Here is a 243,793-nt window from a genome sequence, read left to right on the forward strand (position 1 = left end):
TGTAAGAACCCTTTTATTGGCAGAGATATTAGAAATTATCCTCAGAGTGCTCCTGCTGCGATAAAGATAGCATTGCCCCAGCTGAATTAATATGTCAGAAACGCATTTGGCATGAAGTGTGCTCTAGCAAGCAGAGGATAGCAGTGTTTTGTTAGCAGTGGCTCATCGGGGCTCTTCAAAAGCCCTACCACCCTCCCTGTCCTAGGGTCTACAGGGAAGTAATTAGCATTAAGCCCCAGCAAACGCGGTTTTTAAATATATTTTATTTCTTTTAAACACACACACTCAGCTTCCCTGGGCTTAAAATAGTACCAATCCCTTCCCAATGCAGCTTTGGTTCACGGGAAGAACACCTTGTCCCTTGCTAGAACATTCTCTGTTGTGTAACAGGGTCCCCTCAGGCTGACTTTCTCTTCAATAGTTTCCCTCCAAAACTCCACTCTCAGTCGTGAAGAGACGGAATGAGAAACCAGAATGTTCTCTAAAATTAAAACTGCAGAGTTTTTTTGTTGTTGTTTTTTTAAAATTGGCAGAGAGTTTATAAACAAGTTTTTCAGCAGGGGAAAGTTGTCCTCCTGGTCAGAGCAACAATTTAAAAGATTATTGAATGCTAATTTCTGCAAACTGCTTGCTCCTAATGGAACAGGCAAGAAATGCCTTCTCTTAAATGGCAGAGTAATAAATTATTGGCTGTATCTCAAAGTCCATTCTCACATCACAAATTCTCACCACTAGTACAAAGAGGAATGTGTTCCCTGTTGAGGTTTTTGATTTAAAATTACCCTAATAGACTTTGTTGCTTTCTTAAATATATATGGCTAGTGAACTATGCAAGGCTGATGGAGTCCCCCATTCAGACTAATCCTACTAGCACAATGATACTCATAGAAATGTAATTTTAATCAGCAAAATTGATTCCTGTATTTAAGTTATCTCCAAGTTTAATGAGTGGTACACAAATGATATTCACACAGGGTTTTTCATATTCCAGCAATAACTGGGTTTTTTAGCAGATGGGTGTTAGAGAGATAGATTTGCCATTGGGACCCTGGCCCACTCAGAAAAAAAAGAGAAAATTTAAAAAAACAGGAACTTATAGTCCATCTCACTCCCAGCCACTTAGAGGGAGTGGGAGGGGGCAGGCAGATATGATGGAGGACAGTTAATGGAAAGAGCTCAATGTAATTTAGCTTGTACAAAGTGTCTGGCAGATAAGCCCATTTAAACTATATGCACTGAAAAGTGACCTTCATATCCTCAGGTTTCAGAGTAGCAGCCGTGTTAGTCTGTATCCGCAAAAAGAAAAGGAGTACTTGTGGCACCTTAGAGACTGTCATAAATATAAAGGAAGGGTAAACACCTTTAAATCCTTCCTGACCAGAGGAAAAACCCTTTCACCTGTAAAGGGTTAAGAAGCTAGGATAACCTCGCTGGTACCTGACCAAAATGACCAATGAGGAGACAAGATACTTGCAAAGCTGGAGGGCAGGGAGAAACAAAGGTTCTCTCTGTCTGTGTGATGCGTTTGCCCGGAACAGAAAAGGAATGGAGTCTTTTTAGAATTTAGTAAGTAATCTAGCTAGACGTGTTAGATTCTGTTTTGTTTAAATGGCTGATAAAATAAGCTGTGCTGAATGGAATGTATATTCCTGGTTTTGTGTCTTTTTGTAACTTAAGGTTTTGCCTAGAGGGATTCTCTACGTTTTGAATCTGATTACCCTGTAAGGTATTTACCGTCTTGATTTTACAGAGGTGATTCTTTTACTTTTTCTTCAATTAAAATTCTTCTTTTAAGAACCTGATTGCTTTTCATTGTTCTTAAGATCCAAGGGTTTGGGTCTGTGTTCACCGATGCAAATTGGTGAGGATTTTTATCAAGCCTTCCCCAGGAAAGGGGGTGTAGGGTTTGGGAGGATTTTGGGGGGAAAGACGTTTCCAAGCGGGCTCTTTCCCTTATATATTTGTTAGACGCTTGGTGGTGGCAGCAGTAAAGTCCAAGGGCAAAAGGTAATAGTTTGTACCTTGAGGAAGTTTTAACCTAAGCTGGTAAAAATAAGCTTTAGGGGGTTTTTCATGCAGGTCCCCATCTGTACCCTAGAGTTCAGAGTGGTGATGGAACCTTGACAGAGACTAACAAATTTATTTGAGCATAAGCTTTCGTGAGCTACAGCGGTCATCTCAGTATATTTTCACTCCCTCTTTCCCAATCCTCTCACTCCTTTGCTGTATTATCCATGTTTGTATTCTCTCTACTGAAGACAGAATGTCAGAAGATTTGGTTTAGACAGGCAGCCACAAGTTTATCCACATAGCCTAAAGGTTATTGGACTCTCCACCCTCTCCCACATTATATATAAAGAACAAAAACTTAGATTTATATTAGGATAAATGGCACAAGAAACAGAAGCTGAAGTGGGATATCCTCAGCTTTCCTAATGATGTCGAGCCTTCATGGTGCAGTTGTTACTTTTCCAAACAACCACTTCTGTGCTTTCTCCCAGGCTGCCCCTCGAACAGAGGAGGAGCTCTCTATAAATGTCGCCAAAACCCCCTCTTTGTCCTCCTTCAAATCCCTCCTTAAAATTCTCCTTTAACACAACGACTACAAAACACTCAACAGCTTCTGTCCTGACCAGTTTTTTTCACTTGTTACCATATGTTCCTCTTGTCTGTTTGTAGTATCCATCTGTTGTCTCTTGTCTTACACTACAAGTTCCTTGAGGTAGGGACTATTCTTTTGTTTTGTTTTATAGTGCCTAGCACAATGGGCACCATGTCTATGATTGGTGGTCCAAGGCACTACCACAATACCCTCCCCCACCCAACCAACTGCCCGATCAGCAAAATAAAGTGTATATGCTTGAATAACTCAGTCCGCCATCACTTTCCAACTCCAAAACTTTGGCATTGGGCTCTGACAAATCAGTCCAATTCCAATACTAGCAAACACTAACAAATAAATCATTACAGTCATCAATGTCACCACCACTATCACTGCAACTTCTGTCAATTCCCTGACAACGACTAAACCCAAGTGACTCAAAGATTAAGTTCTCAAGTACAAGCAGCTGATTAACACACAGGAGGGTTCACAGGAGTTAGTGGAAAACACTAAACCAAATAAAACAAAAATTAAACAAACAGGAACTCTCTCTTCGGTACTATTGTCTCCTACGGATGCTAGCATGTAACAACAGTAGCCAGTCTACTGACCTGGCACCTGGAAGTTACCAGAACAGATGGCTGATAGGATAATTTTTCCTGTAAATCTGTTTACATCAAAAGCCTGCACCAGAATGAAGGCTTTAGGATTGATTGGGATTATACTCAAAGGACGTTTTCCCCATCATGGTTCCCTCTTAAAGAATCATTATACTTTAATCAAGGGGAAAGTAACAAAAAATTAAAAAACAATTATCTTCTGATTTCAAGTCCTGCTCTAGCAATTATAAATGTTGGCAAACGTAAAGAAAGAGGTAGTGTAGTTGTACCAGTAGTCAACATGAGCCCGCAATCCCTGTATTCTTATCCTGGCCCTGCTACTGACTCACTTTGTTCCCTAGGGCAAGCTATCTAACCTCTGTCATTTCTACATCTGTAAGAGGAGGAGAACAGAAACAGAAAAATATGGTATCAATGTTTTGAGCTGTTCTAATTGTAATACTTACCTCTCAGTGATGCGTTGTTAACTTTGGCCACTTTTTTGAAAAATTTGGATTGCGATTGTGGGTGATTCAGTTTTTAGGTCCCCAGCTTGAGACCCTTTTGACCAGACTTCCAGATGTGTTGAGCACCTGCAACTCCCAGCAACATGAGTGGAGTTGTGGCTGCTACACACACTCCCCAACCATACAGAAGTCTGAGCAGGCAAAACGAATGGCAAAAGCCCTTCCTGCAAATGTGGTAAATCCCACATCCAAATCCCAAAGTTTAGGACTCATGTACTCCCCTTTGTACAGGGCAGGGGGAGAAGTAGAGAAAGGAGAAAAATTTACCATTAGGAGAAACCCACACTGCCATCCTTAACTGTCTCATTTCATGTTTTATAAGCTCTCTCTTGTCTTGTGAGAGGCAGAGATTTCTGTAAGAAATGGACTTAATCTGCAGCTAGGGGGATTTAAGTTAAATATAAGGGAAAAAACTTTAAGCTCTAGAACAGGTAACATAGGGAGGTTGTGGAATCCCTGTCACTGGAGGTTTTTAAGAACAGATTAGGCAAACACCTTTCACGGCTGGTCTAGGTATACTTAAACCTGCCTCAGGCCATGTCTACACTACCTGCCGGATCGGCGGGTAGTGATCGATCTATCGGGGATTGATTTATCGCGTCTAGTGTAGACGCGATAAATCGATCCCCGATCACTCTGCCGTCGTCTCCGGAACTCCACCATGGCGAGAGGCAGAAGCAGAGTCAATGGGGGAGTGGCAGCCGTCGATCCTGCGCTGCGAGGATGTGAAGTAAGTGATTCTAAGTCTATCTAAGATATATCAACTTCAGCCATGCTATTCTTGTAGCTGAAGTTGCGTAACTTAGATCGATCCCCCCCCCCCCCCGCGCAGTGTAGACCAGGCCTCAGTGTGGTGTGGATGAATTAGATGACCTCTTGAGGTCTCTTTCACCCCTACATTGCTATTATTTCTATTTCTATGTACTGAGTGCCCTCAACTCCCATTGTGCTAGTAGATATTGAGGGCACCTTGCAAGACCAGGCCAGGTTTCCTCAACAATAAAAGCTCCTGACTTAAACACGACAAGCATGTGAACTTGGACTGAAGATTTTTCTGCTCAACTATTAAAAGCCACAAATGCTATACAAAGCTCACTTTAGAAAAGCCACATACGGCTTCAGACAGACCAAGAGCTACCATGCTGCAGTGGAGAGATGCAGTTGTTTACGATGATGAGCTATTCAGTTGTGGGACTGACAGGAACATTAGCAGTCTGTCCTTGACCTGCCTCCCTGGATTGCTCTACTGTGTTTCAGTACTACTATTCCCAGTAGCATCCCCCAAAATAGTTTATAATTGGAAAATGCCCCAGTACAGACCTTTCTTATGGTCAGGTCTACCCTAGAAACTTTTGCCAGTGTAGCAATGTCAGTTTAGGTGGTGATTTTGTTTGTTTGCCATGTTTGTGTATGGGCAGAAGCTCCCTGGTATAAATGCAGTTATACCCTGCATAAAAGTGCTCTTGCCAGTATAGCTTATTGTGCTCTCCAACTGGTATAAACTATGCTGTCAAACACTTTCTAGTGTATACCTGGCCTAAATTGTAGCTTCATATTAATTTCCTCCTGAAGCCTGATGCTAGCAGCAGCTTTGAATGGAGGCTGAAAATGTTTTAGGGCAGTCAAAAGGTCCATGAACTTTTCCAGCTCCAGTTAACTCAACATTCTTAATTGCTTTGTTAAATGGTTAAATGAAATACCCTAGTCCAGTGCAACTGCTGAACAAGTCTGTTTTAAAAGAAAAGGTTTAATATTTGCTAAAAGTCATGAGTCACTGGGCTCTAACATGACGTTAATGAAGGATTCAGAACAGGTTGAATTAAACAGCAGGATAGAAAGGAGAGCTATGCAAAGAATGGGATATGCATAATTAGAGTTGCAGAGCGTCTCATAACTCACTGCCTGATATTTATTGTTATTGTTCTTTCCACAACATTAGCTGTGGGAAGGGAGAGAAAGATTAATCTTTAGAATTTTACCATCTCACAGTTCCAGGGGATTTTTTTTAATTCATGCTTGCTCCATGACTGATTTATCTCTACCAGTCCCTCTGCCTAGATCCTCTCTTGCTGGTAAATATATTAGGATGATTAATTGTTTCTTTGTTGTGTTCCAAGCTTCAGTTTACATTTGTAAAACAAGCAAGCAACACTCTGAATGGCTAATCAGATTTGTAAATGAATTGTGGTTTTTATGATGAAAGCATAAAATTTCCCAGAGTCTCAAGGCAAGACCTTAATAAAGATTCAGCTACTGGGGCCATTGCCAACTCATACCATTTTGTCAGGGGCAGCCATTTATATTCTAAAATAAATTTTTTCTAGTGACATTTTCCTGATACTAATTGTTTATGGTATTAAACCATCCCGGGAAGAGGGGGATATTTTTGTACGTTGTATTCCTATTGTCATAGATGTCCTAAAAACTAAAGCAATGGACTATGATGGCTCAAAATTATACAAAAATATTAGGAATTAACATTTTCTGTCATGTTTCACCAGGGAATATTTACTAAAATATTTGTTATATAGAAGACCACCACAATAAGTTGACAGGTTTCTGTTCATGAACGTTTCTTTTTGCTAATCATAATATTTCAGGTTGATCTATGTGTAACAGGATATTGCTGTGTCTGAAAAAGATTGAAAAGGCAGCTTTCATAAACATACAGCCTAAAACAAATTAAGAAGCAAAGAAGTCTTTCACAGTCAATATATTGAAACATCACATTCCCCACCCAAATGGTATTGAGCAGTACAACTCAGTGCTGCATTGACACAATTGTGCTTTCCCGTCCCCTTGACCCACAGCCACATCTTAGCAATTCATGAAAATCACTTCCTATCTGGAAGGTTGTCCACCATCCATTGGTGCCCTCAACGCATCTCCAGTCCTTGGGTCAGGGATGCTGAAAAGCAGGTATCAAGGCCTGACACCAGCAGTGTCCTGGTTGGTATGCAACTCGCCTGTGTTGAACCAGATCAACTTTGGTCAGTGGGAGGGTGTTTAGTCCCCACATGGACAAAGAAGGGGCCAGCGAGGCCCAGGCAGCATGGCTAGCCCCACCTCTGCAGCCCTGTCAATCATATATGATAGGCAGGAGGCTACAGTCAGAATGGGGGGAGAGGGGGTGGAGAAGAAGGATTGCCCTAAGCAGCAGATTGCAGGAGTGACTCTCAAAGATGTGGAGGGAACTCCTAGTCATAAAACCTTCACCTGACCCTGATGAGAGTACAGCAGACTCCCAGGGTAAGACACCCAGGCTGAGCCTGTCTCAGAGACCCAGCCAGAGGGATTTCTCCAAACACATTGCACTGGGGCTGTTGTTGACTCACCCCCCCACACACACACACACTTTTGCTGGGCCCATCTTAGAAGATGTGGGGGTCTGACTTTCATTTTGATCCCCCAGCCAAAGAAACTTAAGGAGGCCCACAAAGGTCATATTCCATCCTCCTCACCCTCACCCCTGCAAAGAGTGGGAAAGTTGGGTCTGGGTTGTGACTACCCAGTGTAGATAACTGGGTGTGGTCAGGTTCCCCCACCCCCCTGAGTGAGGTGGGGGAACCTGACCTGCGAGAAGAACCACCAAGCACTCTGTTAGAGGAATTCCATAGCTCTGCCCTTCTGTGTGAAGAGCTGCTTGCAGAGCTCATCAGCACTGTTTGTGCTACTTTTTCTGCCATACAGTACCACCACAAAGCATCCCAACAGAGGATAGATGACTGAACAATGGATTGTGGTGCAGCAGACAAATCCAGAAAAGCAGGGGTCACTTCTGCAAAATGCCTTCCACGTCTTCCATGAGGACTTCTTTCCTCTTCTAGCAAAGGCAGACAGTGCGGCGACCAGTAAGAGGCATGAAACACTGGTGAAGCCTTTGATTTGTTTAGGCCAAGTGAAGAAGCTATTTCATGAGAAGGTATATATCAAGTTAGGGTGACCAGGTGTCTGGTTTTCTACTGGAACACCTGATTAAAAAAGGATCATGATGGCTCCGGTCGGTGGCACCGTGCAGCAGGGATGGCAGACTCCCTGCTGGCCTCGGCACTATGTGGCTCCTGGGAAGCAGCTGGCATGTCCCCCCTCTGGCTCCTATGTTTTGGGGCAGCCAGGGGGCTCCACACGCTGCCCCACGCCAAGGGCCACCCTCAAAGCTCCCATTGGCCAGGAACCTCGGCCAGTAGGAGCTGTGGGGGAGGTGCCTGCAGACAGGGCAGTACACAGAGCCGCCTGGCCGTGCCTCTATATAGGAGCCGGAGGGGAAACATGCCCGCTGCTTCTGGGAGCTGCCTAAGGTAAGTACCAACCAGAATCTGCACTCCCTCCCTGTGCCCCAGTTTAGTGATAGAGGGATATAAGCCTTGGAACTCCTCTTGACTCCCTGTCTTCTGTTGCTTCTGGTCTGGGCCTTGAAACTCTGGGCAATGTAAACATCCCAACTACAACACTGCAGCTGTCTCTTGAGCTATAAAATTTAAAAGCTTTCAATAGCATAGTCAAGTGCATTGCTAGCAACTGGTTTCAACATGTTTATGAGAACTGTCCCATCAAAAATTATTGCATCAATTGCTGGAGCACTGTCTTTCAGTTGAACATAGCCATTAGGCCAGATTTCTTGGCAAGGTGTAGTTTTCCAATCTGCAACAATGAAGGAGGACATGCCAGATTCTCATGTTGAAAGAAAAAGTTGCCATCCCATGTTTAGCAAGCTTTGAGAAGAGGGAGCTGCAAGTTGGTCTTCGAGATCTCTCTTTTAGGTGGTCTGCTGAACAATGGGAGTTTACTATGCTTGATAGGCTCTGTTAATGGCTTAGTTTTGTTTTGCAATCTGTTACAAATGTGGTGTATTGCTGCTGCTCAATCTTCTCAATCTCCTTAAGACCAACAATTGCAGCAGGGTTTACAATGTCTTGAAGTCCCTTTTAACTAAGTCAACATTCTCTTCCAAGGGAAGGTTGTCCACATCCGACCTCAACAAATGCCTTGACATGTTGTGCAAAAGCAGCAGGGACCCTTTTCACCATGAGTAGAAGCCTCCTCATGGTGCTTTGTGTTAGCCCCTTTTTGGGTGGTTCCTTTGTCTGCTGTGGCTTCAAATTCTCCTATCAACCGGGACACTTCTGGTCCCACTATCACCCAACACTGAAGAGCCTCTGGACTTTGAGTTAGACTAACAGCTCCACCATCCCATTGATTATGGCATTATTTTGCTCATGATCTTGGTCAAGTGCGATTACAGAGAAAACACAGTGTCTTGCCAACTGTGACGTTTCCCTTTAGGGGCTTTCTAGCTGTGTCTGGATGCACTATCAGAAGACTTACTATATCCCAGAAGTGAACAGGCACCCAAAAAGCATAATTAGTATGACCTAATGCAAAGAACCAGGGTAACAGCTTTCCAAGGCATGAGATGTAGAGAGCAAAGTACATGCCTAGTACATGTGACATAGGACACTTGGAGGGAATCAGCTGCTCCTGGGGAAGCTATTTGGGCCTCAAAAAGGGCTTCTGTCCATTCACTATCAGCTAGTCAATCTCCATCAGCTTTAGACTTGCCATTTCCAGATGAAGACCACCCAGCATTGTGACATATTTGTCCTCTCCATACCCACCAAGCCAACTCCACTGTATCTGTTTGGTTATGGTGAAAAGGGGCTGATCCACAGTGATCACTGGCACTTTGGAAGGATTTAGGTGTTGTACAACATTCCTTATCAGATCCATGGTGTGACAAATCATTGCCACAGACTTGAATCTGGAGAGAGGGCAAGAAGTGCAGTGATGGCTGGGGCAAAGTCTAGCCCTGGATGTTTGCTACCATGGTAAGCTGCCCAGGAAACATCAATCTCCAGTGAAGGTACCCAGACTTGCTGCTTGCCGTACTTTTAAAGCCACCTGCATTCTTCTTGCATGCCTTGGGTAATCAGTTGGCAGTCAGCCTTGATTTCACCAGTTGTGGCAGGGATGGGAGCATTAAGGATCAACGGAGGGACAATTGTGTAAGACTCAGGAAATGATGATATAGTCCTGTTCATTGATGCTGCAGTCTCACAGTCCGGGGTGGCAATACCATTGAGAACTTCCTCCACTTCAGTACTGGGATGCTGATATCCCAGTTCTTGAAAGGAGTCTGTTGCTGTGGACTACATTGCTTATAGCTTCAGTAGTGAACAGATCACCATGACGTTTTAAAAGGAAAAAGTACATTCTCATCCTCGAAAGCATTGGCATGCACTGTTTGCCATGACGGAGAGATGGACAACCCAAGTTTAAAGAAGGTACAGTAATTTCTCAATGTCAGCCCGGTTAACGTTGTTATGTCGCTGATCTATTGGAGAACATACTCGTTTAAAGTTGCGCAGTGCTCCCTTATAACGTTGTTTGGCAGCCGCCTGCTTTGTCCACTGCTTGCAGGAAGAGCAGCCCGCTGCAGCTAGCTGGTGGGGGCTTGGAACCAGGGTGGACCGGCAGCCCCCATCAGCTCCGCTAAGTTCCCTGTGCAGCAGCCACTCAGCAGGCTATCAATTGCCGGACAGTTCAGGTGTCTCTCCCCTCACTGCCATGCGCAGCTCCTGCCCTCTGCCTTGGAGCTGTTCCCGGGAGCCTCCTGCTTGCTGTGCTTGATGCCAGGGTGTCCCCCTCCTCCCCGATCCTGTATCCCATCTACAGAGTGGGGGTGGGGTGGGAAGACACAACAGGGCTCAGGATGGAAGGAGCTTGCTGGCAGCAGCTGCTGTCTCAACTTGCTGATCTACTTAAAATGGCAGTGTACTTAGAGTGGGGTCAGCATGCTTAAAGGGGCAATGCACGTCTCTCTCTCTCTCACACACACACACACACACAGTGTGTGTCTGTCGCTCACACACTTACATCCCCGGCACTTTGGAAAGTGGAGGGAGTTGTGCGCTTCAGTGGGATAGCGTGGGTTCATCAGCATGTTCAGTGTCCTCAGGGAATGTTTGCAGCCACTGCCATCCGTCTATTGTGCCTCCTCCCTCCATTCTTGCTTCCTTGTAGAATGTGAGGCTACATTAACAATGTGTTAACCCTTGAGGGCTCAACCGAGTGCTAGTTCATCATTTAGCAGCAAGGCATTCCCTGGGAAATATCCCACCCTCTTCCACCCTCTGACTCCACCACCTCAACCAAGCTTCACAATCATCATTGCTATGTACAGTATTAACTTGTTTAAAACTTATACTGTACATACAATGCCTTTTGTTTGGTGAAAAAAAATTCCTGGAACCTAGCCCCCCTCTTTATATTAATTCTTATGGGGAAATTGGATTCACTTATCATTTTGCTTAAGTAGCATTTTTTAGGAACATAACTACAACGTTAAATGAGGAGTTACTGTACATACTGGCTCATTTTTTCATGTCTGTGCATGAAGTACCAAACCAACATAGATTGGTAAAGGCACTTCTCTAGCATTGTTGTGGTACAAACTTTCTGTTCCTTCATGGTGAGAGATGTTGCTGATGTACTGCAATAGTTATGACCAAAAGTAAGGGTAGCTGGATTAATGGAAACTGGGTTTTAATGTTTGGATCATCCAATATCATGGACATCAGTGCCAACAGTGATTCAAACACAGATTCTTTAAGCTGTTCTCATTTGAAACATGTCCCATTTTTGCTGGTTGGAACAGATAAAGTGCTTCTTCATCACAGTCTTCCTCACATGCTTCTTGGAGGTCATGTTCAATATCCTGATTGAAGGCAAGCAGCAATTTGTGTCATTCTTTATGTGCTTGGAGATCTGAAATGTATGAAAGGGAATTCTAGTTCAAGGTTGGGAAAGCATCTAGCCCGTATCAACCCCAGCTGTATAGACATGTTCTAATTTAAAGACTGGAGCCATATCTTCAGTCTTGTCTCTTCAGTGCATGCTACCAGTTCAGCTAAGGCAATCCCATGTTAACATCATCTCTGCATTGTTTTTCTCGGTTTTCTTATCCCTGACTTTGTTGCAAAGAGACAAACATCTTGCATGATACGTGGCCTCTTTGGCTACTAAATCCCCTGCACTTAGTTTTTTGAGCAAACATGGGCCTTGTGGCTGAAGTGCACATTTGCAGACTCGACTATCAATACTGAGGGTTGAAGCTTCATGGAGGTCTTCTACAGTGAAAATTAATATACCATCAGAAGTATGTTTCTTTTTTCACTTTTTACTGAACACAGAAAAACTTTCATATTTAATTCATTTTAGGCTGCATGTTTATGTAAGCTGCCTTTTCCTTCTTTGAGACATAACATTTCAGACTTATCTATGCATAACAGGATATTGCTAGGAAATAAAAATGTAACTTGATGTCCTTATGGTGTTATTTTTCTACCATTAATATTTTAAGTAAATATTCCCTGGTGACACTACAGAGCATGTCAATTCTTAATATTTTTGTATGATGTCAAGCCATCACAATTCACACCTTTAGTTTTTAGGACACCTAAGACAATAGGAATAAATGTACAAAAAATACAGTAGAATGGTTTAATAAATACCATAATCATTCAGAATTTACAATGGCTGCCATAGCCAATATGCCATAAATTGGCAATGGCCCCATATCTGAAAATCTTTGTTAGATCATGCCTTATGTCTCTGGCAAATTTCACACTTTTATAAATCCCACAAACCCCTTCCCCCTCCCCCCCCCCCGCCTCAAATCTGATCAGCTGGTAGATTCCTTTTTTTCCTATGGCAGTTAACACCCTGTAGTATATGGTCTAAATTCTGGTCCTACTGAAGTTAATGGGAGTTTACTATTGATTTCAATGGATTCAGAATTTGGTGACAAAGCAAAAGACAATGCAAAGATAATATATTAACATTTAGGCCTTAAATAGAACATTACTCTACAAGATGTGTTGTGAAAATTAGTTAATATATGTTATCATGGCTAAATCCCCACTCTGGCACTTTGAGTGAAGAAGGTGGGGGCCCCGCGAGGACTCTGAAAATTAATACTGGCCACTCCAGGCTTGTATTAAACTCCCAAGGTTACAGCTTTTCTCTGACCTTGAATGGGTAGATGCTGCCACCACCCAAATGAAAAACCCCTTTGAGAATCCAGGAAGGTGCACTTGGGAATTCCTTCCTGTGGGGTACCCTCAGGCCCTTTCACCCACCCCATCTGGGGAAGAGCTGAGAGAGAAAAAACAAAGGAAATCAGCTGTTGCCACCAGCTAATAAAAAAAATGTGCACAAACCTCTTAAGACCCAGAACTCCAATCCTGTTCTGAAAAAAGGTAAATTTTATTAAAAAAGAAAGAAAATACATCTGAAATCTCAGGCTTATTGCTGGATTTAAAAAGAGCAAATGCAAGAATAGCTTTCTTGAGGTCCAGCTTAAAGGTTACAAGCAAAACAAAAGCACCTGGGTTTAGCACAGAGAAATCCACAAGCCACAAAGAAATAAAAGAGATAAACCTAATCATGTCTTCCTCTAGATTTCCTGATCTACTTATATATCTGGGGTTTCAAATGAGTAGTTTGATACAGATCATTTTTCATACCTGGCTCAAAGCTTCTTACAACATCACTGCTCTGTCCCCCTCTCCCCGAGAGAACAACCAGACAGACAGACAAAGGGGAAGTTTTTTCTCAGTTTTAAAAAGTTCTAGCCTTCCATTGGCTCTTTTGATCACGTGCCCACTCATTTCCTTTTACCTATGCATAGCAGTGAGACTTTTTAATCCTTTACAGGTAAAGCAAGTAGAGAACAGCTACTAAGAGGGATTTTATAGCTAACTGGATGGCTGGGTGTCCATAACAGAGAGCTACCCCTTCGCCTTTATTTATCACATATGTGCAATACTCTTAGGTATGTAATTAACCTATAACTTAAGGCTGGTGCAGGGATATTCTATAGCAATGGGATCTTGTGCTTTGTATAGTTTGATTAGAAGTGTTCTGAGTTAAAACTGGTTGTAAGGCAGGAAGACTGAGAATTTTGAGTGTATGGGCATTACAGATTTGATGGTGAACTGTGGAGGGATCTGCCATACTAACACGCACACACAAGTAACAGATGCAACACGCTTCCAAATGGCTGCATCTGGGACTGGATTTTTCCAAAGGGTAACTGGGAAATGTGCTGATTCAACAGCGCACAAAGCCATCATAGAAGGACTTTTATGGATCAATAGGGTAATTTTTTTTTAAAAATCACGGTCTGCTAAGGGCCATATTTTTAAAGATATTAGACACCTAAAGATGCAGATGGGTACCTAGGTGCCTAACTTCCATTGATTTCAGTGGGACTTAGGCACTGTTGTAAACACCTAATTATCTTTTAAATAGGTTTGGAAGGATTAGAGTTTTCTATCCACACACAAATATTTCCATCAATAATAACTGAAATGTACAGAGAGGCAAAGAAAGATGCTGCTGGAGAACTTAAGAGTTTAATTAAAGGATGTTTACATTGTATGTTTTGATGCAACGTTGACAATGTGTCTCTGAATGGTGATAACACTTTAATGACAGTAGGCGTTGTGATTAAATAAATAAATAGTCAGACCTCACAAAAATTTTCCACAACTCTACAGAATAGAAAATAAATGCTTAAAACTTCTAATTTTGTGCAATTGTGTAAAAACAGATCTGCAAATTTAAAAAACTGAATTCTGCCATGCCCACTTTTAAGGTATGGCCCCTAGGATTCTAATTCCCATTTGACTTTCAATGGGACCTAGACTCTTAGATCACTAAACAGCTTTTGAAAAGCTTACCCCTGTGTTCAAAATTTGACTCCCTTATACGGAAATCCCTGGAGAAGTCAAGCAGTGATGGTACCATAACTTACCCTTCCCTAATTTATGAAATTGGCCCTATGTTAAATGTCCTGAGCTTCAATTATACTTTTTTGTGCAAACATTGGAATTAAGCCTTGACTTTTATGTTTTCTTCATTATGTTCTCCATATGCTTCTGGGTTGGAGGCTGGCATTAATCCTTTCCTACCAGAATTGTTTGTTCACACTTGACCTTTATTTGTGCTCTGGCTGGTAGTCTATTTTATAAGGAGTTTGATTTTGTATATAGCTAGTAGCTAACTACTTTCTCTTATATTTGGAGCTAACCATTTACCATTGATTGAAATGAATTGGTATCCCTGCTGAGCCCTTACCTCAATAAAGAGATCGGTTAACCACTAATTCTCACTGCAGAATCAGAAGATAAAGAAAATGTAACTGCACTACAGAGGAAAATTATCAAAGTAGTACATTTCCATGTTGTAGCTCTAGTCCACCGAATATAATTAAAAATGCAATTTGGCCTTCTTCACAGATTGAGTGGGAGTAGAGTTGTCAGTCAGTGTGCTATAAACTTTTGCGCTATAAACTTGAAGAATTGTACTTAACCCTATAATTAAAGGTACATCAAAAAGGAGAAGCAGCAGATTTTAAACTGCATGGAATTTAGCATGCTTTCAGTTGGCCGTCAGAAACAGCCTATCCCCAGAACGAAAAGGGGAAAGTAATATTTAGAGAGGAAAAGAATGCCTGCAGGAGGGTTGATGGTGTTATGAATCCAGAAAGCTAAAAATGCAAACCTATATATTATGGGGAGAATTTTGTTTTCAGACATTTAACAGCTCCAGAGAATATGAAGAGCAGAACTGCTGAATCATTTTGTCACCTTCACGTATGTGGTATTTCATATTTACAGTTTTTCAGGGAGCTGATTATATTTGTTGTGAATTGAAACAAAAAAAAATCCATGGCCAAATTCCTCACTAAAGGCAGAATTATATACAAACGTCCCAGGGGGAGACGGCTTCAGAATCCTGGGACATTGGCTTGGTAGATTCCAGTGGAAATTGGGACAAACTTGCTGTGGCATAGATGCTGTGCTTCCTATTTCATGGAAAGAGATGGAATAAATTTCTCCCCTCATTTTCTTACTATTTCCACTATTGTGGAAGCATGGATATATTTCACATTCCATTTCTCTTATCTGGAGGCATGCTACAGAATACAGTAATTGTGGCATTCTGCAGGCCTCCCTACCTGCCAGGATTCAGGTAGTATGATAGTTGAGCTAGATGCCCCGATTGAGACCAGTGCCCTATGGTGTTAGATGTTGTGCATACAGTCACTGCTCCAAAGAGCTTACCATCTAAATTGCCAAGAGAGATAAAGGGTGGGAGAAAGGAAGTATTAGACTTCCTGAAAATACTTGAGTCATGGATGATTGACTTATCCAAGGTCACACAGGAAGTCTGTGGCAGAGTTGGGAATCAAAGCTGAGTTTCTGCATTCTAGTCAAATGCATTAACCATAGCATACTCTGCCATGGTAGGGAAGTTTAGGTCGTTGTGTGAGTTGTAATACAATCCACCCAAAAACATGAGAGATCAACACATTTCCTCTGTTAATAGCAAAAGAATGGGAAGCTTGTGACAAATGAACCATTTAAGGTAAAGAGCTCTAGAATAAGTAAACTCTTGAAGACATTTAATAATGGCTTCTTGATTACCGTTAGACATTTGGTTTGTGGAGAAAGTAAGGTAGGCTGATGAATTGCTGGGATTGGGCAGCTCATTGAAAGTCAATTACCTAGCAGTGAGAAAGAAAAGCATTATTTAAGGAGGTAAATGAGATCACTTTTTCTACGGAATTGCCCAAGCTTTTGCCTTTCAGAATTTGTTTAAAGCTAAATTCATTGTAACCAATTAAAGCTAGACAAAACGTAACCTTATTGCTGAAACAACTGTGTTAGAAATGTATGTGATAAGAAATCTTGTGTGCTAAGTTTTGCCCTATTAGTTTTACTGTGCAAGAGTCTAGTCTAGTGGTTCCCAAACTTGTTCTGCCGCTTGTGCAGGGAAAGCTACTGGTGGGCCAGGCCGGTTTGTTTACCTGCCACGTCCGCAGGTTCGGCCGATCGCGGCTCCCAGTGGCCTGGAGCAGCGAACCACGGCCACTGGGAGCCGCGATCGGCCAAACCTGTGGACACAGCAGGTAAAAAAACCGGGGCGGCCCACTAGGGGCTTTCCCTGCACAAGTGGCGGAACAAGTCTGGGAACCACTGCTCTATATAATAGTAAGATTCCAGGATTGTCAGTGTGTATGTCACTCTGAAGAGAGTCAGTGCAAAATGATGGGAACAGCTACTAGCATGGCTGAGATCTCTTTTTGTTCATAATCTCTTATCAGATTGAATCGTCACTAGGATTCATGATCTATTGCTATCCAATTTTTAAGCAGTCAGTCATTTATGAATTACACCTGTGTGACAGCATGGGCTTTTAGCCACAGTAAGGCACATATCTATGCCAAGAGTCCTAGACCACCGTTGGTCTCAGAGGGAACTCAACCAACTACCAGTGAATTCACATGCAACAGCTTCATTGTTGTAGAGGGAGATTGCAAAGACTGAGGCAGCTGGGCCAAGTAGCTCTGACAGCATGGCCTTTCAGCTAATAGCAAAAATAATCTCAAGGTTCTGAGAAGGTAGGCAGCAAAATTCACTGAAAGACAAAAAAGGATAAGGCTGGTTTTCTATCGGAGAATGATTCATACTGAAAACTAAAGGTCTGCAGTCAGACCACCACAAGCTGTGCTCTAACATATCACTGGTTGGACTGCTTCAGGAAAAAAATAATGTTTTTTTCCTATTGTGACAAAGTTCCTCCTCTACCGTGGTGGGTCTTGCACTTATTGGCGGATTTGCTTGCCTTGGAACTTCACGGCCGCCCTCAGTTTGGCCATTTTCATGAACCCACAGTCCAGGTCACCTCCTCCTGTGTCTGACCAGGAGTTGGGGGAATGAAGGGAACCCAGGCCCACCCTCTACTCTGGGTTCCAGCCCAAGGCCCTGTGAAATGCAGCTGTCTAGAGTGCCTCCTGGAACAGCCGTGCGACAGCTACAACTCCCTGGGCTACTTCCCCATGGCCTCCTCCCAACACCTTCTTTATTCTCACCATAGGACCTTCCTCCTGGTGTCTGATAACGCTTGTAAACCTCAGTCCTCCAACAGTCCGCGTTCTCACAGTACGGCGTACTGGTAAGAAAGTGGCCCAAGCATTCAGTACTGGCTTACTTTCACCTCTTTTGGCTGCATAACAGCTTAAACTCAGAGCTAATAAAAGCCTGGACAGTGAAAACTCACAGTCACATTTTTCTCTCTCCTTCCTCCTCCCGGTATGGCCAGGCTGCATAAGGGAGCTAGGCTCCACACTTTACCCCCGCCTCGCACTCAACATTGGCAGCGGCTCCTCTCCAGCTTGTGGTGGGGAAGAGGGGGACTGGCTGAGGGAGAAGCCTGCCCACAGCACCTGCATAACAGCTTAAACTCAGCTGCTCCCTCCGCGGTTCAACCCACAGGATTGGGGGCCATTTCCAGTATCCTTGTTTGTTTCACAGTTGTTGGTGTGACAAAGGGGCAGTTCTTTTTTGCCCTGGATGAGGGGATCCAATAGTATAATATACAAATACAATCAGAACCCCAGAGAACATGGTGGGGAGATGTGTTGTGAGGATCGGGGCTTATTTTTGGCAAACGAATTTTGCTAAAGCAACTAAAGAATCACAGAGAAAGCAAATAGCCCAATAGACAAAACCACAAAGGGATCAGAGGGGAAAACTGGATATTCAGGGAAATTATTGTGCCGCCTTTGAAAGAAAAAATAGTTTCCACTCCACCCTAGTTCTATATTGAATTAAGCACCTGAAATGTCTTTAGGACATAGGGGAGCGATCTCAGATCTCTACTTGTTTTGTTTCAGTGTCCTGCAAATTGCAAGTCTGAAATTGACAAAATTTTCTCTAAGTATCTTGTATATTTCATGAAGGCTATTCTAGTTGTCCTTCATTCACTTCTCCTTCACCCTACTATAGCCATCCATTGGTGTGCCTGCTGCGCCCTTGATCTGTTAACTTGCTAGGAAATAGGGAGGGTCTAGGGCAGGCAGGGCACTGGTGGGCATGGCGCAGCACAACTCCTTGCCCCTCTCCCCCTGGCTGGCTGGCTGTGGTTTTTGCCTCGGTTACTTACTCCTTGGTGGACCCAGCCCAGCGCCAGGCACAGCAACACGTGCTGGCTCTCTGCAGGCAGTAGCCCGTGAGGGCCGGTTGCTGGGGTTGCTGCTGGTCAGCGGCAGGCCGCAGATGCATTGTTTGTGACACATTCATACACATACATACAGTATTACTGACATTTACTGTCCTTGTGCAAGCAAACGGCCACCCATTCCAACAGCCAGGGGCATTCTCCAGGCACACAACCTGGGACTCCGGAGTAGGGAGGCCGCTGACACCCTTTAGAAGGGTGGGGGGATGGGGAAGACAGTGTTTCCACGGCTAACACCTTGGAAACTTCTGCAAGAGGCAAGGCCTGGCTGGGTGTGTCTGTGGCGCCCAGTTTTTGGGTTGCTGGGTGCTGTTTAATGGTGTCCTGCCCGAGGGGGCTGTTGGTCCTACAGTGAAAAAGCTATCTTTTTTGAGAGATCCATCCATACTGTACATATACATATCCATTTAGAGCATAAATGGATCAGCGAGATAGATCTAGACTGTCAAGCAAGACAAGATTTTGTTTTCACAGGAAGATGTTCACATGGTTGTTCCAAACATTAACTTTTGAGTGCCATACCACCACATGGTAACCGTGCTTGCTTGCTTCTTATTGGTCAAGTCTTGTCAGGCACGCAATTAACAGTAGGAGGACAGTAAGTGGTGGGGGGAATGCCGCCTAAGAAGATACATGTTCAACAGACCCTAACGGGTCTGTTTAAATGTAAAAGTGAGGAAATGTCAATCAAAAAACAGCAACAAATGAAGAAGCTGAAATCTGTTGTCCACAGGGAAAAGTACTGGCACTTTTATACCTTTGTCATGTGGTGAGCTGCAGGCGCCACAAAGAGAGGAGACAAATGAAACTGCTGAATTGCCGGATAAGAAAACTGATACTCTACCACCATACCCTGCTGCGTGGTCAAAAATGCAGTTTGAGGAGTTCAAAGAGAAAAACTACTGGCTTTTTGCTTCAGGTGGTAAACTTGGGTCCACAGTATGTCATGACGTTTCAGAATTGAAGCTGCATTCTGCAAGAGGGGTTAACATCTCTCCAAACTGGGCCTCTTGTGAAATATCCTCATATAGAAAGAATAAAGAGACTGAGCTGTCCTCCCTTTGTAAAAAATAAATGAACATAAGAAATCTGCAGCTCACATGGAGGCTGAAAGAATTCAAGCGATGGCTAAAAAAGAATCTCCTTAATCTGAATGCTAAAAGTGAAGCAGCAGCATTTGAAACTACTGCTCACGTATTCCAAACAACCTATTAATTGCCGAAACAAATTGACCACTCAGTGACCATGAGAGCCTCATTGATCTATAGCAAATCAATGGAATTGAAATGTGGCATTTGATGCATAGTAGAACAGTTTGTGGAGACATAATCAATCATATAGCCACTGAAATGAAAATATTCTCGACAGTAAGTCAAAAATTACAGTACTTGTCGATGAATCGACTACTCTCGCTGGAAACTCCACTCATCATTTTTTTTGAATGCCAGTACAGATGGAATTATGAGGCCATTTACATTTCTTCTGGACTTGATTGAGCTGCAAAGTCCAACAGCAGTAGCCATTAAAGGGGAAACTTTAAAATGCCTGCTGCATTGTGGGTTCACTAAAGAACACTATTATTGGAAGTGTTGATCAGCTTTTGTAGTGATGGCAAAAATGTGATGTTAGGAGTCAAAGCTGGTGTCAGGAAAGTCCATTTGTTGTAGCTTTCCAATGTGATATTATGGCATTGCCTCAACTATAGACTGGAATTGCTGTTGATGAAGATTTAGAAGTCACCAGAGGTACAACTGACTTTAAGGCTTTTTTGGATTAATTATATTCCTTGTATAGTCAATCACCAAAAAACTCATGAACTAAGTGCTCATGCCAATGAATTACACATTGCACTTCCAAAAAATTGGCGAAGTGTTCAATTTAAGGTGGGTGGCATCAAAATGGAGAGCAGTCAGTGCAGTGTGGCAAACATACCCTGCTTTGGCAAAACACTTCGAGGTGGCCTCACAAGACTGGTCAAGAGTCGGAAGCAAATGTATTAAATTTCAAGGACTACACTCAAAGCTGTGTTCTGTAAATTTAATCAGAAATCTTTGTTTAATGCTGGATGTGCTGACAGAACTGAAGAACTTGTCTGAGATGTTATAAGAATGAGACATGACCATTCCAAAAGCAGACAACCTAATGAAAATATACATCAAGAGAATCAAGGAGTTCACTCTGAAGAAGCTCAGAAGGCTGAAAAATCCATGACGTTCAAAAACAACAAATTAAATGGTGCTGGACAAAGCCCCAGTAATCAACTAGTCTCAATTAATTCAAGCAGTTGTTGTCAACATGAGGACAAAACTATTCACAACTGCCTCAGACAAAGCCGATCAAAGCACACACGAAGAAAGAGCTTCCAATTATAAGAACTTAATTAACAATTTGTCAGTTTTGATGCCTGAAAAATAGCAAGAGAATCCCCACATTGGGGAAAAGGAAATAAGAGCATTGGCTGATCAACTGAGAATCAATCAACAGGAAACACAACTGGGTTTTGTGGAATTCAAGGCTTCTGAAGGAAAAAACATTCTTGGAAAACAAACTTGTCCTTGCAGTGGACACCCTTGCTGCAAGCAATGCTGACTGCGAAAGAGGATTCAGTGCGATGAACATCATCCTTACAGTGAAACAGACCGCACTTACCACTTGTCATGTGGCTGACTTGCTATTCATTTCATGTGTGGATTTCCTTATAGTCAGTGGAATCCCATGCCATATGTGAAATGATGGCTTGGAAAGGGCCAACGTGCAGAACATTCATCTCAAGGCATGGCACAACAACAAGGAGAGCAGCAAGATAAGCTGTACGGCCCAATGTCGAAGTTTCTATAAGGATGCTTTGCTCCATCCAGTCCCTCCCATGGATGCCCCTCGGGATCTGAGATCGCGCCCCTATGTCCTAAGGACATTTCAGGTGTTTAATTCAATATAGAACTAGGGTGGAGTGGAAACTATTTTTTCTTTCAAAGGTGGCACAATAATTTCCCTGAATATCCAGTTTTCCCCTCCGATCCCTTTGTGGTTTTGTCTATTGGGCTATTTGCTTTCTCTGTGATTCTTTAGTTGCTTTAGCAAAATTCGTTTGCCAAAAATAAGCCCCGATCCTCACAACACATCTTCCCACCATGTTCTCCGGGGTGTTTTTGTTTGTTTGTTTGTTTTTTAAAGTAACATTTCAACGAGGATCTCCAAGCAGTTTGGCATCACAGCTATCCTCTGGGGTCACCAGTCATCATTTTGGTCCCCTGAATTTATATTCTTGATGAGACAATGGGAGCAAATCTTTAGCATGATGGACTCCATTAACTTCCATAATGGAACTCTAAGTCAGGTTAATATCAGTGTTGGATTTCAGGGCCTCTTTAAAAATGTCTTTCCTGGTTGATCCCTGATGTCAGTTCCCTGATGAATCTATTTGCCATACATGGCAACTGAGCTGGGCAAAGCCCATGACTCCACCATTGGGAAGTGGGGCAAGCTAAAAATTAATATTCCATAGCACTTTCAAGCTCCTATCAAAACAGCCTGTGACCTTTGTGGCTTCCTACATTTGGAGGCTTGTAGAGGCTGACTGAGAATGGGTACAGCCCAAGTTCTCAATGGAAAAAAAAATCAGAGGAAGGATCCAACCTCTTGTATTGAAAAGCAAGGCTGAAAGTGCTACAGACTTTGTAATCCCTTTGAACTAAAGCTAATCTTTTTTTGGAGATTACTAACTGTGCTACGTGATTCTGTGTAGTTCCTACTCCAAGTACTTTGAACCAAAGCTATTTGGTTTCTATGGTTTAGAGACTAGGTACTCTGTGTTGGTAGTATGGTAGAAAACTCTATTATTTATTTGTATTGCTGTAGCATCTAGGATTCCACTGCACTAGGTGCTGTACCAGCTTATGCATTAAAGAAATTCAGGTATTCATACTGAGCAATTCCAAAATTGATCAGCCACACTAAAAAGGTCTTGTGCCCAAGCTCCAACTGAGAACAAGGGACACTTTTACATATGTACCAAGGAAGACAAAGACCTTGAAAAAGGGGGGAAAGAACCATTATTTAAAATTGTTTGTCTAACTGGTCAAATAGGTTATTGACTAATATTGTCATTATTTTGTCAATAGATTTGTCTGTAGTATTAAACTCCAATTTGTCAGATAAATGTGAACGATGGCAGCTTCCATCAATAAATTTATACGGGGCAGGTCTACACATAAAACGCTGCAGTGGTGCAGTGGCACTGCTGGAGTGCTTCAGTGAAGACACTGTTAAAATAGGAGTTCTCCTGTCAGTGTAGTTAATCCATCTCCACAAGAGGCGGTAGCTATGTCAACAGGAGAAGCCCTCCTGTCACCATAGCGCTGTCAACACCAGGAGTTATACCAACCTAACTGCTGCACTCAGGGGAGTGGGAGTGGATTTTTCATACCCCTGAGCAACACAGTTGTACCAGTGTAAGTTCATAGTGTAGACCTTGCCTCAGAAAATATTTCATTATGGCATTTGACCACAATTCACTATGCAATTGCTGCTTTCATTCTGTCAAGCTCTATGAAAGTTGATGAATGAATCAAGATGCTAATAATAGATTGAATTAACCCGATCCTTGACAGAGATACGAATATTCACCAGAACATATTCCATTAGGATAATTCAACTTTTAAAAATCAATAGTAAATAAGCTTATTGTTATTCTCATTAAAGAAAACTTAGCATCCAAAAGACTCAGAAGTAAAAATAACTAAGATCTAAATATTCAAGTATCACTATAGGTGAAGATTCTTAAAGGAGCTTAAGGGAAATTAGGTGCCCATTGACAATTAACTCTCCTAACCTTCCCAGAATCTCAGTCACACGTCCTAGTGAGTACAGACCTTGAAAAATATGAATGCAAGGCAGGATGAATGGAAATAAATGTGGTGTTAAATTTATGCACAGCTGATCTCCAGCCACCATCACTGGGAAGTTTGCACAAAATTCAAGAGTAGAGTAAAACCCTTACCTAGTATTTAAACTTAAACTGCTTATTACAGATAATGTTTCATCCAGTGTCACTCCCTGGGGGGAAAATTATGTCAAGAAAGTTGTTGATAAATTGGAGAGGGTGAAGAGGAGACCCATAAGAATGATTAAAGGATTAGAAAACATGCCTTCTAGTGATAAATTGTTAAGCTAAATAGACTTGGGAAGCTCATGCATGGCTTACTGCTGGCTTTTTGCACAAGGATGACTGATTTTCTCCCATGAAAAATAGCAATTCCCCAATTAATGTAAAGGAAAAATGCACTTGTGCAAATGTTGATGAACAAATAAAGAGGGGCAAGAACATGGTAGAACTGAACAGCTCTTTGGAATTATGCTAATGTTTGTGAGCACTATATTTCTGCAGTGTTTTGATTAGCTGTACACAATACTTCATCCTAATTTTCCTTACAGTATATTTAATCTTAATCTTATTCCCTTTAGCAATTTAAAATAACTAGTCATTTCTTTTGAAGAGTGATATTTTGTACAACTATTGCTTCGATTATCAAACAGACTAACAATGAAAGACACAGAAAGGAAACAAAATAGGGTTTAAAATAGAGAGCAAAGATTATAAAATCTAACCTGTTTTGGTCCCCTTTACGTTATTGTGAGAAGAAAGAGCAGGTTGACCCAGAGGAAGATATGAGTACGGGCTTCTTTATTGTGATACTTGTTCCCCTGGACCCAATTGTCCAGTAAGCCCTGAATTAGTTACAGCACGTTCTTTTTATGTGTTAGTATATACATGCCTACGTCTGTTACAACACCCCCAAAACCCTTATTAAGTAATAAAAACACCCATTTTGTTAGTAAACCCACCCTATCTATTGTGCACAGCATTACACATATTGCACAGGCGTTTTACCTTGAAAATATATTTCTTTGCCACAAATCTCCCTGGTCAGCAATTCTCAGCGGAGGGAGGAAGGGGCCATGAGCAATTCTCAGGGGAGGTAGGAAAGGGCCATAAGTCAGGGCTTGTTTATGTAGCTGGGAAAGGAAGGGAGGAGGAGATAACACTGCTTTACCCAAAAGGTATCCTTTAGATCCCCACACTTCTTATGCAGCTGCAACACTTATCAGTTCTTACAAGCAACAGGGAAGGGCAAAATATGGCAACTTATTTATTAAACAAAGAACTACAGCCTTCTTATGCCTTTGTCCCCAATGCCATGTCAGCACATTAGCAGCTTCCCAGGTCTCTACTTAACTCATACATATCCCAACAGTTATCAATTAATTCTGTACCATCAATATTCCAAAATTTTATAAAAATCACTTATTTAGTAGTGATTTATGGGATAAATGTCCCCAGAGTTGTGTTAAATTGTGATATGGTATCTTAAAATTCATGTCTCAGAGGTTCACTCACAGATGTTTGACTGTGACAAAACACACCACTGTGTTCACACTGTACATATTGTAGTAAACTTTGTTCGCGGTATGCCTTGTAAGTGATCATTTGAAAACTCAGTTTGCTGGTTAGTATTGTCTTGATAAAATGTGTGGGGCAACACTGTATGGGAAGTTAAGATTTCCCTGTATGATGTTAAGAGTGCATGTTCAAAGCTCACATAGCACCAAGCTTTTCAAGGCAGGCCTATTGACCAGAGGAGTGTATGTTTGCCTTAATTTGCATTTAAGCAGTAAACAGTCATTGAGCAGGGAAGGTAAACAGAGATCTCAAACAGAAAAAAAAAACCCAGCAGGGATCATGCTTCCATATAGATTCCTAGGGGGTACTGAACCTATAAAAAGCAAGGGCAACACCCCAAGCCACCCCTCTGTCTGTCTCTGGCATCAGAGCTAAGAAAACAAAGAGAAAACAGCCACTGGACTAAGGGGTCCTGACCTGGCGAATTTGGACAATAATCTTGTACATGGTGAAAAAAATTGCTTGTATGTAATACAATTTGTTAAGTTAAACACTAGAAATAATTTTCTCTTTATTTTTCTTGTAACTAATTCTGACTTTTATGCCTTATTACTTGTGCTTACTTAAAATTTCTCTTTGTAGTAAATAAACTTTCTTTATTGTTTCATCTAATCCAGGGTGTTTACATTGAAGTGGCTGAGTAACTTCACTATGATAAACTAGTGTGTATTCCTTAAAGGAACAACAAATTTAATGTTTCTGGAGTGTCTGGAAGAGAGCTGGACAGTGCAAGACATACATTTTTGGGAGTAAGTCAGGGTCACCCTGCAGTATAACCAAGGCTGGTGAAAGCCTGAGTGTGTCTACCAGGCTGCAGTTACACAAACACATCTGGGATGGTCTGCATGCTGGTGGCTAGTTGCAAGCAGTTCAGGTGGGAAGCTACAACAGAAAGGCATTGAAGGCACCTAGGTTACAGACAACGGATGACACAGAACACACACACACACAAGCCCCGGGTCTGGATTATACCCCAGTATGTCAGACTGGCATAGCAATACACCAGTCACATTTTTAGGTTCCAATGAAAAGTGATGCACAATGCTGAGTACCTTTCACTTCCACTGAAGCACCTAGCAGGATCTGCTGAGCAATTTCCTGAATGAGGCCCTTAAAGATTGCACCTTCCCTCAACAGTAAATATTTAACACAATGGAAAGTCCTTTTCAATTTCTAATTGGTTGGTATGTTGAGGAAGATAAATATTATCTAGGAAATACAAATATAATATATTTTATACTACCTTCATAAGTCTGTGCATTGTTCTGTTTATGTGTGGTATAAGTGCAATTATAGGTGGAGAAAAAAAGGTTGATAGTTTCTTCAGAGGAAAAATACCAGCATGTAATTACAAAACAATAATTACAATCAGAAATAAATGTTTAGCTAATGAATTTAATATAAGTGTTTTCTTGGAACTATTAATTAGTGATAGGTGAAACAAATTAGAAACACTTCACCCCACCTGTTGAGAGGTTATTACTAGAGCTGTGCAGGAACCAGAATTTCCAGTTTAGGGAAAGTTCTGGAATATACAAATTAGTCTTTGTTTCAAATTGGAAAGAAATCAAAATTGATATTTCCTGTGAAACAAAATGAGAAAAATTTGGGATCAATCAATGAGTTATGTTTCAATAAAAAAAGTTTCATTTCAATTTTTACTTTTAAAAGTTGTATATTATAAAAATAAGGTTATTTCAAAGTGAAAAGTCATTTTGAAATGCAAAATCAAAAATGTCCCATTCCAAAAATATCAAAATGAAACACTGACATAAAAACACCTCATTTTGACTCCTTCCGCCCCCTCCCCCCCGTGGAGTGATCAAAAGCCAGAGACCCACGCCCCCACCTTTAAAATTCAGCCATCTTAAGACCTGGAACCAGTTCCTCAGCCCTTTGTGAGTCCCCAGTTACTTATACATGCTCCCTCAGAATTCTACCGCAGTGTAGGCACTCTGAGCTTCTGAATTAACCCGTTCAGAGACATGACGACAAGAAAGCAAGGAACACAGGCTTAGCAAAGTACTTTCTTAATGATGATGTTCTTACTCTTAAAAGCACTAAAGAAATCCAGGTCTTTGAAAAACTGACAAATAGCTCTGGGAGACATACCTCCTCTGAATCCAGGCTCAACCATTTGTGATTCTGAGGTTTGGTCAGTGTTTCAGGCAAAGTAGAGACCTCTTGCCTTCTCCCTCTCCAGCTTGGTCTTCTGGCGTGTCCTGGTTGATGCACACACCTGAAGAGTATCAGAGGGGTAGCTGTGTTAGTCTGGATCAGTAAAAGCAGCAAAAAGAGTCCTGTGGCACTTTATAAACTAACAGACGTATTGGAGCATAAGCTTTTGCGGGTGAATACCCACTTTGTCATACGTATTCACCTTCGAAAGCTTATGCTCCAATACGTCTGTTAGTCTATAAGGTACCACAGGACTCTTTGCCGCTTACACCTGAAGAGCACGTTCCCCCCTTAAATATAGTCTCGGACCTGCTTTGGTCAGGTTCCTCGCCTGAGAAACTCCCAGCACCTTATCCCAGCCAGGCTCTGTGTAGAGTTCATTGTTCTTACGAATGGGATGGTAGTGAAAAGAGGTCATGGTCCTTGATGACTCTCACATTGAAAAATCTTCTCTGAGGTCTTCTCTTTCTGAAGAGGGCCATGTTTGGAACAGACTGGCCTTGTCAGTGCCAGGGTGGTTTTACAACATAAAACGCAATCTGGCAGTTGGTACACAAAATGGAAGACAAAAAACATTGAGTACACAAAACAAAATGGCTCTCAGAATTTGATAGACATACCCAAAACTGTCACAATTATTTGTGGTCTTGAACATTGTGTGCTAAAGAAGTAATCTTACAGTTGGAAGAAGCTGAAACAATATGGGATGAAGACTGAATCCAAAAGTAGAGTAAGGGGAGATGTAGCTTATAGGTGTCCATTCACAGTATCAGCTTGATTAATTTTTCTTGTTTCTTCACTGTTCTTGGTTTTTCTGATCCAACTGAAGTTATTCCAAAATTATTAAAAATCATACAGTCTAAATGGTTTCTTGGAGACATAACAATGGTGACAAGAAAATCTTTTCCACCCCAACTGAGGGGAGGAAGGAGAATAAAGAGGAATCTATCAGACATCTTCAGAGTAGCAGAATCACAAATGAGTGATTTTCCCTTCACTGCAGTTTCCTGGGTTCCTCTCTCCTTGGAAAACCCACAAAAACCCACCAACCACTACTCCAAAAAGTAGTCTCCAAAGTTATTCTTCAGTCACCAGCCATAAAACTATTTGAGGTAGTTTTTAATTCCCACAGAGATTTTCCAGATCCTCCCTCTTCATATGAGAGTTGAAAGAGTTGCTACAGAAAGGGAACCTGAATTAGTGTTCAGTCATAATCAAGACCATATGTCTTCAGGTGCAGCTGCTTTGGTGACTCCAGACAACCTCAGGCTGATCACATGCGCTGGTGTCAGCAATGACCTTCTCATGTCTACTATGGTGACCATGGGTAACAGGAAATCATGATTTGATTCCTGAAGAGGAACCTGAAAAATGGCTGCTACATCAACAAAGGCAGCAGGTGTGCAAGTTAGCCATTCCCTATCAGGGGAGGTAGGGACAAAAAAAAATTGACAGCACTCTTTTAAGGCCCTGTAACTGGAATGAGTACACTTTAAATCCTTTTCTTTTAAAAGAAAGTGGTCTTAAAGTGAAGGCAAATGGAAACACAAGATGCACCTTTCCTCTGGATTAGCAGCAAGTTCGAAGTTGTATCACTAACAAGTGATTCAGTAGTCCTAGTTATTCCAGCAATCAAAAGCTAATTTTGGGGGGAAAGACATCTAAAAAAAAAGTATACAGAGTGAATACTAATTTGGAAAAGAAAGATCATCCCAACTGTTCTGCAGAGTCTTATAGAATCATAGAATATCAGGGTTGGAAGGGACCTCAGGAGGTCATCTAGTCCAACCCCCTGCTCAAAGCAGGACCAATCCCCAATTAAATCATCCCAGCCAGGGCTTTGTCAAGCCTGACCTTAAAAACTTCTAAGGAAGAGATTCTACCACCTCCCTAGGTAACGCATTCCAGTGTTTCACCACCCTCCTAGTGAAAAAGTTTTTCCTAATATCCAACCTAAACCTTCCCCCCTGCAACTTGAGACCATTACTCCTTGTCCTGTCATCTTCTACCACTGAGAATAGTCTAGAACCATCCTCTTTGGAACCACCTCTCAGGTAGTTGAAAGCAGCTATCAAATCCCGCTTCATTCTTCTCTTCTGCAGACTAAACAATCCCAGTTCCCTCAGCCTCTCCTCATAAGTCATGTGTTCCAGACCCCTAATCATTTTTGTTGCCCTTCGCTGGACTCTCTCCAATTTATCCACATCCTTCTTGTAGTGTGGGGCCCAAAACTGGACACAGTACTCCAGATGAGGCCTCACCAATATCGAATAGAGGGGAACGATCACGTCCCTCGATCTGCTCGCTATGCCCCTACTTATACATCCCAAAATGCCATTGGCCTTCTTGGCAACAAGGGCACACTGCTGACTCATATCCAGCTTCTCGTCCACTGTAACCCCTAGGTCCTTTTCCGCAGAACTGCTGCCTAGCCATTCGGTCCCTAGTCTGTAGCTGTGCATTGGGTTCTTCCGTCCTAAGTGCAGGACCCTGCACTTATCCTTATTGAACCTCATCAGGTTTCTTTTGGCCCAATCCTCCAATTTGTCTAGGTCCCTCTGTATCCTATCCCTGCCCTCCAACGTATCTACCACTCCTCCCAGTTTAGTATCATCCGCAAATTTGCTGAGAGTGCAATCCACACCATCCTCCAGATCATTTACTTTACTTCTTTAACTTGCTTCTTTAACATACTTGCTTCTTTAACATACTTGCTTCTTTAACTTGCTGACAAGAATACTGTGGGAGACCATGTCAAAAGCTTTTTATAAATAGAATATAAAAGTCCCAATGTGAAAACAATCCTCAAGTCTACCCAAAGGGCTCAGCCTTGGGTGGAAGGGCTGTAAGTCATTTATTATAGGCATCAAGTTCAAGAAGGTCATGCTCTGATGATCAGATCTGATTCCTTTCCATAAATAAATGGTTAGTAGAAATGAGTATACACCCAGCCAGCACCTGTAATCTTTCTGCTTTGGCGAGAATAAGGAAATAAGTTCCCCCTCTGAAGAATTGCAGAATGTTATTAAGGCTTTTGTGAGCTCTGATCTTCAGTGGGCTCTGGGGAATTGCTCATGGAAGGCATCTTTGAAGTTCCTTAAATGATAAATCTACAGCACTATCTGTGTAATCAGGGTCTGAACGAGCTCTCCTGACATCTAGTCATGAACTAGAGGAAAAGACTTCAGTAACCGACCATATTTGCATAAACACACCTACTCTGCCTCAGTATTTAGCAAAAGGTGCTGCTTTGTCAAAGAGATCAGTTTTGGTTGGTGTTGGGTTACAAATCACTTTAGCATTGAGTGCAGGGATAATAAAATGTTGTTATCCTTATTGTACGAGTAAAAGGCAGCAGAACTGTACTTAACCTGTCCTGATTGAAGGGGTTCCCCCTACACTAAACCTCACTCGCTAAGCAGAGGGTAGGGATGACAAATCCCAGTGAGGAGAGTCTTAGACTCCATTTGACCCTCCCCTCTCTACTGTTTAAAGACAGAGGATTAGATTCAATTGAGAGTCCCTGTTTTGTTCAGTCTAGAGCTGAAGTCACTATTAACCATATGCTGAGCCTTAGATCTGGCGTGGGACCGTGTGGTAGTGAGACTCTCTGCTACCTTCTGAACTCAGGGAGAGCTGGGTTAAGCGGTGGAACCTCAGCACATGAGGTAGCGGCAGCAATAGGGGAGTAGCAGAAGGGCAGTGGCAGCAGCATGATGGCAGTAGCAGCCCGTGGTAGTAGAGTTAACGGTGGTGGCTGCGAGCCAGTTGCAGCAGCGGGCGCAGCCGCTAGGGCATCGAGCAGTACCCCTTCTCTCCCCCTCCCCCGCATGGGGTGGGAGATGAACTCACATGAATGCACCTCCGAATGCGGACCATGGACAGTAACTGTGACTGGGGTTCAGGGCAGGGAGCAGGGTGTGAAGTGTTAAAGGAACACTTGTCTGGGTGACCCTTCATCCTGTTTTTGCCAGGACAGTCGGCTTTTTAACCCTTGTCCCGGACATCCTGACTTTTTTTTATATATATACAAATTCGCATTTGTCCCATTTGCTCTTGCCAACTGATCATTTGGCAAAAGCAAATGCACAAATGCCCAGTTTACCAGAAATGCCAGGGGTGCTGCCCAGGGGGCACAGAGGAACACTGGAGGGCGCTGAGCCCTGAGCAGCATGGGTCTCAGGGGGTTGCTCTGGTGAGCCCTATGTGGGGGGGTGGGGAAGGGTGTGACTCGGGGGTGCCTCAGCCTTCCCATTTTTAATTAGGAAATATGGTCACCCTACACTTGTCAGACTTTCACACTGCAAGGTGAGAAATTGAGGCAAAAAGGACACCACACAATGTACTCTGGGTGGGTGTTTGTTCATGGTCATATGCTTTCAGATCATGGTTGTGGCATTTTCCCAAACTAATGCTGGGTTCCTTTCCCCTTTTTATTCAAGGTTTTCTTTGCTATACACAGACTCTGTGCTTGCGAGTGGGGAATTATTGCCTCTTAGAGGTGCCCAGGGCTGGTGTTTAATTTTCCATTTTACTGGGTGAGGGATCGAGCCAATTTTGTAAGTGTTAAGAGGAACCCCTAGATATTGAACCTGACCCCTGGCGCTGCTGGCAGAAGAATTACATCTGTTATTGTAAGATAAGCAAGAGAATCAATGCTCACCTGCATAGATTGTCTAAATTATTCCTCATTTTCTCTTCACATAAATGAAAACTAGGGGGGAAAGTCACCAATGATTAAACTGACATTTTCAGGATTTACCTATCCTGGCTGACTGGTCTAGTCAACTGAAGTGCGCAGGCTGTGCACAAGCAGACTCTTTAGTAGCAATTCACAGCATATGCAATAAGGAACAGAACTACTGAAACAGATTGGCAAAATATCAATAAAGAATCATTATACTGTACTGTCTTCAGAGAAGGGTCTGTCTTCCTAACGGTTTATAAAGTACTCAGCATAGTGGGGTGCCAATCCCAACTGGATCTTTGAGTTACATAGCAACAAGTAATCATAGAATCAGAGAATCATAGAATATCAGGGTTGGAAGGGACCTCAGGAGGTCATCTAGTCCAACCCCCTGCTCAAAGCAGGACCAATCCCCAATTAAATCATCCCAGCCAGGGCTTTGTCAAGCCTGACCTTAAAAACTTCTAAGGAAGGAGATTCTACCACCTCCCTAGGTAACTCATTCCAGTGTTTCACCACCCTCCTAGTGAAAAAGTTTTCCCTAATATCCAACCTAAACCTCCCCCACTTACTCCCTTTTAGTTTAGCTATATGTTACATTCAGACCAGGTTATTTAAACAGAAATAGTTGAATAAAGTCTTTGTAAATCCAAAACACAGGTCACAGAACTCACTGCACAGGTGTTTGCAAGGAGCTCAAACCCATACCACCCACCCTGCTCACCAGAGCTATCTATCAAGTATCATAGAATATCAGGATTGGAAGGGACCTCAGGAGGTCATCTAGTCCAACCCCCTGCTCAAAGCAGGACCAATCCCCAATTTTTGCCCCAGATCGCTAAATGGCCCCCTCAAGGATTGAACTCACAACCCTGGGTTTAGCAGGCCAATGCTCAAACCCCTGAGCTATCCCTCCCCCTGAAAAAAAATGAAGCTTTTACTTTGTGTAGCTCACTATTTATCCGAGCGCACTTCAATGTGTAATTTACCCATCCTAAATGTACATCTGCCAGAATATCAACATTTAGGCTATGTCTACACTACAGCTTATGTCAGCATAACTTGTCATTCAAGGATGTGAATAAAGCACACACACACACACACACACACACACACAGTGACAAAAGTTACTGAACTTCCTGCAGAATTCTAGCTTTAAATGAGACAGAGGGGTGGGAAAATAGCTTGGTTTCAATCTATTCCTGTCTAAACTTCTTTCCAAAATACGGGCTGAAGTTCACACTAGGTTATGTCTACACTGCAGCTGGGAGCAGGCTTCCCAGCATGGTTAGACAGACACATGCTAACTTTGTTTGAGATAGTGCCCTAAAAATAGCAGCATAGCCGGGGTAGCAAGTGACAGGCCTGAGCCACCCCCCATGAGTCCATACTCAGAGCAACCAGGTGGGTTTGTACAGAGGTGGTGAGGCCAAGCTGTCATCCCAGCTACTCCTGGCTAAACTGCTATTTTTAGCCCATCAGCTCAAGCAGAGCTAGTGAGTGTGTCTGTCTATCCAAGCTGGGACTCACTCCCAGCTGCAATGTTTATGTACTTATGACACATGACCGGAAAGGGTTAAGCATCCTGCAAGATAAATGACTCAAATTTAACCCTTAAAGATGGATGGGGAGAGAATGTTTGTGTTTGTGTGTATTTACATATATTTTGGTAGTGGTCAACAATGTAATCAAACAGTCCCTGTCTATGCTGTATTCTGTTCATTCAGAGACCAAAAGGACATCTTAACATTTGAATGAACTATAAACATAGGATATCACTGTATTCATCTCTTTGAAATGTATAGCAAATCATCGGTGAATGGTGGAAAAACAGGCAATTGCCTTATGTGGATCTGTGTGAATAATTACCAGTGATGCTTAGGAAATGAGTGTCTATTGTTTGCTGAGGGACTCCGAGCTGTCACAAGAAGACCTGAAACGGTATTAAAAATGGCTTGGTTCCTGATCCTGTCATCTCAGATCTGCTTGAGTCTTCATGTAAGGGAAGCCTAAGCCACAAGACTGAGATCCCAGTTCTGACTGGACGGCCCTGAATACAAACATTGGACTATAACCTATGAACTATTTTTGAAAGAACTCTTTGCATCTACAAAGCTCACCATCTCTGCTATGAATCTGAACCTCAAGAATTGTACTCATTTCTGTATGTATACTGATCTTTTAACCAATTCTCTCTCCTTTTTTAATAAATTTTAGTTTAGTTAATAAGAATTGGTTGTAAGTGTGTATTTGGATAAGAGCCAGAATATTCATTAACCTGGGAGGTAATGTGTCCGATCCTTTGGGATTGGTAGAACCCTTTTTATATGATGAATAAGATTTTCAGTAATCCTCATTGTGATGGGTTTGGTCACAGAGACCCCCTTGAGGCTCTCACCTGACGTGCTGGAATTACCTCTGAGCCCATTTTCCCTGCCAGCTTGGGACTCCAGAACCCTGCCTTGTTGAGCCAGACACACTAGCCTGCTGCAACACAGACCGAGGTCTGGTCCACACCCCCAAAGCTGCAGACTTTAACCAAAAGCTGCTCAGCAAGTCACCTATCTCCAGCATCCAGACCCCAATGGGATCCAAACCCCAAATAAATCTCTTTTAAACTGTATAAAGCTTATACAGGGTAAACTCAAATTTTCTGCCCTCTAAAACACAGAGAGAGAGATGTACAGCTCTCCCAGGTATTAATCACTTACTCTGGGTTAATAAACAAAAGTATAAAAAGTAGGATTGAAGTGGTTTCAAGTAATAACAGACAGAACAAAGTAAGTTACCAAGCAAAATAAAACAAAATACAGTCTAACCCTAATACATTAAGAAACTGAATACAGGCAAATCTCACCCTCAGAGATGTTCCAATAAGATTCTTTCACAGACTAGACTCCTTAGTCTAGGCTCAATCCTTTCCCCTGGTACAGTTCTTGTTAGTTCCAGCTCAGGTGGTAACTAGGGGATTTCTCACAACTGGCAGCTCCCTTTGTTCTGTCCCACCCCTTTATAGCTTTGGCACAAGGTGGGAATCTTTTGTCTCTCTGGGTCTCCACCCGCCCTTCTAAATGGAAAAGCACCGGGTTTAAGATAGATTCCAGTACCAAGAGACTGGGACACATATCCTGTGAGACCCCAAGCCTCCATTCTTTCTGGCCTGACTCACAGAAACACAGGAAGACTTACAAGTAAACACAGCCATTTACAACCAATTGTTCTAGTTAATGGGAGCCATCAAGATCCTAAGCCACCATTAATGGCCCACACTTTGCATAATTAGAATAGGACCTCAGAGTAGTACTTCATATTTCTAGTTTTAGATACAAGAATGATACATTTATACAAATAGGAGGACCACACTCAGTAGATAATAAGCTTTGCAATATATCTTACAAGAGACCTTTTGCATGAAGCATATTCCAGTTACATCATATTCACACTTATAAACATATTTCCATAAAACACATGGATTGCAACGTCACACTCATCGTATTTGACTTGGGTGTCTAGGCAGAGGCCTGAGGCTGGAATACTTTAATGGAACTTTGTTGACGACTTCTGGGTAACCAGTGAGGTATTATAGAAGCTGTTTTTGCGCTGGTTTGGTAAATCTAAAGTATTGGGATATCTACCAGCTTTGGTAACTGCCTCCCCCATTCTTTGCAGTTCAACCTAATTAAGTGACCTCAGTTGGCTCCCCTGGGACTCCAGTCACAGTACCCTAAACACTTACAGAGTATGTCTACACTGCATACTCCGTATGGCAGCATGTAGAGTACATTTACTGCACACCCTCCTAGCATGAGTATAAATAGTCTTGTAGATAGTTAGGTACTGCTTAGGTGAGTAAAGACACACCTGAACCCTTACAGTATGTACCCTACACAGGTCTCTACTCACCCAAGCTATACCTCCCCCATTAATACTGATAGTTTTAAGCAGTGGCGGATTAATGATTTTGCCACCCCTAGGCCCAGAAATAATGGCCGCCCCCACCCCCCAGCTCACCTCTGCTCCGGCTCTGCCTCCTCCCCTGAGCGAGCCGCCGGGTCCTGCTTCTCCCCGCTCCCTGCCAGTGCTTGTGTGCAAAACAGCTTCGCAAAGAGGACAGGGGGTAGGGGGGAATGCGGCGTGTTCAGGAGACAAGGTGGGGCTGGGGCGCGGATTTGGGGAAGGGGACCAATAGGGACGGGGGGTGGGGTGGGGAATGAGGGTGGGGAAGGGGTGGAGTTGGGGAGGGGCCGGACGGCGCGAACCAGCTCAGGGGGAAGCAGACTCTGGCTGCTATTATAAATTTGCTGCCCCTGCAAATTTGTCGGCCTAGTGTTAATACGCTGCTGGTTTTAGCAGTGTAGTGTCCCAATGCCTCCCTGCTGTTGGAGCCTTTCCCCACTTCCCATAATCTTCCCCCCTATAGTAGGGGAAGTCTCTGGCAGGGAGAGGCAGTAGGTTAAACTGGCAGCTCCCCACTGCCAGAGCCTCTCTCCTGGCAGAGCCTTTCAGTACTCCAAATAGCTATACACTGCAGTGTGGACGCAGCCTGCCATTCACTGTGGCATGTAGCTACACATACCCTACATGCAGTCGCCAGTGGTGTGCAGCGTACATATCGCACAGTGAACAATATCACTTTTGGGTGCTCCATATATACAAGGTACAAATAGCAAAATAATTTGGGCTGAGAAAGCTAAGGGAGAGGTGCTCTTGCTGGGAAACCTTTGGGTAGGTGGTTAATGGATTGATGGTTCTGAGCTGCTGTCAGACCATCACAGTTCTTAAAAAGGGGGGGGGGGGGAAGCCACCAATGCCCACATTTTGCAGATTTAAGGTTCAAGATAAAAAAGCTGATGAAAAATCAACAGTTCTGTAAATAAGGCATATAAATCTTGTGCCTTTTTCCTTACTCTTAAAAAGATGTGATAGTAAAAACAAACAAACAATCTACAATGGAAACAGTGTGAAAAAATACAAAATGAAAACAACTCCTTGGTGATTCATACCATCCATCTCATCTTGAGATTGGATGTGTCCTAGGTGAAATTTATATTATAGTAGGAGCTTCCTGACAGCTCTAGTATTTCATACGTGTGCATGGTAAAAACAAGCTAACATTGCTTATTTTTGTGTTATTTTTAAGAGGTTGGGAGAGTGTATTTTAAACACTGTTTAAAATCTCACCTATTTAATTTGCCTTTTGATTAAAAACAAATCAAGTCCACACAGCAGAGCAGAATAGACATAGCCTAAGAGTTTCATTTTGTCATGGACGGGTAATTACCATTTATCTGCTCTGCAGTGACTTCTGATGCAGTTCCAGGCACATTCAAATTTACAGTCAGATTTTCTGTGCAAGGAAGGAGTGGCCTAACTGTATGCCTACAGTGCACTCAGGAGGTATGATTGCAGCATGCATAGACATACCTGAGCTAGGCTTTATCTAGTTAGCTCAAAGCTAGCTCATGTAACAATAGCAGTGAAGCTATAGTGGCATGGGTAGTGGCCACTCAAGTTTGTGCTCAGTCCAACAGTTATTTGGATTTTTAGGACACTACAATAAAGCAATTGCTCATCAGTGCTCTGGGTGCCCTTGCCAATCTCTTAAAAATATACACATGCAAAAAAAGGTATATCTATCAATTCTCCCAAGATCAAATCAAATACTCCAGCAACAACAAAAGTTAGTTAACTTCTCTATGCAATCTCTTTAGAAGTCTCACACCACAGCAACCTAATCCTACTCATCACACCCTTCCTTATGAAAAAGGTAGAAGGAAACAGCCCTTGTCAGGCATGTCAAAAGTTAATACATTCGCACTGTTATGCACCAAAAGGAGTAGAGGGAAGTAGAGGGAAGAAGAGGGAAAATTAGGCTATATCCACAAACTTCCAGAAAAAAATCCAGATGAAACATTAAGAGGAATGATAGGGTTGGGAAAGCTTTAGATGCATTTAAGTTCCCTAGTATGGTCCTCTTGAGAATCTCGGTAGAGGGGTTCAAAAGAAAAAAACAATTCTAAAAATGGGAAGAAGGTATTGTTTTCATTTGGCATTCGAGACAATGTAATTAAACGTGTCTTTCATTTGAAAAAATAGTTTAAAAGTCTTCAAATGCTCTCTCACTTTCTGGGCCCACTACTTCCCCTCTGAGGCCACCATTTCATTCGTCATCTCCTTTGAGAGTACCTATCCAAGCTTCTTAGATGCACTCGTCAGCTCCCAGAGCCTCAATCCCTCTTTAGGGCAGTGTACTGGAAGTAGCAATACTCTTCCCCTAACTCACATCATTACCTGTTTTACAGGTCTTAGCTAAGATTGAGACCATTGCACGAAGCATTGTACAAATCCAGGGAAAGAAAGAATCCCAGCCTCACAAAGATTTTACATTCTAAAAACCTAAATAGACAAGGCAGATGCTACCCACACCCACTCAGTGTGTTGCGCTGTCCCCCTCTAATGGTGGCTAGGCCAGATAAGGAAGATAAGCATGAAACAGCCTCGGCTTAACCGTCTTTTAGCTCAGACAGTACAGGCATTTGCTATAAAACAGTGGCTCTCAACCTGTCCAGACTACTGTATCCCTTTCAGGAGTTTGATTTATCTTGAGTACTCCAAGTTCCACTTCACTTAAAAACTATTGCTTGCAAAAATCAGACCTAAACTGCAAAAGTGTAACAGCACACTGTTACTGAAAAATTGCTTCCTTTCTCATTTTTACCATACAATTATAAATCAATTGGAATATAAATATTTACTATACACTGAAATGTAAGTACTAGAGAGAAATATGAACAAGTCATTGTCTGTATGAAATTTTAGTTTGTACTGACTTTGCTAGTGCTTTTTACGTACCCCGTTGTAAAATTAGGCAAATATCTAATTGAGTTGATGTACCCCCTGGAAGACCTCTGTGTACCCCCAGGAGTATGTGTACCCCTAGCTGAGAATCACTGCTGTAAAATATCAAAGTCCCAGGGCTGGTTTCTGCTGCCAACAACCAAGCCATAGACATAATAGGTGAAACAGATGAAGAAGTGAAATGACTTGCCCATGGTCAATGGCACAGCTGGGAATAGAACCCATTTTTCTCTAGTCCTAGTACCCCACATCCACCAGACCACACATCTCTCTCTAAAAAGCTCTGGTGTCAGTTTCTTCATTTTCAAGAAGAGTGAGTTTCAGTGGGGGGGAGGAAGACTCAAGCTAGTAATGTACATTTCCATTTTTCTTGTGCTTCTATTCATTAACAGTAATTAATAATGCATTGCACTTATATAGTGCCTGCCATTCCAGGACTTCCAAGCACCGTAGAAAGGTGAATATTACTATCTCCATTTTACAGGTGGGGAAAGCAAGGTAGAGAAAGGCAAAGTGATTTGCCTAAGGTCACATAGTAAGTCAGTGGCAGAGCCAGGCCCAGAACAGAGGTCTGCAAATTCCCAGTCCCCTGCTCTAACCACAATTTCTCTCCTATGACTGAATGAATTTAAACTATTTAAAAAATAAATGCAAAGAAGGAGAAAAAAGATGGAAGGAAACAGTATATAAAAAGGAGGAAAAGTATAGACATGGGGGAAGAGAACAAAACAGAAGGGGTAATTGAAAGGCAAGTGTAAAAGGGACAGTGAGGATGAGATAGAGCTATGGATAAGGAAAACCAGGACTTTTCTACTGTCCCTCCTGCCCAGAAACACATTAGTAGGATCCATGCCACCTAAATCCTAGCCCCTCTTTTAATTACTAGACAAAGCTGACACAAAACATAAGTAACAGAGTGTTTGAACAATCTTTACTTAATATACCACGCAAAGATTTTTGTGGTCTTGGTTTGTTCAACTGGGTTTTCCTCCTTTGAAGTATTATACGGACGTCACCCCCATGGCATACTAGATATCGCAAAAGAAATCTGGGAAGAGGAACCCAATGAGGGGAGAAATATAATTGAGCATGTGTTGCAGATGCGAGAACGGATAGCCCGGGTCACCCCTATTGTACAGGAACATTTGGAAAAGGCCCAGGAGGCTCAGCGAACCCATTACAATCGCCAGGCAAAAGTCCGACACTTCCAACCAGGGTGTGTCGATCACATGATCGGGTGATGGTGTTGGTACCCATGGCAGAAAGCAAGCTTTTGGCCCATTGGCAGGGGCCCTATGAGGTGGCTGAACCTGTGGGGGAAGTAACCTACAAGGTGCAGCAGCCAGGACACCGGAAACAAGAACAAGTTTATCACATTAACCTCTTAAAGCCTTGGCACCAACGAGAGGCATGTGTAGTGACCCAAAAGACCCCGATCCAGGGAAATAACATGCAGGAGCAGATCAGGATATCCACTGATCTGACACCAAAATGAGAAGGAGGAGGTAACTGAGATGATCAACCGATACCAGGACGTGTTTTCAACCAAACCAGGTCAGACCACAGAAGCCTATCACCACATTATCACAGACCCTGGGGCAAAGGTAACTTTAAGACCCTATCGGGTCCCAGCAGCAAAAAGGGAGGAGATCAAGGCAGAGGTAAAAAGGATGTTGGAGCTGGGAGTCATTGAAGAGTCTCACAGTCAGCGGTCAAGCCCAATTGTGTTGGTGCCCAAACCCAATGGCACACTAGGTTTTGTAATGACATTCGCCAGCTGAATGAGAGATCCAAATTTGATGCATACCCCATATTGATGAGTTAGTTGACCATCTGGGCAATGCCCGATTTTTGGACCACCCTTGATTTAACAAAGGGATACTGGCAGATTCCCCTTGCCAAAGATGCAAAAGAAAGATGGCATTCTCTACCCCAGAGGGTCTGTTTCAATATACTGTTCTTCCTTTTGGACTGCATGGGGCATCTGCCACCTTCCAGCGTCTTATGGACAAGCTCCTATGGCCCCATACCAGTTATGCAGTGGCAAACTTGGATGATGTGATTATTCACACCCCCGACTGGGAAACCCATTTAGGAAAGGTGAAAGCGGTTCTAGACATGCTAAGACGGGCTGGCCCCACAGCCAACCCGGCCAAGTATGCTATAGGGCTAGCCGAGGCTAAATACCTTGGCTATATTGTAGAAAGGGGCATGGTCAAGCCCCACCTAAACAAACTAGAGGCTATCCAAAATTGGCCCCGGCCGAATCGGAAAAAGCAAGTCTGGGCATTTCTGGGTCTGGTGGGGTACTACCAATGATTTATTCCCCATTTTGCTACCAGAGCAAGTCCCTTGACAGCCCTGATAAAAGCCCGGGGTCCGGACGTGGTGAAGTGGACAGATGCCGCAGATAAAGCATTCATGGATCTACGGACAGCCCTCTGCAGTAACCCCATGCTTATAGCCTCAGACTTCAACAAAGAATTCATTTTACAAACAGATGCATCTGAAGTAGGATTGGGAGCTGTCCTATCGCAGATGGTCGGAGATGAAGAACACCCAATCCTCTATGTCAGCAGGAAACTCCTCCCGAGAGAGCAGAAGTATGCCGTGGTTGAAAGAGAGTGCCTAGCTGTGAAACGGGTCATGGAAACACTACGTTTTGGGACGACGGTTTACCCTTGTGACCGACCATGCACCCCTCCAGTGGATGCAGCAAAATAAAGAGAAGAATGCAAGGGTGACCAGATGGTTCCTGTCCCTACAACCTTTCCACTTCACCATACAACACCGGCTGGAAGCCACCATGGCAATGCAGATGGCTTGTCACGAGTACACTGCCTGACGTCCCAAGTTGCCCAACTCCATACTTTTGAGCTGGCGGGGGGGGAGGGGAAAGATATGTGACAGGGTCGAGCCAGATGGCTACAGGAGAGTAATGGAAGGCAGATATTTTAGCCCCAGGTTAAGTAGGTCCCTTTTCCCTGGGTAAGGTAACAGAGAAGGTTCCAGAACAATCAGGAACCTTCTGGAGACAATTAAGACTGACAGGCTATTAGAACACCTGCAGCCAATCAAGAAGCTGCTAGAATCAATTAAGGCAGGCTAATCAGGGCACCTGGGTTTTAAAAAGGCACTCACTTCTGTTTGTGGTGCGCATGCAAGGAGCTGGGAGCAAGAGGTGCTAGGAGCTGAGAGTGAGAACGCAGACTGTTGGAGGACTGAGGAGTACAAGCGTTATCAGACACCAGGAGGAAGGTCCTGTGGTGAGGATACAGAAGGTGTTGGGAGGAGGCCATGGGGAAGTAGCCCAGGGAGTTGTAGCTGTCGCACGGCTGTTCCAGGAGGCACTCTAGACAGCTGCATTCCACAGGGCCTTGGGCTGGAACCCAGAGTAGAGGGTGGGCCTGGGTTCCCTTCATTCCCCCAACTCCTGGTCAGACACAGGAGGAGGTGACCTGGACTGTGGGTTCATGAAAATGGCCAAACTGAGGGCGGCCGTGAAGTTCCAAGGCGAGCAAATCTGCCAATAAGCGCAAGACCCACCAAGGTAGGAGGAAGAACTTTGTCACAACAACCACTGGAAATCTTGTTAAAAAGTGTGCTCTTTGAACTATTTTTTGTGTTATCTCTCTTCCCCAAATGCATCACTCCTGCGAAGAATAGAAAATTGTAGAGATTTACATGTTACTGATCGTGCCTCAAAATACATTGCAAGCAGCAGGCATCCATCTATATACTGATCAAAAGGGTTCCATTCTGTACTGCCTTCTATTTATGTATTGAAGCTCTTCTTAAGTATTGTCTGTTGTAGGCGTTTGCAAAGCCTAATCCGGTCATTGGGAATTTATGGAAAGGCTTTCTGAAAATTCCAGCAGAGAGACCGATCCTGCAGTCCCTACTCTGGCAAAACTCCACTTGACCTAACTGAAGTTTTGGCTAGGCCAGGGATTTGGGCCCCAATTTGTACTGATTCACCACTAACATGAACCTTCAGATTTGATCCAGCAACTCATATCATGCTGACAGTTATAATCAGACAGCATCACAGATGGCTAGCACAGTGTGGAGCCATATGAAAATGCATCAAGGAAAAGGAGGCTTTAAATTACTAGGAGAAACATCCTACATTTTAAGAAATTAAGATATTTCTGGACAAAAGTTAGTGCCAAAAAAGTAAGAGACTACCCAGTATTGATCTGGAAATCTGTGCTAGGCTCACTTGACTGTGCAACAGAGACTGTTAAATTACAGGTGGTTAGCAAGCAAGACATCCATGTACAGCCCCAAGTGCTCTAATATTTCTCAGCAGATAATCTAGTTTTCAGAGAGTCTCAGCCCAACCTCCTTCTGTACAATTTTTAATGTAAACATCTTCACACCCCCATTTTGGACATTAGCAAATGTACAGGCAGTTGATTAAAAAAAATTCTCAACTGACTGCACATGTGCTATAGTGGTTGTAAGTTTCTTGCAGTTACATGGCAGATTTGCACACGTTGGACAAGATCCTTTGGTCCATGGGAGGAGGAAGGGCAGAGGTTGTTTTAAATGCAACCACACCCCTTTCCCATAGGAACACCTCCTGTGTAGGGTATGTGAGAGGGATGATATAGGAGCCACCCTATCATCTCTCCACCACCAAATTTTCCTGCATGGTCAGGAAATCATATCTGCTGGGTTTAAGGCTGCTTTGCACAGTTGGAGAGGTGCTGAGGAGGGGCCAGGATCTGGCCTACAGTTTCAAAAAACAACCCACCAATCAGGAGCACAGTACATCAAAAAATACTCAAAGAACCAGCATCAATATTAAGAAACACCACTAATAAGAAAATAATCAAGCCCCTACCTTGACACTGAATTCTGACAATCATGGGAATTCTACTGGCATAGGGATCACAGGATTTGTCCCCAAGGATGCAGGAAACTTTCCTCTAACTATATTAAGGTTCATGAGTTTGCATAAGTCATTTAAGCCACTTTTTTTGGGGGGGGGGGATTTTGTATGTTAGCCTGTCAGATTGGGGTGTTCTGCTTTAAAAAAATATTTGTACAAGAAAGAAAAAAGCATCCTTGTGTTTGTGGATGGGACATTCTTGGCTCTGGATGAGTCAGACGCTCTTGTTTGATTGATGGTACCATGCTTTCTAAAGTGGCTTTTCCCTAGGATCTGATTTACTATTGACTGCCCCAGTATTTTCCCCTCTTAAGACTCTGAAAAATGTCTCATCCAATCTTATAGATGTGTTAGTTTTTAAAGTCCCTCAGGATACTGAAAAGCTGGAGACATGCTGTATTTTAAAAGTGTCCTTTGTAGTCTATGTATTCACTAATATTTTACTTGTTAATACCAATTCATTTCTGCTTCTTCTAGCAATGTTTTGAGCCTCTATCAGTATCACTCTCTCTCATAGTTTTAGTTACTGCATCCCCTGTGTATCTGTTCTGCTTTATAAGGATGTGTTGGGGTCCCAGGGCATGGCCACTAGTTAAGTCGAGGGGATGGAAGACCGTGAGTGTCGAGGAAGTCTCTTTGCTCAACCCCCTTTCACAGAATTCAGTCCTGGCTGGCCTGAGAAAGCCCTTGTACTCCCAAAATAATGCTGCAGCTGCAGATAGAGCGGTTTTGTGTAGGTTTTGCTGGCGCCAAGTTAGGATAACGGCAGGAATCAGCTACAAGGCCATAACTGCTTATTTGCCTCATTAATCGCAAGGCTAAGCAGGCTGTGCTGTTGTTTTGAATTGCTAAAATGCTTGTTAAAGGTTGCCGGAAAAAGTATTGTTGTAACCCATATAAGGCAAAGCAGTTTTACTTGGCTGATGTGTAATGCAATAGAGATAAGGAGTATAAAGTTATGTGACTCTGCCTGATCAGTGTGCAGGATTTGAGATTCTTTTCTCCCTGTACCTTCTTTGGAGCTCCAAATAAACTTTTTCTGCTTCTCCACCCCGTTGAGTTTATTGGGTGACGCACACCAGGCAACGAACCCCTGCTGTTGCTTGCCTCTGGCACTGGGTGCCGGCAACAGATGTTATCTTCCCCATTTTGAACATATTTACTTTGGTACATGTCATTACGTCCTTATTTATTTACTGTGTGAGTACATGGGGCGGGGGCTGTTATTTTATTTTAGTTCAACAAAATGTATCCACAGCAAAAATACTCTGTTCTTAAAATCCTGCTGCTCCTCCTATTTTTCTGAAAAATTACCTTTGGAACTAGGAACATTCAAGCTTCTATTAATATTATTTAGTTGTCCTATTATGTTCTGCCATTTTGAATGGGAAAAAAGCCACATAGTATTCTATTCTGCCTCCAAACATATATTTAATGTGAATAACTGGAGTGGTTAGACTTTGAACATTCAAATTTGGACCCAGATCATCACATTGGATCAGTAACTTCTATGGGATTCTAGATGGGCACAGAGTCCAACGTTGTGGATCCATTTGCAAGATTCTGGCCAATGCCAAGAACAATGCCTTCCTAATGTTTGAAAAACATGTGTGTCCACGGTGGTCCTGTTCCAAAGCCCATGAAGTGAACTGAAATATTCCCATGACTTAACTTTGGATAAGGACCATTTGACGTGACTTTTTTTTAAAAAAAAAAACAGTTGCTAGTAAGCTGTTTTCTTCCCTTCTCTCCTCAATGCAATGAAATACTTCTTGCAGGTGTGGATTGCATCAACAAGGGCCAGGTTCACTATATCTAAGGGAAAATGGCTAGAATAATGGCTTGAGCCCTCCCCCCAACCCACAGTCTTACTCAGATTTCAGCTCTGGGATGGGGGGGGAGTCTCCCTGGCCACCCTTAACAAGTGTTTCTCTCCCCCCGCCCCGCTGCATGCACTCCTGAGTTTATTTTGCAACATGAAACAAAGGAATCTTACTGGGAAAAAGCAAACAGACAAAAGAACAGAGTCTAAGTATATTATACATACCCACAAAGATTAAGAAAACCCACATCAATATACCAGGAATTTGGAAGGTCAACAGCCTGACCACCACCGCAACTCCACCTACTTGAAATCCCGGTCACAAGATGTTAGCTGACACCATGAGTAGGTCACGCATACACACGCGCACACACTCAGCCTCCCATCATCAGCAAATTGAAGGAAAGGAATCAGGGCATGGACGCCATTAACATGCTGCACTGTCTCTCAGTCTCAACAGTGAAGCTGATGGAAACCAAAGGAACTATGGCCAAGGACATCCAACTGCAGGCAGTCAATACAGTGATACTAGCAGGGTAACTAGAAGATAAAAGCCACGTACTGGAAGAAGAACCCTATTTTCAAATTAAAGATGAATTGAGTTATATTTTGAGAACAGAAAGGTGTTTTCACTGTCTCATTATATAACATACAAAAAACCATATGCCTCACACCTAGTCATTGACAACACAATCTTAGATGTACTTGAAACTGCATTCACTGGCTTGGAATGAATACATAACTCTTGTACTTGATAGAAGGGTACAACTGCCATAGGCACCAACCCTGTGGGTGCTCCATGGGGGAGGGTGGGAAGATTACAAATGGGCCCCCCAAAAAAACCACACAACTCGGGATTTAGGGAACGTTTGAGGGTTGGATCCTGATAACCGTGCAGTCTCCAGGAGTCATTACAGTGATGCAGCAGTTTGGTGTTGATCTACAGTACTAGTGTTCAGTCAGAACAATGCACTTTTTAAGTGTTCTTGATGTTTTCAGCCCCAGAATATACAAAGGAATACTTTTTAGTACATTCTGGACACAAGGCAGCATGCATAATACTTCAAAAACCGGTAACAATGAACAATCACACAGACAAGTGACAACCTTGGTGCTTTCTCTCCCCATTCAATTTTATTAGAACACGAGTCCTTGAACGATGAACCACTATTCTAAAGATTTGGTACAAAAGAAAGCTTCTTAATATGCAAGTGCATTTGAAACATAGTTCCCTGATGTGAGGGAATGAATTTAAAAAGCTATAACAAAAAAAGCCATTCTTAGTACCACAAGCAAAGCATTACAAAATGAGTAATTTGCAATTCAATTACTCTCCAAATTAATTTGAGCATTAGAACTGAATCCTTCACAAAATAGCAAGACAAAGATAGGCCAGAGCTTCACTGTTGTCACCAACTGACCTGAATAATAAGTCAGACGCATTCGGAAACATTATGAAACACGTATATGGGTACAAAAAGGAGAAGTCTGCTGGTCACGGAGCCCAATTTTAGACCAATCATGGTGTCCCTCGGCCCGGTTCTCTAACATGATCATACCAGACCTCTTTGTGCTGCTCAGGTAGATTCTAAAATGGTTGAAAGTACATATTTTCCTTTATAGAAATTGTGCTATTTGTCCCCCTAGCATCATGTTCATTACCCACTATAAGCAATATCCTGTTTTAGGTGGCTACTGACAGCAGTTTTGTTTAGCTCTTAAAAGATGACCCATACAAGATGTGATGATTTGGGAAATCCATTTGTATGATGAATTTTGGTCAACAGATTACATTTTTGCTCTGAAAACTGTGGTATCACTAAAGCCCTAGGTAAACATGGAATCACTGGGGGCTGTGCCACATATTCCCAAGAGCATGGACAATGGAAGTTATTCAACCTTAACAATTGCACTATGACCACACAGTAATTCACAAATGGGTTTGGAACAATGAAAAGTTACAAAAGGCTGAATGAAGAACCCAGTTCTTGGGCTGTGGGCATATAAACCAGGAAAACCCACAGAGAAATGCAAAAGGAGTCTGGACAGGAGAGGGGTAGGTGTGGGACCAGCCAAGATCCCACGAATCCAACTGGGAGATTAGGCTCCATGTTTTAGAATCCAATCCATACACTATAACAGAAGGATAATGGATGGCCCCAGATAACCCTGACCCTAGCCCAAAAAAATGCTCTGGAGTGGTGAGAAAACTGAGGTGGGACAGGCTTGTAAAGTTTTTTATTTTTGTACAGATCGGTATAATTCTCATGCTATTAAAGCAGTAGCAATACTGTGTTTTAGTCCTGTGCAACGTCTGTATGTGCCACAACTTATCATGTGCCCCTGAAAGAGTTAAACTAACCCAGAAGGCTCTCACATTCACTGTGCTTCTGAGAGAGTGTGTTTGAACTACAGAGGACACTGAGGAGTTAGCAGTGGTTCTAGGGTCCTGGGGAGTGGGCTATGTGGTCTAAATTCTCAGAAGAGGACGTTTGAAACAGCATGTGCACCCCAAGAGTTTGCATAGGGACCCCAAGATAAGGACAGTGCCTGCACTCTGTTCAGACTCTGGAGAGACTTAAAATACATTGATGCAACAACTGACTGGACCCTCTCACAGGAGTCTGGTGAGTGGCCATCAGGGGGCACTTGACTGGATCTGCACTACTAGGCAATTCATTTCCCCCCAATTCCATGCGTGATGTCTTAAAACAGGTTTCACTGAACTTTAAATGGGTAAGTAACACCACAATTACCCAAGGACTCCTCCAGTTTAATTTGTTAATAGCAGTAACACTATAGCAAACATTTTTCCAAATTACACTTTCTCAGAGCTCTAGCTCATTAGAGGTGAGGGAAGTTCACTTTTATTTTAGGTTTTCAAGTGCAACAGGCTGCTGAACAGACACAACCAGCTGGCTGAGATTTATCTACCTTGTCCTCTAACAAGATTAATAAAACATGATTGAGCGAACACTATAACTGAAGGAGAGCAAACGATCCATTTCATAGCCAGTAATTAAACAAACCCCAACTGTGGGAGATTTTGATAAGAGCAGTACATACTACACTTATAAATGAGTAAAAGATGTTGGGCCTATGCTGACTTTCACCTAGATTAAGTGTTATGAAATCATTAAAACCTAGAGAATGGTGAAAATATCTAAAAGCATGGTCAAGGGTACATTTCATTTCAGCTTTATATAAACTGATACTCCTGCCCATCACCCACTTACTTGTTCTTATTTCCACAAAATATGTAGTTCACATTTATATATTTTGCATCCAGAGTTTATCGTTAAGAGCTTCTTAAGAGAACAGCTTATTAAAGGTATGTGTAAGACTGCTGGAGTTTGCATCAAATAAAAGCACCTACAGGAAAAAGCCAGATATATTGACCCACAGATATTACTGCAATAAACTAAATGACAGATATTCCAACACAGGGAATAGAATACATAACTTTTGACTCTGAACTAGAGTCCTCTAGAGGAAAAATTAGCACTTTATCTTTTTTGCACATCATTACTAAGGGCTAGTCTATACAGACATTAATCCTGAATAGCTCCAGGTGGGGATGCTCTTATTTCAGAATGCCTTAATCGGAATTAGTTTAATCCACTTTGGAGGTGAAATTCAGATGAGGTAGTCTTAGGGCATGGCTACACTTGCGAGTTACAGCACATTAAAGCAGCCCTTAAAATTCTCTGGGAATTTTGAAAATCCCCTTCCTGTTTGCTCAGCCAGGCGTGGAGTGCTCTCAGCACATCTCTCCAGGTGACCATGCCTCCACATGCCAGGCGATCCCCAGTATAGAGCAATGGCGAGGTGCTGGACCTCATCTGTGTTTGGGGTGGCGGGGGGGAGAAGTTGTCTAGTTCCAGCTGTGCTCCAGCCATAGGAATTACGGTACCTTTGGGCAGATATCAAGGGCCACGCTGGAAACGGGCCATGACCGGGACACACTGCAGTGCAGGGTTAAAGTGAAGGAGCTGTGGAATGCCTTCTGCAAAGCCTGCGAGGCAAACAGCCTCTCTGGTGCTGCCCCCGCAACCTCCCATTTCTACAAAGAGCTGGGACGCGATACTTGGGGCGATCCCACCTCCACTCTGAGGAGCACGATGGACACTTCAGAGCTCAGTTCAACAAGGCCGGAGGAGGAGGAGGAGGAGGAGGAGGAAAGTGGGAGCGAGAGTGCTGAGGAGGAGGAAGACACCCCAGCCTCCCTAAAAGCATGCAGCCAGGAGCTGTTCTCAAGCCAGGAGGAAGGTAGCCAGTCGCAGCAGCCGGTGCTTGGGAAAGGACAAACACCAGAGGACGTGCCTGGTAAGCGGCTTTTATTTTGGGAAGGAAGTTATTTGGTGCGGGCTCTTGGGGCGAGGAGGGTTAGGGCTGCATGCATGCCTAGATGTGGAATAGGGCATTGATGTGCTCTCTCACATCGCGGTAATCGGCCTCAGTGATCTCTTCAAAGGTCTCATACAGAAACGGGGCAATGTGCTTGTGCAGGTTCCTTGGGAACGCAACTGTACTCCTTGTCCCAGTCAGGCTAACCTGTCCGCACCACTGTGCTGTGAGGGGTGGCGGGGGACCATTGCTGCACACAAGCAAGCTTCATATGGTCCAGGACGGAAGCCACATTGTAGTAGAAGATCGTCCCTTGCTTCCCAGGTCACCCTCAGCAGCGAGATATCTTCCTGGACGAACTCCTGTGGAAAATGTGGGGACAGTGTTCACTATAGGGGGCCCCTGCAGCTGTTGGCTCTCCCCAAGGCACAGAACCCCAGAGGACAGTACAGCAGTGAAGCAATCAGTCCCCCTCGACCCTGTGCTTACTCACTGTTTTGGGGCTCCTGCGGGTTATGTGCACTCGCTTTGGGATGGGCAAATTCTGCTATTGTGTAGACTGTGCTTGTCTTTAAATACAGGCAAACCATTGCTCTGTCTGGTGTGAACAATGCTGCCTGTGTTAAGTGTTGCGTTTTGCCTTTACAGACGCAACCTTGAGATCTCAGCCGTCCGTGTTATCACCGGCCGAAAGACTCCAAAGAATTAGGAATAGGCCATGTAGCAGCAAAGAAGACATGCTGCATGAAGTCATGCAGCAGTCCCTTCATGAAAAATCAAAAAGTGCAGGAGCGGAGGGAGAGTGAAAAGCAGTTCCGCCAGCAGAATGCGAAGTACCAGCACCAAAGCACGAAGTGGCTGATATGCATTATGGAGCGCCAAGCGGGTTTGATCCAGGCGCTCGTAGCTACGCAGGCGGAGCACTACCATGCCAGCCCCCCTGCAGCCCTTGTCCCAAAACTCTTTCCCTTGTTTCCCCATGTCACCTCTAACCCACTTTCCCCAACATCCAGGTTCTTATCACCACCAGCTGCCTCCAACACCTGTAGCTTCACCACCCAGCCCTGCAAACTGCGACCCTTACCCACTGCACTCAACCCCCATCACCAAGCATTTTAGCCAGGCTGAAGTGCAGCACTCATTGCACGGCACTTCAGACAGGAAGGCTGAGTATGAAAACAGGACATACGCAAATCTGTGATTGAACCGTTCCCCTCCCATCCCACCTCCTTGCCCTTTCTGTTTCCCAAGCAGTTGCGTTTCTTTTCAATAAATTAATTTTCTTTTAAATAAATGGCTTTTTGGCTTTGAAAACATTCTTTATTATTGCATTAAGTAAAAGATACCTTAGCCCAGGAAAGCACCAGGCACTGCAAGTCAATGCAGCAAACAGATTCCTAATAACATTGGAACCACTGCACTTCACTCCCATGTAGGGCACCAGACATTACTGGAGGCTTTTAGTCTCAAATTGCTCCCTCAAGGCATCCCTAATCCTTGTAGCCCCGCGCTGGGCCCCTTTAATAGCCCTGCTCTCTGGCTGTTCAAATTCAGCCTCCAGATGTTGGACCTCCAAGTTTCATGCCTGAGTGAATCTTTCATCCTTCCCTTCACAAGTGTTATTGAGGGTACAGCATGTGGATATAACCACGGGGATGTTGTCATGGGCCAGGTCCAGCTTCCTATACAGAGAGTGCCAGTGGCCCTTTAAATGGCCAAAAGCACACTCCACAGTCATTCTGCACCAACTCAAACTGTTGTGGAACTGCTCCTTGCTGCTGTCAAGGCTCCCTGTTTAGGGTTTAACGAGCCACTGCATTAAAGGGTAAGCGGGGTCTCCAAGGATCACAATGGGCATTTCAACTTCCCCTCTGGTGATCTTCTGGTCTGGAAAAAAAGTCCTGGCTTGCAGCTTCTTGACAGGTCAGTGTTCCAAAAGATGCATGCATCATGCACCTTTCTGGGCCAGCCTGCGTTAATGTCAATGAAATGCCCACAGTGATCCACAAGCTCCTGGAGAACCATAGAGAAATACCCCTTCTGATTAACTTACTTGGAGGCTAGGTGGGCTGGTGCCAGAATTGGAATATGCGTCCCATCTATCACCCCTCTGCAGTTAGGGAAACCCATTTGTGCAAAGCCAGCCACAATGTCATGCACGTTACCCAGAGTCACGGTTCTTCGGAGCAGGATGTGATTAATGGCCCTGCAAACTTGCATCAACACGATTCCAACCATTGACTTTCCCACTCCAAACTGGTTAGCGACTGATCGGTAGCTGTCTGGAGTTGCCAGCTTCCAGATTGCAATAGCCACCCACTCCTCCACCGTCAGGGCAGCTTTCAATCTCGTGTCCTTGCGCCGCAGGGTGGGGCCGAGCTCATCACACAGTCCCATGGAAGTGGTTTTTCTCATCCAAAAGTTCTGCAGCCACTGCTTGTCATCCCAGTCTTGCATGACAATGTGATCCCACCACTCAGTGCTTGTTTCCCAAAAGTGGCATTCCACGGTGGTGAGCATGTCCGTGAATCCCACAAGCAATCTCGTATCATATGCGTTACACAAGTCGACATCATCGGACTCCTCACTGTCAGTTTGTAGCTTAAGGAGTAACTCAACTGCCAAACTTGACATGCTGGTGAGACCCATCAGCATATTCCTCAGCACTTCGGGATCCATTCCTGCAGACCAAAAGGGAAGACAGAGTGCACAGTACAAAAAACGTTGAAAGATGGCAGCAAATGTGGACGGAAGCCCAAGGATTGCTGGGATGTGAAGTGATGCATCACGGGGCATTGAGACAGAACCCAGAATGCCCCCGACCACCTTCCCACAATCCACAGCACGAGAACGGGAAGAGGTGCTCTGTGGGATAGCTGCCCACAATGCGCCACTGCAATTGCTGCAAATATGACCACGCCAGCGTGCTTGCAACTGACAGTGTGGACATACCGCAGTGCTTTGCCTACTGCACTCTCCGAGGGCTGGTTTAATTCACAGCACTCTACATCTGCAAGTGTAGCCATGCCCTTATTCTGAAATAAGAGCTTCCACACGTCACTAGTCACAAATAGTTATTATGCCTAAAATTCACACCCTACCTTAAAGTTAATTTAGACAAGTCCTAAAAGGTGACTAAAGTGGCAGAGTCACATGCTCAAGGCAGGACTGACCTTACCATGAGGCGAACTGAAGCAGCCGCCTCAGGTGCAGGACTGTGGGGGTAAAGGGGGGGCACCACTAGGACCCAGAGTGTAGAAAATTGGGTCTGCTGCTGGTGCATATGTATTCTCTCTGCTCCAGATATACAGAGATGGTGGAGTGCTGTGCTGGAGGAAGGAGGGCACAAGAGACATAACAGGCAGGCAGGAGAAAAGATGAGAGAGAATAACAAAAAGCAGCAGGAGCCGCAGGGAGAGAGAAGAGGAGGAGCCTCTTGGGTACCTCTCTAGCACCCCCAGGAGCCTGCACTGATTAACACCAGCTTCTCAGGGAGCTTTCTGTTTCCTGCTGCTTCCCTGAACCCACTTGAGGAGAACAGGCAGTTGACTGAAGTAGTAAGAGCCAGTTAGGCCCTTAAGATGCTGATATCTTCCCTCACTCAGGGCCCGCTACCAGCCTGCATATTTGTCCCCTTCAATTGAGTGTTGAGAGCCATGATAGCTGGCACAGAAGAGCAGTCATGAGTGAAAGAAGAACACACCCCTCTGGGGCAGCATTCAGAAAAGGAAAGAAAGCAAAGGAAACTTTTCTATCTAAGCAGGACGGAGCTCTCCTGAGATACATAGACACAAATGTTCACGGGAAGCCTTCCGGCCCCAGTGAGGACATGGGTGCTGAGGAGATGCCTGATCTTCCAGTTAGTCAGAGTGCAGGTGACCTGGCAGCTACTGCAGCATCCATCTCAAATGGACGTAACCATGCACATTCCTGAAGAAAAGTGTAGATCAGGGAAGAGTGTGGTGGAGGCGCAAGAAACAGCTGCTGCTGAGTTTAGTTCCTTAAGTCTAGAAGATCCAGGACTGTGGACCTACTTGAGCAGTAGTCTGAGGGACTTCCTTGTACTGCATGGGCCACAGCAAGTGAAAAACTTCATGTTCCCCAAAGACAGGGAAAATCAAAGTTTCCATCCTACACATGACTGGTGTGAAATCCAACAGTGACAAAGTGGAGAGGCCATGGCTTATGTACTCAAAAACCCAGACTGCTGCATACTGTTTTTGTTGCAAAAAACTCTTCCTGTCTAATGGTCCAGCCACACTGGAACAAAGGACTGGAAAAATCTGGCTAGAAATTTGGCCTCCCACGAGAAGGCGTCAAGTCACGAGAGAGCATCCCATAGGTGGAAAGAGCTTGAGATGAGACAAAGGTTAAAGGCCACAATAGATGATCAGCATCAAGAGAAAATTGCTTCAAAGTCTCTTTACTGGCAAAACGTTCTGAAAAGGCTCATTGCCATTGTGAGAATGCTTGCCACCCAAAACCGAACACTACATGGCACTTCAGATCAGCTGTATGTGCCAAACAATGGAAACTTCCTTAAAATTGTGGAGCTGATGGCGGAGTTTGGTGCTGTACTCCAGGAGCATCTAAGAAGAGTCACCACCCAAGAAATTTACACACACCACTACCTTGGAAAAACAATTCAAAATGACATCATACTGGCAACAAAAGTCAAACAGAAGATTGTGGCAGATCTGAAGTCAGCAAGATATTACTATGTTATTTGGGACTGCACATCTGACATCAGCCATAAGGAACAAATGACTTTAATGGTGCCTTTTGTAACAGCAACAGAACCTAGTGAAAATGTCCCTGCAATGGTGACTGTCAGAGAGCATTTTCTAGAATTTATTGACATTGTCATACCAGCTCCTGTAGTATCATCAAATGTGCTTCTTAAAAAGCTGGAAGATACAGGAATTGCGATAGCTGACATGAGAGCTCAGGACTACGATAATGGTGCCAACATGAGAGGAAAGAACAGAGGAGTACAGACACTGATCAGAGAGTTAAACCCTCAAGCTTTTTTTGTCCAATGCAGTTCTCATTCATTGAACTTGATGGTCAGTGATTCAGTATGAGCTTCTAGTGAGGCTGCTGAATTTTTTAATGTAATTCAAAGCATCTATGTATTTTTCTCTGCATCAACTCATCAATGGCAAATTTTGAAGCAACATCTGGGAACATCCTCTCTGACACTGAAACCACTGAGTGCCACACGATGGGAAAGTTGACTGGAGGCGTTCAAGCCTATCACACACCAAATTGGGAAGATAGATGATGCCATAGTTGCCATTATGGAGGATAATGCTATGACAGGAACTGTTGGTGGGAGAACAGTGGCAGAGGGAAATGGAATCACCAGAAACATACATAACTTCAAATTTCTGTGTGGTTTACTGTTGTGGCATGACATACTGTTTGAAATAAATGTTGTAAGCAAGAGACTCCAAGGTGTTGACCTTGATATATCTGGAGCAATGGAACAACTGGACAAAACAGAGTCATACCTACAGTTTTACCGGTCAGATGAGGGATTTCAAAACGTTCTGAAGAGTGCACAGAAGTTGGCAGAGGAACTTCACACTGAAGCTAATTTCCCACCCATTCAAGAATACAAGAGTCACCGAAGAAGACATTTTGATTATGAGGCACGGGATAATCCCATAAGAGACCCCAAACAACAATTCAAAGTTGAATTCTTTAACCAGATGCTAGGTTGTGCAATACAGTCAGTTGAAGAACATTTCATGCAACTCAAGGAACACAGCAGTATATTTGGGATGTTGTATGATATTCCAAAAAGTCCTCACTATACCTGAAGATGACCTACACCAGCAATGCAGGGCACTAGAGACAGTGTTCACACATGATGACATGCGCGATATTGATGCAAGTGATTTAGGTGATGAACTGAAAGCCCTTTCAAGACACATTTGAGCAGGATGAACTCCAAAGGCTGTTCTGGAATATATGTGCACAGATATGATCACCACCCTCTTTCCAAATGCTTTTGTTGCTCTGTGCATATTTCTAACACTTCCTGTAACAGCTGCCAATGGAGAATGCAGCTTCTCCAAGCTGAAGTTAATAAAAACACATCTACGCTCCACAATGACACAGGAGAGGCTGGTCAGCCTTGCAACCATCTCAATAGAGTATGAGCTGGCCCAGACTGTGGACCTTCAGGAAGCTGTTCAAATCTTTGCAATCAAGAAGGCACGGAAAGCACCACTTTGATTATTCAAACAGATAAAAATGCTAGTGTTTACTATGCAGACAAGAAGTTAAATTTCAAACGCCTGAACAGCAAATGTAAGTGTTACTTAAAATTTTTGAACAAGGCATTTGAAGTTGTTAGTTCTCCTTTATTGGGGTAGGTAGCAGAGCAGTACCATGAGAGGAGTAGAACAGGGAGAAGGCAGAATTGAGACCTTTCAAAGTTTTGGCCCAAGTGAGGGGGCATCATTTGAGCTCCCCGCCAAAATGTTGTGGGCATGCCCTGGCTCAAGGAGTCAATGTCAGAGAGTCTAAGGCCAGAAGAGATCACTGTGATTATCCAGTCTGACCTCCTGCATAACACAGGCCATAGTATATCCCTGATTTAATTCCTGTTTCTTCTTTTAGAAGAACATCCTCTCTCATTTTAAAAATTGCCAGTGATGGAGAAGCCAGCACAACTCTTGGTAAATTGTTCTGGTGGTTAGTTACCATCACTGTTAAAATGTTCTAGGACATTTCACCCAATGTTCTTCATAGAAAAATGGTTAGGATATTAATGTGGTATAACTAAGATATACTTTACACAAGATGGGTCTTGTAAGATATCACTGGAAGGGTTATATAGTTTACTCAATGTATTTATCCAATTTGTATGCATGTATTATTTTTGTTTCTGAAGCTGGGAATATGGACCATATCCCTGTATTTCAAATGTGCTACATTGGATGAGGCCAAAACATGTTAGTTATTGAAGAAATGCATACAAGTATAAGGATTACCCCAGGAACTGTGTACAAGAGAAACCTCTCACAGATAGCTCTACACTATAGGAACTGTTTGACCCAGGTCACAGCAAAAAAGCATTCCAGCTTATCTCCCAAAAGGGCTGTGCACATGAGTACTGGGAAAATCCTCTCATCCAGAGCGGACATCAGCCTGTGACTGCAGCTGGGTGTGGCCCTGTGTGTGCTGCTGCAAGAGGCCGGAGAGCCTAATTCAGCAAAGCAGAGAGAGAGTTGAGCAAGAGAGGCTCAGTGAAATCAAGGTACATCAAGTGGCATCCCAGAAGAGGGTTGCGGGGGGGGGGGCAACCCATCACATGTTCCACCTTATTTCCAGTAAATTTCTCTTGCTTCAACTTCCACTTCATCTTGTTATCTTTTCTCTGCTAGATTGAGGAGCCTAGCATGAAAGTTTTGTTCCCCATGTATGTACTTATGAACTGTGATCAAGTCACTCCTTAACCTTCTTTTTGATTAGCTAAATAGATTGAACTCCTTGAGTCTAACACTATAAAGCATATTTTCCAATCCTTTAATCACTATCAAGGTTCTTCTGCGAACCCTTTCCAAGTTTTCAGCATCCTTCTTGAACTGTGATCCCAGCATTACAGTAGGAGTCACATCAGCGTCAAATATAAAGGTAATACACCCTTCCTACTCTATATTCCCCTGTTTATACATCAAAGCCATCCCTTTAGGATCTGATTTAATCAACAAAAAGGTAATTCAAAAACAAAAACTACATACACACCATCATTGGCTAACCTTGGCTTCTCCTGGGGTTCCTTCCATCAGCACCAGACTATCCAAGGCTTTGCAACAGGGCTATTCCTACCTCCTATGTATTCAAGAATGAAGTCTAATGAGCCACATCTACTCCATGTGATAATCTACCGTTCCTAACATGAACCAGAGGTGAAAGTAAGCCGGTACACCCCGGTATGGCATACCGGCAACAGCCGGTGCACCATACTGGGGCAGCCCGGCTTCCCCAGGGGGCAATTTAAAGAGCCTGGGGCTCCCTGCAGTGGCTGGAGCCCCAGGCCCTTTAAATTGCCTCCAGAGCCCCGCTGCTGGAGCCCTGGGGTAGTGGCTGTGGGGCTCCGGCGGCTATTTAAAGGGCCCGGGGCTCCCCTGCTTCTACTGCCCCAGCCCTTTAAATAGCCCCCGGAGCCCTGGAGTAGTGGCAGCAGGGCTCCAGGGGCTATTTAAAGGACTGGGGTGGTAGAAGCAGGGGAGCCACAGGCCCTTTAAATAGCCCCCAGAGCCCTGGGGTAGCGGGGGCTCCAGGGGCTATTTAAAGGACTGGGGCTTCAGCTGCCTCTGCTGCCCCAGTCCTTTAAATAGCCGCTGGAGCCCTGCCACTTCCCCAGGGCTTCAGAGGCTAATTAAAGGACCGGGGCAGTAGAAGCAGGGGAGCCCTGGGCTGCTGCTGCTGCTGCTACCCTGGTGGGGGAGGGGGGAGGAGGAGGAGGAGAAGGAGGAGGGGGGCACTTACCTTACAGGGTGGGCTGGGGCTGGCTCTGACCCCCTCAGCCCCGCCCCTTCCACCCAAGGCCCCGCCCCTTCTGGGGGCCAGCACTAGCCCCAGCGTACCGGTAAGTCGCCCGACTTACTTTCACCCATGACATGAACCAACATTTGCTAATGGGGTGAAGTATCAGAGAGGTAGCCGTGTTAGTCTGGATCTGTAAAAGCGGCAAAGAGTCCTGTGACACCTTATGTCTGTTAGTCTATAGTTTAATGGGGTGGACAGTCTTGTTACTCTTTTCCCCATATCAAAGCCCTGGGCATGCTTTCTATAATCCAGTGAAGGAATCATGTCCTACACCTGAGGTGCATACACATCCCCTTTCCTATCCCCCAATTTCCTATAGTTGTTATGGCAGCAGCTAAGAGTATCCTCTTCTGGGACTCTGCTCACTAATAAAGTATACCTAGTGTAAGCATGGGACTCCCTCCATCTGCAGTTCTCAGAGAAGTTAGAGATATGGCCCATGCTACACAGCTCAGGTTCAAATCTCGATTTAAACTTTTAAATTTGTGGGGTGTTGAGATCAAGAATTTTCATTGGCCCAATCTCCACTGGGAATCACGGATTAGTGATTTTTTCCCCTGAGTTAATGTAAAAATCGGACTATAGTTTGTCTAGATTAATAGAATCCAGTTATTTAATTGCATAAATAAAACATTTGAAGTATAATTTCCAGGGAGAAGGCAGAGACATGTCTTGGATAACAGTTTTTTGTTCTACTTCTCTGATCTTGTCTCAAAGTTGTTTCCTATCGAGCATATTTAATCTAGTGTTGCCCCTTTTTAACCTGAGAGGTTAATCAATATTCAGAACCTCACCAGGCTATTACTATTAGGAGGAGCAACCAGTGATAGAGTCAGGTATTTCTTTGGTGCAATCCTGTTTATTTACAAAGAATGTACACAGAGTCCTATTTCCCTGAACCCACTAGAAACAAACAGCAGGCAGTTTCCGTGCTCACAATTCCCCAATCTGCCTTTCTATTGACTCATCTGCTCCAAGGAGCACTATCCCTCTGCTTCCTTTCAGGGCCATTCTCTCAACTGCTAGTCATGCTGACTGCTCACTTTTTCCTCTAACATACATAGCTTGCCAAACAATCCCTTAACCCTTATGTCTGCAATTAGCTCCAGGGAAATTAGACCACATGGCAAAGTCAAACCACTTGGCTGACTGTCTTGGGGAGTAGCTTCTATTATCTGCAGCTATCTTTCTCCATAAAGGGGCTTCGTTGATCTTCTATTTAGCCTGAAAAGGGTTCTTACTTATTAGCACACCCATCAGTTGTAATAAGGTCTGTGTTGTCTGTACACGAAACCCCACTTAATGGTAGTCATTGACAACTTCCAGCATAACACCCCTATCTCAGCTCTGCCTGTGTTTCTCAGAAACGTTCAACAAGTGAACAAAAATCCATTTTTGCTTCAGACTTTAATTGCCGTGCAGACATACCCTTAGATGCTAGACACCCGTGGCTGGCCTGTGCCAGCTGACTTGGGTCCACAGGCTTGAGATGTGGACTGTTTAATTGTGGCATAGACCTTCTGGTTCAGACTGCAAACTGAGCTTTTGGACCCTTCCACCTCACAGAGTCCTAGAGCCCAGGCCCCAGCTCAAGCCTGGAAGTCTACACTGCAATTAAACATCCCCAGATCTTGAACCTGTGAGCCCGAGTCAGCTGGCACAGGCCAGCCAGGGGGCTTTAATTGCGCCATGAAGACATACCGTAAAATTTCCCCAAATAGGACTCTGTGTACATTCCCTGTCTCAAAGCAAGTCTTAACCACTCCCCATCTTTCCCTTGCTGGAAAGCTGCCACAGCATAAGCGGTTACAATTTCTGCCCCTGGAGAAGGACACTGCAAACCAACAAATCATATGCTTCACTGGGGCTACGTTTTTAACAGGAACTTCCACAGAGTGAATTTGTAGGACACCTTCCCTGGCATTTATTAGCCACAATGAAATCCAAAATGATTAGTTCATCCACTGTTTTAGCTATCCAGACTTCCAGCCCAAATTCCAGAGATCCAGTTTTCCCATATTTTCCCCCACTCATTGGCTCCATTTGAGACCAGTTAAGCAGTTCATAAGGTTGTATCCCCTATTCCCTAGCCTTTTTGCATCTCTGGTCTAATAACTTACATTTGAGTCACCATTCCTGTGCATTTCCTGATCAGATTACATATTCAATAACCAAACTGCCCAGATCCAAACAAAAATTGGGGGTGGGAGGGGACTAATCTTTGTACGTCTAAGGTGAAGGGGCAAAAGTTTAGTGCCCCTTGTCCCTGAGTTCTAAACTGAGTAAAGGGCCTTTACTAGGCACTTGTGAAGCTCTGACCTGGCCTGCTTAAATTTGTAACCGTCATTTTTGTTTTTTCCACAGTACCAGCATTTAACTGATCCGCTTTCCTTAATTTTTTGCTTTACCACCAATTTCCCTTGTTTTCCAAACAGAATTTAACAATTTTTCTAATTATTCAAAAATGTCATGAACCAGATTAGAATCCCCTTTTCCATCATGCATGTTAGACACAGATCTGCACTTACATGGCTCATGGCAAACAGCTTCCATTTTCCTTACTAACAACTGCTTCCTTGTCTGCTGGGCTGCTGCAAGGAATGAGTCAAGTTCTATGGCAAATTCCATAGCCTCTCAGCATATCCTTGTCCTTCTTTCACTCATCATGATGTGCAAGGGCAAGTTCAGCTGAGCATCTATAAATTGGACCATTGTTTATTTATCCTGGAAGACCTCATTGATATTTGGATATGACAGTGTCACAGGGTTCACACACCCCTAGCAGTACCACCTGTTGGCTGTCCTGGGAATTAGCTCCAACAGGCTTGCACTCTCCCTCTGGTGGTGTCTTCATAGAATCATAGAATATCAGGGTTGGAAGGGACCTCAGGAGATCATGTAGTCCAACCCCCTGCTCAAAGCAGGACCAATCCCCAATGTTCTTCCCCCACCCTGTCTCACTCTACAGCCCCCTCAATCCCAGTTCTTCAGTCTCCTCTTGCTGCACTGGGGTGAATTTCATCCCTAGTGAAACCTTCCCAAAAAGCTTTCACAAGTGACCTTCTGTGCTCTCCAAAATGGGACTTCAAGTATGTCAAAGCAGAGCTTGTTGCCTCCTGTCATATGCAAGTCTCCTGAGATCTGTGGGGTGATCATTTGAAGATCGTTTGGGGTGTGGTTACATATCCAGTTGTCTAAAGCACTCAAAGCGACTTAACTGAGGCCTTATTTAAAAGTAGAGCATTGCATAGGTTTGTAAACTGTAAAGGTTTTATTACTACTGATCCAATGGATAAAAATACTATGCAAACCCAGGCCATATTGGAAAAAAAAAATCAATTACTCAAGTCTTATGTTTGTACTGTGTAGACTATTCATATAGTTCTGCCATTTCAATATTTCATTACAGGCACCTTTACATTTCAAAAAAGGTATTCTTAAAATGGATTGCTGCACATTGCCAGTGAAAAATATAATTCCGGTCCAAAATTACTACACCAGAATTACTACAGTTGGCTCAGAACAAGTACATGCATGAATTTGAGAGTCCCTCCTTTATCCAGTTTGAATCTTTGAAGGGACTATGAACAGATAATCAGCCAAACAATGGGTTTCTCATCAAAGGACCATCTTCAAAAAGATGGATCCAAGGTGGGTAATTTGCATGCATGCATTTTTGTGCATGTAAGAAAAGAATTAAATTCATAGCATTAGAAACCCAATTTTCCACACAGACTTTATTTCCCCCCTTCTGTGGCTTTAAGACAGGATTTTAACACCAAGCCAGTTGCTTTTTATAACTGAGACCTGTTAATGACCTTTTCCTTTCAGTTTTCCAGAGACTACCTCATCTGCTTTCACAACTTGATAATGCCCAAGCACTCAAGGCTAACTTCAGAACTTTTGTTCTGCATTACCACATTTCCAATAGAAGTCTATGCAGATCCAAGTCTGTAAGAGAAGTCAGACCCTGAATAGAAATCATGCTCTTGACCTAGGAAGTGAGTGGAAAAGAAACTACAATCACTTACTTTAATAGACTCCACACAGTAGTTCACAATTAAATAATCACTTACACCTACAAGCCAACATTTAAACAGAATTGATCAAAATAGGGCTGTTTCTACAGTGTATCAGTATAAACCAGTTAATAACTTCGGTATGGTTTGAACAGGCACATTTTAGTAGACAAAGCATGTTTAACTGTAAAGGTATTTAAGCTAATCACAACCTATTTCATGTTTCTTAAATCAGTTCTCTATTCTCTGCTTATTTGGTAGTAACATGTAAGACTTTCTGCTTACCCTTCTGCCTCAACAAATGAGAGCTTTGTGGCTACTATGCTGTGTGTGTGTCAGCTCCCTGTCACCAGCCTATCTGCCTTGCCAGCAAACTCTTCCAGACTCTGCCAGTCTAAACCTTGCAGGTAACAATCAGTTAAATGCCAGTTCCCGAGTTCCCCAGAGACCTCTTCCTGGACACTCACAGAAATTAAGTTCGCTGCCTCCAAAGCGAGAGAGAGCGAGCACACACACTAGCCTGTTAGGTTAGTTGAAGACTCCCTTTTCACTTTCATACACAGCCCTGAGATGGTTTTGTAATAAAACAAAAATAAGTTGATTAACAAAACAGAGATTTAAGTGATACTAAGCAAGAGAAAAAGACAGGTATTTGGTTACAAACAAAACAAACATGCTTTTTAGTGACTAGCTTAAGCAAGTTACAACCTTTGCCTAAGCAGTTTTCTTACCCACATCAAGTTACCAGCATCTCTCGCCCTGCAGGCTAGGGTATCCAACTTTCACAGAATCAAAGAGTGCTGTTTCCTATATCCTTTAAGTGATGGATAACTAAATGTCTCTTAAAAACAACGAGGAGTCAGGTGCTCATTCACTTGCACATCTACTAATTTGATATATGCCATCATGTGCCAGCAATGCCCCTCTGCCATGTATATTGGCCAAACCAGATAGTCTCTACGTAAATGGACACAAATCAGACGTCAAGAATTATAACATTCAAAACCAGTAGGAGAACACTTCAATCTCCCTGGACATTCTATAACAGATTTAAAAGTAGCCATCCTTCAACAACAAAAACTTCAAAAACAGACTTCAAAGAGAAACTGCAGAGCTACAATTCATTTGCAGACACAACACCATTACTTTGGACTTGAATAGGAACTGGGGGTGGCTGACTCACTACAAAAGCAATTTTCCCTTTCTTGGTATTGACACCTCCTCCTCAATTATTGGGAGTGGACCACATCCCCTAAGAGTCACTATCCTTTTTTCCCTTAAAAGCTCTCTGGCTTAACCTCGGTCATGCATTATAAAGCCAAAATATCGACAACACATCTACCGAAAATGCAGCAATGTTGTCAGATACACAACTAAAATCTGGAACACTTACAAAGTTGACATGGGGTTCAAATGCAGACAGAGCAGAAAATTGGTGTTGCGCTATGTTTAGGAAAAAAGCCCAAAGGACTATGGAGCATAAGAGGACGTGGGGCAGTAGCTGTGGCACTTTAAACAAATAAGTAAAGGATCAGGGTTGTTGAATGTCTAGATCCTTCTAACTAACAAAATGAGCACAGTGTGTAAAACCAAGTGCGGTTTTGGGTGACGTACAACAGCCTTTCATCTTGCCACAAGCACACAGCAGTTTAGCAGTAATACAAGCTGGCACCTCGGTTCTTCCATATGGCAAACAGAATGTTGCCTGCCTATTAAAAGGTAAAAAGAAAAGGAGTACTTGTGGCACCTTAGAGACTAACCAATTTATTTGAGCATGAGCTTTCGTGAGCTACAGCAGTTTGTTACACTAGCTAAATTTGAGAGAACATAAATATTTTAATACAGCTTGTGATTATTTCCTTACAAGAGCCACACAGCTCAGTGCATTGTTAAACTACTCCTAGGAGCATTCTGTGCCAAAAAAATTAAAAATTCTGCACACTATTTAAAAATTCTACATATTTTATTTGTGAAAATAAAACTACATAATCATGCCAGTTTCTATTATTTTGGTGATTTATTTCAAAATACCTGTGAGCAAGTATGTCTGTATACAAAGACACACACACAAATTCCCCCAGGAGTAGAGAGTTAAAGAAACCCCTATGACAACCCAGTTCCTGTTTCTCTACCCTGTTTCACCGCCCACCCAGCCCCAGAGCCCAGCCAGGGGGATAGACACCCACAATTGCCTCCCCTGCCCAGTCAATACACCCAAACCCCCTCCTCTCCAGAGCCCAACTGTGGGGCCCTCCCACTTCAGATACCCACACCCCATCCCCTCCAAAGCCAAGGGATCCAGAGGGAAAAACAGCCTGATGCTCGGTCCCAGGCTTGCACGGAGTTTCCTGCTCGCCACCTTCTCCTTCTCTCAGGGCAAACTGGGAACTTCAGCTGCCAGGAACCCTCTAGCTCCCTCTCCCTCCCCACAGCAGTGTCTTCTATGTGCAAACTGGGTTCTGCCGAGTCTCGTTGCCCCTCGTGGCAGGTAGCAGCACTGCAGTCATGGGCTAAAATGTCTAAAATGAGTCATCCTTTACTTCTTTCAATTCTGTCTGTGTGGCAATTGGGTGTGGTGATGGTGAAAGATCTCTGTAGTAGACCTCTCTGAAGTAGATTTCTGAGGGGGAAAGGAATTTCTGTGTGCATGTTCATTTCTGCAAAATTCTACATTGTGCAGTGGTGCAGAATTCCCTGAGGAGTATTAAACTTATATAAACTTAACATATTGTACACGTGAATTATGTGATTGTCACAGGCAGATAATTTACAGCCTCTCTGAAACGCTATAAATCCCAAAGATCACTTTGCCAGATTAGATAGTGAGAAGAAAGGCTAGGAGGAGGGTCTGCATTGTTAATCTTTTCACTCACACTACTTAGCAGCTTGGTTAGTCTTGGAAACAAAATGTCTTGGAAACACGTCAAAGATATTGGTCCTTAAAAATCACTGAATCCATCATAAGCTTTGTTTAGCCTTTAGAGAAGGTTCTATGTTCTCTGCACTGAATATCTAAAGTCAAATTCCCTTGACTTTCACATCTTTCTTCCTCCTTCTCCCATCAACAAAATGCTTACATTCCCTTAAGGCCCACCTGTGAAGCATTAGCATTCCATATCAAGCTTGTCTGCCTCTTTAAGCTGAGTCTTTCCCTCTCCTAGTCCATCTCTGCTCTTTGATCTGCTTCAGCATCACCACTCCCAAAAGCCACACAGCCAGAATGTGTTCTCCTAGCCAACCTAGATAGGTCAGGTCAGGAAGGTCAGGATGACAGCAAGTGGGTGACAACAGGAGCAATAAACTGGGAATTAGTGAAAGCATCCATCTAAAGAGGTAAAGGAGGACTCATTTTAGACAAGAGTCACCTGTTCCTGGTGACCAAATATACTCATACATTTAACAATCACTTTGATCTACATTAATACACAAGTGAATTGACTTGGGTCTGACCTGAGGTGGCATCTGGTCTGTCAGCATCATGCAAGCAATAATTCAGTTTCTCCTGATATGTCCTTGATTTTCTATATTTGAAAGCAGAGTAAACAACTTGACATTTACTAATATATACTTTGCATCTAATGCTATATCTGTTCTACTGAAATATGTATTTCTTGAAATCGAAACCTATTTTCATAACATACCACTGATATTAATAAAACTCCACAGACAGTTCCGTGAAAGTAAATATATTTTAAGTAATGTCAAAGGCACAGTGTATGCCTTTTTGGAATGAAATCTAAACTGTAATAGCTACTTATTAATTTTATCACATGCAATGAACGAAGACATACACATTGAATCCAGTCAATAAGAGAATCTGCCCCAATAAACTTGACAATCAGGAGGAACATTTTTCTATTCCCTTTCTCCTCCACTAAATGTCTGTAGAGGAGCCATCATTGAGACTGATGAGTACAAAATAAGGTGGCCACATTTTATAAATATAACCTTCATATAACAAAAGTTTATAAAAGGTTCATAAGTGATTAAATAACTGTTATGGATGGTTATCAAGTCCAATAGGTTGTTTATAACTATCTGTAACAGTTACTATTCAGACCTATTACGTTTATCATTTATTAATTCTTTATAAATTATTTATAAATGTACCTGTAGTGAGGCGGATTGGTACCCCACCACCCCGCTGAGGGAAGAAACTCCCCAGACACCAAAATGGGCGGAGCTAGTGGATCCTACACCTGCCCCCCAGAGGTCAAGGCGCAGGACAGGAAGTAGAAAAGCCCCACCCTGGAGCTCCGTTGGGCAGCAGCAGCAGGAGAGGCCAGACGCCTGTGGCCTGGCTCCGGTTTGGGAGACCCCGGCAAGCTGCGGCCGACCTGAGGACTGGCCAATGCCTGACGCTGACAGATGCACAGAAGAGCTACCAAGCCTACCCCTCGCCAGCTACCCAGAGGAACCCATGGTGCTGTAACCTTCCAAGGACTCCACCCTAACCCAGGTACCCTACAAGGGGGAGTCTGGAAGTAGGCCGGGGGCAGCCGACCCTAGTCTGGCTGCAGCACTGCCAGAGCCAATGTCAGTGTGTTGCGGCCAGGATCCCCACAGAGAGCAGCAGGTCTTCAGCCGCTGCTAGGGCCCCGGGCTGGGATGCAGTGGAGGGGGTGGGCCTGCGTCCCCCTGCCACCCACCTCGCAGGTGGCAGTCTCCCCCTCCCGCTGGTTGCTAAAGCTAAGAGCCTGGGGTTTGCTGTGGAACTATTTTGCTCAGCCCCTGCCCGAGGGCCTGAGCCCCTGACTGTTTGTTTGCTGCCTGCCCTGACCCAGGGCCTGGGCTTCTATTGAACTGCTTGCAGGGCCCAGCCTGAAGCTCTGGGCCATAGACTGGGTATTCCCCAACCCAGCAGAGAGTGTAGTGAGGCAGTGTGGTACCCCACCACCCCGCCGAGGGATGAGTCCCAGCTGAGTTCCCTTACAGTACCCTTTAAAGCATGGCCAATAAGACAACTAGCTCTGAAGCATATTAATATAACTGCTAAGCCTCAATTACAGAACAAAAAAAAGTCTTCCATATGGAACAAATAAGTACTGGATTGATTCAGAAACCACTGGAACAACCAGAAAAGGCAGAAGAAAGCTAATATATGACAAATATTTGCATGATAAATATTTGCAAGGTTACACAAAACAATTGTTTTGAAAAAGGTATCTTAATTCACAGAAAGATGCAAACAATTATGTACAGTAAGCAAATTAGTAAAAGATCATGATTTGTTCATGGATAATATGAACAGAGGCTAAATTAATGAATAAGTTACTCACAAAAAAATAATTTCCCCTGCTGTGGTCTTTTCATCAGTCTCGTTGGCTATTTCTATAGGACTACTTGGGTCATTAAGGGCTACTTGTATGAATGAGAGTTTGCAGGAGGATGACCTAGGAAATGTAAAAAAAAAAAAAAAAAGCACTTGTGGCACCTTAGAGACTAACAAATTTATTTGAGCATAAGCTTTCATGAGCTACAGCTCACTTTATCGGATGCATGCAGTGGAAAATACAGTGGGGAGATTTTATATACACAGAACATGAAACAATGGGTGTTATCAGATGACTTCATCATCATCTGGACCCATGGAAAGAAGCCCTTGAGGAATTCCACCATGATTTCAACAATTTCCATCCCACCATCAACCTCAGCCTGGACCAGTCCACACAAGAGATCCACTTCCTGGACACTATGGTGCTAATAAGCGATGGTCACATAAACACCACCCTATACCGGAAACCTACTGACTGCTATTCCTACCTACATGCCTCCAGCTTTCATCCAGACCACACCACACGATCCATTGTCTATAGCCAAGCTCTATGATACAACCGCATTTGCTCCAACCCCTCAGACAGAGACAAACACCTACAAGATCTCTAACAAGCATTCTTACAACTACAATACCCACCTCCTGAAGTGAAGAAACAAATTGACAGAGCCAGAAGAGTACCCAGAAGTCACCTACTACAGGACAGGCCCAACAAAGAAAATAACAGAACACCACTAGCCATCACCTTCAGCCCCCAACTAAAATCTCTCCAGTGCATCATCAAGGATCTACAACCTATCCTGAAGGGCGACTCATCACTCTCACAGATCTTGGGAGATAGGCCAGTCCTTGCTTACAGACAGCCCCCCAACCTGAAGCAAATACTCACCAGCAACCACACAACAAAAACACTAACCCAGGAACCTACCCTTGCAACAAAGCCCGTTGCCAACTGTGGCCACATATCTATTCAGGGGACACCATCATAGGGCCTAATCACATCAGCCACACTATCAGAGGCTCGTTCACCTGCATATCTACCAATGTGATATATGCCATCATGTGCCAGCAATGCCCCTCTGCCATGTACCTTGGTCAAACTGGACAGTCTCTACGTAAAACAATAAATGGACACAAATCAGATGTCAACAAGTATAACATTCAAAAACCAGTCGGAGAACACTTCAATCTCTCTGGTCACTCGATTACAGACCTAAAAGTGGGAATTCAACAAAAAAAACTTCAAAAAAAGACTGACTGCTGAATTGGAATTAATTTGCAAACTGGACACCATTAAACTAGGCTTGAATAAAGACTGGGAGTGGATGTGTCATTACACAAACTAAAACTATTTCCCCATGTTTATTTCCCCTCCCCCCATTCCTCAGACGTTCTTGTCAACTGCTGGAAATGGCCCACTTTGATTATCACTACAAAAGGTTTTTTCCCCCTCTCCTGCTGGTAGTAGCTCACCTTACCATACACACTATAACGAGAGTGATCAGGTAACACCCATTGTTTCATGTTCTGTGTATATAATATCTCCCCACTATATTTTCTACTGCATGCATCCGATGAAGTGATGTAGCTCATGAAAGCTTATGCTCAAATAAATTTTTTGTTTATTCTTTTTTGTAGATACAGACTAACACGGCTGCTACTCTGAAACCTAGGAAATGTAAAACACTGTAGCTCAAGCATACTGTTGTGATTTGTCTGAAGTCTGTTAAGTGTCATTTTTGTTTCACATTTAGATTGTGACATGAAGGGTATTGCGATCAATACTTTTTTTGAAAAGTGGAAAAGTCATGTACCTATTTCCAAATGCGTTTTGATCATTCCCATTAATTTGCCTTAAAAATAAAGGCAATTGTTATATTCCTGAAAACGGTTTAACATTGATTTGACAAATCATTTTGTCCAACTTTTATCCACTTTTAAAATACTGTAACAAATATCTGTATCTGAATATTTAAGGAGAAGTTTACAAACAAACTATCTTACAATAATCCAGATCTGATAATCTTACCACTGCTGGAAAAATCTCTGTCCAGAAAGACTATGCCTCAGATATAAAGATTTAACCCTCATATTGGACCCCAAACACCCAACTATTTCCGTATTGGTGTCTTGGAAACCCCTATTATGTCAAAATTGTGGGGGGAAATACATGGGATGCATTTAAAACTGACTTCATTGTTACCAGTGAACTATAAAACTATGAACAAGTGAAAACTTTTCTAGATTCAGAAGCACACTTCTTAGTACTTGTGTTGGCATACAACTGACCACGGGGTCCCACAAACATATTATACAGGTGTTGAAATCTAACTGATGCTTAGGCAATGAAAATAGATAACACCAACAATATTAAAGGCACAAATCACAGCAAAGTGGCAATCAATGGCCTACTCCTTTGAACAAATGGAGAAAATAGGTGACATATATTCTACACATACAAAGTTATTACACTTCACACATTTTTCATGTGCTTTTCTCTGGAACAGATGTAACATCTTCCCCCAGTTCATAGGCTCTGGCTCAGTCCCCAGCACACAAGATACTGCTTCCCTAGAAGCCTTAGGCAAGGCTCTAATGTTTCTTTCCTGCACCAGTGGCTTCACCATTTCTGTACCCAGGTCCCTGAGAAACATCTCTCTCTTACTGTAAGATTTATTATGCCATAAAATCCAAACAATATGTGCACTCAGACACACAATGTGCACGTGCAGAGGAACAATGAGTTTGCCTCAGCGAGTCTTGGCCCCAGCAACACCATCTGTCAAGTGTCGGCTTTCCAGAAGATGTATCGGATGATTGTGGCTGCCCCAGAAACTCTTCCTAGCAAGTGTAGGCTTCCTAGAAAACTAATTTGACAGTGTTATCTTCCAAAAAATTAAATTTTCTAGATAATTGTGATGATACCTGAGGAAAAACGTTATCTGAGGTCTCACAAATCCCCTTCCTCCTGACCATTTTTGTGCATTTCTTTGGACAAACAAAAAAAACCACTCAAACTATGATGGTAAAAACAATGCTGAAAATTTCACATAACTGCTGCCTCAAAATAAAGACAATCTGGTGCTGGAATACCTGCATAATTAATTTGGGGTCTAACTGACCCCAACACCTTTTTGAGTGACTTTTTTTACTACACTAAAACCACAATAAACAGGCATATAAAACCAATGCTAACAGGCTGGCCTCCTCAGAGTTTGAGAATACTTAAAGAAAGAAGAGGCAGTGATTTGCCCATCACATTTTATTTAAATTTTTGTACATGTTTTTGGATCCAAGAGACACCACCCGCTCCACCACCTCCCCCCTCCCCCTCGCCCCCCACAAATAACTTGGAAGTGTAGTACTTTCATTTTCCCCATTGACTAACATCGAAAGGTCTAACTGATCCCATTACCGTTTTAGTAACTCTTTTTGCTACACAAAAACCACAACAGTAGACTGATCAAACCAATGTCGGAAAATTGACCTAATCCTAGTCTGAGAATACTTAATGTATGAAGAGGTATAGGTTTGGTGTGAAAAATTTTGATAGACCCCAAAACATTAAGTGGGTTGTTGAACATGCAAATGATTACAAGTAGGGACAAACTTTTTTTTTTTTTTTTGCATAAGCTGGAATCCAAAGCTGTTGGCATTTCACCTTATCATTCAGTGGACATAACTCTTCAAGAAAGTTACCATAAGCAGGCAGGAAAGAAAAAAAAAAGTCAAATGAATTGGATTCAGTTTTACCCATTCTGGTCTGGTTTTAAAAAGCTACAAAAGGGATGGGCTCTGCAGAGCCCAGGTAGGTAAGGAGAAGTAAACCTGTCTTATTGGGTGATGTCTCTGTCTAAGAATCACCAATAAAAACAACCTTTATTGAAGACAACCTGTCAAGGTTCCTTTCCCACTCTGAACTCTAAGGTACAGATGTGGGAACCTGCAAGAAAGACCCCCTAAGCTTATTCTTACCAGCTTAGGTTAAAAACTTCCCCAAGGTACAAGCTTTACCTTGTCCTCGAACAGTATGCTGCCACCACCAAGCATTTTAAACAAAGAACAGGGAAAGAGACCACTTGGAGACGTCTTCCCCCAAAATATCCCCCCAAACCCTACACCCCCTTTCCTGGGGAAGGCTTGATAATAATATCCTCAATTTGTACAGGTGAGCACAGACCCAAACTCTTGGATCTTAAGAACAATGACAAATCAATCAGATGCTTAAAAGAAGAATTTTAATTAAAGAAAAGGTAAAAGAATCACCTCTGTAAAATCAGGATGGTAAATACCTTACAGGCTAATCAGATTCAAAACAGAGGATCCCTCTAGGCAAAATCTTAAGTTACAAAAAGACACAAAACCAGGAATATACATTCCCTCCAGCACAGCTTATTTTACAAACCATTAAACAAAAGAAAATCTAACACTTGTTCTAGCTAGATTACTTACTAACTTTACAGGAGTTGTAAGGCTGCATTCCTGATCTGTTCCTGGCAAAAGCATCACACAGACAGAGCAAACCCTTTGTTCCCCCCCACCTCCAGATTTGAGTATCTTGTTCCTTCATTGGTCATTTTGTGTCAGGTGCCAGCGAGGTTACCTTAGCTTCTTAACCCTTTACAGGTGAAAGGGTTTTGCCTCTGGCCAGGAGGGATTTTATAGCACTGTATGCAGAAAGGTGGTTACCCTTCCCTTTATATTTATGGCCCAACCTGAGGAGGGTCTTAGGTTAGTAGGACTCAGTGCTATGCAAGCATCTCGGGGGAAAAACTAAACTAGGATCAATAGTAGTTAGTAGCTCAAATGCAAGGTCAAGGGGGAAGGGGATTATGATCCTCTTCTTTATGGTGGTATAATAAGGGTGACTGGAACAGGGAATGCTAAACAACCTGAAAGAAACCAGACACAGTACATAAAGTTTTTTTTAATTTTTCTGCTACATATTTTTAAAGTTTGTGGACTGGCAAGAAAATGCTTATTTCTTGTGAACCTATGATATACTATAGGCAGCCAGCTCAAGTATCAAAAAAGGCGTTTGATTACAATTTGCTTTTAATCAATCCAATTTCTAAGTGCCTACAGATTAGGTTTCCGTGTGTGATCCGTTTACCCCTCTTGTCAAGGTCAATTTGTTAAAGAAATATGAACCCCCATCTCTTTGGCAGAAAGTGCAATACCATATTTTATTATGTAACCCTTCCGCCAGATGGAGTCAGCAGCAACAAGAGCTAGGTTCAATATCTAGAGGTTCCTATTAACACTACAACACACAACTGGCTCGAGCTCCCACCCAGTGATCTGGGAAAAGTTAACACTATCCATGGGCTCCTCTGAGAGGCCATACTGTCTCACTCACAAGCACTGAGTCTGTGTATAACAAAAGAGAATGTTTAATACTGGGGTCCCTTTCCCTTCTAATAATCTGGGAGAATACCACAACCACATTCAGAAGCATGTGACCATAAGCAAACCCAACCATGCATAATGACAGGTTTCAGAGTAGCAGCCATGTTAGTCTGTATCTGCAAAAAGAAAAGGAGTACTTGTGGCTTTGCCTCAGTTCCCCACCTTGCTGGGGGGAAAGTTGGACAAATGAATGCCCCTTTACCACCCCACTCACAATTGGCTGTTCTTGATTAGCAAAGACTCAGTGTATTCATAGGGTTCACCTCCCACCCTTGGAGGGGGTGGTGGTTGAGCAGTGACTCTACTGCTGCCTCTGCAAATGGCTCACAGCAGCCACTGTCTCTCTGCAGCTGTGTCTCTGCCATCAGCCACAGCTGCTTCCTGCTTCCATAACATCATGTTCCGAGGTTAAGCCAGCTCTTTGTGATTTCAGCAAGTAGTGAGGAAGGCAGTGCAATCTCTGTATTCACTCACCCTCTCAAGTCTGAGGTTGAGTCCCTAGACCTGATCAGCAGTGATGTCAATTTTAGGAATCGCCAACGAGGAACAAGGATGCTCAAGAATCTAAATCAGCTCTGTCAAGTCTGTGGGTTTCTAGATATCTAACAAAAGCTTTTATTTGTTATTGGCTGTATGGATATGGACCAATATAAATATTAAAAAAATTTCAATAAATAGATTGGTCTACCTTTGGCTAGTTTTTAAGTGACTTTGAGCTGTTAATGCAGTAGAAATCTGGCAATCCTGTCTGTCATTAAACACTGGTAAGAAACAGGTCAAATGGGGTCTTCTGCCTAAGAGTCCTATCCATACAAACACACAGAAACACCTGTCCCCATCCATTGTCATCTTTGCTACAATTTGGCATCCCTTCCTCCTGCTTAGTGAGGGCCAGTTTAGGGTGACCCTCTGAATCAGGTCATACTAAGAACAGTTCTGCTGCCCTTTTCTTTTTATCCTTTATTGTACATTTCATTACCCCTGCATGCGGATAGTAGAGTGATTTGTAACCCAAAACTGATCAGTTTGGCACAGCAGCTCTGTCATATTGCACCCACAGGTAGAATTGGTGTGTCTATGCAAACATGGTCTGTTCCTGTCTTCCCCTCCGCAGGACATCACTAGATGTCAGCAGAGAGCTCATTCAGACCCTGGTTAAATTATAAAGACATGCACACGTGACAAAATATCCAATGTGATTTCAGTCAATCGTTTTATTAACTAAACACAATAACTTTATATCTTTCTACTGTTGAATTCTTATACCTCATTTAACCATCTTTTTATTAAAATGAAATAGATCTCAGAAAAAGAACTCGCTTTAAGTACTTTAAGTTTCACTTGAGTAGACTGGCTTTGGTGGTGTGTTATAAGCACAAGTGTCACCATGACCCTTTTGTCCTCCAGCTCCCTTGCTTTCTCCTCCACTTGAAGCAAATCTGTCCCTTTGCTCTCTTTCAATTTCAGAGACTTAGTCTTACCTTTCTCCAACTCCATAGCCTCTCTCACACTCACTCACACACACACACACACAGACACAGGTTTTCACAACCCTTTTCTGATATGTCCTGCCCTCTGGTCTCATATTAGGAGATGTACATTTTGGTGTGGTCAGCCCTTTTGAAAAAATGTTTCATGGGGAATGTTAAGAGTGATTGTGTGTTTTTTACATGCAAAGGTTAGAAGAAAAATGGGGTTTTTAGATAAAAATCATTGTCTAGGTATTTTTAGATAATTTAGAAAATAAGGTAGATTATGGGAAAGAGTTTTAGAAGTGCTTTAGAAAGAAATTTTAGAAAAAAGGGTTCTACATTTTTGAAATAAAGGTGTTTGATTTTATTAAATAAAGTGGGTTATGAGAGGAGAGTTTTAAAAGACTTTAGAAAAATGGAAGAGTTTAGACAATAAAAATGGTATTTTGAAATAAAGTCAAAAATAAAGACGAGAGCATGTCTATTTTAGAGAACAAACAAATAAACAAGTGAGAGAACAGCTGAGAAAAGCAAAAGGCTGTTACAGAAAGAGAAAACATTTTAAAGCAGCAAGAAAGCCTGAGCACATAGCACAGAGGAGAGAAGAGCAGCTTAACCCGGCTGCTACCTCTAGGGAAATGCTGTCAATTCCAGAGTCAGTGAGCCGGGGAAAACCATGCCTCTTGGCTGGGTCAATCAGAAGCTGTTCTATAGCTACATCATAGAATGCATTTTCCTGAACCAATCATTGTGTGGCTATTGACCATTGGTACATTCAACAAATACAAATGGATGAAAAACAGACACTGTAGATAAGTTTTTGTAGACATACACCAGCCTGTAAAAATAGTGGTAGCTTGATTTTAAAGTATAAATCTAAAGCCTTTAATCAACACAACACACACACAGGCTAACTTGAAAGAAAAAACAGCTTATGTAAAACAGTGGATAAGAGATGAGAAGGCTGTTTCTCCCCACAGTATTTAAAAAGTTAAGAAAAAGGCTATTAAAGTTTTATCAAATGCACTAGTCTTTAAAGTTTTGCCTGAAGGAAAACTGTTGTAAAGGAAGCTTTAACTTTATACAAAATACATACACACACAAAAGAAAAAAAGTAGCTTATGCACAAGAGTTAACCCATTTTCCCTGAGATAAGAAGGCTATTTTCCCCCACCACACAGTTTTGTGTGTGTTTTTTTTAATCTAAATGTTGTTGAACCAAGGAAAAGTTTAACAAACTTACTTTTAAAACATGAATCAAAGGAAACATGCATGTAGATGTCTTCATTTATAGCATTTATGTATAGTTTTACAACAGGAGTTAAATTACTTTTAGCCCTGGTCTTTAAAAAATGGTGGAAAGATCCTCATGAAAGTTATAGCTAACCTTTATATCAGTCACCCTTATTCCATATACTTAAAGTTTTATTGGAAATGAGCATATAGTGACTTTAGCTGAAAGGAGGCCTTTTAATTTAAGCTTTGTAATGCCAGTTTACGGGCTATCCTTTTTAAAGCGTGAAGTTTTGAGGTCAATGTAATAGTCCCATCAGAGTTTAAAAAAACAAAAGCCCTGTGGAATGAGTAATTGCCTGAAAAGGTAAGTTTGTCTACACTGGCAACTGAACTGAACAACAAAAGTTTTGTTGAGGTGTTAAACTATACACCCCCCCAAAAAAACCGAAAGTTTTGCTGACAAAAAGCACCGTTGTGAACGGCACTTTGTTGGCAAGAGCACTCTCCTGCTGGCAAGGCTACCACTGCTTGTTGGGGATGGAAGTCTTTGATCGGCGGGAGAGCTCTCTCCCCCTGACAAACAGCGGTACATTGCGTGGCTTTTAGTGGCACAGCAGTAGTGGCACAGACATGTTGCTGAAAGGTGTGTAGTGTAGACAAAGACTATCCCCACACCCACCCTTGTTAGCTGAAGCTGTTAAGTTCTGCAACAAACAAACTTATTAGAAATAAAGCTGTATTAACATGCTTTTATAGTGGATCTAAACATGACAAAGAAAACAGCATTTTGGAACAAAGAGGCACCCTTTCTAAATGTATGAAGATGTAAAAAAGACTGACTCAGATTATGGTTGTTATCTAAAAAAACATCCCCACGATACCCATCCCTTTCCAGACATTTTAAAAGGTCATGTTCTTTTGCTAACACACAGTTTAAGTGTATCAAAGTTTAAAATGAAAAAACAGCATTGGTCATTTTTGATTAAGATGTAAAGACCTGTAGTGAAATAAAAATATTTAAGATGCATTTCCCTATCCTTTTAAATGTTTTTACAAGTAAAACAGCTTTTGTAAATTGTAAAGATCGCCTGGGTAGAATATGAAAATCCTCAGCTGAGAAGAATTTGCTATACAATATTGTTTAAAATGCAGGGGGAAAGTGTTTACATACGTGTTTCAATACAAAAATTAGCATGCAGGAAACTATAAGCAGTAACGGAGGCCTATTTTAAGCAGCATGTTTCCTAACAGCCCCTCCTGCTTTTTTAAAAACTATTAACTTTTGCAGCAAAAGACTTCATAAGATTAAAATTAAATATAGTAAGCATGCTTTTACATCCTAAAGAGATGCCACATTTACTTAATTTCCATAATTATTATCCCTGTGACAGAGCTTAAAGGCAGATATTAGTCTAAAGGACTTGCTTAATAAGAAAAACCCCTGTAAAAATAGTTTACAGAAATGTAAATTGTGAAGAAACAGATTTTGGGGAAATAGTAATATTACCCTGTATAACATCTACAATAAAAAAATATATTCAAAACAGTGTTTTTAACTTGAATTGACTTAATATATAAAATCATTTGGAGAGTTGTTTTACAATGAGAGTTTTAAGATTGAGTAACTTCATGAAGGGGAGAAATGTAGCGACATGGCCCCTCTTGCTCCTACCTCCTTTTCCTTAGATAAAAATGGACAAACTCACCCTTGCTATTCAAAGAAATGTGTGCCCCCGTCCCCGCCAAAGACTATCAGCCCCCCCCCCCCCAAAATTAATCATGTCATGTTTAATCCAATATAAAAACATGCTAAAATAGCTTTTTAACAGTTCTCATTTTATTTAATTTTTATCGTATGATTAAAGTACAAAGACATCTTTGGTCCTAACCCAGTTAGAGAGGTTTTAATATATTTTTTTTTAATTAAACAAATGAATAGCAAAAATCTCTTTACAAATGTGGGCATTAACCATGGGGGGAAAAAAGCAACGAATTTTCTGCAGACATTTTGCTGAAAAATTGTTTAACAATGAAATAAAATGAGACGACCTCAACTTTTATAAAATAAAAGTCTTCAAAGCTAATTTTCCCTTTGTAAAGGGAAATTATGCCTCACCAATCTAATGGAATGTTGGCAAGGGGGATCCAGCATGTGGACAAGGGGGATCTAGTGTAATCAGATTTTCAGAAAGCCTTTGACAAGGTCCCTCACCAAAGGCTCTTAAGCTAAATAAGTGGTCATGGAATAAGAGGGAAGGTCCTCTCATGGATCTGTAACTGGTTAAAAGATAGGAAATGAAGGGTAAAAATAAATGGTCAGGTCTCAGAATGGAGAGAGGTAAATAGTGGTGTCCCCCAGGGGTCTGTACTGGGACCAGTCCTATTCAAAATATTCACAAATGTTCTGGAAAAAGGGGTCTGAGGTGGCAAAATTTGCCAATGGTTCAAAATTACTCAAGATAAGTCCAAAGCAGACTGAGAAGAGCTCCAAAAGGAGCTCACAAAACTGGTTGACTGGGCAACAAAATGGTAGATGAAATTCATTGTTGATAAATGCAAAGTAATGCACACTGGAAAACATAATCCCAACAATATATATTTAAAATGATGGGGTCTAAATTAGCTGTTACCACTCAGAGATCTTGGAGTTGTGGATAGTTCTCTGAAAACATCCACTCAGTGTGCAGTGACAGTCAAAAAAGCAAACAGAATGTTGGGAATCATTAAGAAAGGGATAGATAAGACAGAAAATATCATATTGCCTCTATATAAATCCATTGTATACCTACATCCTGAATAGGGCATGCGGATGTGGTCGCCCCATCTCAAAAAAAATATATTGGAATTGGAAAAGGTTCAGAAAAGGGCAACACAAATGATTAGGGGTATGGAATGGCTTCCATATGAGGAGAGATTAATAAGATTAGGACTTTTCAGCTTGAAAAAGAGACAACTAAGGGGGGATATGATAGAGGTCTATAAAATCATGATTGATGTGGAGAAAGTAAATAAGGAGGTGTTATTTACTCCTTTTCATAAAGCAAGAACTAGGGGTCACCAATGAAAATAGGCAGCAGGTTTAAAAACAAACAAAAGGAAGTATTTCTTCACACAATGCACAACCAACCTGTGGAACTCTTTGCCAAAGGATGTTGTGAAGGCCAAGACTATAACAGGGTTCAAAAAGGAACTAGAGAAATTCATGGAGGACAGGTCCATCAATGGCTATTAGCCAGGATGGGCAGGGACAGTGTCCCTAGCCTCTGTTTGCCAGAAGCTGGGAATGAGCAATGGTAGGAGAAAACACTATTTTGTTTGTGCCACCATATTTTAGGCATGTGGGGTGTTTAGCAAAAAAAAAAAAAAAAAAAATTTAAATAAGGCAATGCCTTTTTCCTTGAAGTATCACAAGGCAAACTGGAAGTGTTAACATATTTTGGTAAGATTAAAATTGTACACAATGGTTTATTTTAACTAAATGTTTTTAAAGTTTAAATTTTTTAATTTAGACCAAGACAGAAGTCAAAGTCAGACGATAGTTTTTCCTGACAGTACCGAAGATGGTATGGGTTCTTTTTTTAAATAAGAGTTTGCATCTTTGAAATGACTGTTTTAAAATGTTTGGTTGTTTATTGGAATTAGGTTGAGACAGTGTACAAATTTCAAACAAATTTTCCTCCCTAAATACTAATACTAAAGAGTTATTGCTATTAGTTAGTGTTTGCACAACAATTAAATTAAAACAACCATGGTTTTGCATGTATAAGGGATTTCTGGTTTGAGACAACCCGAACATTGGTTTTTGAAATACATATCCATGGAGTTAAAAAGAATGGCCTATACTAACAGCAACTTGTTTTGTATACTATAAAGGCTGTGAATTTAGTGTGCTGCTTGTGTAGTGATGAGAGTTTCTCCCTCCCACCTCTTTTTTTACACTTGGGTTTTGCTTTACTTAAAATGATAATTAGTAAAAAGAACATGGGTTGTGCCATGCAGGAATGAATGCTCACAAAATTCCCCCAGCCAAGAAAGGGAAATAGCCTTAGACCTGCTTCTGAAGGAGCAGAATCTCCCCTTCCTAATGCATCTGAAGAAACTCCTCAGGCGTATCCGGAATGCGAGATACTGGATAAAGTGCAAAAGAAAATTTAATGCTTATTAATATTTTCAAGAATTTTGCTTTGCTAATTTGGACAGGGTGACAAACTTCACTACTGACATCACTATTCAAAATTTGCTAGACTATTTTAATGATCAGTTGGGGCCCAAAGATTTTGTACAGCTATACTTAAATGCTCCAGGGCTAAGCCACCTTCTCTTAACTCAAAGGAGACATTGGGAAGATTTAAACACTGAAGACTTTTTAAATAATGCCATCAACATATTGCAGAGATCGTGGGCTCTGGGACTCTAAGTCTGGTTGTCACGATTATTAGAAAAAGGGAAGGGAGAGTTGGGGGTGTCAGACCCTTAAAGACTATCACGTATAGTAAAATCTTAAGAGAAAAAAAACATTTAATTGATTTAAATAACCAGGGTAACAACCTGTGTTTTTCTGGTAGCGTTCTGGGTCTCTTAACAAATGAAAAACCCACAGATGCCCAAACTATTAGAGGGAACCAAGCATCTCCCCCAGGATTTGGGGCTTTCAGACCAAAAAATGGTTAGCTTTACCGATGTGAGCTCTTTTGAAGAACTGCTTAGGAGTGACTATTAAAGTAGTGTATCATGAAAGTGGGAATTGGCACTTTTTTTACAACGGGGAGGGGAATGACAACCAAAAATGGTCTTTATACTGTTACACAAACATTAAGGTATTCTAAATATTAAAGCCTTTATAGGAACACTGTATTTGCGCAGTTATTGCCACACCACATAGAGCCACAGACACCAACGTGCCTGTAAAAAAAATACAGCCATACATGTATTAGTACCGAGTGCTTTGAAGTATCCAGGAAAAGAATGAGATGTCCCAGCTATAAGCTATTTTGTGGGTCTGAGGCCTGTTTAGAAAGACAGAGCTCTGGCAGTAGATGGTAAAGTTGACTGTAAAACTAGAAGTCTTTGTGATAAGTGTGGCTTCTACAATGTTAAATATCAGTGTAAAAACAAGTGCCCCCTGTGTTATCAGATGACACCATAGATAGCCATGAGTGTTATATGTGTAATATCTGCTCTCCAAAAAGAGTGAAAGGATGTGTGTTATTATTTTGAATGCATGGAAGAAACAGGGGTACATGTGCCAAATTACGTTTATGCCTTGCATTTAGGTAAAGAAACCAGCTGGGAATTTAAAAGGGAAGAATACGTCAGCGAGTTTGTTTGAATGTTTTTAGATGAGCATTTTAAGGGATATGCTTTTATTGCTCATAATGCTGAAGGTTACATCCGTTATTTTATCCTTAGATGATTGATTAAAGAAAAGGCCTGAAATGCAAGGTGGGAAAATAATGTGCGTCATGGTAGTGGAGGCTTTAGATAAAGGGTAGAGGATCACAGATTTAGGAAGTCTAGCACTTGGACCACCCTTCTGAAACACCGTTTTCAGACTACATTAAAATGCATCTCAGGCAGAAACAAGAGGCCTTGGGGTTCCCTCACTAGCATACAGATGAGTTGGGGGAGTATGTTAAACAGAACAGTACCATGAAAGAGAAGGCATGTGTTTTGCATCCAAGTAAGATAAAGGAAAACCCTGCAAAAAGATAAGTCTCAAAGCTATTTTTAAATTCCTTGTGGGGAAAATGTGGTCAGTGAACAAATCTGACTTACAGCAGTACAGTGACAGACCCCGACGAGCTCTTCAAGTATGTCTTTGTACCTTATTACGAGGTGTCCTTGTGTGAGTTTATTACTGATAACACGGCCATAATGTGTTGCAAATATGCAAAAGTACGCTGCACCCATTCCAGCAACACTAATGTGTTTATAGTGTGCTTTACGACCGCTTACCCCAGGCTAAAGCTCTACTGGCCGTTAGATCATTTACAGGGGTGGGGTCTTTACGGATACTGATTCTGTGATTTTTGTGAGTAAAGAAGGGTGTGGAACATGCCCCTTGGGGATTATTTAGGGGATGTGACCAGCAAAACACTGTCAGATGAACCCATTGTGGAGTTTGTGTCTGCAGGTGCTAAAACATATGGGTACAAACTAGCCCGGGGTAAAGGCCTGTATGAAAGTAAAAAGGGTCACAACTCAAGGATTAGCTAGAAAATTAATTTTGAAAGTTTAAAAGACCTCATCCAGGACTACTGTTTGAACCCTGCAGGAGAGAACCCAGAAGAGGTTATGGTACAGCAGCCCAGGGATCACGAAAGTGAAAAAAGCAGTGGTTGGTAGAGACAAGAACTATTTAAAAACAACACAAAACCTGCAACTTTTACAATAAAAGCAATTGTTATAAAACAGTAATAGGCTGTTACCGTACATACCTGAAAATACTGTATGGCGTTATAGCTGTTGGCAGCCACGGTATAAAGAGTTGTTACATAATTTCCATGTATTACTTTTAACAATGAACACTTCTATCCTAGTAATAAAGGGAATTTGGTAATACATGACCTGATGGAGTCTGCTTCTGAAAGTGGTGAAATAGAGAGAGCCTTTACAAAATATGTACACCACAGGAACCTGAATATTATATACATCATGCAAAGCATGTTTTGTCAGGGGAAGAAAAGCCAAATGAATTTATATACAAAAATATATGGTTATTAAAAGCCTCCGAGAAACTGCAAATCATCATACTGGAGTGTCAAATATACTCTGGTAAAAATTCTTTTTGGAGGCTTTTGAGGACTCTACCATAAAACCCTATGGGTACCTGTTGGTGGATTTAAACTCTTCATCAGAAGCCTACAGGTTAAGGACAGACCAACACCTGCCCCCAACCAAAACTAACCCTATGTATACATTTTGAAAAAAGACCATGAGAAGTATTAATTTTTACCAGCTCTGCACCATTTTTAAAAAGTGTATCCCCCTCACAAGCATGTCTAGCATATGCAGAGAAACCTGGCTCTTCTCAAACTCCTCAATATCAGACCACAGAAAAGGAAAGATATTCTGTGCTCTTCCTCTGATGCCCTGGTAGCAGCCATCTCAGATATAGCACTTAGCCCTTTAAAAGGAAACTTCTCAATGTAACCCTGACATCTAAGCGTACTAAAAAGAAAACTAGGGGTTATAAAAATCTGAGCAATAAAAGACTGTCCCTCAAAATTAAAAAGCTGGTTGTAAGACAGGCCAGGGGCTTTATTGGTCCTATGTTAAGCTTCGCACTCCCCCTACTATCAGGGCTTTTAAATAACTGATAATGGAACATGCTGAAAAATTGTACCTCTTTCCTAGCCATCAGCTAGAACAAATGAACAGCGCCTCTAGTGGTGAAGAAAATATCAGACCCACAACAACTCACCAATTTGATTCTGAGATGAAAAGAAAAGGAGTACTTGTGGCACATTAGAGACTAATCAATTTATTTGAGCATAAGCTTTCGTGAGCTACAGCTCACTTCATCGGACGCATTCAGTGGAAAATACAGTGAGGAGATTTATATACACACACAACATGAAAAAATGGGTGTTTATCATGTACCCTGTCAGGAGAGTGATCGCTTAAGATCAGCTATTACCGCTATTCCTACCTACATGCCTCCAGCTTTCACCCAGACCACACCACACGATCCATTGTCTACAGCCAAGCTCTACAATACAACTGCATTGTCTCTGTCTGAGGGATTGGAGCAAAACATCTACAAGATCTCTATCAAGCATTCTTAGAGCTACAATACCCACCTGCTGAAGTGAAGAAACAGATTGACAGAGCCGGAAGAGTACCCAGAAGTCACCTACTACAGGACAGGCCCAACAAAGAAAATAACAGAACGCCACTAGCCGTCACCTTCAGCCCCCAACTAAAACCTCTCCAACGCATCATCAAGGATCTACAACCTATCCTGAAGGACAACCCATCGCTCTCACAGATCTTGGGAGACAGGCCAGTCTTTGGCTACAGACAGCCACCCAACCTGAAGCAAATACTCACCAGCAACCACACACCACACAACAGAATCACTAACCCAGGAACCTATCCTTGCAACAAAGCCCATTGCCAACTGTGTCCACATATCTATTCAGGGGACACCATCATAGGGCCTAATCACATCAGTCACACTATCAGAGGCTCATTCACCTGCACATCTACCAGTGTGATATATGCCATCATGTGCCAGCAATGCTCTTCTGCCATGTACATTGGTCAAACTGGACAGTCTCTACGTAAAAAACTAAATGGACACAAATCAGATGTCAAGAATTATAACATTCATAAACCAGTCCGAGAACACTTCAATCTCTCTGGTCACTCGATTTCTGACCTAAAAGTGGCAATTCAACAAAAAGACTTCAGAAACAGACTCCAACGAGAGACTGCCGAATTGGAATTAATTTGCAAATTGGATACAATTAACTTAGGGTTGAATGGAGACTGGGAGTGGGTGAGTCATTACACAAAGTAAAACTATTTCCCCTTGTTTATTCCCCCCCCCCCAACACACACATTCCTCAGACGTTCTTGTTAACTGCTGGAAATGGCCCATCTTGATCATCACTACAAAGGATTTTCTCCCCCCGCCCCCCACTCTCCTGCTGGTAATAGCTCATCTTAAGTGATCACTCTCCTTACAGTGTGCATGATAAACACCCATTTTTTCATGTTCTGTGTGTATATAAATCTCCTTACTGTATTTTCCACAATATGCATCCGATGAAGGAGCTGTAGCTCACAAAAGCTTATGCTCAGATAAATGTGTTAGTCTCTAAGGTGCCACAAGTACTCCTTTTCTTTTTGCGAATACAGACTAACACGGCTGCTACTCTGAAACCTGTCATTCTGAGATGAGACATTCAAAGATCTAATTTATCCAACTATGACAAGGCTAAACTTTGACAGGGTCCTGCAAAGATACCTGGTATTTGCCAAGCAGAGTGAAGTGGAAAAGACTAATATAAGTCTCTCCCTGAGCAAAAGCAAAATTTGATCTCCTGAAGTTGGGGGAGGGGGGGGTTCATCAGACTGTCTCAGGAGGGTTTTTTTGTTGTTGTTGTTTATTTTAACCCTTTAGGAAGAGGTTGTGTCATGTAAAATGTTTTATAATCTATTTTACAAACCCTCCTATACACCAACTGCCCAATTTTTGCTGACACGTTATTTCCAATGCCTGTCAGCAGCGACATCAGGTCTGGTGACTCTTCGACCTCACTTATCGTTTTCACAACTTTGGTTACAGTTTCACTGGTCAAGTTAAGCTCTTTCATTCTGTAGCCTTCGGACATAATTATATTTTGGATCCATGCCACATTCAGTGTAGATGAAATAAGTCTAATCTGATTAAATATTTCTGTGGGTCCCCAAAACATACACTTGGGGAAGGTTTTGACTGGGTGTGTCCATCACACAGGCTTCACAGTTATCAAAAAGTGATCATTTCAAACAGTGGTAAATTGTTTTTACTACAACAGCCCTAACAACAGCAGTCATATAATCTTTACAGCTTTGCCGGTCAACCTCCTGATATAAACTTAAAAAAAATTGCTTTATGCAAAAGCAGCATTTGCATATCATGTTTATCCTTACTGAAGGCCCGTTCTCTTTATTCTTTTCATCCTCTGAAGAGGTCTGTCAAAAGCAAAGAAAAAAGTAGGTTTTAAATTCTTTGTTGCAGTAATTTAAAAGGCAAAAAATTTACTCATGGTACCTCATTCATACCCTTGCTTGCTTCTGAATCACCACAGCCAGCACCCACAGCAGTTGTACCGCTGGCAACCATCTATCTCTCCGTATCAGCTGTCTCTGCTCCCTGTTATTAAAAACCAAAACATAGATGTGTTTAATCCCTTATAATTTTAAGCTTTTTTCTTTCAGAATGCTCTAAACTGTTTTACCTCATCATGTGCTCCTGGCTCAGATTGCTTTGCTTTGACACCAATTGCTACACACCTGGACTGGGATCCTGTATGGTCCTGGCTTGATTATCTGTCAAAAAAACATTTTAAGCACATAGTTGTAAAAAAATTTTTCACATCTGTAAAAACTTTCAGCTGCTTTTACTGTAACAATATTGCCATGTGCCCATTAAACTTTGGTTACTGCCTGGCTCTTGGCTGGGGAGACCAGATAAAGTGTGAAAAATCGGGACGGGGTGGGGGGGTAATAGGCACCAGTATAAGAAAAAGCCCCAAATCATCAAGATTGTCCCTATAAAGTCAGATTATCTGGTCACTCTACTCTTGGGCCTATCACCTGACGATCCCTCAGCTGCCATGTCCACATACAAAAAAACCAAATATATTTAACCTCTTATAATTTTTCAAGAATTTTTATAAATTAATACAGGCCATCTTACGTCAGCCCTCCTCCATAACTGGCAACAAATCTCTCCACGCCCTGTCCTTTACATCTTTGTCCTCATTTAGAACCAGCGACAACCTCAGAGTCTTCCTGGTTCTTCAGTTCAATTTCAGATTGGAACATGGGGTTCAGTATTGGTTATGCCTCTTTAGCAAAATAAGTGTAAATAGGTGGTATCTCTTCTGAGCATGTGCAGGTGCACCCAAAGGCAATTTGGGCTTCTTGGTGTCCGGTAAAAAGACGGGAACCTATAGATTGTGAGCCTAATTTGAAACCCCACTTGCAAAAAAAGCATGGTTTAATACATGCTGGTCAAATGATCATTAGCTAGTATTTTTCAAATAATCCATTCCGTGAAAGCCCATTTCTAATCAGCTCAACAAATGAGTGGAATTTTTTTGAATGGACCAATGGTTGATAGTTGTGCCATGATTGGTTGAGGAAAATACATTCTATGATGTAGCTATAGAACAGCTTCTGATTGGCCCGGCCAGGAGGCATGGTTTGTCCCCAAGGCTCATTGTCATTATTTCTCTAGAGGTAGCCGCTGTGTTAAGCTGCTCTTCAGTCCTCTCCGTGCCATGTGCTCAGTAACACAGGTTTTCTTGCTGTTTTAAACAAAACTCTTGTTCTGTAACAGTCTTTTGCCTCTCATCTGTTCTTACTCACTTGTTTATTTTCTCTAAAAAAAGACACGCTTTATTCTTTATTTTTCAGACTTCATTTCAAAATAATCATTTTCTAAAAAAACTCCCCCCAACCCCCCCAAGCACTTTTAAAACCCCTTCCTTTCATAATCTACCTTATTTTCTAAATCAGGGATTGGCAACCTTTGGCATGCAGCCCGCCAGGGTAAGCCCCGTGGCAGGCCAGGCCAATTTGTTTACTTGCCGCTTCCGCAGGTTCAGCTGATTGCAGCTGCCACTGGCTGCGGTTCACCGTCCCAGGCCAATGGGGGCTGCGGGAAGCAGCATGGGCCGAGGGATGTACTGGCCACCGCTTCCCACGGCGGCAAACTGCGGCCAGCGGGAGCCGCAATCAGCCGAACCTGCGGAAGTGGCAAGTAAACAAACGAGCCTGGCCTACCAGGGGGCTTACACTGGCAGGCCGCGTGCCAAAGGTTGCCGATCCCTGTTCTAAATGATCTAAAAATACCCATAAACCTATTTGTCTTCTAACCTTCACATGTTAGAAAACCCACACACAATTACCCCTAACAGTTTCCATTCAAAATTTTTAAAAAAAAATTCAAAAGAGTGGCCATGCCAAAAGCATACATAGCCAGGTATGAGACCTGAGAACAGGACACATCAAAAAAGGGGCTTGAAAAACCTTTCAAAGTTGTATGGTGATGAATGCTGTAGAGTGGTTAGTGTCATATAATAGCAGTGTAGCCACAGTAGCATGGGTAGGGGCAACTGAGGCATAACTAAACCATACCAAGAACAAGCCTTCCTGAAACCAGCAGGTATACACTCAGCACTGCTCAGCCAAGCCTCTGCAGCCGCTACTCATTCTACCCTGACTATGCTGCTGTTTATACTAACTCTAGCTTGATGAGAAGTAGAATGAATATGCATACGTGAGCAGCGAAATCTCACCCCTACCTTGTAGTGTAGATGCATACACACTGAATGATTCAGGTGAAACCGGATTCTCTGTTCAAGCAAATGTATGTAAATGCAAGAGCTTGATCTTTGTCCTTCTCCTCACTTCTTTTTGAAACTCATTTCCTGGTGTTCTCAGTTATGTACTGCATATTTATTCACTCCTATTCTATTTGTTACTATATTCGATTCAACTACCTTGACCTCATCAACATATATGTTACCATATGATCTGTCATTGCATAATCACAACACTGAGAAATGTGGTATTCTGTTCAGTTGCAATAATAAAAAGAAACCATGCTAATTTTGATACTGCTTCTTGGATAAGTTGATAAGATGGATTTCTGCTACACCCCGTCCTATAGCCTTAGCTGCATATAAATAACATTTGTGACTGCCATTGTGTTGCATAATCAATTTATGAATGCAAATAAAATTGGGACATTAGAATAATGTCCTACCAAGGAAATTGGTCTCACCTCATATCAGAAAAAATAGCAATTTAATTGAAAGAGTAGAAGGGAAGGGGGAAGAGCACAGAAAGAAGGAAACAGAATAAGAAAAAAAAATCAGAGGTTTATTGCCTGAATTTATTGTCAGAGTAATACTTCAAAGAAAGTAGAAAACAAAACTCTACTCTTATTGCATTATAGGGACACATGATGTACCTTGATGTGGAATCTAAGTTATTTCCCCTACCCTCCAATCAAAGGAACTTAGTCTTTTGGAAGTCCTTACTCATGCAAAACTCCCATTAAAATATTGCCTGAGTAGGGACTGGAAGACTTATTGATCTCTTTGTTCCCGCCCGTCAGACAGAAGAGGGAAAAAATATTGAGATACATTATAACAGGTCGAGCATCAGAAAACTCTATTTTATAATAGAGAAAGCAAAACACAGACCCAGTAGTCAATTGTACCTAATTTATATGATGTTGTGCCTGCATGTAAACTTTATTACCTGGGGAATAGACTATTTGAGCTCTCTAGTCATTTATCCATGTTATTGTTTTTACTTGCAGTTCTTAATAGGCAGCAAATGTCAGACACCACCAAGTTGGTTGCTTAATGTACCCAAACACACACACACACCCACCCACCATTTGAAAGTTTATTATGTCTACTTTAAGATGAGGCATAATGTGGAGCTATTTAGTGTTGCCATTCCATAGAAACAGGGATAAAGAATGACACCACAAGTGCATTAAAAACGACCACCCTGAAATGTTTAAATTTGTTTGTTAGTTTAATGACTAGTATTTCAAGACATGAAATTTGATTTTCTTAGCCATGTCAGAAAAGGTTGATGACAGATTTCTTGAGTGGGCTGAATAAGTTGTGTCTTGTCAGAATTAAGTGCACCTTTCAAATCTCTCCATTTGTTCTTCACCAACATCTGCTATTTTCAGTAGAGATTCATGAGCATGTAATATTACATGCAATCCAGTAGATATGTTGATATGTATTTCTGGATATGATTCAGGGTCAAAGGGATTTGTCATATTGTTGAATTAGGGGACTGGAACACATGACTTATGAGGAGAGGCTGAGGGAACTGGAATTGTTTAGTCTGCAGAAGAGAAGAATGAGGGGGGATCTGATAGCTGCTTTCAACTACCTGAAAGGGGGTTCCAAAGAGGATGGATCTAGACTGTTCTCAGTGGTAGCTGATGACAGAACAAGGAGTAATGGTCTCAAGTCACAGTGGGGGAGGTTTAGGTTGGATATTAGGAAAAACTTTTTCACTAGGAGGGTGGTGAAACACTGGAATGCATCACCTAGGGAGGTGGTGGAATCTCCTTCCTTAGATATTTTTAAGGTCAGGCTTGACAAAGCCCTGGCTGGGATGATTTAGTTGGGGATTGGTCCTGTTTTGAGCAGAGGGTTGGACTAGATGACCTCCTGAGGTCCCTTCCAACCCTGATATTCTATGAAGTCATAATTGGCAAGAGCTGTGTTCTTCATCCCTCTTGAATGGAGAGGCAAGGACTTCTTTGAGGACTGCCTGCCCTACTACTTGGTAGGCCTCTTCTTTCCCTCATAGCTTTTACATATTCATAATATGAAGCTGTATATTGTCATCACTAACACTGACCTGTACATAAGTGTCACTGAATTAGACTAGTTTCTAGAATATTTCAAAGGCTAATACTGCATTCATAGGCATATTAAAAACCTTCTACCAAGTGTACTGGATGCTACAAAAGCTTACAAATGGAGAAGCATTATATTAGGAATTCACATACACTAATATCTACCCAGTACAAAGTATGGGCACGCAATCTACTGCAACTGGTGCACAACCTTCAGTGAGAGACTGATCTGGTCAGCAAATTTCAACTGAAATTATAGAAAATTATAATGACTTGTGAGATACTCTGACAATTAAGAATATGCAATATGAAAATATTTCATGTTAAGAAATTTCAAAATGTTGATATTCACCATTTTTGCCATATTCTAAACTGTTTAATCATCAGGGTGGGGGGGGGCACGGAGAGAAGAGAGTACTTGTCCATGCAAAATCAATATAAATCTTTGAATATGTTGATATTTGGTAGCTTTTATTAACAAACATCACATTAGCATGTTGACATTAACTGAGAGTAAAAAACCGTAGTTAGTCATGTTTCAGTGTTTCTGGAACTGTGCAAAAAAGAAGATACTCGTGTTGGGTACATTTTTCACCTGACCTACAGGCATATAGCATCATACCTCATCTAAACATACATAAAATAAGCTTTCAAGTGAGGTGTGTATATGTATATAAAAGGTGGGTACATTAAAGTCCAAAATATTGCCCTTTTTGAAAAGCTGCTGCATGCCTATAGATTTCTACTGCCTTCAGGAAACAAAAGAGGGGCTCTTCTGTTCCTACTAAAAATAAAATAGAACATCCAAGCATGGATACAATCAGGGCTGACCTTACCATGAGGTGAACTGAGGCAGCCGCCTCAGGTGTCAGACTGTGCAGGGGGGCACCACTAGGACCCAGAGTGTAGAAAATTGGGTCTGCTGCTGGTGCATATGTATTCTCTCTGCTCCAGATGCACAGAGATGGTGCAGTGCTGTGCTGGAGGAAGGAGGGCACAAGGGACATAACAGGCAGGCAGGCGAACAGTTGAGAGGGAACAACAGAAAGCAGCAGGAGCTGCAGGGAGAGAGAATAGGAGGAGCCTCTTAGGTATCTCTCTAGCACCCCCAGGAGCCTGCACTGAACACCACCAGCTTCTCAGGGAGCTTCCTGTTTCCTGCTGCTTCCCTAAACCCACTTGAGGAGAACACGCTGAAGTACTAGGAGCCAGTTAGGCCCTTAAGATGCTGATATCTTCCCTCAGCTACCACTCAGGCCCTGCTACCAGCCTGCATATTTGTCCCCTTCAATTGAGTATTGAGAGCCATGATAGCTGGCACAGAAGAGCAGTCATGAGTGAAAGAAGAACACACCCCCTCTGGGGCAGCATTCAGAAAAGAAAAGAAAGCAAAGGAAGCTTTTCTATCTAAGCAGGAAGGAGCTCTCCTGAGATACATAGACACAAATGTTCGCGGGGAGCCTTCTGGCCCAAGTGAGGACGTGGGTGCTGAGGAGATGCCTGATCTTCCAGTTAGTCAGAGTGCAGGTGACCTGGCAGCTACTGCAGCATCCATCTCAGATGGATGTAACCATGCACATTCCTGAAGAAAAAGTGTAGATCAGAGAAGAGTGTGGTGGAGGCGCAAGAAACAGCTGCTGCTGAGTTTAGTTCCTTAAGTCTAGATGATCCAGGACTGTGGACCTACTTGAGCAGTAGCCTGAGGGACTACCTTGTACTGCATGGGCCACAGCAAGTGAAAAACTTCATGTTCCCCAAAGACAGTGAAAATCAAAGTTTCCATCCTACACATGACTGGTGTGAAATCCCCAACGGTGACAAAGTGGAGAGGCCATGTGTTTATGTACTCAAAAACCTAGACTCCTGCCCGCTGTTTTTGTTGCAAACTCTTCCAGTCTAATGGTCCAGCCACACTGGGTTCTACAGGAACAAAGGACTGGAAAAATCTGGCTAGAAATCTGGCATGCCATGAGAAGGCAGCAAGTCACCAGAGAGCATTCCATAGGTGGAAAGAGCTTGAGATGAGACTAAGGTTAAAGGCCACCATAGATGATCAGCATCAAGAGAAGATTGCATCAGAGTCTCTTTATTGGCAAAGTGTTCTGAAAAGGCTCACTGCCATTGTAAGAATGCTTGCCACCCAAAACCTAGCACTGCGTGGCACTTCAGATCAGCTGTATGTGCCAAACAATGGAAGCTTCCTTAAAATTGTGGAGCTGATGGCGGAGTTTGACGCTGTACTCCAGGAGCATCTAAGAAGAGTCACCACCCAAGAAATGTACACTCACCACTACCTTGGAAAAACAATTCAAAATGACATCATATAGTTACTGGCAACAAAAGTCGAACAGAAGATTGTGGCAGATCTGAAGTCAGCAAGATATTACTATGTTATTCTGGACTGCACATCTGACATCAGCCATACGGAACAAAAGATTTTAATGGTGCGTTTTGTAACAGTACCTAGTGAAAGTGTCCCTGCAATGGTGAATGTCAGAGAGCATTTTCTAGAATTTATTGACATTGATGATACTACAGGAGCTGGTATGATAAATATGTTTCTTAAAAAGTTGGAAGATACGGGAATTGCGATAGCTGACGTGAGAGGTCAGGGCTATGACAATGGTGTCAACATGAGAGGAAAGAACAGACGAGTGCAGACACGGATCCGAGAGTTAAACCCTCAAGCTTTTTTTGTCCCATGCAGTTCTCATTCATTGAACTTGGTGGTCAGTGATGCAGCATCAGCTTCTAGTGAGGCTGCTGAATTTTTTAATGTATTCTTCTCTACATCAACGGCAAATATTGAAGGAACATCTGGGAACATCCTCTGACACTGAAATCACCAAGTGCCACTTGATGGGAAAGCCTAACACCCACCAAATTGGGAAGATAGATGATGCCATAGTTGCCATTATGGAGGATAATGCTATGACAGGAACTGTTGGTGTGAGAAGAGTGGCAGAGGGAAATGGAATCACCAGGAACATACGTAACTTCAAATTTCTGTGTGGTTTACTGTTGTGGCATTACATACTGTTTGAAATAAATGTTGTAAGCAAGAGACTCCAAGGTGTTGACCTTGATATATCTGGAGCAATGGAATAACTGGACAAAACAGAGTCATACCTACAGTTTTACCAGTCAGGGATTTCAAAACGTTCTGAAGAGTGCACAGAAGTTGGCAGAGGAACTTCACACTGAAGCTAATTTCCCACCCATTCAAGAATACAAGAGTCACCGAAAAAGATGACATTTTGATTATGGGGCATGGGATAATCCCATTAGAGACCCCAAACAACAATTCAAAGTTGAATTCTTTAACCAGATGCTAGGTTGTGCAATACAGTCAGTTGAAGAACGTTTCATGCAGCTCAAGGAACACAGCAGTATATTTGGGATGTTGTATGATCTCCCAGCCACCTCACAGCTGCCCAGTCCCTTCCCATTTTTTCCATGAATATTTGTAGTAAAAGTCAGACAGGTCATGGGCAATAAAGAAAATTCACAGAAGCCCATGACCTGTCCCTGACTTTTACTACAAATATTCATGACAAAATCTTAGCCATAGTTATGAGTAAAAAGAATATAGTTTTTCCTCTTTCAACTTTTCCCAGGGCTGTATTAAGTCAATGTTCAGCTGTAAACTTTCAGAGTTATTAACAAACTCCATTCCTGAGGTGCTCTTAACTCAGAGAGTCTGCTGCATAGCTGGGTCAAGAGGCTGTGTTGGAATAAATTAAATAAAATGGAAGTTGTCACATAAGAAAAAAAATCAATAAAACTTGATTAGACAGAGGTTGGGGCAGGGTGCATGTATTATCAAACAAGCTAAAGACATACCTAAGTTCAACCTGATCACTGTATTTATACATTTTATCCACTCCCACCCTACTTATGTCTCATCTGTTTTAGGTCATTTAGATAGTATCACTCATGCTTCAGGCTAAGCACATGTGTAAGTCTTTGCATAATTAGGCTCTTAGACTGTAAACTCTTTGGGAAAGGCAACATGTCTTGTATATATTGGTATATCACTGAGTAGGCTCTGAAAGGCTACACTATTGTGGTCACCAGTTTTACAAAGTTATGATAAATCTTGTACAAAATATGCCTTGTGAGGTATCATTTGAAAATTCATAATCTGCTGAATACTATTGTCCAGTTGAAATGTGTAGCTACACTATGCATGAACTTAAGATTCTACAATATTTGTTACTGAAATAGGTTGTAATTCTGGCTAATGCAGACAAACTAGCTCTTCAGAGACAAAGGGGTGGCCATCACCCAGCCACGTGCTAAGAGACTATTGTCTGCTTAACCGGCCATTCACCAGCAGGGTAGTTGTAATCAAGAAATTTACAATTTATCCGAAGGATAGTTGGCAGCTTATGTATGCCATGGAACTGCCTGACCCCATGACCCAGCGAAGACTTTTCCAGTACAAAGGGGTAGAATATAAAAAGGAGAGATCGTGATCTACACATCACCTCTCCTCCCCCATCCCTATACATGGCAGCAAGATTGCCTGGAAGATAATAGAAGCAACATTGGACTGGCACAAGTGGTCCTTCCACTAATGCTTTCCAGTTAGGTGGGATTGCTGAAAGTTTTTGGGGAGACACATTTTTGCTTTCTAATGATATATAGCTTGGTACAGTTTAGGAAATAGCTTGCATATTTATCTTTTATTTCTTTCTAAAAGAATTCTGATTTTTATGTCTTCACTTAAAATCTATCATTCTCTAGCTAATGAACTTGTTTTAATTTCATCTAAACCAGTGTGTTTGATTAAGGTGTTTGGGAAATTTCACTCCACACAACACAACTGGCACATACTCATTACCCTTTGATGGAATGATGAACAAATTAGTGAGCTTTTATGATGTAGTAGTGTGCTAGACAGTACAGGACATACGTTTCTGGGGTGCAAGGCTGGGGCTGGAGAATTTGCAGGTGTTGCATTAGATGTAGTTCATGGGTGGCTGGGAGAGCATTCATGTTAGCTCAGCTGGGTGTGACTTTGTATGCTAGTGGCTGTGAGCAAACAGAGCCTGTAGAGGTCTGCTGTCTGCTGGCAAAGCATTGTAAAAGGCATCCTGTATTGGAGAATTAAGGAGGGACAACACTTCAACAGTCCAGATTTTACCCTGGGGCATGTCAGACCCCTTGATGCAACTTCAACATAAAATAAATAGTAATCTTGGCTATGCCATTTCCTGTTTCCCCTCTAACATGCAAAAACAATATTTCCATGTACAATAAAAAAAAGAGGTAGTGATTTTATTACAGCAGAAGAAACCAGTAAGCTTTCACTAGAGGAGCCTTTATCTTGTATCAGTTACTCCCATTCAGATTTTCTCTACTGACTATACCTCAAGGGGCGGGGGGAGGGAACCTTTGGAAGATAAAGAAAAAACAAGCTTTCCTTGAGGAATGCTATCTAGATATAAAAGGTGGGGTTGGCGGAAATACACTGGGGCGTGATGGTCACAGGGAAGTGTTAGATTGACTCAAGGGAGCCACAGAATATTTGAAAGATTTCCTGTGCTGCTGGTCAGCATTGGGGCTCATGAACGGTCAGTCAGTTTAATTGGCAACTAACTGCAGCATCACTACAGGCATATTTACAAGTGCAAATTTTGTATGCAATGTTTGTTAGCACCCCAAAGCCCTCTGCATGTAAAATAAATTATGCATGAATTAGAAAACATGATGCTGGAAGGTGTTAGAAGCTAGTCTGTATCTATCTGACTCATCGGCATGCACCAGCACAGAGTTCAGGACCTGTAAAAATATCCTTATACCACTTGTTTTGCTAGAGGATGATAAAGACTCTGGATGCAGAACTAGCTGCTCTAACATCCCAAGTGGAAACTGTCATTCTGACAACAAACATTCTATTATTTGCTTTCTGGCTTTACATGGCCTAATTTATAAAATAAATAGCATCTGATGTGCTTGAAGATTTCTTCTGTCCACTTGCTAATGCTCTGGATGAGGCTAAAACAACAAGCAGCCTCAAAAACATGGAGGTCTTGTACATATGAATTATGAAATGGTCCTTAATTACATGATCACATACTATTTTTTCCACAGGATCCCTACCTCAGTGCACATAATATTCATATGGAAGACTGGTTTCAGAGTAACAGCCGTGTTAGTCTGTATTCGCAAAAAGAAAAGGAGTACTTGTGGCACCTTAGAGACTAGCCAATTTATTTGAGCATGAGCTCTAGCTCACGAAAGCTGATGCTCAAATAAATTGGTTAGTCTCTAAGGTGCCACAAGTACTCCTTTTCTTTATATGGAAGACTGTGACTTTTGATAAATTAACAGGAGTGTAGAAGGTTTATTGCTTGGAATAGTTCTCTCTGGAATGCTTCTGTCCTAAATAAATGTATTGTGTTTTGTGAAAGCTGGTCATTGGTTGTGATGATTTGAGGAATCTAATTTTTACAATTTATGAATTTTGTGTGAAATGATGAAGTTCTCTGTAGGTACCTTAATCAGACTGCAGTCTTCCTTTTTAATGTGCAGCACTTTGCCTTCTCTATTGCCCGCTTGTCTCCATGTTGACCTTGAATTCTAAACTGGGTGTCAAAAGGCTAACAAAAGAAGGTTATTGACTTAAGTGCCTGGCCATTGAAATGTGATTACTCTAGATAAAAGACTGGCTCCCAACCAGGAGAAGTGATTTATCGGGGGAGTGGTTACTTAGCAATAGTCTCACCTGTTAGGAGTCTGGGATCAACTGTGGAGGCTGATCAAGGAGTCACCTGGCAGAGGTATTAGAAGTTCATAAAGGGTATAAGATGCTCTTATTTGCTTGGGTCATTTTTCACAAGTTTATGATGAGGGAAGCTGCTGCAGGAGCTAGATGAACCAGGAGAACCTTCCTACCTGAACACACTTCATCCCTTAAGGGTTCCCAAAGGTGGAGTGAGGGAAACCTGTATAGGGTTCAGAGTAACAGCCGTGTTAGTCTGTATTCGTAAAAAGAAAAGGAGTACTTGTGGCACCTTAGAGACTAACCAGTTTATTTGAGCATGAGCTTTCGTGAGCCACAGCTCACTTCATCGATGAAGTGAGCTGTAGCTCACGAAAGCTCATGCTCAAATAAACTGGTTAGTCTGTATAGGGTTATTTTTGTATGGATCTGTGCATTTTTCATGTGATTAAATAAAGAGGAATAATGTGTTAGGTGCCTGTATGTTATATGCTATACCTACCATGTGGGCTACAGAAGGCTCATACCTTTCGGGTGAAATTCTAGGAGAAGATGTGTTTAAACTTTTGGGGTCAGAGCTGAATCTGGAGGCCTAAGAGCAGGTGGTCTCCATTTCCATAAAAGGAGTAGCAACCTGAACCAGTACCCAGGAACTGTGCTAGAGAGGACAAGGGAGGATACTGTGCTGCAGCCTGCTGGGATCCAGGGAAGTGTAAAACACGGAGGACGCAGAGGCAGGGATTTCCCTCACAGTAATCTGGTGAGCTGCCAGTAGGGGGAGCCTAAGTGGGTCTGTGACACTGGTAAATGTTGTCTTAGCCACTGGGAGATAGCCGAACTAAAGTGAGATCGGCTGGGATAAGCAATGCAGGGGGACTGCATGCCTAAAACTCTAGTCTGGAAAGCGAGGAACGTGGTTTCCTGCCCAAAGAGGGATGATAGCTGGAGGCTAGAAACCTAAAGAGGTGCTCCTGAGGAGACTGCATAAGCGACAGAGGTGCTGTTTAATCTGAAACTGTGACAATTGCCTTCCCCTTCTCTTTGGTAACTTCATATTTAGTTAAGTTGCAAGAAGAAAAAAAAATCACAAGTACATGTATAAATCTGGAAGAGTTTTGAATAATATTTGTTAAGACAATAATAGTGCATTTCACATAAGTCTATAGCAAATGAAACTGAGTCTGTGACTGAGCATCATGAATATTGAGTTTGCCAGAAGCAATGAACAAAAACTACAGAAAAGAAAATCAATAGAGACTAAGGTCCATTCAGAGTGTTTGTACATGAAGCAGAGATTAGGTTCCTGGGAGAACAACTATAAAGGAAGTAAGGCTCAATCTGGTTTACATTAGAATGGATGATGTACAGTAATCAAAGATAAAGTTAGTGGAAAACCAATTAAAAAAATCAATGCTGATCGTGAGTGTGGCAAAATACTTGTTTGCCTCAGTAGGCTCAGTCCTTTTTAAGCCTTAGAGACTCAGGTTTGGGGTAAGGCAAATCCTTACAGGTGGCACAGGGTCCTGCTACTCTGCTGCTACTCTCCTCTCCTCTCCTCTGTCAGTTCCTGGTGCTTGTTTTCCTTCCCTTCTGCAGAATAAGTGCAGCCTCCCTACTAGGAAGGTTTGGTGTCTTGCTACAAACAGCCTCTTAGCAGCTTCCCTACTCTTCTCCTCCTCCTTCCACCCAGCAGAGGGTTTAAGAAGGGCCCAAGTAGTTGGAGTCAGCTGAACCTAATTGGTTCCCTAGCAACCCCTTTTCCAGCTGAACCTTATTGCCCCATGGTTATCTCTCCTCAGTGGATAGAGAGGGGCTTTTTAATCCCCTGGGACTAATTACTAGCCCCCTTTTGTAGCTGTTTGTCCTGGGTTTACCACATGAGCCATTATTCAAAGAGGTAAGAGATGTGGATACGCTTCAAACAGGGCAGTTTTCTGAGCATATAACTCAGCAAGAATTTTGAGCCTGTATTTCTTTCAGCAATTATCAGTATCCTTTCTGTCCGAAATGACGGGCAAGATTTTATGGTTCTATGCATGCGGTCAGAATAGATGCTCATAATAGAGAGTCCATTCTGGCCTTAAAATCTGAGGTAAACAGTAGAGTTTCTTGCTCAGACAAAAGTCACAACCTTACCTTTCTGCTTCTTATACTGTCTGTCTCTCAATAGGATATTGATAACAGGATTGTCATCTAAAGGAGCATTGAGCCAGAATTGGGTTAAAAACCAAAACAAAAAGTCCCTCAAATGATGCAGTTTCTTTCAGATAAGTGGAACAGTAGTGGATGGGTAGCTTAAAGTGGCACTGCCAACCTGAATGATTCATCCTTTGCTGCAGTACTGTGCCCAGAATCTGCTTCCCATAAGCATAATTGTTCCTAGCCCTCCTGGTTGCAAAGAAAAGCTTGAAAGCCTAAACTGATTGTAATTGACACACAATGTCTGATGACCGTGAAAAACAGTGCAAAGTTCCCCTCTCGTGTGAATGGATTATTAACACTGAACCCAGGAGATGACAATCTGCAGCATGCTGAAAACTGAAAATGTGGGGCAAGCGTACTGAATTTCATATAACTATAAACAGGACACTAACGACTGTATTCTTGTTTGCATTTAATGGAATGAAATCCTTAATTTGTAATTTATCTGATGCTGTTGAAGGATTCTCCCTAATGTGCCACAGAATCCAGGGACCTTACACCAGGACTTAAGGCTGGGTTGCTGTGGAGTTCAAAGTGTGTGTGTGTGGCAGGAGAAGGGGTTGGTTAAAAGTAGCTTTTGGCACCACATCCAGCTTTACAAAAAGTGGCTACTGTAAAGCCTTTCTTTTTGAATAGGCATTTAGGAGGACTGAGGGGATGAGGGAGTGGAGCATCTCTGGGAACCAGAGGGTGGGAGGAGACCTTGTACTACAATTATTTTGTTGTTGTTAATTTTATGTAGATGGGGCTGGATGCTGTTGTGTTTATTGCTGTTGACTGTATTTTTAAATGACAGCAGGACATACAAAATAAATTAAGCAGCTGATGTCTCTCAAGATACATAAATATTCACATTTTCATAGTTTTTGAAATGTTTTTTTCTCTCTCCTCCTGTTGTGAAAAATCACATAATCAAACAGGAACTGGTGAAACTATGATTAAAAAAGATAAAGACAAATGTTTCTGTAATGTTTCAGTTTTAGTAATCTTAGATATTGCTAGTAACAAGGACAGGAAGAAAAAGGGCTTTTTCTTGTAAGTTGCCAGACTCATTTTTATTGGCTATGACTGGAAGCAATTAACTTTAGCTGATCTGTAACTAGAGATGGATGATCTTCCAAGTGTTTGCAAGCCCTCAAATATCAGTTTATGACTTTTAAAACTTAAAGGCCTTGTTCAGAGGATATGAAGAACAATCAATGCATGCTTTACTGCTCTTCAGTGCATTTTGTAGATGGTAACCCTTGTGTCTCTAGTGAATCATGTGGTTTAAAATGACTTTCGCACAGTTGTGTAGCTTCGGTTCTCATCAGATTACATAGTGGTATGCTTTTATCAAGTGTAATTGTATGTGTATGTGTAATTACAAAATTGCCTATGCCTCAAATCAGCAAGGCTCCCCACAGAGATTCTGCAGATACACATACAGAGTATTAACAAAGGCCTAGATTGACAAGGTGGGTGAGGTAATATCTTCTATTGGACTAACGTCTGTTGGTGAGAGAGAGAAACTTTCGAGTTCTTCCTCAGGCCTAGGAAAGGTACTCGGAGTGCCACAACTACATACAAGGATCCCTTAGAAAATGTGCAAAATGCTTATGCTAAACTATCTATTCAACTTTGTATTTAGCTGTGACACTCTGAATACCTGCCCTGGGCCTGAGAAAGAGCTCAGTGTAGCTTGAAAGCTTGTCTCTTTCACCAACAGACATTGGTCCAGTAAAAGATATTACCTCACCCACCTTGTCTCTCTAATAACTGGGACTGACATAGCTACAGCTACATTGCATAAAGGCCTAGATTGTCACTTTGCATTTTCCCTGAGTACACGTACCTACATGGAGGCAATTGGTAACCAGTACAGACCAGATTACATCCTCATTTGTGCCAGCCCTGGTCCGTTAGCTGGTGTGCTGGGATGGCAAAGTCAAGGTTTTGCCCATTCCCTGGCCTTGCCTGCCCACTTGTCCAATAGAAGATATTACCTCACCCACCTTGTCAATCTAGGCCTTTGTTAATACTCTGTATGTGTATCTGCAGAATCTCTGTGGGGAGCCTTGCTGATTTGAGGCATAGGCAATTTTGCCTCAAAATTGCCTCCACAGTAGTGGCCCTGTGGAGGTTGTCTCCTATAACGTATAGGGCAAGCCACAATCTTACCTACAGGTTGTGCCAAGCTTTTCTATTAGCCATTTCAAAACTAAAATAATAGGTGTTTTTCTCTTTCTCTCCAAGGCTCTCATAATCTTTATAAACGTATTCAAAACCTTCTGAAGCAGCTGTCCTTTTCCCAAGAAGTATTTCTTGCACAGCTAATATTTCACTAGTGTTCCATGTCCTACACTGTCTTCCAGTTCATGTCTATGTGCAATTTAAGGGGCTAGTTTTAACTGACCAAGGGCTAAGTCACTTTGACAAAGGGGACCAAAGTTGCGCGCGCGCTCGCTCTCTCTCTCTCTCTCTCTCTCTCTCTCTCTGATATTGCTGCATTGAGTGAACAGAGCCTTATGCCATGTCTACACTCCACCAGCACAGGTACGGCACTGCAGTTGTGCTACTATAGCATTGGGTAGATGCTTCCCACACAAACAGAAGGGTTTTTTCCGTAAATGTAGGTAATCGACCTCTCTAAGAGGTGGTAGCTAGGGCGTTGGGCAAATTCTTCTGTTGAGCTAGCCACATCTGTGGCGGGTAAGGTGGGGGTGGGTTAGGTTGTCCTAAATATGGTTCTCAGGGTGCAGAATTTTTCATATCCCTAAGCAACATAGCTAGGTAAATCTGATTTTTGAAGTATAGACTAAGCTTTTGTTTAAATGGAAAGGGGAGGGGTGGGTGTGTGCGTGGAGAAGGGGACATTAGTCCTGAAACTTTTCAGATTCATAGATTCTAAGGGCGGAAGGGATCACTGTGGTCATCTAGTCTGACTTCATGTTTAACACAGGTCACAGAACTTTCCCAAAATAACTCCTAGAGCTAATCTTCTAGAAAACATCCAATCTTGATTTAAAAATCATCAGAGACTGAGTATCTGTCACAACCCTTGGCAATTATTTTAATTATTATTCACTGTTAAAAAATGGACACCTTATTTCTAGTCTGAATTTGTCTAGCTTTAATTTCTAGCCATTGGATCATTTTATACCTTTTTCTGCTAGATTGAAATTAAGTATTTGTTCCCCAGGTAGTTACCTATAGACTGTATTCAAATTGCCCCTAAACTTCTCTTTGTTAAGCTAAATAGATTGAGCTCCCTGAGTCTCCCTATTAGGCACATTTTCTAATCCTTTAATGATGCTCTTGGCTCTTCTCTGAATCCTCGTGAATTCATCAATATCCTTGTTAAATGGTGGGCACCAGAACTGGACGCAGTATTCCAGCACCAGTGCCAAATACAGGGGTAAAATACCGCTCCGCTCCTACTCAAAATTCAAGTTTTTATATATCCGAGGATCTCATTAGCTCTTTTGGCCACAACGTCACACTAGGATCTCATGCTCAGCTGATTAGCCAACATAACCCCCAAATCTTTTTCAGAGTCACTGCTTCCCAGGTTAGAATTCCCCATCCTGTCCGTATGGCCTATATTCTTTGTTCCCAGATGCATACACTTACAGTTAGCTGTATTAAAACACACATTATTTGCTTGCATCCAGTTTACCAAGCTATCTAGATCCTGCTGAATCAGTGACCTGTCCTAACGCCATGAAATTTCAGATTTAAATATTTGAAATTTACAATTTTTAATATCCTATGAGCATGAAATTGACCAAAATGGACCGTGAATTTGGTAGGGCCCTAGATAAGTGTGTAAGGAGGCAGTTATCCTGTTCCCTAGTGTGATTTGGTGGACTGTAGCAGGCATTAACTAGTACCCCCATCTTGTTCTTTATGTGCTGGGACACTGATCCATAAACATTCAAGATCATTTTCTTCCAAGTTATCAGTGACTCCAATACAGGAAATGACATTTTTAACAGAGTGCCACCCACTCCCACTCTCTTTTTGCCCACTCGATCCTTTCTAAACTGGTTATAACCATTGATGTTAACATTCCAATTGTGCAAATCATCCCCCCAGGTTTCCGTAACACCAACTAGATTGAATTTATGTTCATAAATGAGCAATTGAAATTCTTCTTGTTTGTTAGACAGGTCCAAGCATTAGTGTATTGACCATTCAAGAATCTCCTTTTTATGTCCTTTGGTATCTTGATTTTGTTCTCAATTATATTTTCTCTTTAGTTCACTACATCCAAAATTTGTAAATATCTTAAAAAATCTGATTTATATTCAATTATTTAACAGCAGAAGTAGTAAAACAATCTAATGAATAAGCAGAAGAGAAAGTACCACCAAACATAAAGAACTCAAATCACACTTTGAAAAGAATACAACAAAAATATTTATTCAGAACAAACTTAATATATTCCAGTCAATGTTTTCACCCTCTCTCCCTTTGCCCTTTCCCAGGTCAGTCCCAATTGACTGTTGGTCTCCTTTTTACTCTGGAGATGACCATTTGCTCTCAACTCCTAACCCTTAACTTCTAAATGTCTATGACACTGACATACTTTCTCTGGCTAGTAATGCAAGTGAATGCATGTATGGCCAGACAAGATCGATTTATGTTCTAAGCATGAAGACTGGTATCTCTAGAATCTCTGGGTGAAATCTTGGCTCCACAGAAGTCAATATGAATTTTGCCATTGACTTCAATGAGGCCAAACTATCACACTCTGAACCCACTGGTTCAAATCCTGACATAATTCAACAGCTACCAAGGACACGTGCTTTAGAGGACAAAGTAGTATGTACAACACATGTCATGCAACTATTGTATGCGTGTCTTTCAGCTGAGATCTTAAAAAAAAAAAAATCAAGATTTTTGTGGACATTAAGAGATTTCATGACCTTTTGTAGCAGTGTTGGCCAGTCCTTGGCCAAACTTTTCCTTTCCCCCTCAGTGTACTGATGAGCTGTTACCCTCTTCCTTGGAGATACCTGCATTTCTGTGATGCTGCATAGGTACCTTGTGAAAATAAAGGGACTATAATAATGTAAAATAATATGAATATCAATTGGACTCCATTGATCAAGTAGTAGAAGATAAGCTGCACCAATGGAATGGGAGAGGGATGACTGAGGGCTCATCTCTAGTACTACCAGTACTGGGAATGAGCAAAGGTCACCGTGTGAAACCAAAATCTTAATGGTACCCTGAATGATTTCTTGAATGTTACAAATCAATCTACTTACAAAAAGCTAGATTTGTTTTACAGATATTTTAAGTGTGTGTGTGTGTCTAATTCTGTCACATAGTGTCTTCATGGTCTAAAAACAAATAGTTTTTCTTCACAGTACTAGTCTTTAAAAGTACTATAGTTAAAACACAGTATATTTAATCTGGAGTCAACAATCTAAGTCTGATCGAAAACCACAATTAAAATGGGTAATGTTTCAGACATGAAACCAGTGCAACAAAGATAGAGTGCAATTAGAAATTACCATTCAGATTATTGGATAGCTTGGTTTCTAGTGCCACCTGCTGAAATAGAACAATAGCTTTTTTTATCCACACTTTTTCTAATTTGATCTAATAAAAAAACTTACAAGCATATTAAAAAAACCCAACCATTTGGTTTTGGTGAATTATATAGCCCAAATAAAACTTAACAAGTGACATACAGCAATACAATGGACTCTCCTTGTGATGTCCTCAGGTATAGTAATCTCTGCCTATATGGAAGTTGTTCTTTGTGGGAGGGGCTGGTGGTGGTGGGAGGATGTGGAACTGCTTTCAGCACAAGACATTTTTCACTCTAAATATTCCCTTGAGGTTGACATCAACTATATAATTCCCCTGGGTTAAGAGAATAGTGGGAGTTTGTTCACACAGATGAATCTGCTGAGTACTCTAAATGAACATCCAGAGTGCCGAACGCTGAGCGTAGTACATTCAGAACCTTTTCCTGAATGACGTCTACTTGCTCTGCAGGACAATAGTCATCCAAACTTGATCTGTAACAATTATTTAAAAAAAAAAAAAAAATCAAACGCCCATAATGAGAAATAGTTTTCTAATACTTTGCACTTAGATAGTAGCCCCGTATATCCAGGGATTTCAAAGTGCTTTAAAACACAGAGCTCTGCCAATCCCTCTCCAGCCCCCTGGCCTCTTTGGAGAGTCTTTTCTCCAGGTCTCCTCCTTGCCCTGGTCTTAGAAACATCTTACTTGGTTCAGGGACTCCACAGCTGTAATTCTCTTTGGCTTTCCCAGTTTACCATCATCAGGCTTAGGGTTCTGCTTCAGGGAACCTTCCTCTAAGTGCCTCAACTCTAGGCTCTCACAACTGAGCTCAGCACAGTCCTTCACTTGCTGAGCATTACCATCAGGTGGCCCCCATTCCTAGCCCATGGGATCTGTCGATCCTCCCCCAGAACACCTATCCTTAAAGTCCCCAGTACAGGACAGAATGGCCCCGGCACTTAATGGACCGTAAAGGGGACAGATCACCCTGTTACATACAGGAAACTCCACAGTACAGTGAAAATCCCGCAGTCCAATAAATGCTGACTTTTAAAAGTACATTTACTGCAGCAAACAGATTTTAAATTCACCTTTGGGTTTAGGATAAAAACAAATATGTTCTTACCGAGCGATTGTCACAAGCGTGGGCTTCGGTATTTTTTTCAGTATATGCTTTACGGATTGTATGAGGCCCTCTATCTCCTGCTCAGTGCTAACATGATGGGGAAGTTCAGAATAATCACAGGTAAGACCAGCCTGATGGACCTAAACATAAATTAGACAAAGATTTCACTACTGCATAAAGTGGATGATTAAAATTAACAAGAAATGTTACTATTCACAAAGCTGATTCATACAGCCCATGTCTTTAAGGGTTTAGTAGCTACTGTACTTCTTTAAAGTAACTATTTAATGGAACTACAGAAATTTATTTAAAAGCACAAATATTATTGTATTTACACTTTTAAATGCTGTTAACTAGTTTCTCTGCTTGTTATAATGTACCTCCCTTTTCCCACTAGAGCATTCAGAAAGGCTATCAGAGGTGAAGGCCAAGATCTTAAAAAGGGGCCTGGGGTGGGAGAGACTGCTTCAATTTATGTTCTGAAGTCTTCTCTATAGACCCACTTGAGTAGTCTGATTGTAACAGCAGCAGCTCGACACTCTGCACTCCTGACAATCAGGCCATTTTTTAAGGCGCCTTAATACAGACGTGAAGGCCTAACTTCAGGCAGCCATTTTTGAAAATTCTGGCTGAAGTACAAGGATTTTAAACCCTTCTTCCAGCAAATATTTAAGATTTCAAAAGGCAAAGCCAAAAATTTCCCCAGTCTTCTCCTGTCCTTTTGTATATACGATTTTGTAACCAGTCTGCTTCCAGTTCCTCCTACCAATGACATACCATTTCATAGTCTGGGGTTTCCATCCGATTTTTCAAACTATGCACAAGTTGAACCAGTGGTTTCATTCTGGGGTAAAAAGAAAATATGAGTTATATTAACAGCTAGACGCACATGTACTTAACACAGCCAAAAACACTAAGGAAATAATACCATGGCGGGCCTCGTGTCCTAGGAGCAAAGCACAGGGTCTCCGGAACTTCCCCTGCTTCTGTGAAAGAGGAAAAGTGCCAGCTCCATAGCACTGCTGTTTTCTCACCTCACCCTGCCCCTGCATTTAGTCTTCATGAGATTTTGAGGGGAGGCCATTCTCTCTGACACTGTCTCCTTGTAACTCCTCTAGATATCCATGAAGAAGTTACTTTTTCAAGGTTGTATTAACTCCATCTGAGTCTCATCTGCAGTTGTTACTCAGAAGCCACAGGAGGACTTTCCTAATGGCATTGCTACAGGTGGTGGGAATACTGGGGTTGGGAGTTTTCCCCATGGAAAAATCTGGCTTTTGTCAAAACTTTGGTTTAAGGGAAAATTTTGAGTAGAAGTTGACACAGTGCTTCATGGGAGTTGTAGATCAGGTGTCTTGTGCTCCTATTCTCGTCTATGGACTAGGCTTATCGGGTGGCCTACATCTCCCATGATGCACCACTGACTCATCTCTTGCTGAACCGCCACAGCACAGAATGGGAGATGGTAGTCTGGCTGTGGAACCCAGGTTGTAGAGGAGAATGGGGGCATGAGACAGCTGAACTACAACTCCCAAGAGGCACTATGGCAGCATTACTAAACTGAAAAAAAAAATTAGTCAGTCTTGACCAAAAAAAAAAAAAAAATATTCACAGAAAATGGACACTTTTTGAGTAGCCCTAGTCATCACAGCTCCTTTAGGAGTCATTCTGGAAATGGTGAAGAGGGACCAGTGGAGCAGCATGGAGAGACAGGATCCCTTATGTAAGCTGATTCACAGGGGCTTGCTGCAGGAAATCCCAGGGGAAGTTCTACAGCCTGCATTGTGCAGGAGGTCAGAGGAGATGATTATAATGGTCCTTTCTTGCCTTGAAAATCTACGAAAACAAGTTATCACCACAACAAACCAAACTGAACATTTTCTCTTACCTTGGATTTCAACTCCACAAAAGAGAAGGTTACTTATCTGTAACCGGAGGCTCTTCGAGATATGTGGTCCCTATCTGTATTCCACTGAAGGTTTATATATGCGCACCCTGTGTCCAGAGCCAGAGAATCTGAAAGTAGTAGTGTCTGTCGGTCCGCACATGTGCCCTTCCTTCGCCTCATGGTTTCATCTGAGGCAATAAAGGGTGGGGCGGACTGACCGGGTCTCCAGTTCTTTCTCCACCACGAATCTAACAGATCCACAGCAGAGGGGAAGGAGGGTGGAAAGTATGACCTGACTACAGCAAGTATCGGATAGGAGATCAGACCTCCCCCAGTGTGGGTGGCAGAGAAAGGCCTGGAGAACCTGGTTCCCTTAGAGTGAACTGCTCATGTGGCCCTGGTGCTTACTCTGAGTGCTCCGGTGTTAACAATACCCACTTGATAGCAGGAGCCAGGGCTGAAGCGGAGGACTGTCTTGGAACCAACAGATCCCTTGTCTTGTCAATGTCCTGGCTGACACTGAGGGTGAGTAGGGCTTGGTGCCTGGTACCAGCGGACCCTGTGGTCTGTGTGATTTTGTCATTCTTGTGCGCCTTGGAATGTGCTGCCTCTCTGTGGCTGGAACTCAAGGAAGGTGCATTATCCTTTGGTTTGGAGTAAGACTTACTACCATACTTATGTGCATGCTTCCTTGTCCCATGACTAGGTCCCGGCACGGGGTCTGTAGTGGTGGTACACCAGAACCAGATTTGATCTCTGTAACTGGAGGCGCATTCCTGGCTTTCTCAGGCCAATGTACAGGGGGGCTCCCTGACCTGGATCCAACTGAGGCCTCAGGCCACTTCCATGAGGTGCTTCTTGAGGCGGAAAATCAGGCCTGTTCAGGTACGGATTGGGAAGGACTGGCAGACGCTGCACCTGGATGAAATGTGGGCTTCTCCGAAGCGGTAGAGGCAGTGTTGGTGCTCCTCACTGACTGAGAACTAACACAGGCAGGAGGTGCAGATCTTGAATTCTGGTGTCTTTGGCATAATCCAGTACCCACATGTGGGGGGTGTGTGTGTGTGTGTGTGTGTGTGTGTGTGTGTGTTGGGGAGACTGGTAAACTGATTCTCCTAAAGTCCAAGTCCTACTAAAACTACTACTAAAAACTTAACTACATTTAAAAAAAACAGTAAAAACAGAAGAAGAAAAACTAACTATATACAATTTCTAAAACTTTTTTTCTTTTAAAAGGGCGTCAGAGATGAGAGGACACTAGCAGCTCTGACTTGGACCATGTAGCAGTGAGAAAAAACTGGAGATGCAATCAGTCCACCCCACCCTTCATCACCTCGAACGAAACCATAAGGGGAAGCAAGAGAGCATGCCCGGACCAACAGACACTACTACTTTCAAATTCTCCGACTCCAGACGCATGGACACATGCATAAACCCTCAGTGGAATACAATAGGGACCATCACTCAAAGAAGCAGCTCAGGATTTTCCAGGTTGTATATTTTAGACAAGTTAAATGATCATCGTATCCCTCTACCTCAGTCCTGCAGCTTGAATGTTCAAAAACATGCCAGGAACTATCGAATTACAATTGGCATTTTTCAGTCTTTTGCTGATGGTGGCAGTCTCTTTTAGAAATGCAACAATATTTGTGATGCTGACAGCATGAGAGGATAAAAGACCAGACACAAGGTCTGGAGGTTTTTTGTGTCCCTGCTCTGGATTTGACTAGGAACGATGCTTATTGGTCCAAGAGAAATCCTCCACATGAAGGGAGGAGGTAGAAGAGAGGTCTAACAGGATGGTATTGATTGACTGTGTTTGGCGAAGTTAGCTAGCTCCTAGACAGAGTGGGAGGAAGAACACCGTTCAGTGGGTTTCTGGAGAAAATCAAAAGTAGTGACCGGGAGTCAGGAGTTACAGGCAAAGATACGAAGAGATAGCAGTTAGCAGACCAGCAACCAGCGCAAAGGGAGGCAAGAACAACCTATACATTAGGTTTCCAAATTGCTACCTTCATAAGTGATACAAGTTTGTAGGAAGATGGCCAGTACCACCTGGAGGCTCAAAAATAACAAATATAATGAAAAACACTTTACTGTTAAAAATATAATAGTTTCTTCATGCTGATTCTTATCCACAAGCTACTAGTTGACCAAAGGGAGGAGAGTTTTCTTTTAACCACTGAAATCCCTTACCTCGGATACGAGGCAAATCGTTTTAGAGTCTCTTCATCATCATTGTCACACAAATCCGCAAAAGCTGCTTCCAGATCTTCTAGCTGACGGACACGATTTTCAACACAGTCCAGCAATCCCTCCTTTGAATGAACACATATGTAAATGTGTTAGGAACAATACAAGCATAAGACCTTATTTCCTTAGATGAAGGACATGGTTAACTCTATGGGTCAAATCCTGAAGTAATTAGCCTGATAGGAGTAAGGGAAACAGGGATTTCTGGGCAGCTGGTTTGTGGAACATCTTCCAAAAGATCAGAATGAATGACCAGAGATTACCACCTTCAGAGCAATGCAGAGTAAAACCCATCTTTTCCCACTAACAACAAAATGTTCTGTATCTATATTTTGAGGGAAAAGACTGGGAAGAACTAAAAGTATGTTGGATTAATTGCTGGATTTGTTTGTAAAGCTCTCAAATGGTGATGAATGCAATATGAATACTTAGCGAGAGATAAGCAGTTTTGCCTCAATTAAAAAAAAATCAAGAACTTCAGGATATGTATAGGTTTTAAAAACAAAACTTAAAAATACTTTTGGATTTATTAATATTTCAAAAGGAGCTATGTATGTTGGAGATTTTTCATCCACCTTCTTCCTGGATTGCATGAAAAAAGAAGGGATGAATTTAAGTTAAATGCCTATTTTACTTTACTCATGGGAGAAATCTCACTGAGTTCATGAGACTACTGGTATGAGTAAAGATGCAAGTATTTGCAGGATCAGGGTCTGAATAACAACATCAAATGATGATCAGCACATTAAATGTAGACAGGAAAATCACTAAGAAGGATGGATATTTGACAGACATAAAAATTAGGGATATGGTAATTCCTTCTGGTTGGGAAGTGTTCTGATATCACATACCAGCTGCTGTATCCTTTGGAGAATGTCAGCAACTTAATTACATATGTTTAAATAGTAATATAGGATCTGACTCTGAGAGGTACCACTGAAGTCACCACAGAGCATGGGGTTGTAAAAATGTAGGCGGATATTTTGAAAGCAGCACGGGGGATTGAGATTAATGGAGGATGAATGTCTAAATCCACTGCACTTCTTTGAAAAATATGAATGTTTTACAATTAGGGCTGTTGATTAATCGCAGTTAACTCACGCGATTAACCCAAAAAATTAATCGCGATTAATCGCACTGTTAAACAATAGAATACCAATTGAAATGTATTATGTATATTTTGATGTTTTCTACATTTTCAAACATATCGATTTCAATTACAACATAGAATACAAAGTGTACAGTGCTCACTTTATATTATTTTTGATTACAAATATTTGCACTGTAAAAATGATAAACAAAAGAGATATTTTTCAGTTCACCTCATACAAGTACTGTAATGCAATCTCTTGATCATGAAAGTGCAACTTACAAATGTATTGTTTTTGTTACATAACTGCACTCAAACAAAACAATGTAAAACTTTAGCGCCTACAAGTCCACTCTGTCTTCACGATTGGCTGAACAAGAAGTAGGACTAACACGTTTGTTTACATTTATGGGAGATAATGCTGCCTGCTCCTTATTTACAATGCCACCTGAAAGTAAGAACAGGCATTCGCATGGCACTGTTGTAGCTGGTGTTGCCAGATATTTACATGCCAGATGCGCTGAAGATTCATATGCCTCTTCATGCTTCGGTCATTGTTCCAAAGGACATGCTTCCATGCTGATGACATTCGTTTAAAAAAAAAAAATGCGTTAATTACATTTGTGACTGAACTCCTTGCGGGGGAGAATTGTATGTCTCCTGCTGTGTTTTACCCGCATTCTGCCATATGTTTCATATTATAGCCATCTCAGATGATGACCCAGCACATGTTGTTTGTTTTAAGAACACTTTCACTGCAAATTTGACAAAATGCAAAGAAGATACCAATGTGAAATTTCTAAAGATTTTTAGCACTCTACCCAAGATTTAAGCACTCGACCCAAGGTTTAAGAATCTGAAGTGCTTTCCAAAATCTCATAGGAATGAGGTGTGGAGCATGCTTTCAGAAGTCTTACAAGAGCAACATTGATGCGGAAACTATAGAACCCAAACCACCAAAAAAGAAAATCAACCTTCTGCTGGTGGCATCTGACTGAGATGATGAAAATGACCATGCGTCGGTCTGCACTACTTTGGATCGTTATCGAGCAGAACCCGTCATCAGCATGGATGTATGTCCTCTGGAATGGTGGTTGAAGCATCAAGGGACATATGAATCTGTAGCGCATCTGGCATGTAAATATCTTGCAACACCAGCTACAACAGAGCCATACAAATGCCTGTTCTCACTTACAGGTGACACTGTAAACAAGAGGCAGGCAGCATTATCTTCTGCAAATATAAAGAAACTTGTTTGTCTGAGCGATTGGCTGAACAAGAAGTAGGACTGATTGGACTCGTAGACTCTTTATTTTTGAATGCAGGGGGGTTTTTTGTACAAAATTCTACATTTTTAAGTTCAACTTTCATGATCGAGATTGCACTACAGTACTTGTATTAGGTGAATTGAAAAATATTATTTTCTACAGTGTAAATATTTGTAATAAAAAAATATAAAGTGAGCACTGTACACTTTGTATTCTGTGTTGTAATTGAAATCAATATATTTGAAAATATAGAAACATCCAAAAATATTTAAATAATGGTATTCTATTATTATTTAACAGCGTGATTAATCACGCGCTTAATTTTTTGAATCGCGCACTTAATCACAATTTTTTTAATCGCTTGAGAGCCCTATTTACAATATAGTATGTTAAAAATGTACATCTAAATGCATCTGACTATCAGACACAATTGAGGAGGGTGATTCTCCAAGAGATTCAGATATCTGCGAAGAGCCCAGATCTGTGCACATACGTCGCTGCTGGCTTTCCCACCTCAGTCAAATTTAAGTTAAACTTCTCAATACTAATTTTAAAGCTTTATGTGATGCTGCCCATGCCTTGTTCAGCATTGCCCCCCTCCCCATCCATTCCGCCAAGGATGCTAGCCTTGTCTCTCGCAATTCTCAGCTTCTCACACAAACATCTCCATAACATCTTTCTTAACACCTACTATGGCTAGAGCACCCACCCTTGATCAGAAAGCCTCTACTGACCACTTCTGCCCTGATACCTACGAGAAATTTGCTGACTGACAGAAAAACATGGAAAGTAATTTAGGAATAAGTTTACACGTTGATATTTACAATATTGTTAGCACTATATACTTTGTATCTACTCCGAGTCTGTTTTTAGGCTGTGAGATACCCTAGGCAGAGATCATCTCACCTTTTCCCTTTGGAAAGTGCCTAGCGTAACAGCCAGCATCTTTGTTGTCATTGGGGATTGCACAGAGAGCTAAGAACATGAGTCTCTAAGGTGAGCTGAAACACAGTCACCTAGCTGGCAGCTGGAACAGGCTGATATATACTGTGAACCAGGAACAGGTGGAGAACAAATAATGAAAAGTAGGCTACGCTAGCATGATATAGGCACTTCTGGATATACATAAATTGATGATAATACACAGAATGCAGATCAGATATTTGTCACATCCCTACTACAAAGACAAAATAAACTAAGGAGAAAAAGTAGCAAATGGAAACAAAAATACCATGGATGATTTGTTTTTGTTTCACTCTTGTAAATTAGCATTTTGTTTACACACACTAAATTTTATGCTCTCACTAAATCTCCATGCAGTTAACAGAACTGCATAAAAAATGTTGTTAGAAAAGCTTTCCTGAGGCCCTGTAGAATAGCATTAAGCATGATACATGCCTTAACTGGCGACCCGTTCATTAAGCATCTTTCACAGCTTTCCCTCATGTCTCTCTGCTTCTTGTCACAGTGCAGGGTCTTTGCAGTATAAACAAAAATCATTTTCACATTCCTCACCCATCCCAAAAAGAAATACTGTACCTCTGTTGGATTTCTATCCGGCTTCTTAAAACTGTATAGCTCTTTCAAAATCTTGTATTCCTCCTTTGAGAGAGAGAGAGAGAGAGAGAGAGGAAAAGTATTTTAGTGGCTTCAAAGGAACCATACTGAAATGGAAATACAGTGAAGCAAAATGTTCAGATTCCTATGCCTCCAAAGGGAAGCTACTTTTATGACTGATTTTAACAAGATAGCCCCATCCCTGCAACACAGCAGAAGCCGCTCTATATGTGCTCATGGCAAAAAGGCTCTGTGGCTTGAGAAGGCCACTCTCCAAGACTTCATCCCTCTACGAAAACGTTTTCACCCAAATCAACAAAACAACATGCTAAATGTTAAACTTGACTTCAGTGTACTTAGTCACATCCTTAAAATCAAGCCTTTAAGTGCTTTGGTGAACAGGGTTCAGATTACTCATGTGCTTAAAATTAAATGTGCTTTGCTGAATTGAGGCCCCAGTGAATTGCTGCTTATGACAAGGGCTATGATTTGTGGCTGCAGCTACATGGTGGCCAGGACCGTGTGATTCTGAAGGGAAGCTGGCTTGACAGCTTTGTGTGCGTGGCCTGCATCCCTCCTCAGCTGTTGGGGGAATCAGCGGATTTAATTTTGGCAAACCTCTCCTCTGGACAGGACAATTTAGTGAAGGCTGTGATCTGAGAATTGGAGAGTTCCTTGTGGGGATATTGCCACGCACGGGACAATTGGTCTCTTGGTTTCAAGCACACAGTGATTGACAAATTTTATGGCCAAACTGCTTTCTAAAGAACCTACAAGAAACAGAATTTTTTTAAATTTTTTTAATATATGGGTACACAATTACTCTAAATTGCTAATAAAGTTTTACTCACAACTGATTAACCCCCTTGCCACACCCACACTTTTTTTTTTTTAAATCCATCAAAGAAACTGCTGATGAGTGAGACCTCATATCCCAAGTGTGGACACAGTTCTATGTCTGTGTTAGCAACCCTAAAAATAGAGACAGTAATGAAGAACCTGCCCCGAACTGTAATTGTTACTGGATCACAGAAGGGGCTCTGTGTGGGCCCAGGGATCTGCTCACCTTGCAGGACTGGGGTGGGACTATAATTGTAAAGAGCAACAGAAGGAAAAGCTTACATTTTTGCTTTAATTTAGGGACTATAACTGTATTCAAAATGTATTTTAAATTTTTTGGGGATGGGATTTTATTCTTAGAATGTACTATTATAACAACACCCTCCCTCTCTTTCTTTTCATTCTGAAGTTGAACAGCTTCCTTTGCAGGTTGTCACAATGATTTCACACAAATGCTAAAATGGAAGGGCATGAGCGAGTCTGAGCATGGGATGCTACACATTTTTATACAGAGGGTGGGAAAGGATTTCTCCAGTAAATAGTAAAAGAAAGGTAAAATAAATTGCACAAGTTGGACTAGGACCAGCACACACACTATTCATGGGGAAAAGGGAGCTTCAATTACCATTAGCAGTTAGCATCTTGGGCCAAAATTTTCAAACCTGGGTGCCTAGTTGGACTCCTAAATCCATCTTTAGGCACCTCAATATAAGTGGCTTGATTTCACAAATGATGAGAACCTAAAAATCCCATTTAAGACACAGGACTGGATGGGGCCAGGTGGGTCATCGAGTCCAATCCCCTACTATCACAGGCAACCCTGTGTAATAATAATCCATTAAGATCCATCTGAAAACTAATTAGGCTTCTTGTCCCCACTCCTATAGAAGGCTGCTCCAAAACTTTATTCCCCTGATGGTCAGAAACCATCTAATTTCCAGCCTGAATTTATTCATGGCCAGTTTATACCCATTTGTTCTTGTGCCAACACTGTCCAGTTAGGTTAAATAGCTCTTCACCCTCCCTGGTATTTACTTTCCTCATGTATTTACAGAATGCAAACATAATCCCCTCTCACCCTTCATTTTGCTAGATTAAACAAACCAAGCTCAAATCAATCCTGGTTAGTTTTTTTTTCCTCCGCTGACTAATATGCTAATAGTCTCTCCATGTAAGCCAGGCCTTCCATTCCCCTCATTATCCTAGTAGCCTTTCTCTGTACCTGTTTCAGTTTGAATTAATCTTTCTTGAACATAGGTGACCAGAATTATACACAGTATTTCTGATGAGGGCTTATCGGTACCTTCTACATTGACATTAACACTTCCTTACCTCTACTGGAAAAAAAGACAATGGGAGCTGCTGAGTGCTCAGCACTACTGAAAATAAGACCACTTTATTTCAGAAAACATCAGAGTAACTTTGGGGACCCACATTTGAAAATGTTGGCCTGGGTTTTACATCTCAGGTGAAAGGCAGAACAGTGTCTGTAACACTACACTGGGGCATTTGTTCAGCAGTGATTCGAAAGGAAGAGTTCTACCTGCTGAATCAGCACATCAATCCCTGCAGCACCTGGGGTTTCCTCCCCATCCAAATATTTACCTCGTCTGATTAGTTTAGCATCTGATTAGCTTAGCTAAGATAAGTTTGGGTATATTTTATAGAAATATGATAATATCCCAAAGTGGTATGGCTGCAGATTATTAATAGTCACATTCCCTCTGGGGTTCACTTTTGTCCGAAGGATAATAGGATAGTATATGTTATATTCACCTGGGTGTACATTTCTTTGAATGGATTCTTAACTGAAAAAAAATCTAAGTCAATATCTAAAACATATGCATCCCCCTTTTGTAGTACTTGAAGAACATCTTCAACTATCTCCAGCAGTTGACATGCATGGTTTCCAAGAGAGCATGAAGCCAAGGACTCCAATTTGTCTTGTGCAAATGTTTTTTCTTCTCCTCCTTCTGCCTTTGAATCTATGAGGTCACCGCTGGGAACTTCAGCCTTTGATGAAGAGGCAGTAGCAGTGTTTGCTGTATCATCTGTATTTAACCTCAGTCTCTTTGCAGAAGATATTTCATCATTTTCTTCCTGACTGCTGGATGCTTCCGTAGAATTAACAAGAATGACACTCAGATTTAAAGGCTTCTGGTTCTCTAGCTGATCAGCAGGGACATAAAGACCATCACTTAGATAGTAATGATCTGTACTTGTAACCCTAGAATAGAGAATTGGACATACTTAATGTATGATTTAACTAGATGAGAAACAACCTTGTGTTACCACCTAACATTATTTACAATTAAGTAACCCTGAGAAAGTAAAATGAGAGTGTGTCTGTGATGCGTTGTAGGCAACATCACATAAACACACACAAGATTATTTTTAAAGACTTCTCACATGTTAAATTTAAAACTGATTTTTTTTTCCTTTTGTAACATCTTAGTGCTGTTGAGGGAATGTACCAAAATATATTTTATATTATTTATTAAAGCCCCATAAACATGTCAAATGGTAATAGAATGATTCTTCCTTATGTCCTTGTAAAAGATTAATTTTGCCATCAGAATAGAATTTAAAGAAAAGTATCCCCCTAATCCTGCCAAGATGATGACATACTATGTACGTGTGCAGCAGTGCATGTTCTACATTTTGGCATTCTGGAGTTTACTGGGCTATTTTAGATCATATTTTAAGTCATGTTTGATATGCACTCAGAAGTGCTCAAACAACCTATACACAAAATATTATGAATAAATACACAAACCATTAAGCTTTTCTATAGCATTTTTCATCCATAGATTTCAAAGTGCTTTATCGGGGAAGAGATGTATCAATATACTCTTCCCCATTTTACAGATGGGGGAAGCTGACACAGCAAAGTGACAGCCAAAGGTCACACAGGAGGTCAGTGGCAGCGATAGGAGTAAATGCCAGGTCTCCTGACTCCTAGTCCATTTCACAATCCCTTACAAACAGTGTGGGGAAAAATAGTTGTTTGTTTGTTTTTTTTTAAAAGATTTATAAATACAATTTCTTTTTTAAAATAATCCTATTTAAAGTTAAATGTGAAAATATGGTCTCTCCTGGTAAGGCCTACACTAACTATAATCTAGTAAAATCATTTAAATTAAAAAAAAAATGCTCCATCAGTAAGCCCTCCTCAAATGTTAATGAGCAAAGGGTGCTGCTTTTTAAAAATTTTTATACAGACTCAGGGTGGGGAGTGGGTGGGAGAGACAAGGATGGGGACAATATCTTTATCTTTTGAGGTCAGCTCAAGCTTTATAAATATGTCACTTCATGTACTGCATAAAGTAGGTATCTGTATTATTTTCAGTCTTTACGGTGGAGCCAGTGCTAGTATTGAAGTTTTTTCAAATGTAAGCACTGTACTTCCAGTTTTCGTTATGCAGAATTTTGCCTAATTACATTGTTTCTGTTTAGCGAGCAGGTGCAGAGAGAATATTTTATTCATTTGAACTAGTTCAATCAAAGATGAAAAACCAATGGGGAGTTGAAGAAGCGGGGAAGCTTGCTTTCCTCTTCCAATCCATGAAGAAAAACCAGGTGGGAGACAATGCGATCTATTAAACTTTAAAAACTTGAAGAACATGGAGCCAGAATTTCGGAGATAATCAGGCACCTAAAAATGCATGTAAGTGCCTAGTGAGGTTTTCAAGAGAGCCTAAGCAGGTTGGGAGTTTTTAGGCACCTGAATACCATGAGACTGCCAAATCAAATCCAACCAAGGTCAGTAGTGACTGAAACTTTGGGGACTAGCTTTAGCTGCAAAAAAATCTTGAGAAAATTACATAAGAAAAAACAATCTAGCACATTTAAGGTCCTCTTATTTAACTAATAATTTTAAATGCTTTTTTGTGCATTTTGAATTGAATTCCAATGTCCATCTTACACAAAAGAGTGAACATATCATCTAGTCAATAAGAAATGCATCGTTCTCTGTTTTCTAACATTATATAAAACTTAAGAAACTGAATTAAATAAATGTGTGCAGATACAGTATCTGAACAAGAACCACCACCACTTTAGTGTAAAAGCTACATTTAGTTGCAAAGCAACATGTTTTTATGGTTATACCCACCAGTGAGAATGAATTTTCTTAGGAAAAGAACTAAAGTACAAATGCAAAACAAGATTAAAATTGATTATCTAAATCAATCCATCCTGACTGGAACATTTTAAAGTGTTACATAGCAAACAAATCAGCGCTCTTTCCTGCAGTTAAAGTGTGGCATCTGCAGCACACACATCTTTAAACACTCCCTAGACTAGCAGGATCAACACCTGTGAATAATTCCAATGGCTGCAAACAACAGCTCAGTGATTGTACCGCTCAAAGAGTAGTACAGCATAGAAATGAATCATTTCTGTTCACTGTGATCACAGCCACCTCTTTTCCCCTCAGGTAGGAAGACCCCCACTGACCAAGCGGAGGGGAGGATGCTCTTCAATTCATTTTCAAAGGCACAGGAAGGAACAAAAGTACAACTCTTAATCTGTGTTACAAACTAGACCTAACCTATGTTATGCAAGCACATACTTTCAATAGCACTGAAGGTTCTACTTTCCCAGAAATTTGCTAGTTTTCTTGATGGCTGAATAACTCCACCATAAAGTGGAAAATCCTGAAAACAACACAGGCAACCACTTTTATAAAAAAGGGATATTTAGCTTTTCCTCAAAGTAGGAGGAATATCTCAAGATGCAATCAGTCCCCAGCCAGTTTATATTAATCACACGTTAAGACAGTGCAATCTGAATCTGCATACTCAGACTAATAAAAGTGCAAGACCACTTCAGGAGAGCTCTTATTGTCTTTGGCATGTCTTTTGGATTCATAAATACTATTCTCTATAATTGTACCAATGCTCAATTAAAGAACTTAAAAACATGCAAGAGACCTTAGTTTGAAGAATGTGATATAAAAAATATGTCTATAAAGAAAGGGGAGAAAGACACTGGATGGCTCAGGGGATTGTTAATAGGAGTCTTTTACTCTTAGACTACCCAATCAAATCCAACCACAGTCAGTAGTGTCTGCAAACTTGGAGGCTATTTGGTACCCTATGTGAAATCAATGTGACGGTCTCAATCCAGTTCTCAGGTGTCCAAATGAGAGCAACTCAGTCATAGTTGGTACTAACTGGAAGTCTCAGTGGAGAAGCCAAAGACTGAATGGACATGAGGCTTGAACTACTGCTCTTTCATCCAGGGAGGTGGGCCAGGCCAGCATCATTTCAAGTACACAATACACAGAGAAGCTTGCACCGGTGCTGTCAGTGGTACTCTTGGTTTGAAGATGAATGCTGTGGATAGAACTACGTTCATACAAACATACCACAGACTCAAATAAACTAAGATTTAACGTGTTTTAAATGGGGGCAGAGGATAAAGGGATGTTATCAAAGTTGATGGGCAGGCTAGTATAGTCCAGTAGCCCATGACTATTGGTCCAAACAAATAACATTTATTTATGGCTGTTTGGATAAGCAGCTGAATTCCTCTTAAAACTCCTGGGCAAATTGTGCCAGTGAACTCAATGGGAGTTTTACCCTGACTGACTAACATGTCGAAACTCAAGCTGAAAATGAAAAACTGAACTTCCATGTCAGTTTCTCTTTATACTCCCTTGAACTGGAGACAAACATAGAAAACTGGCTTATAAAGCTTTCTGCTTTGCTAAACTCCTACTCTTAGCCAGCTGCACCCAACACTACACTTCAAGATTAGTACACATGGTTAATTACAGATGGCTACAACATCTGGAGCCACCATATCTTCCTGGTAGACTACCAAAACCAAGATCCAGGTTACCTGTGGACAACACATTGCTAAAGGATTATTTTTTTTTTAAACTTGTTCCAGATGTTATGTTCTTTTTTGCTGCAAAGTACATTCACTTTTTTGTGCGGTTTCACCAAAACACAATATTTTGATGTTGTGAAAATGAACACCAGGTACCCAACACTCAGGAGTCAAGAACCACAAATTACAAAACAAAGTGGTGTGACAAATGAAGTCCAGTAAGAAAAGATTTCAGTTTTAAAGCGATGAAAGGTTATGATGAACAATACTGTGAAAAAAATAATTTTAAAAGTTGTGAAAAATAGTAATGAAATTATTACTTAAGAAGACAGCTGCACTCCGTGGGCCCAATTCTGTTTTCACACCTATTTTATGCAGTGTAGCTCCACTGACTCAAATGGAGATATGCCTGATTTATACCATTGTCAGCAAGATCAGGATTTCGTGCTGTGTGACTAAAGGGCAAGTGATGAAAGAAGCAGCCGGATAATAATTCGCAAAAAGAAAAGGAGTACTTGTGGCACCTTAGAGACTAACAAATTTATTTGAGCATAAGCTTTCATGAGCTACAGCTCACTTCATCGGATGCAATAACAATTGTATTTTCACCTGGCTGGGAAAACAATGGAAATGTTACTGAGTTACGAAGACAGCTTAATTATCCAACAAACAAAAAACTTTGCTGGCTTACAGTTAAAATGACTACACTTCACATCACTGACAAAAACTATATATCAAGAACGTTATAGTTAAAAAAAATGTAATTCCTAAAATACGGCTTCCCATGATTTCAACCTTTATGAGCAGAGAACTTGATTTAAGCTTTGACTAACTGAAATGTGACAAGTGTAGTATAATTCTCTACAAAATGGTATCCATAAAAAGGAAATGAAAGGCCCAATCTGTCAAAGTAACTATTCATGAAACTTTTCTCATGTCGGGCCCTAAAGGAGTCGTATATACACAACTAAATTATCATTCAGAAACATGGATTTATCACCAGTTTTATCTAAGTATCCAAGAAAATGTATACGGGAAACAGTGGCAGAGAAAAAATGAGATCTATAATTATCTTACGAGCAAAAGATAGCACATACATTACCTGATTGTAGTGGTAGATGTATCTTTACCAACTAAAAAATCATGTTTTCCTTCTTTGATTTGCTGAGCCCAGCTTGGATGAAGCCATATCACTTGAGAAAAATGACCAGCATAAACAACAGGCATAATCCAGTTCTCAATACTTAGCTCACTGTAAATGAATGGAGAGGAAAAATGAAATCACATTAACTGTCCCTATGTGTAAAGTGTGTCAGCAACACAAAAAAGATGACTCTTATATACTGGAATTACATCGAAATGTGTAATTACCAGCAAGCATCAGTATTTTGTCTGCGTACGGTTTACATTACAAAACAAAAACTCTGCTAGTAAAACTATTATCAGGAAAATCTTTGACCACAAGACCTAAAAATCTTAGAAATTATTTATTTAAAATTTCTATGATAATATTACAAAGTTAGGATTTTGGTTTGGTAACATCTTTATAGTGCAGTAATGCCATCAATAGTCTTCCTCATCAATAAAACACTTGATTATAAACTAGCCAGGTTTATTGCTTCCTTTTGTGTGTCAGACATAGGAAGAATGAAATGAGTATGTTCAACACCATCATCACAAATCAAAACTAGATCTAAGAGTCTGTCAACATCAATGTAACCTACCCTAAAATTGACAGAAATGTTTTCTTAAATGTAAGGACTTATTGATTAGCCCCTACAAAATCACATTTGAATCACTATTAATATCTCAGTTCCTTAGTGGAATGACACATGCCACCAAACTGCCTATTCCTCCACAAACAAACAAAACCAAAATACAGAGTAGATATGGAATGATATAGCCATTGTGTTGCCATTCCGTTCTTGTAACTCACTAGCGTATTGAAATTTTCAAGCTTTTCAATACACTTTTCATTTACAAGAATGAAGGAGAAAGAGGGCACAGTGTGTACACACATCTCCACAACTGCACTGGTCTTTTATCTATCTAAGCAGCTGCTGTGAAATCCTGGCCCCACTGAACTCACTGGCAAAATACCCCTTTGATTTAATATGGTCAGGATTTCAACCCTGCAGTTTAAACACTTAGGAAAAAGGCTGATAGATTTTACAGCACTGGGAGGGGAAGGCATTTTTTTAAAATATGGTTTTTCAGATTAAATGATCCGTTTTGACACTGACCCATTATAATGCTGTTCAGCGAAACAACATAGTCGAAACTTTCAAACAAGTGGCATATTGCTGAACCATTAAAAATGTAACAAAGTCACAAGGACATAGTCATCCAATGTCTGGAGGGTAACATCAGCATTTGACTATATTCCTAAACCACAAAACATCCTTTGAACATAAACAAGCCAGTTTCGAACATGAGTGAAAAAGCTGAAAATACCTTCAGGGCCAACTTCTGCCCATCTTGCTCACGTTTACTCTGAGGACAGTTCTACTGATTTTCAATGTAAATGAGAGTGGCAAGAGTTGGCCCTTAGAGATTCTTGATGAGGAACATATGACATTACCTAAACAGAGCTTCTTTGTCGAAGACTGTGTCTGCTGGCATATTCACAGGAATAAGAAGGTCTGGATGGGAATCAAAATGAACAAAGCTGATGTTACTGGTAGGGAGATGCTTTGACCCAATGGCACGATAGATAAAAGGCACAACCTAAAATGATATGAACAAAATGTGTTAACTGTTACCAACGGGTTAAAAAATGCAATGTTGTTAATAGCAAAAATACTGGTAAAATACCATCCATTATCTTCTCAGGCCTCATAATTATTCCTTAAGCAGAAGACAGTTCATCAGTGGAGCACAACCTTGCTGCTACCATGGACTAAGACTGGCAATTTGCCACAAGCCCCAGGGCTACGTGTACAGTAGTTTGCATGAACATTTACAATTTTTTTTACCTCCCCTTCATTCTTTCAGGGCAGCCCTGTTTACAGCAATGCTTTTCACCAATGCTTTAATCCCGCTCCCATTTCTTTCACTGAAATTCATCCCCCTAAAAATGCACCCCATTTCCTGTGCAACGCAGTCCCCACCCGGCTGTTCTCCCCCACTTCTTGGCTTCCACACACTAAAGTTCCTCCTTCTCTATGTTTAGACTTGGATGGATTATATTTTGATCTATAAATGTTGGTAATACTGATTGCACTGTACACACACAAACTGATGAAAAATATTTCCATCAGTAATAAATGAAATTTACTGATAGGCAAGGGAAGAAAAATGCTTCTGGAGAACTTAGAGTTTGATTTAAGGTTATTTATTTTGTATATTTTCACATTGGATGTTGACAATTTGTGTTTTAACAATGACACAGATTTAACTTTTTCAATCTCAACTGTCATTAAATAATTATTGTCTGATCCCAATATTTTACCCTCACCTATAATTTCCCACAACTGTGAAAAAAATCAATAAAAATAAAAGAGGTTAAAAATAACCATTGACATTATCCATCAAAATTATAAAACTCAAATTCAGTGAGGCCTGCATATGAGTCAGGCTGTAGGACACACTCACAGGCCCTATGCTGACACAAATAGTCAGCCTGGGAGACTGCAGGCATACAGCCCCCATGCCCACAAGAGATGGGGGGCAAGGCTAACTTGTGCTCAGTTTACGTGAGCCTAAAGACTGGCAGAGCGGTGGGAGCCTTTCTGTGCTCCCTAGGCAACTGAATCTGCACAAAAGGACTACGAATTTAGTAGCCTGACCCCCTCCTCACTGCCAACAGCACCATCCATGGCGCCCAGGGAAGGCAGAAACCTCTGCATGAAATTGTTCTCCTATGGAAGGTGCTGAGAGGTGTGCAAAGCTTTTAATGGGCCCTCTGCTCTTGGGTGAATTATACCCGGTATATACAGCACAGACCAAAAAGTGCATTTACAATGTTTAGACTAGTTAATTTTTTGTATTTAAAAATCCATAGCTATTTTTTGTACTTTCTTGGAAGTTATTTTACTTTGCCAAAATCTCATTGATTGTATTATGTTATATTTATGGCAAAATAACATGAAAAATGAAATAGCCACATACATGACTGGGCTCAGTTTTCAGCCTCTCCAGTTGCTTACCCATCATAAACACAAAGCTGTGATATTGACAATTTGTGTTTCAATGCTTATAGATCTTCAACTTTTTGAATCTCAATGTATACTCTCATTAAATAATTATTGTCCGACCCTCCCATAATTTCCCAGAACTGTGAAAATTTAAATACATAGAATATATCAATGTGTATTTTTTTGGTCAAAATTTGCCTATGATCCACGTTCCCCACCCTATGCCAGAAGACACCGCACCAGATTTTGGGCTTCAAAAGTTTCAGACTTCATCCAATACAAGGTAAAACCAGTTGAAACATCACTCGCACTCAGGCACCAGCTACAGTTTAAACCTAATTGAGTTTCTAAGCTCCTGTCACCCTTGGACTGTTAAATTCCTATCCACAAGCTGCTCCAACCCCTGGCTGAGTTCTCTAGTCAGAATTCCTCCGAACAGAGCACTCAGCCTCCTGTCCTTCCCCAGCTCTCCATGATACTGCACCGACGAGTTAGTGAAGTGGGTTGCATATCCTGTGCATCACAGGCAATACAGCTTGCACGTGTTTTATATGCTAAATATGAACTGAACTACTTTCAAAAAACTAATACAACTGATTAAGTCCCTAATCTTGAACACTACATATATGTGTAAGATTAACCCCCTACAAATACACAATTTTAAAAGAAAAAGCTTGAAATCTGAACCTCCTTTACTGCCTGCCAAGACCTGAGTTCTTAGTTCCATGCCTTCACATTATTAGGGTTGTTAACTTTTGACCTGTAAAGAAGGATCAGAAACGGCAGTTCTCTGAACTGTTTGAGTTTTAGGGCACAGCTACACTAGAGAGTTTATAGCTGCGCAGCTGCGCTGATGCAGCTGAGCTGCTGTAAGCTCTCTAACGTACAAGCTCTAAGCTGACGGGAGAGAACGCTCTCCCATCGGCTTAACTACTCCAGCCCTCACAAGTAGCTGTTGCTATGTCCCGCTGACATAGTGCTATCTATACCAGTGCAGCTTATGTCAGTGTAGCTTATGTTGTTCCGGGGGGTGCTTTATTCACTCCCCTCGGCAACATAGGTTATGCCAAGATAAGCTGTAGTATACAGATAGCCTTCATGCTGCAGGAGAGGCAGAGAATTCGAAATTTACTAAACCTGGGTGCTAGCCTTTCAATTCAAATTTAGCACATATTTATTTGTGACTTTAAGTTTAAACACACATTCTGTTAATCAGAAGGGAAAAAAAAAAAGGAGGGCGGAATGCTGTTGGAGATCCCAAACACTGATTTGCAAGTCCTACCGAAAGCCTTAGGATGAAACTACTCCGGTGCCATAGGTATCTCCATAAATTAGAGACAGGAAGTTGAAGGACTCATACATTTTGTTTTTCAAATGCATGATTTGATTGTACTTCATGCAACTGAACTGCCTCAGAAAGAAAAATAAAGAAATGGGAGGTTCATAACCAACCGAAGGCAACCTTCAGAAGAGTGGAGCTTTGCCTGGCACACAGGACCACAATTTCCTCTCCCAGTGCCTACTATAAACTAATCAGACTGCCGTGTGTAATGCCCTCCACCCCAGAGCTGGCTACATGTTAGAAAGGCATATGTATTGTGTATAGCTCTAAGGTTTTTGCACACTGATAGGTTTTATACACTGCTAATATAAATAGTCTTTATTACACTAATTTAATGTTCAAAATTTACATCAATTGCCTTTTGGGTGGTGTTGGCAGAACTCCATGAACACTTAACTGTTTTCTATTTCTATTCTCTTTTCATATCTGCAGGGTTGTTGTAGCCATGTTGGTCCCTGGAAATTAAAGAGACAAGCTGGGTGAGGTAATATCTTTTATTGGACCAACCTGAAGTTGGTCAGGTTGGTCCAATAAAAGATATTACCTCCCCTATCTTGTCTGTCTAATTCTTTTTCCAGAACTTTTACCAAAGTTTCAACTTTACATGGATAACTATACTTGGGTCTCATTCAAAATAATTTCAAGGGAAGCTATTTTTTTTTTAAATATCTATTTCAATTAAGGTCACTTTTTTCAAACAGTAATAGGATCATAAATTGTCCCTGGTTTAGTTATGCAGGGTCCCTAGTTCAGCAAACACTTTAGTAGGAATCTCATAGCATTTTGGTAAAGTAAACCGTTTAGTATGAGGTTGCTTTTGTAAATATCAATGACTACTGTGGCTAAAACATCTCACATCTCTAAAACAGCCCCATTAAATCATAAATTGCTCATTCTGAAGGGCAGCTGGTGCACTGTCAGCAGCCAATCATAGTGCACCAAGTATTCCAGAAGCCAACAGAAATATCCAGCTGGCGCAAGGACTTTCACCAACTACTGAAATGTAAGCCTCTGCTCAATCTCTAGCCCAGTGTTTCCCAAACTTGGGACGCCACTTGTTCAAAGAAAGCCCCTGGCGGGCTGGGCTGGTTTGTTTACCTGCTGCGTCCGCAGGTTCGGCCAATCACGGCTCCCACTGGCCACGGTTCGCCGTTGCAGGCCAATGCGGGCTGCGGTGTGGGCCAAGGGACCTACCGGCCGCCGCTTCCCGCAGCCCCCATTGGCCGGGCACAGTGAACCGCAGCCAGTGGAAGCCGCGATCGGCCGAACCTGCGGATGGGCCAGGTAAACAAACTGGCCTGGCCCGGCAGGGGCTTTCCCTGAACAAGCGGCGTCCCAAGTTTGGGAAACACTGCTCTAGCCTTACCTGTTCTTTTGAGGCTGGTTTTCCAGCTCTGGTTAGAATCTGTTTAGCCACTGATTGATCTGGCAATACTCTACCAGGTAATAATACTGTATAATCCTTGTCTCAGTTTTCCACTGCATAAGGGTACTAATGTTTTTAAAAAGCAAATGGAAAAAAAAAAGCCTTTTCAGAGAAGTTACATGATGACAACTCATTTCCACAAATTCCAGGGAGGGCCCTGCCTGCTGAGATTAAGACACAAATCTGAATCTTAAATGAGTTATGCCAACATTTTCAAAAATACTGTAAGGATTTATTTTTAATTTTCTCTCCTAACGTTTTAATAAAAAGTTTTCCTACATCAACCTACAGGTATGCTATATACTTTTTGTCATTTGTAAATACTGCATAACGTCTGCTGTTTAGTATCATTTATTCTACCAAATGTTTTGGGGGTTTGTTGATGGGGTTTAATATTTTTCAGTTTTCTACACGATACTTTTTTTACCCGCACAACATCCCATTGAAATCAGTGGGGTTCTCTGCACATGAATAAGGATCTATTTGAACAGATCCAACGGCAACATTGTAGCCTTAAATTGCACTTTATGAGCAAGCAATTTGAGAAACTTTTACCAGGGAATAGACTAGGGGTTCAAAATCCCCTTTAAAGAAGCAAGTGTTTTAGAATAACTTTTTTTTTTAAGAGTTTGTCTACATTTCACCCTCCCCCCCATTCTTATGTAACAGAAAAACTGCTTGAGCTTCCTTGTGTTTATTAATATGGTAGTGAGTAGTTTGCACTTTATATAGTACTTAATTTCAAAGCACTGTACAAACATCTATTAATCATCTCAGCAACCATGTGATGTAGGGGAGTATTTTCCAGAAATTAAACCAGCAATTTGCAGTTAAACAATAGATTTTTTTTTTCAGACCTGGGATAACTGCCCAGAGTACACTCATCATAGAGTAGTGAACATCTTGGATTCCATTATAAGAAACCAGAACCTGCCACTGTCCTCTGCATACTGCAATCCCACAGAAGTCAACGGCAGGTTGAGCGCAGATCAGTGTCAGGACTGGCTACAGAAGGGCTTATGATTTGCAGTGCCCTTTGCTTCCATATGTCAGATTGTGCATTTTCTACACTGCTTCTGCCAGTGGAGGAGAAAAAGATCAGAAGAGAAAAAGATCACAAGGATTACAGAAGCAACCACCAAACCTGTTCGCTGGTGCATAAGGAAAATTCTGGAGATTTTGGGAAGCCAATCCCATTTTGGCAAGCTGTCATGCCACTGCCAATTAGCCCAGAGCATCATAAACATACTGTGGGGGTGGTCACCCCTTAAATAATGGCCAAAATGGAAAAATGGCATGTTATTTGGGGTGATTACCTAAGCTGCAAGGCAATAATTGATAACTGCATGAAAAACACAGTTTGTAAAGATACACTGTTTTATTTGTGGTGCAAAAATCTTATTCTGTATCATGAGGACTTGTATGATGGCTGCTGAAATATGGGACAAAGCACATCCTATGCTGATTAGGTAAAGGGTGTGATGCACTAGGCAAAAAGTAAGGAACATAATTTAAAATAAGGGGCAGGGGCTCTGTCGTGGTCTATGCTACAGACTTATGATGGTGTAACTACATCGCCCGGAGTGTGGAAAATCCACACCCCTGGGCGAGTTATATCGACCGAATTCATGGTGTAGGCAGGACTATGTGGATAAGAGGGCTTCTTGCGTCAGCGCAGGTACCACCTCTTGGGGGAAGTGGAGTACCCGCGCCAATGGGAGAAGTTCCCGTCAGTGTAGGGAGCGCCTTCACTAAGTCGCACAGGAGCACAGCAGCACCAGTGCAGCTGCACCACTGCAGTGCTGTATGCGTACACAAGCCCTTTATCTCACAGGTCCCACTCCTGCATAAAAATTTGCACAGGTGCTTCAGTGTAGTAAAGTTAAACACATGCCTGAGCCCTGGTCTACACTAGGACTTTAGGTCAAATTTAGCAGCATTAAATCGATGTAAACCTGCACCCGTCCACACGATGAAGCCCTTTATTTCGACTTAAAGGGCTCTTAAAATCGATTTCCTTACTCCACCCCTGACAAGTGGATTAGCGCTTAAATCGGCCTTGCCGGGTCGAATTTGGGGTACTGTCGACACAATTCGACGGTATTGGCCTCCGGGAGCTATCCCAGAGTGCTCCATTTTGACCGCTCTGGACAGCACTCTCAACTCAGATGCACTGGCCAGGTAGACAGGAAAAGAACCGCGAACTTTTGAATCTCATTTCCTGTTTGGCCAGCGTGGCAAGCTGCAGGTGACCATGCAGAGCTCATCAGCAGAGGTGACCATGATGGAGTCTCAGAATCGCAAAAGAGCTCCAGCATGGAGTGAACGGGAGGTACGGGATCTGATCGCTGTATGGGGAGAGGAATCCGTGCTATCAGAACTCCGTTCCAGTTTTCGAAATGCCAAAACCTTTGTCAAAATCTCCCAGGGCATGAAGGACAGAGGCCATAACAGGGACCCGAAGCAGTGCCGCGTGAAACTGAAGGAGCTGAGGCAAGCCTACCAGAAAACCAGAGAGGCGAACGGCCGCTCCGGGTCAGAGCCCCAAACATGCCGCTTCTATGATGAGCTGCATGCCATTTTAGGGGGTTCAGCCACCACTACCCCAGCCGTGTTGTTTGACTCCTTCAATGGAGATGGAGGCAATACGGAAGCAGGTTTTGGGGACGAAGAAGATGATGATGATGACGAGGTTGTAGATAGCTCACAGCAAGCAAGCGGAGAAACCAGTTTTCCCGACAGCCAGGAACTGTTTCTCACCCTGGACCTGGAGCCAGTACCCCCTGAACCCACCCAAGGCTGCCTCCTGGACCCAGCAGGCGGAGAAGGGACCTCCGGTGAGTGTACCTTTTAAAATACTATACATGGTTTAAAAGCAAGCATGTGAAAGGATTACTTTGCCCTGGCATTCGCGGCTCTCCTGGATATACTCCCAAAGCCTTTGCAAAAGGTTTCTGGGGAGGGCAGACTTATTGCGTCCTTCATGGTAGGACACTTTACCACTCCAGGCCAGTAACACGTACTCGGGAATCATTGTACAACAAAGCATTGCAGTGTATGTTTGCTGGCGTTCAAGCAACATCCGTTCGTGTGTTATCCTCAGGAGAGTGAGATATAATCCATCGTCACCTGGTTGAAATAGGGTGCTTTTCTTCAGGGGACACTCAGAGGAGCCCATTCCTGCTGGGCTGTTTGCCTGCGGCTGAACAGAAATGTTCCCCGCTGTTAGCCACAGGGAGGGCGGAGGGTTGAGGGGGTAGCCACGCGGTGGGGGGAGGCAAAATGCGACCTTGTAACGAAAGCACATGTGCTATGTATGTAATGTTAACAGCAAGGTTTACCCTGAAAGAGTGTAGCCAGTGTTTTATAAAATGTGTCTTTTTAAATACCGCAGTCCCTTTTCTTTTCTCCACCAGCTGCATGTGTTTCAATGATCACAGGATCTTCTCCTTCCCAGAGGCTAGTGAAGATTAGAAAGAAAAAAAAACGCACTTGAGATGAAATGTTCTCCGAGCTCACGTTGTCCTCCCACACTGACAGAGCACAGACGAATGCGTGGAGGCAAATAATGTCAGACTGCAGGAAAGCACAAAATGACCAGGAGGAGAGGTGGCGGGCTGAAGAGAGTAAGTGGCGGGCTGAAGAGAGGGCTGAAGCTCGAATGTGGCGGCAGCGTGATGAGAGGAGGCAGGATTCAATGCTGAGGCTGCTGGAGGACCAAACCAGTATGCTCCAGTGTATGGTTGAGCTGCAGCAAAGGCAGCTGGAGCACAGACTGCCCCTACAGCCTCTGTGTAACCAACCGCCCTCCTCCCCAAGTTCCATAGCCTCCACACCCAGACGCCCAAGAACGCGGTGGGGGGGCCACCGGCCAACCAGCCACTCCACCACAGAGGATTGCCCAAAAAAAAGAAGGCTGTCATTCAATAAATTTTAAAGTTGTAAACTTTTAAAGTGCTGTGTGGCATTTTCCTTCCCTCCTCCACCACCCCTCCTGGGCTACCTTGGTAGTCATCCCCCTATTTGTGTGATGAATGAATAAAGAATGCATGAATGTGAAGCAACAATAGACTTTATTGCCTCTGCAAGCGGTGATCAAAGGGAGGAGGGGAGGGTGGTTAGCTTACAGGGAAGTAGAGTGAACCAAGGGGCGGGGGGTTTCATCAAGGAGAAACAAACAGAACTTTCACACCGTAGCCTGGCCAGTCATGAAACTGGTTTTCAAAGCCTCTCTGATGCGTACCGCACCCTCCTGTGCTCTTCTAACCGCCCTGGTGTCTGGCTGCGCGTAACCAGCAGCCAGGCGATTTGCCTCAACCTCCCACCCCGCCATAAATGTCTCCCCCTTACTCTCACAGATATTGTGGAGCACACAGCAAGCAGTAATAACAGTGGGAATATTGGTTTCGCTAAGGTCTAAGAGAGTCAGTAAACTGCGCCAGTGCGCCTTTAAACGTCCAAATGCACATTCTACCACCATTCTGCACTTGCTCAGCCTGTAGTTGAACAGCTCCTGACTGCTGTCCAGGCTGCCTGTGTACGGCTTCATGAGCCATGGCATTAAGGGGTAGGCTGAGTCCCCAAGGATACATATAGGCATTTCAACATCACCAACAGTTATTTTCTGGTCTGGGAATAAAGTCCCTTCTTGAAGCTTTTGAAACAGACCAGAGTTCCTGAAGATGCGAGCGTCATGTACCTTTCCCGGCCATCCCACGTTGATGTTGGTGAAATGTCCCTTGTGATCCACCAGAGCTTGCAGCACTATTGAAAAGTACCCCTTGCGGTTTATGTACTCGCCGGCTTGGTGCTCCGGTGCCAAGATAGGGATATGGGTTCCGTCTATGGCCCCACCACAGTTAGGGAATCCCATTGCAGCAAAGCCATCCACTATGACCTGCACATTTCCCAGGGTCACTACCCTTGATATCAGCAGATCTTTGATTGCGTGGGCTACTTGCATCACAGCAGCCCCCACAGTAGATTTGCCCACTCCAAATTGATTCCCAACTGACCAGTAGCTGTCTGGCGTTGCAAGCTTCCACAGGGCTATCGCCACTCGCTTCTCAACTGTGAGGGCTGCTCTCATCTTGGTATTCATGCGCTTCAAGGCAGGGGAAAGCAAGTCACAAAGTTCCATGAAAGTGCCCTTACGCATGCGAAAGTTTCGCAGCCACTGGGAATCGTCCCAGACCTGCAACACTATGCGGTCCCACCAGTCTGTACTTGTTTCCCGAGCCCAGAATCGGCGTTCCACAGCATGAACCTGCCCCATTAGCACCATTATGCATGCATTGGCAGGGCCCATGCTTTCAGAGAAATCTGTGTCCATGTCCTGATCACTTACGTGACCGCGCTGACGTCGCCTCCTCGCCCGGTAGCGCTTTGCCAGGTTCTGGTGCTGCATATACTGCTGGATAATGCGTGTGGTGTTTAATGTGCTCCTAATTGCCAAAGTGAGCTGAGCGGCCTCCATGCTTGCCTTGGTATGGCGTCCGCACAGAAAAAAGGCGCGGAATGATTGTCTGCCGTTGCTCTGACGGAGGGAGGGGCGACTGACGACACGGCTTACAGGGTTGGCTTCACGGAGGGTTCCAATAAGAAATGGTGCACCTAAGTTATTGTTCTTATTGGAACAAGGAGGTTAGCCTGGCCTCTGATTGATACATGGCTAGATCTACCTCGCTGCACCTTCTCTGTGAGTGACTGCAGTGTGACCTAGAGGAATGAGTCCCCTAGACAGGGGAGAAGGCAAATGAGTACAAAACAAATCTGGTCTATTTCTTGTTTTGATCCACTCCATCTATCTTTTACATCTTTGGCTGGCAGCAGACGGTGCAGAAGGACTGCATGCCATCCACATCTCATGGCTGCTCGGCAGAAGACGGTGCAATAGGACTGCTAGCAATCCATATTGCCTGCCTGCTCACCATAAGACGGTTCAATAGGACTGACTGCCGGACTAAAGAGAATGACCTGGTCAAGTCACTAAAAATTTAGTCCCTGCGCCCATGTCTGCCCAGGCGCTCCTGATCGACCTCACACAGGCGACCAGGAACACCTCGGACATGACGAGGACGGCTACCAGTCGTACTGTACCGTCTGCTGCCAGAAGGCAATGGGTTGCTGCTACTGTGTAGCAATGCCGTACCGCGTCTGCCAGCACCCAGGAGACATACGGTGACGGTTACCTGAGCGGGCTCCATGCTTGCGGTGGTATGGCGTCCGCACAGGTAACTCAGGAAAAAAGGCGCGAAACGATTGTCTGCCCTTGCTTTCACGGAGGGAGGGAGGGAGGGAAGGGGGGACTGACGATATGTACCCAGAACCACCCGCGACAATGTTTCAGCCCCATCAGGCATTGGGATCTCAACCCAGAATTCCAATGGGCAGCGGAGACTGCGGGAACTGTGGGATAGCTACCCACAGTGCAACGCTCCGGAAGTCGACTCTAGCCTCGGTACTGTGGAAGCACTCCGCCGAGTTAATGCACTTAATGCACTTCTGTGGGGACACACACACTCGAATATATAAAACCGATTTCTAAAAAACCGACTTCTATAAATTCGACCTTATTCCGTAGTGTAGACATACCCTAAGGGTATATCTACAGTCCATTGTAAACCTGGGCTCAGCCTCAGGCTTGATCCCACCCGTGTCCACAAAGAAATTTGTCTAATTCAGGTCAACAAGCAATCAGGACCCAGGTCCTTATGAGCCCAAGGCTTGGTCTACAATATAGAGTTAGGTCGACGTAATGCAGCTTACATCAACCTAACTGTGTAAGCATCTACACGAAAATGTAGCTCCCAGCAATGTAACTCGCCCACTACACTGAGCGCTTAGGTCGACTTAGTTAGGTCGATACAATGCCAGCGTAGACACTGTGTTGCTTACATTGACTGTTGCTGCCTTTCAGAAGCCATCCCACAATGCCCCGCACTGACAGTTCAATCATCCGTGCAAGCCTTCCTGGCACTGACAGAAGGCGCATAACGTGGTCATGCGGAAGCGGTTTAATTACTACAAGCCCTGTTATCTTGAAGGGTGGGCGCAGCACCAGCCACAGGCTCCAGTCAGAAGGTCTGTTTGGCGGCGCAGTATGGATGTGTTAACCTGGCTGTGAGCCCGGGGCCCCGTAATCGTAAAACCAGGTTTACAACGTGCTGCAGATGCTCAAGTGGAAACCCAGAGGGTGCCCCCCCCCAGGTCCCACAGCCCGGGGTTTAGTGCAGCATAGACACAGTCTGCTTGCAGAATCAGGGTGGGAACTGGCTCCCAGAAACCAAGGACAGGGGGTGCGGGCTGGACTGTGTCTCTTCAGCGGCTCTAGCCCCAGCAGAAGTCCCGCTGCGGGTCCCAGCCAGGATCTTCCCCCCGGCCCCAGGCACTTACATCTTGGTGGTCCTCCACCACGCAGACGGGCAGCGCCGGGTAGCTCCGCAGGCGGCCCGGCTGCCCCGCGCTGCTCATGGCGGCCGCGTTGGGGCCAGCGTTCGGAGCCACGAACCCCCGGGCCCGGCAACGTTCTAGGACCCGAACGCCGGGGGCCGCGACGTTCGGCGGAGCGCTAGCGTGGGACACCCGCGCCGCGAGGGGCGGAGCAAGGGCGAGCCCACCGCCGCGGGCCAGGCTGGGGCTCCCCCGCGGGGCAGAGGGGCCGCCAGGGGGCTCGGCGCTCGCCGGTCCCTTCCCCGGCCCATTGCCCGCCCCTCGCAGTGAGCCGGCGCGGATGGTGGCGGCGGGGCTTCCGCGCGGTGTGGATGCTCCTCCCTCCCTTTTCCTGTTCCGGAGCCGGTGTCTGCCTGGCTGGTGCCCGGCCTGCGCCGCAGGTGTCCGGCTTCACGGGCTGCGAGGGGGGCTTGTGCAGGTAGGATGGATGCTCCCGCCCCCTTGCTAGGAGAGCGGGTCAGATTGAGGGAGGGAGAGCGGTCCTCCCCCTCCCCCCTTACAGCTAGGTGGGGGCTCCCTCTTCCCCAAGTCAGTCCCCCTCCCGCTCCTTTCCCAGGAACCAGTCCCCCCCTCTGTTTCCTTTTCCTTCCCGGCTGGGTGCTTTGCTCAGGATTCTGGGTAGCGTTGGAGCTGGCTAGGCTCGATTCACGTGGTCCTTTCTCCTTTTCACTGGGCCTTTTAGGGTTGAATGGAGGGGGCCCAGAAACCCGGCCAGACCCATGAGCTGGGCCTGGGATTTATGTCAGGATGCCCCCCCCCCTCCTCCTGTAGAGCTCTGGCTACGGACCTGTGTATTTCCCCCTGCCTTTTGTTTGGTGTGTGCAGCAGCTGAGTTGAGTTACAGGGTGATGGCAGGTTTCAGAGTAGCAGCCCTGTTAGTCTGTATTCGCAAAAAGAAAAGGAGTACTTGTGGCACCTTAGAGACTAACAGATTTATTAGAGCGTAAGCTTTCGTGAGCTACAGCTACTTGCATCCGATGAAGTGAGCTGTAGCTCACGAAAGCTCATGCTCTAATAAATTTGTTAGTCTCTAAGGTGCCACAAGTCCTCCTTTTCTTTTTTGGTGGATGGCAAAATCCCAAGTCATCAGAGTTTTGCCTGGCTTCAAGGTTTTTCCCGTGCATCTGGTGCATGGCTAAGGGCTTGTCCGCACTAGAAAGTTGTGATGCTTTAACAGAACTGGTATAGTCAAAACTGTATAACTCTAGTGTGGATGCCGTTATATCAGTAAAAAGATACTTATGGTGGTACAGCTGTTGTTGTATGGGAAAGGAAATAACTATACTGGTAGACTTAAAGTGGTATAGCCCCACTACTCTGGATGCAGTTATATCGGTATAAAGGTGCTTTAGTTATTCCTGTAGAGGAAAAGGAATATCTCTAGTCACTTTTTATGCAATTAAAAATATCACCCCCCTAACTGAAATAGCCCCTACCTGGTAAAACAACTTTTAAGTCTAAACAAGGTCTAAATGTGATGCTCTGCTTATACAACCCTGTCATATCTCTCAGACTGACTGTCTGATAGCCTCTTGCCACTACCCTTTCTGGCTTCAAGATCAGACATATGGCTCTGTAGGTAGGATGGAGCAAAAATAGAGAGATTACTTTCAGAGGACTTTGCTCAAACAACACGCTTCTAGATTGCTAGTATGGGGAGTTTGGGTATATCTGTGTCTAGATAGTTAAATAGCTGTCATCACCATAGTATCTGTGGGAAGAAAAGAGAGTTTATTAGAGCTTGTCTACACTACAAAATTAGGTTAACTTAATTTAGGAGTGTGGGGCACTGACAGCCATGAGCCCTGGCTCTGAAGTGACAGCCTGAGCTGTGAGCCCACTGAGGGCTAAGTTGCACAGCATGGAGCCTACCAGCGGTGAAATTGACATTCTTGTCAATTTTAGGGCTGCCTCAGGCTCAGAGTGGCAGTGCAGGGCTCAAAGCTGAAGCCATGAAACTGACAAGAATGTCAATTTCACTGGCAGTAGGTTCCCTGCCCTGAAATTGAGCACCATGCTGGCTCACAGTTGGGTTGTCACCCCAGGGTGGGGGCTCCAGCTGTGAGAGTGAGAAGAATGACAGCCAACAGGCAATGTAAGTAACTACACTGACATAAGCGCTATGCCTTATGTGGAAGGGGAGTTATTATGTTGGTATAGCAGGCCACTTACTTCGACGGAAGCAGCATTCTAGTGTAGACACTGACATAATTAGGTTGACCTAAGCTGCCTTAAGTTGACCTAACTCTATAGTGTAGACCAAGCTTGGAGTTTAAATGTGGACCCAAAATGAAGCTAAATGAAAACTGCAGCAGAGGGAACTTTGAAATGACTTGTGCATTCTATATTATTCCATAACTTTTCATTTTCAAATCCATGCTTTGTTATCTGCAAGGTGACTAAATTATGATCGTGAATCTGAGAACATTATTTCCATGAGAGATGTAAGTAGATTGAGGATTGTAATCAGAGGCAGTTGACAAATATAGTCCTTCCTTAGAATGTTTATTTCTTCTTATGTGATGATCCCTCAGCAGAAATATATTCAGTGGACTGCTCTAAGGAACTGTTGTGCTCTAAGGAATTTGTGCTCTAAATTGTCTAAGGTAAAAGTCCAGCTAGTCCATTATATAAAATTGTTGATGAAAGTCAACAGAAAATTAAAGACAGGCTGGATTAGTCCAAACAGAAAGATCTATTGCAGATGTCCCCAAACTGTGGGGGGTGCCCCCCAGGGGGGTGCGGAGGAACATTCAGGGGTACATTGCAGGGCCCAAGCCAGCCTCCACTGGGGGCAGGGAGGGAGGGAGCGAGCGCCACCCAGCCCTGCTCTGCTCCCAGCTCTGTTCTGGACCCGCCTTCAGACGCTGCTCCGCATCCAGCCCTGGCCCCTGGCTGCGGCTCCATTCGCAGCCCCGGCTCCACTTTTGGCCTCAGAACTGCACCAGGGTGTGGCCCTGCACCAGGCCCCAGCTTGGGGGGCGGACAGTGGCAGACAGGGGCACGGGGGGATGCAATGCTGGAAAGTTTGGGGACCACTGGTTTATTGATATCACCCAAGTATTGTGTTAAGATCATGATTGGTAAACAGGAAAAGTGTGAGACTGGAAAGTAGGCCTAATTGGTAAACAAAATAATGAGGGAATGAACTATTCTGCACATAACCCCTTTTGGGGGTCCTTTAAAAATGCGATTTTTGCTGGGGAGGTCATGACATGAGGTGGAAGCACATGGACTGGAAGGAATAAAAATACCATCCTGGCTACCAGGCTCACTGTCTCCAGAGACCCTGGGATCCACCACAACACCACTGGACCTTTGTTGTCCTGCTCCTGAAAGATGCTAGGATCAGATTGGGCCAGAGAGAGGGACCCAGTGACTTCACCACCTCTGCCATCTAAGTGCTGAACGGTACCTGGAATGTCAGACTTGGCTTCCTGCTGACATCATCTCCCTTGTGTCCTTTTCCTTCCCAACCTTGTTGTATTTCTCCTCTTTCCTATCTTTCTCCTTTTGCCGCTGCCTAATAATAATCCTACTTAACTGGCCAAGACTGCATCTTTTACAATGCTGCTGTGAGCCAGGACCAGAGAGGCAGCTAAAAACAGTATCCTAAACAGCCCAACACTGGTACAAATTTGCCAGGTCTCAGAGTGGCAGCTAAGATCATGTGTTGTGCCTGTTTCTCCAAGTAAGAGCCAGAAACAGAAGCTTCATTTTTAATCTTTGCTATTCTTGTGTGTGTGTTTTTAAAGATAGCAGCGTCAGACTTTTAACAACAACAGCTCCAGCTCATCTCAACTAACCTTTTCTCTTTTCCCCAAAAAGGACAGTTATTACCATCATTTATACAATCAGACAGTCTGTCAAACAGGGAGGGGGAAGGGAGGGAGATTTCCTTATAAAAACTCCCTACCATTAAAGGGAATATGGAATACTGTTAAAATGAAAGCAGTACTTAATGTTTCTTATGTCTCATGCTTTACATGTTTTTTTTCCTTCTTTTTCTGTATCTTTAATAAAAGCTTATAAAGTTTTTTTTGATGGTGGTTGTTGCCACAGAACTAGGCTTGCTGAGGGCTGTGTGATCTAAACCCCAAACCATGTTTAATTGTTGTGCAGTAATAGGGTCTCATTAATACCATTGGCTCTCTGGGCCTATTTATTCCATTGAAATTAACAGGGAATGTGATTATGCCTTGGTTATCCCTGAATTTGGCTGCAAACATGCATCCAATTTGTAGAGCATCTGGTTAGGGAAATGGCAAGTGGGGGAGTTAATGCTTACTTTTAAAATCATTGCGTGTTTTATTTGTTTCTTCATCCTTCATGGGTCGCTTGTTTTCTTAGATTGTGAGTTCTTTGGATGAAAGGATTGTGTAAGTTTGGAAATTGCCAGGTGTATTGTGGACACCGACATAGCTCCAATAATAATAATAATTGAAGTATTGCACCTCAGTCATGTTAAATAACAGGGCTGAAGCTCTGGACAAATCAAGGCTTCAGCCTGGTTTCTCAGTTAGGTCTGATCAAGCCTTCACCTGATTGTGAAATGTCGATATGGTCCAGAGTACCTTGCAGACTGGCACCACCAATTAGATTAGAAGACAAGAAGGTTGGAAGCAGGTTCCCAAATATGGTTATATTTGTAGGGTAGACAAAGCCTTTATGATTCAAGGAAGACTTTATATCTTTGACACAAGTCGTTTAGTTTTTATATGCTCCCTTATATGAAATTACCCCAATTATATTTTAAGATGCTGGTGGGTGGTGGTCAATGTTTTGTCTGTGTTTTAGAGGAACACTGTCAAGTTGAACATCACGTTTAACCCCCCCTCCCCCATAAACCTCCTTATGTTACCCCTTAGAATATCAAGATTGAAATAATTTTAAACATTGAATTTATTTGTACGATTTATGTATTTCACTTTTTCCTTTTTTCTCACATTGAACAATGGTGTTTGACTAGTCACTTTCACTGTCTGGTTCTCATATATTAATACAATTCTGCAAATTTTGCTTGCAACCACCGCAGGGGGGAAAATCTTTATGATCTAAGGCACTCACTGATTCTGCAAAAGACTTATGCACGTGCTTAACTTCATACACTGTGAGTAGTCCCATTGACTTGAATGGGATTGCCTACAGTGTATAAAGTTTAGTATATTACAGTATAAACCTTTTCAGGATTGGGGCCAAAATAGGGAGCATAAACTGCCATTGTCTCTGCATTTGACTGATAATAGGGTAGGTAGGATTTGATATAATAGGAAAAGTTGGTGAAACCCTTATGCTCAAGGTTTAAAATTGTATGAGAGGCCACCTCTTGTGCACCTTTATAGGATGGCTGTTGAAGAAGTCGAAATTCATGGATTCTGTGATTTTGTTTTTTTTAATAAAAGTTAATTAATTTTGGTGTTTGAAGGCTCTGCATCATAGTGTCTGGTAAACAGATATATGAACAGGTGTATGAATGATCTGGTAAACATTTGTCAAACTTTGGCCCTGCTCAGGCAGTGTACTACCAGACCATATTACTGGATTAGGGATTTAGGAGAGTTTTTTATGGAAATAATAACCAATATGCAGCTATTGGAATGCAGAGGATCAGTGAGAGCCAGTGACAGATTGCTCCTGTCTCCATTGAGAGGAATAACAAAACTGTTGAGTTCAGTGGTTCAGGATTGGGCCCATACCACCTGATACAAATTTGTTCTTAGATCCACCATTGGGTATTGTTTGATTTACTGATGTACTGTTTTCTAATTGACACCCGAGGACGCCAGGCTATATATAAAGAGAGCAGACTCTTGTAGACAATATCTGCTGTCCAGCTCTTGGAAGAGATTGTTTTGCCCTTGAGTTGAACAGAACTGGGTACAAGCAGCAAGGGGTGCCTTGACATTTCAGTGTGGGCTGGAACTTGATATTCAAGAAGTTATCTTTGTTACAGAATGAGACTTAAAAAGGGTGGCAAACAATTAGCTCTCAACCACCCCCCACCCCCGAGACTCATGTGGCATTATATATTTTATATCTTCTTTTCCTTTGAAAGGTGAAAGATGTCTTTCCATTCTGGACGAGGATGCCCACGGGGTCGAGGAGGACCTGGAGTAAGAACGTCAGCACAAACCTTCAGACCTCAGAACCTGAGACAGCTTCACCCTCAGCAGCCTTCAGTGCAGTACCAATATGACCAACAAGTAGCTCCTCCGACTACCTACTCAAGCCCTCCAGCCACAGGCTATGTGCCTCCTAGACCAGATTTTATACCGTATCCGTCCCTGGTACCTCCTTCAACTCAGAGTCCAATCAGCCAGTGTCCCATGAGGCCACCTTTTCCAAACCATCAAGTAAGGCAGAGTTTTCCAGTCCCTCCTTGTTTCCCTCCTGCTCCTCCACCAGTCCCAAATCCCAGTAATTCCCCAGTACCAGGGGCCCCTACTGGACAAAACACTTTTCCCTATATGATGCCACCTCCTGCAATGCCTCATCCTCCACCACCGCCGGTGATGCCACAGCAAGTTAATTATCAACCTGTCTACTCTACGGGCTATTCGCAGCAGTCTTTCCCACCTCCTAATTTTAATAGTTATCAACAGAACTCAAATTCCTTTCAGAGCAGCAGCAGCAGCAGTCATTTTCGGCACGCAAGCCAATATCAGGTAGAAAAGGCCCAAAGTGAACGAAGGTCTCCAGAGAGGAGTAAGCACTACGATGAGCACCGGCACCGCGAACATAGTCACATGCACGGGGACAGACACCGGCCCAGTAACCATGGGGATCGACGGGGGGATCGAGGCAGGAGTCCTGACAGGAGAAGGCAAGAAAGCAGTCGGCACAGGTCAGATTATGACAAAGGAAGGACTCCACCTCGCCACAGAAGTTATGAACGAAGCAGGTAAATCAATGATCTGTGAATTTAAGGGGGGCTCAAACTGTTGCCTGGAGTGGGAGAATGTTTTGGTTTGGGAATAGCACTTTAGTGCCGATGCAGGCAGAGACGACTACTTAGAGTCACCAACAGCTCTGCTCCAGCACCCGGCTGTTGTGGTGTGCTGGGCTCGCGCACACAAGCTCTGATCCACTTGGATTTTCTTTAGCTGCTCCAGGTCCTCGTGCAGTTTGTTGTCCTGCCCGTTGACCAGCACCTGGCTATATTTGCTGTCCTTAATGTCCTTCTGCCTGTTGAAGAATCATTCAGGGCTCTTGTACTGTTGAGGTTCTGCATGATGGTGATGACGTGCACTTCATCCTCCGTCAGTTCTCCAGATCTCTTGGTCAGGTCAATATCTGCTTTTCTCTGCACCATGTGAGCACAGCACTGGCCCACACCCTTGGTGGTGGTGATGGTGGTTTTCTACTCCCCGTCGTTGGTGTTGGGCACTCAGTGGATGTGATGGAATTTCTCGGTGATCACAAGAGACATGGTGGCTGGCTACTTCACACTCAGGGAGAGTTTCTGCCTGGAGTAGGGGATGCTCTGTGTTGATTATTACGAACTTGTGTATAGAGCCAGCATAGGGTTAGGTGCTTTACAGGCTCTTAGGAAGGCAAGGTCCATGCCCCAAGAACTTGGAATCTAAGGCTGTGAGCCTGCAAAGAGAACTGTGTATGCCAATCCTTGCTCTCACTTAGAACCTCACTAATATCAATGGGGACAGAATCATTGACTTCTTTGGGACTCCTGATGGGCCTAAGGATCTGCCTGTGTGGTTCTGTGCAGGTTCAAGACCCAATTATCCAATATGTAAACTCAGGAAGGGGTGGGACAGGACTTAACTTAAGGAGTGTGAATGAACAGAGGAGTTACAACTTGTGTTGTCATTTTAGTTCGACTTTCACTGAGCTTTGTGTCTGATGTATGGATTAGATGTCTAACTTCAGGCATTTATTTTTAAAAATTTGAGATTTTATCTTAAGTTTAACCCTTCTCTGCAATAGCATAGGCTTCTTGAGAGAAGTGTGTTTTATTGAGGAACTTGGCGAAGGAAAGGAGTTTTAAAAAATGGAACAATCATTTAAAAATCTCATGTATCGGTCAAAGAGAGCAAAATGTGATCAACATTCCAGCATCGTGAAAAGAAAGGGTTATGGAATATTGTGCATGTTGTAGGTGACTTAAGTATTCACTACATAATTCCACAAACTAGATTTCAAATTTAAAAGTTCAGTTTTACTCAAAAGCAGCTATGTTAAAATGGCAACTTTTTGCCCATAGATTCACAGATTTTTAAGGCCACTGAAATCTGGTTTCCCTGTATTTTTGGTGTCATATCTGTTCACTTTTTAATGATAAAAAAGATTTTTCTGCTTTGATTTGTTTTGATCCACTGCTCACCAACAAATCAGATGGCATTGGCCTTGCTCTGGAGACCATACACTCTAAATTTAGACAAAACACAACAAGGAAAGATGAAGAAAGGGGGTCAGTGTGCAAAAGGGGTAGATAGTATGTGTTGAATTTCTTTGGCTATGCGTACTTCATAAGGTTACAAGACTTTTTTGTGTGCATGTGTATAAAAATATGTGTGTGTGTGTGTGTGTGTGTATGTTAATAACTTTGATTCAAATTCCTATTATCCCTGCAGAGCCAACCCAGCTATGATAGCAGACATCTATCTATTCCTTCTTGTGCATCAACATGATTATTTACTAACTTTCAGTCAGTTACGTCTGTACAATCTGACTGACAGCAGTGAGTTAACATCTGTGTCACTGATGGCCAAATTGGGCCTGCAAGAACTTTTTTCCTGATGGTGATGTGTGAGGAGGAAGGAGCCCAGGCTGAGCTTACAGGAGTAGCAGTTGAGGGGAAATATATTTTTATTCATAAATGGAATACATTTGATGTGGAAATCATTGAGAAACAATAACCATGGAATCCCATGATTTAAATTTTACAGCTATTTAGCTAAACTTCAGCCTTTTGATGCCCTGAACCTTGAAATACAATCTCCAAACTTGCCCTGGGAAGCCTTAAGATCTCTGGTTTCTTCTAAGAATTGCCCCCAAGAAATTGTTTTTAAATGTTGTAACAACTGTGGCTTAGATATAGGTTGTATAATGGCAACCACAATGTAGGAATTGTGACAATAACTGGTTCATGGTTGGGGATGGTCTGAGAAGTATCCGTGTAAACCGCATTGCTCAGTACAACAGAAAACAACTGCAGGAGCTTTCTTCTGGATCTGATTTTTTTTTACTTCAACTGAACATTTCTTTAAAAAAACATCTTGGAGAAACAAAATAATATTTTAGAATTCTAAGCTGTCATGCAGATACAGTGCTTGTAAAAAGTGCCAGTTTATGCTAGTGAGTGAAGGCCACTAACTACAGAACATCGGGAGTGGTGGTGTTTAGGGCTGCTTGTGCCTGTAGATTTACTCATGTATAAGTGTTCACAGGATGGGGGTCATCGTCATTAGGCTGTGGAGACATCTCTTTTTTTTTGGTTGGCTATCTTAGTTTATTTTTATGCACTTCTGAGGTGGCTATGAAGGTCAGAGGGCTTGTATGTGTAATGTATTTGAATTATTGCTGTGATTCTGAAGTTATTGTGTGTTGAATAGTTTCTTGCTCAGTCTCTAAGTGAAAGAGAATGGTAGCAGATGGAGTAAGCAGGCCTTCCATTTATAACAGAAGAATGACAGGCAGAATGGGAGTGACTCTGATGGTATACTATATTGGCTGTCTATACTGAGTATAAATTAATAGGATATTAAGATAGCTGTCCTTATGATGAAAGCAGGGAAGGTGGAGGGGACTGTCTGTCATAAATTTCTTGAGGAATAGATTGTCACCACAAAGCTTCCAGGTTTTGTGGAATCTAACCGTTGGAACCCACAACTTACAACAGTGCTGACAATTGACTTAAAACTGGTTCCATGCTGTTTCAGGAACAGTGTTTACAAAATTCAGGATTTCCTGTTTAACCTGTTTGTTTTAAATTCTTAAAGGGAACGGGAGAGGGAAAGACATAGGCATCGTGATAGCCGAAGATCGCCATCTTCAGAGAGGTCCTACAGAAAAGATTACAAAAGAACAGGGAGGTAAGACGGGATATTTGATCTTGAAACTCTTATCAGGCTGTGCATGTCTACGTGTACATATATCTGCCTGAGGACGAGCAAGATTCAGTCCTGGCCTGGTAACAGCTTTTCATTATATGAAAATGTCATGACTTTAAAGTTTGATATCTTGAGGCCCTACAAAGCTAGAAACAGAAAAATTATACCAATGGACTGTGGACTTCCCTGCTGCACAGTGGAAGCTCCTTAGCACCAAGTGCTAGCCTATAAGGTACCCAGATCACCGAATTTAAAATCATGACATCGTTCTGTGTAGGATAACTGTTTTAGGTCATTTTAGAGGTCTTTATGGCTTTGTCTGAGCTCTATATCACTGGCCTCATGATAGCTTTATTGGTTTTATGGGTGGAGGGATACAAAAAATAGTCCCAATAATTTTTTGAAAACTTCCTAAAACACTACCAAGAAAGTTTTCACGTAACAGAGTGAATAGGGAATATATGATAATCTGATGTGGTGGAAAAGGGTTCTGTCTATGTGAATAATATGACCGTTCTATACTCATGCTGATAAAATTTTGATGCCAGTCTTCCCTTCTTTTAAAAAAACAAAAGTGTTTACTTTTTCAGAGTATTGCTGATTTGCTTCAAACCTTTAAAACAAAACAAAACAAACCTTTAAAACAAAACAAAACCCCTCCAAATCTCATTCAGTGTGAAAACAAGCATTTTAGGCTAAAATGAGGTTTTTTTGAGAGTTACAATGTGGTCAAAAATAGGCCTTAAAATTCTAAAGGGCTTTCAGTCTTAATTCCAGAGTTGCTGCTAAGTGACTCCATATATTAGATTTGTAGCAAAAGCTAATATTTACTGTTGAAAGTTAATCCCTTAAAATAAGGAAATACCAAGTGAACTCTGCTACAAGTCATATGGCAAAATGACCTATTGATTTGAAGTAAACTATTCATTTTGTATTATAACTATATCAATATTAAAAGAAACAAACTTGTGATTGCTTTTCTTTCTTTGCTCCCATTGAAGCCGATCCCCCAGCCGGGAGAGAAAGAGACCTCGATGGGAGGAGGAGAGAGAGAGGTGGTCAGAGAATCAGAGTGCCAGTAAAGAGAAGAATTACACGGCTATTAAAGACAAAGAGCCAGAGGAGATCATTTCTGAAAAAAATGAAGAGGAAGAGGAAGAATTGCTCAAGCCTGTATGGGTTCGTTGTACCCATTCAGAAAGTTACTATTCAAATGACCCTATGGATCAAGTGGTACGTCTATGAAGATCCCTCAGTTACTATGTACTGTCCTTCTATACAATGATTACTACAAGCATTTTAACAGCTTTACATTTTTGTTTTATCCAGTGCTTAATGCTCCCTAATTTTCTTTTCCCTCCAGTTTTCTTTTCATCACCCGTCCGATATTTGTATTTCGGTAATGTAATCCGCAGATGCAGATATCCGCATATCATGTTTGCGGATAGCGGATGGATGCAGATCCAGATTTTATATCTAGAGGCCTGCAAATCTGTGGACCATGTTTGCAGATCACGGATCAGATGCAGATTTTGTATCTGCACAGGGCTCTACCAATAATGACAGTGTACAATTGAATGCAGTTCTCTATCATCAGGATCAGCTGGTGAAAGGATGCCTTTATATATGTCCTAGTGATTTTATACAAAGTTCCCATGCTACACTGGACCATTTCTAGGAAATGATTTTTGTCTTGTTGATTTTTTCATTTGTTCATTCTGGAATGATGAAACCACACCATATTTTAAGACATTAATATTGCAAAGCCTCTGTTGCAGGGCAAGTGTACCCTGTCAGGGGAACTGTTCTGGATGCAGGGCAGGATGGCCTAATAGTCGAAGTCGATGGGGCAGCCCTTTGGTGCAGGCCAGGGCGGTATGGCCTCGGAGCTGAAGTCAATAGGACTGCTTATCTAAGTGGGGCAGTATGGCCTGGTGGCCAGGCAGGGGGTGGCTTACCACCCAGGGGTGGGTTGGTGCTGGGTTAGGGAGACCCAGGCCCTCCCTATTTCACCAGCCCAGGGCCCTATCAGCAGCGAGTGTATTCACCACTGAGTCAGTGGGGATCCGTTCAAAACACACTGGCTCTGTTCCCGGTTCCACAACCAGATCAATGTCTAGTTCCCCTGGGCTACTTCCTACCCTGTCTTCCTATGCTGTAGTCCACAGGTCCTCTGGATCTCTAGGGTCATTGGCCGGCAAAATTCCTGCGACTCCTTTCCCTGGTGGGCTTCCGTGGATAGCCAGGTCTTTGCCTGGGTCTCAGCGCGTCTGGCCCCTGTGGTCTGGCCTCTGGTAGATCATGAGCAGGAGCCTGCAACACATTCTTTACTCCTGGGGGAATTCTGCACCACTGGGCATACACAGAATTTATGTCCCCTGCAGATTTCTTTGCTTCCTCACAGAAAAATGATGTTCTGATGGGGAAGCAAAGGGAAGCCACAACAGTGGTCATGTGACTCTCCCCAGCAGTATGCTTTGGGGGCCCAGGGCAGCTGGCAAAGAGGTAAATCACTGTGGGGCAGGAGGTGGGACTGGGGAAGACCCGGGTGGTGGCTCCTACCCTGCACCAGGCTCAGCTGCTAGTCCCGGCTGCAGGAAGCTCTGCAAACTCCCACCTCTGTGCGACCAGTGGCCTGTGCTCCCCAATGCTATGCTGGAGCCTCCACATTTATTTGACAAATAAAATTTTCAGAATTTTGTAGAATTTTAAAATATTGTATGCAGAATTTTTATTTTTTTGACACATAATTTTTAATTTTTTTGGTGCAGAATGCCCTCAGGAGTAGTCCTCAGTGGTCAGCCCAGACTGAGCTGGGCTGCTCCCTATTATACTGTGGTCCCAGTTGGGGCATGCCCAGCAGGGGCGAGGGGGCATGGCTTCCACAGCCCACAGTATGGGGTTAACCCCTTCCTGTCCAGTGCGGGGCAGGTACACCCCACTCACAGCATCCTTTAATTTTCTGTTTGTTTTGTTTTTGGTTTGTTGTCATTATCAGGGGGACTCCACGGTGGTTGGAACAAGTCGGCTCCGAGATTTGTATGAAAGGTTCGAGGAGGAGTTAGGAAAGCGACAAGCAAAAGCCAAAGCAGCCCGGCCACCATGGGAGCCACCAAAGACCAAACTCGATGAGGATTTAGGTAAATGCCACGTTGGCGAAGACCTGAAACCGAGTAATGAACAGTGACTACATTCTTTATATCAGTTTGTGTGTTCATTTGTATGAATATATGCCGGGTGGTGGTTTCAAAAGCGCTCAGCATCAGCCTAACTGTCCTCCCATTGAAATCAGTACGAGTCTTACCATTGCCTTCGGTGGGAGTGGAATTAGGTCAACACTGAGTGCTTTTGAAAATCTCACCCTTTGTGTATTAGGCATTATCTTTAAAGTGTCAAAATGCAGGCTGTTGTGGCAGCTGAAAATAAGATTATTGCTAAAGTACAATTGAAAGATGATTGAAGAAGTGGCCATATGCATTTTAAACATATACTGTTTTACTGTGGCTCTCTATTGAACATGAAGTAAAAAACTTGCTAATTAGCACGTCGTTAATCTGCATTAAATATTGTTGGTCACTCCCCAGCTCCGGGCAAAGATTTAGTAGCAGAATGCTATAATTAGTCTCCTAATGCTCAGAAGTCAATTCTTTTTGTAAAAAAATATATTTGCTCTTTGTCTTTCTCGCACCCAATAACATGTTAGGCAAATCACAAATCAAATGCGACCTGGTCTCTGCTCTGAAGAGCTCACAGTCTAATTTTAAGAACGATACAATGTGATGCTCTCTCAAACCGGTAGAAAGGGAAGACAAGGGGAACAATCATAAATTCGCATGGTGGCTAAGGCTGGTTATGGTCCTGATCCTATGTGATGGTGAGAGTTGCTGCACTCCCATTGTGGATCAGGGTCTCGCTACACATCTTCATGGTTTCATTATGTTCAGAAGTACTGGGTTTCGAAATGCATTTTTACTTGCATAGTGATGGTTCATAGGCTGAGAATTTTGTATATTTGCTAAAATATTAAATGTCATAACTAGAACTTAAATGATAAAGGTAAAGATAAATGAGCCCAAGTACATACTTGTGGTGTTATCATTTTTGCATTTATTTACTTGGGACCCTGTCCTCCTCCCCTTGCAGTCTTTGCATTTACTTCAGTGGGAGCACTGTTGGGCCCTTGCTTATTATTTATCAAACTTCAGTGAGTCACATGTCTCTCAGTTCTTGGTGTTAATTCGTGACGTTCACTAATATCAAGGTAATTTGAGGTTAAGTTTTTTATTCAAGTTTTACATCTATGATCTAACACCTGAGATGCTCAAAACTAAGCCTAGTCATGTATGTATCTTTATTTTTTCATCTTATTTTGCCATAAATGTAGCGTAATATAATCAATGAGATATTAGCAAAGTAAAATGACACCCCAGAGGGAGAAAGAAATAGATAATACATTTTTTAAATTAAAAATATGTAAGTATTCTAAACATAGTAACTGTACTTTTTGGTCTGTGCCGTATATACAGGGTGAAATTCACCCAAGAGTGGAGGGCCCATTGAAAAGCCTGCACACCTTTAGCCCCTGTGGGAGAACAGTTTCATGCAGAGGAGTCTGCCTTCCCTGGGCACCATGGACGGTGCTGTTGCCAGTGAGGAGGGGGACAGGCTACTAAATTCATCCTTCTTGTATGCAGTCAGTTGCCTAGCGGGCACAGAAAGGCTCTCACCACTTTTTCAGTCTGCAGCCTGAATAAATTAGCCTTGCAGCCATGGGGGTTAAATGTTTGCACTCTCTCGTGGTGTCAGCATGAACCTTACCCACAGCCTGATTCATACGTAGGCTTGGCAGAATTAAGTTTTTATTCTTTTACTATTTTGATGGCTCATATTGATGTTTGTTTTTAAGCATTTTTTGACATTTTTATCCATTTAATTTTTTCACACTTGCACAAAACTATGGGTCTTAAGCATTAATTTTTATTTTTAGTGATTTCAATTTTTACAGTTGTGGAAAATAATGGGAGAGGACAGATAATTATTTATTGACTGTAGATGTTGAGCTTCAAAATGTTAAAGCTTTGTAGCCATCAAAGCACAAATTGTCAATGTCACATGTCAAAATATATTACCTTAAATCAAACTCTGATAAGTCCTCATGCAGCATTTTTCTTCCCTTGCCTATTGGTAAATTTTGATTATTATAAATAGAAATATTTTTTGTCGATTTGTATGTGCATGGTGAAATCAATATTTACCAACATTTACAGATAAAAGTCTAATCCTTTAAAGCCTACTTATATGGGGTTTGGCAGGAGGTGTTAAATTTCCACTACAGAAAACGGCTCCCCTCTGCTTCGGTTACTGCATATAATGTCATTTTGGGGGGGAAACATCTCCTTCAGAGAACTAGAGCAAAAAGAAGGAAAAAGTAAGAGTTCCTGTAATAGTCCTAGAAATTTCAGAGGAATTAAGTTTAGCTTTCCCTTCAGGTAAAGTTTATTTATTTTTATTTTTTTTAAGTGACTAAGGTACTTTCTGATAAACTCCTAAACAATCTCCAGCTTGTGAAAAGCTAATTCCGTTCCATGAAATGCTAGAGCTCTTCATGGACAGCTTGAATTCTGAACTATTCTGTAGTCTCCAGTTTGCCAATTTAACCGTACAGGTCCTGGAACATTGCTTTTTTGCATACACCCTTTTCAGAGTGTGAAAAAAAAGGAATTGGTTAATGGTTATCTACAAAAATAATTAAATATGTGCAATGCTATTACCATAACTCATGTCAAGCTGAAACAACTTTAAAAAAAACAAGCTCTCTTTCGTTGATCCTCTGTGTGCATGGTCATGAATGTAGATGCAATGTACATGTTTTTTTGTTTTGTTTTTTTTAGATTTTACTTGTGTGGATTATAAATTCATAGTCCTCTTCCTTGCAGTCTTTTAGCTTCAAACAATTGTGTTTGGGAGCATAGAAATTGCTCTTCTGAAATTGAATAATGGTCAGCTGGTCAGATCATTCCACTTGTGTGTGCAAACAAATTCAGTTAATGCAACTTTCAATAACCTTAGTATTTGCTGTCACTCTTTAAATTAAAACTCAATTGCTGTCCTAGGATTCATAAGAGCCACTCTGAATTTTATATAAGTCTTTGATAATTTCAAGATCTATATGATGTTTGCTTGGATATTAGAAAATTCCTTGCTGTTTTGGAAAAGAATGAATGGAGGTTCTTTTCAACTAACCTTATTTTTACTTTTGAACCAGAGAGCTCCAGTGAGTCCGACTGTGACTCGGATGACAATAGCACCTGTTCTAGCAGTTCAGATTCTGAAGTGTTTGACGTTATTGCGGAAATTAAGCGTAAAAAAGCTCACCCTGATCGTCTTCATGAGGAGCTCTGGTACAATGACCCCGGACAGGTATTGTGTGCAAAACATTCACTGTGTATCTAAAAGGTTTGTTCTGGGAGCCATACAAATCTACAGCTGAGATTTGTTACAGAATATACTAGATGACAGCTGTTGTCTCCTGTCCAAATTGAATTTTTTTTCATCCTTTCTAGATTATATTTTATTGTTGTTCAGTGCACGTCGCTTTCAATTTCAGGAGTTCAGTTAAAACCCTTGAACCCTGGAGATTCTTCACCCTGAATCATATTTGATTGTATCTGTAAACTCTGCATTGCCAGTAATGTAATGGTTCAATCTATTCTGTTAGCCTAGCAGTAGAGGCACAAAGATAAATGCTGGGATGAGGGAGAGAGAGGTTGTAGATCTGCTTTACAAATGATTCACCTAAAAGGTCTTACTGTATAATGATAAATAATTTCTTAAATATGCTGTTAATGCTCCTAATTTCTTGTCTAATGGTTCTGCTGTAATTGCATGCAGATTATAGTCCTCGTTAAATGTTATTGGTGAGCTCATGAAATGTTGTTTGAATATATATGTTACACAGAGATCAGGCAGTGCTTTGCAAATTTGCCATCTCCATCTTTCTTTTTTAACTCTTTTATGGTCCCTTCTAACTCTTTGTCAAATGGCACCCCCCGTAAACCTGTTTTTCTGGCATTTTATTTGAGGCATGAAACTAGAAGGCCACAAATTATAATGGCAAAAGATATTGCAATGCACATTGCTGCTGTGATAATTCAAAGGTCTGTCGACGCTTCCATTATGAGCTCTTATTTATGCTCCTAGGGTTTAAAAAAAAAAACAAAAACTCCCCCACAACCCAAAATTATAAAACTATTGAGATATTTAACTTTGAAAATTGTGTTGTATGAGTTGTGTTTGAAAAGCCAAGTTTTTCAAACAAATATAATAGAATCCTCAGTATAAAATGTTTGCCAAATAGAGAGAGGTGAAGGGCCACGAAGTGAACAGTATCAGAAATGCCTGGTTATTTCCACGAATTTACCTTGAGTTGCTGCTTCTTCCTAAGGGACATCTGAAAAAAGTTCCAAAAAAGTCATTATGGCCTTGCCAATGGCACACTTTTTATATCTGATTTTTATTCAGTACAGAACAATTTTATTTTGAGTAATGTGCTTTCCCATAATTTTGTTTAGTATTCGGATGCAAAAATGATAGGCTTATAAATGCCGTAGGTAGATATCCCAAAATATTTACAGACCTTCACTCCCACAAAACAGGAATGAACGTCAAGCATGTCTTGCAAAAAATCCCAAACCAAGCCAACAAAAAAACCCGACAGCCTAATTTTTGTGTAAACCACTCTCCCTTCTTGCCTGTCATCTATCCCTAATTCATGCCGTATTGTATCTAACATACATTGCAAGTGCCTTTGGGCCTTACTGGTGACCTAGCTTCTGTGTAAATCCCCATGCACACACCTAAGGTGTTATTGTTAAATAGTATTTGAATATAAGAGTAAATGCCAAGATTTTCAAAAGTGGCTAGTGATTTTGAGACACCTTGGAGGGCCCTGATTTTCATGAAGTGTTGAACTAATTGAGTATTTATTGTATTATTTATCTCTCTCGTCTCTGATACGTAAGATATACAGGCAAGTGAGAAAATGTGCTTTCAGCTTAGACTTGACATGAGAATATTTTGCTAATGTTTATTTAGCACATTTGTTCTTGAAGTTCCAAAGTATGCGACAAACTGTATAAGAGCAAAATACCACACCACTCTGATATTAAGGATGCACAGTTAAACACCCAAAGGTGAGGAAATGCGCACTACATCTTAAGCCCCCTTGCATGTATGTGTTATGATAGAATCTTTGAGGAAAACACTGTCAGCCAAAAAGTCAATAGATTAACCTTCAAACTGGGCTGCCTTTTTTCCCCCTCCAGGCCATATGGAGTCCATTCCCACTGTGCATTTTTGGTTCCCTGTCACTGAGACACCCTAGCCTTCTCTCTGTTGGCTGAGGATGTCCCCCCCACCACGGAGCTCTGTTGGGACCTGCAGACTGCTTCTAAAGGTAAGGGGAGTCCCATGGTGGGTTTTTATACACAACTGCAGTTTTTTAAAGTTTTAAAAATATATTTATACCTTACAAGGTATAAGATGTAATCATTAAAACTTTACAAAACTGTAAAGGGGTGGAAAAAAGAGGGGACTTAATGTACTTCTGTAGATTGGCTCCGGTCTCTACCGGGGGTTCTGTGGTGGGTGTGACGTCACAGCCAGAAAGCATGCTAGGGTGTTGCACTAACTGGAACTGCCCGTCTGCAGTGGGCCCAGACTTCACAGGGCTTGGAGGTAAAAAGAAGGTAAGATTCAATTTTATATTGTATGTAATGCCCCTTGTGACAGAGCTATTTGGTATATTCATCCCATAATTGAGAAATGGTCATATATTTTAAAAAAAATCTATGTTTTTTTTTCAAAAAATCTATGTTCAGGTGACTTTTGAAGTACTCCAGTTATGTCTCTAAAGTACCAAATAAGACCCCGAAACCTACAAACTTTTACACTTGCTTAATTTTGCATACATGGGGTGAAATCCTGGCCCCATTGTAGTCAAATTCCATAGGACCAGGAGTTCACCAACTAAATTCAGTAGAACTACTTGTGTGTAAAATAAAGCCCAAGAATATATAAAGTGCAGAATTATGGCCTAATATTGGCTGCAAGTAGCAGGTTGTTCTAATAAATAAGAAATGGAAAGGCTATACCTTACATGTGATACTGCAGTGGTGTCATTCTGCTAAAGTTGTTGTCCCTGCTTATGCTGCACAAAAAACAATGACAGTCTAATGCTGTTGTGCAGTTTCCTTGGTTTCCTATACAGTTTGCCGCTTAAGTGGATGTCCTAAAACCAATAAATCTTGCAAGTATGACAGGCTCTTTGAAGCATCAGCATTCATGATGTTAAAACCAAAAAAACTTTTCCAGACATCGTCTTTTGTCTTTTTTCAATAAAAGCAGAATCCTATTATGTTTTTGACAGATGAATGATGGGCCACTGTGCAAATGCAGTGCTAAAGCCAGACGAACAGGAATAAGACACAGCATTTATCCTGGTGAAGAGGTAACTAGTTTTGAATATTGCACTTACAAATGCCATATTGTCAGCAGTAGGCAGGTACTTGTTTTGCTCTGACATAAATTGGAGGAAGTTATTGTTTTCGAGTAAACTATGGTGTCATATTAAATCAGTCCGATTTCTTACCGGTTGTGTAATTTCACATTTAGGATGTGCTAGCTGTAATAAAATTCCATAGGAAAACTAGGGAAAATAGTTGCTGAACCTATGCACTCGCCAATTTCTTTTCAAAGTTTCTGAAACATGCAACTAAATTAATAACAAAAAAGCATGAACTACCACTGAGTCACAGATATCCAGGAGATGCACAAATTATGTTTCTGCTGAGTCTTCCCTACAGAGGAGGTGTAAAGGGAAAGTGAATAAATTAGTAACTTTCTTGCTGATAGTAGCAAGACGTGCAATTGCCTCAACATGGAAACATGTCTCCACTAGAAACTGCTAGATGATGTGTTAAGTTTTGACACTTTTTTGATCGGAAAAAAATTACACACAAATGCTACTTTTCTTATGATATAGCAACCTTCCTGTGGAAAAAAATGTTGCTGAAGTCTCACTATTTTTATGTGTAGAGGTAACCGATGCATTGTGGTTGTATTTTTTTGTTTTCCCTCAAAATACAAAGAGCTTTAGAGCACATCAGTTTTAATAGAAATCTTTTTGTGTTATGAGAACGTTAAGAACAGCCATACCGGGTCAGACAAAAGGTCCACCTAGCCCAGTGTCCTGTCTTCCGACAGTGGCCAATGCCAGGTGCCCGAGAGGGAATGAACAGAACAGGTAATCATCAAGTGATCCATTCCCCGCTTCAAGCAAACAGAGGCTAGGGACACCATCCCTGCCCATTCTGGCTAATAGCCGTGAACTTATGTAGATATTTTTTGAACGCTGTTATAGTCTTGGCCTTCACAATATCCTCTGGCAAAGAGTTCCACCGACTGACTATGCATTGTATGAAAAAAATGCTTCCTTTTGTTTGTTTTAAACCTGCTGCTTGTTAATTTCATTTGGTGACCCCTAGTTCTTGTGTTATGAGAAGGAGTAAATAACACCTCCTTATTTACTTTCTCCACACTAGTCATGATTTTATAGACCTCTGTCATATGCTCCCCCCTTAGTCGTCTCTTTTCCAAGCTGAAAAGTCCCAGTCTTATTAATCTCTCCTCATACAGAAGCCATTCCATACCCCTAATCATTTTGTTGCCCTTTTCTGAACCATCTTCAATTCCAGCATATCTTTTTTGAGATGCAGTGACCACATCTGCAGGCAGTATTCAAGATGTGGGCATATCATGGGTTTATATAGTGGCAATATGATATTTTCTGTCTTCCTATCCATCCCTTTTCTTAGTGATTCCCAACATTCTGTTTGCTTTTTTGTCTGCCGCTGCACATTGCGTAGATGTTTTCAGAGAACTATCCACAATGACTCCAAGATCTCTCTTTTGAGTGGTAACAGCTAATTTATACCTCGTCATTTTATATTTATAGTTGGGATTAGGTTTTCCAATATGTATTACTTTGCATTTATCAACATTGAATTTAATCTGCCATTTTGTTGCCCAGTCACCCAGTTTCGAGAGATCCTTTCAGAGCTCTTCGCAGTCTGTCTGGGACTTAACTATCTTGAGCAGTTGTGTATCATCTGCAAATTTTGCCACCTCACTGTTTACCCCTATTTCCAGATAATTTATGAATATGTTGAATAGGACTGATCCAAGTACAGTCCCCTGGGGGACACCACTATTTACCTCTCTCCATTCTGAAAACTGACCATTTATTCCTACCCTTTGTTTCCTATCTTTTAACCAGTTACCAATCCATGAGAGGAGCTTCCCTCTTATCTCATGACAGCTTACTTTGCTTAAGAGCCTTTGGTGAGGGCCCTTGTGACAATCTTTCTGAACATCTAAGTGCACTTTATCCATTGGATCCCCCTTGTCTACATACTTGCTGACCCCCTCAAAGAATTCTAGTAGATTGATGAGGCACGATTTCCCTTTACAAAAATCATGTTTACTTTTTCCCAACAAATTACATTCAAGAATCTGGTTATTTATTTTACCCTACATTCTTGATTTAAACTGTATCTGTATTGTTAAGCCCCTATTTAAAAAACTAATTGGTGATTGAGAAATTCATAAAATTGACCATCTTAAAATTATAGTATAGGTACAGTGCTAGTTCTCAGTATGGTGGTCTTATCCTACAATGGTTTGTATAACTGATCATTCATGACATTGGTCATTCATAAGGTTCTACTGTTTTATTATCATTTTCTCTGTGTGTGACTTTCCAAATAAAAATTGAACAAAATATTTTATGTGGATTCCCCCCCCCCCCTTTTATTTTTTTTTTAAACTGCAGCTTCTCCCTCTGCTCTGTTGCATTTCAGTATTCATGAACATTTCTGTTTCATGGGCTTATTACCCTATTTCAGAAGATTACTCCAGACTGAACCTTGTAATAAACTATTTCAGACCTAGATTAATTTCCCTCATCCCCTCACGCCCCAGTAAATTTTGTTGAAGGAGAAACATTTTTAGCAGGTGAAAATCTTGAAATCTGACTGACTCACGGTGAGGAGATAGCTTCCCCTAAAGATGAGGATGCTGGGAATTGTGGGCTCATAAAAGCCCACTATAGACTCTCTTAATCTGGTGTGAGCCTCAGAGCAGTGAGAACCTATCAGAAAACAGATCCTGCATGGGGTTCCTTTTTGTCTAGTTGCTGGTGAGTATTTTTACCCATTATACCTGAGAGCTTCAGAAGAACCTGAAAATATGAGTCTTGGGAACCTTATAGTCCATTGAACCACATGCAGACCTTCCTACATTTAGGCATAGCCATTCGTGTGCTTTTCATAGGAAGACATTGCGGTCTGCTAGTTAAAGCAGGACACTGGCAGACTTGGGTTCTTTGTCTGTTTCTGATGCTGATTTACTGTGTGATGCTGGGCTAGTTTGATTGATGCCTCAATTTGTCCACCTGTCAAGTGAAGATACCTGCTCACCTTTGCAGTGAATTGAGATTGTCCAATGAAAAAATCTAAGCATAATCTTTATGATTTTTTTATTAATAGGCTAAAATGAAATTATATAAAAAAACAACAAACAAGAAAAGAAAAGCATCTCAACACTTAGATGACTGGCTTCTGTGTGCAAGAGACGTGCACAACAATATGGAGAATGTATGAACTGCACTTACAGTTTGGCCAGAATAATATCCCTGTAGATGTTTCTGAAGTTCAATAAAAAATGTATTATGCTACGTCTCCTCCTCCTCCAAAAATACTTAATTATGATTACCTGTTTTGTTTAATTTTTTTCTACTGAACATTTCATGGATGTTAAGTGTTGTATTCCCTCTTTTTATTTAAATTAACCTTGACTCTGCACATAATTCTATGAATCTTTCTCTTCAAGCCTATTAAGCCATGCCGCCCCATGACCAACAATGCTGGAAGACTGTACCACTATCGAATTACAGTGTCACCTCCCACAAACTTCTTAGTAAGTACTTTATAAACAATTCCAGCCAATAGTCCAGTTCAATTTATTTTAACATTGATCTGTGTCGTGCCACAGCTATTTTAACTTTAACTTTTTTTTTGTTTTTGTTTTTTTTAGACAGACAGGCCAACTGTTATAGAATATGATGACCACGAGTATATTTTTGAAGGGTTTTCCATGTTTGCACATGCTCCACTGACAAATGTAAGTATATTCATTTTATGCATGGTACTTTTCTAGAAGGCAGGCTATTTCTGTCCTTTTAAATAGCACTTGTATCAATCAGTGGTACATGTGCTTTGAAAGGCTTCTTGTCAATTTCACTTGAAAATGGGAGGGTGACATTTGTGCTAATGATACTCAGGTTTTGTCCTGACTAATTGGGGTAAGTTTTCCTTTCATACTGTGATTGAGGCTGTAGTGTGCAACAGAATAACATTTTTGCATGTGTCAAAGTTTGAGAATGAAATAAACTGTGGATCACTTGTTAAAACTGTTAATTGGATTTAAATTAGATTAACTTTTTGAGTTGACAAAGTTAATAGAAAAGAGAAACCAATAATTTTAACTGATAAAATGGGAACGGATTAGTTCAGATCACCTAGTTTTAGAAACCTTGACTACAGCAGAAGTTTACTAAAAATGTCCTATAGTTTCCAACATCGGTTCAGCTTCCCATCAGATTGTTAGTAAAATGATGCATTTATGGTTTGGTGGGGCTATTTAGAATCAGGTATTTTGCAGCTTCAATGGAATCCTACTCTACCTCAAAAATGGGTGCCCCTGGTATCCCATCATCCTTTTGTTTCTCAAATATTAATTACTTTCATCTGATAGTTATAGAGTTTAAGGCCAGAAGGGGCCACCAGAACATCTAGTCTGACCTCCTGCATATCACAGGTCACCACCTACACAGTAAACCCAACAACCCAAATTATGCCCAAGTATTACAGCCCTCAGGAGACTAGACTGTTATGTGCCACAGACAGAAAATAGGAGGGACCAACATGCACCAGTGCCCAAGCCCCCACAATTGCTGAGAAGTGATTAAATGAGATATATCCAGATGATCCCAGCAAGTGACCCAGCCCCCACAACAGAGGAAAAGGGGAAATAAACCCAAGGTCACTGCCATTCTGATCTGAGTGGAAGTATAGAAACACTTACCAGGAACTGTATGTTTACAAGAATTAATCAAAGGAATACTGTCCACTTAAAAAATCACTCCTCTGCTTACAAATTTTATACCTGCTATTGTTACAAGAAACATCTATTCTCTCCCCCCAGAACTTGCATGGTTCTCAGTGAGAGATTGGGCCCCAAAATTATTCTGATTGAAAGGGATTGAGAAGAATATGTCTTCCTTTTTTCAGTTTGCTCACTTGATGCTTTTGACAGCTCTCTGTGTATGATCAGTTTCACTGTTTTCTCTCTCTAGTCAGCTGGTTGGTTGTTTTTCCCTGTTGTTTCACACAGGAACATGAACAAGAGAACCATTTTAAACAGTAGGAAAATGTGATTGTAAAACAAGTATCATGGAGACTAGAACACAGCTACAGTGTAGTAGTAGGAAACACATTTTAACTATTTTTTTTTTTTTATGTGACTAGATTTCAAGTTGCCAATTTAGTCACAACTTGAATTTGTTTGGTCTCATTACACAAATAAGGAACATGTCTGCATTGCAGAATCACATATGAAATAACAGGATTCGCCAAACCTGATTAAGAAACAGTGTCTAGCTGACTAGACAAGTGATGGTGCCTGTGAAAGGAGACTCCACCGTTCCTTGACAAAAGTAAATGTGATTGGGGTTTCAGAATTCTCTAAAACCTTTTGCTGTGATCGTTCTCTTAGCTCTGGTTTACATTACAAATTTATGTCGGTGTAACTACGTCCATACCTGTGAGCGTTTCACATCTACACTACAAAATTAAGTCGACCTAATTTACATCGCTTGTGCATGTCTGCACTTTGCTCCTTGTGTCATCAGTGCACATCCTCACCAGGAAGGCTTGCACCAATTGAACTGTCAGTGTGGGGCATTGTGGATTGTCTTCTGAAAGCCTGCAACAGTTGATGTAAGTAATGTAGTGTCTATGCTGACACTGCATCGGCCTAACTACATTGACCTAAACTCTCCACCTCCACGAGAGGTATAGTTAATAAGTCGGTGTAGCGGGTGAATTACAACAGTGGGAGCGAAGTTTTAGTGTAGACATTTACAGAAGTAGGTTGACATAAGCTGCCTTGCATCAACCTATCTCTGTAATGTAGACCAGGGCGTAGTATACATCTAATCCCTGATGTACACAATGCTGTGTGTCAACAAGAGGGCTTCTCCTGTTGACATCGCTACTGCCCTCAGAGAAGTGGAGTACCCCTCACCGCTGGGAGAAGCTCTCCTGTTGATGTAGATAGTGTAAGTGTTCAAAGGCAATTTGTCAGATAGGTTTTCTCACCAGTCCCTCCATTTTCATTTTGGGAGACATGGAGCAGAAAAAAACACTTAAGCATTTTTATTTGGGAAGGTATTATTACTAAGGATAAAGGAACCACCTTTTCTTTAGAATACAAGTCCACTCTAAGTCAAGCATGGCATGGAGAATTACAGACAACATGTGTTACAGAAAATTCTTCCTCCAGAGGCAAAGAGAATTCACACTGCCCTGTATGAGCTGATACCTGAAGATGTTCAACCTACTTCGATTGTGGAACTTGTGTGTTTTGGGCACAAAACTACTGGAGCCTCACTTGCAGTTCTCTTCCTGTACGCTTTTTGCTAACTGTGAAAACGGTCAGCAGCAAGTGATAATTCTGACAGATTGCTACTCTTCATTGCAGACATATGGTCATAGAGCAACACCACACAGTCTTTTCTGATATCAGCAGGAGAGTAGATAGGAAAGGTCTTCACAAGGAGAATGCTCTTGCTGCACTGTAAGGCTTTTGACAGCAATTATGGGGGAATTGCCGTTTCAGAGGCATTTCAGGATATGCTTGATAAATAGCAGATGGCTAAGTGTAGCATCCACATGGTTCTTTGCAAGGTTGGAGATAATATAACAAAATATTTTAATGAGACAAATTTGTATAGCTGAGGAGGCTTCACTTGCACCCTGCAGCTCTGTAACAAAGCTGCGTTATTAGTCGAGCTGGACAAATATTAGATAAAATGATATGTCAAATCATAGATGTTCAATGAATAATGCATCATTTGTGTGAAGTTATTCAACCAGCTTTATTACAGCATTATTCTTTGAATCCATTATTCAACAAATAGCATTCTTCCAGCTTTTTTAAGTGCAGCTGTGGCTGGGAAACTTGTTCATAGTTATTTGGAAGTTAGTCACCTGTTTAAAGAATCCCTTTTCTGCTCTCTTTATTCTGCACAGAAGACAAATGGAAATAGTCCTGGCTGTTAAGCAGCTGATCCAGAAAGTCCTGACTTGGTCATCTTTAGACATCTGTTGGAAAATAAATAGGCTCTCATGATATTTTAAAGCATTGTTGAAATAAATGTGACTGTTATTTTTTCCCCAAACATTGAGTAACATGTCTTAATATCCAAATTCTTAATTTCTATTGAAAGGTATCCAGTATCAGATACATTTGAAGAAAGAGGATTTGTCATATTTTTAATTTGATATTGGTAATCTGTAGGGGTTTTTGTTTCTGAATAAACAAGTTCATAACGGGGGGAATGTCTACAAAGATGGTTACATCTGGAATCTTCCTAGCAACAACTATACTTAATAGATATAGCCTAAAGATTAACATTAGTGAGAGCTGTGTATTTTTGGGGGGAGGAAGGGAGCGTAAGCCCAGGGCCACGGTGCTGCAAGCAGATGTATGCAGACAGGAACTTGTACTGTACCTGTGAATTGAATTCAGCATTCCTCTTTGCAGGTACAGAGATCCCTTGCAGGATCGGGGCCTTAAATTGCTTCAGTTTCATGAATCATTGATCATTATGAGGTGGTCTCTTATATTTGCAGGGACAGTGAAAGCTTCAGCCATGTTGGCTTAAAAATGGCAAGAATTTAAGTTCTCTCATGGCTCACTAGAAAGACATGCAATTGTGTGTGTACTGGATTGCCTGCTTGCTTTTTGCATCAAAACCTTCAGAATCCAAACTGTAAAGCTGTATGGTATAGGTGCTAAATTTTAAGATCAGTGGAAATGGCACTTCTAATGATTGAAAGGGTAATTTAAATATTCTTTTAATATTTCAGTACTACACATGAGTAGAGTCTTAGTAGTGAGTTTTACAAACCTAAAAAGAAATTGACAAAGTATTTTTCACAATTGAAGTTAAAACTGGCTGTTCAAAAACCCCTTGAAAGCACAAAACTGCAATCCTGTCCATCCCCTCCATCATCCTCCCCCCCCCCCATTTTGTATTATACAGGAGTCCTGGTTTGTTATACAATTCTTGTGATTACTGGGGTGTGATAAGGTTCTTTTTTAATGAGGGGAAGAAAGAAAAAAACCTTTAAAAGCATGCCATCATCTTGAAGACTATGTTTCCGTATGAAAATTCATCCCAGCACTCTCCTCTCTCCCCCCAAAAAGTCTCTACCTATAACTGATGGAGATTACAGGAAAAAAAATTTTTTTTCTCTCTTTTCGGTGTGTTTACTTCATGTGTTTGACAGCACTTTATATACAGTCAGTTGCATTTCCTGTCTTGTGTACTAGCATTATGACATATGTCTCATGCCCTGATCTGAGAGAGCTGGTGTATTTACTAGTAACAGCTGCAGTAGAGCTGAAACTGAAGGGGCTGCAGACAAAAATGAAGGTGAAGGAGAAATGGAGAGTTTGGCCCAAGTATGTGTGGTAGATATCTTGAGCCTGCCCACTCTTCTTTCCTGTAAAGACCCTCATAATAATAAGCAGTAGCAGCAGCAGAATAGAAAAAGTTCTGTAATATTTTGACAGGGAGATTGGAAAACTATTTTCCAGGGGTATTGTAGCAATTTTTTTTTAAATTGGTCAATTTAAAAAAAAAATCAGGTTGACATTGTCCCTCTAAAAGAAGCAGGGTGGTGGTGGGGGGCAGTCTGTGGACTTTGCAAGCTTATGTACTAAAAATTGATTAAATATTTGGCTTACGAGATGGTTTAGTTCCCCCTTACATGGTTTTTAGCTCTATTTTGTGTAAACCTATAAATCTGTACTGCAAGTCCCTGTGTCATGCTCCCATTACATAAAGATGTTTTAAGACTAATAGAATTAATAGTGGGCTAAAAACACTTTGCCTCTAGGTCTCTGGACCAGTCTGGCACCCTCTACGATGCACAATAAATTCATCTACAGATATAACATTTTCAAAATGGGAGAAGAGAGATCTGTTGGTTACTGAATTTTGCTTTTGCTGAACAAAACGTAGTCTCCAGTAGATGGCATTGTTTGACCAGTGATTCCCGTCAGTCCTGTGTTATTTCACAAGCAGAGTTATTATAGTCATCTATTTCTCTCTGTCCCTCCTGCCCCAAACTTTGTGTGAACTCACCGAGGGAACAGTTTTACTAAATGCCCTTTTCATCAGATGGAAATTCTTAGGAATCAAAATTGTAGGAGTGATCCAGTCAGCACCATATGTCCTTTCAAACTGAACTTCTGTTCTGTTTTCCTTCCAGATTCCTCTATGTAAAGTAATCAGATTTAACATTGACTATACTATTCATTTCATTGAAGAGATGATGCCTGAGGTAAGGAGGATAATTAGTCAAGAGATCAGTTTAGGTTATGAATTGTTGATGTGTTTAAAGGATTAACTCTGTCTCATCTAGCCTCATGCACCCTCTGAATGTATAGCTGAATGGAAACCTATGATTTCTACATAAAGCTTTAAGCATATATCTAGAACACTATATATTGAAAATGAAATTGAGAATACTCAGCTTTAGCCATACCTCTTTGAACTTTTCAAAGGTCTGTACGAATATATTTCAGACAGTATGCCTGTGAAATAAGGTAAGTATCTGTTGACTTTACAAATGGGGAAACTGAGGCATAATAAGGTGGTGGTTTGCCATTTAAATCAGTGGTAGAACTAAGGGCTTGTCTACACTGGTACTTTACAGCGCTGCAACTTTCTCATTCGAGGGTGTGAAAAAACACACCGCTGAGCGCAGCAAGTTTCAGCACTGTAAAGCACCAGTGTAGACAGTGCACCAGTGCTGGGAGCTGCGCCCCTCGTGGAGGTGGGTTTTTCTAGAGCGCTGGGAGAGCTCTCTCCCAGCGTTCTGCCGCGACCACACAAGCCACGTTAAAGCTGTAAAGCCATGGCAGCGCTTTGGTGTTGCCAGTGTAGACTAGCCCTAAGACTAGTATTTGACTTTTTTTGATTCCCAGCCCTGAGATCTGGTCACTAGAGCAGGGCTGTCTTTTAATCTAAACTGATGCCAAAAAAAAATCCCTAAAAATACAAAAAAAAAATTCCAGTTTATAATGTGGTTTGTATTAAGACGGTTTTTGATTAAGCTAAATTTGTGGAGTAAATTGCTGCAATGGAACGTCATGTCTAGGTGTAGATTCACCCTGCATATTAACTACTAAGATAGGATCAATGTTTAGTTTAGTCCCATATATTTACATATTTTTTCTTTTTCTTTTTTCTGTCACTCAGCAGTAGATTTATCTAAATATATGCAAGAGGCCAAAAATTCCAAAACAAGATTAAATGTGGATCTCAGTGTGATTAACTTCCTGATACTGAATCTACTGTGCTGTCTCCAAATCTTGATTTAAAGTAATAAAAGGACAGCAACCAAAATAAGGAACTTGTCTTTGTGGAGTCCTAGTCAATTGTCTGTGCCTGTGGCACTGCTTGCAAACCTTATTTAACAAGGCACCCTTGCCAAAGAGATTTTGTTGGGTTTGGAATTTTTGGTTGGCTTCATATGCATACAATTCATATTGACTTGAGCTGTTATTTTATATAATTTGTATTGACCTGAAATAGTGTTTTTAAGACACAGTCTCCTTGTTTGTGGCTGAAAACTAGCGTGGCTTCTTTCCCAGTTGAGCTGAGGAATTTCTCTGCTCTTAAGATCATAATCCTCAATTTGTGATGTACTTATTTGTTGCTTAGGGAGTGGTGGTGATATCACCATTGATGATTTATAAGCTTTTTAGCAAGAAAATGCAGGAGTGGGGAATTATGAGAGAGGTGTTTGTAATAAATATCATCTCTTTAACTTATTCAGGTGAGAGGCTTTTGGTGCATAGTAAATTATCTTGCAGTCCTGAACTCATAATATCTGTCTCCAGTGTGGATTTGGGCCTTTAATAAAGAACACTTAATATGCATTAACATGCTTTCAGAAGAGCCCTCAAATGCTACGTGATGCTTAAATGAATAACAGACAGTCATATGCCTAAAGATTTACTAATCATTGAGCAGTATCGTCTCCAAATTGTATTATTTATTTGTTGAAATATTTGAATAATGATATTCTGGCCTTTTTCTTTTCCAGAATTTTTGTGTGAGAGGACTTGAATTATTCTCTTTGTATCTATTCAGAGATATTTTGGAACTCTATGACTGGAATCTTATAGGTAACTGTACAGTTAAAAATATACACACAAAGAAATATTAAATGTTCTTTATGAATGCAGTAATTATGCCTAGGTTTTAAAGCATGCTTTGGTTTAAAAGGAGGACTTGAAGTAGCAAAATTGAATGTTTTCAATTTTAAATGGTATGGATAAGTTTCCGGTTTGCTTTTACCAAGAGCAAACCGTTTATCAGGGTTCGTTATAGTGGGTGTATAGAAACTAACAGTACTCAGGGTTGTCATCCAGGTCTCCTGGGTAAGACATTTAACACTTCCTTAATTACTCCTACATGATTTTTGTTTTTAATGAGCTGTTAATTATATTATGTATATTGCACAATAATGTGTTCGTGAGGCTTTGTTGTCTGGTGTCAAACAGAATGCTGTCTTTGCCCTGACAAGCTCACAGACTAAAGGCATCTGTCCTATAGTACAATGAAACTACAAAATAGTGTCATATAGGCAGCTATATAGTATTTCTATGCTTACTGAGCTGTCATTAGAGCTGAAAATTTTACCAGGATATGTGGAAATATACATACATTTTAAGACTGTGACACAACAAAATTTCAGAGTTAAAACTTTTGCTCAGTCTAAAACAAGAGAAGTTTCAGAAGAACTTCACTTTAAAATATGTAAATATATTTTGGTACTTGGCTTTTCCTATGAAGATTTATGTAATGCTTGCTGTAACACAGAGATGCATATACGTTTAATATTTTGTGTGTGCTTCCTTTGGTTAGTTGTTGAATATCTTTCATAGTCCGGTTTTTGGATTAAGTATTACTGGCTTTGATTGTACTGTCCTTTACTTTTTAAAATTGTAAGTCACATACCGTTTTGGGCTTTCCTTTTCACATGAAGCTTTAACTGATATCATTGGAAAGGAGGAAGTCACAATAACATAGACCATTTTTTTTTCTCCTTAGTCTGTATAAAGATAAGTACTATTATTGGAACAAACTAATTGGAATGAAGACAAAATCAAAACAAAAGCAAACTCTTTATTCCTGTGTTTTTATAGAATTTTTTTGTAATGCATTGATTATACAAGCAGAATTTCTTCTTGCTGCCCACATGGACATTTCTGTTATATAGTGGACCAAAGAGTACATTATTTCTACTTCCCCTTTTTCCGTGCTGTGTTTTAATTTCACCAAGCACTTAGATATTCTGGGTGAAACTGTGGCCCTGTTGAAGTCAAACTTCCATTGATTTCAGTAGAACCAGGACTTTACCCTCTGTTTCTGCAAATACGTTTTCAGAGGCTTAATTCTTTTTCTGTTAATTTTCTTATTTAAGGTCCTTCATTTGAAAACAATTCTTGCTGTCCAAGATTTCATTTCATGCCACGGTTTGTGAGGTTTCTTCCAGGTAAGTTTATATCGTGTGGTTGGTTGAAAATTAGGCTTCCAAACTCCTATGCATCTCTTCAAACAAGAAAGAACCATTTATATGGGCCTCGGAGCAATGTCTTCACATGGACTGAAGGTTCAGGCAGAATCACTTCATTGGTTTGTACTTGGTCCTCGATGTGAAAGTTTTATTTGCAGTCAAAAGAGCTAGAGACTTGTTTTTTTGTTTTTTTTTTAATGGAAGCTGGGATTCTGGAGCATTAACATATGAATCACCAGAGGAGAAAAAACATCAGTCTGACCTGCTTTAATCCAACCCTCAAGCCAAGGAACAGTCTTTGGCGGAGAAAGGACTGTGTCTACTCTTGTATGGAAAGCCTACTTAGGGGTTTCCCACACCCACAATATCTGGGGGAAGATCCTCCGTTGGTATACATTTTCATAACTTCAGTGGAGCTATGAAAATACATCCCAGTTGAAGATCTACCTCTGGTACTTCCAGGAGAATCATTTCCACAGAAATATTCTTGATATGTGAGCAGTCGTCTATTTATTTTGGCTATTCAGAGACCTAATGTCACATAAAGTTTGCTTTACCTCCTAAACAAGGGTTACTGGTAGCTGTGTGGAGGAGAGGGGTATAGACCACAGGGACAGTACTTCTCCATCCTTTAGGAAAAGGTGTTCACATACATTTAACCACTGATCCTTCAAATGACAAAAGTTTAATTGCTCCTTAGTGGTACAAAGACACCAGGTTTCTTCTTCTCCTGGAGATAATAGTTACCTGATCCCATAAAGTTACAGCCTAGTCATGGCTGGTCACTCAGAACCAAGACACCTCTTTCCATCCCAACCTAGCACTTATTTCAGCACGGCTCATGAGATAGCAGAGGTACTTAAGTGTCTCAAGCTCTCCAACTTCTTAGGAGGAGTCTGCAAGAACATATACCATTCAAGTGTAAAAGCTTTTCAGTCTAGTGTGAATAGGCCCTGGTGGATCCTTTTGCTTGCCTCACTCAAAAACTTCTGCTTTCCTTTCTATTTTTTGCCTCAGTCTTGGATACAGACATCAGCACTCAGTTTATTTGCCATTTCGGTTTTCTGTGACCTTGTAGAAAGTAAACTCCTCTCCTGCTCTTCCCTCTGAGTACAGGACTAAGGGCCATCTTGCATTTAGTATGTCCCTCTAGACTGCTTCTGGTGGCACATGATTATTAATACTGTCCCCCAAAAAATCTCAATTTGAAGCATTTCTCGCAGACACTTCTAGCAGAAGGGTTTATTTTAAATAGCAATGATTTCAGCTTGCTGAACAAGTGAGCTTCAGGCTTTAGTGACTGATCCACCTTATTGTAAGTACCATGGGATAAAGTAGAATGGCTTTTGGTCTTAATCTTTTCCAAATAATAGCCTCTAAGAATGTACCTCCAGCTTTTTAACTAAGAGTGCAGATGTGGCATGAAACAATCTGACTTGAGGAGAATCATGCCTAAGACCCTGTCTACACTGAGATTTGAACCATAAATGAAATTTTAAACGTAGTTGTAGCTAAACCAGCTTCAAACATGGTTTGGCTTGCCTCTGCAGTCAGGTTCTTAAAAGCTGTCAGACTGCATCTATCACTGTTGTTCCTTAGCAGGCCTGCATCTTAAAATTGTATTCAGTCAAAAGCAAATGTATGATGTTTGGTGGCAAACATCAGTTCAGCTCTTTTCAGGCGGTTTGCAAAATTGGCCACATGTGGCTCTGGGTCATCATTTGATCTCAGTACAAAATGAAAATAGATTTGACCTATGTGAAGTGTGTAACCTATTTCTAGATTAGAAGTTGTCTAGTTCTATCTTGCTAGATTTGGTTGGTTGTTTTTGGGGTGTATCTCTTAAACTGGTGTTTCCACATTGTGAGGCATCTTATCCCTTTCTGATTGTGAGTGTATATTATCATTCCTGGGGCGTCTTAATCTCTACAGAGTGGGAATCCATCGTCCTCAGTATATTTGCAGAATATTATTTATCTATAGTTCTTTGAAGATATTGGTGCAATAGATCCCCACACATTCATCCACTGCCTTCTTAGAGATATAGGGATGAGTTGTTCGATTCCTCCTGCTTCCCCCCCCCCAATTTTCTTGTCTTATGTCTTTCAAACAGAGTTAAAGAGATACAGTCACAATGTCTGCATGGGCTGGCTGAGATGGCAGGCATTGTGTGGCTCAGAACATTGAGCTAATCAAGTCATATTTGCGCAGTGCCATGGGCCTCAGAGGTGAAGAGCGGTAATCTACTGTACCTAATGGTTCAGAATATCAGGGAAACATACATTATGGAGTATTTGATTTTCTTTGGGATCGTGGTCAGCAGAGAGGGAGTCCACAAACATGAATGATTTTGACCATGAACACTGGAAAAGCCTAAAAGAGGCCAGATTTCAGAACTGGGTCCAGTACCATCGTCTTTGGCTTAGACCACATCATAGACTCTTGTGACTTCATTAGCCCCATGTTTGTTAAAGTAAGCAATTTGGTGTACATACCTAGCTGCTGCTGCTCAGGGGCTACCTCTTGCCAAGTTAAATAAATTAGTTGTTGCCAGGTGAGGTCAAATGGGTCCTTTATAAAGGGAATATTTTCAAATTAAGAAGTTGTTTTTGCATTTTAGGCTGCCTCTGTATCTCATTCAGTCTGCTTCTGTAGCTCTTAAGAGTAGTCTGTCATTACAAAGGGAGTTTGGATATGTTCCCCAGTTGTGAGTTTTATATTGGAATTTAGAACAAGGTAATTCTACTGAAGAAAGTCTTCTAGAAGATTACTAGGGTAGGTCATGTTCCTGACCGTCCACAATCCTAGTATTTTTCTTTACTCCATCGATCTAACCCTGTTGGAATTGGAGAATCACTTGCCTACTTGTTTATATTGGTTGGAGTTTTAAACTGTACCACCCTGACGTGGTGATTCAGGAAGACTTTCCATAGGATTCTCAGAATATTATTGCAGTCTTTGTGCTATAGCATTTTCACCAGAATATTTTTAGCCCTTAGTTTCTGCTCATCTCCTTGCACAAGACCCTATTAGTGTTTCAGATAGCATACTGTGACATACAGAACAGGCCAGCTTCTGGAAGGGAAATGGACTGAAATTTTCTGCTTCTTTGTAATGATGAATCCTTTCACTTAATGATGTCGCCATATTTACAGATTAAACTCTTTTTGTTTAAGGAAAGGATTTGAGAGTCTCGTATCTGAAGGAATCTTAGTAGCATGCCTCATCTTCTATCCAAACGTTTCCTCCACAAACAAGTTTACATGTAGAATTTGAGTGGTGGATAGCTCCTCAATAAAATGCCTGACAGGACCATTATGAATTAATCTCTACTTTTGTGGTCCTCACGGTCAGGATTGACTGCCTAGTCCAAGTCAGGGTGCTTTTTATACTTGTCACAAAACGCAGTCTTGGCAGTGTGCATTTCTTCACATCTCAGAAGTAGTTAGTGTTCACATGTACTTGGTTCATCCAGAGACAGTAACTCAGCATGAGCCCAGGCTACTCGTTAGTCTTCATTACTGCAGGTGCAGTACATAAACACTGAATATTAGTCCATAATGCCAGGATAACTAATTGCATGCATCCATAAACGTCTCATAAAATTCTTGAATGTTCCTCCAGAAAGCCACATAATGTCTAAATGGTTTAAAACTATTGTTGTAAAAGGAAATGATAAAATGTAAACAGGCAGAAAGTAACTGGACTATATAACTTAGGGTTCTACATGCAGATTTTAAAGCTCTTCGGCCAACTAAGTTAACTTGAGGCTTTGAGAAAGATTAAGCTATTATTCTTTCTACCATTAATGTTATTGTTTCTAGTTGAGCAAATTGAGGTGCTTATGCATGTGCATTATTCATCAATAAAATGTTTGTGTTCCTATTAGTTAATTATTTGGGCAGTTTGCACTTTATTTAACCCGTCTGAACATTTTACTACTTATGCATTATTTTCCTTTAATAACGCTTTGAAGAGAGGGATATTTTTAATAAATGTTTTTAATCTGTTTTTAAGATGGAGGGAAAGAAGTGCTGTCAATGCATCAGATCCTACTCTATTTGTTACGATGCAACAAACCTTTAGTCCCAGAGGAGGAGATTGCCAATATGCTTCAGTGGGAAGAGCTGGAATGGCAGAAATATGCAGAAGAATGCAAAGGAATGATCGTTACCAGTCCTGGCATGGTACTGCAAACATTTTTAATTTATAAACAAACCAGGCATGCACTATGATCGTGGTTCAATGAGTTCGGTGCAGGCTAAATTGGAAAGGGAGAAGGAATCCAGAGGGATGAACAAGAATCCTTTGATCTCAGTGCTCTTGGAGTAACTGTATTGAAAGTATGCCAAATGTAAAAGAATTTGGGGATGCAAAATATGATAGATATCTGGGAGTGAATTCACTTGATCCAGCACCTGTACGAAGTTCACACTTGCTGCCCTATTCTTTGGCAGACTGGGTGATGTGCAAGACAGGTTTACAGACTAACAACATATCAATGTGTACATGGGGTTGCACATGTTTAAAACATTGCAATTTCAAATTTGTTCCCCTTGTGCATATGTATTATGATAATCTTTAATTACACGATCACATACTATTTATCCAGAGCACCCCTGCTTCATTCTGAGGGTGGGTAGTTATTCAATAATTCCTTTTATCTTCCTTCATCAATGTGTGACCCCAGGCCTTATTTAATGTACACCAACCAACTCTGCACTGAATACAGAATTGTTAATTTTCTTATTGAGTGCTTCACTGACAGTAATTACTTTATTTTCGGAACATCTTGTGATATTAGGTGGTGGTATCATCCCTAGTTCACACGTGGAGATCTGAGGTCAGGAGATAGTAATGCCAAAATTATCAACTGTCTACTAATGTTGAGTACCCAACTTGAAACACGTATGGCCTGGTATTTTCAGAGTACTCGGTTTTTTTATATCACTTTATACATTGAAAACACAGTTTTAATCAACTTCAGTTGCTGCTGTGAATGCTCAGCGCTTCTGCAAATTTGACTCCACGTGTCAGTTGGGCACCCAGAAAATGAAGAACACACTGTTAATGGCGCCTTTGAAACGTTGGTTTAAATGACCGGCTCAACATCACTCAGTGGCGGAGACAGGATTAGAGTCTGATTATCTAGGGTGGCATTCAACTTCCTCAATCACAAGACCACTCTTTTTCTTATGGAAATGCTCTGCCTCGTTCTCCTATCAACTTCTGCAACAAATGAGGCAGGGTTTTAAGGACAACAGCCTCCTTTACTACAAAACCCTGAATCAGTTCCAGACACAGTCCATTCTGTGTACTGAAAAAGCATATCTCTGATGTAGCCAGCATAACTTTCTTGCCAAATTTCAAGTTCCTCTTTCAAAGTATGGCGGTACTAGAGTTTCTCAGTAAAATAATTGTAAGGATATTTTTAATTTGGGCAGAACAATGTATTTTCCTTAACCTCGCTCTAGGTGAACTGTTCATGCTGAAACTTTTTAAAAAATCAAAAATAAATCAGTCTGTGGCAAATTCTCAGCATGGAAAATTTCAGCCCAAATGGTTAAATTTTGGCCAAGTTATAAGCAATTGAAAACAGGATCTTATAACCGAAAGTATTAGGCAGCCTTAACAGTAGTGCTGCCTATAGTAAATGTCATGGACTCTGACACACAAGAGTAATATACAATAATGGAGGTCACTATAGCCCAGATTCCCAGTTGGTGTGAATTGGGATAGCTTCATTGACTCAGTAGAGCTATACTGATTTGAACTAGCTGAAAATCTATTCCTTCTTGTTGCATGCAGGGCTTTTGATTTCCATTGTTAATCAAGAAACACAGATAAAACACCCCCCCCCCCCCAAATGAAAAAGAGTCTGATGTTTATCCAGTACAAACTGGAAAAACACCAGAAATGATTCCTGGTATCTAAGGTCTTGTCTACACAGAGCAGTAATGCAGACTATGGGGGTGTGGTTTCTGAAGCGCACAAATGTGTTGCGCATTAATTGATCCATGCAGACCTTGTTGGTATGCACTAAAGGTTCTCTAGTGTGCAGAATCTAGTGCTGTTTGAAACAGTGCTAGGTTAAAACGCACGTGGGAACATTACAAAACAATTACAGATTAGAGTACACACTACTGAAGTGAGTAATGTATATTATATACATATTTTTAAATACAAAGAGAAAGCCCTGAAAGCACCTATTTTGTGGATATCTATGTAAAACTCAAAAATTTCTAAAATAATCAGCAGAAAATGAAATTAATAAACACAAAAAACAGAAGCTGTAGTTATATGTAAACTTGTAGAAAAAATATATGGTACTAATGTATCATTTAAGAAATAGTATGTACTCATGTAATTAAAGCATATGCACAAGGGCATTGAGTTTGCATGTGTAACATTAACTTTGAGTACTTAACTATCCAGTCTTGACATTCTGGAAGGAAACTTTATGGGATGAATTTGTGTGTGGGTGTTGGTATGTGTATACAAACACATAAAGGCAATTCCCTATGCCTTAAAATGTTGTTGTTGTATTTTAATACCATGAAGGGAAGAGATCATTAATGCCCATTTTTTCTTTCAAAAAGGTGTGACAATTTGTTTTTTCTTAGTATGTGGCTTTTTTTAAGTGATTACTACATGCCCTGAGTGTAAAAGTAAGTGAGAAATGGAGTATGAGAGTATCTTCCATGCCTTTTATCCCCTATTTGATCAGCAGATTCAACTTTATTGTGAAGACAATATGAAAAAATGCTTTAGAAAATGACATCTCTTAAATTCAGTTTTTGTCAACTTAATACAGCAAAGTAAAAACGCTGTAAAGATAAAAAAGTAAACATTTATTTTGCTGTTTTTCTTCACAATATCGTTTGTGAAATAAGAATTCCTGCTGGGAGGAAATAAAAAGATAGAGAAAAACTGGATTATTTTAAAATTTGAAGAATAAATATGCTATATGGAGAAGAGAAATATTATGATAGGCATAAATCTTTTTACATTTAGATTTAGACTTTAAAGAAGTAACAGTAGACCAGCATTATTTTAAACAGTTTAATATATTCATGTCGTTTTCTTAGTTTCTCAAATTTGGTTTGGAAAAGCTAATCTATAAATTTTAATCCAATATGTAATACTTTAATCTTTCTTTTACAAATCCTGCTTCTTTTCAAGCGAACATAAATACATATTCTATACAGTTATACCACCCCCACCTGCAATGTCATCAGATTTTTTAAGATACGCAAACGTCTGGCTTGATCAATATTTGGATGGGAAAAATAGCACCTCTTTCCTGTCAGTCAGTACTGAATCAACATCTGTGTATGCTTCAAAGTAGTACTGTGTTGCTGGAGGTTCCATGTTTTGGATGAGATGTTCAAACCAAGTTCATGACCATTTGTGGTCATTAAATGACCTCATAGTATTGGGGTTTGTCTACACGTAAAACACTGTGGTGGCGCAGCTACACTGCTGCAGTTATGCTGCTGTAGTGCTTCAGTGCAGACACTAGCTACACCAAAGGGAGGACTTCTGCATAGGATGAGGTAATCCATCTCTCTGTAAAGTGGTAGCTAGGTCGACAAGAGAATTCTCCTGTTGACTTAATGCTGGGGGTTAGGTCGCTTTAACTCTATTTCTCAGGGGTGTGGATTTTTCACACCCCTGAGCGACATAGTTATACAGATCTAATTTCCTTGTACAGACCAGGCCCTCTTCATAAGAAATATAACTGTGAAAGGAGAAGACTAATTTGGTTGTGTCCTCTTTGCTTCTTAATGATGTACTGTATGATTAAGGTCTCAAATGTTTTTTGTCTTTAGAAATATTATAAATATCAAGTGCGGTCATCCATATTTTTTGCTGGAGGTCTACTTGAGAAACCAGACAGTTGGATGTGGATCTTTCCCAGCCTGAAATGGAAGGAGAAGGGGTTTGAGTCTTTCGCAAAGAGTTCTGTTGTGAGAATTATTTATCAGGCATTTGTTAACGTCTGTTTAATTCAGAAACAAATCACAAAGCCAACGTACTTTCAAAGTTAGGTGCCTCAAGTTAGGCCTCAGTTTCTATATTTAAGTACCTAAATAAAAGTGGTGTGATTTTTAGAAGGTGCTGATTTCCCATTGACTTCAGTGGAAGCACCTCCAAGCCACTGTAACTTAGGTGTCTAAACTGTAGGCATCCAAATTCAAAAAGGTTGGCCAAAATGTTTTTGATAGTTTGAGATTTTTATTCTGTTAATCAGGTTTAGTTTCCTTAGTACCCATGGTATCCTTATCCTACCAGTTTCTCAGATGTCTTCCAGCAAAAGCAGGGTAGAAAAGACCTGAGTTTCTAATGCTTGGGGGGAATCAGAAAAAAAACAACTTACTTTAATAAATAAAAACCTTTCAAAGTTGCCTTCATAGATCATAAAAAAGCAAAAAGATTATAAACTTATTCCATTTCTTTTTGAAAGTGACTTGTCCTTGTTAACTTCCAGTTCCAGAAACAGCATTCAGTCTCCTAAAAATCCTCCCTGTGTTTTCATTTTTAAATCGCTTTCTTCTTCTTCATATCCTCATCTAAATGATTATGTATATAAGCCTTAAAAAAATGTCTTCACCTGTTTGCATGGGTGGAGTAATTTTAAAGATTAAATTTTTTGATGGGCAAGTGAAATGTTTCATTTTCCATTATCATGTAAAAAGAATAGTTGGTAAACATTTATTTTCACTTGGACTGGTAAAACCTACATGTCAGTATTATAATTCTGTCCACTGACAAGCATTTTCACCATTTAATTCCAGAAGTGGCTGCACTTCACCAGTGGGGGAAATAATCCCTCTATATAGTTGGTATCTGTTTGTAAAACACTTTTTTGGGGAATGATTTGTTATAAACACTTTAAAAAGAATATAATTATGTAATAGCAATAGCCATTCAGTAACTAATAATGTCGTAAGAAATAAGGTAACTTTTCTATGTGGAAGTTCTTTGCTAAATTGGCAGTTTTAATATAAAGACAACTCTAAGTAATGTATCTTTTCAGACACTTCAGAGAACTGGATAGCTTTAGCATCATCCAAACAGCTAATTGCCAGGTGGGAAATCGTTTGCATACATAACAGAACAGCTTGCAAGATAATAGAGAAAATATTTGTGCAGAGAGATTCAACTGTGGAACTTAAGCTAAGGTTTTTGCATATGCTACAAAGAGCAATACAAACGGCACGTTAACTGCAATGATCTGGAGTTACTCATTTTCTCCATTTTTAGAGGTCAAGGGAAAATCACTTCCTTCTACAGTTTTCCTTTAAAATGATCTGTTTTCAAGTGCAAAAGGGACAAAGTATTCCTCATTATTCAAAACTGCGTTCCTCATTATACACATTGACTTTGGAGCATTTTGTAAGAGTGAGGCTACAATTTTTAATGCCACTTAGTCTGTGATTGGATGGGTCTAATAATGTCTTTACTTACATTAGGTAATCAAGATTAGAGAGGTGACATGGTCTCGTGAACCAAATACAGGAATAGTAGTCAGAAGTATCAGGATTCGATCCTGGCTCTGGTACCAACTTAATGTTTGGCCTTCAGCAATTCATGTGAAATTCTCAGAAACTCTCAAAATCTCAGTTCCTCCTCCCCTGTAAATCAGGATAATACCTGTACTGCAGGGTTGTTGTGATAACCAATTAGTTTACATTGCTCAGCCCTGTAAGTGCCACATATTATTATATATTAATGGTTTTCTACATATATAGCTAAAATATCGCTCTAATTGATTTCAATATGTTGAAAGTCTTCTCTGCTTCTCAGAATGATGATGTCATTCATTTGTCAGTTCCTGGTCAACATCATAATGTATCCAATAAAATATCACTAGCGCTCTTGTTAATTAGATAAACTGTATTGATTTTCTTCCTAGAAACCCAGTTCAGTTCGTATTGATCAGCTGGACCGTGAGCAGTTCAACCCTGATGTGATTACTTTCCCCATTATTGTTCACTTCGGGATACGGCCTGCTCAACTCAGTTATGCTGGAGACCCTCAGTAAGAAATTTTCCTCAAAGCTTATGTTTAAAAAAAAAAGTTACTGTTTTTTCGTTTGTTGTTCAGGAAGGGCCTAGTCACATGACTATTGAAGTTGATGGCAAGCTTACCGTTTTCTGCAATGGGACTGGGAGCAGGAGTTGGCTTTTATAAACTAGAGAATCTGAAATGTAGCTGCTTTTTCCTCTTCTGAATTGTAATTCTGTTCTGCACTTCCTTTATCAATTTTAGATTTTCAAAGTGAGCACGTCAAATTCATGCAATAATAAAATTATGTACTTGGTAGAAATGTTATGAAACCGGTGGCTATGTCCTTGTCCCGGATCAGCCGTGCCTTTACTGCAGCTACCCGGTCTACCTCAGCTCCACTGCTCTTTATACTTGTGCTATAGCTTGATGAAACCTAGTGTATGTGTGTGTGAGCAGGGCAATCACACCCCTAGCTCAGAGTATAGACAGAGCCTAAGTTGACTTCATAAATCTAGGCCCTCATGTTTTATGTGAAATACGTATTACTAAGGTATTCAGAAAAGTTCCATTTGGTGTGTTTTTTCTTGTCCAAGTTTTTGATGTAGCTAAGTGAAACCAGTTATAAATCAATCTTTTTTATTATTATTATTTTCTTATTCCCCTGTTCATCCCTGTAGTATCTGAGTGCCTTCAATGCAAAACTGGTAGCAATAGCAAAGTCCCTAGTGGATTTCATGGAGTCTCTGCCTCTCCTTTTTTCATAGAATCATAGAATATCAGGGTTGGAAGGGACCCCAGAAGGTCATCTAGTCCAACCCCCTGCTCGAAGCAGGACCAATTCCCAGTTAAATCATCCCAGCCAGGACTTTGTCAAGCCTGACCTTAAAAACCTCTAAGGAAGGAGATTCTACCACCTCCCTAGGTAACGCATTCCAGTGTTTCACCACCCTCTTAGTGAAAAAGTTTTTCCTAATATCCAATCTAAACCTCCCCCATTGCAACTTGAGACCATTACTCCTCGTTCTGTCATCTGCTACCATTGAGAACAGTCTAGAGCCATCCTCTTTGGAACCCCCTTTCAGGTAGTTGAAAGCAGCTATCAAATCCCCCCTCATTCTTCTCTTCTGCAGACTAAACAATCCCAGCTCCCTCAGCCTCTCCTCATAAGTCATGTGCTCTAGACCCCTAATCATTTTTGTTGCCCTTCGCTAGACTCTCTCCAATTTATCCACATCCTTCTTGTAGTGTGGGGCCCAAAACTGGACACAGTACTCCAGATGAGGCCTCACCAGTGTCGAATAGAGGGGAACGATCACGTCCCTCGATCTGCTCGCTATGCCCCTACTTATACATCCCAAAATGCCATTGGCCTTCTTGGCAACAAGGGCACACTGTTGACTCATATCCAGCTTCTCGTCCACTGTCACCCCTAGGTCCTTTTCCGCAGAACTGCTGCCTAGCCATTCGGTCCCTAGTCTGTACTTGGTAGAAATTTTTTTTGGGGTAAAAAAAATCTGGTGGATTTTCGGTTTGTTTGTTTGTTTGTTTACTTGGCAGGATGATTTGTTTATTTGTCATTTAATTTTTATTTTTGGACAGATAAATGTATTATCTATTTTGAAAATGTTCTGGTGCTGGAATCCGTATTGAAATGAAAAGAAAATAGCGTAGAAGTAGCCTGTAGATTTCCAGTTTCCAATTTGTTTTATAGACCAAGCAGACACTGGAGTCTCCAGGGCTGACGAAATGCACTGGAGAATGATGGAGTGATATAGCTATGAACAGACTCCAGTAAACAAGAAACGGGATGGGGTGTGTGGTGGAGCTATGAGAATTCTGAAACCGTAAAATAGCTGCGCTCCATTTGATGGAGCATCAGGAATATGGAATCTTCACACTAACCCACCACTCTAAACTGGTGCTATTTGCGCAGACGAAACACAGAAGAAAATAGATCATTAAGCAAATACTTTGATTGCTCCTTTGCTTCATTTTAAAAGTATTTGCTTTTGTGTTTTGTGTTGAGAGTTGCTTCTGCTATGATTTTTTTTTTTTTTAAATACTGTGCATAAATTGGGAAGTTTTATCCTCTGCTTTGACTGAAACTTTTTTGGGGGGGGGAGGGGACAATATAAGGGCTGCATTTAGTCTTGCTATAAGTTACGTATAGACCTCATATCAAGAAAAGGAGTCTTTCATATGAATCAGAAAAAGGCTTTGACTCAAAGCCACATAATGCCCCCCACTGAAGTGTGACCCATCAGAGATATCTTTTTAGAGTGAAGTAGTAGGGATCGTTTACCGCTTTGTTAGTGAGAGCTAATCCGTTCATAAGGTCAAACAAGGAGGCACTCATGCTGTGTACTTCTAGTAAGTGACAAAGATTGGGGGGGGGTTTCTGTTCTTTCCTGCAGGTACCAAAAGCTATGGAAGAGCTATGTGAAGCTGCGCCATCTGCTGGCTAACAGTCCCAAAGTCAAACAGGCTGATAAACAGAAGTTATCCCAGAGAGAGGTATTCTGGCCCTTCACCCATAGCCAGTGACTGAGCACCGAAAGGGATGGGGCTGTGTTACTGCATTTCTACGGAAAAAAGGGAAATAATATCTATTATTGTCATCCTCACAAATGATTTTCTTTTCCCCGTGTTGAGTTGATGTTACCTTTTGTTCTTTGCCTCCTAATGGAGAGACATTTTCCGGCACTACATTTTACCCAGTTACAGATTCTGCCATAAGGTGTTGAGCTTCTTACAGCATTAGTCATTAGCGAATGCTTAATGTTGAGAAAGGCTTTCCATTCTAGGCTACTCTTTTCAGCTGCTCATAATCTTAAATTTCCATGATTTACACTTGGTCCAAAGTTGTATTTCATTGGAAAATTCAAGTGAGTTCCCTTTATGGGTGAGGCAGTGATGGGAAGGTGGAGGGATTTTTTAAAAAACAAAAACAAACTTTAGTTGTAGGGGTTTTTCTGGCAAAATAACTCCAAAACAGTTGAAGATAAAAACTTTATTTTTTGCACAGTCAGAGTCTTCAATGAGAAATATGGTGCTTGCAAAGAGGGAGGGGACGGAGGGGGAACCTGCGCACCATGTCCTCGCTGCTCCCCCTCTCTCCTGCCTCCTGAACGGCACAAGCCAGCTGATTGCCGCGGGCAGGAGGCAGGGGACGGAGGGGGAGAGGAGCGAGGACGTGGAGTGGGGAGTAAAGGGGGGGTGCTTGGGGGAAGGGGTGGAGTGGGCGGGCCGAGGGTTGAGCCCCCAACCCCTGGTGCTTGCAGAGTAGGGGAAGCTGCTGCTACTGTGGCACGTGCTTCTCCTAGCCTACAGCACCTTCAGCCTCCTTGCCTGCCTCATTGTCTCCAGTGCCAGTGGGCTGTGCCTCTGTGGGGTAAGGTGCGGGCACCTCCCAACTATAGTACTGTACTGTATGGCAAAAAAAAAATTTCCCTGGAACCTAACCCCCACATTTACATTCATTCTTATGGGGAAATTGGATTCGCTTACCATCGTTTCACTAAAAGTCGCATTTTTCAGGAACATAACTACAACGTTAAGTGAGGAGTTACTGTACTCAGAGGTCCAGTGTATATTCTAGGTAGCAGCTGGAAGGGGATGTCTATGCTTGTGTGTAGGCATGCAGATGTATGTTTCTGTCTGACTGTCTATAATCATGTAGCTTACATGTGTGTATAAAGTGGAGTGTGACTGGATTAATCAAGGAGTCTTAGACCGACAGCATCACCAGTTCGCTTTTTCTGTAATGACCGAAGCTGCTGCTGCAATAGATGGTCTTCAGTATATCTGACAATGCACCAGATTTTATCATTAGTGCAAAGTATAGCATACTGTCGCGTGAACACAGGGCTTAATTAACATTGTATTTATAGTAGTGTTAAATAAGCCCCCAAACCTCACCTTCTTTCCTTGTAAATGGGAAGTACAACAGTGTTAAAAGTTATCTATGTCATAATTTTAAGGAGGAATGCTTTTCCCACTGAAATAGATTATTTTTATCTTTACTGCAGCTTTCATCACTGCAGGGGAGAACAAATGGAAGGCTAGAACTTTTTATTAAAAATGTCTCTCATTAGAGAATAATGGATGAGTTATTCTTAAAACAGTAGCAGAGAGGGCGTGGGGGTGATTGCATTTTGCTGCAAAAATGAAGTGCTCCTTTGACATTTATCACTTCTTGTAGTGTGTAGACCTTTTGTTTCTAGATTGTATCATCCAGGATGATGGTTTCCTAAAGTAATTGTCTGTCATAAGGAAGATGTATTGAAAACCGTTCTTAGGCAGAAACTTTGCGGTACTGTGCTCCCACTTTGTGACACTGAGGACCTCATCAGTAATTTAGTGGGAGCTGGCAGGCTGCTGTAATTGGCATGTGAATTTAAAAAAAAAAAAGAAGAAAATTATTCAGAATTGGGCACTTATAATACACAGATATGCATGGTACTGTATAAAAGCCTAGAAGACCTTATAGAGCCTACCCCTAAAAGGTGTACAATTTATGGCCTCTGTCCATAGCCCGTTGACATTTGGATTTGGGCCTAAGGGAACAGTGCTTCATGCACACCTGCTTATTATTGCCATTGATTTCAATGTGATTACGGGATGCGAGGTCATTATTTGTATTGAGGTGGTGCCTAGGAGCTTCAGTTATGGACCAGGAGAAACCCTTTGTGCTAGACACTGTACAAACTCAAAACAAAGAGACTGCCTGTGCCCCAAAGAGCTATGTATAGTTTCTTTAAAACTGAAGCAGGCAGCAGGGAGGGAGAAGTTCTCAGCAGGGGCCCTGCAGTGAAGTATAGCGAGAGGAGAGATGTAACTTTTATCTTTAGTCCTTTATTCTAATAAAGTTCCTTGTTCTCAATTAGAAGAAAATATGCAGTGACTGCTTCCCATTGTCACATATGTATCAGAGTTGACATACTCTTGGGGGCATTTGCAGTATCAGGACCTAAATTCAGACTAAGAAACCCTAACATACTGGATTATTTATTCTATTTATTGCTTCAGATTTATACAAAAAATAAAAGGGACTCCTATCCAAGGCTGTACATGCCCTTGCCGTATTTCAGAAACGGAAATAAACTGCCAACTTCTCAAGGTCAAGGCAGTGCAATTTTTAAACACATTTTTTTTCTTGGTTGGAATAAAGTGGGTAGGTTTCATAGTAGGAGCCTCTGGTGTCAGTGGATACTGACCCCCTGTTCCGTAAGAGGGGTATTGACGTTTAACCAAGATCCGTTATAAGGTGACTGGGGCTAGATAATAAAGGTCTGTCTCTTACCCGCATGAATGAAGGGTTGGTTGTTTTTCACGCAAGCCTTGGGATGGAGTATCAGATGTCAGGAATTCCAGAGAGAAATGGTATTCGCTCGTACTTGCATCTCGCTCAATAGATGCATCGGAATGGCTTTGTTCATTTCATCTTCAGCAAAAATCTGTGATTAGTCAGCTTTGTCCTCACCCTGCAGCTTATCAGGATAAGGAGACTGAGCCACATGCAGCCCTCTGTCACACTTGTGGGCATCCAGGCCACCCCTGGCTTACATCATTACCAAGGGGTGGGTGGAGATAATTACAAGATTTAGGTTGAAAAATTTCTCTCTGAAAGTGTGCTTTACAAATAGATAAATAAATAAATAAAAACCCCATTCTCAAATCCAAAATCCGAACACCCTAATGTCTGTTTTTCGTGCCCACGTGTGGTTTCATATGGCTTTGCTGTAGAAAGTGTCTCACTGTTGCACCATTTCCTCCCTTTCTAGGAAGCGCTACAGAAAATCAGGCAGAAAAACACAATGAGACGAGAAGTGACCGTGGAGTTAAGCAGCCAAGGATTCTGGAAAACCGGCATTCGTTCGGATGTCTGCCAGGTGACTGTTAGACCTAGAGATCCCTCCTGAAATCAGTTTCTTTTGTTAGTTAATAGGCCTCAGATTAATGTCTCCTAATTTTGCAATGTTAAGGCCTTAGGTACACAGGGGGGTTGCCCCTGTTACATTATAGCGAACCATCAGTATTGCTGCACGGGGTATGGACAGTGCTATTTGCACTGGTGGCACTTACCCCTGGTTGAAACAGGGGTAATCTGTGCTGGTGCAAATTGTGGCTTATAGCAGTTGTACAGCTACGCTGGTGCCTGACAACCAATGACTGTAACCAGGATAAAACCCCAGTGTGAAAAAGACTGAAGAGGCTAACATTGAGTTTTCAGGGCTTGTTGGTCAGTAAATTGGCCTTTTTTACAAAACCTTTTTTTTTTAATCATGTCTTCAAGGAGAATTTAAACTCTGTTGTATATTAAAGGGGAAAGAACAATGAGTGTAAAACATAATTTCACATATTCTTTTGTATATCTAAAACAATAAATTAGACTAGTCAATTGTTTGAATTTCTTTGAGAGGTCACAAGGAGACTACACTTTAAAATGAAAGATTGCCGTTGCTGTTTTTCAGATATGCCTTTTGCCAGATTAGAGTAAAAACTAAATGAATGTAAATCAATTCTGCGGACAGACTTAATGCAGAGCAATTTAAAATTATTGGTTTGCTTTAATTCTTAAAAGCACTGTAGTTTAGAAGATCAAAATTCTTTTAATAAACATTGAAGTACTCTAATAATTTTAAATCACTCTGTTGCATAAAGTATAATACCAGTCTTGGCATTTTCCAAAATTAAGCACTTGCAAACAGGGAGAGAAGGAGTGAAGTGCTCTGATTTAAATGTTTTGTGTGAAGTAATTCAAAATTATTGGGCAGGTGGAGGGCACATCTTTGCCGCTATTAAATTATTACTTACAAAGAATTATTCTTATACCCAAAGTAGCCTTAATCAGATGGTGTAATGGCTCTCCTGCCTATAATGCTACAGTTCCAGAAGAGACCATATTTCTTCAGAATCCATTAATTTGCCTAGTGCAGTTTATAAAATGTTTTTTGTGAGGAGGGAAGGGTTGGGGAGCGTTCCCCTAAAAAGAATTGGGAAAGTCAAATTGCCATAACCCTATCTGACAGAAATTAATCAAATTAATCACATATTTGGTGTCAGGAAAATAACACTTTGTCAATATTATCACAAGAGTCTAAATTAAGATATTCTGTGTACCTCATGTTTATCGTCAGAAAGATACCAATTCCTTACTAGTTGAACTTATAAATAAAATCTAAAATGTTGATATATCAGTACTACAAACTGGGGCCAAACATACTGCTTGCTGTCTACAAATAGTATTGAAACTGTGGTCTGTGCACTAATTCCCCGTGGAATTATTCTGGTTGCCCGGAAGGCTACTACAGTGGACAGCAAATGCAGAGAAACTGTGAACTGGTGGGCATGCGTCACAGGTCCTTGAGATGATGTATTGTTGATAAAGTGGTCAAGAATGAAGATGCACAAGAAGCACAGTTATAGAACATATAGTTGGGGGTCATCCCCCTTCCCATCGAGATTGTTATGAGAGAAACTACTAACAGTATTGGATTTTAGTTTAAATAGTAGAAATTCACTTAAATCTAATTCTATTCAGCAACAATGTTTTCACTTCCCAGTAATATAGTTCTTATCAGTCATCACATCTGCAATGTTAACCCACATTTCATTCTAAAAAAACCCCCAAACTCTCAGATGCAATCTTACGCTCTTTTCAACAAAAGGTAATCCTTATAATCTCACAGCACTATGTTCACCAGTTCTTACTCTATGACCGTGCTTAGTTTCACCAACATACCAAAATCCACAAAGACACTTAAGCCCATAATTACAGGATCTGTTATACATGCTAAACTGATTTTCTCCTATACATCTACTCTGTTCATTCATCCCCTTTAATCATACACTTTGCATTCATTGTGAAGTGATACATGGATAATTTTCGGATTTCATCTTCAAATAAGTCTTGTTTCTATGAACCCTTAAACGTGATTTTGATAATTACAACAGGAATTATAATGTTAGATTGCCTATTGTAAAAGCATTCATTATTTTACATGCATATATAAAGTATTGTTTTAAATTACGTATTATGATTTAGCCACTATAAATCTTATATTTCTTATTCTTCCATAAGAACTTTGCTGTTGGCATAACAGAATAGTGTAAACTTGTTCAGTTATCAATTATTTCCCCCAGATCACTGGTCTAGAACCAGTGATTAGAAAAGTGCATAAAGGGAGGAGATATTCAAAGTCACAAAGTGCACTTAGGAAACCAACTCTTATTGAAAGCCTCTAGGATTTGGACACCTAACTCCCATTTCAGTTCTGAAAAACTTACCCAGAGCGTTTTTGCTAGATGGCCAAATAGCTACTTTGTAACTGCCTTTCCAACTCTTCCTAGCATTCAGTCTCTCAGGAACTGCTAGAGTTCAGTCCTTCATAATGTTTGAAAACATTGGCCACTGAATTCTCGTGAGGAAGTTAGTGAAATCAAGATGGCAGTGAGAATGTAACTTTATACTGCACAATTTTCCTGCCTGCCATCTTGAAATAAGTGCTTAGTATGGAATAAAAAGCTGATTATTCCACAGTATTGCCAACTTTCTTATCGCACAAAACCAAATACCCTTGCCCCTTCCCCGAGGCCCTGCCCCTGCTCACGCCATCCCCCATCCTTCTGTCGTTTGCTCTTTCCCACCCTCAGTCACTGTCACCAGGCTAGGGCAGAGGGTTGCAGTGCGGGAGGTCCTGGGTGGGGCCAGAAATGAGGGGTTCAGAGTGCAGGAGGGGGCTCCAGGCAGGGGGTTGGGGTGCAGGAGGGAGTGAGGGCTCCAGCTGGGGGTGCGCGCTGTGGGGTGGGGCGGGGGATGAGGGGTTTGGGGTGCAGGAGGTGGTTCCGAGCTGTGGCCAAGGGAGTCAAAGTGCAGGAAGGCGATCAGGACTGGGGCAGGGGGTTGGGGTCTGAGAGGGGGTATGAGCTCTGGCTGGGGGGGTGCAGGCTCTGGGGTGGGGCCATGGATGAGAGGTTTGGGGTGCAGAAGGGGGTTCCGGACTGGGGCTGAGGGGTTTGGAGCCCAGGAGGGGGCTCAGGGCTGGGGCAGGGGTTTGGGGGCAGGAGGGGTTGTGGGCTCTGGCTGGGGGTGCAGGCTCTGAGATGGGGCTGGGGATTAGGATTTGGTGTGCAGGAGGGGGCTCAGGCCTGGGGCAGAGGTGTGGGGTGTGGGAGGGGGTGTGGGTATGGGCTGTGGGAGGGAGGGAATTTTGGTGAGGGAGGGAACTCGGGGCTGGGGCAGGGAGTTAAGATGCAGGCTTGGGGAGAGAGTTTGGGTGCAGGAGGGGGTTCCGACCTGGATCAGGGGGTTGGGGCGACGCTTACTTTGGGGAGCTCCCTGGAAGTGGCAACATGTCCCTGCGGCCCCTAGGTGGAGGTGCAGCCAGGTGGGTCCACACACTGCCCTTGCCTGCAGGTGCCGCCCCTGCAGCTCCCATTGGCTGCCATTCCTGGCCAATAGGAGCTGCAGAGCTGTCACTTGGGGCAGGGGCAGTGTGCGGAGCCTGGCTGCCCCTGCGACTAGGGGCAGCAGGGACATGCCAACTGCTTCCAGGAGCTGCACGGAGCCAGGGCAGGCAGGGAGCCTGCCTTAGCTCCTCTGAGCCACTGACTGGAGTCGCCAGGGTTCCTTTTCGACCAGGAGTTCCAGTCAAAAAACGGATGCCTTGCGACCCTGTTATCCCAGGTGTCAAGTGGTATAAAATGACCTTTCCTCATCTTGGTAGTTTATGAAATATTATACTTTAAAATTATGTCAGAGACCTAACCTGGCCTTCAGTCTTTTTTTTTTTTCTTTTCTTTTGTACTAATCAAAGTCTGCATATCGTAGCAAGTGCCAGATGGCCATGCAATGTTCTGTCACTACCTGACTTTACCTTGATATGTCTTAATATGTTCAGCAATATGCAACAGGAGAATCTTTGTTGCACCCAACAAAGTACTTCAATAGAAGACTGTTTTGTTTTTCTTGGTAATTAATACACATGGATAGGTTCTAATTTAGTTATATTCATTGACGGGCATAGGTCCATTATTATTTTTAGTTTGTTTTGATTTACTGAGAAATAAAGTAAAATGCATAGTGTCATAACAAGCTAAACTTCTTTGTGTGTTTGATTGTTACTCAGTTGGGTTCTCTGTGTTTTGTAAATGAATAGTTTTCCTCATTGCAATTCTTTTCCTAGCATGCAATGATGCTTCCTGTTCTCACCCACCATATTCGCTACCATCAATGTCTGATGCATTTGGACAAGTTGATAGGCTACACTTTTCAAGATCGGTGCTTGCTACAGGTAAGAAATGTCAAAAGACAAATTACATACTGATTTGCCATTTGAGTTCTGCAGGACTGAAGCTCTGCTCCTGTGGAGCAAGGTGAGGGAGAGGTGCATGCACGACCATCGTCCCCAAGATAGTTAGGCTTACATGTGTAAATCCTGCTGAACCCACTAACTGGAGAAATGATTTGTATTGCTGATTTTGGGAAGCACCTGATTATTTGCACCTCTGATCTTAAAAAGGTTCCGGGTATCCTGTGAGAATCTGTAAAATCAGGTTTCCCCTGCTTGTGGTTTGTAAATCATGGAATCCGGCAGGATGAAAAGCATTATATACGAATGCAAGATTATATTTTTGTTACTTAGTGCGTTCCTTTATTGTCATACTGCAGATGTGTCTGTAAATTTTGCCTTGTACTATTTTGTAGTTTATTATTTCATAAAGAATCCATTGTGTTCAAAGCTATGAACAGACAGATGTCTCTTCAGACCTACAGGTGTTTGTTGAAATGTTCACAGTTACAAAGTCAAAGAGAGAAGTTGTGTTTCTTTTGGGGTTTTAATACGTCTGTGTTGCATGATCAATCAGTTGTGCAAGTGCATTTTTGCACACTGGGACTCTCAGCAAAAACCGTCTATTGCAGATCTAAATGAAAGGGCAAAAATAAGTAAGTAGATCTGTGTTATCAACCTAAAAAGTGTATTTTATATATAATTTCCAATTTAATTGCTAAAATATAGGTGTTCACTTTGTTTTTGTTTTTACATATAATTAATCAAGAATTATTTATAAAAACGCTCTCAAATGCTTTGTACTCCTTGTACAAACCGGATTAGTTCAATAATAGAGGGGATGGGTCCTATGCTTAATTATAAGCAGTTTTTTTTTCACATTGCCTGGGTTTTAGAGTTAAAGATTATTTTAAAAAAAAGAGATCCAGCCAGAAAAGCCTACTAACTGCCATGACAGAACGCTTGAAGCAAAAAGCAAATAAGTTATCAATAATGAGGGAAAGCATAAGACAAGGTGCACCAACATAAATCACACTGAATGCACAGAGGCACTTTATCTAGGCTTGATCCTTTTGCATGCTTATTGAATAGCTAAGAATTTGTTCCAGGAGAGAGAGTCCCTAGTGAGATTTATATTTCACCATTTAAATAACTGCATAGGATGCCAAATATACAAATATGTAATCTCCCAGTGATGATGTATGTTTCATCATACAGTATGCATTTAAAGACCTGATAGAGAAGAGAGGCTGAGGCGTGTTTCATGTTTTTTTGTTTCACTATTCTGATAAGTTTTAGTGTGTTCTATTTTAGAGGAGTAAAGTGTTTTAGATGGATGGGTTTGACAAACTGTAGTTAGTATTAATTAGGTATTTAACAAGGATTTGGGAGTAAATGCTGTAAGTTGAATAACAATTCGGTCTGACAATAGTTAAAATAAGCTTTGTTTGAACGAAGAGGGCAAAGGAGCTGTTTAGAAGCTTTTTGTTTGGCATCAAAGGCCCCAATCCTACACAAATTTCATTTATAACTTTCTGCGTGTAAGTAGTCCCATTTAACGCAATGGGGCTGCTAACAATTCTCATATGTGTGTTTGCAGGATTGGGGCCTAAGTCTTTGTCTTTGCTGTATTAATTGCTACTGACACCTCCCATTTCTGCTGCCATTTATAAAGTGATAGCAGCAAAGATGCAAGTTCCTGGTAGTGCTTACAATACAAACTAAATATAGAGCTCAGGTCTGCCACTCCTATTCACCTTCACTAGTACGTTGCTCTGAGAGGGGTCCCAGCAAACGCAATGAGAGTAAAGGGCTATTCATTGTGAGCAAGAGTAGCAGAGTCTGGCCTTTGGTGAGCAAAAATTAGATCATCTGTCTTTTACCGAAAAAAGACGAGGCTCTCCTTATTGATACTTTACATATTTGTATTGAGTTACAAATGCTTGAGGTGGTATTGCAGTATATAGATACATCCATGTAGTAACAGTATTAGATTTCATGGTTTTTGTACTAAGCAAATCTTCACATTGTTTAACATAGTTCAGGCAAGTTAGCAAGCAAAGCATTTTAAGGCAAATTGACAGTTCCGCTTTTTTTTCGTTCAAAAACTAATTTATTTCTTTAAAAAGCTTTTACAAGTTAATTAGTTTAAGTGGTGATCAGGCATAAATGGTGTGTTTTGTAACATATCTGAAATCGTACATGCTACATTTTAATTGCTTGAACCAGAGTTACTAATTGCTAACAGCACATCATAGCATGTCTTCAGACTGAGAAATAGCTGTTGTTAGCAGCTACCAAGCTAACCTTGCTCTTAGCGTTTTCAAAAATAAACCCAGTTTTTGACTTGCACGTGCTTCTTTCTAGCTTGCCATGACTCATCCAAGCCATCACCTAAACTTCGGAATGAATCCAGACCACGCAAGAAATTCCTTGTCCAATTGTGGGATTCGACAGCCCAAGTATGGAGACCGAAAAGTCCATCACATGCACATGAGAAAAAAGGGTATGCAATTACACCATTATTGTTTTCTCTCTCACCATCCTTAGCCTCCAAGAAGAACTGCCACCTAACTGATGTCTGTTCAGTCTATATTCTCCTGAGGGCTTGTCTTCACTGCTGCGTTAGCTCAAGTTAACTCTGTGAAGTTAGCCGAGCTGGAGTGACAGTGGTCACAATGAGTGGTTGTGTTAGCAGTACAAAGTAGCTACATCCATATTTCACTACTAGCTGGAGCTTCAATAACACTTGAGCTTTAACACACACTCACCGGCCTTGCTGCCCTTGAGGGCCAGCTATCTTGAGTTTAAAGCACCATTTACCTGGAGCTAGAGAGTTTTGTGTGTGCATGGGAGTCAGATTAGGGGCAACACTCAAGGATTATACCTTGAGCTAACACTGTAGTGAAGATTATCTCTAGGAGAGAATTTTAGTGGAAGTTTCTAATGCTTGAGCACATGGTAATACAAATAATTTTAAAAAAATAATAATAAATGACTGGCAGATCTATTCTGAATGATTGTATTTTACAGATTAGCAAACAAGTAGCTGACAAAATAAGCAAGGATAATACATCACAGAATATACTTTCTTATATTTTTGATACGCGTATCTATTGATATTTTCATAATGCAATAAGTATATTGAAGTATATTTTATAAAAATGAAGAAGTCTCATTAATGAGACCCCTTTGTAACACTGCTATGAAATACTTGCTGAAACATGGAAGCAGTGCAGCTGTCAAATGTGTGGGCTCTGCTGCACAACTTCATTCTCCCTTAAATACAGGCAACTGCAGTAATACAAATTGTCTGTTGTTCATACAACGTTGGGGGCAGGGGGAGGGTCCATCTCTTTTGGAGCCTGGCCTTTCTGTGACTTTAGATTGGGCTCCATGAATGTAAAAGCAGTTTCCTATGGGCAGCCATTAGCTAGCCATTAGTCCTTAAAAGGATTATACCTGAATAAAAATGCCCTGCTGTAATTTAACTCTACATCTGTGGTGTTTCTGCTTTCTGACTGACCGAATGGCATTTTTTGTTTGTATGGTTTTTTAAATGCAGAGTGAGAGTTTTGCATGGTAAATACAAAGTAACGTTTGAAGAAATTACTTCAGTGAAATTGGTGGTGATTTTTAATAACTGTTTAGTATGGTTTATTTTTACAGGAATAAACACCTTGATAAACATTATGTCCCGCCTTGGGCAAGATGATCCTACTCCTTCCAGGTAAAGAAAGCAGCTAATACTTTGCTTTCAGTATTTTAGTTATGTGCTAATGTGTGTAGTTCAGCCTTTTTCTTGGACCTAGAAGGTTAACTAAAAATGAAAATTCAACTCTAGTTTCTTAAAAGCCTTTGTAACAAAACAGCCAGCTGAGTTTTAACTATTGGGAAGTAAGTGCGTAAGTGCATATACTTATTTATATGCATGTGCAAGCAAAGAAAAATTGCTCCAAAAATATTGTTTTGGGTTTTTTAATAAAATCAAGTGGCTTTTTTGAAAAAGATGACCAGTAAGAGTGGTGAATAGAAAAAGTCTTTTAAAAAGGGCGTTACTCTGAACTTGCAAAGACACCATTTGCCAAAAAACATCCTTTTGTAAAGGCACAGAAAACCAAGCACCAGTTCTTTAATGCATCCAGTGAACAAGACATTTAAGAGAGCCCCTAAAGAAAATCTGCTTCAGTCCACAAAACTTAAAAGAATCATTAATACTTCTGTTTGGACAGCTCAAATGGTGGACAGCGAAATGCTACATTTATTTTACTGCATGTGCATAGCACAAACTTTCCACTGTACTTAAAAAATGATCAGGAACTAGATTCTGTGCCACCCTTACTCACAGTGAGTAGTATCTTACTCCATGAATAGTCCTATTGAAATCAACAAGGCTACTGATGAAGTAAAGTATCACTCAAAATGAGCATGGGTGACACAGAATTTGGCCCAATATAAATGAATATATATATAATAACATGGAACAATATGTTTACTACAAAAGTAATTGTTTAGTTTAATAACCAATTATAATAATTATAATTACAAGTACAATAGTTAACTAAGTCACTAAGAATTCTGTGCAAATGAATTACATTTGTATTGCTTAAAATTTGCATTTAGGACATGCTTTGTAATCACTTCTAGGTGCCCTGGTCCTGCGGGGCTAACCAAAGTGAGTAAGAGAGACTTGGGTCATCCTACCTATTAGAGAATTAGAAAATTGGTCTGAAATCAACAAGATTCAATAAAGACAAGTGCAAAGTACTGCATTTGGGAAGGAAAACTTAAAAATTAAGTGCACAACTACAAAATGGAGAATAAATGTCTACGTGGTGGTACTGCTGAAATAGATCTGGGGGTTATAGAGGATCACAAATTGAATATAAATCAACAATGTGATGCAGTTGCTAAAAAGGCTAATATCACTCTGAGGTGTGTTAACAGGAGTGTCATAAGTAAGACGTGGGAGGTAATTGTCCCACTCTACTCAGTGCTGTCCAATTCTGAGCACCACACGTTAGGAAAGCTGTGGACAAATTAGAGAGAGTCCAGAGGAGAGCAACAAAAACGATAAAAGGTTTAGAAAACCTGACCTATGAGAAAAAGTAAAACAAACTGGGCATGTTTAGTCGTGAGAAATGAAGACTGAGGAGGGACCTGATAACAGTCTGCAAATATGTTCAGGGCTGTTAAAAAAGAGAATGATATTCAATTGTTCTCCTTGTCCACTAAAGGTAGGCCAAGGAGTAATGGGCATATTCTGCAGCAAGGGAGATTAAGGTTAGAAATTAGGAAAAAAATTCTAACTGTAAGAGTAGGTAGGATCTGGAATAGGGAGATTGTGGGATCCCCATCATTGAAGGTTTTTAAGAACAGATTGGACAAGCACCCATCAAGGATGGTCTAGGTATACTTGGTCCTGCCTCAGTATAGGGGCTGGACTTGATGACCTCTTGAGTTCCCTGCCAGCCCTCCGTTCCTGTGATTCTACCTCCATGCACAGCCATGTAAGACTCTCCCAGAGTACAGCTCTGGGTGTGGGCTGAGGAAGCAGGAACACTTGTGAACAAATGGATGAGGTGAATGCTGGGTGCATGACGCTATACAACCCTAAAAGGTTGTTGTAAATTATTCCAATCCCCATCCCGCTTTGGGGCAAGTTGAGAGCAGCAGAGGAGGAATTGTGATTCTGAGTGACGCTCCCCATGGGATGGTGCTGCTACTCAGGGCTGAGCTTAAAGATTCATTCTAGTCCCTTTAGATTGTTCTTTGAGTTCTGGTGTATTTACAGTATTGTACTCCCAATTGTAAAATAATATTTGCAAGTATAAGTCTAATATCCATCAAAAATTCACTCCTTCTCCCAAAGGGAAAGAAAAACAAGGAGAAAGCACTCAATAATTGTACTATCTCCGCTGAATGGACTGGAAAATCCATACTTCTCCGATTTGTTTGCCATTATGCCTCTACAAAGAGAAGTTATATTATAACTAACACTTTGCTTTTAAATAGCACTTGGTGCTTGAACCCCTACTGAAGTTCTGCTTTTTAAAAAGTTAGATAAGTGATTTAATAATTTGAGCAAGAGCAAATGGCAATAAATGCTGTCAGACACTTGAAAAGGGAGCTCTGGAAAGAAACCACCAGTGTCTTAGGCCTCGATTCTGCAAACATGACCTATGAAATCAATAGGGCTACTCCACGTGCTTAAAGTTAAGCATGCATAAATACTTGCTGCAGCTTGAGATATTCTCTACTGAGACTAGTTCCCTATCTTACTCAATTGGTAGTGCCTAGCTTTCTGTCCCTTACCTATTAATAAACCTGTTAATGGGGGAGGGCTTGAAAAAAAAATTTAAACAAAAAGAAAAGATAGAGTACTCATAGAAGCAATAAAAAAAATGAGAACAAGAGAGATAGGAGGACCCCAAGAGAGGAAAAGAGAGGGAACATAGCTCTTATTAGTTTGATAGAGTCTTTGAAGGTATCTTCTTCTGTTCTAGTAAGTCCTCCTACGAGCCTGAAGGAAATCTCAGAAAAGGGGCAGAGGACACTTGTCTTTGACATTAAAGGGACTGTGAAAAATAAAAGCACATACAGACTACCATGGAGTTGGAGATGCACCAACAAATCCATTGTAGAGTCATCAGGTCCAGGAGGTGTTTGTTTATTGTAGACATCTCCTCAGCAGTGCACAGAGCTAAGGTTGGTGATTTATTTAAATCACCTGGTCTTTAAAAAGCCTGATCTCAGCATGCCATTACACACCGCTATTCAGAAATTCTGCTTCCTTTCTCCCTGTTAAATGCTGATAAATCATCTATGAAGATTCAAAGACCTGTGGTATCAGTTCTGAGTGTGATAACCCACATATTCTTTGCTACAATATCAGAGATGAAAGTATCAAAATAGAAAAGTAGCAGGATCATTTCCCTTCCTGATCACCAAAAGAATTAAACTTTACTGTACAAATAACCAAAATTCATTGGGGTTACTGACAATAAATCTCAAAACACTTTTTCAGGATTAACCACAATGAACGTTTAGAATTTTTGGGAGATGCTGTGGTGGAATTTTTAACTAGGTAAGTGTGGAATGTTTCTATACAGTTCTATATTGTGTCTCATTCGTCAGCTATCATATATTTTTTCCTTAACATTCAACTGTATTACACTTTCAAATGTGTAGGTTTGGATAGTCGGTGTATTTGCTGGCCTGTATCCTTGCAATGATTTTAAGAGCCGCACATCTGCGTATACTTCTTTTCAAGCCTCTTACAATGCTGGCGCTGTGAAGAGTAAGATTACAAAATGAAAGGCTAATGTCTCTGTCCTGTCAAATGCTATTTGAAGTTGCTCATGACTGTAGGAGATCAACTTGTCTTGGGCCAAATACTTTAGAGCTTATAACCAATTTATAAAAAGGAGAGAGATTATTTTTAAATGTGTCATTTTGTTTCCATGCCTTCCCTTGATCTCTTCCCCTCTAATCTCAAGAGTGGTGTTTACAAGCAATATTGAATGTGTAGAATTTTTTAGGGGGATTATTCTCTAAACCTCAGTCCTTAGGGGCACAGCTTGCATCTTGTCTTTCAAGAATATATTTACATGTACAAACCATTTGAAAATAATAACACAAAACAAAATTCACAGTTCATTAAAAATCACACCCCATTTTGCTAAACCGAGTCTTCTGAAAGTAGTAAATACTGAAAAATTACAAAAGTACTGGCCTTTCTCAGCCTAGTGCAGGTGGCAGCCAGCTTGGTGAAAAGTGCCATTTGTGACAAACAGCAATATCAGCATTCAATGTGAAAGATTTTAAATCCTTTTCCAGAGCCCTTGTCAGCCCATTTTTAAGAGGGAAGTAGTCAGTGTGCTTAAGGGGAGGCTTTTTAAAAAGCTCATGGTATTATGGATAACAAAATTGCACTTCTGTAACTATCCTCTGATACCCAACAGCTACTCTGGATTACGGGCCACGTGTCTGTCAATATCTATTTCTTTACTTTACTTTAAAAATCTGTGGCCTTTTCTAGAAGGGGAGTGGAGGTAAATTTTTTGGTGATAGAACACAAATTCCTAGTATTACTGCTTAAAAACTACTGTTTAGTAGTACACAATCCTCTGAGACTTACAAACCTGTATATTTGGATTTATATATAAATTTCAGTGTACATTTTGGGCTTGTGTATGCAATGGGGTATCATGCTTTATGGGGTTATGATTTCTAAAGTGTATTATTGTTTTGCGCATTTGCGCTTTAACGTAGTGCTGTTCAAAATAGTACTGTGTTAAAGTGCACTAGAGACCCTTTAGTGTGCATCATCAGGGTCTATAGACCAATTAACGTCAAACATGTGAGCATGCGTTGGAAATCACACCCTCATAAAGCACATTACCCCACATTGGAGACAAATCCTTCGTTTTCAGTGTTAACCTCTGAAACGACAATGACATTTCTGAGAGATCCACACCACACTCATAAACGCTATTACTGTAGTGCATTAAAATATGCAACTTCTAGATGTCTAGTTTGTTACCATTCTCTAATAAAGAAATGTTTTAGAAGGAGATCTGAAATAATCCCTCTTCCTCTCTAGAGATATATTGCATACTTGTATACAAACAAGTGTGTGTGTCTGTGATCCAGTGGGCCAGAATACCCGATCTAAAGTAATTGAAAGTTTTTGTTATCTATATAAACCTTTATCCTTTTTTACATTTTTACATTTTTTTAAATTTGACATAATTACAAGAACTCAGCAACAAGTAGTTCAGATTATTCCTCCCAATATGTGATACCTTGCATTTGTCAGTATCTCAACAATCGTATAGCCCATTCACCTAACTTTTGCCCCAGTTGAGGAAAACAATTGAGCAGTTTTTATTGTTGTCTGATTTAAATAATTTCTTGTCATCTTGCTCTTTGCACGCTTTTCGAGATCATTGATGAATATGTGAAACATCACTGTATGGACCCTTATGATACCTCACTGTTAACCTTTTGTTAAATTGAGGCCCAGATTTTTAAAACTGACTAATGATTTTAGGTACCTTATGTGATACCCTCTGGCGTACAACCTGGACTGTGAGACTGCTGTGTCCCCTTTTAGTCTCTATATCAGGGTACCTCTCATACTGCTCTGCTAGTGACAAGCAGCCCCTTCAGGCTTTGCTCTCACATAGCCATTAGCCTTTGAAGGCACACCCAAAGTTACTTGCAGGCTCTCACAGTCACTCATGAACTATACACAGGGAGACACCAGCAAATCCCCCCAGCTCCAGCTTTGTACCCCAGAATGTACACCACTCAAGACCTTCTTGATCAGTGTAAGCTCATTAATTAGTTTGCCACTCCTTCAAAGTGTAGTGGACATGCCCCAGCCTTTGTAGTCTGAGTAGAATCCTCAAGCACCTTAGACAAACTGGTAAAAATAAAACATTAAAATAAGTTCAACTACAGAAAGATAGATTTTAAGTGATTATAAGCGTTTGGCATAAAGGTCAGAGTTGGTTACATAAGAAATAAAAGATAAAATCACAGTCTAAATCCTAAACTTTATCAGACTAAGCAAGATTTGAATCAAGTAGTTCTACATCACCGTACTGGGTGTTGCAGGCAGAATTCAATTCATAATTCATACTAACTAGAAAACCTAGTTAGGACCATCCCTTCTCCCCAGTTCAAGGATGTTTCCCTTTGTCTTGCAAATGTTCTTGCTTCCAGGTGTTGAAATGGGGGAGGAGAGAGGCGAAGTGGCAATGTCATTCCCCCATATTTTATACTCTCTTCCAAGTGCTGGAAAGATCCTCGTTGTGTCACAGGGGTTAGACAGCCTCCATCTTGTATGTGCTCTCTCAGGAGTCTTTGGGACGGGTCCACTGGGAGAGTAGACTCTCCTTGATAGGCCATCAACACATGGCTGACTAGTTCTGATGTTAATCTGTCTTGGAGGTGTTAGTTGCTCCTTTGTTGCCACGGAAAGGCTAACTGTGGGCATCTCCCAAACTCACAACATATTTCAGTAACACACATGCAAAACTTCATGGCGTTAGTTACAATGGTAATACATACAATTCAACAGGATAGTAATGTTCAACAATCCTGGCTTTTCAAATGATACCTCACAGGGCATACTTAGTACATAACATATTATAGTTATATAACTATGGTGAATATGTAGGTACAGGGTGTTATTTTGAGGTACAGTGTGTCACACTTTAATTTTTGCATGACCATCTTGAGATAGCTCAAGGGGGGTTAATTTTACAGAGCATGCTGAGCACACTCTCTCTAAAGATCCTGTCTCCTCATTGTCTTTGAGATTGGGCTCTTGTAAACTAAGGCACCCAAAATCACTGGTCACTTTTGCAGATCTTGGATGGACGATTTAATTCCTGCTTTCTTCTACAGACTGTTAGCCAATTTATAATCCATGATTGTACTTAATTTCCTTAAATTAATTCCTTAATTACTCATGAACTACTTTAATAAAGGCCTTTTGGAAGTCCATTATGTTTGTTCCTGATTAATTTTTCACTATATATACTCTTAATTATATTTTTCCAGATGTGTCACCTTGGATAAAAATAGGGTAGTTGATTTCACTTGTGCGTAGCCAGTTACTATGCAGTTTCACTATCATCAGGCTCTTGTGCACACTGTTGCAATGTTCGGTTTGCAGTAGCTTCAGGGAGAGGTTTGCCTTTAAAAACAAACAAACAAACAAAAACCCAAACTTTTCAGTGGAATTAAAAAAAATAGTATTGTAAAAGCATTTTTAAAAACCCCCTACACCTTGGGCCAGATTTGACTGAATGGTGTCTCCTTACTGTGTTTGCCTGTCTGGAATCAAGCTGTTTTCCCTCACCCTGAAGACTGCCTGCTCTAACTGAGTGTTTTGCCCCAGCATTCTTTTGTTGTAGAGGTCCAAGCTACCATTGAACTCTGCAGAGAAGGTGAAAATATGTGTGATTTCAGGTAGTTAAAAATTGTATGCTAAATAGTAAAAAGATGATCTACACAATACAGTTTAAAAACAAACAAACAAGTTTTTACCATAGCTCTGGTGAAGTTCTGTTGTGGAGAGGGAACTTTGTCACCCATTAGAGAACATGTTGAGGTGTCAGCATCCCACAGAACAGCAACTAATTGGTATAGACACTAATAGCAAATGTATCAGTGTTGAGACCATTTGAACTTTTTCATTGCAGCGTCCATTTGTACTACCTGTTTCCAAGCCTAGAGGAAGGGGGGTTAGCTACATATCGCACTGCCATTGTTCAGAATCAGCATCTTGCAATGCTGGCCAAGGTATGTACAGGCATTTTTATCTCTTTACTGGAATTCTGTAGCTATGATGTCTGGCAGTGGGTGGGTTAGTTACTGGTCTGTCTGTCCACCTATCAGTGTCTTTACTATATGTTTTGGATTTGAGTTTGGTCACTAGCTCTGTCATTAGTTTTTCAAGTAAACTTTGAGGAAGCCAAATTTGGAATCTGATAAGGGGAGGGAGGGGTATGGAGGGGGCATTCAGGAGGAGTGACTCCTTCAGCTAATATACGGACTTCTAGGGCTCCTGTCATTAAGGCCTCCATATATTTAACCGTTTGTTGCACTGGAGCTAGTGAATGTAGGTAGTGAATGGATAATTGAAGAGCAAATTTGATAGTTGTAGAAGAACCTATAGTAAGTACAGCTTATGTAGCAAGAAAGCGTAGGGGGAGAAAGATGAGAAAACTCTGTCTGATTATTTCCCAGCCTGGATATTCACTTTTCAGGTTTACTGCCTTCTGGCAAAGAATAATATTATAAAAATACAAGAAGTTCTATGAACTTTAGCTTGTTGTTAGATTCTGTGAGTGATACGTTTTTGGTGGATTTTTTAAAATTTTCTCTGTGATACTAAGATTGGAATATGCTACAGAAACCCAATTAAAACCATTTTCATGATGGTTTGGTATTCTGTTGTTCAAATTTGGGTTTGTTAACAGTGAAAATCTTACTACATTTGATTTAAAAGAAACACCCTCCCTCCTGTAACAACAACAATATTGCAGGCCAAAGATTTACTAAGATTACACCACCCAAAATTGATACTCTAAATATATTACCTATGGTTTCAAAATGCCCTTTTTAGTCTTCTTTCTCCATAGCCAATAATTTTAAAATGTATGATCAAGTCCAGAATTATTGTCAAAGATTTTGCATTTAACTTCCTGTCCTTGTGCTCTTCATTTCCTGTCAGGAATGGAGAGGCAAGGAATGAATCCAGTAATTTTCTTCCAAAGGGCTTCTTTAAGTACATACTGACCAAGACAGTACAGATTACAGAAAAGCTTTTCAATCAAAGCTCCATTCATAAATATGTTGTTGTTAAACTACCTGACACTTTAACATGCTTTATCATTTAAAATCCTGTGTGAAAATGGTGCATATGTTCTTAAAAATATCCATGTTCTAAATATGTTACCACATTTATGGCATCTTTTGAGAAAGTTGCTTCTGTATCTTATAGCATGTTTTATAATGTAAATATATTTTATTTATTAAATATAAAAGTACCTGATTTTTGGGGGGATGCTTTGTTTCCATCGTCCCTTCCCTCCCCTTCTCCCCGAGCCCAGTTTAAATATCCCTCTACAACATCACACTGCTTCAAACTTTCTTCAGTTCAAAGAAGATAAGTAAGATCTCCGGTATATGTTGGTCTGTAATTGTCTGGAAAGGTCATGGTTGAATAATACGAGGTAGATTCTTCTGTATTGTGGCTTGCCCTAGTCCTCTGTGGATTTCTCTTAGGATCCAATATGTGGGAATATTTCTTCTGGCTGAGCTGGCCCATCTTCTCTAAGGGCTTGTCTACATTACCCACAGGATCGTGGGCAGTGATCGATCCACCGGGGGGTCAATTTATCGCTTCTAGTCTAGATGCGATAAATCGACTGCCAAGCACTCTCCCGTTGACTCCGGTACTCCACCGCCGGAGCGAGAGGCACAGGCGGAGTCAACAGGGGAGCTTCAGCTGTCAACTCACCGCAGTGAAGACACCGTGGTGAGTAGATCTAAGTATGTCGACTTCAGCTACGTTATTCACATAGCTGAAGTTGCGTAACTTAGATCGACCTCTCCTCTCCCGCCTCACCCCCCAGTGTAGACCACACCTTATATCCTGTATCTACATATGGAGACACAGAGCACCTGGGTTTTCCTTTTAGGAGTCTCCTTCAACCATTGCTGTAGCTCAGAGTGGGACACGTTTGATTTGCCAAAGATAGGTTTGCTTTGTTTGTTTGTTTTTGTTTGTTTTTGGCAGACTGTTTTAGATGCACCTGTAGGCCACCTACCTTTCTCAAAGTCCCTATTTTATTCTAGGTATTGGTGCACCCAAATTGTTTGCATAATTTTGGGATTCAAACTACCAATTTCTGTTGCTCTCAAATTACTTTATAATCCAGTTTTAGAAAAGATATTGGCAACCTACCTTGATCAAATCTGAAATTAATTTATTCAAAAAAGTATTAAGCTGGAAAAATTGGAGTTGACACTAAAAGCAGAAAATAACCTTTGAGAAGATTAAATTCAATGTAAACCACAATATTTTATTTTGATGTTGATTCTTCAGAGCAGCTTGCCTCAGTTTACAAAGTGCAGTGTAATATAAGTGATATCTTTTTTGTTATATGGCACATAGGTTTTATCGAAAATTCAACACACTTTTTTTTTAAATTGAAATGCATTTCAGACCATACATCTCTAAACTGTTTCAGTTCTCCATCCTCACCTATTAAATGCACCCTAGGGGGATACAGTTGAAAACTAATGAGAAGCTGGTCTGTGGAATCTTACACCAGTTTGGGGAAAACCTATTCTAATACACATTTTGCAAAATGCACAAATATCGTTTTTTTTGTTTGTTTTGTTCAATATCTTCATAGATGATCTGGAGGATGGTGTGGATTGCACCCTCAGCAGGTTTGCAGATGACACTAAACTGGGAGGAGAGGTAGATACGCTGGAGGGTAGGAATAGGATACAGAGGATATAGAGGGACCTAGACACATTAGAGGATTGGGCCAAAAGAAATCTGATGAGGTTCAACAAGGACAAGTGCAGAGTCCTGCACTTAGGACAGAAGAATCCCATGCACCGCTACAGACTAGGGACCGAATGGCTAGGCAGCAGTTCTGCAGGAAAGGACCTAGGGGTTACAGTGGACGAGAAGCTGGATATGAGTCAAAAGTGTGCCGTTGTTACCGAGAAGGCCAATGGCATTTTGGGATGTATAAGTAGGGGCATTGCCAGCAGATCGAGGGACGTGATCGTTCCCCTCTATTCGACATTGGTGAGGCCTCATCTGGAGTACTGTGTCCAGTTTTGGGCCCCACACTACAAGAAGGATGTGGAAAAATTGGGGAGAGTCCAGCGGAGGGCAACAAAAATGATTAGGGGACTGGAACACATGACTTATGAGGAGAGGCTGAGGGAACTGGGATTGTTTAGTCTGCAGAAGAGAAGAATGAGGGGGGATTTGATAGCTGCTTTCAACTACCTGAGAGGTGGTTCCAAAGAGGATGGTTCCAGATTATTCTCAGTGGTAGAAGAGGACAGGACAAGGAGTAATGGTCTCAAGTTGCAGTGGGAGAGGTTTAGGTTAGATATTAGGAAAAACTTTTTCGCTAGGAGGGTGGTGAAACACTGGAATGCGTTACCTAGGGAGGTGGTGGAATCTCCTTCCTTAGAAGTTTTTAAGCTCAGGCTTGACAAAGACCTGGCTGAGATGATTTAGTTGGGGATTGGTCCTGCTTTGAGCAGGGCGTTGGACTAGATGACCTCCTGAGGTCCTTTCCAACCCTGATATTCTATGATTCTCGTCTTCAAAAATTTCTTTAATGGCTTTGTGTCAAAAAGATGAATCATAGAATCATAGAATATGATTTTCTATGATTTTCACCACCCTCCTAGTGAAAAAGTTTTTCCTAATATCCAACCTAAACCTCCCCCACTGCAACTTGAGACCATTACTCCTTGTCCTGTGCTCTTCTACCACTGAGAATAGTCTAGAACCATCCTCTCTGGAACCACCTCTCAGGTAGTTGAAAGCAGCTATCAAATCCCCCCTCATTCTTCTCTTCTGTAGACTAAACAATCCCAGTTCCCTCAGCCTCTCCTCATAAGTCATGTGTTCCAGACCCCTAATCATTTTTGTTGCCCTCTGCTGGACTCTCTCCAATTTTTCCACATCCTTCTTGTAGTGTGGGGCCCAAAACTGGACACAGTACTCCAGATGAGGCCTCACCAATGTCGAATAGAGGGGAAAGATCACGTCCCTCGATCTGCTGGCTATGCCCCTACTTATACATCCCAAAATGCCATTGGCCTTCTTGGCAACAAGGGCACACTGTTGACTCATATCCAGGTTCTCGTCCACTGTAACCCCTAGGTCCTTTTCTGCAGAACTGCTGCCTAGCCATTCGGTCCCTAGTCTGTAGCGGTGCATTGGATTCTTCCATCCTAAGTGCAGGACCCTGCACTTATCCTTGTTGAACCTCATCAGATTTCTTTTGGCCCAATCCTCCAATTTGTCTAGGTCCCTCTGTATCCTATCCCTACCTGCCACCGTATCTACCACTCCTCCTAGTTTAGTATCATCCGCAAATTTGCTGAGAGTGCAATCCACACCATCCTCCAGATCATTGATGAAGATATTGAACAAAACCGGCTCCAGGACCGACCCTTGGGGCACTCCACTTGACACCGGCTGCCAACTAGACATGGAGCCATTGATCACTACCCGTTGAGCCCGACAATCTAGCCAGCTTTCTACCCACCTTATAGTGCATTCATCCAGCCCATACTACTTTAACTTGCTGACAAGAATACTGTGGGAGACCGTGTCAAAAGCTTTGCTAAAGTCAAGAAACAATACATCCACTGCTTTCCCTTCATCCACAGAACCAGTAATCTCATCATAGAAGGCGATTAGATTAGTCAGGCATGACCTTCCCTTGGTGAATCCATGCTGACTGTTCCTGATCACTTTCCTCTCGTGTAAGTGCTTCAGGATTGATTCCTTGAGGACCTGCTCCATGATTTTTCCAGGGACTGAGGTGAGGCTGACTGGCCTGTAGTTCCCAGGATCCTCCTCCTTCCCTTTTTTAAAGATGGGCACTACATTAGCCTTTTTCCAGTCGTCCGGGACTTCCCCCGATCGCCATGAGTTTTCAAAGATAATGGCCAATGGCTCTGCAATCACAGCCGCCAACTCCTTTAGCACTCTCGGATGCAACACATCCGGCCCCATGGACTTGTGCACGTCCAGCTTTTCGAAATAGTCCCTAACCACTTCTTTCTCCACAGAGGGCTGGCCACCTACTCCCCATGCTGTGTTGCCCAGCGCAGCAGTCTGGGAGCTGACCTTGTTCGTGGAGACAGAGGCAAAAAAGCATTGAGTACATTAGCTTTTTCCACATTCTCTGTCACTAGGTTGCTTCCCTCATTCAGTAAGGGGCCCACACTTTCCTTGGCTTTCTTCTTGTTGCCAACATACCTGAAGAAACCCTTCTTGTTACTCTTAACATCTCATGACTATGTAAAAGGAAACCTAGTAACTCTTATGGGCATTTCCATATCAGAATGATCATATATCACAAGATACGTGTGACTCAGTATCTGTATATATAGGCAAGCAGTCCTGTAGATCAGTGGTTCTTAAACTAGGGGCGCCCTTGTTCAGGGAAAGCCCCTGGTGGGCCAGGCCAGTTTGTTTATCTGCCGCATCCGCAGGTTCGGCCGATCGTGGCTCCCACTGGCCGTGGTTCACTGCTCCAGGCCAATGGGGGCTGTGGGAAGGGCTGCCAGCACGTCCCTCGGCCCGCGCCACTTTCTGCAGCCCCCTTTGGCCTGGAACGGCAAACCACGGCCAGTGGGAGCTGCGATCAGCCAAACCTGCAGACATGGCAGGTAAACAAACCGGCCTGGCCCACCAGGGGTTTTCCCTGAACAAGCGGCGCCCCTAGTTTGAGAACCACTGCTATAGATTATAAAACAGACTGATGTGAATATTGCACATTTGGGGAAAAAAGAAAGCCATGTGGCCCTGTGGGGGGAGAGATAGCTCAGTGGTTTGAGCATTGGCCTGCTAAACCCAGGGTTGTGAGTTCAATCCTTGAGGGGGCCATTTAGGGATCTGGGGCAAAAATTGGTCCTGCTTTGAGCAGGGGTTGGACTAGATGACCTCCTGAGGTCCCTTCCAGCCCTGATATTCTATGATTAACTGTTCCACAGACTAGAGGCATTTGCTACTGCCACGTGTTGCTGCGGTAGGCCTGCTTCAGGAAGGAGATGGATTTTTATTGGATTCTGGCCACCGAGGTTATTTCTCTCTAACTTTATTCCTCTTCTCTTTGGTGAAATCTTTCTCCACATCTTTAATTCCCCCACTTCTTTAGGGAAAAACATCATGAAATTATACTACTGTGGCATCATTCAAACATGAGACAGGATTAGGTTCATTCTTACCTCTTTTCCCCCATCAAACTCATCCACAGAGGTCAGTACTACCATCGCTCCCTATGGCTTTCCTTCCACCCTTGGTTTGACTATTTTTCTTTATCCTGGATAGTTGTGTCAAGAGATCAATATCAAACTTTAATTGTTTACATAGTAAGCTACAATAGAATAGTCTAGTTTTATATTTGAGGACTAATTATGCACCATTGTTAGCTGGAAGACTGCTTTTCAATTTCATCAAAGTTCCACAATAACGTATATAACCTGAATGCTTGTATTTTTATAGTGCAAATGGTCAACTGTTTCCACTTTTCACATATTGTGTTGGTATTTGTAGAAGCTGGAACTGGATCGGTTTATGCTTTATGCTCATGGACCTGACCTTTGTAGGGAATCGGATCTACGTCATGCGATGGCCAACTGTTTTGAAGCCTTAATAGGTAAAGTATGTGCCTACTCTGTATGTATGTATGTGTGCATGTTACATATATTATCCATAATATTATTTTGTGTGCAGTAGTATTATGAAAAACATTGGTTTCTAACCTTCTTAATGAAATATTGACCTTTTTTTACTTACATATATAGTCCTGAAGCTTTACAACTCCACCTCTTCTTAGAAGAGACCAGGGCGCAGGCAGTCTAGCCTAGCGGTCACAGCTGGGTGGAGGTCTGCACACCAGGGACAGTAGTCACTGATCTGGAGTTGGAAGAAACCGAAGAGGTGGACTGTAAGGAAGAGTGAGGCTGGGGTTGGAGACTGGAGATCAGAGGGAGTAGCAGGCTGGACTCAGGAGGCAAGAGTCGGGGTCAGAGACAGGCTGGAGTCAGAGACTGGAGATCAAGGGAAGTCTGGCATTGCAGCAGGCTGATGTCTGTGTGATTGCCCGGGCAACCTCTGGGGTTAAATAGGGCAGTTGGCCAATCAGAGGGTCGTCACTCTGTCTCTTGAGCAGTACTTCTTGCGGTGCCTACTCTCCACAGTGCTCCCTCGCTATGCCTTAGCGTGGCCTCCCAGTGGTACTGTAGGAATAGCAGTTGTCTCAGGCTCTGCAGACCCAGGTTCTAGTCCCCAGATCCTTTAACTTATGCATGATACACACTTTGGTACTGAATGCCATGTGAACTCCACTAATTAACATTGGGCTTCTGTAAAGAAACAGGCAGGTGGAAGTTTAGGGCTTCAAAGTGAAGCTGCATGTACCTGTAAATCTGTGGAATCTCTCACAGTGAAGTAAAAAAGTTCATAGAATAATTTAACTGTGAAAGGAAGTTTACTATAACTGCACTTTTGCTTCCTCCTCTACTCTCCAGTGAGCATGTCTCTCTAGACTGTTCCTAATCCTGAGTATTTGCCTGTTCTGACTGCTATCCAGGTTTTGCAGACAGTTTGAACCAAGTCATACACATTTTCCGTTGCTCGCTAATTTGCGAGACTTGGATAAACCAGCACAGACGTCTGCCAAGACGATTTTAGGGTTTTTTTGGTTGGTTGGTTGGTTTTTTGTTTGTTTTTTTCTTCAAAGACAAACCTTGAGAATTCAGCCAAGGCAGTATAGGAAAGTATAGCATGCTACCAAAGCTCTTCCAACTGAAAGAGGAAGCAGCATCAAGTCAGCTGGAGGGCCCTAAAATCTTGATCGATGACTGACTGCACTGGGTAGCAAGTATCAGTGAAGAGAGAAAACCCCAGTGTCATCTGCTGTTATCAACCAAAGCACAGAAAACAAGTTGGCAGGCAAATGAAAATTGGTGTGCAGTGTATTCCAAGTTATAGGCAAGTTTTACTGTACATAGTGGGGGTTTTTAAATAATTCATCTTTATATCTGGACAGAACAAACAAAATATTAATATAAATACATTTTTGTATATAAATATGTGTGTGTGTGTGTGTGTATGTTGTGACGGGGCAAGGCCAGATGGCTATAGAAAAATAGTGGGAGGTAGAATCATAGAATATCAGGGTTGGAAGGGACCTCAGGAGGTCATCTAGTCCAACCCCCTGCTCAAAGCAGGACCACTCCCCAACTAAATCACCCAAGCCAGGGCTTTGATATATTAGCTCTAGGCTAAACAAATCCCTGGTACCAGGATAAGTTAAATGGCAGCTGCTCCAGGTCAATTAAGACACCTGGGGCCAATTAAGAACTTTCCAGAAGGCAGGGAGAATGCTAGGTTGATTGGGACACCTGAAGCCAATCAGGGACTGGCTGAAACTAGTTAAAAGCCTCCCAGTCAGTCAGGTGGGTGTGTATGTCAGGAGCTGTGGGAGGAAGTTGCGCTGTTGGAGAAACAGAGCAGTACACACCATATCAGGCACAAGGAAGGAGGCTCTGAGGTAAGGGTGAAGTGGAGCTTGAGGAAGTGGGGGCTGCTGTGGGGAAGTAGCCCAGGGAATTGTATGTGTCATGTTTCTAAAAGGTCAGCTACCATAGCTGATACTATTAGGGTCCCTGGGCTGGAGCCTGGAGTAGAGGGCAGGCCTGGGCTCCCCCCTTTGCCCCCACCCTGATTAATCACTGAGACTGGGAGACAACAGAGACTGTGCAAGGGAGGATAGCTTCTCCTCACCTCCCTTGCTGGCTTATGATGAAAATGACTCAGTAGACTGTGACCCTTGTCTCTAGAGAGAGAAGGGTTACGTGGAGGGTCACAGTGAGCCTCTGAGGCTAGCAAAATCCGCCAGAAAACGCGGGACCCATGCAGACAAGGACAGAGCTTTGTCACAATGTTTATGTACATACGTACTCACACACATGCACTCACAATAAAATAAAATCCAACAGTTCAGATTTATTGAAAATTCAAATGTGTGAAGTATAATAATAAAGTTTAATTTATGTATAAAAGGTGGTAACTGCACAAAAGACATGGAAAGCATAAAAATAAAATGAACAAGCAGTGAAGTAAAATAAAATTTATGGGTGAACTCCACAGTAATCATTTCATACAGTAATTGGGGACATTACAGAAATGGGTTATGCTACCCTCAGTGCTGAATTAGAAGCTAGTGGAGATTGCTGTTTATCTATTGTGTGTGTATATATTTATGAGTAATATATTTATGGTAGGTGAGGCCTTTCTTAAGATTACCCGACACTTCCCATTATAAGACCTTGTTTTCAGATGTTTATAAACGTTACCAAACTAACTGTTTGGGCTGACATTTTCCATGCCTCAGGCTGATTTTGGGGGGAAAATTTCATCCAAAACCGTTGGGCTGTTTCTGAGCACAATGCTTAGGAAAATACATTATTTTGTCCATGTTAAAAAAAATTCTGGTGACCTTTTCTTGAACAGCTCTAGTTGCCCCATACTTTGGAAAAGGGACTAAAAATTTGCCAGGAGGTGGCTTTTGTGTCAGGGATATGCCTTTGTGATCCCTGTGATGCTGGCTGACCATATCATGCTAGAGTGTATTCAGGTCAGTTCCCTTGTATAGATCAAATAAGTGTATACTCAGATGTTTAAACTTCATGAAAACTAGTGGACTGTTACCCATATTATTTTCACTTATCCATTCCTGTCATAATTTAATAGCAAACATTTACATGTAAATACTCATGTAACTATCAAAGAAATCTTGTGAAATGCTAATGAAGGACCTAATAATTTCACAGCAAGTGGCCATTATATATATGATCAGAGGTCAAAAGTCTAAGTGCCTTCCTCACTCAAAGGAAAAGCCCATGTGGGGAAAGACACTGTCAGCTGGCTTTCTGTGTGAAAGAGCTATAAATATGGATACAAGAAATGATCCATCATCTCTGGACTATTAGGATTCTAATAGGGCAGAATATCTGAATGAGAAGACAGAGATCACCCGAGTTATTCTGGGTAGCTCTGAAGGACTTTTGAGAAAATGGCAGTTTATTACATCACTGCCACCATTTGGAGTTATAAACTGTGATTTACCTGTTGTTATATTTTACCTGCTTTAACCTCTCAATAACTCTCATTCTTTTTTTCTTAGCTAATAAACCGTTAGTTAGTTTACTATAGAATTGTCTGCCAGCTTTGTCTTAGAGTACCAATTGATCTGGGGTGAATTACTGGTTTCTTGGGACTGGGAGCAACCTAATGTGCTGTGATTTTAGGTTTAAATAACCTTTTATCACAAAGTTAAGTTTGTCTGGGTGGCAAGATAGACTGGAGGGTCTAAGGGGTCTAAGTGGCAGAGTTCTGTGCAGTGGATATAAAGGCTGCAACCCTGCTGATGATCCATGTAGGTCTCAATATGATGCCACATGATGGAATTCCTGTTTTCCTTTTTGAAAACTTAGGAAATATCACACACAAAACATTAAAAGAACATTACTAAGGTTGACAAGTCAAGACCTCAAAAGTTAACTTTGGCATTTTTTAGTGTCATTAAAGCCTATATGAAAGGGGAAGAAAAAGAAAAGAAAATAAGAATGGCTATAGTGGGTCAGAACAAAGATCCATATAACCCAGTATCCTGTCTTCCTACAGTGACCAATGCCAGGTGCTCCATAATACAAATTACTACCAATATTATTAGTGGTACTATTAGTTCGTCATTTCTCTATAGTCTGGGTGCATTATCACACAGTCATATTTTTGTATTATTGCTGTTTCTCTCCGAAGGGATGGTGGTAAGATAAATATATGAAAGGACAAGAACCCAGACCATTGTTGTTGACTTCAGCAATCCTGTGACAATTCTCATAAGTGTTCAACTGCATGTTGACAGGCTTTGTATGTACTTTACCTGCTCATGCTGGCATGCACCATTCAGCTGCTGAGAAGACGAGGGCCAAGGTGGCTTTCAGCTAGATTTGAGTGTCTGTGCCCCAACTGATCCCACCTAGTTTTGTGAATTATATTACTCCTGCTTGGCGGTGGTCTTAGTCAGATGTTGGCGGTATGTGAGGCTATGATCCAGAATCACACCAAGATATTTAAGGAAATCTTTGTGCCTGAGTTTGGTGTTCCAGAAGGTAACATTCAAATTTGTTGCTCTGGTGGAAAAAACAGACGTAACTGTTTTTCCAAGGGTTTGGTCTGAGTCGCCATAACCTATCGCCCTCCTCCAGCTTTTTCAGATCTGGGAGGATGGATTCCGCTTAGGTAGAAGTGCTCACTTGGATGCGATCACAAGGTCATCTACATATCCAAAGTTCCATGACTGGGTGTGACATAACGGTACAATCCAGACCAATGAGTAGCTGTGTCACCTCTGCCTTGTAACCTGGGTTGCCCTTGACAAAGCCTTGTTGCTACCTGGACATCTCACAAATAGCCTCCAGCATGTCGGTCACTCCCAGCTATGTCTGTGTGTGCTGTAGCCAGCCAGCCACACCTTAAAGTTTACCACAGGGTGACCCCAACACACTCCTAGTCTTCAATTTCCCCCCAGAAACATAAGTCCTGTACTGCCCCGCCCACTCCTAGATAGTACAAATATATTAAGTCCGTTATTCCTTTAAGGGAATAACATGCACACAACTTGTTACCCCCAGTGGAGTTACCCAGACACTTCCACTTGAGTGTACTGGATTAGGTAAAACAATAAAAAAGTTGTATTAACCACAAAGAGAGATTTTAAGTGTGTACAAGTAATGAGGCATCAAAGTCAGAAATGGTTACAAGAAAATAAAGATAAAACGTTTACTGGTGCCTAACTTGATCTACATTAGATTCAAAGAAAAATTCTTTCACCACATGCTTCCAGAAGTCTTACTGACCAAACTTTTTAGGTCAGGGCCCCCCCCAGGGTGCAGCGGCTGCTTCCTTTGTCTTTTCAGGTGCAGTGAATACAATGGGCAGGGAGAGAGAGAGGAGTGTCTTGGGGTGTTTGCCCCTTCTTTTTATAGTCCCGTCTCCTCTTTGAGAAGCATTTCCAGCTGGGAGCAAGGCAGCAGGCAGTCTGTGTGGAAGGGAACTCCATACTCTTTCTTTGCTAAAATGTGGATTTTATTGCCCCTGCCCCCTGTCCTGCCAAAGAATGGCCATTTAGCAGGTAATGGTCCATCAGCCTTGTTTACACCTTTGTCTCTTAGGAACTGGCTTGGCTACTCCCCAGACTTGTCTGGAAAATCTCTTTTTAGTCATTATCTCAGCTTATGTTTATAACTTCTCATATAACGCTACTACATGCACTTTGCCTTGATATTATTGATCAGCAAATTGAGATTTTAAATGATAGCTCAAAAGGCATATCTTGTACAAATATTATTACAATAGTGTGTACAATGTGAACACGGATATATTTTGTCTCACTGTCGAAGGCATTTAGCTGATATAAATATTAAAGAGTGATAGTGCCAAGACGTATCCTTTAGAGCAGCATTTCTTAAACTGGGGTCTTTGGACCCCTGGGGGCCCCAGGGAGTCCGCGGGCCCGGTTGATCAACTCCTCCCCCTCCCTCCCTCAACTGCTCCTCCCAGCGCCTCCTGCATGGTAAAAGTCCGGAGGTGCAGTGGAGCTAAGGCAGGCTTCCTACGTGCCCTGGCCCCGCACCGCTCCGGGAAGTGTCCAGCATGTCCCTGGGGGGATATGAGGGGGGGCTCTGCGCGCTGCCCCTGCCCCGAGCACCAACTCCACAGCTCTCATTGGCCAGGAACTGCAGCCAATGGGAGCTGCAGGGGCAGTGCCTGCGGGCAGGGGCAGCATGCAGATACCCCTTGTCCCCCCCACTCCCCGCACCTAGGAACCGCTGCTAGAGGGATGTGCAGGTCGCTTTCAGGGGCTGCCCAAGGTAAGCACTGCCCGGCCAGAGCCAGCATCCCTCCCGCACCCCAGCCTCCTGCTCCAGCCCAGAGCCCGCATCCAAACTCCCTCCAAGAGCCTGCACCCCCCCACACACACCCAAACTCTCTCCCTGCCCCCCAACCCCCTGCCTACCCCAGCTTGGTAAAACTTAGTGAGGGTGGGGGAGAGCCAGCAACAGAGGGAGGGGGTATGGAATGAGCGGAGGCGGGGTCTCGGAGAAGGGGCGGGGCAGAGGCAGGGCCTTGGTGAAGGGGGCAGGGCAAGGGCTGAGGTGGCTTAAGCTTCCCCACCATTGAAGCATGATCCTAGTGCTGACTGGTCCGCCCTGAATATGATATTGGATATTGGACTATGACCTATGAACTAAATTCTAAAAGAACTCTTTGCAAAGCTTTACAAAGCTCACCATATCTATGTATCTGAACCTCAAGAATTGAACTCATGTCTGTATGTATATTGATCTTTTAACCATACTCTCTCTCTTTCTTTTTTAATAAATTTTAGTTTAGTTAATAAAAATTGTCTATAAGCGTGTATTTGGGTAAGATCTGGAATATTCAATAACCTGGGAGGTAATGTGTCCGATCCTTTGGGATTGGTAGAACCTTTTCTTTTATATGATGAAATGAGATTGTCAGAGATCTTCATATTTGACTTGGGTACCTGGATGGAGGCCTGAGGCTGGGTTACTTTAAAGGAACGGTGTTGTTTGGACTTCTGAGTAACCAGTGAGGTAATAAAGAAGCTCTTTTGTGCTGGCTTGGTAAATCTAAGTGTTAAAATATCCACCAGCTTTGGGGATTGACTTCCCCATTTGTTGCAGTTCACCCTAATTGGGTAACCTCAGCTGGCCCCCACTGGGACACTGGTCGCAATGTGTTGTTAATGTTGGTAAAAATGTATAAGGAAAAGTTTTTCTGTGTAAGTTTGGATGTGTGCTATACCCTATGCCCATCCCCTATATTTGAGTCTGATCAACTCAGCTTAGCTTTGCTGCATAAAGGAACCTAGGTGGTGAAACTAGAGACAAACTGAGTTCTTGGGGCACCGAGTAGAAGAGGTCTCAGAGGAACCTCAGCACCAACTACCTGGCTTCACCATGCTACTTAAGATACGGATCACAGCAAACCACATCAGAACCCACTCGCTATTGAAGCTACCTACTAAACAGATGGAAAGTGAAGGACAGCCCCGATATGTGAATATGGAGAAGGCATCCAAACCATGGAACGTCTAGTGAACCACTGCCCTCTAAGATCATTCTCCAGGGGCACAGCCTTGATTCATTCCATGTCGTCGGAAGCCATAGAATGAATGACAATCCTGGACGTCCATCTTTAATGTTGTTTTTTAGGTTGCCATATGTGATGAGGCACTCACCTCTGGTCAATGCCTCCTGTAAGCTGGGTGCAATCCTGCACTTTTTCTCCGCTCCTGGCACCCTGTCAACTGCTGACCTCACTAGACAGGACTTCAGTGGCTCAGTCCTCCAGCCAAGCCACACATGATGCACGAATGAAACCCTGCTGGGGTAACAAAGGTCCAACAAGGACTATTGCTATGCCTTTATTAGTGTTTACAGCCCTGTCTCTGGTTTCAGTTTGAGCCCCTTCTGGGCTAACTTTAAGTCCTTCCCTGGCCTGTTATAGGACTTTTCCCCTGGAGACTCTTTGTCTTCACTAGTTCTCACTGCCCCACCTCTCCAGCCAGGTCATCACTCAAGTTCAGTCCCCTTCCAGAGGGGTAACCATAAGACAGTCTGGCCATATCAGGGTCTTCAGCCCCATTCCAGCTCTTTGCTTCAGCTTCTAAACATACCTTATCCTCTCCTTGGGGCTTAGGACACTTCTCCAGTGGTTGGTGCAGGGACCTGGTCTTACCCACTACTCTGGGTCCCAGCCAGGGACCCTGTGAACAGCAGTCTCACACTCCTCTCTTTAACTCCTTCAGTTAGCTGCTACTGTTTTTCTTGGGCATTTTCCCACTGGATCTCTTTCCTTTCACCCATTACTTTAAGATTACAGTTCTCCGGTCTACTCTCTCCTTGCAGAAAGCAAAATGCAGCCAGAACTCAACTTCTGGTAAACTCTCAGGCCCTGTAGTCAGAGCAGAGCACCCTTCCTTGCTACTCAAGTCACAGCTAGGAACTGACTTGCTAAGCCCCTGCAGCTCCTTTTAACTAAGCCAGCTGGCCTTTGATTGGCTGCGTCTTGTGAGGCCTCCCTAAGAAGGCCTGGAGGACCCACCTTTTGCTGTTTTTCTCCTGGGGCAGTGTGTAGCAGGGCCATGGGTCTCAAGCACGGGACCTTGAAGAGCCAGGTACACCTGTTACACTGTACAATATAAGAAAGATTTCCCCCATGATCCCAAATCAAAAGGTTTGTTTCCATCTAAATCCACTAAAGGACCCAAAATATCAGTTAAACGTCATTCCTATATAAAATTGCGACAAGGTCCTAACAGTACCGGTGCTCAGAACTATGATATAAGTAATTTAAAAAAACAGTAGTATTCAACACCCCATTAAACCTAACTCCAAATAAAAACCCCCTACACTGATGTCAATTTGGGAAATAATATATTATTCGGTGGGGGGGGGGGGCGGGGAGTACTGATGGGTTTCGAATGTTGAGAGTAGTTCTGGCAAAGATTTACGCAAGATATGGGACAAAATAAATTCCCTGGCTGCTGTAAGTTATTTCTTGGTTATAAATGTTCACATATCCAGTGTTTGAGAGAATTTTAAGTAGCTGGTTACTTGAAAACAACTATAAACACAGGATTACTTCCAGCCTAATGCTATTAAAGTTCATTGTTCTGGCATACCACTTTGTATCATTGATGTAACTTGTTAGGATTCTAAGAATTTTTTTCTCGTTTTATACTGTTGATTTGATTCTCTTTACATTTCGCAGAAAATTTCATTTTGCACTTTAATTTCAAAGAGAGAGAAACTTGTGGTTTCCACAATTGCTGTTACCACAATTGCTGTTTCCTTTTTGGGGGTGGGGGAGGGGGTGATTCATAGTCTCTATTTTGTACTTTTCTGAATACTAGTGCATTTTTACCCTATTGTATATTGTTTCTTCCATATAGGAGCTGTTTACCTGGAGGGAAGCCTAGAAGAAGCCAAACACTTATTTGGACGTTTACTCTTTAATGACACGGTATTTGTTTTCCTGTTGGCTGAGTTACTTTTAAAAAACTTTTTATTTATTTACATGTTAATTTTGTCAGTTTAATTAAAACCACAATTTTTTATATTTGATGGTTGGGGTAGAATATACTACATCTGTTTTTTTTTAGTTTAAAGGTCATGAAAACAGCATTTTATGATACTGAGTTGTAAACAGAGTAACATTAATTTGATTCTGTTAGCTCATTGGCTTACATGAAGAAGAGCAGATACAGTAGTGCATGAATCTTGTAGAACTCCATTTCAACAGTTATTACAAATAGTAGAAGTCTGTGCGATGGATTTAAATGTTGCAATTTAGCTGCTGATCTTTGTGGGGGTGAATAAAGTTCTAAATGATAGAATTTCTAGGGGAGGGTGTTAATTAGGAAATTACATTTTTTAAAAGTATATTAAAAGTACATTGTAATTCAGAGGGAACCCTTAATTCTGGCATTTCCTAACTTTTGAGTGCTTGACCTGGCAACTTCAACATTCATTTAATCTAGGGTTGGTTTTTGTTTTTATGTAAAGAGTAAATAAAATAGGGAATATATGATTATGTAAAATAAAGATTTTAACAGCGTAAGTATGAGATGGTCTTTTTATCCATGAGTTGTGCGGACCTAAATGAGTTATGCAACTCATGGGAAATGAATTCCGATAAAACTTTTAAACCACATCATACCATCATGTATTCAGTATATGCCATGTATGTAAAACAAACATTGTTTTAGAGGCATTAAAAATGTATTGGGTCTATTTTCTGTAGCCCTCCAAGTGTTAAAGCTAGGTGTTTCAACCACCATCAGACCAACTACACAGTTAAAGTCTGTTCCATATTGGCTATGTAGAAGGCCAGTGAGGATTGACATTTGCTGATTTTTTGTTGTTGTTGTTGTTCCTTTATATGTTTTTAAGATGTTTAATTGAGCACCATGGATGTGTGCACATCACTAGCCTATGTAACCACACATTCTCATTACCCTTACCCTCTTCCTCCTTCTCATTGTTTGGCGCAGACTTGTGCTTTTTGCACAACTGGCTTGTAAGCCTTTTGGAGTAGGGACTGGGTCATCTTACACATTCAAAAAGTACTGAGCATTTGGATGATGGGGCATGTAAGGCACTAGTGCATATAAATTATAGTTATACTACTGAAGAGACCACTAACGCGATGGCCAGGGAATTAATTAAATGATATTTTTCTTCTGTAAAGTCTCAAAGTCTGTGGAACAAAGTATGTTTGTGAGACATATAAGTATTTTGTGGCATATTGTATCTCAGTATTTACATGCTTCTGAATGTTGTAATGAATGAAGCCTACATGACCTAGAGTTTTAGTCTTGGCTTTTGGTCAATTTTAAACCTGCTGCGGAGCAGGTGGTGGGAAATAAAATTCGACCATTAGCTTCAACAAATATTTTTTTTACTTTTGTTTTTTAAACCATTTTTATTTGGTTCAAGGATTTTTCTGCCTCTTTGACACAAGCTCATTGGGAGAACTACCGGCAGCTTGAGTAGTGAATCCCCTATTTTAAAAATGAGATTGCTAGCACTATTGAATTTGCAATAAGCAGCGGCAGCGTCTGAAACAGTTCAGTATTTCAAGTAATGCCATCTTATTTAGAACTGTGGAATTTGTTAAATGACTCCCTTGAGCACTAACGGCATCTCTCAATGTTTGCAGGACCTACAGGAAGTATGGCTTAATTACCCACTACACCCACTCCAAGTAAGTGTGCCTCTGTCTATCATAAATTTCATAGCTCTATTTTATTTCTAAGGATGCTTTTCAGTGGCATTCAGCTGTGGTGATATCTTGGAATATTTAGTATCAAGTAGCCATATTGGCTGTTGTGAATTTTTGTAAATAACAAGCTTCCACCTCATGGCCTGTGTTTAATATACGTGTGGATTTGTAGCAAGATAAATCTAGTGAGAAGTAACTTTGTCTTCCTCCTGTTTATCTATTATACCTAGAAAACTGGATACAAAAAACAATCTGTATACATATTTTATTGACCTCAGCATTTAGATCCTAACTTAATCATGGGAGGTCAAGGGGTTTGAATCAAATTGCTTAAAAACATATTGCTAATTTTTTTGCTCTCATATAGTATTGTTATTTTTAACAGTGATTCCAATAAGATTAATATTACATAGACACTTAAAGTGTTGGCAAGTCTGAAATTTAATCAGTCTCTTTTCTCATCTATTTAGAAAGTCAATGCGTGGTTAAAGTACTAGTTGAGAATGTGGGAGCCTTAGGTTCAAGTCCCTGCTCTGCCACAGACTTCCTGTGTGACCGTGGGCAAGTCACTTAAGCTCCCTGTGCCTCAGTTCTCCATCTGTAAAATGGGGATAATAGAACAGTTCTATCTCAAAGAGGTGTTGTGATGGTAATTATATTAAAGATTGCCAGGTGCTCAGATTCTATGGTGAAGGGAGCCATACAAGTACCATAGATAAACATTGCTGTGGTTCAGGGCAACTGTATCTGTGGTCCACCAAGGGCATCCACTCTAGGCTCCCGGCTCCTCAGCCATCACCTCTCTTGGTAGAGACCTGTGTCTCTTTCCCTCCTGAGTGGAGTTTTTCCAGGCTGCACAATTCGCTGCCTGCAGTAAGATGTTCCCAGCAAGTCACACAGCTTTGCTTTCTCGCCAGAGGCTATGAACAGCATAATGGTCTGCAGTTCTAAGTTACCACACAACTCTTCATAAGCAAGCATTTTCATTCTTAAGATGAAAGGGTTACAGAGAAAACATTAAAAACAATAAAAGAACCTACCCACATGTTAAAAAGCTTGCCAGACATCACTTCAGCTCCAACCTTGGGCTCTGGTAGCTGTCATTCCTTCAACTCCCACAACTGAGTTTTCCCCATTGTTAATGGAAATAGATTTTAGTTCCAGCCTTCCAAGGTGGCGATGCGAGCTCCTGAGAGAAGCTCTCCTCATTTTGTGTTTTTGTTTTGGGTTTGTTTGTTTTAACCTCTCTCTCTCTTTCTCCTGATCAGTGCTTCTGCATGGGTACAACTTACATTGGAGCTAGCGCCACCCATTTATTCACCATAGGTTATCACTAGTTATTTCTCTTTTCTGCCCCCACTCGTTTGGGATGAAGATTTCATTTCCTCTTTGGCCCAGACACTTCCTACATCCCCATTTGGCATTGATTTTCTCTGCTCTGGGCAGAGTCGGCCTGAAGAATACCATTGTAAATATTATTAGAAATGACCTTAACGTTGTCCTTGTTCCAAGAGTCCATTCTTGTCTGGCACATTGTTCAACAGAGTCCTTTGAACCTGCAGGTCTCACATCTGTCACATTTCTCCTCTCCCCCTTCCTACGCTCCCCTGAGAGGTTACATACAATCATAGCCCACAATAATACATAAACCATTCATTTAATACAGTGGATCCCAAAGATTCTTAAACTTAATTCATAAGGTCTCCCAAGGGTATGGCAGAAAATTGTCGTATCTGTCTCAGACATTTTATGCTTTCTACCTCTTTTGTCTCAGACATATTACTCTTTCTACCTGTTTTGTCCAAACCAAGTCCCTGATCTTTTGTGCAGAGTTCATTTGACTTCACTGAGGTTCTTCTTGGGTGCAGGGTGTCCTCACACACAGATCTAAGGACAAGGACCCAAATGCTTCATATATACTCTGAGGAGCTCTGAAATGGGATTATAGACTAAGTATTGCCAGTAGCTCAATGCTCATGAGTTATTTGTACAACAGCCCAGACTGGTGTGTACACAAGAGAGAAGTAAATAAACAAAAGTCTTAATGGAAGGAAATTTCAGTTCCAGCTTTCCAAGTGCAAGCTCCTGAGAGCTCTCTCCCTTCTGAGGTGTTCTTTGTTTTGTTTTTTTTAACCTCTCCCTGTTGTGATCTGTGCTTCTGCATTGGTACAACTTACATTGGAGCTAGCGCCATCCATTTATTTCCCATAGGTTATCACTAGTTATTTCTCTTTCCTACTCCCACTTGTTTGGACTGAAAATTTAATTTCCTCTTTGGCCCAGAAATCACTTACTTCCCCACTTGGGCATTGATTCTCTCTGCTTTGGGGCAGTGTTGGCGTGAAGAATACCATTGTAAATATTATTAGAAATTACTTTAACATTGTCCTTTTAGATTTTGTATTTTAAAGCTTTGCCATTTCTTTCTGTTTTTAAAGAAAGTAGTAGGGTGGGCTTGTTTGGTTTTGTTTGCTTTTTGGTCTGCTTCTTGATTATCCAAGTGTCAGTCCAAGTGTGAGGTGGATGTTTGTGTATATACACAATGCACATTTCTGCTTTTCCCTCGCAAATGGTCAATGGTTTTCAAAGGATTTGCTGTTCTCAGAAAGGATCTTTTTTCTTTGAAATGTATACTGGCCTTCTATCATTAATTTGCATTTGTTATTATTTACAGCTGCAAGAATCCAACACTGATCGGCAACTTATCGAGACTTCCCCAGTTCTCCAGAAACTTACCGAGTTTGAGGAAGCAATTGGAGTCATTTTTACTCATGTTCGACTTCTGGCACGGGCCTTCACTTTGAGAACTGTGGGATTTAACCACCTGACTCTGTGAGTATAAAGCAGAATCCCACGTTGAACTATGCTAATCTTACTGTTGATTTCCTTAATAGTCCATACTTGTAATAAGAAACAACTATGTATGTTTAATGAAGGTCATGATCTAATAGTGCAACCTGAGATCATCAGAGAGCCTGGAATTGCTGCAACAGAGCATGACATTTTGCAGCATGTTAGCTGCCCCATTTTAACAGCACCATGTAACAGCATGGATTGGATTACAAGAGGAAGCATTCATGAGAGATATGTTCATGTGAGGGGTTCATAAATGGCAAGAGGAAAGTCACAGCTCAAAATGCTATAAGTTCTTCATCCCTGATGCAGTAATGCTACATGTTCACATGGACGTGATGTGGGAAAAATAAACCCAGGCTTTTGGGAGCGAGGACTGTCTTTTTGTTCTGTGTTTGTACAGGCACTAGCACAGTGGGGTACTGGTCCATGTCTGAGGTTCCTAGGTACATCCACAATATAAATAATAGAGTAATACCTGGTGACACCCAATCCTGATCCTTTAACTAGTCGTATATGGGGAAACTGTTGATCCATTGAAATCAACACGCACAGCAGTTTATTTGCATGCAAAAATTGTAGTATTGGGACCTTATTCCTGATAAATTTAGCACCAACCTGTACCCCCCAGTTAGTCCCACATCTGTGGTCTAGTAATTTTGTTTAACGGTAACTACCTCATTTGCTTTCTCCAGAAAGTCAACGTACAGCAATAAAGAATTGTTTTCATCACATCTAGTTAATACCAGAAAATTGTGTTAAATGTGTTTTAAAATGAATTCATTTAATACAGTGGACCCCAATTCATTAAAAATGAATTCATTTAATACTGTGGACACTTGCTTTTAAATTACTGTATCTTTAAATTTGCATGTTTTTTTCCCCCTGACTGCTTATTGAGCTTGCCACATTGATGTTTCCTTTTTCAGAGGCCACAATCAGAGGATGGAATTCCTGGGTGACTCCATAATGCAATTGGTAGCCACTGAGTACTTATTCATACATTTCCCTGATCATCACGAAGGGCACTTAACGGTGAGAATGCCTTTGGTCATGCTGTCCGGGAGAGCAAATGTGGGACAGAAACAAAAATTATAAGAGAAGCTACTTAGTGACTTATTCTGGATTTGATTAGTGACAGAAACCTCAGGCCCCCTGTTCTGAATAAATCTCTAATTCAAATATGTGAATCCTGTAATGGACAGGAAATGTCGATTTGTGAAGCCAGTGCAATAATATTTCTTCCCTCTGTAAAATGGCTCTATAGTGGTCGTAATCACACTGATGATCTCGGTGTATCTGAGACCCAGGTAGTGCTTTTTTAACACAGTGTTTGAAAGGGTGTTTGTTAGACAGACATCTCACATGAGTTTTTATTCATGTCTACTGGGCTACTGAGTCAACTATTTTTCCATTTTCTGTGGTTGTCACTTTGAGGTGTTTTGATTTCCTCCCAGACATTACAATTTATTTTATCCTGGTCTGTCCATTATTCTCAGGCTAGAGCTGCCATAACAGTTTTTGGATTTAATTTTAAAAATAGTTGTAACAATTTATTTTTGATTCCCATAGTTTACCAGCATATCCTGCATAGGAACCATTTTGGGCCTTTGAGCACCTTACAGCATTCTAAGTGCAGTTTTTGGTAGTTGGTGTTTCAATAGATAGCCTTGCAGATTGGTAGAGTACTTGAATGTAGATGGTTATCTGTGGGCTGATTATTTGTGGAGAAGAGAATTATATTGCAGAATTTTCTCAAACATTAGTTGTAATACAAAATAAAAAAAGAACACTGCAAATTATCGGGACTGTCAAGTGTAAAATTTCCTGTTTAGCCAGAGGATTGCTGAGAAGTTTCAGAGATGTTAAGATGAGTTTTCTCAGGCTTTAATGTAAGGGATGGAGATGCAGAATCTTTAACAAAGACATTTTTTAAAATATGTTTCTCAGGCATTTGAGTTACAGATGTTTACAGAAAGAACCCCCCTCCCAAAAGTAAACAGTCTAAATAAAAATCATTTTTATTCCTTTATCAAGTTTCATGTAAAATATATGTCATCCATACGTTCATCCAGGAAATTCAGATTTAATAAGGCCTGAATTTCTAATGTAAAAAAATATCTTTTCAGTCCAGTTTTAGTCATCAAAAATAATTTTAACAAAAGGTGGGGGGGAAGGGCACAAACACAATTTTTTTTTCCTTTGCAGGTCACCTTTAAAAACGTAGGCATCAGTGCAAATATAGTATGATCAGTCTCTCAAGAACTGTTTGGCAGGAAGGGTATAGAGCAGTGGTTCTCAACCTATTGACCATTGTGGGCTGCTTATGCAGCTCTCTATGTGTTATGTGGGCCACATCCACATAATATACATACTGCCTGTATGGCCCTGAGGCTGTCACACGGGCTGCAGCTGTGTGCAGATTGGGCTGCAAGTGGCCCACAGGCTGCGGGTTGAGAACCGCTGGTATGGAGTGTTACTGTATAATTAATGGCTTTAAATCCTCAGGACAATGAGCAGCATAGTTTAGTGTTGTTTAATTTAGTCATAAGTGATCTGGAAAGTGGAACTAGTTACATGTTGTCCAAGTTTGTAGATGAAGCTACAAAGCTAGGACCTGAACAATTGAGATAATTGTCTTTTCATCAATTTAAATTTGAATGAGATTTGAGAGGTAGTTGGAGTGGTGGTAAGTAACTTGGAGAGAACCAGCTATATCTGTCTGTCTGTCTATTGATCCTCATTTAGGAACACATTTCCATTTAAAGTAATTATGGTGTATGCACATACTACTATATCTGGAGTTTGTGCACATCGTTGGTCACGGAAGTCAAGGTAATGGTAAATGTTCAGATGAGGGCAGCAAAACTGATTCTCAATGTAAAGTGGTTGTTTATGAAGAAGTTAGTCATATATATCTTGAGAAAAGGGAAACAGAGAAGAAATTTTTATGAATGCTTTCAGATACCTTGTCCCGTTAGCTATGTTCTACCAAGGGTTTAAACGTGTAGCTGAAGTTTCAGAAAGAATGGTTTAAGTTAGAAGTTAGGAAAGGCTTCTTGTCCACAACAGTCCTACCTGCCAGTAATTCTGGGTGAACACAGAAGTGTCAGACAAAATTAACTATATGTCTGGAATTAACTCCAGCTGAGTGTAGTTGCTGAAGTGTAGGTGACACCTTCCATAATGGAGTAGATTGGGTTCTCAGCCTGGAAGTCGCGATGGGTGGGGTTTGGGGTGTTGCATTGACTCTGTTGTTCCCATATTACTAAAGTGTATCAGGGTCCCCATTAGATTCTGGCTACATGGGAGGCAGGTCCTTGTATGGAAAAGTGGACTAGATGGACCACTGGTTCTTTCCATCTTCAAGATACATGTATTGTATATATTATTAGTATTTATTAATTGCATTACCATAGCTCCTAGGATCCCCATTCATGGACTAGGACTCCATTGTGCTAGGTGCTGTACAAACACAGAATAAGAAGATGATCCCTGCCCTAAAAAGCCTACAGTATTATAGCAAGCAGCAATTTACATGTCATGGCTGCTCAGCACTCTGGTCTCCTAGGTTTTATGTTGTAGTTAGGTAAGGTTTTGTTTTGTTTTGGGACTTGGGTGTCTGTTGGAAGTGGATGAGTAGGTGGACAGGCATGGAGAGGAATTAGGAAGGGAGGGAGCGATACGCTGATTTTGCAGTCAGCCTAGTTTATTAAGATCAAGTTGTGAGTGTCTGCTTCATACATCATTGCCAAAAAAATCATGACCATACTGTTCTTTATTTATCTATTGTCAGAGATGAAATATCAAGTACTGAGAATAAATCTTGATTTTCATAAGCTCAGTTGGCACAATGGACCCAGGTAGCATAAAACTTTTGTCTAATAAGCTGAGCAAATGTGACATGGAACTCAAAAAGGGAGCAATGTGTGCTTATGCAATCTCTCCGCCCCGGGTGGCTTGGATTGTTTGTTTTGTTTTTCTTTAAGAAAGTGACTCTCTTTACTCATAGACTTTAAGGTCAGAAGAGATCATTTTGATCCTCTAGTCTGACCTCCTGCACATTGCAGGCCACAGAACCTCACCCACCCACTCCTGTAATAGACCCCTAACCTTTGGCTGAGTTACTGAAGTCCTCCAAGAAAAAGGCTTACGCTCTTTTTAGTCACGCTTTTCCATTTTGAAACTCCTTAACTTCAATAATTAGGAGATACTCAAGCTGAATGAAAACCCCAAACCACGTTTAAGATGTCTGTAAAGCTTTTATGTCTTCTGCAGAGCTCCATACTTACCATGTCTACATTACCACTGTAACCAAAGCAGGAGACTCCGTTAAAATACAGTTGTCTCCTCACTTAGTTACAAACCAGTGGCCGTGTACTGTAGCAGTCAGAGCCAGATCCCTCAGCTGACATAAATCAGCTTGGCTCCACTGACTTCAAAACTATGCTTTATACCAACTGGATATCTGGCCAGGAATGTCCATCTCTTATCCTTCCTTTCCCTCCCAGCCCCAAACGAATGGAATTATGAACCAGGTTTGCTAGTTGTGTAGTAGTGGTCTTCCTTGCTTTAACATAGAGAAGATCTTTGTTTTTAAGCATGGGTACAAATATTCTTACACTTTGGATGTACTCCGTGTGTATGGATTTCAGGATATGGTGCTTGTCTGTCTATATTTTCTATGGTAAAACACGTTTAGATTTTGTTAGGCTATATACCGCCAGCAAAATAAATACAAGAAGTGGAGTGATGGGGAGAGGGCATTTGTTTTTAAAGAGGACCGCCTCCAAAATTTTTAAATGTAATGCAGGATTATGGGAACTGCACCTTCTTTCTAAGCAGGAGGATCTCTCAGAATCCTCCATCAGCATGATTGTGCACTTCTTCCTGCACTGCTATATCACCTGGGCACCAACAGCACAATAAAACTGACTAATGCACACAGTCCTAGTCAGTCTCATGCTGCTCTCCTACCAGTGGTACTGGAGCACCGTACTTAACCATTTTTAGTTGTTTCTGGTAACACCCATGAAGCCATCCCTGTAATATCTGAGCTTCCAAATCACCCTCTTCCTTACCATCAGATGGAATGGAACAAGGGAGACAGACAGTAGAAAGAAGGGACAATGAAACAAAAGTTGGATCAGAAACAAAAGGAGACTCTCCAGTGATAGGCTGGGTGTACAAACACCAGCAGAAATCAGAATGTGCTGAGAAGAAAAATGCAGTAAACTCATGGGGACAGAGACCTAACAAGCTGCTTTATTCTTATAGTTTAACATTATCTAATGTTAAAACTGGGTGGAACTCTTTGTGGTTTCAGTTGTTGCGAAGCTCATTGGTGAACAACAGGACACAGGCCAAAGTAGCGGAAGAGCTGGGTATGCAGGAATTTGCCATCACTAACGACAAGACGAAGAGACCTGTGGCTCTTCGGACTAAGACTCTGGCTGATCTCTTGGAGTGTGAGTGCCAATATGGGATCTTAATCAGACTGTTAACAGAATACTTAATTACTTAATTAAATATTTAATACTTAAAAAGTAAAAGCATGTGAAAAAATAGGGAAAGCTTCTTTGTGACTACATTGAATAAGCATATTGAAACAGTATGGAGATAAAGGCCCTCATTCTACAAGGTATTTAAACAGCCTGTTTTTCCCCAGGACTTGTTTAATAATTCCATTTAAAAAGAAGTATTATTTTAAAATACATGTTTTAACTAAGGTTTTTGGTTGGATTTTGCTATTTTCAGATTGATACTTCTTCAAGTGATGGTCCGTACGTGTATTCCACACTTCGGTACACATGCATGCTATGCGCCCAACTCAAGAAATTCTTCAAAGCAGTGTCTGTTGGCCCGCACATGCACAGTAGCTCTCCTTGTGCTCCCAACTAAGGGTATAATAGGCAGTGTGAGTTGACACATCTCCAGTTGCTTCTTACCACTACATGGCCTGAGTCAGTATTATGTCCTCCTTCACATCATTTCATTACCTATCAAGAAAACATTTGTAAACAGTTATATTTTTAGATTAGTAGTAAAGAAGTTTATAGTATAGTGTATTTCTCCCTGTCAAGGTTCCTTCCCCACTCTGAACTTTAGGGTACAGATGTGGGGACCCGCATGAAAGACCCCCAAGCTTATTTCTACCAGCTTAGGTTAAAAACTTCCCCAAGGCACAAAGTCTTTGTCCTTGGATTAGGTAAAACACTGCCACCACCAAGTGTTTTAGACAAAGAACAGGGAAAGGACCACTTGGAGTTCCTATTTCCCCAAAATATCCCCCCAAGTCCTTACACCCCCTTTCCTGGGGAGGCTTGAGAATAAACAAGATGAGCACAAACCCCTTGGATTTTTAAGACCAAAAAAAACCAATCAGATTCTTAAAAATCAGAACTTTATTAGAAGAACAAAAAAAGATAGGAGAACAACTCTGTAAATCAGAATGGAAGATAATCTTACAGGCAGTCAGATTCAAAACATAGAGAATCCCTCTAGGCAAAACCTTAAGTTACAAAAAGACACAAAAATAGGAATACACATTTCCTCCAGCACAGCGAATTTACAAGCCAAAAAATGAAGAAAACCTAATGCATTTTCTAGCTAAATTACTTACTAACTCTATAGGAGTTGGAGAGCTTGCATCCTTGATCTGTTCCCGGCAAAAGGTATCACACAGAAAGACAAAAGCCTTTCTCCGACCCGCCCTCCAGATTTGAAAGTATCTTATCCCCTCATTGGTCATTTTGGGTCAGGTGTCAGCAAGGTTACCTTAGCTTCTTAACCCTTTAGAGGTGAAAGGATTTTGCCTCTGGCCAGGGGGGATTTTATAGCACTGTATACAGAAAGGTGGTTACCCTTCCTTTATATTTATGACACTCCCCGGTTGGGGAACCCCTCCCTGGCTCCAGAACTATGCCCAGCGTCCCAGTATTCAAGATTTGTGTCTCCTGCCCTTGATCCTTCTCCATCAGTGAAGAATATCAGCACTGCCTGTGCTGTCGGGGTGAGGTGCATCTCTCTGCAAAGTGCAATATCTGTTGCTCCTTCCCACCCAGAACTCAAGAAGCCCAGGAGCTTCACCTGATAGAGAAGACTATGAGGCACCTTTCCAATCTGGGCCAGGGAGACCCCCTGAACATTGGCCTCAACTGCCTAGCAGCACCTGTCCAAGCACGTGCCTTGGTGCACAGCCTTCAACGTGTAAATCCAAGGATTCTTTTTCCAGGGTTCCCCATGAGAGTAAAGGGCACTATCATCGATGCAAAAACATCTCCCCATTGAGGACTGTCTATAAGAAATGAGCTTCCTCCCCAGCCAGTCCAGGTCAGGTGAGACCTCACAAATGAAACCTAATGAACTGGCTCCATGAAGACCCCCAGATCAGAGGGCAAAATGGATAAAAAGTTCCGTTGATCACTTCAGTACCAAAATGCAAAGATAGACATTCACCGGTTCCATCTACGAGTGCTGGTCCGGCCCCATTGTTGGTAATGCTTCATCCATCTAAAGACCATCCAGTTGCTGCATATGCACTGGATCTATGGGAGCTCCTCGGACACCAGGGCGTACAGAGACTTGTATAACACCAGAGGATACATGTCCTTACTTGGGGGGAGGAGTCTACATCAGTATCCCAGGAATCATTTCACCTCCAACCATCCGGCAGGACTACTCTGGTACTGATGGCACCGCCACTACCTATGGAGCAGTTCTCTAATTCAGAGGAATCAGAGAAGATGGCCCCATTGATATCTCTGTAGAGACAGTTGAGCCCCAATAGACAGTCGAGAAGTTACACCCACCATTCCACTCGATACAACCCCCCTCGCCCTGGGACTGCTGTTACCAATTTCCTTAGGGTCCCCGACAACCGATTGACCCCTCTTTCTGGCCTTCTTGGTGTTTGTGGGATACACATGCCAGGCTTCCAGGCCCCTCTCAAGAGTCATATCGCTCCTCTCCCTCTTGCCAGCTGGTTCGTCCATGTGCGAGGAGGAAGAGGTGGAACAAGAGTGGCAGATACCAACATTCCGTTGGTTGTCTCTTCATCAACTCCAGATGAAGTGGTTGCTCTTTCTTCGCCTTCTCTGCTGAATGACCCTTGCCAATAGCAGGAGCTGTTACAAAGAATGTCCAGTGATCTACAGATCCTATTAGAGGAGGCCCAGAACTTTCAACATTGGCTCCTGGACATCATTCAGTCGCAGGGACTGAGTAAGGTGGCCATACCCATCAGCTAGAGTGGTATGGAATGGAACGCTACAGCATCCTGTTCCTTTTACACTGAAAAGGGCCGAGAGATGGTATTTTGTTCCTGCTAACTACCAAGCGTTGTTACAAAATACTATTTTAATACCTATTCCGGGCATCCAGACTTCACAAACAAGCTTCCCACAGAAGATAGGGCCCAATTTCAGTCTCTATTCAATGAGGGGAAGCTGGTGGCAAAGGTAGCCCTCCAGTCTGCAGTGGATGTGGCTGACACAGCTTCCAGAAGTTTGGCCACTCTTCTAGTTATAAGGAGGGATTCCTGGCTGCAATCATGAGGATTTCTTAGGGAGGTCCAGGACCTCCCTTCTGACAAATTGAATCTCTTCAGTGAGAAAATGAATGAGTCCCTGAACTCACTAAAAGATTTGAGATCAATTCTGCATTCCCTGGGGATTTATACCCTAACCTCCAGAAGGAAACATCAGAGGCAACCCTATAGAATGAGGCCTCTGCCACCTCATGCACAATATTACCAGCGCACAGCTGAACCACCATGCCAACACCAGAAGATTTAGAGACCTCGCTTCTCAGCCCCTTCTACTGCCACAGCCTCTAATCACTCTCAGCCAGGGGCCACTTTTGACGTATTGGTCAAGACCCACGTACCATCACTGATGCCAATCACCATGTCCCCTGTCATCTTTGGGGGCCGTCTCACACTCTTCGCCCACAACTGGAACAAGATCACTGTGGACAGTTGAGTTCTGGAGATTATCCATAGAGTCTGCAGAAATGCCATAGAGTTTCTTTCCGTCCCACCTCACACATCCCCTTCCTGGTCCCCCTTCGGGGATCATTCTCACAAGGTGATTCTTCAATGGGAAGCAGCTTCCCTCACTGAGGGGCAATAGAGCACATTCCATCTCATTACCATGAGAGAAGGTTTTATTCTCCGTTTTTCTTAATTCCCAAAAAAGACAGCGGGTGGAGACCCATCCTGGACCTTCAACAACTCATCTTTATTTGAAAGTGGAAGTTCTGGACAATTAGGCTGGCATCTATAATCCCCTCCCTTCAGGAAGGGATATGGTTCATGGCTCTCGATGTGAAGGATGCGTGTTTCCATGGACATTCAGCCATCACACAGGAAGTTCCTGCATTTTATGGTAGGCCAGGAGCACTTCCGTTTTTTGAGTCCTCCCCTTTGGGCTGGCTATGGCACCAAGAGTATTTACAAAGGTTTTCCTTATAGTGGTAGCCCAGATGAGATGCCAAGAATATATAGTATTTCCATACCTGGACGATAGGCTCCTGGTCTGATCTTGTCATGACGTCAAGTCATCATCAAGGTGTTTCATACGACTCTGAATCATAGAATCTCAGGGCTGGAAGGGACCTCAGGAGGTCATCTAGTCCAACCCCCCGCTCAAAGCAGGACCAATCCCCAGTTTTTACCCCAGATCCCTAACTGGCCCCCTCAAGGATTGAACTCACAACCCTGGGTTTAGCAGGCCAATGTTCAAACCACTGAGCTATCTTCCCCTCCCCCCAAAAGTTTATAATGTAGCTAGACAAAGGTGGGGAGAAATGTATGATACATAGAATCTCAGGGTTGGAAGGGACCTCAGGAGGTCATCTAGTCAACCCCCTGCTTAAAGCAGGACCAATCCCCAATTTTTGCCCCTGATCCCTAAATGGCCCCCTCAAGGACTGAACTCACAACCCTGGGTTTAGCAGGCCAATGCTCAAACCACTGAGCTATCCCTCCCACCTAAGTGTGTGCATAAATGAAGAAAAGTCTGTTCAGTTACCCACAAGGTCAATAAACTTTATAGGGGCAAGATTGGACTTGGATTTCACAAGATTGTTCCTCCATCAGAAAGATTTCATGCACTGAGCACCCTGATTTCACATAACCTGCAATCCGTGCACAAGTGCCTCTCACTGTTGGGCCTCATGGCTGCATGTACCTACATGACTCCTTTCACCAGACTCCATGTACAGTGCCTTCCAGCTCGGCTCCACTCAATTTGTCAACCAAGCAAGAAACACATCAACTCCTGGTCGTTCTTACCAGAGTTGTCATCTGACTTGGTGGTTGAACACGGAAAAGGTCATGGTGGGAGTTCCCTTCAGCCCTCCAACTCCCAGGGCCACCATTGTAATGGTTGTCTCCTTTCTGGGGTGGGCTGCTCATCTGGATAACCACACTGTTCAGGGTACTGGGATGCCACAAGAGGCCAGACTACATACAAACTTACTGAAACTGAGGGCGTGCAAGGCCTTTCTTCTGCATATACACTCACTCCATATTCAGATAATGTTGGACAATATCACCACTATATAAACAAACAGGGAGGAGTAAGATCTCATCCCCTCGGCCAGTAAGCCATCAGACTTTGGAACTGATGTGTCAGGAACTGTATCACAAAACAGGCCATGTGCCTTCCTGGAATTCACAACTCCCTTGGCAGACAAATGAAGCAGAAGTTTCTTGATAGACCATGAGTAGGAGATTCACGACACAGTTCTGAGCAAGATATTTACACAGTGGGTAACTCTGCTATTCAACTTCTTCGCATCCCAAACAAACAGAAAGCTCCCCCTATATTGCTCCAGGGGAGCCATGGGTTGAGATTCCCAAAGCAATGCTCTGCTGATGTCTTGGAGAAACAGCCTCTGATATGCCTTTCCTCCCAATTCCCTGCTTCCACAGGTCATAGGGAAGATAAGTCTCGACAGAGCCAACATCATTCTCCTATCACCTCATTGGCCCAGACAGTTCTGGTTCATGGAAGTTCTAACAATCTGTCTATTCTCAGATCTCCTAACCCACAGCAGGTGGAAGACCAAGGATCCCAATCCGGGCACACTGCATCTCATGGCCTTGTTTTTGGATGGGCATCAGAAATAGAATGCTCATGTTCAGCTCCCATTGAGGTGATCCTTTCAGCCTGTGCACAACTGCACTAACATTCTCCAGATATTTTAACCATTCCAGTTGTTCTAGACTATCTCCTATCCCTGAAGACTTCAGGTCTCTCTGTTAGTTTGCTACAAGTACACCTAGCAGCGATATTAGTCCCTTCCTCCCTCTGGTGGAAGGATGATCTCTCTTTACTAACCCAGCTACAGTACAAGTCATGAAAGCCCTGATCAGGACCTTCAGATTAGTGCTTAGACCTACCCCTCAATCTGATTCTAACCTTGCCCTGTCCAAGCTCACTAGTACGCCTTTCAAACCCAAGGTTCCTTCCCCACTCTGAACTCTAGGGTACAGATGTGGGGACCTGCATGAAAAAACCCCTAAGCTTATTTTTACCAGCTTAGGTTAAAACTTCCCCAAGGTATAAACTATTTTACCTTTTTCCCTTGGACTTTATTGCTGCCACCACCAAGCGTCTAACAAATATATAACAAGGAAAGAGCCAGCTTGGAAACGTCTTCCCCCCCAAAAAAATCCTTCCAAACCCTACACCGCCTTTCCTGGGGAAGGCTTGATAAAAATCCTCACCAATTTGCAAAGGTGAACACAGACCCAAACCCTTGGATCTTAAGAACAATGAAAAAACAATCAGGTTCTTAAAAGAAGAATTTTAATTGAAGAAAAAGTAAAAGAATCACCTCTGTAAAATCAGGATGGTAAATACCTTACAGGGTAATCAGATTCAAAACATAGAGAATCTCTCTAGGCAAAACCTTAAGTTACAAAAAGACACAAAAACAGGAATATACATTCCATTCAGCACAACTTATTTTATCAGCCATTTAAACAAAACAGAATCTGTAACGCCTGTCTAGCTAGATTACTTACTAAGTTCTAAGACTCCATTCCTTTTCTGTTCCCGACAAAAGCATCACACAGACAGAGAGAACCTTTGTTTCTCCCTCCCCCCCCTCCAGCTTTGGAAGTATCTTGTCTCCTCATTGGTCATTTTGGTGAGGTGCCAGCAAGGTTATCCTAGCTTCTTAACCCTTTACAGGTGAAAGGGTTTTTCCTCTGGCCAGGAGGGATTTAAAGGTGTTTACCCTTCCCTTTATATTTATGACAGCCCACCTGTCCATGAAGGTGGCATACTTAGTAGCTATCATGTCAGCTAGGTGGGTTGGCGAGCTTGGACCCTTCATGGTGGAACTTCCTTATACAGTGTTTCACAAAGAAAAGGTTTCTCTTCGACTGCACCCAAAGTTTCTCCCCAAGATTGTTTCTGAGTTCCACATCAATCAAACGATACTTACCTGTATTTTTCCCAAAACCCCATGCTTCCTCTGAAGACAGGAAACTTCAGTCTTTCAAAGTACAGTGTGCCCTGGTGTTCTGCCTGCAAAGAACCAAACCTATTAGGAAATCACCTCAACTCTTTTATCACCATAGCACAGCAGTCCCATGGGCAAGCCAGTTTCCTCCCAGAGAATTTCTAAGTGGGTCTCGGGATGCATCTTAGGGTGCTACAAGATAGTAAATATTCCTCCCCCTGGAGGGGGGAGCACAGGATACCTCCGTGGTATCCCTATCAGACATTCTGCTTCAGGACATCTGCAGAACAGCCACCTGGATTTCAATCCACATGTTTGCCGACACACTATGATCTACTCCATGCCTTGGCTACAGATGCAGTGGCGGGATTGGCAGTATTGCAAGCATCTTTGCTACAAGCCTCCTCACACCCATCTCCAGTCTAAACACTGCTTGCCAATCATCTGTGTGTGGAATACGCATAGGGACCATCACTCGAAGAAGTAGTGGAAGTTACTTACTGTAACTAGAAGTTCTTTGAGATGTGTGGTCCCTATCTGTGTTCTACACCCACCCTCCATCCACTCTGCTGAGGATCCTGTTGGATCTGTGCTAAGAAGAGGAATTGGAGAGGTGTTGACCCGCACTACCTATTATACCCTTGCTAGGGTGCATGAGAGAAGAGCTACTGCGCATGTGAGCGCCAACGGACACTGCTTTGAAGAATTTCCAGACTCAGGCGTTTGGCATGAAGCATACACGTGTGGAATACAGATAGGGACCAAGCATCTTGAAGAATCTCCAGCTACAGTAAGTAATCTCCACTTTCAAGGGCTTGATAGTCAAATACTAGCCTCCCTTTTTGCATCCCCTACAAGCAGACGCAAAGAAGGTGATTTAGATGCCTAAGTACCTGATTTGCAGGTGCAATCAAGTACTTATTTGTTTACATGACCCGAGTTGTATCCTGCAAAGAACTGCAGGTGCAAAATTGTGGGCTCAGAAATGGAGGGTCAGTATAGGTGACGTCAATAATTTGTCCCTAAGAGTGAGGATTTATTGGCATCTGAGTCAGCAGGACAGGAGTTCTGACAAATCAGAGGTTGTGGCTCTGACATGGTCTCATTATTAGAGAAAGAAAGGAAAAGGTGATCCCAGAATGTAGGGGTATTCTGTACTTCACTGAATTTCAATAGGAGGTTTCAAAATAGTATTTCCACAAAGAGTACAGAGACACATAGAGCAGGCCCCTCAATCCATTTATGAAAGTGTTTGCCGTTCTCCTTCCAAGGCAGGTTAAATGGTAATAAATATTGTGCCAAGAAAGTTAATCTGTATCCAGTGCATTTTAATACATTGTGTGAGAAATTTAGATCTGTTGTCTCTTGCCAAATCCTTTTAGTAAATGGAAACTATTCACAAACAAGAGTGATTTATACCTAAGCATTTATAGGTTTCAGAGTAGCAGCCGTGTTAGTCTGTATCCACAAAAAGAAAAGGAGTACTTGTGGCACCTTAGAGACTAACAAATGTATTTGAGCATAAGCTTTTGTGAGCTACAGCTCACTTCATCGGATGCATATAGTGTACCCAGTAGTGATTTATTTCTAAGAAGTCCTGGTCTGCTAGTTAAATTACAGGATTAGGAGTCAGGCTCTGTTCCTGGCTCTATAAATGACAGTGTGTGTGAACGTGGGCAAGTTGCTTAACCTCTTGCTGACTCAGTTTCCTCCCCTGTGAAGCAGTGATGACAATAATACCCACATCACAGCAGTGTTGTGAAGCTTAGTTGGTTGATGATTTTAAAGTGCTCTAAATTACTGTAATAGTGCTATAAGAGTGTAAAGCACTACACTCCTCTTGTGTGGGTGGTAATACCTAAATATTTTGTTTCTCAGCTTTTATTGCTGCACTTTACATTGATAAGGATTTGGAGTATGTTCACACTTTCATGAACGTGTGCTTTTTTCCACGATTAAAGGTAAGGTCAGTTTGCTTCATATTTTCATATATCATTGCAATTTGACCTGTTACTGCAAACTCTCAATCTATCTTTGTGGATTTATTATAGGAATTCATTTTAAATCAGGATTGGAATGACCCTAAATCCCAGCTTCAGCAATGCTGCCTGACTCTCAGGACGGAAGGAAAAGAGCCAGACATTCCTCTGTACAAGTAAGGACCCCTGTATCACTTATACAAACTAATTATCAGTCTTTGTTTTACCCAGTACAAGATGTGATCAGACTCTGAACATCTTTCTTCTATCTTGTCTTTATTTTAAGACTCCATTTGATCATGACTAGGTTTAAAATTGTTCTGTCTGTTTAAAGAAATAATTTAGTCTGCTTCCAAACCAAAGATATTAAAAACAGTCTTGTTTTGTTTGGGAGTAGAAATTGTTGAGCCAACGTTTTGAGCTCTGTATGTTCTAATCACTGCAGAGCTGAATTAATTAGAACTTTGCCTTTTCATTACGTAAAGCCCCAGTGAATTTTTTTTTCTGGGCTTACAGGGAGTTTTTAAATGAGTTCTTCCTTAAAAGATGAAAATTTTAAAAATGAAAGGAATATTCAGAATGCTCAAGTACAATGAGTGAGGTGAGGAAGATTGTTATTTGGATGTTCCCGTTGACTGTAAGTCAAGAACCTGAGCTCTGTTCCCAGCAGTACCATGAACTTTGTATGATCCTTGTGCCTCAGTTTCCCCAGCTGTAAAATAGGGATTATACCTACCTGATAGAGATGATATTTAATGTTATATATTTGTAAAGCACTTTCACATCCTCACAAGTACTACACTGATGGTGCAATGTAAGTAGCTGAAAAAAGGAGGAAAGAAAATGCTATCAAAGTGCCAGGCTTTTATTATCAGTATTTATTATATCCAAAATGTGTATAAAATTCAAACCCAGGCATATTTCTCACATTTACTGAAGTAAAGTTTCATATGAAGTGCAGTGAGTTGCAGTGAAAGTTGGCGTACTTCAGAAATATGATTGCAAAGTGATACTTTGCAGATCTGATTTCCCAAGTCTTTATCTGTGAGCTTACTCCTTATCTGAAGGAAGATAGATACAAAATAAATGAATTTCTGTTTCTTGTCAAACCCACTGAGTATAAGTACATTATGTTTGTGCTGGGTTTTTTTATGATGATAAACTGATTTTGATAGTACAGCTCAGAGTCAGTGTACAATGTTATCTTCCTATTACCTTGTTTAATTTTCTTGCCATGGAGTTATTTGTTTCACTGCATTTGCAGCCAGTAGTTTTGCTTTTAAAATCTAGGGTGTATTTTGTTTGTATGTATGTTCGGTGTTACACAGTTCATTAGATGCAGAGTAGTTTGGTTAGATGTTTCAAAAATTGATATGAAGTTTTGCTGCTCCTTCTGTTGAGAAACAAGGTAGCGGACAGAACTTATTCTGGCAGTGGGGAGAGTTGGGGCAGAGGAAAGAGATAAAAGGAAAAGCAAATTCATTGTGTGTCTAGGGAATTATGTCTTTCTCCTTGAGACGGTTGCTAATGCATAGCACAGATTCTCACTCCAGTGGAAAGGTGGTCTGATAAGTGACAGAAACTGTAACTTTTCTGATGGAACAATGTGTTTATTCTGTGAATTTTTCATGTAGAGGAGCAGCATATCAAATATCAACATTCCTTTAAACCTTGGTAACTCTTTACAGTTTATGGGCCAAAATTTCAGTGCACATGGGCTGACTTGTCTGATTAAAAGTGTGTGTCCAATTGTATAGCTATATTTGTGCATGCAATTAAAAATGGATCCACGGAGTTGCAGCAATTGGATGAGCATGTAAGCATTTTTGACTACAGGTCATGCATTTACATTTTTAATTGGGCCTATGTGTAAGCCAGGATTGTTAAATAAAGCTAGTTTTACACAAAGACAAATTTTACGTACATACTTCGCGTTAACAAACACAGTTTTGACATCTTTTGGTTGAAGTAACATATACATCCAGCAGTCTAGCCTCTGACTTTGTGCCTTGTGCTAATCTTGCTAAATGGTTTGAAAACTTGGTGATATATATGCCACTGATAGGTTATTGTTTCATACTTTATGTTTGAACAAAAATTATGTCTGTCTTATCTCAGGACCCTGCAGACAGTGGGACCTTCTCATGCCAGAACATATACAGTCGCTGTTTATTTCAAAGGGGAAAGAATAGGATGTGGTAAAGGCCCAAGGTACAGTGGAAATGTATGAAATGGTTTTAAAAAGCGAATTTGATTGTGAAAGTCTCTGAAATGACAGCACAGGAGACTAATATTTGCTGATTAGTCACAGAAAAGATAAAGCAACATGAGCAACAGGTGTGCAGCCTTCCCCACACTACTTTGCCTCTGTGCTTCAACCTTACTTTAATGGGACCATATCCTAGTGGCTGGAGGTAGTCCACTCTCCATGTCCATTTGGTCCTTAGCCTCTCTGCTGAGGCTCCCAAAAAGCAGATGTGTTTAGTGACATTTATACACTGAAACCACCAAATAGCTTCCAGATGGCAGTGACTTTTGGTCACTGCTGACCATGGACAAATTTAAACTGGCAATTTAGGATCAGAATCTTTCCCCATTTTTACAGATCACTGCCAGCAATCCAGCCCTCATTATTTTTTTGGCATAGAAAAAAAAAGTTACACATTTTTGTAATGGTCTTAAACCTCTAAGATTATTAGAACAGAACCGGAAGTACATAATTTTCACTTTGTAGTACAGAGTCGAAATGTCATTTGATTTTTGCTGCTCACTCTTCTATCTTTATTCATTTTTCTTAATTAAAACAACTGCTTCAATAATGAGTTACAAAACAATGTTCTAACAACCTTATTGATCTAATTTTTATTTTAATATTCCATAGGAATTATGGCACTATTATGTGTACATTTGTGGAAAACTTGATTTATCCATTATGTTATGGGACTGACTGACCAAATGATTATTTGAAGAGTGTATCACCACAGAGTAATCTGAACCGCAGATTCTGGGAAACTGTAGTTTACCCAGGTTTCAGAGTAACAGCCGTGTTAGTCTGTATTCGCAAAAAGAAAAGGAGTACTTGTGGCACCTTAGAGACTAACCAATTTATTTGAGCATAAGCTTTCGTGAGCTACAGCTCACTTCAATGAAGTGAGCTGTAGCTCACGAAAGCTTATGCTCAAATAAATTGGTTAGTCTCTAAGGTGCCACAAGTACTCCTTTTGTAGTTTACCCAGTAAAGCATAAACTTTTACCATATTTTTGTTTGGTTTTCACAGTATTCAACAAGCAGAAATGGGAGCTGCTATGGATGCGCTTGAAAAATGTAAGAGGTTTTCTTGGGAAATGGGAAAACTATTGTAATTTACTCAACTGGGTTTTCATGGGGGGCAAGGTGCATGTTTTATGGGGGAGAAAAATGGGCCAGAGAAAGTACACAAAGTGCTATCCGCTTCTGAACTTTAGGTTTGCTTATTAATAGTTTCCATAAAACTTTGTTAAAAGTCAAGTAGTACATATGACACACACAGGCGTTTTCAAAGGGAAGTTTTCAGTAAGTCACAGATACAGCAGTTGTCCCTTATTGTACTTAGTTCCTTAATCACTCAGAGGTTCCCCTGCTTTAATGTGGAACAGAAGCTTGTTCTGTGATACAGGGTGAATGTACCCTACACATTTTACAACCATTTGCTAATAAGGTTGTCTGCTGTGGTTAGGGGCATCCGTCTTCTAGAACGTTTTTTGATAATGTGGACAAGATAGGTCAATTCTAGGACAATGCTATGGAACAGTGTTAAAAGCCTAGATCCTCAGCTGTAGTGTAAGTTTTTGCAGCTCCACTGAAGTCAATGGAGCTAAAACAATTTACAGCAACTAAGGATCTTCCCCTGTGGTCTTGAACCAGGGGTCACCCAATGAAATTAATAGGCACCAGGTTTAAAACAAACATAAGGAAGTACTTCTTCACACAACGTACAGTCAACCTGTGGAACTCTTTGTCAGTAGATGGTGTGAAGGCCAAAAATATAAGTGCGTTCAAAAAAGAATTAGATAAGTTAATCAAGGATAGATCCATCTATGACTATTAGCCACGATGGTCAGGGATGCAGCCCCATGCTCTGTCTGCCAGAAGCTGGCACTGGATGAGGTGGGATGAATCACAGGGCAATTATCGAGTTCCGTTTATTCCCTCTGAAACATCTGATATTGGCCACTGTCAGAAGACAGGATACTGGGCTGGATGGACCTTTGGTCTGATCTACTATGGCCATTAAGTTTTTATGTTCTTCTCTCTGTCATCTCCAGGTGTTGCCCACAAGCCACCATCATCACCTCAGACTAGTCTGGATTGAGCTTAAACCAGATACCACTCAAACATGCACTGATATATTTCTAAATAAATATTTATATTTAATCTAGAAAGATTACATTTTTAATCAATAAAAGTCCGTAAACGTTGATTTTACCATACATACACTAACCAACGCAAAAATATTTTCATCAATGATCATCAATATTTATAGATAGGCAAAAGTAAGAAAAATGGTGCCTGAGAATCTATTAGAGTCAAAATCCAGTGATTTAGACTTTTGAATTAGGCTTGTCACAAATGGACCGACAAATGAATAGGAAAAACAGGTCTGACTGTGTATTTTGACGTGATGTTGACAGTTTCCATTTTAATGATTTTGCTGTAACGTTTTAAATCTCAGCATCTACTGTCATTAACTAATTGTCTGACCCCCTCATAATTTCCCGCAAATGTGAAAATTTAAATTTATAAAAAAAATTTAAAATGCTTGAACGTAACATTGATATTATCCATTGATACTATAAGAAAATTAAAATTGAATTCTGCTATTTATATTTGTAGAATGGGGGATAGCTAAATTGTTGCTTTTTGAGAATGGCTTTTAATGCAGTTAGAAATGGAGAAATAGTCTGAAATAAATAGGATGAAATTCAGTAAAGGACAAATGCAAACATGTACAAAATAGGAAATGACTGCCGGGAAAGGAGTACTGTGGAAAGGGATCTGGAGGTCATAGTGGATCACAATTTAAATATGAGTCAACAGTGTAACACTTGCAAAAAAGCAAACATCATATTAGCAGGAGTGTTGTAAGCGAGACATGAGAAGTAATTCTTCTGCTGCACTCTGTGCTGATAAGGCCTCAATGGGAGTAATGAGTGCACATTTCAGGAAAGATGTGAACAAATTGGAGAAAGTCCAGAGAAGAGCAACAAAAATGATTAAAGGTCTAGAAAACATGACCTCTGAGGGAAGACTGATGAAACTGGGTTTGTTTATCTGGAGAAGAGAAGACTGAGAGGGGACATGATAACAGTTTTCAAGTACATAAAGGGTTGTTACAAGGAGGAGGGAGAAAAGTATTTCTCCTTAACCTCTGAAGATAGGACAAGAACCAATGGGCTTAAATTGCAGCAAGTGCAGTTTAAATTGGACATTAGAAAAAACTTCCTAACTGTCAGGATGGTTAAACACTGGAATAAATTGCCTAGGGAGATTGTGGAATCTCCATCATTGGAGATTTTTTAAAGGCAGGTTAGACAAATACCTGTCAGAGATGGTCTAGATAATACTTAGTCCTGTCTCGAGTACAGGGGACTGGACTAGGAAACCTCTTGAGGTCCCTTCCAGTTCTATGATTCTAGGTTTGTTATCTTAGAACTCAGCTATCGTTTTCCTACTCAGAACGCTGCCTGGCTATCAAGCATGCTTTTGCATTTTCTAAAATAAAAACAGTAATAATGTGAACATCTGTACAACACTCAGAACCAGTTGCTCTTACTTTGTCAGATATTTTAGTTACTCTCATTCCGCAGAGTGTTGATATATTATTCTCACTTCACTTTTTCAATGTTAGCTACCTGTTGCCAGGGGAACAAAATGTAAAACCCAAGTATTACTTGGACATGTTACTATGTCAGCATTTTATAATCTCCATTTCTGACAATAGGCCAGGCTCCGTAGCAAGGGAAACAAATGTTGAAATTATCTTTGAAACTAAGGTGGTCTGATCATGCTGGACTTCCAGTTTTGTACTGAGCGTTACAAATGAATGAGGCAAAATGTTAACAGCATGACTTTTTCTCCTCCATCTTATAAAAGAAAAATAAATAAATAAAAATTGAAGCATTCTCTGTGCTATCAGCTGCCCTCTATTAATGTAAAATATTTTTCCCTGTGTCAGATAACTTTCCCCAGATGGCCCATCAGAAACGGTTCATTGAACGGAAATACAGACAAGAGTTGAAAGAAATGAGGTGGGAAAGAGAGCATCAAGAGAGAGAGCCAGAGGAGACCGAAGAAGTAAGGAAATAAAAGGAAGGCACAGAAACAGTGGCATATTTACTTACTTAATAACTCAATGGCCTATGGTGACATAACCTAGTTTCATGCAGATGACAAATGAAGCATGCCTGCTGACAGCAAATACATCTCTTAAAAAAAATAGTTTCTTTTATTCTGTTTTAGCTGCAAAGTCTTGGGGACTTTTCCTAAGATTTTTTTTACAAAGAGCCCTTTTAGCTTTTATGAAAAGTTGTGGAGGTGTTCTTTTGTTTGTTTGTTTTTAATTTTGTCTTGTATGAAACAATAAAGTGTTAATTTCAGAATCTCTCTTTTCCCTTGCAAGAAAAAAAAATAATGGTTTAATTAGCGTCTCCTGTGTTTGAATGTTTCTGTGCCAAAGACCTGCAAACACTGTCATACTGACCTAGTGCTGAAGAGGAAAAAGAAGTTATTGTGGCCCTGGTTCAGCAGAAGACTTAAACTGGTGCTTAACTTTGTGTGTACATACAGTTAAACTCATAGATACTAAGGTCAGAAGGGACCATTGTGATCATCTAGCCCGACCTCCTGCACAACGTAGGCCACAGAATCTCACCTACCCACTCCTGCTGAATTGGGACCTTAATAAGTTTTTGGTCCATCTTAAGTACAGTAAATTTATAGCAACTTTATCACAGGAATATTCCTTATTTACTCCTCAGAGAATTCTGTGCCAAAAAATTAAAAATTCTACGCACAATATTTTAAGATTCTGCATATTTTATTTGTCAAAATAACACAATATAATCATACCAGTTTCAATTATTTTGGTAATTTATTTCAAAATACCTGTTGGCAACTATGTCTGTAACAATACAGATGACAAAAAAGATTCAGGAAATATTTTTTGACAAATAGATTCCTTAGTAGGCATATTAATGCAGAAATCTGAGTAATAATTCATTTAAACTACAATACAGAACCATATTTCCCGCACCCCTCAGAAGCCGTGCAAAGGCTTCCGGGAGTCGGGGTAATGGAGTAACTGAGGGAGAGGGAAGTAATTACTGGGAAGTCGCCTGTGTGCGAACTTGGAGGATTCTTGAGTATGGGTTGAAAAAGTGTGGAACAGGTTTTTTGGGGGCAGGGAGGGATTGTTAGGGATCTTCCCCCATGCAGACCCTGGCTGACTCCTAGCCTCTCCCATTCAGTCAGGCACATCTGTCCCTGTCCCATATGTCCCTCCACCCCTACTCAGACACCCACTTTCCCCCATCACCATTTGGCCCTGGACCCCCTCTCTCCGTCCCCGTATGTCTCTGTGCCCCCACTCAGCTACCCCCCTTTTTCCCTGTGGCCCTGTGCCTCCACTCCCATTCAGCCCCTGCCCCAGTCTGTCCTCCCCCACTAGCCCTTATGAATCCCTGTCTGTGACCTCCCAGCAGCCCCATGTGCGCCATGCTGTCTAACCATATCTCCTGTCTCCTGACCTGGCCCAACAGGCGCTGTGAAGAAGGCACTGCAGGCTCTTTCTCTTCCCTGTCGTAGCTTGGGCTGGCCGGGAGTGGCTGCTCTGATCTAGTGCCACAGCGCCCTGGTGGACAAAAGGTGGAACAGCGGCAACTTTTAGACAAGTCATTTTCTGCGGGAAAAAATATGTGTGGCACATGAATTATGTGCATGCGCAGTGGTGCAGAATTCCCCTAGGAGCAATTATTCAGATTGTTGTTTGAAATAATGGACCCAGGAATCTTCAAACATTTAGCGGGTGTTATACTTGCATGTGAAAGGTTGTGGGGGTTGCTTTTTTTTAAAGGCAGCGTTTTAAAGATTCTATAAGAACAATATGATGATTCTGAAGCAAAGAAATACCTGTTTTTTGTCAGGATGTGGCTAGTTATATATCAGTTTTGTAGATTAATTGTAACTTTATTCCTATCTTCCTATTCTAGCAAAATGGTTTGTCCAGTAAACTTTGAGTCTCAAATTCTGCCTTCAGCTGCTGTACACCTGCAACTCCAGATGGAAATACAAATGGAAATTGTGTGCATGTACCTGAGGACAGAATTTGGCCCTTAGGATGTAATTCAAACACTTGCAGAGTTTAAGGCCAGAAGGGACCTTTGACTCATCTCATCTAATATCCTGTCTGTCCTAGGCCATTAAATTTCACCCAGTTACTCCTGTACTGAGCCCAATAACTTGTATTTGGCTAAAGCACACCTTCCTGAAAATCAACCAGTCTTGATCTGAAGACATCAAGAGATGGGGATTCCACCACTTCCCTTGGTAGTATTTTTCAGTCGTTAATCACCTTCACTGCTAAAAATGTATGCCTATTTTCTAATTTGAATTTCTCTGGTTTTATATTATAGCCATTGAATATTGTTATGCCTTTCTTTGCTAGACTGAAGAGCCATTTAGTACCCGGTATTTTCTCCTGAAGAAAGTGCTTATATACAGTAATCAGATCACCTCTCAATCTTCTTTTTGATAAGCTAAACAGACTGAGCTCTTTAAGTTTGCTGCTGTAAGGCATTTTCTCCAGCCTTTGAATAATTTTTGTGGCTCCTCTCTGCACCCTCTCCAAATTTGATAATGCATACCTGGTTGATGATACATCAAATAGTTCCATAATCAGAGCCATATTCAGCCTCACATATAGCACCTTGAGAGTTTTTAAAAGGATGCTTCTTTCACATAATCCATCCCAGTATGACAAATATTTTATGGTGCTGATTCAGCAAGGTACATCTGGCATCTGCTGAATGTATATGACAAGAGTTCCCAAGAGCACTTCGTCGTACAAATGGGATAAAAATATACACCAGTATAGCTGAAAAGTTCAAACTATACAAGCTTCACCCCATAGTTGCACTTGTGAGCTAATCAAAGTCTATATTTTCAGATGCATGGTTTTTGTATGTACACTACCTGTGATGCATGCACAAGCAGAAATGTGTTTCTGAAAATCTGACCCCAAATTGTTGCCTCCCGTCTCCCTGTTTGATAATGTCTGTTGTTTATGGACCAATGTTAAATATATTTCAGACCAGGAGAAAGAAAGCATTCTATAATTCCCAAGAGTGATAAACCAATAAAGCTAAGAAATTGGCATATGAAGGAAAGTTGGTGACCTCTGTCAGATTCTGCTGCATTTTGGCTTCTGAGAAGTGAATGAAGCTCCTTAGCACCTTCAGTTAGTAAACAAAATGCTAAAAAGTCTTTGAACAGGATCACACACACAAAAATCAAACACGCTTCATATCCAGTGCTGGAATTAGAGATATACATGGTGAGTATTCCATATCTCCACTTATGGCTGCAGGCTGAAACAAGGTCAGAGGGTGTTTGTGGCTGAGTGGTTTATACCATTACTTTGTTTATTCCGTTTCAAGAAGTGATCAGATCCATGCATTTAAAAAAAAATACTAAGCAGTGACTTCCTCTAAAGGAGTTTTGGTGACTGCACAAGCCACTTGGGCTTCACTCATGGTTTGTGATGTCACCAGAACCGCCCAATGGAACTGTTGGCCCCTAATTCAAATTTGCATCTTATTTTACGTATATAAAGTGCGTGGTTGTTAGGGATTGGGACATGGGCAGTTGTGTCTAGGGGTCAGCCAGGTTAGAGCTGGAGTCAGGCACCAAGAATTGGAGCCCAGAGTCAGAGGCCAGAGTCAAAGTCAGATTGAATGGTCAACACCTGGTTACCTTGTGTGAGGCAGACAGGGCTGGGAACAAGCAGGAAAACAGGAGCTATCACAGCCTTGCGCAAATGCTTTGAGTAGCCAGTGCTG

At 41.6% G+C, this 243,793-nt stretch overlaps 2 protein-coding genes and 1 pseudogene across 3 annotated transcripts; 2 read left to right on the forward strand and 1 right to left on the reverse strand.

Moving 5' to 3' along the window:
- Positions 1-7,449: 7,449 nt before the first annotated feature.
- Positions 7,450-21,653, forward strand: LOC141981874 (E3 SUMO-protein ligase KIAA1586-like; annotated as a pseudogene).
- An 82,295-nt stretch (positions 21,654-103,948) lies between these two features.
- Positions 103,949-134,970, reverse strand: C2H5orf22 (chromosome 2 C5orf22 homolog). Of its 2 annotated transcripts, none has more exons than XM_074944982.1 (9): positions 134,777-134,970; positions 123,059-123,204; positions 121,580-121,729; positions 116,416-116,866; positions 113,782-113,844; positions 109,828-109,949; positions 106,521-106,587; positions 105,744-105,883; positions 103,949-105,108 (listed from the first exon to the last, which is right to left on the reverse strand). In XM_074944982.1, the coding sequence occupies exons 1-9, from the start codon at positions 134,852-134,854 to the stop codon at positions 104,979-104,981; spliced, it is 1,347 nt and encodes a 448-aa protein (XP_074801083.1). In that variant the 5' UTR covers positions 134,855-134,970; the 3' UTR covers positions 103,949-104,978. The 2 variants fall into 2 exon arrangements, with proteins under 2 accessions (XP_074801083.1, XP_074801084.1); XM_074944983.1 differs by having other exon boundaries at positions 123,059-123,119; positions 134,777-134,889.
- Positions 134,971-135,084: 114 nt separating this feature from the next.
- On the forward strand, positions 135,085-240,266 carry DROSHA (drosha ribonuclease III). Its single transcript, XM_074944984.1, has 32 exons — positions 135,085-135,251; positions 140,889-141,734; positions 144,793-144,885; positions 145,905-146,136; positions 147,902-148,043; positions 151,169-151,323; positions 154,331-154,411; positions 157,852-157,938; positions 158,056-158,142; positions 163,584-163,655; positions 165,426-165,507; positions 166,809-166,880; positions 170,919-171,088; positions 176,821-176,945; positions 179,330-179,429; positions 182,699-182,806; positions 187,103-187,210; positions 189,575-189,713; positions 190,877-190,937; positions 194,235-194,294; positions 198,427-198,526; positions 205,062-205,164; positions 214,558-214,628; positions 216,327-216,371; positions 219,064-219,221; positions 220,172-220,277; positions 224,569-224,710; positions 233,598-233,680; positions 233,771-233,874; positions 235,817-235,909; positions 236,977-237,023; positions 239,914-240,266. Exons 2-32 carry the CDS (start codon positions 140,896-140,898, stop codon positions 240,042-240,044), a joined length of 3,996 nt encoding a protein of 1,331 aa, XP_074801085.1. The 5' UTR covers positions 135,085-135,251; positions 140,889-140,895; the 3' UTR covers positions 240,045-240,266.
- The last annotated feature ends 3,527 nt before the right edge of the window (positions 240,267-243,793 follow it).

Source organism: Natator depressus, chromosome 2, assembly GCF_965152275.1.
Source record: "Natator depressus isolate rNatDep1 chromosome 2, rNatDep2.hap1, whole genome shotgun sequence".
Classification (NCBI taxonomy): domain Eukaryota; kingdom Metazoa; phylum Chordata; order Testudines; family Cheloniidae; genus Natator; species Natator depressus.

What these genes read in the sequence shown, in the direction of transcription:
- DROSHA (XM_074944984.1), top strand. Translation starts at nt 140,896, where the DNA reads ATGTCTTTCCATTCTGGACGAGGATGCCCACGGGGTCGAGGAGGACCT. An exon ending in ATGACCCTATGGATCAAGTG is followed by an intron (nt 146,137 to 147,901) that starts GTACGTCTATGA and finishes TGTCATTATCAG; the next exon opens with GGGGACTCCACGGTGGTTGG. An exon ending in AGTTATGCTGGAGACCCTCA is followed by an intron (nt 176,946 to 179,329) that starts GTAAGAAATTTT and finishes TCTTTCCTGCAG; the next exon opens with GTACCAAAAGCTATGGAAGA.
- C2H5orf22 (XM_074944982.1), bottom strand. Translation starts at nt 134,854, where the DNA reads ATGAGCAGCGCGGGGCAGCCGGGCCGCCTGCGGAGCTACCCGGCGCTG. An exon ending in CGATTTGCCTCGTATCCGAG is followed by an intron (nt 106,588 to 109,827) that starts GTAAGGGATTTC and finishes TTTTTACCCCAG; the next exon opens with AATGAAACCACTGGTTCAAC. An exon ending in AAACCCCAGACTATGAAATG is followed by an intron (nt 105,884 to 106,520) that starts GTATGTCATTGG and finishes ATTTATGTTTAG; the next exon opens with GTCCATCAGGCTGGTCTTAC.